At 45.5% G+C, this 288358-nt stretch overlaps 9 protein-coding genes and 1 pseudogene across 20 annotated transcripts in view; 6 read left to right on the top strand and 4 right to left on the bottom strand.

The window, feature by feature from the left end:
• LOC119174319 (sulfotransferase ssu-1) overlaps positions 1-5429 on the bottom strand; it is an 8653-nt gene extending 3224 nt beyond the window's left edge. The window contains exons 1-2 of one of the 8 annotated variants that reach the window (XM_075895786.1): positions 5064-5429; positions 774-1895 (exon numbers count right to left, since the gene is read on the bottom strand). In XM_075895786.1, the coding sequence (XP_075751901.1) occupies positions 1014-1868 (855 nt within the window). In that variant the 5' untranslated portion in view covers positions 1869-1895; positions 5064-5429 and the 3' untranslated portion in view covers positions 774-1013. Of the gene's footprint in view, positions 1-773; positions 1896-2572; positions 4029-4113; positions 4748-4792; positions 4912-4975 lie in introns of those variants that run through there. The other 7 variants (XM_075895787.1, XM_075895789.1, XM_075895788.1 and 4 more) reach the window with 7 other exon arrangements.
• Positions 5430-18861: 13432 nt separating this feature from the next.
• On the top strand, positions 18862-26610 carry LOC119174322 (sulfotransferase ssu-1). The gene is made up of 3 exons (XM_037425176.2): positions 18862-19390; positions 22458-22888; positions 25780-26610. Exons 2-3 carry the CDS (start codon positions 22494-22496, stop codon positions 26222-26224), a joined length of 840 nt encoding a protein of 279 aa, XP_037281073.2. The 5' UTR covers positions 18862-19390; positions 22458-22493; the 3' UTR covers positions 26225-26610.
• Positions 26611-36213: 9603 nt separating this feature from the next.
• On the bottom strand, positions 36214-39556 carry LOC119174324 (sulfotransferase ssu-1). Of its 2 annotated transcripts, none has more exons than XM_037425178.2 (2): positions 39292-39556; positions 36214-38640 (listed from the first exon to the last, which is right to left on the bottom strand). In XM_037425178.2, exon 2 carries the CDS (start codon positions 38629-38631, stop codon positions 37693-37695), a length of 939 nt encoding a protein of 312 aa, XP_037281075.1. In that variant the 5' UTR covers positions 38632-38640; positions 39292-39556; the 3' UTR covers positions 36214-37692. The 2 variants fall into 2 exon arrangements, with proteins under 2 accessions (XP_037281075.1, XP_037281074.1); XM_037425177.2 differs by having other exon boundaries at positions 36214-38724; positions 39292-39555.
• A 650-nt stretch (positions 39557-40206) lies between these two features.
• Positions 40207-59949, top strand: LOC119174325 (putative protein-lysine deacylase ABHD14B). 2 transcript variants are annotated; one of them, XM_037425179.2, is made up of 5 exons: positions 40207-40493; positions 49948-50219; positions 51049-51214; positions 55739-56043; positions 56894-59949. In XM_037425179.2, the coding sequence occupies exons 1-5, from the start codon at positions 40484-40486 to the stop codon at positions 57101-57103; spliced, it is 963 nt and encodes a 320-aa protein (XP_037281076.2). In that variant the 5' UTR covers positions 40207-40483; the 3' UTR covers positions 57104-59949. The 2 variants fall into 2 exon arrangements, with proteins under 2 accessions (XP_037281076.2, XP_037281078.2); XM_037425181.2 differs by having other exon boundaries at positions 40208-40493; positions 50020-50219.
• A 5529-nt stretch (positions 59950-65478) lies between these two features.
• LOC119173790 (putative protein-lysine deacylase ABHD14B) lies at positions 65479-80942 on the top strand. Its single transcript, XM_037424575.2, has 5 exons — positions 65479-66170; positions 68651-68946; positions 77150-77315; positions 77559-77863; positions 80650-80942. Exons 1-5 carry the CDS (start codon positions 66038-66040, stop codon positions 80833-80835), a joined length of 1086 nt encoding a protein of 361 aa, XP_037280472.2. The 5' UTR covers positions 65479-66037; the 3' UTR covers positions 80836-80942.
• Positions 80943-84156: 3214 nt separating this feature from the next.
• Positions 84157-105486, bottom strand: RagC-D (Ras-related GTP binding C/D). Of its 2 annotated transcripts, XM_037425183.2 has the most exons (9): positions 105405-105486; positions 104736-104890; positions 104496-104590; positions 102958-103091; positions 96298-96497; positions 89456-89570; positions 88746-88888; positions 86734-86882; positions 84157-84658 (listed from the first exon to the last, which is right to left on the bottom strand). In XM_037425183.2, exons 1-9 carry the CDS (start codon positions 105405-105407, stop codon positions 84513-84515), a joined length of 1140 nt encoding a protein of 379 aa, XP_037281080.1. In that variant the 5' UTR covers positions 105408-105486; the 3' UTR covers positions 84157-84512. The 2 variants fall into 2 exon arrangements, with proteins under 2 accessions (XP_037281080.1, XP_037281079.1); XM_037425182.2 differs by lacking the exon at positions 105405-105486 and having other exon boundaries at positions 104736-104917.
• Positions 105434-141872, top strand: botv (exostosin like glycosyltransferase 3). Of its 2 annotated transcripts, XR_012895400.1 has the most exons (10): positions 105434-105781; positions 106107-106271; positions 107260-108760; positions 111170-111271; positions 114268-114422; positions 115301-115428; positions 119510-119654; positions 120578-120706; positions 122843-123105; positions 126666-141872. XR_012895400.1 is itself a non-coding variant. In XM_037425184.2 (9 exons), exons 1-9 carry the CDS (start codon positions 105632-105634, stop codon positions 123050-123052), a joined length of 2685 nt encoding a protein of 894 aa, XP_037281081.1. In that variant the 5' UTR covers positions 105434-105631; the 3' UTR covers positions 123053-125121. The 2 variants fall into 2 exon arrangements, 1 of the variants encoding a protein (XP_037281081.1); XM_037425184.2 differs by lacking the exon at positions 126666-141872 and having other exon boundaries at positions 122843-125121.
• Positions 141873-152846: 10974 nt separating this feature from the next.
• On the bottom strand, positions 152847-153790 carry LOC119174328 (BRCA2 and CDKN1A-interacting protein). Its single transcript, XM_037425185.2, has one exon. The coding sequence runs from the start codon at positions 153765-153767 to the stop codon at positions 152889-152891; it is 879 nt and encodes a 292-aa protein (XP_037281082.1). The 5' UTR covers positions 153768-153790; the 3' UTR covers positions 152847-152888.
• A 224-nt stretch (positions 153791-154014) lies between these two features.
• Positions 154015-243888, top strand: LOC119174329 (Fas-associated factor 2). Its single transcript, XM_037425186.2, has 12 exons — positions 154015-154110; positions 154495-154563; positions 154659-154762; positions 158975-159093; positions 160703-160732; positions 164257-164357; positions 168491-168576; positions 172639-172730; positions 189696-189873; positions 217789-217960; positions 220079-220222; positions 243296-243888. Exons 1-12 carry the CDS (start codon positions 154054-154056, stop codon positions 243473-243475), a joined length of 1332 nt encoding a protein of 443 aa, XP_037281083.2. The 5' UTR covers positions 154015-154053; the 3' UTR covers positions 243476-243888.
• LOC142817874 (uncharacterized) lies at positions 231900-234322 on the top strand (annotated as a pseudogene).
• Positions 243889-288358: the final 44470 nt, after the last annotated feature.

The raw sequence follows: 288358 nt of genomic DNA, 5'->3' as shown, positions 1-288358 counted from the left end.
ACTAGGCGGTCCTTCTGAACAAGAAAAAAAGGGGGTAAAAAAATTTTCAAGGAACTGTCATTTTCGAGGTAGTCAGTGATTGTATCCTTCAACGCACATTTGAACCAATGCATTAATTTACATCTCTCAGGCACTACCTGTTACTACACGGTTCTTGAACATACAGCTTAGTCAACAAAAATTGCGTAGGCGCTTTTTCAAGCGTTATCTGAAAATTCGTTCATTCCCTTAAGTTTCATTAAGGGTATGAAATACAAATCGCTCCATAAGCAACGCCATTATGCAGACTCTGCGAACAGATATCTAGCACTCTGCTCGAAGAACGAAGCGCGTTCGAACTTTTTTTTAATCTTGTGAAGCTCGAGCAACCAACAAACGTCACGACGGCGTGGATCTATTTATTGCACACAATTCTTAACTAGAATCATATAACGCTCAAACACGCTACAAGAGCAGTCATGAAAATGTGTTTTCCACTTGGAAATTTATATTTCTCTCCACTGCTGAGTCCCGTCACATTAAATATCATTTTGTTTAAGCCAGTGCATTGAGGATCAAACGTTATCTCAAAGTATACAAAAGCAACAGCACGAAGGAAGACTGCGAAGAAATCGGTAGTATCAACTTGAAAAACAAAAAAGACGTTCAACTATCGTCCTTACTGCAGCCAATTACTGCAGTGCAGTTATTGGCTGAATATACTGGCTACATATACACATATTCATATATGCATACATTCTCAGCAACAAGCCGGCAGAAATACCCCGATAGTGTTTAAAACAAACATCATAAATTGTTTATTTGGTTAAATTCTTGCATATAGAATGAGTACAAAACATCCGTAACATGTCGCTCGTCAGGCGGTCTCAGTACAATTCTACTATATCACATACGATGTACGATGTTGTACAATCTGTTACAGGCATAGTTCTGAATTGTTATTCCTATGACAAGAATCTTTTTTTTTTCTTCTTTGTGGTCTTCTACCAGCATCAAGCTTCCATAAATATTCGTCAGAGCACTGAGGCGCCATTCGGTACGGGAAGTTTCCAGTCAACGTCCCTCCACAGATCAGGTATATCCGTCCCCTTCATTTCAAGCATGAATCTCTCTTCAATCCTTCGCGACTGCTCGTGCGAAAAGTAGTTCTTCCAATCGCCTACCACGCCTTTTCTTATCAAGTGTCCCTGAAGTCCTTTCCTCATGCTTTCCACGCTGCACGCCTCCAACACAGACATCATCTTGTCGTTATCTTCTTCCAGCGCAACGGCAAGCTGCTCATCTACAAACCTGGCCAACTTGATGACCGAACCTCTGGTGTCGAATTTCATAGACTCGTACGTCATGAACAAGACATTCGGGTCGTCTTTGCGAGCGTACCACGACTTCAAGTTCTCGTAGTAGTTGCCGAAGTCTGTCAAGCCGTCGAGAAAGATCTCGAAGAACTCCTCGAAGGTGCCGTCCGCGAACTCGTAGCTGGCATGTGATCTCGTGTGATGGAAAAACGAAACGCAGCAGTCCTTGGGGTTCCTGACCACGTACACGTACTTGGTGCGCTCGTTTCTGGGCGTAAGACGAAAAGGGAGGTGAGCACAGACGACTCGAGGCCTCGGTGCTGCCAGAATTGCGGCCACGCCCTCTCGCTCGGCGAGGATGAACGGTCTTGGTGACAGGCCTTGGCAGACCTGCAGAGTTTTCGAGAGCATCATGTGAGTCCAGCGGGTGCCACATTTTGGGAAGGTCATGATGAATATGTCGTCATCAGCCGGGTGGTAGCGTAGAAATCCTTCCAGTGCCCCCTCCGAAAACGCTCCTGGAATCCGGTGGCCATTGAATATTTTATAGAACGGCTTCTCCCTGTCCTTCATCGCTGCTTTGATGAAGAAACCTTGTCTCTGCGAAACAAGCCAGTACGTTTCTTTTCAGTCACAAGCTTTCGTGTCGGATAAGCGCTTCCAATTGACAGATTTGATACTTACGCCTGCACTCTGTTAATTTCGATTGTAATATTGTCTTTAGCAAACGCGCCACGACCAACCTGCGTTCTTGCAATGAATTAAACCGGGTCTGCTAGGCTAAGCCCACCTGAGGGAACACCGCTTACCATAATGCACCATCGTCTATGATCCAGCAACTCTCAGGCGCTACCAGCTGCTACAGAGGTCTCGAAGAAATCTTTTATTCAACAGTGATTATCGGAGGGTGGGGGTGATTCTTTGACCCTTCTCTGTCCATTCGTTGATTCTCTTGAGCTCAAAGAAAACTACTCTTTCTACATGGAACGCCACACTGCAGAAGACGCCGCGGGCCACTAAGTCGCATTCCGCTCAATAAAGGAAGCGCATTATCAGTGACCGTTGCACTGATTAATTGTGGCAGATATGGAGTCTCAAATGTTTGCCTGCAGCCTAATCACTTGACTTAATTTTCGTTGCTTTGCACGTTAGATGACATTTTCTTCAAACCAGTGCATTGTAAATGAAACTTAACATTAGATTAACATATTCAAAGCAATCAAGTATGAAAAAGAACGCAGAAAATGTGTAGGGTGACGCGCAAAACAATCAGTATATTTCCACTAGTGTAAGACAGTCAAATTTATTAACCGAATATACATATTAAAAACTGGTATATACGTATATACTAGACTGAACAAGTGTCGTAGAGTATTTGCTGTATCTAACCAAAAAGCCAGCGAAAATATAAACCCATACATATTTAGGTTACCCAACAACACCATAAAAAGCACTTCGTGCTTGTGTGTTGGTATCTAACCAAAAAGCCAGCGAAAATAGAAACACACATATATTTACGTTACCCAACAACACCGTACAAACCATTTTGTGCTTGTGTGTTGGTATAAAAATGAGTATAGAAACGTGTACATATTTACGTTAACCCAACACCATAAAAAGCATTTCTTGCTTGTGTGTTGGTATAAAAAATGAGTATAAATAACTTGCAGTATTTCGCCCGTCAAGCATTCTGGATAAGATAAAAAGTCACATGTCACACATAATGTAGCACAATCTGCAACAGAGCGGCTTGTTTACATGAATTGTTCTGAAACGCCAGTTCCTTACGACGAAATTCTCTTTTTCACTGTGACCGTCTTCCAACATGTCGTTTAAAAAAAAAAACATCCGCTAAATCCATCAAGCGTCATTCGGTCCGTGAAGTTTCCAGTCGACGTTTTTCCAGAGGTCGGGTATGTCCGTTCCCTTCATTTCTTGCATGAATCTCTTTTCCAGCCTTTGTGACTGTTCTTGAGTAATGAGGTTCTTCCAGTCGCCTACCACACCTCTCCTGATAAAGGGTCCCTGAACTTCTTTCCTCATGCTTTCCACGCTGCACGCTTCCAACACGGACTTCATCTTGTCGTTGTCTTCTTCCAGCACAACGGCAAGCTGCTCATCCACAAACCTGGCTAACTTGATGACCGAACCTCTAGTGTCGAATTTCATAGACTCGTACGTCATGAACAATACGTTCGGGTCGTCTTTGTGAGCGTACCACGACTTCAAGTTCTCGTAGTAGTTTCCGAAGTCTGTCTGGCCCTCGAGAAATATATCGAAGTACTCTTCGAAGTAGCCGTCCGCGAACCCGTAGCTGGAAAGTGACTTCGTGTGGTGGAAAAACGAAACGCAACAGTCTTTCGGGTTTCTAGCCACGTACACGTACTTGGTTCGCTCATTTCGAGGTGTCAGATGAAAAGGGAGGTGCGCGCAGACGATTCGGGGTCTGGGCGCTGCTAAGATGGCGTTCACACCCTCTCGCTCGGCGAGGATGAACGGTCTCGGGGGCAGGCCTCGGCAGATCTGCAGGGTCTTGGAGAGCATCATGTGTGCCCAGTGGGTGCCACATTTCGGGAAGGTCACGATGAATATGTCGTCGTCGGCCGGCTGGTAGCGTAGAAATCCTCCGAGCACCTCCTCTGAAAAGGCTCCGGGAATACGGTGGCCGTGGAAAATTTTATAAAACGGCCTCTCCCTGTCTTTCATCGTAGCTTCGGTCTTGAAACTTCGTCTCTGCGAAACAAACCAGTAAGTTTCCTTTCAGTCATGGGCTAGGTTGTGGGACAAATGCTTCCAAGAGACAAGATTTCGTACTCACGCAGGCACTCTGTAAATTCCGGTCGTCAAATTGCCTTTCACAACGCGCCACCAGTAACTTGCGTTCCAGGAACAGCGATTTCATGCTACGCTTTTTTTTTTTCCTTCATCGGACGGCTGCTAATTCTGCTATTCGAATCGAGACATTGTAAATACGTTTGTGGTGTCCATGTTTTTTTTTTTTTGCAAGCTATCCCGCATTAAGCGAGCACAATCGATATCGTTGCGTGTTGATGGCCGCCCGAACCAAGGTCACTCGTCACACTAAAATTATAACAAACGAGTTTCGTCCCATTGTGAGTGTTGCACCGCAGATACACGTAGCTTGTACTCACAATTTTAAGACCACGCTATAGTTATCACGTGCACATGACGCATGCGTCTTGGCGGGATTACGCGGCAGCATCACCGACGTTGGAACATAAAGTCAACAACCTGCTTCATAACACTTCGCAGTTGTGCGCGTAAAACAAGACGCGGCGCAGACTAAGCTGCGTCTACGGAAACACTGGCCACATACTGTTCCAAGGTGTGCATACTCTGCACTGCACGTGCCGGATATGGAGGTGCAGCCTGCCCGACGAACCTCGCAGAGCCTGTTACTGCATGTTCCGCCAATGAACATCGCAGCCTGCGCTGCTTCCGTTTAATAGTGATCGAAGCAGCTGCTGCATACCTACCCAGCTGCGGTGCACCGCTGCCGTCGCCTGCGGACTATGAACGAGAAACGGTGTCATTGCCCCTGCTTAATCATAGTCATTATAGATCGCTCATCTCCACTCAACCTCCCAGTTTCCCAGTTCATCAGTGCCCGTGCTACTACGCCTGCGCACGTACGCTACATTCAGAAAGCATTGACATACCTTGGCTTCCCGCAGTGCCGCTACTTCGAAACGGTGCTAAACGCAGTAAACCTCGCTACTCGAGCGATAGATAAGGCGTACGACTCACCGCTAGCAAACACTTCAGTGTCCTCCTTCTGTAGGCCTTGTATCAGCTGCGACAGCGTTCGAGGGTGGACGGAGCGACTTTGCGGCTTTCTACACCGCGACTCGGAGAAAGCGACAGCGCCGACAGTAAGCGGATGTATCTGGCCCCAACAAAATGCCAGGCAGCAGCTGTTTTTTTTTTCTGTTCCGGTGCCGAAGGCCTTGAGCCACTCTCTTTCTCCTTCTCAATTTGTAAAGTAGCACGCCCGAAAAGAAAGAGAGAGCGGAGGGCGTCAAGGGACCCTGTTAGATAATCGGTCGACGCTCGGTTGTATAGCTGATGGCCAACGGTTATGCAGTCATGCGGGCGCGCACAACCTTCGCGCTTGGCAACACAAAGTACTTGCAGCGATTCATTCGAGGTGAGAACGAAGCAACGCTCATACAGATGGCTGACGCCGCGAAGGACGGTTTTTTTTTTCTTTTTTTAAGTGTCCAGTGCTATTGGGCAGGAAATGCAGTTGTAATGTGAGGGGTTTCTCGAGCGCGTTGCCAACTTGGAACGAATGCAAGCGACGATGCCCAATGCACTTACATCGATGAGAGAAGAGGGCAATCATTGCGTATATTTTTAGCCTTCGGGTGAATGAAAACGCGTGTCATTACACAGCAGGCTCGAACAAGCATGTACAAGGTGACGCCCTGCACTTAATATGGGCAAAATTCAGATGAAGAGAAGTTGCGCAAATTCTCATTGAGGACTTCCAGTCGCAAAAGCTGTCATTGTCGCCAGACAGACAGACAGACATACATACATACATACATACATACATACATACATACATACATACATACATACATACATACATACATACATACATACATACATACATACAGACAGACAGACAGACAGACAGACAGACAGACAGACAGACAGACAGACAGACAGACAGATAGATAGATAGATAGATAGATAGATAGATAGATAGATAGATAGATAGATAGATAGATAGATAGATAGATAGATAGATAGATAGATAGATAGATAGATAGATAGATAGATAGATAGATAGATAGATAGATAGATAGATAGATAGATAGATAGATAGATAGATAGATAGATAGATAGATAGATAGATTCGTTAGGGTATAACGAAGGCGCTGTCTGTAACAGTTATATACAAACTTATTGCCCAACAATGTGTATTCGGGTGGAGGGGGGGGGGGGTGTCTTTGCTTTTCACGAAGCGCGGACATTGTTTATACCATGCATGACCTTACCATGCACAGCTTTGCGTTCATATTGATAATGGCATCTCTAATGCAAGGCTGGTCAACACTGCAACACCAATTAGGTGCCGTGAAAGTGTTTACAAACTTTTCAACACACTACATGATACAATTGACTGCACGCTCATTTCTAAGTTACAAAACAGTCAATCTAGTGGGTCCTGCTCTGAACAAAGGACACGTAACCTACTTCAGGAATACAAGTGCACGTGTGCAGTTTAAGCATACACCGAGGAAAATATCAGCACGCAATTTTGAACCTGACAAACTTATTTTTGTTGCCATCTAATAATGTGTTAGTATTTTGTAGTTGCAACGCGCAACACTGTAAGACATGGTCGCACTCTGTCATATGCGGAGTCTGTCATGGACATTAGACCTTGCCGTCCCATAAAAACGCCGACACACTTCCGTGCGTAACGAGTCGTGGTACCGATGCTATGGGCAGTGTACCAAGTAGTTTTCGGAGTGAATGACTCACTTCCCGTATAATGTCCAAAAACGGGTGCTATTAGGTAATCGTTACAGCAGTTATTACCTGCCGCGCATAAGACGTCAAGAAAAAAGCGCGTGGCGTAACTCAAGGACAGCGAGGGAGCGGACGAAGTCGTTATCGCTTTTAGAGATGAGGAACCACACCTTGCAAGCTTCCGTAGGCGGCAATTAAAATCGCGAGCCGCGGAGTAAAATGGTGGGCTACCCATAAATTTAAATATTGCTGTGACCACTCTTTGTATCATTGAAGTCTCGCGGCGTAGGCATGCTGCCAGATTTAGGGATAAAACGTCCTGCTGCTGTCGCACCTAGCCGGACCTTGCGGTCTCCTGGGCGACAGACGCGGAGCAGTTTCAGGTCACATTACGCTGATAGAAATATAGCTTTGCTCATATAGAAATGTAGTACTGAGCAATCCAGGATTGCGGGTTCGAATCGTATGTGAGTGTACGTTTGAAAACAGGGAGAAATATAGGATCGAATGAAAAATTCTTCGAACACAGGGGCGCCGATGTTGCCGACGTGACGGCAAGCGGTTTTGCCTTTCTCAAGGCTCAAACTCAAAGAAGGCAAGTACGCTAGTCGAAAAGTCCGCTCCAGTGAAACTCCGCGTTCACAAATTTTTCATCCCTTCAAGCTTTCGTCTTCCCCTGAACTGCTGCATTTTAAAGATTGAATGATGAAAGCAAAAATAGCTGAATATGCTATACTCAGTATAAATTCCTTCAAGCGTGATCCTAAAACAAACGGGTAGGCAAGCATTTTTTTTTATTCGACGATTTCAGGAGGCGTGCTAATAAAAAGGAATGTAATGATAACACTTATCATCATCTCTTATACGAGAGATGGGGTGGCCCACTAACTACGAACAGATACAAAATAAAGAGTACTGAACGTGACCGGCTCTCCGCTGTTACAGAAACAGAAAAACAGCAAGAAACGGAGAGAAAGTAATGGAATAAAGAAAAAAAATAAATTGAAACAGGTAAGGCAATCCATATGAGCGCTCTCTCCAGGCGTTGGCATCACTGTCAAGATGTATGTGTAAACTGGTAGCGTAACCTCCATAGAAATTTCAAAGTAGTTGTCTAGTTGCCACCGTTTAAAGAACCCCAGGTGGTCGAAATTTCCGGAGCCCTCCACTATATATACGGCGTCTCTCATAATCATATGGTGCTTTTGGGACGTTAAACCCCACATATCAATCATTAGTTGCCACCGTCGTCATCTGCGTATGGAAGGCACAACTAACAGCAGGCAGAAACTAAAAGATAAAATATGACATCACGACCGGAAGCGGTAGTGACGTCGTGCATTTGCTCTATATGGCGCGAATATTTTTTTATTGCTCACCTTGTAGATGCTTTTGAAACTACGCAGTTTTATTGCGGCTTTATTACTCGCCAGTTGTGTGTGCGAGAGAGAAAAAAATCAAAAAGAAATATTGCAGAAGCAAGCTTGTTTTATTAGCCAAACAGTGTACATTTAATATTGTTGCGAAACGGCGGGCCTATCCCGCCGCTGACCTCCACTGTTGCGAAAGACGGCGACGCCAACGCGGCCCCGGAGGCGCCACTGCTTTCGACCCCGCCGGGAAGGTCACCAGCCGTTTGGTAGCGTATGTTTCTCAGCTAGCGACTGCTTCTGCGCAGAGCTGAGGAGACGAGCGGACGAGACGACGGTGAGTTAAACAAGGTTTATGTACAGCATATATACAGAGGCGTTACAATTTCGGCACTGGGGCCGGCAGAGACTCGAAGAGCCGAGCTCCTCTCTCTAACACATCGGTCAGCCTTTCGCCTAAAACCGCTGATCGCGACACGCCGCAGGGCTTCTTTTATTTGCACCGGGTCCAACCAAAGTGTCCAATCAGAAGCGCCGCGGGTCGTCAGGGCAGCTTCCGCCAATGGGGGCCGCCGCGCCATGCGTCAGACCACCTGACACGAGGACGCCGGCTCGCTGTCACGTGCGCAACTGACTCACTGCACGTGGGCCAGAGGAGCGCCGCGCGTGTTCACGCCGTCGAGGTGATCGCGCCAGGCAGACTGCGGGCTGGCCTTGACCCAGATTGCTTTTTTCCGAGGCACGGACGTTTTACGGGGACTCGCTGGCATAACAGCACCCCCGCCGCCAGACAATGCACCGGAAAGACGAGCTGCTTCCACGGGGCTCGGATGTCAGGTGCGCTCGTTCGCCAGGTCCCTCCAGGTTCGCCTCCAGGGCCATGGGGAGAATACAGCTCCAGACTGTTCCGGGAACACATCCCATTTTTGACGACAGATCCCAGCTCCACTGGCTCGTCGTCACAACTTGCTGACCAGCTTCACTCGTCTCTTCTGACCATCTTCGGTTTCAGCACTTGTCGATGGTTCTGCAACTTGCTAAGAACGGTTCGACAACAGACAACACACGACACAAGCAAGTGCCCTCAGTCACCCAACAGAACACCAGACAAAGTATAGTACAACATATACCTAACTACGTGTTTATCGGAATTTTGTTCCCTCTACATCAAGAGGCACATGTGGGACACAAGACTCTTAAAATGACAACTCAATTTTTTTCCCACGTACAACAACGTAACGACTTAGAATACCACAAAGTTGGCCCCTTTGAGATCACTCTGAACGAGAGCGCTCAGCCCAGGTCGTGATGAGGTCAAAATTTTGCCCCGAATCGCCAGCCAGAAACCGAAAGGCTGAGAAGTTACTAGCTGGAACGCTCTGCTCAATGCACCTGCATTAGCGTTTACCTTTCCCTTTTTTTTTTAGCGAACGTCAAAGTTGCGCTGTGGAGCAACATGCTCCACTTCAGTAACCGGCCACTTTTAGGCGACGATACCTATGCGGCACCAAGAGCGGCTCACACTTTCGACGTTGCACAGGGGAACAACGATACGGCTTGCTACTGATTGACTCCTCACCGCTTAGCTCGATATCGTGTTCGATCACCGTCGTGTCTCCGGGACGGTCCGACAACACATACCCAAACTCGGAAACAATCTTTCTCAGGTCCTCTTTCTCAGGTCCTCCTTCACTTAAGCTAGGCTCTAGGTTTATCTGCTCCCAAATTACTTTCGATCTCCCTTCGATCACCTCACTAGAACTCAAATTTTCTGCTTCCTCTTCCACTGAAGCCTTCAACAGCTGATTTACGACCGCTTGATGTTGAACATTGGGTTTCATCAAGTTGTAAATTTTGTTCTGCCGCCTTCCTACTTGCACCTCATAAGTTGTATCGCAAGGCTTCGATAATACTGTGGCGGGCCCTTCCCAATCAACCTCAAGCTTGTTCCTTTTGGGTGGCTGCAGCCGCATTACCTGATTATCAACTTCAAAAGCGCGCTTCTTCCCCGATTTCTCGTAGTGCTCCTTCGACAGCACTTTTGCCGCGTTTTTCTGGCTTTCCACTCGCGCTTCAATTTGGCTTTCCACTAGCGCTTCAATCGAGAGATCCTCACGCTGCCCTCGAATGAGCGTCTCTCGATCAACTCTCGGCAGCTCGCTCCAACTTTCCGCTACAGGCGAGAGCGTTGCAACCCTCTCGCTCTGACTCAATGGCGCCAGGTCGTCTCCCCTTTCTCCGGAAACCGCGCCGGTCGTGTAGGCGACGGGCCGCTCGCGTGACTGCTCACATGACTCATGCGGAAACTTTCCTTTCTGGGGTTCCATCGACCCGCCGACAAGGTCACTTGAGAGTTCACCGCATGGAACAAGGTCAAGCTCTTGCGAGAGCTTCCGCGCTTGCGATCGCGTGAGGGCCCTGTACGCTAAGTTGGGGAAGAACGATTTACCCTGCTCTTTGAGAAGCTGCTCTGAGTTGTTGGAGAAGAGATAAGGAAAACGATCGGGAAGCGCGGCAGACACAGCCGCTTCGGTGCGAAGCTTACCGAACGGGCCTTCAATGACAACCGTGGCGATTGGTAAGCAAGCACTCTGCTCCTCGGCGACTTGCCTGATCCACGCGCATTCTCCTGTAAAGTCGTCCGGAGACACCAATGAAGGATGGACAACATCCATGGTTGCCGCGGAGTCTCTAAGTGCTCGACACGCTTTCCCATTCACACTAATTTCTTGGAGATACGGCTCCAACAACCGAATGTTTTTTTCTGATTCTCGGATCGTTGCGAAAGCAAACTTTTCCTGACAGTTTCTCGCGATGTGCCCTTCCTTTTTGCAGTTGTAGCAGATTAGCGGCTTCCGTTTGTTTTCCGGTTCTAATGCCTGTGTGGTAGAAACCTCACTCGATTTCTCCGCTTCTGTTTGCCCTTCCCCTACACTGTCCTTCGTAAGAGACGGGTCCTTTTTGAAATTACGGTGCGGAACGGGTTTCCGTTGATCAGGTTTCCTTGAAAAGCCCTCTTTCCTTTCATACTTTTCAACGCGCACTGCCCTGCTATGCAACTTTCGGCGAGTATAATACTCCTCAGCTAACTCCGCTGCCTTATTTAACTGTACTTCCCCAAGTCTGTCCTGCAGCCAAAGTCTGACATTATCCTCGATGCAGCGGTAGAATTGCTCCAATGCAACGCATTCCACCACTTTATCGCGGTCGTCATAAACTCCTTCGCCCTTGAGCCATTCAATTAAATCGGCTTTAAGACGAAACGCGAAGTCAACGTGTGACTCATTCCCCTTTTCAGCATACCGGAACCTTTGCCTGAAAGCCTCGGGTGACAACTTATAACGTCTCAAGAGCACTTCCTTAACCTCGTCATAGCTCTCAAACGCTTCCCTAGACAAGCAAGTTAATGCGTCGGACACTTCGCCGGGAAGAAGAGCTAACAGGTTCTGCGCCCAAAGAGACCGCTCCAAAGCGTTTCGCTCACAGACGTGTTCAAACTTGACGAGATACTTCGCCATGTCCTCGCCTACTACGAACGGTGGCAGTTGGTCCCGAATTCTAAAACCGCTGACCTGAATCGTCGGAGAAGCTACGCTAGGCGCCTGCGAACACTGTAGGATTGCCAATTCTAGTCGTTTCAACTCTAGGCGCTCTTGTCTCTCGGCCTCCTCGCGACGTTCGCGCCTTTCAGCTTCTTCACGTTCGCGAGCTTCGCGCCTTTCAGCTTCTTCGCGAGCTTCGCGCCTTTCAGCCTCCTCACGTTCGCGAGCTTCTACTTCTCGCCTTTCAGCCTCCTCACGGCGTGCTTTAATATCCACCCAGGCCTCATCGACTTCCTCAGCCGACACTCCCTCATCCTTCATGATCTCAAGGATCGCTTGCTTTCGTTTCGCACGGCCCAAAGTAATGCCGAGTTCCTCACAAATTTCGATGAGTTCCTTCACTTTAAGGTTCTCCATCGTTCACACTAGCCTCTTGCTGTTTGCCCCTGTTAACAATTTACTTGCCGTACCCACTATAAGTCAACTAGCAAGACGCGCAAGCAACTTTTCACTCTCCCGTGTTTACCCCCTCCGCATTAACTTTGGTTTCAAAGCACTTCGACTTTGCTTGAAACGATCAAAGCTCACTCTAATGCTTCACACAGCCCTTCTCTAAACTACTACAACCTGAGCTAGAGTAGTCTGGTGAACTGAGGGGAAAACATCAGGCACTCACCGCATCGATGTCGCTGACGCCGGCCGATCCCGCAGCTGCCAACCACTGTTGCGAAGGACGGACCGATCCCGCCGAAGCCACCACTGTTGCGAAACGGCGGGCCTATCCCGCCGCTGACCTCCACTGTTGCGAAAGACGGCGACGCCAACACGGCCCCGGAGGCGCCACTGCTTTCGACCCCGCCGGGAAGGTCACCAGCCGTTTGGTAGCGTATGTTTCTCAGCTAGCGACTGCTTCTGCGCAGAGCTGAGGAGACGAGCGGACGAGACGACGGTGAGTTAAACAAGGTTTATGTACAGCATATATACAGAGGCGTTACAATTTCGGCACTGGGGCCGGCAGAGACTCGAAGAGCCGAGCTCCTCTCTCTAACACATCGGTCAGCCTTTCGCCTAAAACCGCTGATCGCGACACGCCGCAGGGCTTCTTTTATTTGCACCGGGTCCAACCAAAGTGTCCAATCAGAAGCGCCGCGGGTCGTCAGGGCAGCTTCCGCCAATGGGGGCCGCCGCGCCATGCGTCAGACCACCTGACACGAGGACGCCGGCTCGCTGTCACGTGCGCAACTGACTCACTGCACGTGGGCCAGAGGAGCGCCGCGCGTGTTCACGCCGTCGAGGTGATCGCGCCAGGCAGACTGCGGGCTGGCCTTGACCCAGATTGCTTTTTTCCGAGGCACGGACGTTTTACGGGGACTCGCTGGCATAACAATATATACCAAATACGAGACTCATACAAAAACTCGGAGCCGTTTGGTTTAAAAAAAAATCACCGCATAGCCACAAAGTGGACAATTGCATGGATTACATACATTTCGATGAACTACATACACTTTATATACACAACCCGCAGCTCCGGGTTTGCTTGCGAGCGAGCCCTCTTCTCTTCGACCTTCCGGGCTGTCTTGGCGGCGAGCACGAGCTGCAGCTGCGTTGTGGGCCCACTTGTCGGTTGTACTACATCCGGCCGAGCGCTGACCATGCGTGCTCACTGCGTGAGCTCCCGGCGAAGATAAAGGAAGTGGACGTGCCGAGAGTGGTGTGCGCCGCCATGAGCGACGGTGCGCTATCTATTGAGCATTCTTATAAGCACCTAAAAACCGATGCCTTGGAAGGCGGTGCGCGTTCACACACGGCCAGACCAAACACCACTGACACCCAGGTTCTATAAACGTTTACTGACATTCCCTTCTTTTGCTCTCTCTTTCACATTCCTTTCTCTTCCCCGCTACCAATCCCCCACGTGACATTGTTGAGGTGACCTCCTCAGAGAGATACAGTTACAACGACACACTTTTCTCTTCACTTCCCTTTCTTTCGAATCGACTTCGAGAATTGGTTGATTTGTGCGGTTTAGATTGACTGTGGGGTAAGCGTAGTAAAAAAATAGGTAGAATCAAACAATGAGAACAACTGTAAGTGAAATAGAGAAGCCATTTTGTTTCAAGCATTTCTGGTTAATAAGTTGAAATGCACGATTACCACATATAGCTGTGACAATTACCCGTGAAGTATCATCAACGTACCTGCTAAGGTAAGATAATAAAAAAATCAGTGCCTACGGAAAATTGTCTGAAATGGCTCGTTGGAACATTAATAAAAAACAGCCCATTTGACATAATGTTTCTCGAATTCCCTTTCTAGCATTTTCAGGGTGGCTCCTAATTATTCTCATTATTTCGACGCCGACTCGTCATGTTACCAAGCAGTAAGCAGAATGTGTATTGCTGTATACGATAGATCTATTGAGGTGCTAACTGATGAGGTCAACCGGGTTTGGGAGTCGGGGCAGGTGCCGCAGGAGTGACGAACGGCCTCTGTTGTCCTCATTCCTAAGCCCGGTAAACCTCTCGGGGTCGACACGCTCCGACCAATCTCACTCACGTCTTGCGTGGGTAAGGTCGCGGAGCATGCTATCCTTAACCGAATCTCCCGCTACGTTGAACACAACGAGCTCTTTTCCTTCAACCTCATTGGTTTTCGTCCTGCGCTCTATACGCAGGATCTTATGCAAATGATTAAACATCAAATCCTCGACATGGACACCAGAGATGTTCGTGGCATTCTGGCACTCAATCTCGAGAAAGCCTTTGATAATATTTCGCATGCTCACATACTTGATTCGATCTCTGAGTTGGGGTTGGGGTCCCGCTGTTATGGGTTCGTCCACTCTTTTATCGGGGATCGCGTTGCCACCATTATGCTCGGGAACCTCTGCTCCAAGAAATTTCACCTTGGAGCTTGGAGAACCCCTCAAGGATCGGTAAGTTCACTACTAATGTTTAACATTGCGATGAAGAAACTTTCGCTAGAGCTGACTGGTATCGACCGCATCGGACATGCGCTCTATACAGATGATATTACTATATGGTGCACGGGGGGTAAAGATGGATACGTTGAAAATTCCCTCCAGCAGGCCCCCAGGTGCACGGCAGATTTTCTGGATAGCACAGGGCTGCACTTGTTCACTGCCAAATCAGAGCTTCTTCTCTACACACAGCCAGAGAAACGCAAATTCACTACCATCCCAGTTCCACCAGAATAGATAAGGATCGAAATTCACACACGACAAGGGCAGGTGATCTCCCGAGTCGACAAAATCCGAATATCAGGCATGTTCCTGGAAGAGCACGGCAGTAACTCTCATACTTTGACCCGCATTACGGCGAAGGCGGACAGCATGGTCAAACTGATACTGCGGGTATCTAACAGACATGAAGGGTTTTGTGAGGCCAACCTCATGAGGCTTTTCCATGCCTTTCTCTTGAGTCAAATAAATTACATTGCCACAGATTGTAAAAAAATAGCAAAAGAAATTGAATGCTATTCTTTGAAAATGCGTTCAGAAAGTCTTAGGCCTTCCAAACAACACTAATGAGAAGAAGCTTGAGGCCCTTGGTATGCATAATACATTTAACGAGATTGCAGAAGCGCAACGAACAGCTCAGGCTGCCAGACTGTCCTCTTCCAAAGCTGGGCGACGCATCCTGGAATTCCTGGGCTGCGAGCCCACTTTGGTCGCAGACAAAAAGATACAACTCCCTGCTAATTGAGGGAGCAGATTACAGTATCACAAATTCCAAGAGACGTTCACCCACTCTACAATGTAGGCCGCCGGGTTGCTAGGGCTCGGTCGCTCCTCAGTTCCGCTGCTACCACTCCTGAACTTGCAGCATTAGTTGACGCAGCACAGTATCCTGGAACAGCCAATTTCGTGGTTGCGGCCACTGACCTTGATGGTAAACTCCTCACGGCAGCATCCCTTCGATATACCACACCGGCCAGGGCTGAGCAGGCTGCTATAGCACTGGCCGTGGCTATTCCCACGCGCACGTGCATTTTCCCTCCCTCTCGGGCTGCTGTACGAGCAATCATAACGGGGTGTATTTGTGAGCAGGTGGCCCATGTTCTTACCAAAATTTCAAATAGCACTGCAATCGATGGTCACATCACCTGGTTTCCTGCCCACATGGACAAAGATGTCCACCCTATTATCCCTAATACAAACGAGTCTTCCCATGCCCGCGCACGCACACTGTCCCACAATGACGGGCATTCGGCCTCTAATTTGGGGGAAGGCCTCCAGCAACTTGATTCCCTCCTCACCTTCAACGAAATATACAAGCACTATCAATTGTCCAGGTTCCCGCTCCCGCAACTCTCGAAAGCCCAGTCAATCACTTTACGAACGCTGCAAACCAGTACATACCCGTCACCTTTAGTTTACAGTAAGTTTATTGACAGCATAAAGCCTCACTGCCCTCATTGCGATGAGAGACGAGGCGCGTTATCCCACATGCGCTGGCAATGCACGGCGCTGCGCGATGTCGAGCCTCTCACTACCTAGGACGCCTGGAAGACCGCAATCACTGGCTCGGACCGGGAGGTCCAAATCCGGGCTGTCCAGAGGGCCTGCAGTTTGGGGGAGGGGAATGCCCTTCCAGTCCCAACGTGGGTTCGGCCCGCAGCCGACCTGCCCTCTTGAAGGGCATCGGCTCCTAAGAACAACTCGTGAATAAAGTTTGTTGACCGACCGACCGACCAACCGACTGACTCATATTTGTTTCTTGAATCGCCTTGGCAGTAGAATAAACTCGATGAATATAACTGTGAAAGTAGTAGCAAAAATAAAGCAAGCAATTTAGATAGATAGATAGATAGATAGATAGATAGATAGATAGATAGATAGATAGATAGATAGATAGATAGATAGATAGATAGATAGATAGATAGATAGATAGATAGATAGATAGATAGATAGATAGATAGATAGATAGATAGATAGATAGATAGATAGATAGATAGATAGATAGATAGATAGATAGATAGATAGATAGATAGATAGATAGATAGATAGATAGATAGATAGATAGATAGATAGATAGATAGATAGATAGATAGATAGATAGATAGATAGATAGATAGATAGATAGATAGATAGATAGATAGATAGATAGATAGATAGATAGATAGATAGATAGATAGATAGATAGATAGGATTTAACGTCCCAAAACCACGCTATGATTATGAGAGACGCCGTAGTAGAGAGCTCCGCAAATTTTGACCACTGGGGGCTCTTGAACGTGCACCCAAATCTGAGCACAAAGGCCTACAACATTTCCGCCTCCATCGGAAATGCAGCCGCCGCCGCCGGGACCTGCGGGTCAGCAGGCGAGTACCTTGGTACCTTAGTAGCTTAGCAGGCGAGTACCACCACGGCGGGGCAAAAAAGCAAGCAATTTAGGCAAGGATGAAACAAAAAACCTATTTTGGCTGTACTATAAAAGGCATACTGTGCTCCGAGACAAAAAAAAAAAAAACTGTTCAGAGCACTAGGTGATGTATAGACGGTTTCAAGGTCACAAAGGTTGTACCCAAAATAACTTCCGGCCACCTCATTTACCATCTCTTAACGTCGAAAGTAAAAGTCCATTTTCATGTTCCTTTTAAGTGTAATAAATGTCTCTCTTAAGCTTTTCAGATAAAAGGAACGTGCGTAAAGTTCAAAAAAATCTTTTACATTTTTATGAAGATAAAAGAAACGTGCGTAAAGATCAAAAGAATCGCTTATAATTTTCATGTAGTTCAAAGGAACATTTATGGGGATATATTTTGCAAATAAAGGAAAGAAAGTATAGAGAATTAGCGGGCTATTTTTCGAAGCACTTCTTGCCCACCGATGCTATTTTGGCACATCGGTGGACGAAACCGGATGTCGTCAAAAGGCAGTGTTTGTAAAAAGTGAAGGGGTCTATAGAATTCAAGAGAAGTGCAAATGAGAAAGCACTTGTGCTATACAAACAGCACGGAGACAGCGGTATGGTACGCCAATATATCGTCGGATAGGTAAGTGCTTGTTCTATTAGAAACAACTTCAGTACCGGCGTGTCGATAGTTCCACGCTGGAGAGCGGCGTAAGAATTTGTTCGGTCGTCGGCACATGCATTGTGGTACGAGGCGCTTGCAATGACTGTGAGGTTGAGGAAAGCGAAAAGAAAAGGAGGGTGGAGCGCGCTTCAGCCAGCAGCCACCAGACGGCGACTTAGCTCGATCTCGGGGCAAATAGTAAAGCACGGGCAGTGAGATTGAGGAAAGCGAGGAGAAAGAAAAGGAGGGTAGGCAAGGGCGGCGCCAGGGGGGGGGGGGGCAAGGGTGGGCTGGAGCCCCCCCAAAATTCTCGCCTGCCCCCCCCCCCTATGCCCACCCAAGTGCCCGGAAGCATATATTGAAAACCTAGTAAGAGCAAAGCTAGCTTGCCCCCCCCCCCGGAGGAACTCACTTTTCGTGGTTGCCCCCCCCCCCCAGTAAAAACATCCTGGCGCCGCCCCTGAGGGTAGGGCGTATAGCTTAACATAGCCTTGTGTAATATAGTATATATAGCAAGGGCCCAGGAAATGGAAGTGAGGAGGAGTGACGATGGTGAGGAGAATGGCAGAGGGTGCAGCCCAGCATAGTATGCATTTGACGTCATGCGCGATAATCGCTAGCGTTGGGCTCGTCATTTTGATGGTCCGCTCGCTCGCCGCACGAGCATAAAATTTGCTGCACGTGCTGTGTTCGAAATCCTGACAGCAACTTGGATGCTTAGAGACCTCCAGAACACTTTTTGCACGCCAAAACACGGACAGCAGCACTGAAGCGTACGAAAGGACCTTCAAAATGGCGAGGCGATGGTGTTGTCTTCTTGAGAGATCAAGGCTCAGTGCAAGCCCCTATAGAACAGTATTGCATAGATGTCGGAAAGGGAAGTGAAGGTGAAGAGGAAAACGAGAAGGGGAGAAGGTAAAGCAACCAAGAAAGGGAAGTGATAGTAAAGAGTGATGTGAGGGTGAGGAAGAAAACGAGGGGGAAAGGCCGCCAGCTCTACTTTTTCCACTCCTCGCGTCACTATAGTGTGCAGCTGCTCCCCCCCTTTTTTTTATTTTTTTTGATAGAGCTGTTACCATTGTTTAAAAAGTAAAAGCGACCTATTTATCAAAGTTGAGCATATGAGCTCCATGCAATCCTTTATCACTTTCGGAGAGAACTGAACGTGCAGCGGCGCGTTATCACCGCGAGTAGAGCTACAAACGATCGAAGCACTTATGCGCTCCAAATATCCCGAACGCAATACACCAATAGTATCGGTCAACGGCTTCGACGTTTGGGAGGGCCACTAACGCCCCGCTTTCACGGAGAACGAGAACTCGAAGAAAAAGTGCCACCAGATACGCGCGCGGGTCCAAGCGTTTCCGTCGGCGCGAGCGACCCAGCGGCGGGTCCTTGAACGTGACGGCGAGGGGCGGGCTCTCCTTTCAGATGTAAGACGCCGCCGGCAGTCGCTGGTCGATTCTCCACCCGGAACGCTGGCAACAAGGCGGTGAAACAACTGAACGCAGCGGACCGACGTTGCACACGTACACGAAGGACGACGTCACCGTGGTTCTGCCGGGGAGTGGCGACGGGACGGAAGCAACGGAGGGAAAACACCGGCGTGTGATCCGTGCGTTAAAGCGTGCTGTGGTGAGTGGACTTATATGAGCTTTATAGCACGGTGTTTTATAGCAACGTAACATAAACCTTCTCACAGACACCTGGGCGCAACCATAATTCTCTTTGGCTGTGCTGAATAGGAGTGAGCCCCGTGCAACAGTCTGGCATGGCACCGTATTTTCCCTCCTGTGAAAAGGAGGGAATAAGTTACCGCCGCAGCGCATAGCAATGTGCGTGCAAACGAAGCCACGCCAGACTGTTCTATTATGTTACGTGCCAGCTAAGACAGTGAATAGCTGCCCCGCCGCGGTGGTCTAGTGGCTAACGTACTCGGCTGCTGACCCACCGGTCACGGGATGGAATCCCGGCTGTGGCGGCTGCATTTCCGATGGAGGCAGAAATATTGTAGGCCCGTGTTCTCAGATTTGGGTGCACGTTAAAGAACCCCAGATGGTCGAAATTTCCGGAGCCCCTAAACTACGGCGTCGCTCATAATCACATGGTGGTTTTGGGACGTTGAACCCCACTTATCAATCATCAAGATAGTGAAAAGCTAGAACGTGACAAACTTGCTCATGCCATCTGAGCGACATCCAGAGACGAAGCTGAACTACAGCGCAGAAAACCTCGCGAAATTGCTTGGCATTACTAAACGCAACTCGTGCAGTTAGGCGATGTTTTACTTGCGCCAATCGGAAGGGGTTGTGTAACACACGTCAAGCAGAAACGCCATCTTTTACCAGGCAGGCAAAACTACAAGAAATAATACATTAAAACCTCGATGGTGATGGCCTACGCGCCGAGCTTTACGTTGTATGGCCGTACGACTCGTCCACTATAAAATACACGGTCGCACGTCGGTGCTACTCGTGACACCGGAAACGTGATTGATCCCGTATAATTTACGTTCTCTCTGTTAGTTTCAGGCCCAGAAAAATCGCGCACTGCCAAATTGCTCGTTTTATCAAATATGTCGCTTCTGCGCGCACACACTTGCATGTAGTACAACGTGGGCGTGGTTGACGGAGAGACGATGGTTCGTAGCACGCCAGTTGAAACTAAGGTGACCGCAAGTGGCGCTGGTGCGGTGAATTGTGCATTGATTGGTGCAGTGGTCTGCTGCGCCACCTGTAGGTGCTGCACGTTTCCCGTATCTCTCTCAAGTATCCTACACGACTCTGTTTACACTATAGGTTTTTCTAGGAAAAAGTGCATGGGACTGTGGCTCGGTAACTGTGGCGCTATTATGCTATGCACTGTACATGTTTACGGCAGCTACAATATTTTGCAGCAGTAAGCACATAGGCTCGCATTAACTACGCCATTAGCTTTAATGAACAAACATTGCGGCTTTGAAGTACTGGCATTTTGCGTGTAAATATTGCATAAATAACGTAATATATCCAAGGTAATTACATATGTGCTCAGAAATCTGTGAAGTATTTGCAAAGTGAAAAAAGAAAAAGCCGGATAAAGCGTGAAGTATAGAGTCGGATGAACGAAGCTAAAGCCAGGAGTTTGATGTTTTGGAAGAATCCACCTTTCACCCGTCGTTCCCGTGATCGCTGTACGAGCGCAGTGCTTGATGTCCAGCAGGTGTTGCGGCTAATTCCGTGGAATGTAAAATGGGCCATTCATTCGTTGGCTCATCGAATTTCGAGTCGTTCTGTCACTGAACACGAAGTCCGTGCACGTGCTTTCGTTATCCACTATATTGACCGCGCTCTGACAGCTGAGTGCGACGCTCTGAGCACTTGTGTTATACAGCGATTGATTTATTAACACAAAAGTGTTCAATGCCAAGGTCCAACAAGGCTTCAGCGATGCATTTCCATCACGAAAATGACGGAAAAAGACTGAAAACGATCGCATGGCGAAGAAGAACTTCAAGGAAAAAAAAAAAGGTTTCATAATTGCAACTTTTTTCGCCACTTCAGCGCTATCCTCTCGGACATGGCGTAAGTTTTCCTAGTCAGTGTGCCCTTCTACTGCTTTTTTTTTTTACTTTCGGACACGTTTGACTTAGGTTACGATTCTCTTGCACGTTATGGACATGACGAAGGAATCAGCCACATTTCTATGCCTCTAGCCCACGCGTTTCCAGGAGGGCGAAAGCGGGGAAGGGGAGGAATATGTTTGGCGGCTTTCGTACCTGTAGACAAAATGGACAAAAAAAGATATGAATTTTTTAACACAATATAATAAAAGGAATCAGTGATAAAAGAAGTACACAACAAATAAAGAAAGCCTATCGAAGTGTGGAACAATGTCATCGACTCGTGTCACGAGTTTCGTGTGCGATGACAGCGTTCCTTCCAAACATTGTTGGTGACATCGTTCGTTACCGTCATATGACCAGTAGTATTCATATTTTTCTCTGCTGTTTTTTATTCTTAAATACCCCCTATATATTCCTTTCTTTCTCGTACATAGGTCTGTTCATGATCGAAATGGAGTAGTGTTTAGGTTTCACGTCACCCTGTGTTATTTCTCGTTTTTATCGCTCCGTGTATCTACCTAGCAGCGCATTAAACCATGAAGACATACTAACTAGCCCCAATTTCAGCACTATCATAACAATATGACCCTCTCACTGTTTATAAACGGGGCCCTGGACGGCTTCCAGTTGTGCGCCGACGTAGCTTAGTAGCATTGGCCGGAAATTAACGAGTCGCCCTCAGATTTTAAAAACTTTTCTCCTTATGTTTTACCGAATATCTTAAATAAGTATTCTTCTAAGCTACACACAAATTAAAAGAGGTAACTTTATGTTTCGGGGTCCTTCACTTTACCTGAAAACGTTAACAGACCTTCCTTATCCTGACACAGCACACACGCACGCCCGTTGCTATATAATGACAAATGAAGTGACTGAAAGTTTCTTGGGTATAGAACGTTCGCTGCTTTTGAATGTATATGAATTTTCGCGAAGCTTAGCACAGCGACGCAGAGAGCTTCGCAGCTGATTCCGCCTTCCCGAGATCAGGCCCGTGAATTCAGCCCCTCAGCTCCGCTTTACATTGGTATCTTTACGGCTTTCAGTCAGTTTGAAGCCACGCTAAATTTTTTATTTGCTTTTTTTTCTTCTGCTTTTTAGCGCTTTCTCGAAGAAAAATACGGAATACAGGCCACGATGATCGAAAGAGACAGACCTTACTGCCAGGTCGTAGACGGCCACAGGCTCCCGGGTAGCTTCTCCGAAGAAGTGTACCGCAGCGGTCTACGGTATCGACCAGAGCCCGGAGACGTGGTCTTGGACACTTTCCCCAAGTGTGGCACCCACTGGGTGCTGGGCATCCTCAAGGCCGCGTACCAAGTGTGCCGGGAAGTCACTCCGGGATCCACCTTCCTGGAGAAACTCGGACTCGATGCCATCGAGAAGTGCGCCAGGCCCCGGATCGTGTTCACGCACCTGCCGTTCCAGTTGGTGCCCTTTTCGGACCAGGCCAAGTACATCTACGTGATAAGGAACCCAAAGGACTGCTGCGTGTCTTTCTACCACCACACCAAAACCATACCAGCATACAAGTGAGTGCTACGGTACTGAAACAGAAACCTCTATAACTTCATCATCATCATCATCAGCCTGACTACGTCCACTGCAGGACAAAGGCCTCTCCCGTGTTTCGCCAGTTAACCTGGTCCTGTGCTTTCTGCTGCCGATTTATACCCGCAAACTTCTTAATCTCATCTGCCCACCTAACCTTCTGTCTACCCCTAACTCGCTTGCCTTCTCTATAATTTACGAACACTCATTCGTCCTTGTAGTATTGCGTTGTGTTTATGGCAGTTCCCCACCGAGCTGCTAAAAACGAGATTGATTGAGTTAAAAAGAGAAGGCGTGAAAACACGGACAGTGAAGTTATAGAGGAAAGTCAAGACCCCACAGACGCCGACAAACAACTGAAAATGCGTAAAGAATGTATAGAGACACAAAAACAACTCTGCGCATACCCAAACGAGAGGTTATAACTATCGATCTGACACACGTGGTGGTTGCGTAAGAGGTAACTGTTCAGGCATCTGATTTCTTCTTTATGCAGATCAATGGACAATTGGCTCACCCATGCGCTATATACCTTTATTATCAATAGACCAGGCCTCAACCGCTTTAGTACCCGTGTTCAGAATCCAGAATCCACTTTATTTTCAGCAGATTAGTAGGGGGCCCCCAAGGCAAAAAGCTGTGCAAACAGCTTGACGAGACCTGGGGGCCTACAAAGGACAGCACATGCAGCGGATTCTACACAGTTGTAAACACCGTCAACAAAAACAAACAGCGTAATACGAAGAAAGTCTAAATGTCACGTACAATGAACATCGGAGCATTGGTACAACATGAAAAAAAATTATATCTTCATCAAGTAATCACACACGTCTGATGTGAATACACTGAAAGGGGCATTGAATTTTATATTGGATTTTAAGGCATTGTAAGAGTTGGCAGGCAATACTCTAGTCTATAGCTCTACCGTAGTTAGTGCGTGTATGGGGTACTGGTGGTTGCCTGTTACGTATGCTGTAGTCATGACGAGTGTATTCTTAATGTTTTGGAAGCTTGTTTTTATGCATATAAAGGGAGAGTTTATAATCGTGTAATTAGGACACCTTTAGCATATTATGTTTAATGAATAGGGTAGCAGTGGGTAGTGGGCCTGGCTGCCCGGTGAAATCTTCATAAATTCTTAACACCTTATTTTGAAGCTGCACGTTCTGTCTTTTTAGCATGCATACCTACCGACCAGCTCAGCTTTGATATTCGTGGCTTGATCAGTACCTCTAGTGGAACCTGCAACTTAGCCCCTCTCTCCCTATCTCTCTGTCATCTCATTCCCCTTTCCCATTTCAGCAGCGTAGTGTTATCAAACCAGGTGCTTTTCCAGTTAACCTCCCTCCTTATGAATTTCCCTTTCCTTCCTTAGTACTTGCACCGCGGGAAATGAATTAATACTGTAGCTTATGTGTGCATTAAGCTCGGTAATATAAGCTATTGCTTTTTATCGCAGTAGCCAAAACACCTGTGTCACAAGCGTTTCTGTGGTGTTATCACGATGATGTTAAGCGCTGAAACTGCAGGATTAAGCTCGTCTGACAGATGGTGACACCGTTTCGTTGACTGAGCAACATAGAAAGGCGCACAAATTCAGGTCAACGATGTGCTATACTGTGTGCATTAATTACGCTCAGCTACGCTTAGCAGTAAACGCAGCCAATAAAATTAGATCGTGTATGCTTCTTGTGGAAGACATGCCTACCTGAAAAAAAATTATATTTTTACTGGTGCGTGCAATACTATGCGTTGATGATCGAACATGCAACCTGAGCCAATTAATTACTTTTAGCCTTCCAATAAATGAACTTCTCTTGAAAAGCACCTCTGCATCACTGAGATGTGTCGTTAATTGGAGCAAACTATGATTACATATGGCAGGGGCATGGCGACGGTTTTATTCGGGATTGGTTTCAGCCCCTTATGTGTACATGCATACGTGCGTATGTATCTAATATCATTGGTGAAGCCAGAAAGTGAAAAAGCTCTGACCCCCCACACCCACCCAAGAAATTTTCAGATTTTTATGTATATTGACACTCACACTGATACAAACGCGTGCAGAAACATACAAGAAGTTAATTGAACCTCCTCCGCACCCGAAAACAATTTCTGGCTTCGAACACCGATACATGTACACATTAACTCGGAGTTTGGCAGCGAATGATGACGAATGTGTAACGAAATCTTGTTTGACTGGGATAAAATATTGGTGAAAACATTGAATGACACCAAAACGAAATCAATAATAATTACTGACTTTCCGGCTACACCACGGGTGCCTTGTTCCCATCCCTTTGGAGGAGCAGGAGGAGGAAGTAAATAAATAAAAAGCAGGGAGGTCTACCAGACGCGCGTCAGGTTTGTTACCCAACATTGCGGGAAGGGGTTAGCAAAGCGACGCGGGCGTTGCTAAGCTTTTTTTTTTAAAATCGATTGGATTAAGCAACCGCTTGTCTGTACAATGGATAGGCGCACATGTACTTTGACGGTGTTCACCATGGAAGTTTTCATCGTGGATAAGGCTCCCATGTGGGAACCAAAACGTTTTGCACCTTGGCCAGCGTCCTTCAACGTTCGGAATGACGTTCGAACCCTCTGACACTCCGCCTCTCCCTTTCCCTACTCTGTCGCAAGGCCTTACGAAGGTGTACTGATGTGTTTATTTGGGCCGGTTGGTACATCATCAACGGACAGCGCTTCGTCCGTCTCTGTCCTGTGTTACGCGCTGTTTTTTTATTTATTTTTTCACTTACGAAGGTGGTGTATTCAGATTTACCAGGCTAGCAGTTTAATTCTGGCGCTTATATTTGAAGATGTTACACTAATCACGTTTGCCTGACCTTTAACATCACAATGCCGCCCACAGGTTCCAGGACGGCACCTTTGACGAATACTTCGAGATCTTTCTGGACGGTCGCACCGACTTCGGCAGTTACTACGAGAGCCTGCGCTCGTGGTATTCCAAGAAGGACGAGCCCAATGTTCTCTTCCTCACCTACGAAGGCATGCACGCGGACGTTCGGGGATCGGTGCTGAAGATTACGCGCTTCGTAGACGCCGGCATTGCCGACGAACTGGAGCGAGACGAAGACAAGATGAGGACAGTTCTGGAGAAGTCGAGCGTCGGCAGCATGAAGAAAGAGTTCGAGCTGCAGTTCGTGAGGAAGGGCGTCGTGGGGGACTGGAGGAACTACTTTTCGCCAGAGCAGTCACGGAGACTGGAGGAGAGATTCTTCCGCGAAGTGGCAGGCACAGACATCTCAAAGCTGTGGGAAAGCACCGACTGGCTACTCGATGAAAAAAAGACCTGAACGCTCTCTGTTTACTCCGGATACTGAACACCTCATGTCCCCCGATAATTTCCTATAGTTATCTCTAAAATATACTACATTCGTACATCCGCCACATAAATAATGCGTGTGTGTAGGGAAAAGGGGAGGTAAATATGTGAAAAAGAAACAATACTCGATCTCTTCGGCCCACGCTTACTTTCTCTTTTGAAATCAAAATTCTCGACAAGCTTTTGGTGAAAGCAACGTCAGATGTGTCTTGAGTGGCGACTGCACCAACACACTACAATTCTGCTGAGACAGTCCATCACGAATGTGCCTTGCAGGAGCCCGCTCCGCGAGATTTGTGATATCGCCATCGCTTGTGTAATATTAAACCTAGGAAATAAAACGAAGAACGAGCACTATTTCATCATACTTGTGAGTTTTTCGGTTTCTGCACTTGAAAACGAGTTCGTTTATCACCTGCAGCTGGGTACGTGGTAACCTTCCCCAGGAAGCAGCAGCAATTGGAGCCGTATATGCATGAACGAAACGCTATTTAAAAACTCATCAACTCGCACGGAGCGCTTGTACCGCATAAGTACCATTAAAATGTCACCGACTGCTGGTCACGGTTCGGCAGACTCGCACATCAGACCACACCCACACTTGGGCCCACCCGCGAGTCCGAGCGAGCGAAATTTCGGCAAGTGTGAGTATGAGTGGGCGCGACTGAGAATTTTGGTGAGAGAGCCATATAAAGTGGGGCTTCGAGAGAAACTTGATAAGTGTAAATCCAAGTTGCCCGCTCCAAAGAAAGTGGGTGTCCGGATGTCTTGGCCCCACTCACCCCTTAATTTTTTTTTCGAACACGTCGAAGAAGAGGACCTATCAAGTTGTGCACCACATAAACTCAGCGAAAGATATCAGATTTCTGTAGGTCGAAGACCCCCTCCCCCTCTAAATATCCCAGTATACAACCCTAGTCCAAGTGTGAGAAGTTGGGCAGGAGTTTGGAAATTACGCTTGAAAATAAGGGAAATTCTGAAAGTCCAAGCAAATAAAAACAGTATAACATGAAAGTATAACATGAAAGTGAAATGCGTCTTTACGAAGATAACTCAACGTTTATTGTCCATTGATAAATCTTGCACAATGTCTCCTGGTGTTTGGCGGTTATAGCACCGTCTAATGTGGACGCACCTACATTATTTTTTTTTTTGTAGTACATATCCCCATCCCGACGTCTAACGCCAGTTATCATAATTATACCATTGTGGTACCTGAAGTATAGTTAACATCGATCTGGGCATACCACTACCGCCACAGCAATGGCACGCCACGTAAGTGACGTAACCATAGCAACGCCGCCAATATGGCCGCTAAAACGTCATTCCCTCTACATTTTTTCCCAGTGCGAGGGATGGGCAGGTTCTTTCCTCCCTTCATGCATGATGCTCACCGAGGAGTACAGAGGAAATGCTCGACTGTAGAAAACCGCCGGCAAAGCACCGAGTCAATGACCGTACTTTGCTCACTGCGATGATTGATTGATATGTGGGGGTTTAACGTCTCAAAACCACCATGATTATGAGAGACGCCGCTGTTAAAGAAGGAGGAGGAGGAATAAATGAGGAAGGACAGGGAGGTTAGCCAGTTCTCAGACCGGCTGGCTACCCTGTACTGGGGAAGGGGATAAGGGGGATAAAGAATGAGAGAAAAGAGACGTTGTAAAAAAAAGAAAGAGAAGGTCATCAGACGATCCACGATGCTGTTTACAGTCTGTCTCTAAGACCACTTGCCCGCAGAAAGCGCAACAACGCTCTCAATGCCTTGCGTGCAGAGGACGGTCACGGCCAGTGCCCTAATACCCTTTCTTCCGACAATTGGCGATTGTTTATTCTATCTAAAGCTTTTGACAGTTCTTTTCTTGGCACGCTGAAGCGGGGACACTCGCAGAGAAGATGGGAGAAAGTCTCTGCGCAGCCACAGTTGTCACATGTCGGGCTTCTGGCCATTCCGATTCGAAACGAATAAGCATTCGTAAAGACCACCCCAATCCACAGACGGCACAAAAGTGTCTCCTCTGCTCTGGTTATTCCTGATGGAAGACGGAGCTGTAGGTGTGGGTTCAAATTATGAAGGCGGACGTTGGTGAATGCCGGTGAATTCCACTGAGCGAGTGTCAGTTCTCGTGCAAGTGATCGAAGCCTTGCAGCGGCGTCCGTTCTTGATAATGGTATAGCTACACAAGGGGCATCATCATGAGCAGTTCGGACTGCTTCGTCTGCACGGTCGTTTCCATCAATGCTGCAGTGGCCTGGTATCCATTGATACGCTATGTCATGTTGTTTCCCTATAGCTCGGTGATGAAGCAGTCGTATTTCAGCCGCTGTGAAAGGCTCCGGAAATTTCGAGCACCTTAGGTTCTCTGCCGTGAATTCAAATCTGAGCACACGGGCCTACACCACTTTCGCCTCCATCGAAAAGGCAACCGCCGCAATTGATCCCGCGACCTACGGATCAGCAGCCGAGTACCTTAACCACTAGATCCCCATGGCGAAGCTTTTTTCTTCTTTTTTTTTTTGCTTGCTGCGAGGTAACATTAGATACCTGAAACTCCACTAGCATAAACCAAATGCCCGGATGCTCAGGCCAGAATTGAAGTAGCCGCACTGCATGCGTAGTGGCCCATTGACGGTAGCGTGGACTCTGTTGAGTCTTGTCTTCAGTAGCGACCCAGTAGAAACTTCAGAAACGTAGTGTTCATGGTCCGTATAGTCACCACTGTAGCGAGCAGGCAGAAGAAAGAGGATGCTGCTACACAGAATGCGAAAACCAACTCATTATTTCGAATTCCATGCGCTTGCTTGTTTTTTCCTATATGCTTTGGTTCGTACCCACTACGGGGATTGACCACCAAACGGTTATTGTAATGGGGAAAAAGAAATTTCTAATTTTGATGAAGAAAATGATTATTCAGCACCCAGGGAATATAAGAATGGACAATCATAAGGTGACCGACGAATAACGTATGTAAATAACTATTAATTGAAATGAATAAATGAATGGCAATTCCAAAGAACTCACACTGCTCTCCCCTCCACCGACCTCATCATCGTCGCTGCCCCGGCACGTCAGTACGCGACAAACCCAACTGCAGAGAATTTCGTTAAGTGCAAGTTAGTCCAGAGAGGATGAGAGGGTTCTGGATGTTAAAAACCCCCCATCCCACCGGTGGCCAGAGGAGGGGGCCTTCAACACTCTCCCTTCCAAAAATTTTCAAGTGTGAACCCTACGAAGGGGCATCACTCGGTGCCCGTGCGGCGCACTTCCGAGTTTCAGAGCAGTGAAGTTGCCATACTTGTTTTTTTTTTTTCTGGGGATGGGATTTATGTATTGCTCTGCGACATTTTCCCTATTGACATTGTGCGCTCCTCATTAGATGAAGAACCAAATTCACGGCATGACGTATACAGCCATAGAGTTTTCTAACGTTAACTAGATGGGACTCTGGCACTGCGATCGTTAAGCGACCATGGGAATGATGGGTAGTACACGAATTTGTCTAGTCTTCGTGCTTGCAGGCGGCGAATCGCAACTTGTGGCTTCATTAATTGCTGTCTTTCGGTTTAGTTTCGAATGAAAGAACAAGCCGTTTTGAACTTCGTGAGATGATTAGAAATGGTGATCCTAAAAGGTTAAGCGTAACTGCCGAACATTTGCCGATTATTGTTTCGTCACAAAGGATCTTCAAGCCACGCGAAGCCAGATGGAACGTCAAGTATGAAAACTAGGCAAATCTATGCAATACCAGTGATTCCCACACTCGCTGAAGTGCCATGCGTTGCAGCTCCCATACACACTAGCGCCAGAGATCCCTATAAAGAAATTTGGGAAAGCCTATGTATATAGGAACGCCCATTACGCATAAGAATGCGTATGGGTAAATTTCGAGATGGATAGCGCACAGGTTTATTCTTTGCATTCCAAACTCGCACTCATCATAGGTGTCGTACTTTGCGGAAACCGTTAAAACCAACCAAGTTTCACGCCACACTTCTTCGTTTGCGAGGTCTAAAGCTGGTGAGGCGCCCTTCAATACAAGCGACCTCCACTCCTTTGAGCGGGAAATGGCATGTATTCATTCAAACATATATAGTGATGTTCATTTCTCTAAAAGTCCCATTCTGCCTCAGGTTTCGTTTGTGTTTGTATATTTAAATATTAGCATTATGCTCTCTCTACAATATATGCACCAACAGCACAAGAAAACAATCCCGAATAGAAACCTTCTCAGGATAAAGGAGGAGTGTGGTTGTGTTATTCTGATTGTGCCATAAAATGAACCTTTATTTGACAGTACACACCACGGAGGAAGGAAAGGTAGGACAGGGCATGCCCAGTCGGCGCGCTACGTGAAAAGTGTGGAGGAAATGACATCATGGCGGCCATATTCATTGGGCACAATGGCGGCGTTGCTATGGTTACGTGCTGTGCAGTGGAGCTGGTCTAGCAGGGAGCAGCCGCGGCTGGCGGCGGCATGTGTGCCTCCCCAGGTCTCGTGCTGACGATAGTTATAGCGCGAGAACAAAAACGACGACACAGAGACAAGAAGGACACGAAGTCTCTGTGTCGTCGTTTTGTTCTCGTGCTATAACTATCGTCATGCCATACCAACTGAACTAGCCCAAGCTGCCACACTTCTCGTGCTGAGCCGTGGCGGACAATATCCGTGCTCAGCGCCGCGTTATTGGTTACGCAGTGTTCTCCTGGCAGTTACTGTATACTCTTAGCAACGTTTACAAATCGCTTTGTCCATCACGGGTTTTCAACAGTGCGTAGAACGATTGCATATCCATGTGTCGTGCGGCGGATGACGCGGCTGAAGCAATTAGTGTTCAGCGAAATATCGTTGGCCACCATGACGAAGCGGAACGACGACGAACGCCTTGCAGGTTAGTGACGGTTGGGCAGTGTTCCTGCTTGTGACAACGGACGACGCTGTTGATCCCAGCAAGACGCAATGAGGACGATGTGCATATACGTAGTTTCGTGTTGTGTGTGTACGGTAACAACTTGCATGTGCGTATTAAAACACCCTTTCTGTACCGCTTCGTATACTCCTCCGCATTGCATGTAATCTCAACGTAACAGCAACTGCGTTCAAGTGTCACTTGCACCATGCTCAAAGTCACCACGGTCGCAGAATGCTGACGCCGGTGAGTTTTACGCGGAACACGGACACAGTGGCCGGACGCTGCGTCGGCCGCGTGGCGAAATGCAACCGTAGAAGGTGCACGACCGATCATGTTTTCTGTACAGTTGCTGAATTAATGACGTGAAAATACTCGCCGTTGTCAGTGCATCTAGCGCGCGTTTTTTTGTATTTGCTTGGTTGTCGGTGAGCTGTTACTCGCCCTTAATACTCGGACGAAATGATTTTGCCGAAGGTGTCACGCTGGCCCAGAGTGTTGAGCTCCATTCCATTAGTTGCGGATCGTCACGACACACGCGCTGCGCAGCTCACGTGCTTTCCGAGCCGTAGAAAGAGTCGTGCTTTCTGCTTTACATTCTGATGTAAACAAGAGAGGAGAATTCGCCCAGTCAATATGGACGACTTCCGGCTTCATCAGGGCTTCACAGCGAGTGACGTCAGGGCCTCTCCTACCTTTCCTTTCTCCGTGTTGCACACCAAATATGGGGTAACATCAGTGCCCAGATTAGGGTGGCAAAAATTCTAGCCACCCTGCTCAGATGTGGAAATCAAAATGAATGCAAATGCTAGTGCTACATTGCATACTTTGACAACAAATAATGTGTCTTTTGATGACCAAGATATCATGGTTTTGGTAAAAATATTCGTCTCCTGTTTTAATTCCAGAAAATTGTGAAGTGCTGCAAAACACATATTAAATACTCAGACGTGAATACTAAGGCCCACTGAGTGTGCCAACACATTTTCAGAAGCTATGGCCCAACTGAAATGAGATAATCTTGAAGGGACACTAAGATCAACTATTAAGTCGACGTTGATTGTTGAAATAGTAGTCCAGAAACCTTGTAGTGTTACTTTTGTAGCAAGGAAGTGCTTATTTTGAAATAAAAAAGCGCTTTAGCGGTTCGTATCAGGTTAGTGCACTTCAAATTATCCGCCTCAACGGATTGTCTCACGTCAATGTTGCCGTGCACAACGTTGTCCCGCTTTAATGAGCGGCCGCCGCAGAGGGAAAATAGCGGGAGACACATCAGCAACAACTGCCACTGAAGAATATTTAGCAATGGCCTTCAAGATTATATGCGTGCTTGGATCAAATGGGATTCTCTAGATGGCACGACCTGTCGAGTTTAACCCAAGGAGGATACATAAAACTTGCTGAAGTGGAAGGGGCGCTGTACGAGTGAAGCCAGCCGCCGCCATCTTGCCAGTAGCAAAAATCGTGCTCAGCGCCATCGCGAGCTGCTGATTTCGTCCGTTCTTGTTTCACCTTGTCGGCATGTGAAGACAAATGGTTTACAATGGTTGCCTCTTGCGTGGTTTACGGATGTGCCAACAGGTTGAAAAAAGGTTGTGGCCTCACATTCCACCTATACGTACACGAAAACATCTTCGACATAGCCATTCCGCGCTCGTTACTAAAGGGAGCTATAGCTGACGCGATCTAAGCGTGCAAAACATAACAGTCCGGATTTGTTTTACAGGTTTCCTAAAGATCCCGTAACGCAGAGCCTCTGGGAGTGGGCCGTTCGCCGTGAGAAGTCGAATGCGAAAGACTGAGATCACTTCCCTCTGTGCACTTCGCGCCAGAGTGCTTTGACCACCTCTTTGACATTGAAGGGAAGCATGTGAAATGGGGTTATGAAGTGGCATTGGAGGCACTTCCACGTGAAGAAGGGTTTTGGCTCGGAAACAAACTTACGAAAGTCCACGTCCAATTGGAAAAGCAAGAAAATGAAGGTATGATATGCTGTACAACTGATCTAGTGCCTCAGTTGCCGACACTTTGGACTTCTGTGAACAAAAGCTAAAGCTGCCACAATTCAAAGGTGCCAGCACAAGATCTACGTTTATTAGAACTTTTGATCCCTTGTTTGACATCTTAAACTCCAGGAACCCGCTGGCAAGGTCGTACAAAGCGCCCCTTCGGCAAGGGAACGAAGCATTCTAGAAGTCGTTTTTTTGCGGAGACTCGAGCGTACATAAACGGGCTGAGAGATCCGGCAGTGACAGAAGGACTGAAAAAAAACGGATTCATTGGTTTTTGGATACGCATGGCAAGCACGGAAAGAATGTTTGACAGACTTGTCAGCCAGGGTCAGCTGAAGTACTTACTGACACACAAACTCAGTCAAGACTATGCCGAAAACTTCTTTGAATCAATACGTGGATGAGGCGGCCATAACAACAACCCAACAGCTTCGCAGTTTATGGATGCATACAAGCGTCTGTTGGTTCCGACGGAAGTCACGTCTTCAAGTTCTGGACACTGCTCCGAAGATGTTCTCTCCGTATTCAATGCAACGACTCCTGCAGCCATGGTAGATCCAAGAAGCAATCTCACTGACATGCGCAAGGCCCCAGTCCTGCAGCCCGATGACCACGACAATACGCATCGCATTGACTAGCCCGAAAGCTTTTCTGTTTTTGTCGGTTCCGTGGTGCCATACATAGCAGGCTTCATTGTTCGAAAGGTCGAACTGCAACTACCTGTGAAGAGTGCATAGCAGCCATGCACTCAGATGAGCTGACACCTTTAATTAAATGTAAGAGGCGAGGTGGTCTTGTTTCACCGTCGCGAGATGTCATTAGCCTCTGTAAAGAAGTCGAGGAATGAGGCGGCTACAGGCTGAATGTGATTCCACCACAACGGTGAAGTCAAGAGCAAAACACCTCATCCTGAAAGTTCTATGAGCTTCCTCCGAGAAAAACTGGTTCCATAAACTTGAGCAGCACGTCCTAGACTTTGATACGCTTGATAATCAGGTTTACAGTTTATGCAGGCAAATCGCCGAACAATACGTAAAAGTGAGGATACAACACATGATGAAGGGAAAAAAACCGAGAATCGGTCAAAAGTAAGGTGGGACCACTTTTGACAAGGACAATAATTTTCAACCACCAGTAGGGCACCTATGTTTTCGATGACGTGTTTGCTTTAGGCATCGCTATTTGATGCATATGCACTTTAATTGAGTTCTCTACATGCCACTTGGCTGCGTACAAGTCGCAATAAACATTTACAACCAGAATTACTTGTTTTCGTTGCTTTATAAACACACGAGTCACTTCACCCGCAGCGCGATGAAGCATAAATTTGCAGCGCTCGGCTCTTTTCTGCCACTGGCAACATGGCCGCCACACGCTCGGCGCGGCTTCACTCTCTCCCGTAGCGGCGCATAGGCGGCTTCCACTCCAGCAAGTTTTATGTATCCTCCTTGGTTTAACCAGGGGATTTTTGAACCACTCCCGCCATTCCCCATAGTAATGTCCTGTTTTTTTTTTCCGTGGATCAAACAGAAACGAACAAGCAGCATTTTATTACGTCTCTTGATGCACAGAAGGGTTCAATATTTTGTGCAGCTAGATCGATTACTAGTGATTAACTGTAGGCAGCTTGTCTGACGTCATCGGGATTATTTTGCGAACGTCCGGATGAGGCGTATTCGTTCACGTGCATTTACCTTTACTTCTCGGTAAGTAGGGCGCTGCTGGTGCTAATATTGTCGTTTTAGACGTCATACATTGAGCTTTTTTTCGCATAAATTGTTATTTGACTTTAGTGCACCTTTATAACACCTGTGTCACACGGGCGCACAAGAAGTCTTTTAAGTAAGCGGTCTTTTACGAAGTTGAAAGACGTTTAACAAAGAGGTGTTTCGGCGCAGACACGCGGCAGCAACGATCTCCTTTTAGTGTTTTCGTTCGAAGACGCTAGCGAAAGTGTGGCGCTAGCAGTTAAAAAAGAAGCAATGAAAATTACACGATGTATGACGATGTACAAGTTAAAGACTTGTTGCACTGCTCGTTTCTTCAAATAAATTTAAGAATTAGAGATGAAGAAACACCAATGTGAAAGTTTGTTGCACTAGTTAAGGAAGCATTCCCATAATTAACGACGTGCACAAGTCCGTCTGGCACCACTGGGCATTACTGTGGAGAGCTTGCGCAATGAGCTTAAGAGACAGTGCATCAGCATGCGTGAAACCATTACTCCTGAGAAGCGAGTCGGCATTGCCCTATACAAGCTTGACCACTTGAATGACGGGCAAACACACGACTGCCACGCTTTCCTCGCTTGTGCAAAATGGTTCGGCGCGAGACCGAGCGTCCCCACGTAATATTGCCGACGCGTCGTAGCTGCTCACGAGAGTAGGAAAAGAAATAACCATTAAAAGAGTTCAATACACCTTCTGCAGGATATGAAATTTGTTTTTACAAAGAATTTTGGTGACAGAAAAATAAGCATTCGCTCTTTATTTTCTACCACTCGAAAATTGCTGGCACCCACTGGTTTCGAGGCTACTCATTCGGAGCCGTAAAAGAGATCGACGAACTCGGTTTACGAAAAAGTCCGCTTCTAAAAAGGAGTTCGCTCTGTGCCGTGTGTCTGCTGTCAGGAACTCCTTTTCGGAAAAAGACCGCTTACTTAAAAGACTTTTAAGTGCCCGTGTGACAGGGGTATAAGGCAGTGCGTAATAACTGCAAAGTAGATGAGGCTGGTACTGATTTCAGAGCACGTGGCCAAAATAGCAACTGTAATGAAGGCACAATTTACTGCATTTGCCTTTTATGTAGACTCACTACAGCCACCAGAAGGCAAAAACATGACAAAGAATGCCGTTATTGTGGCTTCTAACTGCCGTACAACTACCTGCACAACACTTTGAACACACACTCAACAACTGAGCTCAATAAATATCACTATGAAAAGCAAAGATTTGGGATACTGCAGTTCACAAGAGCAGTTTGAGATGCTGCTGTTTATTTGAAAAAGTTGTTCACATAAGACAAATGGAAGGACACTAAGTAAGAAATGCACCTTTATTCTCTTTCACATAAAAATGTAGATAAAATTTGACATAAAGATGTAGTGTATAAAGTGTTTAGGAACATCACTTTCACATGTAACTTCCTGAAACTTCCATCACATTAGTACACGCATTCACCACATATAACAAATGCCTCACAGTAAGATATACAGAACAAAAATTGTTTAAGTGATATGCAATAAATTCTGCATTTCAAAGCGTTGTAACAACACAGGCAATTATAAAATATTATGTTAACTTTTTTCTTGCACATGAAAATTTGAGAACTGCACAATTAGCCATAATAAAAAGTATTGTTCTCCACATATCCTACTTTCTCACAATAAAATGTCTTTCCCAGTGACGGCAAAATATGAAGCTTTGTTGTAACAAGGACACAAATTGGTGCATCTGTGGAAAAGGCCACATTTTCAAACAATACGCAATTCACATATTCAGCATGTACACAAACATAGCTGTAGCCATAAAAAATTTTAGGCTGAGGTTTTATGTATCACTTTAATACAGGATGCTTCAGTGTCAAGTCATTACATTTGCCTTGACCTTAACATGCACTTAAATCTAACTACATGGCACTTCTCTCACTTCGCTCCCATAGTAATATGGCAACCACAGCAGTAGCTATGTAAAAGAGCGACTGCGCAAATAGAAGCGGCAGTGAAATGCAATGAATGCACGAAACTTGAAATGTCAGTCTTGATCATCTGAGTATTTGATAACGGTTTGTTCAAAAATGCACCACTAGTGTTGGCCCTAAGTACATATGCTTTTCTAAGCTCAGAAACATACAGAGCTTGCATTTTTACCTTGTTTATCATGTTTATTATATCAGACCTTGTTTACCATGTCCTAACTAATGGGCAGACCTCTTAAAGTTTTGTGTAAAGTAGGAACAAAAGGCCCCAGCCAGTAGTGAGTATCAAAGCACTTGGCACCATAGGCGTGCACACCTAAGTCCTCTAGGGGGATGGGGGGGTGGCAAAGTTTGCCTCTTACATTGACTTAATAGAAGGGGTGCGCTGCGATGAACCTTCACTGCCTCTAAAGGGGAACCTTACACACACTTATGCTTGGCACTATATTGCACAAACATAAATAAAGATTATGTTTTTCAAAGCCCATCAACTGCCCCTGAGGTAATACTCATGCATAATATTGCTATGTGAAAATGCCCATGCATATTCTCAGAGTGTAATGCGCACGTGGGATGCTAACGACTACCACTAAGCACTTCTATAACCTAGCACCTTCAACAAAGCTATTTTAGCACATTAAGCCAGCCATCTAGCCCAGTTGCCCATTCTGCATCCTTACGAGCTTCACGTCCTTGTCAACGAGAAGAGCACACCTATACAGAAATGCCATAGTACATAACATACATTGGTCCCATTACTTTCCCATTACCTAGAAGGCCCCCATTAAACCTTAACATGTTTTTTTATTTTTTTGCAGGAGTGTCAAGCTCCTTCCATCCAATCTTTTGGATCCCAGAGTTTTGCATGATCCACAACGTGACCACATTTCTGTACAAAAGCATTTTGAATGGCTTGCGACTGCTCCTTATTAAAGTAATTTTTCCAGTCACCAATGATGCCCTTACGTACCATAACTTCTGGAGGCGGTGGTGGCCTGCTCAAAGGATAGTCCTTTTTAGCTGTCCAATTTTCTGGATCCTGGTCCCCAAGGGCCTTCTTGTAGTTCGTGTTTAAGTACTCCTTCATGCAATCAACACTGCTGTTCTTGACTACTTCCTGCAATTTCTTGGAGTCAACAGAGAGTAGCTCAGGATCTTTAACATCAATAAACTGGGCAATCTTGAGTACAGCAGCTGCGGGGTCCTTCTTCATGTTCTCATAGGTTAAGAAAAGAACATTTGGTTCATTAACACGTGGGTACCAAGAGACAAGGTGAGCAAAGTAGTCCCCGAAACTTGTAGCTCCATTTATGAAGAGCTGCAAGTACTCGTCAAAAGTGCCATCCTCAAAGTTATAAACCTTTGTCTTCTTCGTGTGGTGGAAGTAGGAAACGCAACAGTCTTTGGGGTTCCTCACAACATATATGTACTTCGCCTGTGCGTGCTTCGGGAGCAGCTCGTAAGCAAGATGAGAAGTGATTATCCTGGGCTCTGGTAAAGCTGCTATGGTCTCCCTGCCAACCATCTCGAAGAAGGAGGTGGACAGGCCATAGTCACTCTCTTGACTGGAGTTCTCACCAACGAGAAGTTGAACGATACGCTTTGTCCAGTTCGTGCCACATTTCGGGAAGGTGTCGATGAATATGTCGCCAGCAGAAGCCTTGTATTCCAAGCAGGAGAGCAGCTTGGCAGGGTCGAAGCCGTGTGGAAGACGGATGCCATTTACATCTTGGTACAATGGCTGACGGTTCTTGCTTCCCATAGTCTTCGCCTGAAGGCAGGCCGTAAAGAGTGAAAAATGACTATTCAGAGGCCGCGAGAAGTGTTGCTTTTTTTTCTTTTGTCGGTTGTGTTCCTGAAAAATGAGGGATGAAGGAACAAACACTCATCATTACATTGTCAACAAGCACCATCCCTCATAAATTGACTTCAAGCGCCGCATAGTTTCATTATGATGAGCTCAAAATCCAACAACGAAAGCTTGCAACCGCAGCTGTGAAGGAGCTTATCTTTTGATAAGTACACTGCCAGTTTTGTAATGCTCAATTTCTACTGGCTACATCGTACTCTGTATAACGACTGCGTTGAGATTATATTGTTGCGTGTATACTCTATGCCATATGCGCAGTAACACAGCTAGGGTACCGGAATGCTTTGTGTGCCACATACAATTTGCACGCTGTGGCTTTTTCAGACAGAGGGGAAGACGAAAACAGGCTAGATTCATATTTCAAATACATGCTTTCGCGTGGTTAATTTCAATTCCATGTGACTTCACTGTTGCAACGCTCACTAACGCCGCTTGACGGTCTAGGCTCTAGCCTATGAGCTTTAATGATTAGCAGATTACCAGCGGCGATTGAGGAGCTGTAAATCGGTAAATATAACGAACGATTTACAGGCAACAAAAAAGCGCACTCACCTGCACAGCTTGACGGCGAATGCGCAAGGAGACACTCAACGAGCTCGAGCGCTTCCTTTATTTGCTCTCCCGCTGTGTAATCTAGAGCACTGGTGTTGATGGATAAGCTGTTGACCCAGGAAGACAATCGCTCTTGGGAAAAAGTCACCGGCAGTTGCTCCAGCTGACAGGTGCTTCGGCAGCTCCTGTGTACACCAACACAGATCTGCCCTCGACCAGCCTGTCGTGCTAAGCAAAAGCATGTTTGCTGGCGTTCTTCTCTCCATGGCTGCTATAGTGCAGCCTTTCGCCGCTAGAGGTAATAATGTATTAAAATAAGCGATGTCGAAAAGCCAACTTTATGTGGAAAACTAATCACCAATCAACCACTGGTGCTGATGGCTTATTTTTCGAAAACACGTTCACTTCTCAAAGTGGTGACTGCGGAAACGCTAACAGTGACTGTAAACCATAAAGTGCGCGTACTGCCATGGCCACTGGATGCAAACTTGCGTATGCGGTTGCGGTACTGCAGACAAACAGAGAGGGGGCGGTGAAGGTCAATATTCATGCATGTTCCGTGTGTTTGTATGTGGGCGTCGATCATTAATTATTAACTGACATAATTGTACACTTTCTGTGTACACAGGTCAAATCGATAAGTTTTGAGAAGGGGGTGGCGGGCTTGATTCTTTAGACATCCCGCTGGTTACCACAAATCGGCGAACTCACTCCCACTCATACTCAGATCGAGCCGTGAGTCTGAGTCTGAGCAACGCTTCCTCTAGAAGAGGCATTAGTCTGAGTGAATCAATAAGTTTCTTACAAATATGTTTGTGAGAAACTCTACGGAGCGAACGCCGGCAGCCAGCGACATCTGCACGGACACGTAGCGTTGTTTGCGCCGTCCACTTCCCACTCTCTCGACGGTTCATTTCCATCCAAGCCAATCCGCAGTTTTGGTCGTCTTCACTACCGGCCGGTTCTGCCACAGAACACCTACCAGTTTCTGTTCGATAATTTTTCTATTTTTGCTACGGAGTAGTTTGTTGCAGCCGTGGAGCCTTGAGTTTCCCGAGCTTTGGCTCATTCACCCCGCCTGCCTTGGCCTAATTGACGTGTCAACGTATTCTCCTTCGTACTTCATATGTGTAATTGTGTGCGATAATCAAAAGAAACAGCTCCGCAGCGGCCACCCAGAAAAAAAAAAAGCATGGCAACAGGTAATTTCTCACGCTTGCGTAGTGCTTTCGCCCGTAGAGTTTGTTCTCACGGCAAATATGAAACTCCGCGGGATGTTGACGCCTCATTACCCCGTTTTTCCGTTTTTCTCTTTTGTTTTTCTCGTGCTGTTTTCATTTACACCTAGCTTGTATCGTGTTTTTGTTATGATAATTTTTAAAGCCAAAACATGAGCGTACTTTCAGAGCGAGTTCTCCCGCTACAGTAAAAGCTACAGGTGGACTCGTATTGAATAGTTTACACGTTGTAATGACATTTTCGCATTGAGAACAGGTGCGCCAAAGCTTGTTTCCTTCGAAATGTTTCCCTTTCCGGCAGCGGTCTGAATGTTCGGGCGAATTGGCGTTTAATGCGTCGAGACTCGCAGTCGTGTCGCGCCAATGCGTTGGTCCTTGGATGCCTGAAACCTTGTGCGTGGTGCCAAGCAAAATGCAGGAGCGCTTCGCTTGGCACCACTGTCTCTTTCATGCCGCAAATGGGTTCGCTCTATCGCCACCGGCGCACAAACTTGACACCGCCTGTGAAGTGTGACGTTTTCTCTTCCGTACATGAAGTCGCGCAAGCTTGCAACTGTTTCGTTAGAAAGACCTAACGTGAGAAGGAATGTGGGATAACGAATTGGATGTTTTCCGTGAGCCTAAAAAAACACAGTGTACAACGCGTTAGTTTATGCGCTGCAGTTACCAGAGTGTTATGAACTTGCCCTGTCAGTCGCTTACTGATCAGAACGCCCTGTTTTCGCCAAGCTAGATTATCTCGTCACTACAGTCAATGACATCATTAAAACGTGTGACACACCTTTTCATGATGACCATAGCTCGGCATACTCACTCATGAGTACACTCACTCACACTCATTCATACTCATTGAACATGGTGAGTGTGAGTATGAGTGAGTACTGATGAGTATAAGTAGGAGTGAGTAGAACGTGAGTGAGTACTCATGAGTATAAGTAAGTGTGAGTATGGACGTGAATGAGTACTTTCAGTGTGAGTAGAAGTGAGTATGAACGTGAGTGGGTGCTCATGAGTGTGAGTAGGAGTGAGTATGAACGTGAATGAGTATTCTGAGTTTGAATAGGAGTATGAACGTGAGTGACTACTCTGAGTGTGAGTATAAGTGAGTATGAATGTGAGTGAGTACTCTGAGCGTGAGTAGAATGGAGTATGAACGAGAGTGAGTATTGTGAGTGTGAGTAAGTGTGAGTATGAACGTGAGTGAGTACTTTGAGGGTAAGTATGAACGTGAGTGAGTACTCATCAGTGTGAGTAGATGTGAATTTGCACGTGAGTGAGTACTCATCAGTGTGAGTATCCGTGAGTATGAAAGTGAGTGAGTATTCATCAGTGTGAGTAGGAATGAGTGAGAGCTTGTGAGTGTGAGTAGGAGAGAGTATGAACGTGAGTGAGTACTCATGAGTGAGAGTAGGAGTTTGAACATGAGTGAGTACTGATGAGTGTGAGTATTCGTTAGTATGAATGTGAGTGAGTATTCATGAGTGCGATTAGGAGTGAGTGAGAGCTCATGAATGTGAGTAGGAGTAAGTACGAACGTGAGTGAGTACTCATGAGTGTGAGTAGACTTGACTGCGAAGGTGAGTGAGTTGCTGTGAGTGTGAGTAGCAACGAGTAGGAACATGAGTGAGTTACTATGAGTGTGATAAATATTTGTAACCATCGCAACGGCGTCCTCAATACGTTAGAAATAACGGGCACTATGGCATGCAAGCTTTCTGTACATAAAAGCCTTCAGTTAGTTTGGAAACTGGGGGAGCCATTCTACATCAGATGGGAAGGGGGGGGGGGGGGGGGGCGAGATGACCGCGCAAAACTCGAGTTGAGAGTAGCCGTCCATTTTATTGTAATTTGAATTTTCTAGGCTGAATAACTTTGAGCTGCCTGTCTCTATAGCTACCGTTCTTGCTGCACTTACCTCTTGCACCTTCAGTCTACGCAACGCGCTGATAATACTTGTAAAACAACAAGGTCTTGAGAAGCCCTTTAACGAAAATCGCCGCGCGAGCCGGTTCAGAAAAGAGAAATGCACTGCGCAAGCGACAAAAAAAAAAAAAAACACGCTGAAATGGCCCACGAGAGAAAGCACATTGTGTGCAGTGATTTTGCAGTTTCTATCTCTGCGTTGTCCCTCAATGAAGGTTGCCTTGAACGAAAACCTTAAGTGATCTCATGACCTCTCAAGCGCGAAGCTGTGTGCAAACTTCGCCTTCTCAGTGCCCCATTAAGAAAAAAAAAAAGGAAAGCTTGGAGGACGGTTGAGCTTCGCCGTCAATAATATAGTATGCGATAGCGTAATCGGACCCTGTTTGCATCGCCGTTTCAATCTCTACCCTCGCTTCACTTTTTGGCCGCTTATTATGCCTTCAACAGTGCAGACACAATGTGCAATAAGCGCCCAATCACCCTTGATAATATATTCTATCATTCACATAACACGGGCTCGTACAAAAACTCACATAACGCAACTCGTTAATTACCTTTTCATTCGGCTGTCCGCGATGACCCTGCGTACGCACACTGCGAATGAACCTTAACCGCGTCCGCAGATCCATAAATAAGGCCCCCTGAAATCGTCACTGCGGGCACGGAGCCAACGAAGTCTCTGCGTAAGCGCGACCCACAGAAGACGAGAAACATCTCCGAAGATGGGCACAATTTCTCGAATGCAAAACTGCCGTACGCAACGCATTCCATCTGAAGGCGAGGCAGAGAGGGGAGGCGCCGTCTCGACGGTCGCGCCGGGCCACTGAACACCTACCAGTGGCCGCGGCGCCGACGTGGTGGCGAGGCCCCGGCGCCCGCCTGTCCCACTAGTGAGTGCAGTCAGAAGGGGCTAGGGGCAGTGGAACGAACGAAGCGGCCAAGCCGGATGGCAAGGCAACGTCTTGGGTTCTGGCGGGTAATCATAGCGGCGGCCGTGTAGTATACTGAAGCTGTCGAGAGCGTCTCTATTTCGCGTGCGTGCGTCGTAGCCTACGAAAGCGCGTTTTGAGTGCTTGTAACACATTACTGAGATTCTAAACGATGTCTCAGCGTCTCCTACGCGTCATGGCACACAAATGAATGTGCAGGTGCGTCGTCGTAATTGCCTGTTTGTGGAACCTACCGACCCTAAAAGAAAGCGACGATTGTTGAGCTCGATTGTTTCTTGAGTAAGCTGAGTACACGTAACGCAACCTCAATGTTAATATTGATCATCGGCCTGACAACGTCCACTGCAGGACAAAGTCCTCTTGCATGATCCGCCACTCAACTCTGTCCTGTGCTGGCTGCTGCCATTATGTACCCGCGAACTTCCTAATCTTATCTGCCCATCTAACTTACTGTCTCCCCCTAAACCGTTTGCTTTCTCTGGAAATCCGGTCAGTTATGCTTAATGACCAGCTGTTATCCTGCCTACGCGCTACATGCTCGGCCCATGTGCATTTCTTCTTCTTCATTTCAGCTATGATATCCTTAGCCCCGGTTTGTTCCCTGATTCACTCTGCTCTCTTTTTGACTCTTAAGGTTACAACTACTATTTTCCTTTCCATCGCTCTCTGCGTCGTCCTCAATTTAAGCTGAACCCTTTTTGTAAGCCTCCAGGTTTCTGCTCAGTAGGTAAGTACCGGCAAGATGCAGCTGTTATTTACCTTCGTCTTGAGGAGATAGTGTCAATCTACCAGCCATGAGCTGAGAATGCTTGCCGAATCTTCTCCACCCCACTCTTATTCTTCTAGTTACTTCAGTCTCGTGGCTCGGCTCCGCAGGTACTACCTGTCCTAAGTAGACAAATATACCTTTTCCAACTTCAAGTGCACTGCCACCTATTTCGAAGCGCTGTTTTCTTTCGAGGTTGTTGTTCATTACTTTCGTTTTCTGCCGGTTATTTTGTAGATTCCAAGAGAAGGAAAGCGGGAAAAGGGGAGACAAAGTTTGGTGGGCAGATGAGATTAGGAAGTTTGCGGGTATGAAGTGGCAACAGCAAGCAAAGGACCGAGTAGACTGGCGGAACAGGAGAGAGGCCTTTGTCCTGCTGTGATGATGATGAGTATGTGAATGTAAAAGTACGTGGGTGAGTGCGCCTGAGTATGGGTAGGCGTAAGTATGAAGGTGACTTCTTATGTGAGTGCGGAGGTGAGTGAGGGCTTATGATCTTGAGCCGGTGTGAGTATGAAGGTGAGTGAGTAACTATAGGTCTTAATTGAGGTGCACGAAAAAATGAAGTACAAAAAGGAGACACCTTGACACGGCGCGCTGTCTCGAGGTGTCTTCCTTTTGTACTTTAATTTTTCGCGCACCTCAGTTAATATGAAGCCCAGCAGTCCGTGTTTCTCTAAGAGTGTGAGTAGTCGTGAGTATGAACGTGAGCCATGAACAATGAGTGTGAGTAGGCGTGAGTACGAACGTGAGTGACTGTGAGTAGGCGTGAGTATGATTATGAGTGAGTACTCATCAGTGTGAGTAGTCGTGAGTATGAACGTGAGTGAGGGCCTATGAGTGCTAGCTGGCGTGAGTGTGAACGTGAGTGAGTACTCACAAGTGTGAGTAGTCGTGAGTATGAACGTGAGTGAGGGCCTAGAGTGTGAGTTGGCGTAAGTTTGAACGTGAGTGAGTACTCATGAGTATGAGTAAGAGTGAGTATGAACGTGAATGAGTACTTTCAGTGTAAGTAGAAGTGAGTTTAACGTGAGTGAGCACTCATGAGTGTGAGTAGGAGTGAGTATGAATGTGATTGATTGATTGATTTGTGGGGTTTAACGTCCCAAAACCACCATATGATTATGAGGGACGCCGTAGTGGAGGGCTCCGGAAATTTCAACCACCTGGGGTTCTTTAACGTGCGCCCACATCTGAGCACACGGTCCTACAACATTTCCGCCTCCATCGGAAATGCAGCCGCCGCAGCCGGGAGTTGAACCCGCGACCTGCGGGTCACCAGCCGAGTACCTTAGCCACTGGACCACTGCGGCGGGGCGAGTATGAATGTGAGTGAGTACTCTGAGTGTGACAATGAGCGAGTATGAATGTGAGTGAGTACTCTGAGTGTGACAAGGAGTGGGTATGAACGTGAGCGAGTACTTTGAGTGTGAGAAGGAGTGAGTAGGAGTTAGTGTGAGTAGGCGTGAGTATGAACGTGAGTGAGGGTCTATTAGTGGGAGTAGACGTGAGTATGAACGTGAGTGAGGGTGAAGGCTGAAAAAATTGTGGTGAGTGAGTAGTCTCTCAAAGTGCCGACCTATGATGATGACACACGTTTTCGCACAAACGCGTGACACACAAGAAAAATGACGGGACGATGCGCATCGTACGCAGGTCTTTACGTGCGCTACTCGTGTTCACTTCACACGCTTCACCACCACCAACAAGCCCATACTTAAGGCCTGACCCCGCGTAGCCGTCACAGCGCGACGGCGCATGTCTTTTTGACGCGGCGTCGAGCCCTCTTCGATATTGAGAGAGCGAGCGCGCGACTTCGCACAGCCACACTCCCACTCTCTTAGGGAGAGGGCGCTGCACTGCCTCAAAAAACCTCGCGCTGGGACGGGTACCTGGGGTTCAGGCCTTTAGATCCTGTCAAGCAGATGTTAGGGGACACTCACCAGTATACTTTTTTTCCTCTTAGGATTCAACGACAGCAACCAACGTTTTTGAAGTCGCCTGCGTTAATCGGCACCAATGTGACCTTCTGTTGATCTCTGTACTGTGTAAATTTATAGCTGACACCCGCCTCTTCTAAAAAGCACAAAAGTCCGCAGTGAATGTGCTTGAAATCTGTGCCTCTTTTATGTCATTTTTGTGACCTCATCCTGTGCCTTAAGTATTTGTACAAATTTGCACAGCTGTAGAGTAGCCCAAGGTGTTTTCAGCTTGTGCTGCAGCTCAACACTTTGCACAAAAATCGGTATTCATTGTTTGGTAATTCGATTCAGCATTATTCTCTGCTGTTAAATGCCCCTGTGGATAAGTTTGATTAAATAATAAATTTGAATAAATAATAAGTAAATAATTACATAATCAACAGTAATTTGATTAAATAATAATAAATTAAATAATAAGCTTGATTGAATAATAAATGCCCCTGTAGATAAGTTTGATTGTGGATAAGTTTGTTAAGTGCCTCTATATCATCAGACTCAAACTTTTGATATCTGCTTTATAATTGTGCAAACTTACCCTTTGCAGTCATAGTTTATATAAGTGTGTTCCAGCATGCAGGATGAGATCATTACTTTGAAATTGAAACATCTAGGTGCTGTCATTCTGGAAAACTGAATCATTCAGGAGTGTTTTTCTATATATAATATTGCAAATATAGCAGCTGAAAATGTAACGGCATTTAGCTTTCCTCAGAGGGACACGGGAGATAAAAACAATTTTTTCACGCATTAATGAAGTACAATTTCAAAATCCCGAAAACTTCACCTTTACCCCAAGGGGACTCTTAGTAAGCGAGAAAACGTGCAAAAAAAAAATGCGAGTGGAGATGCCACTTCGAAATCTCCGTCCCATCACATCGGATTTTGAAGGTGTCTGCTGGGTCCTACAAAGTTGCAAAACGATAAAGATGTAGTACATTGTTATTTATTTGTGCCATAGACCTAGCATACACTCAAATTGGTCTCTAAATAACCCTTGGGACTTGCTCTACCAGCCTAAGGTATTTGCACAAAAAGGCCAAAGCAGTTTCAGGGTCCTTTTAAAAGGCTAGTAATACCCACCCATCACGCAATTACTAGCAACAGAAGATGGTTCAATATGAAAAAAATGCAAAAGAATGTTATTTCTTTAAAATAATTGAATCTCCAAGAAGGTATGCACACTGCACACATAACGTCAAGCAAAAGCTGACTCCCAAAAAATGGGGAAAACATAATAGTGATGAGATAAATGTAGGACATAAAGAAAACAACATGGTTAACAAATACACAGGACATATTCATATATTGCTTAAGAATGCTTAATTATTAAGTAATTAAGTGAATCCAAAGTGTGAAATAAAACTGAGGAAACTTTTAGACAACTAAAACACCACAAGAAGAAAGACACTCAGAGAAAGAGCTCCAACGCCTAAAATACCACAAGAAGAAAGACACACAGAGAAAGAGCATGAATCAGAGAAAGAGCATGAATGGGAAAGAAAAACTTATCGAGACACCAAATAGGCAGATTTTGTCCAATGCCTACAAATGATAAAATAATAAAAGGTACCCGAAAGGAGCCGGGAGCAAGAACAACAAAAGAGAAGGCAGGGATGTTAACCAGGCACATGCTCAGTTGGCTACCCGACACTGGGGGAATGGGGAAAAAGGAGTAGAAAGATGAGAGAGTGCGTGTTGCATCTGTTAACACCCTGCATGTTCTGAGAATTCAGACGTTCATTCTGTTTCACTTAGCTATGCTTTCCACTAATAGTGGTGTAGTGTACTCTCTTTCGCATAGTTTGTAAATGCTGGCAGCAACAAAAGCTGTTTGGTTTTTCTAAATTACGTCCCTTTAGTGGTCACTGCTTCGCGTTTTCATTTTCTCAGTCATCACCAGTGATGGAAAAAATATCCACCTCGGATACAGAAAGTTGCCTCTCATTAAACAAAACCTGAAGGGACTAGAAAAATATGTTTTATTTAACAAGAGTCCTGTTTACTAAGAGATGAACAAGGGTGCAGTATACAAGCACGAAACCAATCTTGACAGAAGCACTTGTTCCATTTAAGCAGTAGAGTATACTGTATGTATGCCGGTCTGAATTATGATACTTTCAAAGATAAACTGCTCAAGTGACTTCTTGCACCCTTTGTAAGTATGAGGTATCTTGTTGGTGGTTGTTACGGCCCTGCCGCGGTGGTCTAGTGGCTAAGGTACTCGGCTGCTGACCCACAGGTCGTGGGATCGAATCCCGGCTGCGGCGGCTGCATTTTCGATTAAGGCGAAAATGCTGTAGGCCCGTGTGCTCAGATTTGAGTGCACGTTAAAGAACCCCAGGTGGTCGAAATTTCCCGAGCCCTCCACTGCAGCGCCTCTCATAATCATTGGGACGTTAAACTCCACATATCAATCAATGGTGGTTGTTACTGGTGATTATCGGTGTCCTGACCTCATGGCTGCTTCAGGGCATCGATGCAAGCAGCGTAGTTTTCACTACCGAAATCCCTAGCCGTCCTTCAGCTTGGAGCTGATAAACATCATGCGAGAAGCATTTTGTTATTTTTGATTCCTGCTCCCTAACTCCACTAAGTTGACCATTCGGGTGTTGCACAAGTTTGACAAATGCAGAAACTAAACTAAATGTTGACCTTTTCAATCACATTTTGCTGCTGCCACAGAGGGAAAGATATTTAAAAGCTGATTTGCTAGTTCTTAGTTAAGCAATGTTTAAAAAGTATGTGAGCATCTTGAAATAAGTTAGGGCATGGAGGTACAGTCTTAAAAGAAGCAAACAACTAGCATTTTTATCTACAAGCTTTACCTTCTTTCATGATGAATCCCCATCATCTTATCTTAACTTTCGGTCCTTTTATGTATACACATTGAAAATTAGCCAGAAGTGTGCCTTTGGGCTAGTTACTTTAAGCGGCATCAGTGCTATGTTTGTGTTTGTGATGGAACATTGCCTCCGAGAGTGGTTTGATTAAGTTGAGGAGTTTAACATCCCAAAACCACACTGTGCTGCACAACCCACCTTAAGTTTTGACTTTTGTGCCTATGTGTTCAGCAGCGCTGCTTTGCTTCCTTAGTTAGTACTTAGGCAGTGTTTGTTAGCACTTTGACACTGTAGCCATTGCGGTCTACTGAATTGCCAGAATTTGCCTTAGTGTAAGTGTGCTGAATAATTAAGTGACATTAAAAGCAAACAAATCATTTAGGTTCCTGATAATACAACCTTATACTTGTTAAATCATTTTGAGGTTTTTGATGCCAACTGATGAGTGAGTCATAGAGAAAGTTTACCAAAGGCATGTAAGCAGATGAGGACAAAGAAAAAGGTACCACAAGAGCATTGATTCAAAAAGGGATGTGTGCATTCTCTGAGAAGTTCTTTTCAACATATGGTGCCTTAGAAGGCATCACAGGGAAAATCGAGTGCGCCATGTTGCTGAATTTTGCTCCTTCCACCTTCCGAACATGTTTGTCCACTCATGATTTATTGTGGTGATACTGAACTTGTAATCTAATAATGGCGTATTGGATACTGGCAAAGTTGTCGTAGCATACCTTGTTTCACTGCTTACTTTTAATCTCTCTTTAATGCTTGTGGTACACTTGCCTTCTTAAGTTCTTACATCTTTTGTGTTGCTTTATTGCACTGCCAAGCACCAGTTTGCTGTCATGTCTCTGTGGTGTGATGTTATGTCCTTGTCTCTATACTGACGTGAGGCATGCATGCAATGAGCTGTTTTTCGACCCTGTGTCGTCTTTCCCTCTCCCCTGCTCTCGCTAGGTCGTCAGGTCCTTGTGGTGGTTTGTCTTGTATTTGGCATTTTTCTTTACGGAATTTTCGTCGGCTTGCCAGAAGAAGGGCAGACGTCCGTCGGATCGCCCAAAAGGAATCGGGGAACTATCATCACCACAAGCGAAGAATGTGACCTGCCATCCTCCGCCGATGTCAAAACTCCTTGGCGCTCGTTCAACTACAAACAGCTCAGTGTGCCTGCGAGTATCAGCAGTGGGGCCAGCCAAGTCAAGCCATCGGAGGCGACAGTCATCGTCGATGTGAGTTGTTTTGTCTTCGGGTTGCCGTATTTTGTGGCATGCCTCTGTTGACGGTTTTCACGTCTCGCGTGTGAAGCAGTTGCAGCCATGTGCGCTGTCTTTCAGCTTGCAGGTGTATGCAGAACTATTAAGAATAAGGCCTTCAGCATCTCATCAGATGCTGGCCTTGAAAAACAAGGCATGCTGAATGAACTCGTATGACCTTAATAAAAATTGAATGATAAGAAACGCTGGAACTGTGGTAGCAACAGAACAGACATGTCTAATAAAAAAAAAAATCAAATTGAAACGCTTTACAAATGTAAGTCAGTTTTGTAACGGAGTTTTCAAGGTACAATAAGCATGGTTCTTTGGAGAGGAGCACACACTTCAATATGGGGAATCTGGGCTTGCAAAAAGAAGACCATGTTTATTAGTAGAGATGCATGATGAACACTGAATACGGGGTTCTATAAAATACGAATTAAAGGATAGTGGGTGTCAGGGACATGTACTGTTGGTGAAACTCATCTGCAAGTCTAGGGTGCTTCAAGCCTTGGAGAAAAAAAAAATAGGACATTAATTTTCCCATTATTGCACAGTACTCAACCTTTTCCAACCAAATGAATGAAATTGGAGCTTTGAAGGAATACTTCCTCAAGTGTAGACTGGTCCGGTGTTTGCTGTGTATTGTGTCTAATGATACTTTAAGAGAGCAATAAATGGATGTTAGTCATTGTGTGTGTTTTTTTCCTCTCTTAGTGTAATGGACAGTTATAAAACTCAGTATGTATTTGTAAAAAATGGTATGGTCGTGATGTTAATTGAAATATTGGATGCATTCTTGCAGGGCCTCACAGTCTTTTACCGGGAAGTGAATCCCCAGGGAGCACATACCAACATATCGGTGCTGATGCTGCACGGGGCAGCCTTCAAATCCGAAACTTGGTACAACCTCGGAACCTTGGGCAATTTGAGTCTGATGGGCTACCGAGTTGTGGCCATCGATATGCCTGGTGAGTGAAGCGTGTGATGTCATATATAACACATGCATATATATACAGTGAAACCTCGTTAAACCATAGTTGGCCGTAGCTCGGAAAAAGTACGTACTAAACAGTAGTACTGCTTAACCTAAATAGCGTCAGGTCGCTCACTTACCTGTCAAAAAAAGAAACCTTCAGGGAGTGCGATGAAAGAACAAAAAACTTACAGTAATTTATTAACTTCGCGTTACAAAGTCTGTAATCTTCATTTGACGACGCAGCGGCCTAGCAGCAACGACAGCGGCCTCAAACTCACTTATACTGTGAGCCAGCTTTTCCGCCAGCCCTCTCTTCTCGACAAATACCCGCATGACGCTGACGCAATGCGCAGCTTCGGCCATTGTCGGACCTGGATCACCCGTGTTGTCGCTTTCCATGTCGTCCTCATCACTATCATTTGGCGACACTTTGACAAGCGAGGCAACAATGGCTTCGTCGGACATGTCTGGAGATGTCTGCACATCACTGTCTGCGTCTCTGAAGTCCAGGCAGGAAATGCCTTCCGTAACGCCCTGCCGCTCCAGCACTTCAGCTAGCAGAGTTTTGCAAGCTTCGTCTACGATGTCCGAAGTCTTGTCGATGGTGTCACTGGCGTCATCTGCGTCGCCCGCACACACACTGAATCCAGCACACTTGAAGCAATTTTGAACTGTCGTTGCTTCAACCTGCCGCCACGAGTATTCGAGCAGGTGAATCGCGCCAATCAGGTCGATGGAGAATAATTTGCCACATTCAATGGCGAGAAGAAATCTGCGCAGCAGATTCTTCTTGTAGAGCTGTTTTACAGCTCGAATGATGCCTTGGTCTAAGGGCTGGGCAATCGCTGTTGTGTTTGGTGGCAGAAACGCCAACTTCACAGCCGTCAGGTTGTCCAGGGCGACGTGCGCCGAAGCGTTGTCTAAAATAATAACAACTCTTCTGTTCTTAGCCGCAAAACGCTGATCGATGAGGCGCACATACTCCTCAAAGAGTTTTGCCGTCATCCATGCTTTGGTGTTGCTGCGATAGATGACCCCTGATGGCAACCGGGCGCCTTTGAAACGTCTAGGCTTCGCCGATTTTCCAATCACGAGGAGAGGAGTTTTGTCGGTTCCAGTCATGTTTATGCAAAACGCCACTGATATTCTGTCTTTTGCATGCTTGCCGCCGTTGCACGTCTCGCCTTTGAACGCGAGCGTTTTGTCTGGTAGCAGCTTAAATAATAGCGCCGATTCATCCATATTAAAGATGTCATCAGGTGCGTAGTCTTCCAAGATGTTCTTCAGCTGACCATTTTGCCACTGCTTCGCTCCATCCACGTCAGCAGCAGCACCTTCTCCCGAAACAGTCCTCGTGGTAATGCCGTGCCTCGCCTTAAATCTGGCCAGCCATTGCTGCACACAAAGTTGTCATGGTTGATCTGCGAGGCAAAAACCAGGGCCTTCTCCACGAGTAGGGGTCCGCTGATAGGCAGATTTTTTTACTGTGTAGCTTTTAGCCACTTCACCAGCGCCTCCTCTACACCCGAAAACGCCGAACCGTGCAGCCGGCACCTTTTCACCGTTGCAGCAGCACTGCCGAGCAACTTCTCTCTCGAATTCCAAATTTCACACACCGTGGTTAACGGCAGGTCATTTTCGCGTGCCAGCACCGATTTTTTGTGCCACTTTCAATAGCACGAATTATGCCCGATTTCTTCTCTATTTTCAGCACTCGATGCTTTTGTCCCAGCTTCGGCATAACGCAAGTACGAAGCAGCACAAGCAGACATACACAACACGTGAAAAACGACGCGAGAGCTGTACGGCACGGATCAACCAGAGAACACCTATGCACGGCGCCAAAGGAACAAAGAAAGCAAAGCAAGCGCGCACACCGTGTTTCATGTTTGTGCAAAGCGCCATCGCGTGGACAACACCAGAAGCCTAGCCGGCCGAGTGCTTCTTGTCAGGAAATGAGTCAGGAAATACAACAGTTACGTTTGTTTATTTCAGCTTTTTCTTTTCGACGTGAGTGGCGCCTTGCCGCGTAGAATAAATAGATAGTAGAAAAGGAACACAGGCCGCCGTGTAGAATAAATAGATAGTAGAAAAGGAACACAGGCCCCTGTGACTAGCATTTTTGGATATCAAGGGGGCGTACGATAGCGTGGTTGAAGAGTACTTGTGGGGAATACTGGACACACTAGGTGTGGAAGATGGAGTCACTAATCTTTCAAAGGATGTCTATAAAGGTAACAAGGCAGTTATAAAGTGATAAAAATGGTATTCAAGTCCGCAGAGGTAAAACGGGGGCTTAGGCAGGGGTGCCCTCTGCCACCCTTGTTATTCATGATGTACCTACAAGGATTAGAAGCCAAATTAGAGGGAAGTGGACTTGGCTTCAACCTCTCTTTCGTCAAACAAGGAAAACTCATTGAACAGGCACTACCAGCATTCTGCTAATGGCCGACAACAAGGAAGATTTGCAGAGATTGATGGACATCTTTGGTAATGAGGGAGATAGGTTAGATTTCAGATTCAGTAAGGAAAAATCAGCAGTCATGATTTTTAATGACAATGAAGGTAGTGAGCTTAGAATACAGAAGGTCACGCTAGAGATAACAGATAAATACAAATATCTGGGCGTATGGATAAGCAATGGGGCCGAGTACCTAAGGGAACACGAAACATACGTGACGAATAAAGGTAACAAGAATGCAGCGGTAATGAAAAACAGGGCACTGTGGAATTACAATAGATATGATTTTGTGAGAGGAATATGGAAAGGGGTCATGGTTCCTGGTCTGACGTTCGGCAATGCGGTCTTGTGCATGAGATCAGAAGTTCAAGCAAGATTAGAAATTAAACAGCGTGGAATAGGTAGGCTTGCCTTAGAAGCTCATGGAAATACACCAAATCAGGGAGTACAAGGTGATATGGGATAGACATCATTTGAGGGCAGGGAAGCTAGCAGCAAGACAAAATTTGAGAAGCGATTGAGAGAAATAGGGGAGGAGCGTTGGGCTAGGAAGGTATTCAGCTACTTGTACATGAAGAATGTCGATACAAAATGGAGGAAGCGAACCAGAAAATTGACTGGTAAATACTTGGAAAAGAGCAGGGGGCCAAACCAAAAAGAATTATCGGTTAAGAAGGAGGTGAAGGAAACTGAGATCGATATGTAGAGAATTGGCATGATTAAGAAGTCCGTACTAGAGATTTATCGAACTTTTAAGCAGGAAATTGCCGAGGAAAAGATCTATGATAATACACGGGGTAGTTCTCTACTGTTTGAGGCCAGGACAGGAGTATTGCGAGCCAAGACATATCGGGCCAAATACGAAAAGGTAGACACGGTATGCAGTGCATGTGGAGAGGAAGAAGAAACTGCCGAACACTTGATAGCGTTCTGTAAAGGGCTTCACCCTATTGTTCAGGATGATGGCGCAGAGTGTTTCAAAGCACTGGGGTTTAGGAACAGGGAGGGCAAAATAGACGTTAAGCAGGTAGAACTAACTAGAAGGAGGTCATCTGATTGGTGGCTAAAGTCAAGGCACAAGTGAAAATTAAACCCTTCACTGCAAAGTACGAATCCCCAACCTCACTATTTAAAGGAAAAAAAAATACAAATCTAGTTTTTGGTTCATTAATTATTACGGCTTGGTGGCGCTAGCCACCGCCCGGTCTAAAGGGTACAGCCATATCCATCCATCCATCCAGCCATCATCATCAACACAAACAAGCGAGGCGTATTTCGATCTCTGGGGCTTGCTGTTCTGTCGGGACGCCCAGTGGGGGACGACGTGCCGCGGCGAGTGCGCAACGAAAATTGGAAAAACTACTTATTAACCGATACATACGCAATAAGCTGGTACGGCTAATGCGGATACAAAATGCATTATGTTCAATGGCCGCCGAGTCGGGGATTTGACTTCACTACTTTTATAACGAAACTACTGTTTACACGGGTACGGTTTAACGAGGTTTCACTGTACGCCTTTTTTTCTCGTGTTACTGTATGGAGCTTCAGACACTGCGGGGATGTGCAGAATTCTACTATATTTGTTGTATTTATCAGTTCAGTAGATTCACCTGAAGTTGATTCCTGTTAAAAAGAAATGCCCAGCCATAGCTGAGCTACTACGGATTGAAGTCAATTTGTGGTGTTGACTTTCTGGTCCACACTTCTTTCTTTTGCACTGTGGAAGCTAAGTAGCTGTGGTATCATGAAACTGTGCAAGGGTGAGGGAGTGCCCACGTCGTAGTGCTTTTATAGTAGCACTGCCAATCCGCTAATATTGTGACCATACGTGTAAATTTTATATGACAAGGTGTCAATTAGATGCATTTGAACACTAAGTTTTTGCACCGATCCTCGTGTCATATGTCCCCAGTTAAGGGGAAAAAAATCACGGAGTGCACATTCAGAATCATAGGCTGCAAAAAAGTGAAACAAATGCTTCGTAAGCATTGAGCTTTGCTAAAAGTTGCATCACCTTTTAGACGCAGTCATGCCATGCTGTGTTCTTTGCAGGGTTTGGCAACTCACCGGCTGGCACAATCACCGACAAGACAGCATTCCTGCAGCACCTCTTGGCGGCTCTTCATCTTAACAACCCAGTGATAGTTAGCCCCAGCCTGAGTGGTCAACTGAGCCTACCGTTCCTGGTTAAGCATTGGCAGCAGATGGCTGGATACGTTCCGGTAGCCCCCGTTGGTTGGAATGTGCTGGAGCAGGTGCAGTGCGACACTCGTGATGTCCCGGTGGACGTGTCCCAGGTTTACCCGCCGCTCCAAGTCCACTTGCCGAAGCAGGTTCCCAATCTGAGCTGCATCAAGGTGAGTGGCTGTGATTGGCAGGGCGTGCTTGTAGCTTGTTTTTTTTTCTCTCTCTCTTTTTTTGTAGTTAGTTATCTGCCTTGCCAGCTTGTCAGCGCTAGTGTAGCTCTGCTTGACACAAAGGTGTAGATTTGATTTCTGGTCCCAGTAACTACATTGTTACAGCAGCTGTGCTTAGATTGAGGCTGCAATAAAGCTGCATCTTAGGCGAGCTGGTGATGCAAGTCGGCACGTTTCGCATGTCATTCTTTCCTGGTATTTATTTATTATTATTTATTTATGCAGTACTGCTAGTCTCTAGATAATGCTGTAAGCAGGAGTTGGAGTAACAAGTGCAAAATCAAGTGAACAAATCAAGATACTGCAATCGTGTCACATGAATTCAGTTGTGGAAGTAAGGGCTAATGGAACCCATAGATATAAGAGTACCCGTGCTCCAAGTCGTATTGAGCACGACTGTGCATTGTTTGTTGTACCTTTCTTTCTCCACCAAGAACTGTGCACAAAGAAATGCAATGTTGGGTAGCTTTGTAGGGAATCAGGATATTAAACAGTGCAAATGAGGAACTGCTTATCTGAGAGAAAATTAGCATATATTGATGGCACGTTAGAGTGATCAAAACAAAGTAATCATGTGTATTATACATCATATTGTTCTCATCATTTGCATTGTTGTATTTTGCATCACTGCATATATTTTATGATCGTACGTAACTAAATTTAATTGTAAGTTGGTGCCTGTCTCGTTTCCTTCTCAGTAAGCTTGTTGTTTGTGCTGTCTAACATCACATAAAAGTGTGCATCAGAATCCGATCAAGTAAGTGCGGTACATCCTCCCTGTGGCGTGCAGGTGCCCACAATGGTGGTGTTTGGAGAGCACGACCGGAGCACGAGCTCGGCGCTGCTCAACCTCCTGCCTAACAGCGTGGCTGTCGAGGTGCCCCACGGCAGGCACCCGGCTTACCTGGACAACCCCATTCTCTGGCATCAGGCACTGTACAACTTCCTGCTCCGTTTGCGCTACAGACTGCAGCAGCAGACTACCAAAAGCAGCTCATGAGTCGGTGTGCTACGAATGTCCTATTGCCTCTCGATTGTTTCCTATGTTATTTCCTAGCCTTTGCGTGGTCCCTGGAGTTGGAACATTCTTTGAAGTTGTTTGTTTGATATAAAGAAATGGTATAGGTGTGCTACTGTTGGTCTGTTCATTAATAGGGCCACCAAGTACGTACCGCTAAACGTTGTTGTAGGAAAGTTGTGTATGACACAACAGTAGCTTCTTTATACACATTTGTTACAACTAAGTACCTATTATCTATTACATTAAAGTAACAATGAGGCACCGCTATCATTTACTTTGTTACATCTGGTGTTATACGGTGTTCCATCATAGCGAGTTTCAGCAGTAGCAACGTGTAACTGGCTCAAACTAGTAGTTGATTATTGGTTCGAATGTCAGCCTGGCAGTGTCACCGCAAAGAACAAAGGCGAAAAATTGCTTTCCCAAATTGTGGTCTCTCGCTGATTAGATGGATTCATTGCCTTTGTTTCCGCTACACTTTTTGCAGTTATTTTGCAGAATTTTTTGCCATGTAACCGGTGGCAAAACTTGCTAAGGTACAATTCTTGGTTTGTTCTCCTTGGAGCATGATCAGGCTAGTTGCTGTTGAACTGTTTCGTTATCATAGACTGAACTCTAGTGGAATTCACGACATCTTGGAGCCACTCACTTTCCAGATGGTGTCACTCTTATCGCGCAACTGTCTTTTCCGTTTCGCATTTGTTCTAACGACGTACTTGCAGTGCAGAAAGTGCAATATGTCCACTTTATATAACCAAATATTTTTTTTACCATCCTATTAAAGGAGCTTTGTTGCACAGCAGCGTTTGTGTTGTTTTTGCACCATTATCAACATTTTCAAATAGGTCCCTGCCAACTGAAAAGCCACAAAGCTATTTGAATCGTTTAACATTTATGTTACTTTTGGGACGTTAAACTCTACAAATCTAACATTTCTGTTACATTGTGTAACTTTGATTTTTTGAGATCACAGAAACACCTGTGCTCTTAAACGAGCACTTTTTTTTGGCGATATGTCGCGTGTACTAAAATCGAGGAGGTTATAAGAGTTCACAAAATGTACGACCTTCTGTACTGTTCTTGGTCTAAACTTGACACTTGATTCAATCAGGCGAGTTGTCATCGCATTGTCGAGTGATTCTGCCCACATGAAGCTTCATTCCTCGTATCTCGATTGGTGTTAGTTGTTTTGATTGTTGGAACGGCATTTATCATTTGCTGAAATGTTTGCAGCTCTTGTCCAAGCGCTGAATCGCATTGCGTGTCATATTGTTATCTCTTGACACAGCACTTGTTGCTGTGTTTCTTGTGCAAGTTGTAATAGTTTAGGAAGCTGTTATTCTTGTATATTGCTTGTTTGTTTCCACTGGCGAGGCATCTAGGGCTTAAATTTCAGCATATCCTACATTATGTGTTGTTACAGAAGTTATCGTTATTTACTCTTATGTCGGGAGAGTTCTTCCATGTAGCCCAATAATACAAAAGTTGCGTTTCACATGCACACGTCAAACATTATTTGTGCACACGAACACAGTGTTGATGCACATGCTACTTGTACATCGATGTTGTTACAACCAGTATTGTTTAAAAACACACACACACATTACAGAACTCACTCACCATTTTCTGTTAAGCAGTCTGCCTGACTTCATTCTTTGTGGAAACAGCACGTTGACAAAGCTTTTACGTGTTGTGAGAGAATTCATTTAGGCATTCAAAGTTACTATTCTTGCTGTTTCACCTGTCAGATAGTTAGTTACCTGGCTTTACTAATTGGAAAATGAAGTGAAGAAAACGCGCATTCCAGTTGTCTTGCACAGCTCACTGTTTCAAGTGACGACATTGTCCGGATTTCACGACGCGCACAATTACGTGCAGTACACGTTGGTATATGCGTAATGTTTGCTTTAACATCTCGTCATTGCCCCATGTTTTGCTGTGTTAACACTATGTGCAAGGAGAACGCTTGCACGCACAACTGGAGAGAGAAAAAAAAATGTTCCTACATTTTTGTATGTCATTATGCCTTTAGGGTGCTTTGATTTGCTGTAAAATTTCGTTTCTTTGTGTGTGAGTGTTTGTATCATAACGAGTCGAGCTCTCAATTGCCAGCGAGGCCACCAGATAGTAGTTTCGAGTATTTGAGCACGGCTAAACAAAGGCAGCCATACAATATTTTAGCAGAGTGTTTTGTAAAACTTTGCTTTCTGTGCATCATTGATGTATTTTTGTTTAACCGAGGTTGGTGTTCAGAAACTGTGAACCTCGTGGTTGCTGTTATGATCGTTGCAGAGTTGAGCACTTGGTCCACCAACCTACTCTGGATTGTTGCAATATGTGCGCATCACACATTATAATGTTGTTTGTTATGAGCAGGCACATTGAAGACAGGTCTCGTAGTTTAGGGTGTTGGTATGCTAGTCCTATCAGTCGTCACACTCAAATCATTGGTGACTATAACTCTGCCGTAATTCTCCTTATTTTTCGCAAGGTGTTCTGCGAACGTTAATGTGATATTTTCAAATCAAACAGATCGCACGAGTATCTTTGATGTTTCTACGAGCACCGTCGTCGGAGCAAAAGTCGACGAATTTGTCACACACAGTCTAACGCCGTTAGGCATTTGCAGTGAGAGATAACAGAGGCCTCTTTTATTTTTGTTGAATAATAAGATGTTATTTTTTTATACACTTGGCACCTACAATGGCCCACATGTACAAAGATCCAATTCCAGAGTTGTTTTTTGTTGCCATATCAAAGTGGTGAGTCTTGGTGTTATTTTTGTATCGTCTCTGTGTTGCAAATAAAAGTTTGAGCATACATCACTTGATGTCATGTACCGTTGCTTCATCCCTCCGAAATTGCAAAGACTCGTACAGTTAGCGTGTACGGTAGTGTTACTGAAGTAGAATTGTTTGCAGGCCATGAAAGTGTCATGGGAAAAAAACATTTTCACTAAAGCTGCCTACACGCAGCCTGAATCAAATGCCAGATTGTAAGAACTAAGTTATTGTCATGTACTCGGCATTCAGGATTAACTCATTGCTGTGAGATTTAGTAACAATAAATGTCTCCTAGACCAGTATGAACTCGTATTGCTGTGATTTTAGGGGGTTACACAAATGATTAAACATTTGCGTTTGAGGTAAACAATGCAGCTGTTTAACTCTGCTGCAATCTGTCCAATGTAAGAAAAAATATCCACGCCACGATGGCATCACTGCACATTGCCTACCAAGGAGTTGCACAGCCGTTCACTTCTTTTAATAGTTCATACATTGCTCCTCTACCAGCCCGCCTACAGAATATTGTATGCAAACGCTCGGTCGTGCCAGATGCGACGTCTTGGCCAACTGCACATGCACTTCTTTGTTCTGCTTAAATTCGACAGGTGGCAGTGATGCCAGACGCGGGCGTGGGGAGACCGAAAAAGGTTCATGCTGCCAATGAGAAAGCCACTTATCGGGAATAGCAGCGCACTGCCACGCAAGACTGCTGGACTCTACTCGTTTAAAACATTCCACAATAGTAGGAATACATGGGCCGGGTACGTAGCACGTGGGCAGAATAAGTGCTGGTCATTTAGGGTAACTGACTAGATTCCAATAGAATTTAAATGGGTGAAAGGGAGACAGAAAATTAGGTGGGCTGATGACGTTAAGAAGTTTGCAGGTATAACGTGGCAGCGAGAGCACAGGACTGGGATATTGGCGGAACAACGGAGAGGCCTTTGCCCTGAAGTGGGTATGGTCAGGCTCACTAGGCATCTATTCGTATAACTTGGCATCACTTCATATGGTCATGACCAGCTAGGAACTGATAAGCTCCTTTGTGTATTTAGCCTTGTGCCATTAGCGCAAGCTATCCCTTGCTTTTTTTAAGAATGAATGAAATACGATTCCAATTACCTATAATGTAAATCAAATATTTCATATTTTCCAGATTTACCATGAAACAGTGTTATGTATTCTTATGGGATTCATAAAGTTAGCAGCAAGGACTGTCATAACTGCAGTTCATCATCATCATCATCAGCCTGACTACGTCCACTGCAGGACAAAGGCCTCTCCCATGTTCCGCCAGTTAACCCGGTCCTGTGCTTGCTGCTGCCAATTTATACCCGCAAAATTCCTAATCTCATCTGCCCACCTAACCTTCTGTCTCCCCCTAACCCGCTTTCCTTCTCTGGGAATCCAGTTAGCTACCCTTAACGACCAGCGGTTATCCTGTCTACGCGCTACATGCCCGGCCCATGTCCATTTCTTCTTCTTGATTTCAGCTATGATATCCTTAACCCCCGTTTGTTCCCTAATCCACTCTGCTCTCTTCTTGTCTCTTAACGTTACACCTACCATTTTTCTTTCCATTGCTCGCTGCGTTGTCCTCAATTTAAGCTGAACCCTCCTTGTAAGTCTCCAGGTTTCTGCTCCGTAGCTAAGTACCGGCAAGATACAGCTGTTATATACCGTTCTCTTGAGGGATAGTGGCAATTTACCTGTCATAATTTGAGAGTGCTTGCCAAATGTGCTCCACCCCATTTTTATTCTTCTAGTTACTTCAATCTCGTGGTTCAGCTCCGCGGTTATTACCTGCCCTTAGTAGACATAGTCTTTTACAACTTGAAGTGCACTATTACCTATCTCGAAGCGCTGCTCTTTTCCGAGGTTGTTGTACATTAATTTCGTTTTCTGCAGATTCATTTTAAGACCTACCTTTCTGCTCTCCTTGTCTAACTCCGTAATCATGAGTTGCAGTTCGTTCCCTGAGTTACTCAGCAATGCAATGTCATCGGCGAAGCGCAGGTTACTGAAGTACTCTCCATTAACTCTTATCCCTGACTGTTCCCATTCTAGGCATCTGAAAACCTCCTGTAAGCACGCGGTAAATAGCATTGGGGAGATTGTGTCCCCCTGCCTTACACCCTTCTTGATTGGTATTCTGTTGCTTTCTTTATGAAGCACTATGGTAGCAGTTGATCCCCTGTAAATTTCTTCCAGGATGTTTATATATACTTCATCGACGCCCTGATTTCGCAGTGTCTGCATGACGGCTCATATTTCTACTGAATCAAACGCCTTCTCGTAATCTATGAAGGCTATGTATAGTGGTTGGTTATATTCTGAGCATTTCTCTATTACCTGATTGATAGTATGAATGTGGTCGATTGTTGAGTAGCCTGTTCGAAATCCTGCTTGTTCGTTTGGTTGATTGAATTCTAATGTTTTCTTTACTCTGTTAGCAATCATAATCTGTTAATCTGTTAGCAAACTGCAGTTCATAAGGAGCTTATTAGGAGCTCTTAAGTACTGTTTCGTTTACTGTATTTTTCTCTAGAAAGTATGTGAATGTAGTGTTGTAAACAAACGAAACACATCTAACCCCAGGCTGGTGCTATTTTAATGCTAAAAATTCCACCAGCTGCCATTTCACAAGGACTGCATTGTTTTTCATGTCTGTGCAGTGAAAAACACACTACCCATGATGAAATCACTTGATTTTGTTCAACATGCAAGTGTTGTGTGAAAATGAAGAGTGGATATTGCGAGCTACAGTTACATTCCACATGAACTGACCAATCAAATACCTACTTTTACACTGGTGACATCGCACTTGTAGGCTGTCAGTATGGGAAGACGGCACTAGAAAAAATCCAGAGAGGAGCATTTTGGTAGTTTTACAAGTTAGTGGCTTCCATCCAATGCATAGCAGGGAAGCCATAAATACCTGAACATGGCAGTGTGTATGCAGGCATAATTTATAAATCCTGACAGCAATATTGCCAAGTTTAAGAAATACCATCAACATGGCATTCAGAGCACGGGACGTCTATGTTTACGTTAGTGTGTTGAAAAAAGTCTGAGCACTGTGCCAGTTAACCTACTCTGTGTTTTAGCAAAATTTGAGCAACGGAACAGTTGCATCTAAACTAAATATGAATTCCATGCTCCCCATCTGTTGCTGCTTGAGAAGCACTGTAGTAGTATAAGTTGTATCATGACGTCATCCAATCAGACTTTTGCAGTTTAGAAGTGTGCGGTTTGGGCTAATTTGTATGACATGACGGTAGTTATAGGGCGGGAACAGAACATCTCCTTCTTGTCCCTTTGTCGTCGTTCTGTTCTCACTCTATAACTACTGTCGTTTTGCAGTTTCTTGTATGGGTTATCAACTCCTAAAGAAAATATGCAAAAGAAGGCATAGCCTAGTGGAACCTTGAGTTAGTTGCACCGAGGCACCCGGTGCTACATTTGGTCGGACGAAACCGTGCACTGGTGCGATTTGTTGGTGATGCCACAAGTGTAGAAACACTCTTCTTTGGTCTAAGACCTATTACCACTGCACAGTGCAACATAAGTAGTCAACTGATGAGACTGCGCCACAAGCTCGAGTCATCCCTTCCTTGAAAATGATGGTAGTTGATAGCGACCTTGTCTTATGCTCTCACCAAGATACTGTTCAAGATCTTAAGGCAGCAGCTTAGGTGTCTTTTATGAAAAAAGAGATAAGTGCAGTGCCATAACTGTTTCTTTAAATTAGGCCACATCATAAGCACTGTAAGAGGGAGGGAGGTTGGGCGGATAGAAAAATATGGGAGAGAGAGAAAGTGCTGCGCAACAGAGCCAAGCAGCGAAACCGTCTACTAGGTGGACCTATAGCTGCAAAAAGGAATCATGACAGCCGTCTGTGTCAACGCTAAGAGGACTTGATCACGTGAGGGAGAAACATCTTCTCGAGCCTTGCGAAGCTTCGTGCTGCAGGCTACTCGTTTTTGCCTCTCTGCGAATAATATGTGCATTTCCTTGACATCCTAGTTTGTAAGGCTGCATTTCGGTCCTCTTAAACTTTGTAGAGCTTTATACATCATTCTTATGTTTATTTTAGCATTTCTGCCTCGTGCACACATGGAAGGAAAAACCAGCATGCTCGAATACTACTACTATTGAAAAATGAATGTTATGCTGGAACAATAGCATTTAATACAGAACAGAAATGTTTGCATGTCAACGCGATAGCGTTAGACAGCTCGTTTCGCAGAAATGTCGGTGTTGGCGTCAGTGTAGGTGTTTGGTTGTGAGTGAAAAATCATCTTCTCGTGCGTGATTAAAAAATCGAGAAAGATGCAAATAAAGTAAATGGAAATTCTGGATCCAAGCAGGAATCAAACGTGGGTCGTTTGCGTGGCAAGTGGGTGTTCTACCACACAGCTGTGCATATCTGCTAGTAAATACAATGAAAATAACTTCCTCTACTTGGAAATGCAACAAAAGTAACTTTTATGCTTTACAAACACATGTGTCCTGTATATATGCTTCACAATGCAAGACGTAATATTGCAGTAATAATCTATGGTACAAGCGTACATTGCCATTGGGCTTTGAAACATGTGTTTATCATAATAACTTCATGGTTTAAAGCAGCCCGATAACCACTACAAAAGGCACACACATTACTGTGCATAATGGGTGCATGGCAGTTTCAAAAATACTTTATTAACTCGGTGTTTGAAGTACACCCTAGGGACAGAATATCACTGTAGCATTCAACTCTTAAAGAAGGAGTCAGTCAGTAAAAAACATATATGTTTGCATATTTTACTGACTGACCGGCAAAAAAAAGCTATTCCACATTTTATGGAAGCTAGGCAAAAGGTTTGTCGCTTACAATGTACAACTCGATGTGTTTTGTGATTGGATTTAGTGGTTGTGAATGCTTGTGTAAACTGAGCACATGACACTTTATAAGGTACCACAATGGGTTGAACGCTGCACAACATAAAATGAAAACGATGAAACAGTAAGTGATTTGGAACAATCTAGTTACAATTATATTGAAATATCTTGCTTACTTGTGAAATAGTAATTGCAATATTGCAATATCTTGCTTATTTGTGAAATAGAAATAGAAGTTAGTTTGCCTGATTAGAGCAAGATACTTGTTATGGCTGTTAAAATGCAGAACTAGTTTTTATGACCCAAATGCATCTACTACAAGACATCTTGCTAGCCTCTACAGGCTTCTATTTTATGTTGAAGTATGGGAACACCTAGTGGTTGTTTAGCCAGCTAAGACTGACTGAGTGATATTGTTCGTAGTAGAGTAGACTGTTTGCTTTGTTTTGCTTTTTTTTGATAAATGGCACATAACCAATTTTGGTGATTGTCTAAGAATCGACGTTGAGACTTTTGAATGTTCTTTTAGGTATGGTAGATGAAAAAAAAAAGATTCTTGATTGGTATCTTTTTTTTTTCTAATGGCATGAACCCACTCTGGGGGATAGGCCGGAAGCTGAATGAAATTACAAAAGAAGTAATAATAGCAAAACAAGCACAATAATATTTATATGAGAGTATGGAGGAAACTTGCACTGTACGTGTGTGTGGCAGAGTGCTTCATAAACCATGTTTTCTTCAATTCCCATGGTGTGGGATGACGATGATGATGATGGCCTATATGTATGGCTCACACCCACACTGGTGGATTGGCCAAGAAATGAATAATTAGACTGATGTGATCTCATATGAATAGTTTATATAATGAATTATAGAACAGTTAAAAGAAATTAATCACACTAGTTTAGTGATTTACAATCAAAACCACCCTGATTCAATTAGGAATATTTCTTTGGTGAAACAGAGATCCGGTGACAACGACCTAATGCTGTGGGGTTACTCCTTCCTCATCTTTGTCTTCGAGGCCGCTTAACTTTCTTTACTCTAAAATAGTATAATATTTTATAAGACCACACAATTATTGGCCAATCCCCCACAGTGGGTATTAGCCACAAGAGAAGGTCAACAAAAACAAGATTTGCCAACTGGTGGCCTATCCTTCCTAGTGATCTCGGCCACATCATCAGACACCAACAAGCCAACCTTGCAAAGGAGTAGCAGGTCACAGTTGAAGACCCTAAGAATGCCATCTCCCCCTAACACGAATGTGCTGCAAAGTACACAGGGTGACGGTGGAGTCGCAGCATCATCAACGCGTAACTTGGTTGAGGGGCAGGCAGGAGAGTCACGAGGGTGGTGCTTCGAACATGCCAAAAGTAAGTGGGCATCTGCCGCTCATGCATTCTAACACCTCCTCTGTAGAGAAGATTGTGGTTCTGAGCAACTGGTAAATAGCGACCTCAAATTGACACAGGGAGGTGAAAAGAAGACCTGCCTATGCCATTATCTGTAACCGATGGTGACGACCTGTATGGTCCCCCGAACAACTTTGCCCGGACACATTTGCTAACAAAGATTTGAGAAGCCAGCTGGCTCTGCTTGACAAAGCCCAGCAAGCTCCAAAGGCAAATGGAGCCCTGCACTGAGGACTGCACCTATTTTCCAAGAAACCTTACAATCGATAAGCTTTATCTGCTACTTAGAATCTCACAGAGCGCTTTCAGAAAAGGGTTTTGTGTTGATTTAATAGGATTAAAATAATTACAGTGGTTAAACGTATATTGACGCACCCTTATTTGCCTCCCAAATAGGGCTGGGGTGTTGAGTATAAATTATGTGCATGTTGAAGAAACCTAGGTGATCAAAATTTTTGGAGCCCTCCTCCACGGCATGCCTCCTAATCATGTTTGATTTTTGCATGTAAAACACCACTCAAAATTATTAACTAATTCACAGAATATATGTGCCAATTTACTAGAGACACAAGTGGCAGCACAAACTATGGCATTGACACTGCAACGCTTGTCCATACCCCACGGCTTGGACAAGCATTTGTGCTGTGTTACATGCGGCACATTCACGTTGAGGAAAAATTTGGAGAGGCTGCATGTTAACAAAACGTCACTCTCAAAGACAGTAGGTCTGCACGGCAATACTATAATTTCTACGCCTTCTCGACCCAGTTAAACTCAGTGTTAGCATGTGCAGCCTCCTACCCGACCACCCATTTCTCATGTCTCCATCATGCTGCCGAACTATGTGGGTCAGTAGCACAGAAACCATACACGGCATAGAATCGAGGAAACGAGGCTTCAAATCACATGTAGACAAGACGAAAAGTATGATGACCACACATGCTGTGGACTAACAAGAGTTTAATGAGAAAACATCTACTCAAAAAGGTTGTGCCCTTCATGATATTTTAGGGGAGAGAATGGTGGGCATGCGACAAATGACGAAACACAAAGAAGACCACCCATGCATTTTGTCGTTTCTCACATGCCCATCGTTTCACATAGGGTGCATCCTTTTCGAGTGCATGTTTTCTCGTTAAACTGTTGTTAGTCCCTAGAGTGTGTGATCATCATACTTCTCGTCAGGTGCACATGCTTTTTAAAGGCTGGGTTCCTCGATTACAAGCCGTGTAACAGCAGGCCCAACACCATAATCTTTTATAAATGGCAATTTGAAAAATTCTGGAAGACAGGGCATTGCTGGAGCCAACGTTTCAACAAGCAGTCTTGTCTTCTCCAAGTTCTTTTCTTCTGCTTATCGAAAAATTTGTCGCGGTGGTACCCTATCTTCAAGTACTTTTCTACTCTTTAAGCTTCCCTTTCCCCTTGAATGCCTGCCTTATTTGGATGCCACTGCAGCCATCATGCCGAATAACACATTTTTTCAGCTGTCATTAATTTGGAATGACATCAAAAGCTTCGATGAATTTCGGTGCACAATATATATATATATATCACTGAAGGTTGCTTTTATTCACATTCGATCGAGCAGTTCAGCGGCTGTTTCAGAGAACCAGAGGCTTTGCAGCCGGTTTGTACCGAGCAAATACGGTAACACAGCCAAGAAGAAATTCAGGGGGAGAAAGAGGGCACTGGGCAAACACTGTAAAGTCTTTGACCCCTCCCTAATGCTGTGGTGGTGTCCTGTGCATCCCTTTTAATGTAAATGATCTGACATGACAAAATATTGGCTTAGCCAATATTGCCCATATAGCGGTAATCCAATCTGTTTTATTTGCCTTTATAGTGTTCCTTCAGTGCTTCTCTGTAAAGTAAGCTGAAAAAATTTGGTGCATATATTGCCCCCAAGCAACTATCACCACATGTCTTGCTTGCAAGCATTTCCTTAACTACGTGCTCCTGTTGAGAAAGCCATGGCACAAAGACATCCACAAGCTGTTCGTGACCTGAAGTACATACAAAGTCTACAATGTTGTGGAAAGAAAATGCACCCAAACCTTGATTATAAAGAAACCGGATATAACCAAATATTGGTTATATTGAAGTAAATAAAAAATAGTCTTGCAGTATAGCGTTAAAAATGAACCTTTATAACAAATTTATTTTTGTATAATATGTGATTTTGTGATAGCGATTGTTTGAGTGTATAGATGAATATTTTTGGGGACAAGATAAGACTGAAAGGATTGAAAGCATTCATGGAGCTTTGTCTTACACTAATCCTTTCGAAAATATCATCTGTGTTTCCATAAAGTGCCAATGTCCTCTTATTTCGTTTTGTCAACTCCTATAATTTATCTGTAGACTAACGTGAAGTCTGCATGCAACAAGCTATATTCTTCACGTTTATGTTGCCTGCCCCTTTCCTGCTCCTGCCGTAGGCCTTCTGATCCTTGTGGTGGCTGTGGTACTTGTGTTCGGCATGGTTCTTTACGGGATTTTCGTTTACTTGCCCGACGGGCAGAGCACTGTCGGCTCCACTGCAAAAGGGCAGAGCACTGTTGGCTCCACTGCAAAAGGGCAGACCATCACTCCAAGTGGGAACACAGACCCGCCGTCTTCCGTGGACTGGAAAACACCCTGGCACTCATTCAACTACAAAGAGCTTGATGTACCAGCAAGCATCAGCACTGAAGCCCGCCAAGTGACGCCATCGGAGGCAACCGTTGTCGTCGATGTGAGTAGCGTCGGTGATGTGTTGAGGAAGATTAACTTATTGTAAATATGAGTGCTAATAGTGACTACATACTTGAGTTTTTCCTGTTCTCTAAGTTTGTGTGCAAAACCATTATCGCAAAAAGAACATGTTAGGTGAGCACATCTGGTGATCTTTATGCACGTTGTTGGGGGACCGTCCTATGTACGGCTGACGCAGAAGCCTATAGCTAATGTTTCAGCCGCACACAGTCGTTCCGTGCACGGTTAACGTCCCCCAACCGTAGCTTGCCTCATTGCAGCTACTACTACGGGTTCGGGCGAATAAGGCAACTGGCCAGATCAACAACAAACACTTTATTGCTAAGCGTTAGCAATCGCGCGTCACTGTCGCGGGGAGATACTACAGATAACAAAGGTGTTGACGCTTACACCTCGGTCGTGGACGTCCTCGGCTCGCAGGAGGGGTTGCGGGTTCGTCCTCCTGGGATGGTCGCTGGTGTCAGAGAGCGAGCGCCCGTTTGCCCGCTCGTTTTGTTCCCCGACCCGATTTCCCTCTCCCTGACGAGAATGGTACCTTTCCTCGCTGAGGGAGAGGGGAACCTGTTCCTGGCGCCGGGAAAGGGGGGGGAATCGCACGCGCCGGCCGTGGGGGAAGGGGTCCCCGCAACCAGGCGCGTGCGCTGCCCTAAAAGGGAAAGGGAGGCTGGGCGCACCTGCTCCCCACATCTCCTCCCCCCTTAAGAAGGCCCCCGAACGACAGAGACTGCAAAGAGGGAATAATTCGTTTTATTCGTCCTCTAGATAGGCCAGAAGGGCCTGGTCTACGTCCATGCCCTCGGACCGTTCGGTGTCTGCCGCGGGCACCGCCGGAGCCCCCACCGCTCTCTCACCCGCCTCCAAGGTCATTGACGCCACCTCCGGTGTCAATGCAGCCGCCACCAATGTCTCTCCCGGCCCCGCCGCCCCCCCGCTCTACGGTAGCCGTTATTGATAGCGGCGCAGGCGGACTCTCGCTGGACGCGTGGCCTGAGGCAACTCTCAGCAGCCACTGCGCGAAGTCCGCCTCCTGGGCCGCCCGCGCCAGCATGGCCCGAACCGCGGCGCCGGAGCGCTCCTGGGATGATTCGCGGCTGGATGGTTGGGTAGCCTGGGTGCGGTGCCGGTGTAATTTCCCCAATTCGTGGGAGTTATGGATCACCACGGCGCCGCACTCGCAGAACCGCGTCCCTGCGGGCACTGGAAGGCAAGCCCCGTTAGCCCTCCGGTCCGCGTCCTCTACCGTGCGCCCCTGAAAAGGGCGATACAGGTGCGCTGGGGCGACCCCAACTCGGGCCCTTTCCTGCCGGCGCCAGGGCCTCGAGGAGACGTAAGACACCGGAGGGTCGCCTCCATCCTGGCTGGTCCAGGTTGCCACGTCTCGGTGGTTGCGGCCGTGAGGCGATGCGGTCGGCTCGCCGCGTTGGGACCCTGGTCTCGTTCCCTGTGAACCGGCGGGTCGTGATGGTGACGGCGAAGCCGAGAGTTGGTGACCAGGCGGCAGCGCGCGCGGACCCCCTCGGTGGCGGCGGCTCGAGTGGCTCTGCCTCGGCGTTCGCGGCCGGGCCGCAGTGGGGTAGGGCTGCCATGTGGACGTTGGTGGGGGTGGGGGCTGGCCGTAAGGAGGTGGTCTCCTCTCCTTGCTGTTCCGGCGGTGCTGTTCCCAATGGCGCTCCATCTGTTCGGTGAGAGTGATACAGATAAAGAACGACAGGTTAACAATCGCACATGTGTTGCGCGCTAACCCTTGCACCCCGCGTCGAACATATCAAACGCGGCCTACCGTGCATAGTTGCCTCCGACTGTTACGCAGGAAGTAGCGCGGTTCTGGGCTCCTGACCCGGTGTCGAACCATCTCACCCGCCGCGCGCGGCTTGGAGGGGGACTGACCGTAGTCCTCATGCGCCTCCCGTGCTATGTAGCGTTTCAAGTCACATACATGCACCGGTCCGCCGCTCGGTTTGCCTTTCATGTTCGCGAGTCGATAAACGAGCGAAGAAACTTTCTCTCGCACTCGGTACGGCCCGGACCATTTCGGTGCCAGCGAGGCAGCAAACTGTTTGCTAGCATTACTGAGAACATGATGGCGCCGCATCACCAGATCGCCCACTTCGTAGTGTACGTTCCTACGCGTGCGGTCATACTGCGCCTTCTGCTGTGCCCTAGCAGTGCTGAGATTATGTCGAGCTTTATGTAAAGCTTCCGCTAGCTTCTCGCGCAGCTGCGTTGCGTATTCAGCGCGTGCTGATGTCGCCACTGGCACTCCACTGCGGTCCGCGAGTACGGTCTCCATCGGATTCGGCAGTTCTCTCCCCAAGTTCAGAGAAGAAGGCGCATACCCAGTCGATCGGTTTACGGTCGATCGTAATGCAAAACCGATCTCTGGAAGATAGGTATCCCAGTCCTTATGTCTTTCAGAGAACGCGACAAGCATGTGCTTGATGTTGCGATTGACTCGCTCCGTGGGGTTCGACTGAGCATGGTAGGTGGTTGTTTTCTTGTGCTTAATGCCCAACGCGGCGCACGTGTCAACAAACACCTTCGCAGTGAAATAAGACGCGTTGTCTGTAATCAACTGCTCGGGGAACCCGAACCTGGTAAAAACCTCCATCAACTTCTCTAAAATCACTCGAGCCGTCAGCTTCCTAAGGGGAAAAAGTTCTACCCATTTAGTGAAGTGATCCGTGATCACCAGCAAGAACTTATTTCTGCTAGGAGTTGAGGGGTACGGGCCCATTACGTCACACGCTGCGATTTGCCAGGGAGTCTGACTGTTAATCGGTTGCATGAGGCCGGGCGGACGTCCTCCTCGCGGCTTGACGCTTTGGCACACACGACATGAACGGGCGTAGCGAATCACATCCCGCTTCATACCTGGCCAGGTAGCGAGGCGACACAACTTAGCGTAAGTCTTAGGGCCGCTCGCATGCCCACCAATGCACGAGTCATGAAAGTAGCGAAGAAGCGCTCCTCTCAACGCGCGCGGTATCACGACTTTAAATGACTCACTTGTGTCATCGTCGGATGGAATGTACCTCAGCAGGACGCCGTCAGAATCTAGCAGATATGAATCCAGCGCGCTCACAGCACTACCAGCTGTTGCCGAGCGCTCCGCACCGACAGCAATACCAGCTGCCCCCTTGTGCGCGGTGGCCTCACTACCACCCGGCTCCCGGAGCCCGTCGAACACCTTTCGACAAAATGGATCTTTCTGCTGAGCTTCTAACAGCTCCCTTCTGCTGAAAACAATCCCTGCGCTAACGACAGCCTCTACGTGGTTCACGCTCTTAGCTCGAACTAACGTTTGCTCCGCTGTTTGCGTTAGCGCGAGTGTCTCGCTCTCAGTTCGTTCCGAATTAGTCGCGTGACTTGCCTCGTGTCGAACTGGAGCACGCGATAGTGCGTCGGCCGCGGCATTGTTCTTACCCTTGCGGTAGCGGACGGTGAAGTCATAACGCTGCAGCAACAATGCCCAACGCGCCAATCGGCCACTTGGTTCGTTCAAACGCCTCAACCACGTGAGCGCCATGTGGTCCGTTTCAATCACAAACGCAACTCCGTCTATGTAAAAGTCAAACTTACGGAGAGCAAAAACTATCGCCAGACACTCTTTCTCGGTTACTGAGTAGTTCCTCTCCGCCGGTGTCAACGTACGGCTCGCGAACGCAATCGGTCGGAGGGAACCTCCATGCTCCTGAAGCAAAATTGCTCCTAAGCCCAGGTCGCTTGCATCGGTGTGAATAACAAACTCCCTGTTCAAATCGGGTAGCTGCAGCTGAGCCGTGTTGGCCAGCAACTTCGTGAGGCGACGCAGTGCGGCCTCTTGCTCTTGGCTCCAAGCCCAACGCTCACCATTCCTCAAGAGCTTCGTTAAAGGCGCCTGCACTGCCGCGCAATCTGGAATGAATTGGCGATAAAAATTCACCATCCCCAAAAAGCGCCTCAGCTCACCGACATTGTTCGGCGATGGATAGCGCACTATCGCTTCAAGCTTACCCTTATCCGGCAAAATGCGACCCTCGTCAAGCGTAAATCCCAATAATGTTATTCGGGTCGCCGCTATCTGAGCTTTGTTTGGGTTCAAAGTGATGCCCGCAGACCTCAGCCGTTCTAGAACGTCTCTCAAGTGGCGCACGTGCTCTTCGAACGTTTTCGAGTAAACCACTATGTCGTCTAGATATGCGAGTGCGTGCTGCCACTTTGCATCTCCCAAAACACGGTCCATTAGCCTCTGATACGTAGCGGGAGCGCCCACCAAGCCAAACGACATTCTCCTGAATTGGAAAAGTCCTCTGTGGCACGTGAAAGCTGACTTTTCTTTATCCCGCTCGTCCATCTCAACCTGAAAATATCCGCGGCTAGCATCGAGCGTTGTGAAGTACTTCGCCCCGCCTAGATTGGATACTAACGATGAAATGGAGGGAAGAGGATACGCGTCCTTCTTCGTAATTTCATTCAGCCTGCGGTAGTCTACACAAAGGCGATACGTATCATCTTTCTTTGGAACTAGAACTACCGGGAAACCCCATGGGCTGTTTGACCTCTCAACTACGCCTGTTTCGATGAGTTCGTCCAAGGCGGCGTCTAGTGCTTTCCGCTTAGCTAAGCTGATTGGTCGGGGATTGCATTTCCAAGGGCGTGCATCACCCGTGTCAATTCTATGCTTAACCAGCGTAGTGCGGCCGGGACAGTCAGTAAACATCGCGTCATATTCGTACAACAGCGACGACAGCTGCGCTCGTTCCCCCTCTAGTAGGCTCTGTGCCTGTACCAAAAGCGGGTGCACTGCCCTTTCCTGCAGCGCAGCACATTGCTCCGGCGGGGCGTTTACTCGCTTTCTCGGCGCGCCTTCCTCCTCGCGTACTCGCGCCTCTCCCTGCGATTGGCATGCTTTTGTCAATGCGGAGGCCTTCGAGAAAAGCTTCAGCGCGTCTCCGTCGCGCTCTCGGTAACCACCGTTTGCAATGTCAATGACAATACCCGACTTAGCGAGGAAGTCTCGACCCAGGATTAGAGACATTGACAGCCCTGGAAGATGCACGAAACGTTGTCGCCTCACGCGTCTGTCCCAGCGGATCACTAGCCTAGCCGCGCCGCTCGATTGTGCTGTGCCCGTAGCTAGACGGAAGATGGTGTTGCTTTGCCTCAAGCGGATGTTGTTCTCGCGGAGATGGTGCAACACATCGTCACCGAATAAAGAAGCGCTTGCCCCAGTATCCAAAAGTGCTACGAACTTTTTCCGAGCTATCGTTAACTCGATTAGCGGCGCGGGCGAGTCTACGGCATCACCTGCGCGACAGACCGACGGTGCAAGTGATCCGAACGCATCGGTAGGATTACTAATCGCCGCGCGGGGTCCCATGTGGATCACCGGCGGCGCCGTCCGTTTCCCGAACCGCGCGTTTGCTCCTGACCCGGCGTGCGGTCGCATTCGCGAGCGATGTGCCCTGGCGCGCCGCACCGATAGCAAGGACCGCGGACACCACGCCGGTTCGCTCGTAACTCGCCTCGATCAGGTGGTCCTCGCTCTGGATTGCGCCGCTCGTTAGGCCTCGCGTCAACCACGTGCTCCTGCCTTGGAATGTCACGCGCAGGGGCGGCGTGTGCCGTACGGAGCGCGTAAGCGTAGGGGTCTAAAGCGCGGTTTGACAGCTCCCAACCGCGTGACACGTGCTCATCAGCGTACGATGCTGATGCGTTACCCCTAAACGCTTCTGAAGTCACTGCGCCGCCGTTCCATGCACAGCGAGGCTCGATTGACTGCGCGGCGGGCGGAGGGGGGCGATACGAACGCGCTGCGAGGATGTCCCCTTGTATGCGCTTCGCCTCGGTGGCGAGCTCTTCGAGGTCTGCGAACCTGCATCCCCTGAAGTGCGCCGCGAAAGTCGGGTGCGCCTGTCGGGTAACACGCTCGACCTTTTCCGCGTTGGTGGCGTGAGGGTTCGCGAGACGATACAATTCGTCCATCGCCCGTACGTATTCCAGCAAGGATTCGTCCGGATGCTGGGTGCGCAGCTCCAACTCCCTCCGCAAACGCCACTCATAATTAGCCGGTAGGAATTCGCCGCGAAAGCTTTCGCGGAACTCTTCTACCGTACGGGCGCGATGTCCGGTTAGTCGGAACCACCGAGCCGCTTGCTCCGTGAGCGACACCGGGACCACGCGCTCGAGAAGTTCGGCATCAGAAAGACCCGTCGCCTGCTGATAATGGAGCAACCGGTCGAGATACTCGTTGGCGCTCTTGCAGTCGTGGTAACCCGTGTAGGTCGGAACGTCTACCTTGACACGTGGTCGCACATTTTGCACGGGGGCCTGCGCTGTGTTCTGCAGGGCGCTCGCGAGGCTTTGCATAACTGACAGCGCATTCTGTAAGAGTACCTCGCTCGAGGGCAAACTGTTGCCCGAAGACTCGCCTATAGTTGAGGCGCGTGTCGTAACTTGTGGCGGCGCCTCTCTGTTCGCGTCGCGAGATGCCGGAGCGCCATGCGGGCCGCTCTCCGTCGTAGGCCTACTCTCTGCTAACGCGGTCTCTGCACCCTCCTGATCATCCCGCGTGAAACGACCAAGCTCTACGCTGTCGGAAAGTCCTAACAGTACCCCCGCGTTAGCCAAAGGATCGCCACTCTGCGACGCGACATCCGACAACATTGACAAATCTTGGAATTCCGACATGCCTATTATCCTACGTGTGGAAGAGCGCCCTGGCACTTGCTCGCGTCCACAGAACTAGCCGCGTTGCCAAATTCGTTACGTTGGGCGCCAGATGTTGGGGGACCGTCCTATGTACGGCTGACGCAGAAGCCTATAGCTAATGTTTCAGCCGCACACAGTCGTTCCGTGCACGGTTAACGTCCCCCAACCGTAGCTTGCCTCATTGCAGCTACTACTACGGGTTCGGGCGAATAAGGCAACTGGCCAGATCAACAACAAACACTTTATTGCTAAGCGTTAGCAATCGCGCGTCACTGTCGCGGGGAGATACTACAGATAACAAAGGTGTTGACGCTTACACCTCGGTCGTGGACGTCCTCGGCTCGCAGGAGGGGTTGCGGGTTCGTCCTCCTGGGATGGTCGCTGGTGTCAGAGAGCGAGCGCGCTGCGCCCGTTTGCCCGCTCGTTTTGTTCCCCGACCCGATTTCCCTCTCCCTGACGAGAATGGTACCTTTCCTCGCTGAGGGAGAGGGGAACCTGTTCCTGGCGCCGGGAAAGGGGGGGGAATCGCACGCGCCGGCCGTGGGGGAAGGGGTCCCCGCAACCAGGCGCGTGCGCTGCCCTAAAAGGGAAAGGGAGGCTGGGCGCACCTGCTCCCCACAACGTGTGCACAAGATACAAAGATGGCCTCGATGGCACAATGTGAGAATGTGGGGTCTTGAAAGAATTCTTTGTAAGTCTAAACAAATCTAGCCTTGCTTTCGAATGCCCTTAATGGTTTTTTAAGAAATAATAAATGTTTTACATCACCCAGTTTTTTTTAGTGTAACATTCTGTTTCAGAATAGGACAGTACAAGATTGTGTGTTTGTGAAAAGAATTTAATGTGACAATTGTTAAATATTGTGTCAACGATGAATATAGTCACTATCATCATTAGGAAGGACCAGCATTCGGAATAATAAAGAGGTCATCGGGTGGGCTTCGCCATGGGCACTGCGGCTCATTCCTTTCCTCAACATTTTGGTGCTAAAGCTCGAGAATGAACCAAAGCCTTTACTTGTGAACATTGGGTCATCGTTTTGAAGGGCGAGTCAGTACTGAGCAGAATAAGACACGAGGGCTCTCGTTTCGCGAGCCTGCAGACGTCACAAACACTTCGCAGCACGAAGTCTCAAGCAATGTCGAGATGTCATGCTTCTTAATCTGGTTCTCGGGAACAGTTTGGCTTCGCACATGAGCTTCAACCAACGGCGGCGTCACGACAGTCCCCTAGGCTCCAAATGCGGTCGAAAAATCATAAAGTCCGCTTGGTCTCACTTCTAAAGGTCCTGTCTCCCGTCTCTCATGGCACCAAAATGCTGTAGAGAAAAGGACAAGCCGCTGTCTTCATGGCGAAGCCCACCCACCCGTTCATATCTTCTTTATTCCGAATGCTGGCAATAATCTCCTAACGATGATAGCGACTATCTTTGTCTTTCACACAATATTTAACAACGATATTGAAGGAAATTTAGGTTGATCACATTCTTGCAGGGCCTCACCGTGTTTTATCGGGAAGTGAATCCCCAGGGAGCATATGCCAACATTTCAGTCTTGATGCTGCACGGTGCTGCTTTCAAGTCTCAGACATGGTACGACCTCGGAACCTTGGGAAACCTGGGTTTGATGGGCTACCGAGTTGTGGCCATCGATGTACCCGGTGGGTAAACCATTAGGTGCACCTTAGTTTCACAAATTTTCTTTTGTTATTTCTTGTGTCATCATCACATAATGGCTTTCCCACAATTGGGCTTTTTACTGCTGTGGTGGCTCTGCAGTGTGTGCTGATACATGTACAACTTGATAATGTGTTTGATTTCTAAAGGTGCATTACATAAGCGTAGAGTTTGTTCGGAGGTCGCATTATATATTTGATGCTGCTACAGTGTGCTGTTCAAAACAGGATATGGCAACTCTCCCTCTGGGACGATCACCGACAAGGCAGCATTCATGCAGCACCTCTTGGCTGCCCTTCGCCTCAAGGATCCGGTGATTGTGAGCCCAAGCATGAGCGGTGGACTGAGCCTGCCATTCTTGATCAAGCATTGGCAAAAGATGGCCGGATATGTTCCAGTGGCCCCAGTGGGTACAAATGCCCTATTGCAAGTGCAGTGCGACACTGCTGATGCCCCGGTGGACGTGTCGCAAGTGTATGCAAAACTTCGTGCCTATGTGCCCAACCCGGTTCCCAATCTGAGCTGCATCAAGGTGAGCGGTTCGAAGGTATACTGACACTATTTTTCTACATGGCAAAAAGGACGTTTCATGTTTTTGTGGTAAGCAGTGCAAACGCTATCCACATACCAGAGTCGGTCAACACGTGTAAAATATTTTCTTTGATTTTAACGCTTTCCTCCGCGAGCATTAGCAAGCCAGCTTCACTGAAATAGACATTATCCCAAGTCAACACGATTTCAGAGTTTGTGAACTCTGCGTTCCGCACACAGCCTACAGTGATCACTCTCAGGGTCACTGGATATAGTGCACTCCTCGTTGTTTTCATGCATCACGAGCAGACGACACATCTACACATCTGCCATTAGTATGTCGCAAATTGCTTTCTCCAGGTCACATTACCAATGCTATGACATGTCAAGGAGAACCCGCCCACTCAATATAAGAACAGAAAGTGTCTTCTAAAGGTAGCGGTATTAAAAATATGTGCGGTGTATTCCTAGGCACCACAGCACTTCTTTAAGTTTCTCGACACAAGTGTTCTTAATTAAAGCAACCCCAAAACATTGAAAACTTCCGTTAGTATTTCTTTAAGCTATATGCAAAGCCAGCAACATTCTTTTAAGTATTAGAACATTTCTATGGCTACCCTAAAATATTTTTTGTCTACTTTATCTCATTATGAGAATAATGTAAAAATACTTATAATTTTGATAACCACATCATACTCACGTCCGTCTGTCCGTGCCATGTAACAGTGGCAGCAGTCGCCTTTCTCCTTATACTCTCTCATCAATCACCTGAATTCTGAGAGTGTGTAGAAATAACATAAGAGAAAAGATATGGCATAATATGTCTAATGGCCACAAGCTTTTGCTGAACACACTTTGGAATTTGCAAAGCGTCCTGCAATTTACCTTTCCATCATTGTGCGTGAACAATTTTCAAGCAGTTTCATGTGACAGAGTAATGGTAACATACTAGCTTTCATTCTGGAAGAAATCTACAAGGGATCAACTGCTACCATAGTGCTTCATAAAGAAAGCAACAGAATACCAATCAAGAAGGGTGTAAGGCAGGGGGACACAATTCCCCAATGCTATTTACCGCGTGCTTACAGGAGGTTTTCAGAAGCCTAGAATGGGAACAGTTAGGGATAAGAGTCAATGAAGAATACCTTAGTAACCTGCGCTTCGCCGATGACATTGCATTGCTGAGTAACTCGGGGGACGAATTGCCACTCATGATTACGGAGTTAGACAAGGAGAGCAGAAAGGTGGGTCTTAAAGTTAATCTGCAGAAAACGAAAGTAATGTACAACAACCTCGGCAAGGAACAGCGCTTCGAGATAGGTAATAGTGCACTTGAAGTTGTAAAAGACTATGTCTACTTAGGGCAGGTAATAACCACAGAGCCGAACCACGAGATTGAAGTAACTAGAAGAATAAGAATGAAGTGGAGCACATTCGGCAAGCACTCTCAAATTATGACAGGTAGATTGCCACTATCCCTCAAGAGGAAAGTATATAACAGCTGTATCTTGCCGGTACTTAGCTACGGAGCAGAAACCTGGAGACTTACAAAGAGGGTTCAGGTTAAATTGAGGACGACGCAGCGAGCAATGGAAAGAAAAATGGTAGGTGTAACCTTAAGAGACAAGAAGAGAGCAGAGTGGATTAGAGAACAAACGGGGGTTAAGGATATCATAGCTGAAATCAAGAAGAAGAAATGGACATGGGCAGGGCATGTAGCGCGTAGACAGGATAACCGCTGGTCATTAAGGGTAACTGACTGGATTCCCAGAGAAGGGAAGCGGGTTAGGGGGAGACAGAAGGTTAGGTGGGCAGATGAGATTAAGAAGTTTGCGGGTATAAATTGGCAGCAGCAAGCACAGGACCGGGTTAACTGGCGGAACATGGGAGAGGCCTTTGTCCTGCAGTGGACGTAGTCAGGCTGATGATGATGATGACTAGATTTCACGCACGTTAATGCAAGGTTGCTTGCAGAAAAATATTTTTGAATCTCTTCAACCTCATAACTCGTGCAAGTAAAAGCTTCTTCACCAGTCTCAACTGCATATGAAAGCACTGTTTGAGCTCGCGACCACAGCTTTGATTGATATGTGGGGTTTTAGCATCCCTAAACCACCATATGATTATGAGAGACGCCGTAGTGGAGGGCTCCGATAATTTCGACCACCTGGGGTTCTTTAATGTGCACCCAAATCTGAGCACACGGGCCTACAACATTTCCGCCTCCATTGGAAATGCACCCGCCGCAGCCGGAACTCGAATGCGCGACCTTCGGGTCAGCAGCCGAGTACCTTAGCCACTAGACCACCGCGGCGGGGGCACGCAACCACAGAAAACTTTTGCACTGTGCACAGAGATGACTAATGAGGAATGAAAAAATATATATATATGTTTCCAAGAAGAAGCCTTGAATTCGCTGATAGTTCGCAAAACATGGAGTGAATACATGGTACTTCAGTCAGCTGTTTCTTATTAAAAGTTTGAATTAAAGGCATCTAAGCATACAGTCCACCAAATCCACAACATTCTAGTTTACTAAATTATACAACACAGTCAGCAGTGCCAAAGCATTCCTTCTATTAAAAAATATACCCATTTGTGCTTCACTGCTATTTCACGGTGTCATGTTTCGATTTTTCACATCCACTACAACGTGTGCGAGTGTCAAAACACCGCGACGTTCAATTCGAGGTTAGTTCTAATGAAATGTGCGAGTTACTTTTGCGTTGAATGTGACTTCCTTACATTAGCAAGATTGACGCCATCACCACTCTGGATGGCATGCAGGTGCCCACAATGGTGGTGTTCGGCGAGCACGATCGGGGTTCGAGTTCAGCCATACTGAACCTCTTGCCCAACAGTGTGGCCGTTGAAATACCCAACGGGAGGCACCCAGCATACCTTGACGATCCCAAGCTGTGGCACCAAGCGTTGTACAACTTCCTCTTGCGTTTGCGCCAACTGCGGCGCTGAGCTACCGGTAAGGGCAGCATATGTTTCGTTGCCCCACCGATTGTTTCATATTGTTACATTCCTTTCAATGCCTTGAAAGTGTTTGTAAATCATATGCTGTATTCTAACTGTCTATATAATTTATTTTAACATTTCACGTCACTAACAGCACCTCCAAACTTATTCTGGCTGGTGCAGTTACATATCTTATATAAACATATATACGTTCACATATATTACCGATACGTGATAGGAGCTTGTGCCTGTGCCATTGTGCAAGTGCTTGCATTTCAAACTATGCCTTCTTACATTAAATATGTGCACAAATTGAAACAAGGATGACACGATGTCCCGAATTGCTGCCCTCACATATCATATTTTGTTGCATGGCAGTTTAAGTAATTAGTGTGCTAACCCAGTTACTGAAGCTAGTTTTGTGCTCCTATGTCAAAAAAGATGTTGCTGGGTTCAAACTTTGTCCCTGGTAAGATAAAAGACCAAGGTGGCTGGCAATGATACTCACAGTTTGGCAAAATGCCATTCACAATGCTCTTCTGAAGGGTGTACTGCATAGCAAGCGGAGTGTAGTCATTATGATAGGTATACTACCGTCGCGATAGTTCTTGCATAACAATGTGCTGGCTTAGAAGACTGCTTGTACTAGCGTACTTCAAGTCTTTGTGCCTATACGAACAAGAGCCACAAATATGCACGTAAAATGCTGGGGTAAGACATGTTATTACGTACACATCTTTGAATGTCTGAATGTTCATCTGAAGCAGCTGTTTTCAAAGCATAAAGGCAACAAATGTCTCAGCTTAGTCCAATGTGATTGTGCAATTGCGTGATACGGTTGTGCGACTCTGCATTTGTGATACTATCCGCAAAAAAAGCGCCAATTCCCCAACACACGGCAGGATAAATAAACGTTGTACACAAGATAACATTAGGTTGAAGAGCAGCAATGTGTGTCTTCCATGTGTTCAAGACATTTCAAGATTTACGTTACGAGAATGCTTTTCTTTAATCCTGCTCATTATTATTATTGTTGTGGTGGCAAGTTTATGGGAACATAACAGCTGCAAATTTTCTTCCACGTATTTGTCCATTATGAGGCATTTACTTGGAGGAAAATTTACCTGTACTCCATTAGTCTGCTCCCTTCGTTACAAGATTAAGATGTATAAAACAAAACAAAAGTAAAACACTTATATTTGCAATAAATAATAGTAATACACTTACTAACTTACTAATACACTTACTACTTACAAATACACTTACTTTTCCTACTTACTTACAATAACTCAGAACCGATTGTAGTTTCGGGGAAAAAAAAACTGAGTTTATTTTAACGTTGTTACTTATCTACCAAATAAATTTTGGCACAAGCGATTTGTACTAGGTAACTGAGCGCAACAGAATAATAATAATAAAAAACATATGAGGCTGCTTTAAAAAGTTCTGTACAGGCGTGACAACGTAATATAAACAAAATAATCATAAGAAATGAAAAATAAGAAAGAACCCAGAGCACCAACTACTGATTAACATGTCAGCAAACGTATCTACAAATATTTGGCTACGTAAACAACATGTGTGGTGCACTATTACTCACTCTGCGACAAGCTATTAGAAAACCTAGAACATCTTCACTTTTTTGAAATTTTTCCACTCACTCAAACGCAACCAATGGGCAAGCAAACATGCCGACGGGAGTGCAGCGTTAGAGAATGGACACTTATCTCCAGTTGCATATTTAGCGCACGGAGAAACAAACACTTGCTTGAGTGCGGTGTGATAACAGCAGGAGTCACTTCCTAGGCCCCACGAGTTTCCTTTTGTGTCAAGCAATCTATGAGGGGGAGGAAACATTGTTCACTGTTGCGGCTGATAGCCCCAAGCACGGAGATCGAAGAAGTCGATCACCAGTGTGTTCAACAAGCTCACAGACAGCTTCAGCAGGGCCAAGGTTATCAAAGCCATAGTTTCCCATTGATATTGCTGTAGGCTACAGCTTGAACACTGCAACTGTTTAATTCGTAGCACGCGTTACACATGGGGTAAGTGCCATGCCTAAAACTGCCCACCACACAAGACATCTAGCATGAAAACTATGCAAGACAACACCCACCTGACACCAAGGCCCCTTGCCTTCACTGTAATGCACAGTGCTCACGGATTCAAATGCAAATATTTAAAGGCTAAGCGCGTGCACTTTTGTTCCCATCTTCTTCAGTTTATGTTGCATCGATGCAATTTCGGCTTTAACGCTTATATCAGACCCAACATGACCTTTAGCTGTAAGCTTGCTAGTGGCATGATGCAGCTATCTCTATTGATTGATATGTGGGGTTTAATGTCCCAAAGCCACCATACTATTATGATAGACGCCTAGTGAAGGGCTCCAGAAATTTCGACCACCTGGGGTTCTTTAACATGCACCTAAATCTGGGCACATGGGCCTACAGAATTTTTTCCTCCATCCAAAATGCAGCCGTCCCAGCCAGAATTCGATCCCGCGACCTGCGGGTCAGCAGGCGAGTACCTTAGCCACTAGACAACCACGGCAGGTCCAGTTATCTCGAGCATTTGCGTATGCTAGTTCTCATACCAAAAGTTTGAGTCTCGTTTAAATCCTTGAGCACTAAGTAAAATCTTGAGCAAGCCTCCTTCCACTACGTCACTTTCATACTATTTTTAACAAAGCATTTTCAAGCCGTACCGTGGGTTTCTAATAGAATAACTGAGAAGACTTATTTTATTTGCATATCTCTTGCATATTATTTTCTTTTATTTGCCATTTTTCTGTAGTGGACAAGATTTTTTGCCCACAACTAATGACACCGATGCTAGAATTTCTGCGAAACAAGCTCTTCAATGCTATTGGGTTAAAAAAACGGCGATAGAGGAAGGGAGGTCAGGCTGCTCGATCAGTATCTCATATTTCAGAGCTCCCGAAAATGGGAAGGGGTGCGCGCCTGTTTGGGGCTTTGTGGTACGCCTGCCATGATGCACTTGCTACGAATGTGGAATTTGTGCATGGATGAAAAGTGGTAAATGAAAGTCGAGTGTTGAGAAAAATTTTTCAAGAAGTACGTCTCATCACTGTATTCCCACTAAATATGGTATTGTATAGCGTCCTACGAAGTAAGGAAACTAACAAATGAAGCTCATTTTATGTTCAATGCAGTTCTCCCACGAAGCCCACATTGCAGGAAGAAACTTCTCATTTTTGTAGCAGGCAGTGCTGAAGGAAAGCACCCATGCACTGTCAGCATCACTTAAATCAGCCACTTGGCTCATAATATCAATCCACTTCATGATGACATAACCAGTCACACATTATAATGAAACATAGCATTTTTTTATTCATCTAACGAAAATCCCATAATTTAATGTGACAAAACACAAATAAAACAAAAAACAAACAAGGGGGAACAGGGGAGAATCGCTTGGGTTAACATTAAAAACGTGTCTTCTTAAAGCTTTTTTTTTTAGTAGGTGCTCGACAGCGGCACACAAGGTCTCAATACCGAAGAACAGGCAGGTCATCTCATGGAGGTTTTTCTGAGTCTCTGCGTCCTAATCATCGTCGTCATCCGTAAACTTTCACACAGCGAAGGGGATTATGTACACGAGAGAAAGGTGACGGAGACACGTAGTAGGAAGGCAAGACGCTCGCACAAGGATGGGCTCAATCACGCTTCCGGGTAGCCGTTACTGAGGTTGAGGTCCACGGAGTTGGTGAAACCCGGCGTTGTGGCCGATTGCGACGCCCGACACTGGACTTCGAATACCTCGTGGATGGCCTGGCGGAAGCATTGGAAGTTGTAGTCGATGAGCCCTGCGAGTCGAGCGCAAGTGTCAGTTGCGCGAATGTAGAGCGCTGAATACCGATTATCAGTTCTACGGAAGACCGCAACACAGCGGAAACTTTGAGATGGGCTATCCTTCAAATATTCTGATAAAAGTTCGGGGGAAGACTGAAGCCTGCAGGGATAGAAATTTTGTCAACATGGAGCATGTGTAGACAAATTTTTTTGTCCAATATAACAATTTTGTAGCGTGAAAGTGCAATGATGACCAGCACAGGTTTCTGAGAAAGAAAGGGATATTTACATGCATAAAGAGGGTGCCCGCAACCGCAATACGAATCAAGCTTATTTGTATTGTCAAAAACAGTAAAATGGTACAACAGGTGCACATGCAAGGTCCAAATGGTCATGCAATCAAAACTGCAGGGAAAATCAAAAATGTTTTATTTGGAACATTCACATACTGCACTTTCGAGACACTTTTCAGCTGCTTCTCTAGATAGTTGCCGTGCTGGTTGAGACTGTATGACATTGTCGCTAGTAAAAAACACACACACACACAAGAGAGATGGGAACACGATGACATGGGCAGGAGAACATCATACAGTCAGCAATACCAACTAGGCCAAGAAGAAGAGATTCTTTTCAAGTATACTTCTGGCCAAGATGCCTGTTAATTTTAGAGAGCTTGCAATGCAAGCATGTAAGTGTCGAATGCAAAGAAATCGTAAAAATGTCTATTAATAAGCTTGCCTATATCGCCGTTCTTCTTCACGAAGAGAATAACCTCATGTACTTCCTGCCGTCATTAGCCTCTGCTACCCAACAAAGGGAACTATGGCTTCTATAGCAGTGAGTATGGAACTGGTGCACGAAGAAACGAGAAAGTTGGCAAGAGAAAAGGATATCAGATGTCAAAGCAAGCAAGCGCTAGATTTACCGTTGCTTGTCTCTGCATTAGATTTTCGCTTCACTGGCGAGCCTCAGTTTCTCAAAAGCTCCCTGAATTCTTCATAGAGCTTCTTGTGTTTTTCCAGCATCACATTATTTCGTTGCACAGGTCGAAGAACTTTCAGCTGGAGCAAATTGTTAACTCCAGCCAAACACCAGTTCACCTGGACATGCCACTACTCCTCACTGTTCATGAGAGAACTTGAAACAAGTTAGTGCCCGTGCCACTATAATAAAGGATAGGTAAGTGAAGACCTTGTCCTTCACTGGATAGAGTCCGTGTGGTGTAGGCAGTCCAGTGCACTGTCATCTTTCCCATTCATCATCATGTTGGGCACATTTCGTTACCGTTAGGCTGACTTGGTGATGAGGCACCGAGGCTGTTGTGCGACTGCGGTACAGAACCCGTCGTGATCCTGGGTGGGATGATGTCTCCACAGCAGCCTCTCAATATTTGTGTGAACAAATCGTTCAAGGAAGTGGTTACGCCTTGCTCTGCGGAGTGGACGCGCTCGGGTGAGCCTGCGATTATGCTGATGGGGTGGCTCAATTGGGGCATCACCATCCACACTGTGAAAATGGATTGTGGACACTTGAGGCAAGCATCGCCGAGGACCTTGTGCATCGTTATTTTAGTAAGTGTGGCATCTCAAACACATTCGACGGCAAAGATGATGAGTAGCTGTGGGATCAGTTGTCTGACAGAGGAATTTTCGAAGAAAGTGCTGTTAGCGATTGAAGCGGTTGAAGTGGCGAATCCGAGTTCAATAAGCATCTTCTCTGAGATTTTTCTTACTGGTATTATATATGAGTAAAACTTTTTTTTTATTGATTTCAGGTCTCTAAAATTTCACCTTGTATTATGTTGGGTTTTCTATTGCATGTGGGTATTTACAGTATTCTGCTGATTCCTTCAGGTTGTCTTATAACAAGATTGTACTGTACACTAATCACATATTGGAGCATTACTGTCAATAACAGGTGTTTTCGATAAAGTATTAATCTAATTAAATTATATTACTTCGGCATCCCTGCAAAATGCACACCTTTTCAAAGTACAACTGACAAATACAGCTTAGTATAGCTAACAAGCTACAAATTTTCATGCAACTCACAGCAGACAACACATTGGTGCCGCCAGAGACGTGCTCACCTTGCTTGTCGAAATTCTCGTCCCTAAGTATGCAGACGAGGGCGAGGAACCGATTGACCTCCTGCAGGTAGAGCACTGTCCCATTGTTCAGCTTTATGATGCTGGCAGACTCGCTGTCAAAGGTGCTCCCATCGCCATCCGCTTGCAAGCTGAGGAAACAACAGCAGAACAGTCAGATGTTGAACACAGTCTGATCGCCATCACATGACAAGAATGCTGCAAGTTTGAATAGGACGATTTCAAGTATGGGTCATGTGTGCACACCTTACTTGTTCTACTGTGAAGTGCAATAAATGATGTACTACTGTTACAATAGAACCCATTAACTGAATCCTTCTTGAACAACATTGCTGCTTAAATAGAACTACAGCCTCTAATATGATCGGTTTCGTACTTGATCTCTGTAAACCTCTTTATCTCTCAATAAACGAAACACCTCTTAAAGGGAACACATTTTCCTGGTCCCTTCAGGTTTCGCTTCACAGGAGTGTACAAAATTATGAACAGTCGCATAAAGGGAGAATCATTTTACATGCTGAAGATAGCTGCATTGCCTTCTTTATATGTGCTCAAGGCTTGACTGCGTGTTCCACGAACATAGGAGATTTTCAGATGCATGTCAAACAAATGTTTCCACAGGCCTAAAATGTAAAAATATGTGGATGTCGACAACGGGCTTGTCGGCTATCTGAAGTTAATACATGTAAAGTGAGAGTGACATTAAAGCCAGAAAAACTCGATCACAGAAGCACATGAACTGCCAGGAGAATAAGCTTTCCATTATAGGAGGGCATACCGTATCTATTTTTGTAATTTTCAACCTCGGAACACACAAGTTTTTATTGTGCAACTGCGAATATTTGGTCAGCATTAGATTTGAGTCAAATAGAGAACTTTTTCTTCTCAGATGGTATCAGAGAGTTGTCATACAGCGGGATCAGCACGAATTTTTATTGTGTGGCCATGGTTTTTAATCTATTATTTTTATAGCAGCTTTTCCAAGATTAAACTGATTTATCTTAAAATCTAGGTCATCACAAAAACAAGAAGACGCATAATCAAGTTTCATCTGCATCTACATCAGTGGCTTGATTGCATCAGTGTGGTAAAACATTGACATGGGAAGTATGCATCGGCTTCGACGTTTATTATTATCGGTGTGCAAGGCCGTTTTGAAGTGCTCGGGAATCGCCGTGATAGTGATTGTGAACAAGCACGACTATGCGCGTGTTCGTGTGCCGGCTTCGAGAAAAGTGTTGGAGCGACGGGGACAACTTGTTGAACCACAGAGAAGCGTTGCAGATTGAACACCCAGCCACGCCCCGACGCTTCGTAGCGGCTTCGATGACCCTGGGTTTGTTCTGGACTCGGCATTGCCCCACCTGTCTCGGGATTCGGTGGGGAGCAACGTTGTTACAGCCGGCTGCTGTTCCCGTCGTGGTGCGAGATGCTGTCCAGGGAGCTGTCCCGGTTTTGTTTGTGGCGCCTTTCGTTATGCTGTTTTGTCATTGCTCCAGGCGTTCACTGTCATTTTGGGATGATCTGTGGGAGTTATCTGTCAGGCCGGGCAGTGCACCGGCACCAACTCGGGGAAGCATGACGTGCCCCGCCCCCTGACATTGAGAGAATACTGGTCAACTGTAACACTGATGCTCCAAGACAGTGCGGTATGAGTGGGCGGACCTTAACCGTAACTCCCCTCTCGCATAAGGTTAGTTAAGGTTTCCCTCTAGCATAAGACCGCATGGGCGGTATTATGCTAGAGGGAAGTGAAGGGTGTGTGTTCATAAGGTGTGCAGTCTCGTGCCTGTTGATGTGTACATTAAGTGATCTCTTTTTGTCCTTTAGTGATCTCTGTTCTTGTCTGGCTAGCCTGCGCCCACATTTTCCCAACAGGCTTTATTGCGTAGGTATCACACAGCACAGGTATGCTGCACAGCAACGGCTCAGAACACAGCACCTAACACATAAAATTTTATGTTCAGCACATATAATCTTTGGGTAATACGCACCCGTAGATAGATGAGATGTCAATAATGACATCGATCATGTCGCAGCATAGCTCGTACGACTGCATGTCCACAGGTGAGTTATCAGTTGCAATGTACATTTTGGTCACAACATCAAACAGGAATGCCTTGTCAATCCCTGAATTCTGAAGAAAAGTAAGAGAAAAAAGATGTAACAACAGGAACCGTCATTTATTTTTGCAGAAGAGCATAACATTCCCAACAAGCTTACAATAATAATAATAATTATTATTATTATTATTGTTGTTGTTGGGATTGAACACTTCACAACCACAATCTGGAGCCCTAGTGAAGGGCTCCAGAAATGTTGACCATTTAGGGTTAACGTGCACATAAATCTAAGAACACATGAGCCTCAAGGATTTCGCCTTGATCAAAAATGTGGTTGCTGCGGCCAGAATTCGATCCTGCGGCCTTTGGGTCGTCACTCGAGCGCCATAACAAAAACATCGTGGCAGGTTAGCCTCCAACAAGCTCATCTTGCCCAAATAAAGCACACAATCTTTTACCTCAACTGCTCTATGTGGAAAACACAAGGTCTGAACATTAACTATATAAACTAAATGCTTTGAACCATTACGTGTATCTGTGAATTTTTATTATTTAAAAACAGCTTTTGAAAAATAAAGCCCCATGTTTACAATAGGCACATAATTGACTCGTGTATGATCTACTGACAAGTGAACACTCACCGAAATGAAAATGTTGAGGAGGTTTTCTAACGTTGGCAGCTCAGGGATTAGCTTCTGGAGGACCTTGCTGAACGCCTCGAAAATAGAGTGATCGTATATGCTAGTGAGATAGAAACTGCAGAAAAGAGCAAAAGAGAGACGTGCAGGGCATTCAATCAAGAATATTTTTTTTTTGCACATAAGGAATGACAGAAAATTGTATTCAGTGTCTATTACCAACACTAACAAAAGCAAATTTCAGAGGCTCATATATACCATCAAAAATCTACTAGTCTCAGTCTAAACCTAAATTACAAGGCCAGAGGAAATGGCGGTTCCGTAACTTAAAGGGTTTTTCTAAGCGTTTAGTACTTAGACCCGTATGAACCAAGATTATATGTAAACTGCCTACAACAACGCTGCATGAATGTTGCCATTAGCAAGCTTGTGATTCTACTCGCTTCATGAACGCGCGTCATTTTATTCCTGCTCGCAAACAGTGTGCAGAGTAAACGCGCAGTTTTCACTTGGCAAGTGAAGAACTTGTTCTGCCAGAAAATGCTTCAATGTAAAGCATAGTGAAAAATTAGTTCTGATGATAGTTACACATTACTTTAATAATCTCAGAGCATTGAGTGAATACTCTAGGGTCGGTGGATATGCAGCGTCCAATGAATGACCACACGCGGCTGCTTTTTTTTCTTCCATTTTCTGGTAAAATCAGATAGCTATCGCTACTTTATACAGCATTATTTGAGGTCACGATGATTATATGCATGTCTGCATCTTCATATTGAAGTGCATGAGTATCTTCAGCTGCTGCGAAGGAAGGCCAAAGCAATAAGCTTATACAACTGTAGGTGCCAGAGGTGAAATCATTGAATTAACACATGCAGTTTGCAAAAACTTTCAGATTGTGCTCTGTGCAACACAGAGCAGCCGCTAAAGCGAAACAGGAGGTGTTTGGCAGCGGTAAAGTTAACGATCTAAGGGCTTCAAGATCGACCAGGTGAATAAATACTGGCAGAAGTGGCACAGGTGCGGGCTACTGTGGGACATATGTATTGGTGCGTCGCATCACACATTCTTCAGAGCACAGTTCCTTGATTCATGCACAGCTTGTGCCTGCACCCAAGTGAACGTTGCCGTACGACAAGTGATGAGCATCGGCATCAATCGAAGACGTGCAGATGTTCTCCAGTAGCACCAAAGGCAACCTTCTTTTACCCTATTTCAAGAGGGTGAGTTAAATAACTTTACTATGTCCACAATAGACGCGAGTTGACTGTTGCAAAGTTCGCCCGTGTACATCACATATCTTGCGGTTTTACCTCTTGGGGTTTCTCTGTTCAATGGCCTAGCTAGAAGTGGGACGTATCAGAATATAATTTGGCACTCTGGGAACCTTGTTGAAGAAGAAGGTTCTCAGAGTGGTTCGTGGTATTCGATGCTGATGGCCAAGACCAAACTGTTTGCCGCTGCACTCATTGAAACAATTTCACCGACAACACTGGGTGGCTTCACTGATTTAAGCAGCGCTGCACCATCGTTGGCAAAACCATTTCTGGCGAAAGCGAAGCTGTCAGCAGCGAGGACATCCAGCAGTGAATGACGAAGAAGTGGTCGGAAATATCCGGGAAGCTTTCTCCCACAAAGATCTTCAACGCCTAGCAAGACATGAAGACGGACACAGTGGCCAACTTTTTCCACATGGCAGGATTCAAGACGGCAGAACTTGCGGAAACCAGTGAAGACGGCGACGAAGAGCTCATAGACGACGCGTTTTGCGAGTTGTCGTCTCTATTCTTGGCAGCAATTTCACACGAAGGTTTCCGGACAATTTCATAGAAGTGGACTGCAATGTCCAGGCCGTTGCGAGCCTCGCTGACGAGGGCATAGTACACTCATACCTCGTTAAAACAATGTCGAAGGAGATCCACAATTATTTCGTTATATCCATTTTTTCGTTAATTGATTATAACGGTTTGTGGCATTGTATGCTCAGATGGGCGCACATCTATAAGCATGCAAAGAAGGAAAACGCCTCGCGGCCCGATGTACCGCTATGCGACGGAAAATAAACACATTCGAATCGCATTAATTCGAACACGCTTAATTTGAACTTCTTTCCGGTTATTAAAACTCACGCTGTGGTCTTGTCAAAGCTATGTGTAATCCAATGGGCAAAAATGCCCTGTAATTCGAACCCACAAGCATTTGCGACGGTTAATTCGAACATACCATTCTCCGAAAATGCTCTCAGCACCATGCCCAATCCTGCAGCAGCACCTCTCAATGCTGCGCGCAAGGAAGGAAAAGAAAGAAAGGAAAGAAAAGAATGTGGTGGATTGTTTGCTCTCTCTCAAGTGGCGATCTGTGCCACGCTTTTCTCTTTTTCGTCTCTGCACGTAGAGACCCTTCTCCTTTCAAGGCCGCACACGGAGAGAGAGGAAAAAAAAATGCTGTTGCAGAGAGTTGGCTCTCTCTCTAATGCCAATCTGCTTCTCTCCACGTGGAGACGCTCCTCCTTTCTTGGTGCAGAGGGTAGCAGCGGAGACAGTCGTTGCCATCGACTTAGCTGCGCGCTATTATGCTTTGCAAACAGCATGCGAAATTGATCGACTCGCTGCAAGGCAAATGTGTGCAGATGCGCATCGCCAATTACTTTAGTTAATGACGGATGTCCTCTGATTTGTGAATAAAATGTGTCTTCTGAAGCTTCCCCATTGTGTGTTCTTAAGTGAGAGGGAAATCACTTTGCACCGCCAAGCTGCTTCTCGGTCACGTGACCCTCTCAGCGCTTCCTCAATCCTTTCCACTGGCTGTGTTAAGAGGACGACTCTCTCGGCCGCATGTGGCATGGTTGTAAGGCCGGTGCGGGAGTTTTGAAGAGACACGCCAAATGAGCATCAAACTCCGCAGAAAACGATGTACCTAACACACTACGGTCATTTTTTTTCCTTTTGATAGACCATTTGACAGACTAATTTGGTTTGTTATATCAATTTACCGGTCAATATTACTTTGTTACAACGAAGTTTAAACTGCATAGTTCTCAATGGAGCTTTCAAGGGGAATTCCATGTACTTCGTTACATCCACTATTTCGTTTTATCTCGCTACATAATAACGAGGTTTGAGTGTAGTTGCAATCGCAGGGACCCAGGATGCCCAGGTTGGCAGCTCATGTAACGAGGAGTATTTTCTGGACGAGCTGCTGGCTACATTTTTTATATATCAATATCAACTAATTCGCGATCACCTTCGAGTTCGATATATTCGTGTTTGACTGGATTCTAATAATGGGAGTAACTGCTAGAGACAAGCTTTTGATTCGGTGGCAGATAGCGACTATCTTATGTGCACTGTTTTGCATATTGCTAAACCTTTTCAAGCATTTCGTAGGTGTAAGGTAGAAGCAGATTTTGAATAAATAAAGCAACAATTTATTTTCAAATATTGAGATCGAAATCTTATGTTAAACTGTTAAGGTTTGCACCCCTGAAAAGTGTACATAACTTTTTTTTTTGCTGTCTTTTTACGCACTGCAAAGCAGTTGTAAAGTTCAACAGAGTGAAAAATCCAGAATAACCTACATTAAACAGCAACTTCTTCAACAGATGGAAAAGTAAAACATAATTACTAGTAAATATACTAAAGAATAAAGAACCTAATTTCATTGCTTACTGGTAATCATATTACCAACGGTGCTCACATAAAGTTGTCCATACACATACAGCTGCTGAGAACTGTGCTAGAGCTGTTTAGCTTATTACGCTCGATTTGCCGGGTAAATAATCAGTTGTGCATCACCATTTCAACAACACAACAACACGAAGCCTGACCATGTCTACGTACAGGTTAGTTTCTTTTTTGTTTACTTTCCTTTGTCTGCAGAGCAGGACACTGCTCGCTATCAATAGAGCGGCTTGTATGACGGCAAGCTCACGCGACAGGCTGAGCTTGCCGTCACGTGAGGAGGCACCAAGATTAGACCTGGAAAAATTTACACATCCCGCAGCATCGAGCCGCTGGAAAATGATTCAGCCTGCCCGATAAGATATGCCAGACAAACTAACTGTTGTGCTTCTTTTGAGAGTGCAGTCTATCTCGGAAGCCGAGATTTGCACAATAGTGTATCTGCTTGACTGACAGCTTTCACAGTTGTGAAGTGGAACAGATGTGGTAAGAAATTAATCCCCCCCCCCCCCCTGCCTCCCGTCTCGCATCACGAGCAGCACCATTTTCTAGCAATGAACATGACAGAGTTTGCCCCACGTCTGACCTCGCTTTAGTTAATCACTTAAAAAGAAATGAGAGCCAAAAATGGAAGTTTTTTTTCCCCAAAGTAACGTATTTTTGTTTTTGTTTGCTTTCACAAGTTTAGCTTTTCTTAGTTTATAAAAAAAACTGAATATTGTAATTAATCTTGAAGCCGGTTCAAGAAGAGCTCATAGTCTAGAGTCCCCTGGACATTGTCACCTGGCTGCTTGCCACTGCACTTCACATAAGGACTTCCCTAAAGCCACATGCTCAAAATAATCACAATGGCCAAGTTCCTATGACGGAAGAAATCATCTTAAAAAATATACTTTTCCACGTAGATGAGCTTTCTTTTTTGACCTTAAAATGTATTTTTTGCAAGATCCATTTTTGGGCAACTTCCTGAGTTTGAAAATCATGTTTTTTTTTACTTCCGATAGCTCGATCACGATAAAATTTTGCCCGCATTTAATGTAAAGCAATGCGAGGTAATGATGGCTCAGAACCAAAAAGGTTCAGTGGCAGAAAAAGCTTGCCCATAAAGAGCTATACTTTGCACATTCTCATGGAAGGATGAATGAACTTTATTTGGTCCTTCACGCGGCATAAAACAAAAGCGGTGCAACTTACTGTAAAACTAATTACATAATTGAAATCGGCTTATGAAGGCAGTGGTAATCATCAGAAACGAGCAGGCAAAGGAGACAACAATGTACACACAATGCAGCCGACTCCAGTAAGAACACTTTATCTCACCACTGCGTCACTTGTAGCGATAATGCCAAACCACATGAGTGGGATTGTGCATGGCACAAAAACTATACTACAAAGAACATTGATTCGACAAGTTCGCTGATGGTTTTCAAAGGCCTTAACAAGCTACATTCAGGAAAGCTTGTGTGGGGGCTAGTTGGAGCATACTATAGGTAACTTGGCAGCGCTACCTTCACCTGGGTACGAATTCATAAGCGCTACCTTCAGAGGGTACGAATTCATAAGAGTTTCGCACTGTTAGGGCTCTGGAATCCCTTAACAATGCAGCACTTCATAGAACCTTGGCAAAAGAGGCACTTGGCGGTGCTGCCAGCATTGTCTTCGCCTACCACAAAGAAACATGAAAAACATCTTAACATAACAGCAAATACCTTCTCTTCTCTAAAGCATTGCCCAACGTCATTTCAGTCGCACGTTTGGCACGAGTGGAATCACTACAGGTTGTTTCATAACACCAATGTACCAGTGTTCTGGAGCACATTAAGCTTGCCCCTTGATTGCGGTGCTTTTTCAGGCCGACTAAACAAAGCTTGATAGAATGCGGTTAAAATACTTTATTTGGCAGTTTACGAGCTCTAGCTACCATTATGGTAATTACCTCATTAATGAACAAAACCTAATTATTATTATTATTTATTAATAAAGATACCTGCAGCACCCGAGGGCATTATTGCAGGGGAAAAATACACAACGTAAAATATGCTTACACAAAAACGACTATTCAATTCAGACTGCAAATGCTGCTTGTGGTGCTATTTATAGACTTTCACTGCCACAACTATTGCCATCGCATGCAGTAACCGGAGTCGCAGGCATTTTCCTACCAATAGAAGATGACTGAACGTAGATAGAAAATTTCCGTTTAAAATTTTGTAGCGCTTTCCAGAGAAACCACTGCATGGTTGGGCACTAAAGACATTCTTATTGTTTCGACACAAAGCAGAAATGCAAAATACGGTAGACAGTCCATTTAACCTTCTATCCTGCTTGCCTGTGTTTGATCTCTAATAATATTTGAGGTTTTACATTCCAAAACCATGGTATGATTATGAGAGACACTATAGTGCAGGGCTCTGGAAAATTTGACCATCTGGTGTTCTTTAAGATGCATTGACATCACACAGTACAAGGGCCTTTACCATTTCGTCTCCATCAAAATGCGAGCGCCACAGCCAGGATCGAACGTGCGACTTTCGGGTCAGCAGCCGAGCACCCTAACCGCTACACCACCGCAGCGGAACGTTTCCGATCTCTCGATATACCTACCATCACTTAACTGATAAATGGTCACTTGTTTTTTGCATTACATGCCCTGCAGAGCTCCGCTTTTTTTTTTTTTTTTTGAATGTCAATCTGGATATAGTCTACCCACGTTTGTCCTCTGGTCGACGATGCTGTCTTTCTATCTTCTAGAGTTCCATCTCATTCCATTCCATCTCACGCTGTGTGGTTTCTAACTTTTACAGTTCCTTCGTTATTCTCCAGTTTTCTGCCTCATATGCTGTCACACTGGCAATATGCAATGATTGCACATTTCCTGCTTTAGGCACAACGGCAGTTGCCTGTCACGAGTAGGGACTGTCTACCATATGTAGAATATTCCATTGTTATTCTTGAGTGAATTTCCTTCATGAGATACGTAAAAGACCTAAGTATACATACTCTAGAACAAATTCTAGGGTCCGGTCGCTGGGCTAGCATGATGTTACTTTACTAATGCATCTGTCCTACTCTACATCAACTAATCAGCTGTTCTCCTGCCTCTGCTTCTTTGTGTGGGTTGTTTAGTCCACAATGGCTGCACAGCAAAGAAGGCACCCGGCTCACCTGAGTTGGACAACGTCGAGGCCTCTGTCGGCAAGGTCGTCCGTTGCCCTCTGGTGGATGTCCCTCTGGATCTCAATCTTGTGGTCGTCCGATAGGCCATCCACTTTGTGAATGAAGACCTCGATCTTCAAGTCTGGGTTTGCTTTGGTTGCCATCACTACAGTCTTGTTCAGCTTCTGCAGTGCCTCCATATAGTCATCCTGCAAATTTCGGTTGTCGAACCATCGTGTATCTGTATCAACTCATTCAAACGTTTTGATCTTGTAGGTTCTGAGGGTCGTGTTAGCACCTTTGGCTGTTCAGTGAGCTCAGCAATCATGGCACATTTAAACAGAAATACACTAAAACCTCGTTAATTCGAAGTCATTGGGGCCCCGAGAAATTTTGGAAGTAAGCGGGTTTTCGAATTAACAGAACATTCAAAATGTGGGATGCAAGGAGCTTAGAACTGTACAAAGTAATCAGTGCTCATTGTTTGCTGTGCCGGTTAGCTTGCGGCTCCAAGGAATATGTTTTCCAGCAATACCTGGTCTTAATTTTGCTGCAAACGCAGCGAAACGGTGGGCCTCACTGCTGCCACTGAAAAAAAAGAAGTCTGCTATCGTGATCAACTGAAATGTGCGCTTGCGAAAAACAAGACATCTTCACTGCAAAACAGTAGTGACACGCGAGCAGCCTGTCGCCTGCACCTCGCTGCATCAGCACGTCATGATGCTGACCATTGACACATTCTTTCTGGTATGATTAGGAATTTAGCAACAACCAGTAGACGAAACTCGAGATGTGCCCTGGCTGGAAAAATGATCCTTTAAACTTTCAAACATAGTTTTGGAAATAGGTGTTGCTGGCATAAACTTCGCCAGCAGTGCAAAGGTGCGAATTGCTGGAGCAACCGGCAATCGGAAGTTCGCGTACATCGCGAATTCCTCCAAACTGTCCTTTATTAATTTCTTTACGATCCCAGAAAGAATGAGTGAACCATCACCCGCTGACGTTCCTAAAAACATGCAATATCCTGCCCGCGCGTCACCGATGTATTGCAGTGAAGCACCTTTAGTTTCCTGCAGGCACATGTTTTGGTTGACCACGAGACCGTTTTCTTCTTCTTTTTTGCACTGGAAGTAGCTAGGCTGGGGTGCTTCAGCTACCACTAATTAGTATCGCTACGTTGCGTTGCCTTGTGGCTATTGAGAGCCGTCGTTTCAGCGGTTTGCGGCGAAATCGTGATAAGAAACTGGTGCACTGCACCCAAAGTTTTCTAATTAACCGGGTTTTTTAATTAACTGGTGCCAGCCGCCGCTTCAAATTATCCACTCAACCTTGCATTACAAATTACGGGACCGCGGACATCCTTAGAATTGAGCAGGATTTCGAAATAACCGAGTTCGAATAAACAAGGTTTTACTGTATGTGCGAGCAAAATTTGACTAATTTCCAATTACCATGACTAAATGTCGCTTCTTTACTGTGCTTACATGTTATTGCTGGGGACATTGGCAGAAAAAAGGCCTTTTATTTCTTTAGCAATTTCACCAGTCAACTCCTTTTTATGCCTACTAATTTCAAAATTTCTTCTAACCATCTAATGGTTGACCGCATGTAACCTTCATATGGCACTTAAGCATTAACTCTATTAGTCCATTGGTAATCTGCCTTATGAATTGCACTGTCTTCATAGCTTCATTTTTTTTCTCGTCTTCATGGAGCCCTGCAATACTTTTTGAGGATGGTCAGAAAACGCTGCTGATTGGTAGTGGAGGCTCCCGACAACACGCGAGCCAAATATTGTAGCGCAGCACGTGGCCTAGAATTCACAATAAATTATCAGTCAGCTAAAAATTGCTTTCTCTTCTTTCGACAAATCATGTTATATGCCCAAAAATCACACATCAACGACCCATCTATCAGCCATTGGCTGATTTCAACATGGGGTGCTCGCTCATTACAGAGATCGCCGCGGGAGGCTGCTACTTGTTCACACGTGTGCGCGCGATCACACTGAAAAATCCACGCATTCGAAGAAAAAAAAAGTGCTCAAGGTCACGAAGCACACGTGACGTTTTTTCTGTGGCCCTGCCATCCCTCCCTGCTTAGCGTCCAGTGCTTTCGTCAGGACGAGAGAATGAAATTGCGACATGCAACAAACCTTTGTAACTCCACTCACACTGGACGGATTCTTAAAATTTTTGTGGTGTTGAATTCCTGAGGCAATAAGCTGTTCTAGTAAATTCATTCCATGGTTACCTGAAAAAGTGTTTCAGGGGTGCTTTAATCAACTGAAGATCGGCTACCCTTGCCTGCTCACTAACCTACATTGCAGTCTTAACAGCACCCCCAACATTTTTCATTAATGTGTTGTGTGCTCTTTACTTCCTTCGTAAACGTCTCTGATGATCTAATCAAGAAGCTGCCCCATTAGTTAGCACAGCAAGTACAGATGACAGTACCACACGCTAGCACCAGTATCACAACGCAATTTGGAAGCAAATTCTGGTGCTTTATATTACAAGATCAAATTATGAGGAAAGGCCTAGTAAAAGACTCGAGACTTGCTTTTACCATTTGAAGTTCCTTTAAGTGCCCCCAGCGCATGGTACTGGAGCATTTTTGTGCTATGTCATTATCACAGCATTGCTGCTGGGGCAATGCCCCAGCAGTGATGTTGTGATTGAGGCATGACCCCTCGAAATGAAGTCCAAGGACCAGGTTTTAAAATGTGAGCCATCTAACTTGCAGCAATACATCATCATTTTGGCTATTTTTCAAACAAAGTGCTGTCTTAAGCATTGAAACGCTAAAGTGAACTGTCCCTGAAAATTAGAACAGAAAAAACTGGCAAGGCAAAGAGTTGCACGGCTAGCAAGAGAGTTGGAGTTGCTGACATGCATGTTTTGGAGGCATCAGAGGTAAAGTAGTGAATCAGTATTCCAATATGCCCAGTGTAACAAGCATTGAAAGCTGGGCGCGTTGGTATGGGTGTCATTTTAATCAGTGAGGGATTAATGCAAGTAAATGGCAGCAGTGACGCTACCAAAATCTTCTAACTTAGAGCAATTTCGGGGGCAGTAAGCTTTCATTTTGGAGCACTTTGGAGCAGCGAAATTTTCTATTTTGGAGCAAACTGGAGCAGCTAACTTCACATCCTGGAGGAGATTCAAGTTGCATTTACATTCAAGGACATGGATGATTATTTTTGGGCTCTTGTGTTGAGCTAGAAATATTTCGATTCAATATTATGGAGCTTAGGAGCATTCCCTATTTCAGTTGACGATGCATGAATTGTGGCGTCATGATGTTGAGCATTCTGGAAAAACTTGTTCAGTGATTACTTTTGTATCAAATAAACAGAATACCGGTTGAATAAAGTTGTACTTCATGAAATAACATTCTAAATACACGCATGTGGTCATCAGCAGATATGGTGGACAAACGCTGTGACATACAACGCTAGACACACACAGTCCCAACTGCATTTCCCCAAGATGACTTGAGGGATAAAGACAGGTTATTTTTATTCACAACCGATTATTGCTGCTGGGCATAACATGACAGCATTTAGCTAGTCTCGTAAAGCCAACCTTCTCTGGCACTCATGTCTTTGAGCTGAAACTACACGATCTAACAAACTTTGTTTTCCTTTCGCAGTGATGTCTTATGTGGCCAGGGCATTCTGTCTATACTTCAAAAACCCTGTATAGTATTGTTCCCAGGAAAGCAGTGCATAAAGAAAAAAATCTTGACTTGAAGGCCACCTTGCTTTAATTGTGATAGCTATTACATGAACATTCTCGACTGGTTTTTGCTGTTGCCAGGGGCGTAGGCAGAAATTTTTTAAAACTTCTTTTTGTTCTGGGCAGTGGGGGGGGGGGGGGGGGGAGGTGCACACCTTGATGTGAAGGTGTGAAGGGGGCCTAGCAGGCAAAAGGCCATTTTGCACTATGACATGGCAAAAAAAAAAATTCGAGACGTGCCCCTGTCCCAAATGCCCCCTCCGGCTACGCCAATGGTCGTCGCTGTCATGTTTTGTGTAATGTCCCAATCGGTAACACCCCCCCCCCCCCCGCACTGTGTGTTTACAAGCAGGTAAAAGCGCGAGCGAGGGCGATGAACACGGCTAAAGCAGAGATACAAAGCAACCTATCTTCTTTGCACGGAGGCTGGATGCGACAACATCCCCCCGCGTGCCAGGTCTGCCATCGATTGTTATTCAAGCCAAGAAAAACGTGCCGCTCGTGTCTAAACAGCAGGAGTGAACTAGGAATGCAAGGGGAGCGTTATTATGAGCTTGTGATAACTGCAGCGTGCACTGCCACTTCGGCAGGCATTAAGGGCCCCTAGTATACGAGGGGTCCACCCTTCTATCTTGCACTCAATGCGAACAGACTGTGCGAAAAGTGCTTCGCTTTCTAGGGTGGCCATATAAGGGCATGCACTGAGCCTTTATCACAAGGCAGCCACACCATCATCGCACCATTTTGAACGTCCAGTGGCACCGTTCGTGCTGTACAGATAGAATCACATACACTTATCTAGAGCAGCAGAGCGCGTGCCTGTTCACACTGTTGTTGGCCCCGGCTTCTATCGCATGTTAGCTGCAAGCTTCTGTTTATGCTTAGTCAAGAGCCTAACATGAAGTATGACCATGTTTGATATCATTTTGGAGTCTCTCTTTACATATTTCTTAAGAAAACAGCAGCTGGAGCAGCCGGCTGGGCACTCTAGACAAGTCTGATTCCACCTGTACGTGCATGAGCGTGCACAAGTCGTTCCGGGGGTCTCTAGTTATCCAAGTAGCTGTACGAATATTGAACACCGCGCGTGCAATAAGTTTTTGCGAGTGTACCGAGTGCACGGACTGTCGAAATGGTGACTCCACCACTAGCGCTCCCCGTCGATGACATCAGGCCTTGTTATTTGGTATAACGATTCGGTATCGCATTCACCGCTAAGTAAGATCTTAGCTTAAGTGAAACTAAAAATTGTATCTTTTGGACCCGGCATCGCGTAACTCAAAAGAACTCTGGCTAAAGGGGCAATGATCACTCCAGTGGCCAAAGAATTTTTCGTGCTGTTAGTTATCTAAACACAAAGCAGAGGTTTACAAGTAGCACAGAAAGTTCATGAGCAGTCTCATTATAACTCGAGATTTCACGCACCAGCGACTGCGCCCTTCAAGCGACGACGCCTCCCCCCAAAATGAAGCAATGAATGCAATGTCGTGATATTCATTTCTTTTTTTCTGTCTTTTTTTTTAACTGTCAGCTATTGACCATGGAAAGGCAGAAATGGACGTGTAAAAAGGTGCAGCTGCTTCACAGTGGGTCTTTCGACTCCAGTGCTGCCAGCGATGGCCTCCCTACTGAAAGCTACACGTATTAAAATCTAATTGCGGCTGCTCCGACCAGGAGGCATGCTTTTATTCATGAGACGACACTTTTTTTTTTAAGCACACAAAAATTTTGAATGCAACCAGAGTAATCTCGAGTTCGAAACAGAAGGGTCTTTCACTGCAACAGCGATTACAATTGTGGATGTGCTAGTGGAAGGAATTATGAAAAAGCAATTCTGAATGAAGATCTATGAATTAAGTATATTAAAGAAACAGTGCCAACACATTTCCACAGTTCACGTGTTCTTCTGAGGACTCGAAGCACAGAAAATTAGATCGAAATGCCCAGAAGTAGACGCAACAGATATTCTGGCGGCACGCGTGCAGTTATTAGTGAAAATTGCTTTAATTACGTGCTGTACAACTCTTTGAACTAGCTATCACCAGGATTCCTTCAACGGATTACGTCCGCCAATGAATCACAGCCACTTTCACGCTACCGATTGGACTAAACGTCACGAGCCCCAGTGGAGAGCGCGTTTTGCCGTTAAGCGGACTTGCACAACTGAAGTTGCGTCGGCACGAAACATAGCATATAGCGTAGTGTATTATTTAGGACGCACGTGTGACCACTGTTTACTCAGCAGAATAATTCTAGGTACGTGATTGTGACCTTGGTGGCCCTGAAAGCAAGGTGCACGTTTTGACATGCCAGCACAACTATTGCTGGTGATAAACGCTCCCAAATCAGACTTTGGCGCAATTCGGTTGATATTATAAGGATGGAGCAGTAAATTTGATTTGGCACAGTTGGTGCACGAGTGGAATCACTGATGGCTCACCCACACTGTGAAAACAGAGAGCCAGCATTATATCCAGTTTGTGATGGGTAAATTGCAATAAACCTTTGACAATTAGTATGCACTTTATTTTGCATTTCAACATTAAGGACCTTATTCCCACAATCCTGTTGGATTCCTTCTTTTTCTATGATCATTTCCCTCTCTTCAAGCAGACCTCAGATTCACTGTTATATAGCTTCGAGCTGAGGATGACTTCGAAAACTGCCGGCACGATTACATAAAACCTCCTAAATGTTGCTTCATTTATTGAAAAAGCATTGCCAGTTCAATCATAGCTTTCCCTGCAAGTCACTTCATAACATGGAAGAAAAAAAAGCTTTCAGGGTTATTAAGAATAGTTGTCCGACATACTAGACCAATTAAATATTGCGTTTAGTGCTCCATTCTTTACAAGGCTTAAACACCCCCTTGTCCAAAGTGGCCAAGTGCAATTTGCGACGCATGCCTGTTGTGTAAAGGCAAGGGTACCTGAGCATCGATTACGAATACAAGGGCTCCCCAGCCATCGAAGACGTTCTTGAAGTCGGACACCTGGTCAACAAAGTCAACCTGGCCAGGGATATCCCAGATGTCCAGCTTGACGAATGAACTGTTCGATATGTCTGAAAAGAACAACAGTTTGTTACAAGCATGTATAGCAGCATGCACCTGCAAAGTAACAGGTGTTTGAGAAACTGAACAAACATGCTCAATCGCATGTGCAAACACTTTCTATGTCTGCACATCAAAAAATAAAAATGTGTGATACGTTACGCAATATTACCATGATAGGAACATGAAGTGCACTATACTGAGGGCTCTAGCTTGAAATCAACCCCAAGAGATTCTTCAATGTGATCTAAATCAAGGTACACGAGCATTTTTCCATTATGCAAGCTGCTTCTGTTTTCAGCCCTAGTTTTCTGAAAATAAGATACAATACATATCAAGCAATTGAATTTGTGCCCTAATACTTCATACGGTGGTTTTGGCACGTTAACGCCCCCCACTTCTCCCCAAAAATACTTCATGACAGAAAAAAAAATGTAACTTGCATGAACCTTTACCAACATGGCTAATTGGCATTTACCCTAATGCTTGACAGCGTGATGCTAAGCAGGCGTGAGCATCAATTTAAGTTGGCCCCAGTGGTAACAAGTCTAGTGAATTAACTGCTTGATTATTCACTTTACTTAGCTTAAAAGAACACCACCTAGACGGCACAGTTTCGGTCAGGCCTAAAAAATGAGATAGTGCTTTCAATGCCGGATTGATTACCCCTCGTTGTGCCACTATGTTGCAAGAGGAGTTTCCAAAATCCAATCGCTATGTGAAACCAAACTTTTATCGGGGGGCTTTAAGCATGCAATGCCAGAAGAACCCTATTTGACTGAAAGAATTTTCATAAGAGTGCTACTTAGTAGTGGACATCACTGCACACAACTGTGAGTGACAAAAAAAAAAACGGTTCGCCTAGTACTGACCATGTACCAAAGCTATATATTCCAATAATGTACCGCATGGCGGGACATATAGAAAAATGTTTTGATGCTTCATATTTGTGCACAATATACATAGGCTTCAAGCACATTTGATGCTATCCCACTAAATTCTATAAAGCATAAAACAAAGAAGAAATGGATTCAACACTTAACACTTCTGAAGCAGTAGATCCACTAGCAGCAGACCTCCCGATTATTTTTGATACCTAAGGTCTTTCACATGATCAGCCATATTAAAGCGTTATAGTGAGTTCGTTGTTAGTATTTGTGTGCAATGTCATGTCTTAGACACTTTATTTCAAGTTTGGCAAGCTGTTTTCCATCCTATGAGAAAAAAACTGGCTCAGCTCATAGTTTATACTAACTGAAGCTTTCTTTGAGGTGTCAGCAGTGCTCATTTAACAATGCTGTAAGTGCAATGTTCTGATCAGGCCAGATGTGCTCACCAGCTGTTGTGCTACTGTATTCAGAGCAGTGCACGCACTGAATTAAAGAGGACAGGTGATGTGATAAGCAGAGTCATACCATTCCGCACAATCTTGTTGGTGCTCTCCAGGAACAGTGTTTCATTCGGTGACATTTTGTGAAAAACCACCTTCTCGATGGACGATTTCCCGCTCCTGAAATACACAAATAAATTGCAAAGTGTTATCTCACGCACGCTAACTGAGCGCGTTCTGTGACAACAGTACAAAATGCAAAAATGCCGCCACAGAGACGAAGGTGACAAGGAAGGATTGAACAGGCGAATTCTGTAACGCTCACCCTTTGGACCCCATGAGGAGAATTTTTCTTTTCCTCGCACATTGAGTGGCATGTGTCGTGTCGCCCTCAACGTCGTCGGGTCCATAAGCATAATCACGCGGCAAAGACCCGACGTGGTAGTTCGACGCGTAGCCGTCTTCGTCCTCAGCGAAAGACTGAAACGACATTGCCAAAGCGCGGCCGTCAATGGACAAGTTCAAAATTCAATCGATCGCTAGATGCAACGAGACACTCTTCCGGGGGTGGGCAAACAATGTTTCAAACTGCAATAACGCCTCTCTTTTTCTTTTCCCTCCCGACTCGCAGCCCGCCCCGGTCACGAGCGGAGTCCTCGTGGTTCAGCTGGCTAGTACGGCAGCTGCGCACGGCTGGATGCCGTGTAAAGAAACGGAAAGAAAGAAGCCGGGACCGGCGCCGAAACAGAGTGGCACTGCAAAAACTACGCGTCTTCGGCGTTTGTAACCAGCGGCTACACGCAGGACGGCTACGGACGGCCCCTCCGCTCACTCGAAGCGGGTACCGCCGTCACCGACGTAAACGCCCGGGCACAGTCAAGCAGCGAGCGATCGAAGACACGGCACGCATGGGAAATGAACTACGGCTCCCAGTCGACCACAACGTTCCCATATGTGATGAACAAGAAAGAAACGGCACAGGAGCGAACATTACCATCAGCACAAACCGTCCGCACACCTAACCATCATATGACAGGCCAGGCTCTCCCCCACTTGGCCCACTGCGGCCTCACGTGATTTGGCGAGAGTACAAACATGGCGGCGCCCATGTCCGTGTAGATGCGGTGCGATTCTTATCGGGAACCGATGTCGTTCGAAACGCTTTTCGCGAGTTCTTCCTCGCCCCGAAAAATTCAGGGTATCGCACCGAAGACCTGAGGAATGGCCCATCACGGACGCTGGCTACAAAAATGTCTCAATTACAAACCTATGCGGGCGTGGTTTGTCGGAGTCGGGACGACAAGATTCATACTGCTTGCTCTTTTCGCCTTGATCATCATGTCGCTATTTATGCATTACTACATTTCAAAGGTAATTTGCTGCTATTGATTGATCGTATTTTAACATTACTCCGCTGCTGTGAGATGCCCTCTAATTATAACGCGAAACTGGCGTTTACATCGCTCCTCCGCACAGTTTGAGCGCAGTGCTAATGAAAACGGAACCCAGACATCCAATTGGAGTTATTACCCTTTCTTGAAAGCGAAAGTGCTTGTGTAGTCGCGCATTGATCTGTTTTTTTTTTCTCTCTCTCTCTCTTTTCTTTAAAAAAGATGTACGGTGTTTTGGTGCCGTGCTGGTGACTGGTTGCTTTTTCGCAGTAGCTGTAGGGAATTCATTTCGGATTTTGTTGCAGTTTGCGGGCACAGTGGATTCGGCGACAGACCTGCAGAGGCGCATCCAACTTGACGACATTCATGTCTTAGAGGACCTAAAGCTGAGAATAGAAGAATTCCTTCGGATCAAATTGTCCGTCAGCAGCGAGCTTCGAGACCTCGAAAAGAAGCGACAAAGACTGCAGGTATGTTAACGTTCATATTCACGCATTTACTGACAGGATGTAACACAGGCTGCAGCTGTGAAATAAAATTTAATGAACAAACAATGGGAACCAATCACAGCATAAGATAAACTACTTAACTGAAATAAAGAAACGATAAAGAAAAAGGAAGTCGGTGAAAAAAACCAGCTGGTTGCGAGCTACGTAATGAACAAAGCGAACGTCTCATCTTCGGCCGCCTTGACACTATCAGGCAGCATATAAAAGTTTATTTGTCACGCACCTTCAATGTTCAAGTTCACGCGATGCTTGGTGTAGATGAGATTCCCATATCCACGATTATGGCTGTGAGGGGTAGCACTGGGCAGAAAATGGATGGGAGACCACATTCTGAGGCAACTACTGCTTGCCCACTTTTCCTCAACTAGCCAATCAGCATGCCCTGAATGCGACATTATGGCAATATCTCGAACATACGATGCTGCCTCAGTGGTCTGGTAGCCAATTCGGAAGAGCTGACATGTGAAATACTAAGATGCCAGTTCCTCTTGTTCAACCTGTGACCATTTACTTTCATGCCAACTTTCGTCTCTTTGCTTTATCACTTCTTTATTAAATAAGTAAGTTACTCTGTGCATTGTTCAGTTCTCATTGTTTGTTTTATTACGACTGTAACAGAGAGAGTTGATCTCCTCAGTTCTTTGCCACGTTGTTCATGAGTGCAGAAATATTCGTTGTTTAATTTAATTTCTCAATCATAATTCTCCTCCACAGCATGGATAATTGGGCTAGCTGGTATCTGTTCAGCACTTGTTTTGTTTCCGTTTTTTCTCTAGTGTCTGCATTTGGGGGTGCGTCTTATTTTGTCAAAAATAACTCCTCATTTTGCTTGTACCACACTTGCTAACCCAACTTTTGCACATAAAATCATCTTAAACTCTTGTTATTAGTAACTGCTTGCTGTTAAGCATGAAATATGTGTTTTCTTGTGCTTTTTTTTTTTTGGCAGGCCGAAATTTTCACGTTGACCCAGAGTGTCGAAGAATCAAAACGTGGCTACACGAAAAACCGTCTTGAACTGGACCGCATCAAGCTTTCCCTAAAACAGGCAGCCTATGCTCGAGAGGAGCTGGAGAACCGAAACATACCTCTTCTCCGACCGCCTCTGAAGCTTCTAACGGGTGAAGATGCGCGGCAACTGTACCTGCCAAGACCAGCACCACCAGAGTGCCGGATGCATTCGTGCTTTGACTACTCACGCTGCTCCCTCACTTCCGGCTTTCCTGTTTATTTTTATCCCACTGACGACTCAGTCCCGGAGTTAAATGTGCGTGCGTCCCTCGCCCAGATACTGGACACTAATGTTCACACCACGTTTGATCCAAGCACAGCATGCGTCCACGTAGTAATCCTCGGTGGTCACTTGCCATCGTGGTCAGTGGCGAGTTACCTTCGCCAGCTGACTCATTGGAATGGAAGTGGGCGCAATCATATCATAATCAACCTAAGTGGAACCACGATTCTCACCGAAAAACACGTGCAGCAAGCCATCATCGCGCAATCATCTGCGGAGGCCGTGGCTTTCAGGCGGAAATTCGACATCACATTGACGCCGGCTCCTTCGGGCAAGGAACTGGCCCAACCGTGGGAGTCGGCACCAGTGATATTGCCTGCACGACGGCGGTACCTTTTGAGCTTTCAGGGAAGGCTTGCACAGGACGCCAACATTACCATTGAGGCCCGTGCGAATGAAATGATTGTGAACATTCTTGGTAAAATGTCTCGGGGCTTTGACAATGAGTTGAACTTCAGTTTCAGTTGCTTGGCGGCTGAAAATGTGTCTTCTGCGCCAAATGACTGGCTCCTGTGCGGTGACCCCTCTAGTCGCGCCCAGCTTCTGCGAGAGTCAACATTTTCGATTGTCTTCGCACCTCCAGCTGGCTTTGTGTCGACAGCCACGTTCCTAGTGCGCATCCGCGAAAGCATGCAAAACGGGGCCATCCCTGTCATTCTAGGTGGTGACGCCGTAGAGCTTCCATTCTCCGAGTTTGTCGACTGGTCACGCGCAGCGCTTCTGCTGCCACTGGCTCGGGTGACCGAGGTCCACTTTATCCTGCGCACCTACCTGGATGCTGACATAGTGGAGCTGCGTCGTCGTGGCCGTCTTCTCTGGGAGAGCTACCTGTCGACGACGTCCCGCATGATCAACGCTGTGCTTTCCCTCGTCCGCACGCGACTGGGGATACCTGCTCCGCCCGCACATGAGGAGCCGTCGCCGAGTGTGTTCAATGCCACTTTTCGCCCAGTCACCATTGAAGCTGCACCCAACACAGAGATGGACGAGATGCTAGGCCCTATTGAGCCACCATTTCCTTCATTGACGTACCAGAGGAACTTCAGCGTCACCCTGAATGATCAGGCAAAGGTGTGGAATGAAGATTTCGACCCACACACTATGTACCCATACAGGGTTCAAGAGCCTATACTCCCTTCCGAGGCAAAGTTCATGGGTGAGTGTTGATAGGATGTTTAATTTCATTTTGTTTACATCTAGAAAAATGATATGGTGGGAAAAAGACTCAGTGTCAAGTCATAAATTACTTATGGTATGCTTTGTGCTGTGTAGTACTAGTAGTAATGTGGTGCTGTGTAGTATCAAGGCATATGACATTAACTTGGCATGTGGACAGTATAAAAGGCCTTGATAAATTTTCTGTCCATGTGTCATAAATATCAATGAATTAGTGACTGATAACATTGTCTATTATAATAGATATGGTTTTATGAAAGCTGATGTATTGATTGGGTGGTGGGGATAGGATGTATGGATGGGGTAGTTATTGGGATGCGATGCTGAAATTATACAGCATGTAAATAAAGCTGAAGTGATTACATTTCCTTCACATCTGTTTAGAAATGTGTGGTTTGTAGTGGAGGCACTTTCAGCATAGCTGGTTAGCTTCTAAATCTTCTCTAACTATACAAAAAAAGAGAGAAGAAAAAAGAAAAAGATTGCGCCAGCTCCCACTAAAAAGAACCTTGTGTAGATGTGACGCGGTGGGCGCTAATGCTTACATGACTGTGGCGTTGACGCTGGCGCTTATTGCGGCGTTGCACAGGAGAGACCTGGAGAGGCGCAAAGCACGCCGTGATGAATCGGTGTTTCCTACTGGAACATGCCAATGACTGCTAATGGGTCATGAGAGAAAGAAGACTCCGATTGGTCACAGAGACCCGCAGTTCATTTTTAGTTGATGCGCGCTACAAACATTTATTGTTCAATAACGCACAGAAGAAATCTCCCACTGGCACTACGTTGGAGGCCAAGATCTAGTACCTATATATATATGGGGTGGCCTGTGAACGGTCGTGCAGCGCGAGCAGTCGGTTTTTTCAATAAAAAAACTCGCAAGCAGACACTTCCTGCGTCGGCGTTGCAAGGCGAGAGAGTAAGTGAGCGTAAAAGAGGAGAGAGAGGGGAGTGAGCGTTGGCTATCAGACGCTGCCTGCATCGCGTTGTGAGGCGCGAGAGGGAGGGGTAGGGGACGTGCATGCGCTGTAAGGGTAGTTACGCCGCACACCCGATTAAGCTCGAGCCCAAGCTGCTTTGCATCTAATAGCTTTATTTTCTCTTTGTTGAAGCATTGTAGTACACAAAGATGCTGAACCCTTCTGCTGCCTTGTGAGATTCCACAGAACTCATTTGCAATAAGTGTTCATGTGCTTCGCATTAACTAATTCACCCATTTGCTGCTAATTGCTAGCATTCTAATTGAGTGAAAAAGCTTCGGTCTCAAGTTATATCCACGAACCAGAACAAATTTTTTTTAACCAGGAACTTTCCTTTCTGAAAAATTCTTGTGGTTGGTCTTGTGGCTTTGTGCTATTAACAGCTAGTTCTCAGTTATTGCTTTCATAACTCGTGGGCCGCTTTACAGAATTTCACGAAATCCATTTGCAAGGGACTAATGAAAAATATACTAACAAGATATTGGAATGACAACTTTGGGTTCTTGGTCTGACAAAGACAGCATGGGCATAGTTGTAAAAGCCAACTTTAGCTTTTTAACAAAGAATCGTCCCAGACAAACAAAATTACAGAGATGATCCAGTGAAGCATAGCCACGGATCGTTCTGTCCTCATAGCCACTCTGTAAAGAAATGATTATTTTCTACAAAAAAAAATGGACAAAAGACATTTGCATGTTCCAGCCATGTAAGGCACCTAAAGTGGTGCCATTCTTTCACAACTGTGAAATTTCAAAGCTCCAGTAGACTTTTGAAATGTACATATGATAGGTTTAACAGTTCCCAATATTTTCTCTCTCCGAGCTATACTTTTGGAACTATTGATACAGTGAAAGCTCATTAATCTGACTTGTTAATGTAGAAAGTTGGATACTTCGGATGTGTTCACTTGACCCAGCGAGCTCGTAGATTATTTAATGGCATCAAACTCGTTAATTTAGTCACATTTGGCTGTATGGTGATTAATTTTGGCAGTGATTAGCAGCATGCGGATTGTGAAGTACCATAAGTGTGCAAAATGAAGAAACAAAAATGATATTGTTTGGCTGTGGGCTTTCAGAAATGTGTGGTCACCCACCCACCGTGGTGTTGTTAGTACATAATAAAGTACGAGTTCAGACCGTTTTCGGTAAAGACATCAGGTTCTGAGCTGCGTTCACATTGTGAGTGAAGTCGCAAATGGTGAAAATCACAGTTATTAAATTGCTCATATGCAACAGAATTACTAGATTTACATAATTGCTGGGAAAATAAAAGTGCATTGATGTAATGTATATTTGGCTACTTTTTCCTTGAGACTTTCGATAATTATGCATTTGCTTATTTCGGACATTTTTTCGCTGTCCCGTGAAATCCGAATCAACAAGGTTTTACTTTGTTTACATTTTCAGGCTCTAGTTTTGGCTTCAGGCCAGTTGCTCAAGGTGCCGGTGGCTCTGGAAAGGAGTTTGGTGAAGTTCTCGGTGGAAATGTTCCCAGGGAGCAATTCACTGGTGAGGGCTGCTTTCACAGCTGGAAACTTGTTGCCACCAGCTTAGTTCAGTAAAGTTGGTGTCGCAGAACACTTTTGGGTACCAGACATTTTTTTGCTGTCAAGACGCAAACAACTTAGTGTTGAAGGTGCACTGACGTCGATTTTCTAAGCAGAGTCTACTCCGCCATGCAAATCTCTTGTATACAGGGACCGCTCTGGGCAAGTGTAAACGTCTGTAAAAGCCAATATTATGCATTATTTTGACATTGAAGGCGATTTTTCGCATTGTGCACCTAGTCACACCAGCACTCGCGTGACATTGGGCTGCAGTGTGAATTCTGGCGACTTCACACACCAGTGGGGCTGGTTGTGATGACGTCATGTAGCAAGACATAAAATATGGCCGCTTGCACGTCACCCAAAGAACATTGAAAATGGCTGCTTCTGCATCACCAGCGAAGCTGCCACGAAAATGTCTCGAGGTCTTGTGTGAGTGCGTAACGTGGTCATCATGCCATGTTGTGATGTCAGGGTACACATGAAACCGTAACAGGCTTTTAAAGATTAAAGAAATGCAGGGATGGAAGTGCTGCTCCAATCACTCCAAAAGAAAAATGCGGCTCCAAACCGCAATTTTCGTTAGTAATCGCTCCAAACCTGCTTCGGAATTTCACTTAGAGAATTGAAGTGACAAACGTTTACTGTTTGACTGACTCGTAAGTCATCCCAGTGTACAGGGTTATCGGCTCTGATTAGGCTTGTGCGAATAGGGAATTTAAGGTTCGAAGCAAATAGTGGTTTTGGTCGAATAATTTCGAATCGAATTCCAATAGTACATACATATATCACATATTATACAGAAAATGGGACATATTTGTCATGACCAAACTAACCTGCACAATATTTTTCAAGTATTAAAACAAGGCCTCTGCAAATGCCTTTTTTTTTTCTTTGATGGAAGTAGCAATAACCTTTAATAGTAGCAGGATTTGACTTTTGGTAGAATGCTAGTGATAGCCTGTAAAACATTTCAATTTTTTATGTTTGATATTCTTAAAGCATATAAGTTGGTATAACAAGCTTTTAAATGAGAAGAAATGAATTGAGGTTAGGGTACTATCCTCACCTTGAAGTGGGGCTTTGCGGCAGTGCAGGTTTCTTTTGAATAGGTGCTTTCACGGCTTAGCATCTCTTTATCGCAGTGAAACCACCTGTGCAGGGTGTGATATCTGGACTAATATGCATCTGTTCGCTCGTCCCGAATAATTTGAAATTTTCAATTATTTAAATTTGATTCAAAGTGAATCTGAACACTGCATTATTCGTTCGAAGCATTAGAATATTCACACACTCCTAGCTCTGATCTCATTTATGCAACAGCAATTGGCATATCAAGCATGTAGCTCTTTTGGCTGTTTTTGTTTTTTCAGCTAGATGGGCAGGCAAGTATGGTGAAGTGTGAAAATGAGCAGGATTGTTTTTATCTCGTACCAAGTATTTACTGCTTATTTGTCAACAGTTATATGGTACTGTGGTTACTTCTTAATTGTGGTGCTCAGCTTTTCTGGAATGATTTTATTTCTGCCATGAATACTACAATTTCAAATATATAGCTCAATTCATTGCAAATTTTTTACAACCAGCCATATTTTTGATTGTTTGCTTCTGGAAATTTACATAATTGTTCTCTGCTAAATATATTCTATCATAAATATTTATATTTACAAGATGCTTTGACAAGGCTTTGAACTCCAATTACTGTACGGCAAATTTTGTATCTGCTCCTGAAACACCAATAGGTGCTCCGAAGTAGCATTTTTTCCGCTATGAAAACGCTTAATGGCTGCTCAAAAGCAGTACTTTTCCTGCTCCAAAGTATGCTCTAAAAGGTAAATGTCACTTCTATCAGTGTACACGTGATAATTTTTCAGGGTGCACTTATGCATACCAGCACATTTTCCAGGCTCTTGAGCATTTGGTCTTTCGTTTTATGTAAGAAAACAATGTAACAACTACTGAAAATTTCGGTATCAGTATGCTTTTCAAATTTGGGGAGAAGACTGAAATGCTGAGCCTTAGAAAAGTTTAAAAAGCTGCTAACCCCATAATGACCTTTACCTTTTGGTGGGCTGTCTTTACTGGAATGTTTTTTTCATTTGGTTAGTGTTCTTACGTGAAAGATTCTTAGTGTCTTATGAATTTCAAAATGAGCATTGCTGCTGAATGCAGAGTCCACTTATGTGTTGATGCTGTGTTTTGTGGTGTTTTTATTGAAATAACCAGATTGCAATGGTGTACCTGCTCTTACCCATACAAGCACCCAATATTACTCTGAAGATCACTATTTCACATGTAATACACTGCACATGAACCTAAATTCAGTTATTGGGGTCTGCTTGCTTCGAATTATGTTCTTTTGCTTCGTTGACGCAATTTCAGGCACTAGAAAATATTTTTATAGTAAACTCTGAGTTAAAACAAATGTCTTGAAAACAGAATTACTGCTTCACAGGAACAACTGCCTTAACTGTGATCGGTTATAATAGTTTAATGTGCACCCTTGTTCTCCTATTATTAAATAGAACTTTTGTTAATTGGTGCAGGGTGAAGGATGGGGATCGGTGCCCTGCATCTCCATCTAAATGCTACGAATCGTTTGCGGTGTAGACTATATACGAGATTTATTTATAGAAGCAGTGGCAGCGCTGACCATTTCAGCTGCTGTGGTTGTCGCTGTTGTTCTTGTTGACCTCTGTGCAGATCGAGCGGAGGCAGCGCTTCGTTCTCTTCGTCAGGCACGCATGCGGATTGTCCGAGAGACTAGCAGTATATTTCCAGCCCCTCCAGGTTTCGTTTATTGAGAGTGTAGTGTGATTTTATTGCGGTAGTATTTAGGGCCTATTTTATGTGACAATACATCATGAAATTAGCTCGGTGCACATACAGTACAGAAATGAGTTCTCCTCGCCTCAACTAGCACAGCCGTAATGCCAACCCGTCCTTGTGTAAATGCAGTGGTGATGCTAACATATGAGCGAGAGGCGGTGCTGATCGACTCGCTTCAGCGGCTGCACAGCCTTCCGCACCTGAACAAGGTCATCGTCGTGTGGAACAGCTTGAAGCCGCCATCTCCTGATCTGCGATGGCCTGACATTGGTGTTCCCATTGAGGCAAGTTGGGCCATTGTTCATCCAGAATATGCGATAGCTGTGGCATCTAGACATCATTATGCCCTGTGGTCAAACCGTGCTTTGTTTATGGTGGGTTTGTAGATTTAGGGGAACAAAAATATTACTACATATTTAGTTTGAATTGAATTGAATTAAGTTTATTGAGCAACAAGGTTGAGAGGAGACCAGGCGAAAAAGCTGCGCTGAGCAGCTTGAGGAGAACCTGCCCACCTCACACACTGAGGGGTTACAGCAGTTCAAGGTGTGCCCTATATCTAATGCATGAACAAAACAGCAGAAACAGTAACTAAACACGGTAAGAAATAATGAACAAAGGTATTGTGTAAACATTTTAAAAACAGAGGGAAAAATATCCGTAGTGATGAAGACAGCAATAAACAAAAAGAAAACAACAGGTGAACCTACGCCAACGCAGGCAATCATATGAATATGTCACGTAGGCTTTTCAGCAACAGAGTGGATACGTCAAGATCATTTCCTTTGTGTAACCTATTTAAAATAGTCAGTAAACAAAACTGTAGCATTTGGGTGGTGAATTCCATCTGTTGTTTGATTTCTTTCATGTTTAAATTTTTACGCAAACAAATAAGAGTGATAGAGGTAGATTTTTCAAGTCCTGTAATGCCCAGATATTTTTCATGTCAGCTATAATAAATTCAGAAAAATTGTTAACTTGCACTACTTGTAAATTACACAGTCCACCGTATCAGGTAAATTTGTATCGTCTCCATGGTCTCGCACATGATTCATAGTCGAAACGGCTCTTCTACCATGCCGTTGCCTGTTTTTTTTTTTTTTTGTTTGTGTGTGTGGCACCATTCTTTTTTCAAGTTTCTTCTTTTTTTCTTTTGTCCCAGGTGGTGCGTGCAAAAAAGAACAGCCTCAACAATCGCTTCCTACCCTTCTCAGCTATCGAGACAGAAGCGGTGCTCTCGGTCGATGACGACACGCATCTCCGCCACGATGAAATAGTGTTCGGATTCAGGTGTGTGCTCTTGTTGGGTTTTTTACCAAGTTTTAAGTGTTTGTTCCTTTTTGCTTCGTGACATTTACTTGACTTTTTCCTCATTTCTATACTAGAAACAGTGGCCTACGCTAAACAGCTTCACTAGTCTTGAGAGATATACACTCAGACCTCAATATAACAAACCTGGATATGCCGAAATATTGGTTATAAAGGAGTGAGGAATAGTTTTGCAGTAGATATTGTGCTAGGAATATACCTCTATAACCAAGTTTGGGATAAAACAAACTTATTTTCGTGTGAGATGCAACTTCGTTATAGTGAGGTTTGAGTGCGTATAGCAGCCCAAGGAGTGTGCATACTTTAGAGAACCTTCTTACAAGAATAGTACGAACAAAGAATATATACTAACAAAACCAGAGCTATTAAGAACAAGAGTAAAAGATTTACTGAGAGAAATTGCAACCCTTTCATAGTGCGAACTAATGGCAGGATACCCATTATGCCCCATGATTTAGCTATGGCATAATATAAAGGTCACAGTTGCTTTTTAACTATACATGGGTCCAACAGTATTCAATATTTATTTATTTATTTATGATACCCTCAGGGCCAAAAGCCATTGAAGAGGGGAGTGGGTAAATACATGAAAAATACAAATAAAACAATAAAAGACAGATAATATCAACATTTCTGCAGAATATACAAAAATAGTCATTTCCAAAATTTAAAAAAAAAAAACTAAAGCAATAAGTATGGGTAATAGATTTTCCTGGTTATACAATGTTAGCTAATGTTTCGTGAAAAAGTTTGAAGTCAGTGGTGATTGCGACATTCGTGGGAAGGTGGTTGCAATGACATGTGCGGGAAATAAATGACTGAAACAAAGACTTAGTGTGACGTGATGCGATTCCTACCTTATTGCGATGATCAACACGCTTATGATCAACACGGTTTGAGATGTACAGAGGCCGGAGTATCAGGTCATTATGAAATGTTGGGTGATAGAAAATGTTACGAAATAGCGAAAGACAGGCGATTTTTCGTCGGTGAGTCAATGGAATAAGTGATAAGTTATTTTTCATTGAAGTCATACTTGCAGTGCGGTTGTAGTTAGAGAGGATGAACCTACCAGAGTTATTTTGTACTAGTTCAAGAGAGGTGGTGAGATTAGCATGACTGTGATCCCACATGGCAGATGCATACTCAAGTTTAGAGCGTATGAGAGACTTACAGAGTCTTAGTTTTAAGGAAGAGGGTGCTTTGGAGAAGTTACGTCGTAAGTAGCCGAGCATGCGATTAGTATTGTTAATTACGTACTCTACATGAGTTGTCCAACTTAAGTTATTTGTGATGTGCACGCCAAGATATTTATAAGGCAAGATGGTATCTAAGGGAATGTTGTTTAGATGGTAGTTGTTATGATTCGTGTTAGTTCTTGATACGCCCATTATTACTTTTTTCAATATTAAGTTTTATTAACCAGTTATTGCACCGATTAGCTATATTATTTAGGTCACCTTAAAGTGTTTTAGTATTATCAACATTGGTAATTTCACGGTAGATAACACAGTCATCTGCGAACAGATGTATGTTAGAAGTTATTGAAAAAGTTAGATCATTAATATATACAAGAAATAATAAAGGGCCCAATACTGAACCTTGAGGCACACCTAACTGTACTTCAGTGAGTGATGAATGATGGTCGTTAGCAGTTACGAATTGGAAGCGATTAGAGAGAAAATGTTCTATTCATTTAAGAAGGTTAGTGTCGATATTTAGCAAGCTTAGATTTAAGAGCAGTAATTTGTGGCAAACCTTGTTAAATGCTTCGCTAAAATCTAAAAAAATACTGTCAACGCAAGATGATCGTTCCAGTATTTGATGCAGATGATGAGTAAACGAAGCAAGCCGTGTTTCGCAGGAGTACAGTTGCGTTTTAGCAAAGTATGAGTTAGACTTTAGAAAGTTAGCAAGATTCGAGAAGATTACATGTTCTAATCATTTGCAACAATTAGTTGTTAATGATATGGGTCGGTAATTAAGGGGTGAATTTCTGGGGCCAGATTTGTAGATTGGAACCACCTTCCCTATTTTCCATTCCTTTGGATGTTGACAAGTACTCAATGATTGTCCGAATATTTTACTTAGTATCATAGAACTAACTACGTTAGTGTTTTTAAGGAATTTGCTATTAATGCCATCATAGCCAGGAGCGGAGTGGAATGGTAACTTATCTATTAGCTTCAATATTCAAGGTACCTCGATAATTATTGGATCCATGGGCATGTAAATATATTGGTGCGCTTGAGGGAGTATGATGTTACCAGATTTAGAGTACTGGCTTGAAAATGAATTATTAATTACTGATGGGCACATGTTATCGAGAATATTATTTCCAGATGAATTTTCTAGTGATATAGTGTTGTTAGTAGTTGGGTTTATCATTTGCCAAAACATTTTAGTGTTATTCTTCATTGTTTCATTTTCAGGTAGTGTTCTAGTTAGGTAGTTGTTTTTTGCAGTTTTTAGAGCTCATAAGTAAGTGTTTGCAGCAGATTTGTAAGTTCTCCAGCACGAAGGTGAAGGCGAGTTTTAAGCTAAACGAAAGAATCACTTTTTTCGATTGGATAGGCGTTTTAGATGACTGGAATATCACTGTGCTTGAGGATTGGAAATGAGTGTGCGACTAGGGATGTACTTCTCGATCAATTTATGGACTGTGCATGCGAACAGGTCCGAGTTAGATTGAAGGAAACGAGATTCAAAATCTCTAACAAAATCATCGTAAAAGTGAGTTAGCTCATTATTTATTGCTTCGAAGTTAGCTTTCCGGTAGTATCGTATGCATTTGTGCTGTTTAGTCTTTTTACTAGGGCTAATATTGATGACAAAGTTTAGCGAGATGTGGTCGCTGATTCCTGGTAAGTATGTAACGTTGGAGACGATGTCAGGATGTGTTGCCAGTATTAAGTCGAGAGTGCTTGCTGCATTAATTTTAATTCTGGTGGCTTGAGTTACTGAGTCAAGCAATAAACAGAGCATGTATTCGAAAAATCCTCACTCTGCTGTGAAAAAGGGGAAATACGTATCGGCATTGCGTTCCACGTTATGTTTGGGAAGTTAAAATCTCCGCGTAAAAACATAGGTAAAGAAGGGAAACAAGAGCTTACTGTGTTGATGGAGTCATGCAGTTCGTTAACAGATGTGGATGGTGAGGAAGGTAATCTGTAGCAGGTACCCAGAACCAGCTTACTGTTACCTAAAGTTAGTAAAGCCCAGGTTATTTATAGCAAACTGTTCACTTGGATTGGTAATGATGGTATGTCCTTCGAGACCACAAGTAGTATGCCTCCTCCTCTATGCTCGGTGCGGTCGCAGTAATAAACCATAAAGTTGTTTGCCTCGTGAAATATTTGAGTCTGTTGTTTGCACGGAAAGCCACATTTCAGTTAAAGCTACTATTTTCACATCGCATGTATCTATAATGAATGAGAGGGCACAACGTTTATAGAGAACACTTCTGGCGTTAGCAAAGAGTACAGATACTGGATGCGATTGACAATGTGATGATATGCCACTACCGCTCCTTTCTCCCTACAATGAGGCATTTCGCCCAGTGGAGTCTCCGCGACTTGATTGGTTGCCACGCGAGTGTATTTCTTCAACGCGATTAAGTTCAAAGTTGTAGTAGAAATGTTTATTATTCATGAGCAATTTGTTATAGCGGAGTTTAGACTGCGGGCGCCCAGGAAAGCCTTTATTTGATACTAACTTCCAGTCTACATTTTTTTGTGCTGTGCCATGTTTTGCTGTGCTCTGCGTAATGGTAACCAATCACTGACGCCTTTGGTCGCCCACCAAAGCACATTTTCATATCAAGGAGACAAAGAGCACATTGTCATGTCATAGTACTTGTGGCCATGTAACTGCTTGCAGAAAAATATACTAGCACAGTATAGGTGTATCACATCCCATGTCCCGATCGGCTCCAATGCTGTGGCTGTTGCTACTTGATCTTTGGCAGTAATCGGCGGAGCTGTGTTGCCATTGAAAGTTGCCTGGTTTATGCCAACACAAATTCTGCTACTCTTGGGCCCAGGGTTTGGCGTGAAGCTCGGGACCGCATTGTGGGCTTTCCCGGCCGCTACCATGCATGGGACATCAACCACAAGTCGTGGTACTACAACAGCAATTACTCCTGTGAACTGTCCATGGTGCTGATGGGGGCTGCTTTCTTTCACAAAGTAAGCATAGCGTCTTGTTTGTCTACTGGATGTTCTGGGAGTTGTGATTCACTTTGCTTGCAGTCTTTTGTCAAGTGGACTGCATATCAAAGGAAGGCAGGTGTGAATGTATCTTCTGGTTAAACTTGGAGCTTTCTTTGGCTGATAAACATGAAATGTGATGGAGGCTAGTACGGACGCCTAAACATTTTAAACAACCATCATATTCATTGCTTTACGAAGCACCGCACCTATAAATGTCCCACATCACTCTGTGATAAGTTTGGGTTGTCTCTTAAATAAGTACACCATTGCACTTTCTTGCTGTGCTTACCCATTTCTCTCAGGTTTAAAAATGTGATGACTGTGCATACATATGTACTCCGTCTCTCGACACCCATCCTGGTGTCTTTGCTAATGAGGTGTTTTAGTTGGTGTCTTATGTAAAGAAATCTATGCAAAATGTGTTTTGGTAAGGATGTGTCTGTCAGTAAGGCAAATTTGATATGTTAAGGTAATTTATGCCTGCCACTAGCGAAAATAAAAGCAAAGGAGAAATAGTATGCAACCTAAATGCATAAAAGTTTCACAGTGGTCATTGAAACCCTTTGAGAAGATCCTTCAATATCAAAAAGTATTATTTTGAAAGCCTTTTGCAAATCCACTATTACAGCCTTAGTCAACGGTGGGGTGCAAGTTAAGGCCGGTGCAGTGGTAAGAGTCACATCCACATTCTAAGCGGAGAGGAATCGTATGCTCTACTATTACCGTACCTACTCTAAAGGGCAGGGATTTCCCCTTTGAAAGGTGGATTTCAAAACTACGTAGTGGCTGTGTGAGGTCGCATGGTCACTTGAATTAATTGCCAAAGGTACATGTATGTTTCGAACGACGAGAGCTGTGGCATTTTTCGCAAATTGTCCCCCTTGTGCCTACCTGTGCAGTACTACTCGTACGTGTACACCTACGTGATGCCCCAAGCCATCCGTGACAAGGTGGACGAGTACATGAACTGCGAGGACATAGCAATGAACTTCCTAGTCTCCCACATCACCCGGAAACCACCCCTCAAGGTACCGTCGACCAAATGACTGTGGTTTTTGATTAGTTGTCTATGAAAGGGAATTTCAGGAGTGTGCAATTAGTGAATTTAAGATTGAAATGAAAAGTGATGGCACATTGTCAAATACGAATACAAATAGAATACTGTTCAAATAGTTTACGTGTTATAAGGCAACCATTTTCGAAGCAGCCCTACGGTTGTAAGGCAACAATTCTCAAATCAGGCCTGAAATCCTACACTCTTTTTGTAATGGTTTATTTGCAACAAAACAAAAAGAATGCTACAATTACTTCTAAACCACAAAAAAATTCCACAGTTATTTAAACTGAGGCAAGCTCTTATGCAGGAGCAACTAGAACCTGAGAAATATTTTTAACTGCAGGCTCAAATACGGTATTCAAGGTTGTTATTTATTATGAAATTTTAAATAAAACTGACCCATGAATATTAAGCAATTTTTATGATTGAACATCACAAATGTCATGGTAAACATACCGGATTTACGATGCTGTCGCTTTGGTAACACTAGAGTTTTCAACAAAAACGATTCATCGTGTGATCAATAAAGCGTCGATAGTTCTGCAACTATACACAGGCTGCATGCGCTTGGGTAAACCAATGATGAAGACGAGAAAAGTTATCCTGCACTGTCTTAACATCTCGTTCTTTCCAGGATTTCTTGGCATTGCTGTTTATTTTTCAAAAATTTGGTATTTCGAATATTCACAATTACCGTAGATGCGAGTATCAAATCAAATGGCACTATTTCGTCTATTATTTGAAATTTTTGAATATTTGCCCACCCCTATTCATCTGTAATATCCTGGGTCTGCGTTCGTCAATTTGTGGATTAATTTGCCCTCGTGCTGCAAATCGCTATCACTCCCGTCAGCTCAATTGGTAGAGCGACCATCCTGAAGAGACATCGGTCCCGGCTTAGATCCCCGGACCAGGACAAATTTTTTCTCAATTTGAAGCTTTTCTTTTTAAAAAATTTGCATGAATTTCCTTTTGGCTTCGGCTACGGTCACGTGGTTGTCCGTCATTCTTTTCGTAACCCCTCTGCCATCTTGTGCTTTTCTGCGGATCTCATTTGCGATCAGTTATTAGATGGCGTGTTGCAATAGGTACTTGGAGCTCATTTATGCACCAGCTGCGGTGCATCCGCACACTTTTGTGTTCTGTAGCTGCATCATTAGAACAGAAGGGTAAACTTTGGAAGGAGTGCAGATTTCTAAGGAGTATTTTAAATTTTGTTCTCGCGAAATATCTGTGTTGTGATGCCCAGTGGTATAAGATGACATTTCACATCTCCTAAAAAAGCCAGGCAACAGAATTTTAGTTCAGATAAAAGGCATAGTCATCTCCTGTTTAAACCTTGCGTGGTTTGCAGTATTAAGTGAATTAATTAAAGAGTAATTTATACATAGAGGAGCCTCAGTACAGCATTCTTGTTTAATGGCCCTCGTGCGATTAGAAATACAAATAGGTTTTGTTTAAAATTGAGCGGTGTTGTGAGAAGAAGCTTGTTTGATCCCATAGTCCTTAATATCAAAAGTGGGCTGGAAGAAAGAAAAAAAAAAATACTGCTCTCTGGATGTGATGCGTAACAAGAGGATAATCTAGAATGCATTGCTTATCAGAGTGGCTTCTGCAGGGTTGAAACATCTCGGAGGCAATGCGCATGGGCTTATGTTGTAGTGACTAGAACTAGATGCAGATATGACATACTAATTATTTGTTTATGCACCCATGGCCCACAGGCCTCATTGATTGAAGCACAGAATCAAAATTTTGGGTTTAACGACTGGCAAGTGCAATCGCTTGAGATTATAGCATCACATTGTAATGAAACTGGCAGCTAAAAATAAGCTTGGCTTTAATGTGCATGTTCTAGTTAAAACTGTTGTAGACACAAACTATGTATGGTGGAAAAAGAAAGTGCATCCATTATTTTGCCCTACGGTACTGCATTTTAATTCGTTAAGACAGTACATACATTGCGATGTGCCGTAAAACCTGCAGTGGTCAATACTGTTAAAGAGTTTGGTCAATTTTAAATGTTACTATTTTGAAACTTTATGCTTTAAAAGAGTGTTCTTAGACCCTTGAAGTGTTTTTTTTTCCTCGCTACTTTCTGTACTAGGTTACAACACGATGGACGTTCCGGTGTCCTGGTTGCACAGTGTCGCTGTCGGCCGACGACTCCCACTTCCACGAGCGAGACACCTGCCTCAACTTTTTCGTCAAGGTGTACGGCTACATGCCTCTGCTGTACACCCAGTTCCGGCTTGACTCCATTCTCTTCAAGACTCGCATACCGCACGACAGGCAAAAGTGTTTCAAGTTCATCTGAGCATTTCTCATCAGTCATCCACGCACATGTATCTTCATCACACTTGACAACAGGTAGCTTGTTGAATTAATGAAGGGAAATTTTTGGAGGGGCTTGTTTCTTCGTGAGCCACAACTAGAAGAATACACTCAAACCTCAATATACAGTAAAGGCTCGTTAACTCGGATCTCTTGGGACTGGAGAAAATGTCCGAGTTAACCGAATTCCGAATTATCGAACAGACCATAAAAACAACACAGACAAACCTTTATTTATTAAAAAAGTGCGTTAGTTTTGCCAGCCTCGCCGTCAGAATTTCTGACAGAACGATCTTATTTAATCCCATCAGGTGCTGGTGCGCACGTTCACTGTCCCGAAAACGAATGCAGAACTCCTCGAGGTCAGCGAGGGCTTCGCTGGCCTCCTGCATGGTGCGGCGATGTCGCGTCGGCTCATCACGTATTTCAAAATCATAACCTTTATTTCAAGATCATTTGCTGGCTTCTGTGGCCCCTTAACTCCTGTGACGGTCGCCATGAAGCGCGATGGCCGCGACAGCGCGCACAAACACAGCCGCAACATGCGACATCACAACACAAAGAACCAAGACACGAAGTACACCAGTAGGCGTAGCATGGGCGTAGCGAGCAGCTGTTAGTAAACACTGAATGCACCGGTGGCCCAAGCGCTTCCGCTAGGTGGTGATTAGCGCCACCTAGCCACTCTTCCTCATTCACTATCGCCATCGTCATATTCTGATGCAGTTCGCTCGGTTTCGGTTTCTCCAAAACTTCGGTTCTGCCGTCGGTTATGGCAAGCGGTGCTTGAGCTTCCAAGCCGCCGAGATCAGGCGACTCTGGAGTCCCAATAGTTCTCTCCAGAGTTGTCCGAGATAACCGGTGCGCGACTAAATCCCTCCGAATCAATGAGCATTTGACCTCATTGAAATATACACAGTTTTGCCGGAACTGCGCCACGAGTCCAAGTTAACCGAATTTCTGAGTTAATGAGGTCTGGATAAACGAGCTTTTACTGTAACTGACCAATATATAACGAAATACTGGTTATAGGGAAGTAAATGAAATTTGGTATTGCACTAGATATAGTGTTAGAAAATATACCTCTATAACAAATCTTGGATATAACACAGCTATTTTTGAGTAAGACGCAACTTTGTTATAATGAGGTTTAAGTGTATCACAGACAATTTAGCCAATGGAGATAATTAAGCATAGGTTTATTGTTTTTAACTGCACTGTAATAGCTATTGCATAAATTGAGAGGAATTTGGGTTAACAAAAAAGCCCTTTTTTTTGTCTAGGATTTAAACCCACAACCTTCGAATTACTCACACAGTGTTCTACCAATAGACCCTTTTCATAATTATAAAGCGATCTTTTCTGTGATGTCCCGCTGCGATAGTCTAGTGGCTAAGGTACTCAGCTGCTGAATCTCGAATCCAAGCTGTGGTGGCCGCATTTCCCATGAAGGCAAAAATGCTGTAGGCCCGTGTGCTCAGACTTGGGTGCACGTTAAAGAACACCAGGTGGTCAAAGTTTCTGGATTCCTCCTCTACGGCATCTCTCATAATCATATGGTGGTTCTGGGATGTTAAACCCCACATATCAATCAATCAGCTTTTCTGCGATGCAGTTAGCCCAACTAACGACAGCAAATCACTTCTGCAAACAATGTGTTCAAATGCAGTTTGCTTATGCTATGTTGTGGAAAATGTAGGTTCAGCTATCTTTATATGACCATACATAATCGACAAGCCCCAACATGAGCATCTAGGACATCGGCTTCCCTTGAAGCATAACAGGCAGTGCTATTAGTTGGGTGCATGTGCAATGCGGGCGAGTGCAGTTGCAGATTATAAAAAGGTTCTGTACAGCTATGGCTGAAAGAGTTTCACTGGCTAAAACTCCCAGTGATTACTCACGCAGATATACGCAACATATTGGTCGGGGAAGTGCCGTCTGTTGCAACTCAACTGGTGGAGAATCGTACACGTAATTCGAGGGTCGTGGGTTCAGACCCCAGTTGTGAAGAAATTAAAACAATAAAAGAGTGCTTTTTTGTCCACTTTAGTATATCTCAACTTGTGTCATAGTTGTTACAGTTAGAGGGGCCCTGCAACACTTTTTGAGCATGGTCAGAAAACACTGCCGATTAGTAGTAGAGATTCCTGACAACACGCGAGCCAAATATTATAGCACAGCATGCGGCCTGGAATTCACAATAAATCATCAAAAATAGCTTTCTCTTATCTCGACAAATCACGGAAAATAATCCCAGTAAGCCCATCTATCAGCCATTGGCTAATTTGAACATGGCGTGCTCGGTTGTTACAGAGGTCGCCGCGAAAGGCCGTCACTTGTCCACACGTGCGCGCACGATCGCACTGAAAAAGTTGCGTATTCGAAGAAAAAAAGAAAAAAGTGCTCAAGGTCACGAGGCGCAAGCGGCGTTTTTTGTTTGCCCCTCCCCTCCCTCCCTGCTCAGCTTCCAGCGCTTTCGTCTTGACAAGAGAAGAAAGAATGTGATTGCAGCGTGTGAGAAATCTTTGTAACTTCGCTCGTATTAGACGGATTCTTGAAATTTTTGCGGCGTTTTGTGAGGTGCTGTTCCAGTGAATTAATTCCATGGTTACTCAAAAAAGTGTTTCAGAGCCCCTTTAAAGAACAGATATTGTCCACTATGCCTTCACTGGCCTAATTGTCTGTCAAATTTATTTGGTTATTGTTCAAATGCAATTTTTTTTCTGTTACTTGAAAAACCATTGCTAGTTGGCTGGCTGAAGGGACAAAAGAGAAAAGATGTGAAGTACTGATCTCAACGGATTACAAGTCTGACAAAGCAAAGAGGTAGCGTGTAAGCTTGAACAGTGTGTATTTAAGAAGATCAGTGCTACTCGGAAAGGCAGGTTGTGGCACTCGAGTGAAAAAAAGACGTTTGGTCAGCTTAACACTTCCACTGGCTGTGTCATCGGCAAGTAACTTATCCTGACTGCTCCGTCATTTCATGAACAGGTGCTACTTCTAAATGTTTTGTTTAACAGAGCTTCTTGTTGGTTAAAAACAGTTTGTATTCACCCAGAAAATTTTCCCTTTACAATATTGGACTGTTTAAATGGATTCTTTCATTACACGTGGGCATCCCAAGTCTCCAATTGGTTCACTTTCATATGTGATGCATACCACAGCAACCACTAGTGTTAGCGTCACATGATGTTGGTGCATCCCCTGCAAAGTGTTTCTTTGCATGCAAGGGTGTGCAGGCATTGCAAATTCTTATTCGGTCATTGCAGGCCTTTTTATGCTCAGAATGCTGTTGTTTGTAGTGCATTTAGAAAAAAGATATAGCCAGAATGATGATGTCACTGCCGTCATAGTGCAGGCCTCTGTATTATGCATTGCAAATAATCATTTCAACTTATTTGCATGTATAGTAATTTTGCTGTGATGAAGTCGTATTCATTGCAGTAGGCACTTTGTGAATTCAATATCAATTTAGTCACTAAATCGTGATTTAGCCGTGATCACTAAAATGTTGCTTTTATGACACCTGAAGCCCAGGAAGCTCAACACTGCAGGCACTTACATTTATGTGGTTGCATTTTATTCATCTACAGATGCAGGCATACCACTTGTGTTAGAAAACCTAGGATGGAGAACGTCGGTCCCAGGACCCTGATTTCGCCGAAAGAGGGTTCGCACGTAGGTCACGATCGCGGCAGTATTTCTGGTTGTGACTCGCTTCTGAAGCTAGTACTATTCTATTTTATCATGGATCCCGAGCGATCACTGGAAAGTTCCACGGGGATAGTCCGTTGTCTTGGGCCTCCCAGCAACCTCGTGGGCTGCAACAGTCACGGCCTTCCCCACAACTCCGGGGTCGGTCGATGCGCAAGTGGTCCTCCCTCTCCGCCTTCTAGAATGGCACTGCTCTCCCCTTCCTGTCGTCGTTGCTGCTCCAGTCATGGTCAGGTAACAGTATCTATAGTGGCGATAAGTTTTCACTAGTGGATTCGGATCTCGTTGAAATGAAGTTGGTCACTTTCAATTTGAAGAGAATGTCAGTGTATCTGAAAAAGGGGGTCCTTTCATAGGGTCTCATGTCACCAGGCATGATACCTCTCGGCAACTTCAGTATGACTGCGCAATGAAAAAACATAGAAAACATAAAATGAGACACACCTCATTGTCCACATTTAATTGTTGCCCAGTCATACTGAAATTATGAATTAACAACTTGCCCTAAATGCTACTCTTATTAAGCTTTTAGGTAGCATGTGTGGGGTTATTAGTCAGCTGCCAACCTCTAAAGAGATCATATGCTACGTGGCACCATTTGGCAAAAAAAATAGTGCTCTAGCCTCGCCGCCATGGCTAGAAGTGGCACTGGCTAACAGGCTCAGGTTCACGTGCGAAAATACCCAAAAAACAGGCTCAGGATCACGTGCGACAATACCCAAAAAATATTTTAAGCGGTCTCCCGTGTGTTTTCCTTGACAACTCAAAGGCCAAAGCCACCTTCTTATTTCTCTCATTGAATTCAATTGATTGGCCAATACAGCGTGATCAAATCGAAGTATGACTGTATTGCTCCCAGCGTGTTTTGTTTACAATGAATTTTTTCTTGAGATGTGTGCAAGATGATAAAAATGAGTCATATTCTGTTCAAGGAGCAGTTTTTTTTTTTTTTGCTTTGTTGTCAAATGCATTGATGTTATCCTAGTACATGTGTTGTTTGAAAACATCCTTCATTTTTGTGAGCCATTTCATGGTAAAGGGTCTTGTGCAAATGAAATGTGGTTTTGAACATTGTGAGCACAAGTAGTAAATACCTTCAAAAGCACATTTTCGACATCGAAGTTTGTGCTTTGATACAAGGTCTTTGTTGTCTTTGTGCTGAAGTTTCATATTGTGATTTTGTGTGACCGCTGTTCAAATTCCCAAATTGGCATGTCATGTGACAGTTTTATGGTTAAAAGCAAGTGCTGGGTTAACTATCTCTTGGCACCGTTTGGGCGAATGCAACCTTGTAATATTCCTGTTTTTCACAGTCACAAGTACCTGTTGTTTCCGTGTCTGCTGCAAACATGGGCGGCGTGTCATATTCACTACTGTTCATTGGCAGCTAGATTCTAAACCAAAGTGGATGTGAGGGAGTTGCATGTTTTTCGAGTCTGGTATTTACCGATGAAACTCATTTGAGCCATGTCAGTTTGAAATATCTGGCAGTGTCTGTTAGGTGAAACGAATCTCTGTGGTGGAAGAGGATATATACTTCAGCAATACTACGAGCTGGCCTTGTTCGAACAGGTTTATCTTGACAATATTTGAGAAAAAAAGACAAGGACAAAGACAAGAAACAGAAGGACAAGCACTTTGACGTTGACAACTCTGCTGGTTTCTTTCCATGTTGGTGTCTTTGATGTAGTATCTCTTGCTTGTATTGTCAATGATGTGTAAAGGATATTTTTTTTGTAGGTGTAGAACTGACCTTTCTTATTTGTAGTTGCCCCTAAAAGTATTTCGTGAGGCCTTTTCGATCTTGGATTTGCATGGCAGGAATTAAGAATTGATCCTAGTTTAAAAAGCCCCTCATAGGACCTTCATTGCAGCTACTCTCAGGAAGTTGTAATGCATCGAGGGATGGTCTTGCCGTGGCGCTTTTCAAGACTGTTAGTTTTGGGACTAGTTAAAAAAAAAAATCGAAACTGTCCTTTCGATGTGCCTCCAGGGCAACGGTGTTGCCAGAAATATTTATCAGGGTGATGGGAGGGTCCACTTCTTCTTATGTATGTTTGTGCATATTTGTGTATGCATGCATCTGTATATATGTACACAAAGTGGAGCCCCCCCCCCCCCCCCTTCATATTTAGTGTTTGCCTACAGCTGACGAAGACCTGATTGATAAGTTTGAGATCAGGATGATTGGTGATGTGGTTATCATACACTGGAGTAATGGAAAATGGGTGGAAGAGCCCCACGAAGAATCAATGCACTGTTTGCTTCGGGTGAAAGACAAAAATTGGATAGAGGGCTCATCTAGAAGATTTTATCAGGGTATGTTGAACCTGCTTCATTTTTATTTATCGATGTACTGCGAGTTTCATCTGATCATTTCATTTTTAGCTAAATTTCTGCTTTCTACATGCATTTGAATAGACAAGACTAGAGCTACCGCTTCTTTTATAGCAGTGAGGCAGCTGCAGAGAATTTTGTAGCAGGCCTGTGAAGAGAAGAAGGAAAAGGAGAGAGAGGTTATGAGGGAAAGGCAGAGAGGTTAACCAAATCCAGCCCCATTGGCTACCCTGTACTGGTGAAAGGGTACGAAAGAATGGGAAGGATATGTGAATGGAGGAGGGGAGGCTCTTGCTTCGAATGTATCTTGACCCACATACCTACATTCTCTTTCCCTGCTTTTGTTATTCTGCTTTTTTTATGGTGCGTGAACTATCGATTGCAGCGGAAGCATACAAGTCATACGAAAACCTGAAAGGCTCAATATTGCAGGGAACCCCCTTATGTTTAAGGAAGTTGCCATATATTTATACTTTCAAATTTTTTTCTTTCTGTACGATGTGTCATGCTCGGTCTGTGGAACCTTTGGTTTATCCTTTCGTGATTGATCGTGGAATGCACAAGAATTTTTTATTTTATTTTTAGCAAAAGAGTTGCATATGTCCACTCTTGGCATAAAACTTAGAGGTGATCTGTAGGTAATATTTTGACAATTTACAGATGGTGTATTCACAAACGCCACTTGAGAATGCCAAATTTTGATATGTCTGTGTACGCTTATCGTGATGCGATAGATTCTGACTGTAGCATCTTCCATTCAGTTGTATTACAGGTTTGGTAGGGTTGCATATAATTCTGCATACAAGGCAGTGATTCATTTCATCAGCTTTCGAGTGGTTTTTCGGCACACAAAAAATGCTCTGATTGTGTAGAAACGTCATGAATTTCTGCAGGCCGAACTGACGTCGCAGGCATGGTGAGTTTGATGCAAAATTCAACAGTAAAAACATGGTTAACATTCTAGTTGGCACATATTCAACTTTGCAAACAGTGTATATAGTGGAAAAAGATGTTTTAAAAGCAAGACTTTTTGAAATGCTTCACTGTGACAACCTAACTTGGTGTAAGGTTTTTACTAATTCCTTTTCCAATCTTAGCTGTCCTTGTCACAAGGGTCACATTGCAAAACTGCATCGTTTGTCTAAGATCGTTTATTTTATACTTCTAGTCAAGTGTCTAGAATATGTAAGTATCTAAATCGAATTGTGTCTTGCTCCATGTATAGCAATGTTGTAGGCTGTACTTTTTCTTTGTTCATTTGCTTTATGGCATTCCTTCAGGCATTTGCTTCAGGTATCATCATGCACAATTCTCTACTCATTCATCCAGTCACGCGTATCTGTACTTGTTTTCACATGACGAGACAGGCTATGTTTGTTATCATTGTGCACTTCCCACGATTGCCCCTTTATCACCATTCATAAGTAGGCTGCCTGGTAATATCTCCTAATTGTTTCTCTCTTATTATGAGAGACTTGGTATGTAACAGTGAATGGCTCATGCTTTAGCTCAAATAGAATCACTAGAAAAATTTAAAAGCCCTCAAAGCCCAACGACACTTCTTGAAGAACTATCTTGCATTGAAGGTCGCCAGGTCAGGATGTCTTATGCACGTAAATAAGTCGAGCCCGCTTATAACGAACTTGAGCCTGACGCGGCATCCGTTCGCTGCATATCGAAGTTCGTAGTAAATTAAACACAGCTTTTAAAAAAAGTAGCGAGTGACAACACAAACTTTTTGCCCCAAAAAGTCCGTGATGCACGTGTTTCGAAGAGCAGAAGCGATAAGGGCGGTCTCAAGTTCATTTCAAACGGCGGGGTGCTCGTTCGCCGAGGCCCGTGGCATAAGCTGCATGAGGCACTGTCTCCGAAGTATCGTCGTTCTCGCAATCCAATTCCTCCGAATTGCTCTCACCACGTACTTCATCCATAATCCCCTAATCCATGCACGGTTTCACAGTGTAGGCATCATCATCGGCCGTAATTAAACCATCGCAATAGGTGTCCCACTCGCTCTCCCAAGTCGGAGTCGATGGCACACTGCCACAAATCGCTGCTGGAGTCATCCTGTTCGAAAGCTTCAGGCTCTCCATCGGGCCCGACGTCGATGAAGTCGGTCTTGCGAAAACAGTTTCGCGGGCATGTAGCCGTCACTGCCACCCACGAAATATTCACCATTTTCACAGTTGAATACCGGGACGTCCAAAGCGGCAAGTTGGCTGCCAGGTGGTCAACAGTTATTAGCAAGCGCTCCGCAACGCGGCATGTAACGCGTGGATTACATCCCAAGCCAAGCAGTCACATTTTCGACGTTTTGTTGAGCGGCAAGATAAAGCGTGCAAGCCCTCCAGTCTGCCATCCTGACCAAACACGCACACCAAGAACGAGCAAGACGCGCACACGCGATACGCATGCCAGAACGCGTGGAATAGCTCTAGGTCAGTTTCTAGTCAGCAAACAAAACTAATTCGAGCCAGCGTGACTGGCGTCGCGGAGCAGTGGAGTCGAGCGAAGGACTTGTGATCAAAAGAGGAGAGCGTATTTGCGAGAGAAGGGCAAGGAGTTGCGATAGAGTGAAGGGAGGGGAGGATGCGAAGGGAGGGCGGCCTTGAAAACCAAAACACACAGGAAAGAGGCAGGTTGTATAGCTTCCTTGAAAGGTTCGCAAAACGCGCAACTAGCACGTAGAAAAACTTGAAAGAGTAGTGCCTGTGCGTGCAGAATTAAAAGCACGGCCGCCTGGATTGGTGCGCATGGCGGTGTTCAAAGAATCGGCCGCCGTGGTCAAAAAAATTGTTTTGTTGCGCCGATGGGTTGTGTGGCGTCACCAACTTCGATATTTCGCGATTCATTCCGCGCAAATTAACAGCCGTTTTTGCGCTTCCGCCCGCTTCGGAGGCCATGCTGAGCCGAGTGCGAAGTGAGAAACAAGTAAATGTGAAACTAATCGCAAATTATCAGAGTTGGTGGGGTAGCGTACGTGCGTGCACTAGACGCAGACGATTGGATACAGTCGGTGGCCAACGATGTTGGCAAATGGTCTGGTCACTCCAGGCCGGCGACACCAACGACAGTACCAGTGATAAAAAAATTGGCCCCGTATCTGCATGTAATCTGCAAATGTCGTCGAAAGACGATAGTCTTGCGTTTGGAGAGAGTAAACAAAACATTTATTTAGTGTTCTGCGCAAGAAAATTGGTGAATGGTATTCTGGAGGCGCTGCGTTAGAGTGCCTCGAGCGTGCAGCGGAGGCGAATAAGCGCATCAAGTCACGTCATACGTGAGACATGAGCGCCATCGGGCAGTTTTCTTAAAAAACAAAGCGTGTGGCTCTGAGACGGGTTTGCGCGCCCATCTCAGAGGTGATAATGTGTAGAACGCAAGGCGACAGGTAGGTGCCACCACCGTCTAGTTTTAGCAAAGCGTTGGAAACCCTCGCCTTTCCAAGCAAGCGTTGCATAGTTAGCGCAGCGTGATAAGCGCTACAGTCCCTAAAATTACTTATGTATGCCTTTTCTAGTAAAAGATGCACCTGCATAATATATATGTGTTGTTATGGTGCCCCAGACATTGGGTCGGCCGTTTCAAGTACCCTATGCCAGTGGGTGGACAAACATACAAATGTATAGACAGACAGACCAAAATTTTTGCATCGAAGGTCCCCAAGAAAAACTATCGTCTTTAAAACAGGGTAGATAGTTGGGCGGTCTTCGAAAGATCAGTGGGAGTGTGAAAACACGGGCCTCGTCTGGCGATAGAGGTAGTCGAAAGTGGTTTCCCGGAAAGTCAGCAGGACTCTGTTCGCTGTAACCGATCAGCGGCGCTCGGAGACGTTCGTTGTAAGTGCGAGTTTGTGTCATTGAACCAATGTATATTTTCACGGTCACGCTGATATTGTTCATTTTAAGCGAAAGTTCATTTTAAGTTGGGCCGTTATATGTGGGCTCGAGTATTGCCAAAGTGCAAATACAAAAGTGTTATTGGCAATCAAACTCTGGCTCTTCTATGCCGTTATGAACCTCCGTTATTACTTCGTAATCCTCGAAACGGGAGCACTGCATCGATACATGAGGCTTTAAATGCGTGTATATGCATATGCAAGCTGAAGCACTAAATTTGGATTGGGTTACCCAAAGGTCTGCCACTATTGGCTGCCAAATCAGAAAGCTCTCTGATTAGATTCCCTGTTTGCCTAAAAGGATGTTGCCTTGTTATCTCTTTTTTTACATTCAGTGCTATATGCATACTGATGATGGCATGCAGTATATAACTAGATTTCTAATTACATACTGCCATACCTAATGGCATAGCCAGATCCGTATATCATGCAGTCTGGTCTTGGAGGCCATACCGTATCGGCACAATGCAGTTGTTCTCTGCCAGATTGCCCCATCACCTTTGGATGAAGTTTCAACACTTGATGTTTGATGTATAGTTTGGGGATATACAGCTAACAAGTATAGTATTTTATGTGAACATCAAAAGAAACATGAAACGAGGTAAGGATTTCTAGAACTCTGCGGAAAAGACCGGGCAATACTTTCTTCAAATATGTACTCTCTGTATTATATTATACCTTGAAGCTTGGACACCGGAAATTGCCAAGTCTGGTAACCAGTTAGGTTCATTTGCCGTGTTCTCTAGGTATCGCGGGGCCCCTTTGAAGGAAGTTGTTGAACGTTCTGGCGGCATTGCATTTCTCCTCCACATTTGTTTCTTGTTTTGTGGACTTTATTGCTCTTGTGTTTTTTTCGTTCTGTCACTTCAGTGCATCTTTGTGTTTTCTCACTTTTATTATGCATGGACATTGTATGAAAGCGTTCTTGCTTTTAACAAGCTCAGAGCTGTATATTTTGGTTCTAAACATTGAGAAACAGTGAGAGCTGCTGAAGACGTGTCTCTATTATGCTTTTGATTTGAGTTCATTCCTAACTAGTATTTACCTATGACATTTGCATGCACCAATTTAATGTACCACTCGCTAGAACAAGCGAGTCTTTATACTTGACGACTCTTATTTATTTAGTGGAAACAGTACAAAAGTGTATTACTCTTAAGGCTTCAGCATTTTTCAAGTTGTGGACCTCAAGCTATGGCTGTGCACACTAATCGATTGTCTTGGCTGTGTCAAATCCTTGCACACACTGTTACTGCGTATAATTGTGCTGTTAGCACATAGCTGCTTGAATGTCACTTACTAGTAAAGAAACAAAGGAGAGGAAAAAAAACAAAACAAAAAGAGAAAGCCTTTTTTATCATCTGTGTCGCGTTGCTGATGAAATCACCTTTAAAGGGACACTGAAGCACTTTTACAAGCAACCAATGATAGGCTTCATTAAAGGAGTTTATTGCCTCACGGATAGAACGACCAAAACATTTTTAGAATCCGTCAAGTAGGAACAGAGTTGCAGAGGTTTGTCGCACGCTGTAATTGCTTTCTCTGTTCACTAGTCTCGACGAGCACGCTGGGAGCTAAGCAGGGAGATATGGCATGGGGGAAATGAGTAGGTCACATGCGTCGTGACTCATAGCGCTTTTTTTTTTGTCTTTGTGTGTGTGTCTTACTTGAAATGTGAATATAAGCGAGTGCGTGGGCACATGGTGGCCTCCCGCGGCATCCACAGCAGCTGTGCAGACCACAATGCTGAATTCAGCCTATGGCTGCGAGTTTGGGTATATATGGTGTGGTCATTTGGGTATATGGCATCATTTGTAGAAAGGAGAGGGATTGATGTCTAGCTGACTTTGAGTATTAATTGTAAATTCCAGGCCACAAGCTATCGTATAATGTTTATCTCGCGTGTTCTCGGAAGCCTCAACCACTGACCGGCAGCGTTTTGTGACCGTGGTAAAAAATTGTTGCCGGGTCCTTTAAAATTTCTCAGAGTTCACGATAGGCGGCACACACCAAAATCTGTAACTTAGCTAGTAAACAAGAGATACTAGATGTTAACAAGAATAAATTGTGGCTGTGTGTGTAAAGCATTGTTTGCATTTGAAGTGTGAGCATGTGACATAGTATTTTAGTATGAGCAATGCCAATTCAGAGCCAAAAATTCTTGTTTCCAGTATAGATTTCTGTAGCAGTGCCGATTTATAGCTTTGTTTCTGTGTGCCTTGACACTGTTACCTTGTCGCAAATCCTTTGTTTAGACCCTCCACCCAACTTCTATTCACTGTAACCTCGCTACTGCCGTGAATATTACTATCAAAAGTTTAAACAAGGAGGAAGTGGCATGTAGCATCATATGCCTTGACTAAGAAGGAATCATTGTGCCGATACAATCGTTCCAGCCATTATTGCTGGCCTGTGACTGTGACAATACTTTGTTACCGTGTAAATTGGTATGGTTGGCTTTTGTTCAAGGTAGTACAGAGTACGTTGAACTTATGCAGATTGATCACAATCAACACACATGATAGGGTCCTGTACATAGGTGTATATATGCAGGCAATAATTACCGCATGACGTTGACATGTCGAACAATCCTAACTACCCACTGCGACAGAAAAATCGACGGCAGTCATCCGTGCCATTGTTAGCTTTGACCAGTTTGTGAACAGTCACTGCAAGGTTTCGTCCGCGTTGCCGATAGAGCGAAGCACTACACGTGGTGCGCCTTGTGTGTGAGCAGGATTGGTATTCGAAGAATGCTGCGAACAGTAAATGACAGCAAGTGGGGTTGGTACGAGCGTTAAAACGAACGTAGTGTCGTCTCTCCCGCTACTTCTAGGTTGTTGGTGTCTGTCAATCTCAACTTCGTATACTCGTGCAGCCTGTGAGCGCATCGCAGTGAATTCTGCACATGCGTTAAACAGCGTAGCTTCCTCGACTCACATTTTTCCTCTTACATTCACCAAACATCCTGCCAGAAAGTTCTTTGGCACTCCCACATTTCTTCACATTTGCCAATGTCTTAGCTACCATGTACGAAATGAAAAAACAATGTTGCCCTCGAAGCGTGGAGCCTATCGTGAAGCGCTCACCGTTGCACAGTTGTTAGGGCTACGGCTGCTTGTGGCAGCAAGCGGTGACCACAAGAGAGGTTTTGGAGTTATGTAACCGGTGACTCTTCTATGTGAAACTGCTCATCAGATGTCACAGGTTACGTGAGGCATTCTTTATCATCCCATTTTTGTCAGATTGTGAGATGTCAACTAATCAGATCGTATTTCGGAGTCACGATTGTCCTGTCGCCCCCGCAGGTGGAGTGTGGAGAGAGTGTGTGCTTCATATGCATGCACAGCTGTTTAGAGCTTTGCAACTGTAGAGACTGATAGGTGACATGTGTTGTTGCACTTGGTGTCCATTGTTCGTTCATCATATCCAGTCAAGTACATGTTGTGTTATGTTGGTGTGTGTTAGTGTACGGTCTCTAGGCTATAAAACTGTCTGCAATAATTAGTGTGCTAGTAGTAGCCCATCGGACTTTTCGGCCATTGCCACCACTGTTTGGAAAGCAACACTGACCAAATAGTTTGAGAGCCTGCACTTGTTTTTAGTGCTTCTAGACTATCACTACTAGTGAAACAAAGAAACGTCTTCCATGTCCTTAACGCACAGCCCTACTTCAACAACTCCTTTTTGGGCTTAAAATAAATGCCTTGAGTTGAGCATCAGAAGAGTTCCTTTATGAATTTGCCACACGGAGATGTGTTGCTTATTTTAATAGAAACTGTATTTTATGTCACGTGTCAGTGGGCTTTGCGATGCAAGTTTATGCATACTAGGCTGTACTACTTATTCCTGCAAGGAACAAATTTTTACTTTTCGTTTTTATGTTCAAAAACAAAATCATTGCTTTTGTAGTGTTGTTTAATGTGTGTTAATTACTTTTTTTGTGCTTGGTTTGGAATGTTTAGAAGGCATTTAGCATTGTTAGAGATCTCGAAAGCTGGCCTTGTTTGGTGGCTTGTTTTGTTTTCACTTTGCTTTTGATGCTATAGAAAGGGAAAAAAAATGTTTCTATGTTTGTGTGAACAGGCACTCTTTTAGTATCGCTTTTTGATTGCTAGTTCCTCTGTGCTGACACTTGAGGTAACAGAGCCAACACTTCCTCTACCTCAAAAAAAAATGTTTTTCTTTAATAGGGCAGGCATTGACTGACCATACATTTAGCATAGAATAACCCGCACTTTCCTGTTTGTCATCTAAATTGTAGCTTGTCCACCAAGCTGGATTACTGTTGATACACTTTATGCTGTTGAATGTACAGCATTGAGTCGCTTAACCAGATGTTTTGGTGATCAACAGTTTTTTTCTTAATTTATGTTTTCTGGCACCAGCACTCTGCGTCACTCTTATTTCCTACCCGTCACTTCTGCTTCAATTGGTGATTTCCGGATAAGGTAAAAAAATGTGCAGAACAATAGATCTATATAAAAAGCATGACTGTAGTTGAAGTTCATGATAAACATGAAGTCAGAACATAAATTGAGTATGAAACAGTGTAAAATGTAGCTGATTAAGTGGTGGTAATAATTAAAAAAAGAACATCATGGGTTGCCATTTTCACAGAATTCCTGTAGGCAGATAGTTAAAACTCGATCTGACGAAACTTTATTTAACAAAGTTTATGCTCTAGCAGAGAAATTTTGGTCTCCTGGCAAAGGCCATAGGGCTCAGTGTTATCATGAGTCAGAAATAATGAATTAACGTGGCTACTAAACCTGATTTAATTAAGTTCTTTTCTGAGATCACTAAAAAGAAAAGCCTTAATCTTGTTCCAATTTTGACAAAAGTGGGTTTTTCTTCGAGCATGACCTCGAAACATTGCTTTAAAGCCTCTAGGCTCCTTACTGACGGCCAGTTTGATGAGGCTGCTCACCACACCTATGCGCAGACCAATGTAATCAGCAGTTGTTAGCGCTCCTATGTATGGGATGGTGCTACAGGGGAGTGGTGGTTGCTTTCGTTACTTCATGCTTCATGAGACAAATCGCTGTAAAAGACTCGCAGCAACTTTCTCACCTGGCTTGCTCACACAGTCACTGCGTTTGATCTCCTTATCCTTGCATAATGACAGCCCGACATTGCATCACGTGATCACCTGTAGCCCCATACGCCTGAGCCGCCCTCACAGGCTTTTCACGCGTGCAGGGTTAGATCGGCGGTATCTCAACGACCTAGCAGCTTTCAGGCGTTGCTATGTAGCAATTTTAGATTTCGAATAGCCAAAAAATCTCTTTCTTGTTTTTGCAAATTCGAGTGTGGCTGTCACTTCATGAAATCGAATTTCAATTATTGTTGGGATAGCTTAAAAAGAGTGCTCGCTGTAAGTAGCAGCTATCAGGTTTGCTATAGCAAGGCCAAGCTGTCGTACTATTCGCTGAAGCATACCAGATTTACATACAGGCAAATGATCAACAGGTTGCGACATCAATAACAGGACATGCTCGTCAATTATGACATGATTTGCAATGTGGGCATGAGCCTCATCTACAAAGAAGTGAAGGGCTAAATATAAACCAACAAAAGCAAAATAAAAAGAGCAAATTAACAACAATAAAGATAAAAACGAAGAAAAAGAAAGCATGTGGCTCATACACACATTTCACGCTCGCACTATACAAGATGCCTATACTTCATCTCGGCAGTATCTTGTAACACTGTGAAAGCTGCAGGGCTTCTTAGCCATTAGGAAAGGTAAAAGCCCCTTGAAACATGTTCATTCCGCCGTGTCATCTGCTTGGCCTCTCTTCGGTGTCGGCTCACCTGCCTTGTCAGCCGCCAAGCCTCCTCTAGAATGCCACCTTGCCGTTTTTTTTAGGTTCCGAAACCCACTTGTACAAGGAGCATTTGATGTCGTTTGTGAAGAACACATTTCTTTTCGTAACAGCTGACATACTGGATCTCTCACCTATGTTATATGCTGTAAAAGGATACTGCCCGAGTCCACCACGGTGGATCAGTGGCTATGGTCTGCTGCTGACACAAAGGACACAGGTTTGATCCCGACCGCAGCATTCGCATTTTGATGGAGGTGAAATGGTTGAAGCTGGTATGCTGTGCCAAATTAGTGCACGTTAACCCCTTCAAAGAACTCCACTTCTGGCGGAAAACAGAGTTTTATCAAAAAAATGGTGAGAACTTACGCAGAAGATAAATTTCTCTCAAGAAATGAAAATCGCAAATTTTAGTTCAAAAGATATGAGGTGTTCACATGAAGTGACCACAATGCAATAAGGGTCTACTGGTCACTTTTGGTGAAAGTACATCTCTTGATTTCTGTACTCCTTAACGTCGGCTACTTGCAAAACATACGTTCATGCACTATCGACATAGTAGGAACAGCAATAACTTACATATCTTTAAAAATATCTCGGGTCCACCGTCTAGGGCATTCTGATGACGACGGCAGCTGGAAGAAAGCAAACGAATCATGTCACATTGAAGTCCGAATGAAGTATTGTCATCTCTGTCGAATCGCCAAATGCTTTAAAATATGAGGCATTTAAAATCCGACACGCGGTGCTAATGTCTTTCAAGAGGAAAAAAAAATTAAGAAAAGGTGGTTACCTGGAATAACCACTGTGCCGGAAAGAGTTAAAGAACACCAGATGTTCAAAATTTCGGAGCCCTTCACTACGGCATCTCTCGTATCGTGGTTTTGGGACGTAAAACTCAGGATATTATTACTATTAAAAGGATACTGCCTGTGTACTTCTCGTAGCCTTAGCAGTGCTGCAGGGTAGTTATGAGATGGAGTACAAGGAAAGCATTATGGTCACCTTGAAGCTTTAGCTAGTTCAAATACACAGCGTTATAGATAAACTGAAACCTCAATATAATGAGCGTGGATGTGACGAAATATCAGTTATAACGAAGTAAATGAAAAATAGTCTTGCAATAGATACTATGCTAGGAATAAGACATAGTGAATTTTCGGGTATAACGAACTTATTTTTTTGTAAGATGGTTATAATGAGGTGTGAGTATATTCGACAGTTCTATAAGCACAAATTGCCATTCGTGTGACTGTGGTAAGAGACAAAAGGATTGAGTTTATTGGGTAAACTTGATCTGCATGAGCAATATGGGCCTGAGCGATGAGTCTCGAACAGTCTGCAAGACTTTTACAGTAATGTAGTTGTTAACGGTTCACACAGTGCGGTGAATTTTCTGTTTTTGAAAGACTGTTTGGGAATATCTGGAGACTAGCATTTTGGCCTACTTTTACTGTTGCTGAGCTACAATGTGTTCACGCAGCAAGACACCTTAGCCGGATATTTCCCAGTAGCTGTTTAGCCGGACTTTTTAAGAAAAATAGGTGGTACCCAGATACAACTACTTATACATCTGTCGACAGATAGCTGCCTTTCTTTACACAAATGCGCAGACATTTACACTTCCGTTTAGTGCACATAAAGAGAACAAACACAAATTAATATGTTTTTTCTTTAATGTCTCTATCTTTTATTCAATTCAAAGTTATATAATTCTAGTAATGTTTTACTTTGCACAACAGGTACTGTTTTACAGTGTTATGCAGCTCAATAGAAAGCATTCATGCATCACGAAGAGTGGTGTGCAGCTGTACCTTGTTTGTGTAATAATGTTGTAAACAGCTTGCGTAATGAAAAAAGGTGTACATCTATTTGAAATGTAGCATTCATAGGCATTTACAACACTTCTTTAGCATGCCTTTAAAACAGTCTTGCCTGTCCTTTTTTTGTGCATTGATCTTTCAGTATCTATCGCTACTACATTCAGGCCACGATGGCTTCTGTCGCCTCACTAAAGTTACAAGGCATCATTGTTTCTTTTTTTTATTTGAGGGAATCGCACTTGATTAAGAAATGTGATGAAGCATGGCTTTCACTGATTGGTCAATCAGTATAAGAATCGCAATCTTCTGAGCTGTATAAACTCTTATATCATTTCGCATGCTTTTGACAAAATAAATCGATCTAAACATCTAAACTAAGACAAGAAAAAAAAAAGGCAGAATGTTGGTTTGTCTCGAGGAGTCTAAAGGCATTCATTTTTTAATGTAACCGTTTGGAAAAGTGACTGTTCACATAAAACGAGTAGTTTATTAATTTGTTTGTGTTGTCTTGTACTTGGTCTATTGTGATAACTCTAAGACAGTGGTCATGGGCAACTTCAGTATCATATGCCGTTTCACATGATGCTATCATGTCACACACTGCCATCACATTACCCGGCATGTTTGTTTGTATTGTTGGCATGTATATTCCATGCGTCGTAATGTTCCATGCTGTAATGACAGGCAGATTTCATTGTGTGTGTCTGTCACCTATAATAGGTGCCACGCTGACCACATTCAAGTTATTGCAGCATGTCAAATGAACATGCTGACGCAACAATATTACGTGTTAAAAATGTGTTTGATACAGTTGTCAGTTAACAGCAATGGCTAACAGATCACAACATGGCACCTTATGAGACTTTTCTTGGAACAATTTCTGGGTGCAAAAGCTTATTGCAAGTTCTTGCAACACATATTTCACGTGAAAGTGACATCTTGCAGCGCATGAGCAGTTTCTTTTTATGCCTTATGTCATGCTTTTAGTGACATTGTCATATTTAGTTTTTTTTTCTATTTATTGGCTTGAATGTTTGCATTTGCTATTGTGTAGTACAATTTTTCTATGTGAATATGCCTCCCTGTGTTCGCCTTTCTTCTTGAACAGAGCTACGCACTAGATGCTTGAATTTCGCAAAGTGGCTGAATCATATCATGACAACAAACTTACTGTAATAAATTTCTTTTTTATTATAGACAGTCCCTGGTGTTGTCATTTGTCACTTAACGGTTGTTCACTGATACTATAGCACTATGGATTTGAGCACCGTGTTTTTTTTTTCACTCATCATTCTCCGGTTCCTTTATTTTGGCACTGTAGCCGACACTAAAACAAAATCATTTGTAATTTAGCTGCTATAACAAACCCGCACAGTTTCACATGCTAAACTGCCTATGTGGCATTCATACCATGCTAACATGTTTGCAGAGTTTTATGCCCACATGCACTAACTCTGCTGAACTGTCAGTGAAGTTATCAACTCGGTGATGAGAAGAAATGAAATTGTGACATTCTGCGGAACTTAATACAACAGTTTACTATATATATGTATTAACTGCCCAGTATTTCTAGGCATACCAAAGACACTTAACACATATCCAACCACCTACGACCTTGTGCTCTCATAGCCATTTTTATTAACTTGATATCCAGTCGAAACCTTGTATATTACACAAGCAAGGAAAAAAAAGCAAATTAGTTTGATATAATACATAATTCGATGTAACAGTTTCAATACCTTCTAACCATATTTTCAGCATGCAAGATTGCTTCATGGCATTATTTCACAATAATGCCAGGGAAGTGGCTTCACAGGTATGCGTGGGGATTTTTTTTTCCAGTCTGTGTATATATATATATTTTTTTATGGTTTGGACCCAGAGGTGCGGATTAGATAAAGTTATACTCGAGAAATTATGGTATTGATGTAAGGAGCGTATCAATATCTTCTACATAGCTGGGCATACTTGTCCGGTGCTGACTCACCTCAGCTAGCAGGGGGCAGTCACAAAATCAAGTCCCACTAATGCCGGCACAGTGAAGATTGTGGGAGTGGAGGGGATGGAGGAGAGACAGCTTGGACAAAGTGCCACCTACGCTTCCATTTGAAAGAACGCCTTTCCCATAGCCCATATATGGTCATTTCTGAAGAGGATTCGACATCAAGTTTACAGATCGGCCCCACACCTGCTTGCTTCACTGCAAAGGATGTCGAAAGAGGATAGTCTTTTGTCTGGAAACGCTGCATGACATATGAACGCCATCTGACAGTAATGTCAAGAAACTAGTTTTCTAGAATGCAGAGTAGGTGGCAGCACTGTGTCGTTTTAGCGAAGCATGAGAAACAGTTGCTCTTTCGTTCATCGGGCTCTTGTTACAATCTGAATACACATTCACTGTAATATAACAAGGGCCTCAACCACCATCACTGTCACCGGAGTCATGACAGCGAGCATAGAGTAGCTGCTTACAAATGGCTAGGTGAATGTTCTGTGGAAGCAAAGAATAACAGTTACCACCGTCTGTCTCATTAATTGACTTCATTGCTTGTTATTGTGATAGCAATAAGTATATATTTAAAAATAAAGTAACACTACACAATACTCATTTGTTGATGTTGGGCGCAAATAAGCATAATATTTGCTTTTTGATTAACAATGTTCACTAGTATGAACGCAACCAGAAGATCAAGATGGGGTGTTGCTCAGCAAGGGGTTAAACTATCGCTCTGGTGGCTGAATGGAGTGACACACAAAAACAGAAAGACAAGCTCACAGACAGGCAGAGGAAAATTTCCATGTCGGAACTATCCCAAGAAAGACTATTGTCTTTAAAAAAACATGTGAGTTTATACAAGGACAAATAATCTAGGTGCCGGTTCTGAAATAAAATTTCAATTTCATGGGGATGTTCCAACTCGTAGTGACCACAATGCAGTGCCTCTCATGCACCCACACACACACGCACAAAATTTTTCAGACAATTTCAGTCTCTGTAGCTTACACAAACAAAGCGCTATGAATTGAAATAGATGACAAAATTATGCAAGTACGACTTCGCAAACTCGCAAAACTGTATTTTATGTGAAGCCGAAACCGCAGTCAAAAGGCCCATGGACAGCGTGTTTGAGACTGTGGCTTCATAGTATGCCTCCACCTGAATGTTGGTTTTCTGTTTGGATGTCACACTTGGCTTGCCCCTTGCGATGCTGTACGAAGGGGTGATGTCGGGCTTCTTTACTATACATTCGCCTACTTTGATTATTGCGAGCCCTGCAAGAACTATAGTGAACTACCATATTTTCTTGCATATAACACGCACCCTTAACTTTAACTTATGATGCTCATAATTATGATGCTTATGTTTAAGCACATTTGCCCTTTTTTTTTGTGCACGGATTGCATGTGAGAAAATATAGTACATATTTTGTTCACTATAAAGAGAACAGGCAGGGTCATCTGCCTTGTGGAGGCAATTACGTTAAAAAAGGGATTGAAGAAGCAAACAGCGACTCTGCACTAAAGGCCAACGAACTCAACGAGTAATCATAGGAGAAAGCACACAGATGTGACACGGTAGTTTTTACTCACAGTGCATGGTGCTCTCCTAATTACACCATTTGCTTTCCCAAATTCATGTGGGAAAGTCATACTAGGTATCAACGAGAATGGCTTCATTGTGCAAGTTTGTACGAATTGCAAGATGGCAGACCTAGGTGCTGCCTTACAAATGTATGCGTTCCCTTTCAGAGGCTTATATAGCTGAACCTCTTAACAATGATCTCTAATACAGCACATTACAGGTTATAGTGAACTAATATGAGCTTTGGTTGGTCACACTTCATTTTAGTAACATCTATTCTCTTTATAAAGGAAATTAAAAAATGAGAGCTGCCGAGATATCAGCTACGAAGAAGAATATATTCGGTTTGCACAAGGTTCAAGACTAAAAATGCAGCACAAAAAGCTAAATAAATATTGAAAGACAACTCGCAACCACTCCTTTTTTTTCAAGTGTGGTTGCCCATTGTTGTAAAAATTCATCAGGTCAAGATACATCCTCCTCCGAATAAATATGAATGCACGCCTGTTGTGTCAAACAAACTTTGTTCTGTCACAGTTTCGCCTTGTCATGTTTAAGTCAACGTAGTTAGGATTGCCTCAAGGCGACAGGTAAGGATTACTGTATTTATGATGGTTTAGAAGCCTTTTATAATGTGCTAGTATCTAGGATTTTTGTACAAGTTAGGTTACAGATTTCATATCTCTGCTGTGACAGCAAATATCGAGCATAAAGAACTTATTGATGGTCCCAATGCTACTTCAGGCGTTCGACTGTACATTAACTCTAGGCAAACTATGTTGCGGCAGGAAATGCAGGTGAGATACTTCACACACCAGACAAACACCGCCTCCAGGCCGCTGGTTCTCGAGCACTGTGGGAATAGATGTTATGAGAAACAGGCAGTGCACAGGTCATGCTAGTAATGATATTATTTTTATAGCATGTCATTCATGTTCCTCACATGTTGTGCTATGCAAATTGTGATATCATCATCATCATCAGACTGACTAAGCCAAAGGTAGGACGAAGGCCCTTTCCATGTTCCAACAGTCAACTCGATCCTGTGCTTGCTGCTGCCTCTTTATACCCACAAACTCCTTAATCTCATCTGACCACTTATGTTTCTGCGTACCCCTCACACGCTTGCCTTCTCTGAGAATTCTGTCAGTTACCCTTAATGATCAGCGGTTATCCTACCTATGTGCCTGGCCCATGTTCATTTCTTATTTATTTCAACTATGACATCCTTAACCCCAGTTTGCTCCCTAACCCACTCTGCTCTCTTCTTGTCTCTTGAGGTTACACCTATCATTTTCCTTTCCACCACTCGCTGCATCATCCTCAATTTAAACTGAACCCTCTTTGTAAGCCTCCCGGTTTCTGCTCCGTAAGTACTGGCAAGATGCAGCTGCTATAAACCTTCCTCTTGAGGGATAGTGGCAATCCACCATTCATGATTTGAGAATGCTTGCCGAATGTGCTCCGCCCCATTATTATTCTTCTAGTTACTTCAATCTCATGGTCCGGCTCAGCGGTTACTATCAGTCCTAAGTAGACGTACTCCTTTACAACTTCAATTGCACGGCTGCCTATCTCAAAGCGCAACAATTGTGATATATATGAGGCTAACGAAATGGCCACGAGAGCATAGAAATGCAGGTAACTAGATTATGATTTGCAAGAAATTAATTTAATTAATTATGTTCGTCACTCATTGATGTCATGCTGCATAAGTTTTGGTGTACGGCCACGATAGCACGAAGATGACTGAATAATGAACTGGCTTGTCTGGTAATCATTGAACACCAGCGTGCAACAGGGAATTGAGCGAGAGCACCAGGGAGTGCTATACATGCCGTTGCGCTGTAGTTTCCAAATTAAAAAGATAAAACAACACGAAAGTCTAAGAGAATTGGTCATGATAGAGTAGGACGGTGATTCACTGAAAAAGTGTGTAAACGTTGCAAAAGATAGGCACTTTTTTGTACTTATGCATGGCTGTCACAACAGCTGCAGGAACACTACTGGAAAGCAACTGTTTTGAAAAATATGCTCATTCTCATACAAGCCAAAATAAACAGTTTCAGATTAGGGCACGCAAGGGCAGAGTTTGTCCAGTACACACGTTTTCCTGTGACTTGGAAAGTGTGACGGGATCCCTGCCACACCTTTTCTAATATCTATTAAGTAGCTTCATTAAAAGAATTTTATTGCCTCACGAATGAATAGCACAAAATTATTTTTAGATCTGTCATGTACAAGCGGGATAATAGAGATTTGTCATACACTGTAATTGCTTTCTCTCTTCTCCAGAGTTGGATGACATGAGAGGGAGAAGTTATGTGACGTGCAAGTCATGATCTTCACTTTTTGTTTACTTTGAAAGCGTAGGGCTTATCTTTAATGTGCTGGCGGGTATGTGGTGTCCTCTTGTGGCAACCATGGTAACTATGCAGGTCACGATGCTCAAATCAGCCAATGGCCGTGAATTCGGGAATAAGGTGCGGTCATTTAGGTATATGAATCCCTTTGTATAAAAAAGAGGAAACAATTCCTAGCTGACATTGAGCATTGTTTTTTCTGGGCTGTGTGCTTCGTTCGCATGTTGTCAGTAGCCTTGACTATCAATTGACACTGCAGAAACAATGCTTCGAACCTCAACTACTAAATTTCCGCTCCTTTGTATGTGTCTTGGGAGGGAGCAGGATGACAGCTGCCACTAAGAGGGGTGCAATGCCTGTCCGTGTCTTTTTAAAGACGATTCTTTCTTGGGGACCTTCGACAAAAGAAATTTTGGTCTGCCTGTCTGTACATTTGTCTGTTTGTCCGCCCTAACGATATCTTGAACGGCACCAAACGGCCAACCCCATCCGTAGCGCCCACCAATATTGCTCAAGGTTTAGCATTCATAGTTGTGTGATTGTAAATAAAAAAGTAATTATTGTGCATATCTGAGGTGCCACAACAACGCTTTGATGTTTTCTATGTCTGCCTTTATACTAGAAGAGGCACACACAAGTAACTCTAAGGAATGTAGCGTTTAATCGCGCTGCGCTGACAGTGCAACGCGATGCTCAAAAAGGTGCTTCCAACGCTTTGCTACGACGTCACCGTGGTGGCACCTGCCCGTCGCTTTGCGTTCTACACCTTATCACCAACAAGACGGGCGCACATCTTTCTCTGCAGGCTGCACGCCTTCGTTTTCGAAGATAACTGCCAGATGGCACTTGTGTCTAACGTGCCTCAATGCGCTCGTTCGCCTCCGCTACATACTCGAGGCACTCTAATGCAGTGCCTGCAGAATACCATTCACCGATTTTCTTGTGCAGAACATCAAATAAACCATCTTGGTAGGAAGCGCAGCCACTATTGCACAGAACACACAACACAAGCGCTTCCTTCAATACAAGTGTAATAGTGGCTGCACTTTCTACCAAGATGAATTCATACCAACTGGCCTGATACAATTGTTTATCAAATAAAGTTTTTGTTCACTCTCTCCAGACACAAGACTATCGTCTTTAGACGACATTTGCTGTGTGACATGCAGAGTTGAAACCAATTTTTCAGACACGTGAATAAATCAATTTTATATTGCCAGTCCTAACTAACGACAAGCAGTGGCAATCTGTGCATAACTAGATGCACATTTGCAGCATTCACTTCATTCAAAACGAAACGAGTTTAATGGCTCACCGCTCGGAGAATACTGAAAATAAAAATCTCACCTCCTCTCATACATAGCCGTCCATGGTGGTTTTCATTTGCACTATGCATTTCCCGACGACGTCTGGGTCCTGTACCGCTCAGCAGTGGCTCTTTTCTGACTTCGCAACTCATACGTGTTGGTGCCAAACGACTGCCATAGAACAACCTGTTAACATCTGTGCTATCATCATCAGTGCAACGAATGAACTCTAGAAAATTTTGTGCTGGTGTTGTGGGGAAGGACATCTGAACGCTGGCCACACGGTGTCGAAAGAGCCACCAGCTTGCGTTCGACTGGTATTTGTGTGTTGTAAAATGCCTTCTTCGTGTGAACATCATCAACTTTTCTTTTTGCTGGCACGCTAGTTTTAATGTTCAGCTTGCTCAGTGGCAGTGCACAAAGCTCTAGGGACCCTAGTGCTCAGGCACACCATGTCACACGTTGATTTGTATACATTACCGAGAAAAACTTCCTTCAAAGATGTAATTGATGACAGTCTATCAATTACTTCACCATAAAAGTAAATTTGGAATCACCGAAATGTAATCATATACTCATCCACAAGGTTCAACCAGGGGCATTACAGTGTCGCTAAAAAAAAACACCAAGTTTGCTGTTATACTACTTATCAACAATGTAATAGACTTCGTGTGACTGTTTGCTTTAAAAAATAGTTCCATTGCGATGAGAATGATTGAGCAAATAGTAGTCATTCCAAAATGGGCAACAAGTAATTAATTACACCTACGTTGTTTTCTAGAAGCCTGACCACAATAAATGTAAACATGGTAGCAGCAGATTCCCATGGGAAATTGTCTGTAGTGCATTATTTGCAATTGCGTCTTGATATGTGGCGACACTAGTCCTTGATTATTTAAGGGCGGTCAACAGGATTGATGGCCATAATTGAACAGTCATTGTATATAGGCCAAGCACTGGTAGTATACAGTGTGTTTCAGCTGAAAAGCATGGAGCAATAAAAAATTAAAAATGAGCGCTAGGCTTCAACTAGTGTGGTATTGTTCTTGGCAGTATGTAGTGCATCAGAATATTTTTTTATCTACCAAGCATGGTAATTAACAAATTGCTCAATAAACTTCTTAAATACTGACTACACAGAGACAATTTCAACACAAAACTCCTAACTCCAGAAATAACAAAATTTTCAATTTATGGTAAGGTAATGATGCTGTTCAATTTTTTTGCAGTGTTTGTTTGAAGTGCACAAACTTTAACAAATACCACGTGATTGCTGCTCAATGCACGACACTTTCAGTGTCCTCAAATTTAAGTTGAATGAATTAGCAAAGGCTTCTCACGCAAGTGAAGTATTCTACTACAACTTAACAGTGAAGTTGTAATAGAACATCTACGACTAATTTGTGTAGTCGGAAGCCATACATTGTGTCAGCAAGGCCACCCGTGCACCCCATTCCCACGCAAGCGTGTGCGACGTGAGTGCCGAGACCAGTGTTTACAGCAGCAGTGTTTGGCGCATACTAGAGTGGAGGAGATCACTCATGCCATGTTCACCTGCATCAACAGCTGGAAGAGAAAGATATTCAAAGCCGTTTTGACTTTTGCAGCTGGATACTCATACGGAAAGAACATAATGCCGGCTTCCTAAAGAACATAATCTGGTGCAATAAAACCCGATTCTCGCGCAATGCCCAAGTCAATGTTTGCAATGGCCATTACTGGAGTGCTACAAATCCTCACTGGCTGTTGCAGTCACAACACCAGGTGCGGTGGTCTTTCATGTGTTCAGTGCGGCATTTACTATGACCCAGTCTTTTTCGCTGGAACACTCGCCGCAGTGACCGCAGAACACTACATCAGCAAAATACTAAATGGCCAACTGAGTGACCTCACCAGCAACCTTCCTCTAGCACAGCTTGGGAATATCTGGTTCCAGCAAGAAGCTCTTTTGCACAGCTGCGAACGGACTCGAACGTGGCTTCATTGAGAATCTCCTGAGAAATGCATCGGCTGTCCTAGACTTGTAGAGTGGCCCGCAAGATCTACGGAGACTCCGCTGGATGTCTTTCTATAGGTATATATTAAAAACCACGTCTACACTGAAGCCATAACAACGCCCGCAAGACTAATGTCTAAAATAGCAGACCGTGTTCCACTCTATTACTCTATAAACGCTGCTAAACGCCACAGAAAATGTGCTGACTCGATGTAGGTTGTGTATAGGGGCTGATGGAGGGCTGTTAAAGTAGGCTATGTAACTGCCCATGACGTCACAATAAAAGCACTTGGGACTCTGCAATTACGCTGATCTCTTTCCAACACCTACCTTTCCTATTATTTAAGAATTAGCTACAATAGCACAGCACACTTCTTTATTCGTTGTTTACTTATACGCACTGCGCTCTAACAGACGAGTATTAAACATGAATCTTTAAATGAAGGCGAAGTATGGCAATAAGCTTTTGAACCCACAGCCAACCGTGCCGTATCGCTTGCAAGTATCAAGTAGAGCAATCACACGTAATCAATGCAAATATGATGAAAAACTTCTAGAATAATTCCCATTGAAGTCTTTATATTCTTCCTTTATCACAATGTCACCCTTCTCCCCGCCATTATGTTTGATCTTTGGCCCAAAAAGAAAAACCGCCAGGCCTGCGCGGAACGTGCAGTGGTTGCGGTGCAAGCTGAAAGAGCAGCCTTTCAGAGCCCTTTCTAAACTCTCTTTGGGTAACTGCTACAAGCACACTTGCTGGGTACCCACTACACCATAAATAATAATCTTAGTGCACCATGCCAACATTCACTATGCTATCCTTCGTTATTCTTCGAAGAAGCGTGGTATTCAGTACACACTTGCTAGGAATTTTGTGCAATTTTTATGCAGCGGCTAATGACAAAGAATTATGTCTTAAGTGGGTATGCGCCACACTTAATAGGTGATCAAGAACAAACTTTTGTAATGGGTTGGAGCATCAGACGACCCATCCGTTATGCAATTCGCATTGTGTGAGGCCTTGATGATTCGTTAATATTGTAAAACACCTTATTAGTCATATTAACATGATTCCTTTCCCCGAGAAACCTGGCTACAGAAAAGGGCCTACTTCAGACGAGTCTAATCAGCCCCAAAGGAAAGTGGTCTGGGCAGCAAGTTGGCTTCCAAAGAATAGGTGCCTACATACTGCCTCGCCGTTTCGTTCCAGGGCAATAAGTAGCATAGACAAAAAAATAAGGCCACCTGCAGTCTTAGAAACAAAATACGGGCACCCATCTGCACAGTCAAGAACACTGGGATTTGAACATGTTCAAGCCAGTATTGTCAAGAGACCATGAAATAGCTGCGTTTAAAAAGTGTCGTTTACTTCTTATCCATTGGGGCTGTAGGGGGACATGACAGAGCATATCTTGTATGCATCAGTAATTACCAAACCTTTGTGAATTTTCCTCTAACATTTCATCCCTGAACACAGCCCTAGCCTAGCCTACCAGATTAAAGTTGATGCAGTATGTGCTTTGTTAGATCCAATATTTTACAGTCACACTATCGAGTTGGCGCATATGCTTTTCCAGCCCTTTCTTACTACTACTTAATTTTAAGGCGTACATAGACGAATTTGCCTATTTACAGTGAGCGCAGATATGTGCATGTTTTATACTGTGTCTAGAAGGCAGGACAATCTGCAAGACATGTTTTCCCCGATCTGCTCTTTAATACCTTCATTTTCAAGGAAGAACAACACAAGTAGAACACTTCTGCAAACAGTAGACAAGTTAAGTGTAGGTCAGTACACTTTGCCTTCACAAGGCTTTAAGTTGGAAGGCAAAAGGTGTCGGTCAGCAAAAGGTTTAGCAGTGCAAAAACATTCTGTGTGCTCAGCAAAGTTCTTCTAAACATACACTTGCCTCATCTTTTTTTTTTTTAGAGTGCAAATACTACAGGATGATTAATGACGTTCATGAGCACTTTTGTGCATGGGTTGAGTAGAACATTTGTTACATCACTGTGGTAAAGCTGGGTTTGGTAACTGGATGCCCAATAGGGGAATAAAAAAAAACATATATTTCAGGAGATTCAGTGGTAGCATGCTTTAAACAACATTTTCCTGCAAGAAGGAACTGTTGTGAAAAACTTGAGAAATGGAATGCATTGTTTAAACTTCTGCCGACACTGTGGACCCCTGGAAAGACTGCTTGCCTCAGAAGCCAGTACTCCATGACCAAGAACAGAGCAGACCACAAGAACAGTGAAAAAAGAGTTATACTGCCTATGTCTCTTTTTAGCGTTTCAAGTGATTAGTGCTACTACTACTACACTCATCACTTGCCATGGACTCGCTATCGAACTCTCTCAAATTAGAACTGGTGAGTATTCTGTGATAGTATAATGCTTTGGAAGTCTCAACACTTCCGGCTGCTTCTACTATGTGGCCAGTTCTTTGCAACCACTTGCCATGGGCATGCTAGAAGTGCACTGCATAACCAGTGCTTTTGGAGGCAACAGTTAAGCTTGCAGTCGAAGCAGGCCACTGCACTAGTGGTGGGTGTTACAATGACATTTGTTTTGTAAGTAGCCAGTGCTGTCCGCTCATAAGGCAGAAGCAGAAACGTCTGTACGAAAAAGATTACGGAGGGAGTGCGAAGAACTGGGAACATTATCGTAACAGATGATCAAGCTGAGCTCGGTGGCACTCGCAAACGAAGCGGAAGAAAACCCTGCATAATATTAGTAATATTGTAATTTTTTTTTGTGCGTTCGGGATCTTGGTCTGCAGTACTGCGGACGGTGAAGCACACCGAAACGAGCCAGCTCAACGGCAGATGCTTTCTCAAACTTCCACTGTACAAGACCTCCCCCCCCCCCCCCCCCAAAAAAAAAAAAAGTGCGACTATGCTGGCTGCGCCGAGTACACAGTAGATGTTTCTTGTGTCCAAATAACCAGCAAGTGGCACTGCGCTTTTATTACTGCAACGCGCCCTTGAGCTTGTCCATGATGCGGGCCCATTTGGTGGTCGGTATGACGAGGACCTTGCGAATCTGTTTCATCTCTTCGTCTTCCTCCTTCCAGTCGCCGCCGACTGCGGTACCCGTCTCCGGCGTCACGTTGTACTCAAACTGAAGCTCGGCTTCTTCTTCGAACAGCTCCTCTTCGGCGTTGGCAAACACGGCGCCGCCCTCGTCGTTCTCCGACGTCTTGTACTGCTTGCATATGACCAAGAGGTGCGTGAAGTCGTACTTCTTTCCAGCCGCCTTGGCCGCCTCGACGTCTCGCGCGAGGGCGTCGTACAGAGGCAGAGCGATCCGCGGCGGTATGTTCACGAAGCGCTCGCTGATCACCAGGCCGATCTGGTAGCCGTCCTCTGTGAAGTACTCGTCAAACTTGGCCGCCAGTCCGCTGGCCGAAACGCGGCACTGATCGCGAAGGAGAGTCACGATCTGCTGAACGCACTCCCGTTGCCGGCTCTCCGTCACGTTGACTACGCTCATGACGCCGAAGACGCCGTCTTCGTCCTCCTGCATGGCTTCGTCGTCGTCGTCGTCCACATCGTCATCGCACTGCTTAATCACGCTGGCGACGAAGTTTCGCTCCAGAATGAGGTTGGTCAGATCCGAGAGGTTGACACGTGCCTTGAGGAACAGTTGCTGCAGCAGCCTCTTGATGCCGTGGAAGTCCGAGTCGTCCGGTGTGCGAGCCTCAAAGTCGACGTTTACCTCGGTGTCGACCAGCTCGTCTTGCTCGGAGTCGGTATCCTCATTTTGCGACTCGTTCGAGCCGTCGCTTTCCTCGTCTTCGCCGAGTCTTTTCTGCCGCTTTGACATCGCCATGTTCCTTCCACACATTGGCAAATTGAATGGTTACAGTGTTTCCGACTTGGGTGTCAACTTCAGAAACATTGCGCTAGAACCAGCCAATTTTATTGTACGTCGTGCAGTCGTGAAAAATACTCTGAACAGTAACAAACACCTTTCTATTAAATAAAATTTGCTTACTGACGTTCGCAAAATTTATTAGTGCTAAAACATCTATAACGTACTTACGAAATTGTGAAATCAGAAATTCGTAATTAATAATTACGTTGCTGTTCACGTTGCTCGCCAGGTGACGCGAAGGGCCATTGTAAGCAAAATGGCGGAAAGCAATGACTTGTCAGCATCCCAAACAGAGAAACTGTTACAGTTCCAGGTAAGAGCAATTGTAATATAACTTGTACTGCACACCAGATGGGATCATTCACACCAGAGGCGATACGCAAAGCGTTTAGCATGAGGTGTCATCAGTTGCTGTCGATAAACAACATTACGTTTCCAGCTCTTGCGCTGAAGCGTTCGCTTTCCGATCTAAACTGCGCTCTCTTTTTGATAACCGCTCTCGCGCACACCCGTTCCTGTCATTCACCAATATTATCGTATTCTGAGTGAACGGGGGAACCGCTAGTTCGGTGCGCTGTAGCGACAGCCGGCCTATATGGAACACGCTAACATGACTGCAAACTGCCGTGTGCTCGGCTGTTTTGATGCAATTATAGCGTCCCGCTGCCGCGTCCTTCAATGCTTCTCATTTTGACAGGATCTCACGACGATAGAAGACCTCGAAAGGTGTCGAGAAATACTGGATAGGCACAACTGGGACCTCGAGGTGAGAACTCGTCTCTTTGAGTGCGTGTGCTCGTGAATTGACAGACCCTCTGACGCGTGGTAACACTCGTGTTCACCTTTGTTCATCTGCCGCAGGTCGCCGTTCAAGACACGTTAAACATCCAGGAGGGTACGCCTTCCGTCTATTCGCCGCCTTCTAGTCGACAGCCATCAGTTGTGGTCGATCATGCGGACCAAAGGTGAGTGATCGTGTCTACCTAAGTTTGCTATTGATCATCGCTGGTTAGGGCCAACACTTGCTAGAACAACAGTACCGCGTGACTGCACGGAGCTTCTGTTGATTGCCCCGAAATCAGCGCTACAGTCGCTGTAGTGGCGCGGTAGTTTGAGCAACGCAACAGGATGTTGACGTGTGCCTGTCAAAGCATGCGCAATATTGCATGTACTGGTAATCCGCCGTGTTGCGTTATCGCAGACCAGTAAACAAATCACTGTTTCGGTTGTGCCAGCTTGCAGATTATGGGCCAGAATAATATTTTTTTATAAGCATTTCTTCCAGGTTTGTGTTTAACATATTTTTGCACATAGGTGGCATACCGATTCAAGCATGATAAAAGTAATAAAGAAAACTGACCACGAAAAACAAAATATAAGCAGAAAGGTGACATCAGAACACACATCCTCGAACAACTCTCCTGTTAGGGGAGCTGGAATGTCCTTTTATTAGTCTTTCGCGTTTGGTGTACCTCTCTCACTTTATCGTGACACCTCTCATTTTGACAGGTTTCCGTGAAAACCTTGGCTTCATCATTCAAGAATATTCAATAAATGGATTCCTCAAACTCGCGCTGATGTATTGAACATTGTAGCCTATATAACAGTGCTTCAAAAATGAATATAAAGACATACTTGTAGCAAAGTCAGCACTTGTGAATAAACAAATTTTTGTGAATTTTTTTATTTTCTTGCCACCACTATGCCTTATGTAGAATTCTCAGTAGAAATGTCGATTCTCCTGCTTTCCTTCACAATTTAAGTTCATGAGGTCACCAAAATTAGTTAGATTGCCGGAGATATGCATGTACAATGTGCATGTTGATCTTCACATTGACATTGCCATCATATCCAAGGCACGAAATCTTAATGCCTCCTTGTTTTTTACTGTTGCTCTGAGTAATTAATAACAAACTTGTCATGGCTGGAAACCTCGTTTGCTCCACTGCACAACAGCTAATCATTCCGAGCCACCTTTATAGTGCCCACTCACAGTTTAGGTTTCAGAGAGCAGCAGTCGAGAGATCTATGTTCAAGCATGTCTGCTGACCGCACAAAACTGTTACATGTCCTGTACACATGGCAAGATATGCATGTGAGTGTCGTGTAAAAGGTTAATCTGCTATGCTGGTCTAGTGGCTAAGGTACTCAGCCGCTGACCCGCAGGTCACGGAATCGAATCCTGGCTGCGGCGGCTGCATTTTCAATTGAGGCAAAAAGGCTGTAGGCCCGTGTGCTCAGATTTGAGTGCACGTTGAAGAACCCCAGGTGATCGAAATTTCCGGAGCCCTCCACTACGGCATCTCTCATAATCATATGGTGGTTTTAGGACGTTAAACCCCACATATTAATCAATCAATCATCTATCTGCTATGCTTGCATATGCTTTTCCATGTCATAATCTTCATCGTGCACACACGTGAGGTAGGTAGTTGTTTGTTTACATTCTCACCATGTCGATGTTGCGGTGTCGTTTTTTTTGTGTTCATTTGCATGGCACACACATTAAAATCTATGTTTAATGCGTCATGGGCCTTATTTTCCAATAATATCTTTTAGATGGCGTGTGTCTCTCCGTCTGAATTCGTTTTGCTAGTTATCTCACCTCCGCAGTTTTGTGTCATGTTGCATCATCATCATATAGTGTAGACAACTCGCTCAAAATTTCACAGATTTTGCTAAGCAAGTCCGGCCAGCATATAAAACATTCTTATTCCAGTTCGTTATGACTAGGAAGCATTCTGTCATTGAAATAATAAAGGAGAAGGGATATTAAGCTTGCATTCGTTATGTTGCATACAGTGTCAGTTTGTGCTCGCAACCTTCGAGCTGGCATTGAAATGATAATTCCAGCTTTGGGTCAGCTGCTGTATCATTGTTAGTGATGAAGCATTGTAAGAAAGTTGCTTCCTGATTCTTGAGAAGGTTGAATTATTTAATTATTAATTTCAACACATCTATAAACAGGCCAGCTTTTTATAGGAGGCATTTCATGACCTCTTCCTGCCAGGTGGCGCAGGCGCAGCTAATGCGCCACCCATAGCCATGGTCTGTCAGCGTTCTGGCATATTACAATGATATTTGGCAGTACCATACACACCTTTTGGCACCTGACACGCACACCAGCGGGCCATACTTACACCCGCCAAATGTACTTTCGCTCGAGGTCCTTTCCGTGGTCCACGCCATGCAGTCATTTTCCTCCCTCCCTTCTCTCCTCGAGTACACGATTTACTCCGACTCTCACTCCGCCATCCGTCACATACAGAACAACACGTTGCCCCCTGCTCTTCAACAGGAGGTCGAGCGAGTGGCCTCTGCTCCTCAACCCTCCACTATCTGCCTCTGCTGGGTTCCTGGGCATTCGGGTATTAACGGCAATGAGCTAGCTCATCAGCTTGCCCGCGATATATTGCACCGGGCACCGTTCATTCCCTGGCCCACACCTTCGGAAGACAGTGAGAACTCTGTGAATAACGATGGGCAGATCTCCTTGCGTCACACTATCAAGGAGGTATATCTCCAGCTCCGGCTCGACAAGCGTCTTTACCCTCCCCCTCATCCATCACTCACTGCGCTCGAACTCTACGGCACATCCAAATGAACTGCCTGATAACCCCCTCTCGCCTTTTCCTTTATAAATATAGGTCTAACCCCTGCTGTCCTAATTGTCCCTCCCCATACGCTGACCTGTCACACTGACGGTTTTACTGCCCAACTGCTCAGCAATCCAGCTATTACCCTTCCCCATCCCTTTCCATCACCGACTGGATCGGCGCCGAAGGGAAGAAGAACAGCGTCGAGTCATCGCACAAGCGGTCGAAATGCTCGGCCTGTAAATTTGGCTGAATAAAAGTCTATTACTACTACTACTATTTGGCAGTGCTGCACCTTACTAACCCGTTTTGTTAGAACAATATCAAAATAAGCATGCTGCCAAGAAGATTGGTTGTGGTACGACGATGATGTTAGCATGCGAGACAAAAAATACGGCGACTGCCACGCTAGCGCCCCTTGTAGATGGTGCACGGGAATATCTTATATAGGCTAAAGCTACAGGAGAGACCTCACTAACCTGTTTTCTCAGAAGAATATCAACATAAGCATGCTGCCTAGAAGGTTGGTAGTGGTACGACAATGATAGCATGCGAGACAACAAGTACGTCGACTGCCACACTAGCGCCCCTTGTAGATAGTGCACGTGAATATCTTATATAGGCTACAGCTATAGAAGAGACTACATCTTATAACCAATGCCCAAAAAATCGTTTGGTAATCAAAATTTTAATCGCAGCATTTGCTCAGAAGACACCGTCGTGGTGTGGACACTTTAAGCTGCGTATAAGTGGCTACAAGAAGATTATGATATTCACACAAGGCACAAAGACTATGGTAGAATGATGAGCAACATGTGAGAATTGAGTGCCAAGGTACAATATGTGCACCACACGTAAGGGCAGTGACAACCTCTTTCACTCCATTGTTGCATCTTTCAGAAGTGACATGTGGAGGAATATACTAACTACCAGACAGAGGGACAAACATCTTGGGCAAACTATGCGATCCACTTATTGTGAATCAAAACATTAATAGGCTTCCAATGAGGTTCGGGTGAGGGCATTTTAAATAGGAAAATTTTAATTACTCATTAATCAAATGACTAGTTGGCATGTATACAGTTTCAATACAGTTCCACAAGTCAAGGTCATTGGAAGATTTTTTATTTTAACTTTTATTATCATAGTATGGCACATAACTAAAGAGATGGTCATGCTATTCTGTCTAGTATAGACAGAAGGTTGGATCGTGCAGCTTTGTGAAAATGCATAGAGAGTAGCAGACAAGTTGTCTAATTGTCATAAGAATACGTAAACTAGGAAGTGACAGTACTTTGCATACGCTTTATTTGGGCATAGAGGAGCAAACGACGTTTATTGGTAATGGAACGTGATTTGCCAGCTTCGTACCGAGTCATACTAAGTTTCCATTGCTTCATTCGACAATATTGTATCAAATTCTGACCTTGCTTGATGCTGATGTTTGCATTGTTTGTTTCAGTCTGTGTAGCTATTTTCATTTGCAATCTTTTAGGGTCGAGTGTTAGTAGCAAAAAACATTGGATTTATTTGCAAGTTAGAACCAATGGCAGTAACTAATGATGTGTCTGTAATCCGTAGGTTATTCTACTCAGTCCAAAGCTGGCAGCCCAGTGGTCTTCTGGGATGGAGCAAATTCATCATTATCTTCCCCTTCTCCTTCTTCTACAACACCTTGTTAAACATCATACGGTATGCATGTAAGTGGAGTTGCTCGACCTTACGTGCGGGTCCTTGCCTTCATTTTGCTATGGGAATATTGATGTTTGCAGTGAACTTGCAAAGGGAATTTTATTGTTCAATGGCTTTCGTGGGGCTTCTTTACCCCCGTTCAAAGCACACGTATGTCACCTCTTTATTGCTGTTGAACTTGAAGGCATTAAAACTGTTTTTTGCTTGCATTTGGGAGGACTGTTTAAAAAGGCACATCAAGTAAGTTAGGTAAAAAGATGATAGTACTTATAATGTCAAAATACCATATGTCCGCCATGCCAACAGTTGCAACTGCCAGTCTATCTATTCGAGAAAAAAATCTCTTGGCAGCTTTATGGCTTTTACGTAGATTTTACGTAGGCTGTGCAATGAACTAGGCCTTTATGCTATCAATATTGCATATATTATTGCATGAAAACTAAAAATTGTGTAATTTCAATGGCTGTACTTAAACAAAAATTCACTGACAACAAAACTTATCTTTTTGAATTGTCCTAGTTAATCTAGCATGGCACAGGTTAATGTCTAAGCAAGAACCCTGGAAAGCTTTATTGAAAATACTGATTTCTTTAAAAGTTATAAACTTTTGTGAAAAAGAAAAAAAAAATGTGTGAAAGTTTGGTTTCATGAAAAACAAACAAATTTTCCAGGCATGTAATTTTTTGTTCGAGGGTAGTCAAAAAAAAAAAAAGTTATAAACTTTTGTGAAAAAAAAATGTGTGAAAGTTTGGTTTTATGAAAAACAAACAAATTTTCCTGGCATGTAATTTTTTGTTCGAGGGTAGTCACAAAAACGATCATAACTGAACCAAATGAAGATGTAATTTTTGCTGGGCTACACTTCTGAATGTCTACATTTTTCAAATATTGCAAACGAAAATTCACCTTTTTTTGGTGTCATTTTAAAGTGTGGCAAAACACCTTAAGCTGCTCAAGTCATTATTCTTTATTCCCTTGTAGCAAAAATACCTAATTTTGCAAGGTTGTAGCCGTGTTAAAAAGCATGATTTAATAGATATACAGGTTATGTTAAATTAGGATTATATTGCCTCTGCATCTCTGCCTCTAGTTAATGTGAGTGTCATATGCTGTAAATATAATTATGTAAATATAATTATTGGTTGCTGCCTAGCTAGTAATTGACCATTGGGTTGCCTCAGGAGCGTGTGAAAAATGCCAGTTGACAGAGAGCTCGTAGTTAAAATAGAAGAAGAATATAATTTTTGCTACAATGCTGCGTATACGGGCATTATTACTGTGCTATTTTGTTGTACACACTGAATCTGTAACTAACGTTAACTCTGCTATGGAATAGCCAGCATTTGCACAATCTTGGATGTTGTAGAAAAGGCAGTACTGCTATGCACCAGCTTTTATTATCCGAAGCTGCTGTTCCTATGAAGGTGAATGCTTGTTAGTAATAGGCGTCGGAGTTTGTTGCTTTCTTAGGGTTTGAAGTTCGTCTATTAGCATCTGCTGTTCATGCTTTCTTTGTGTACAGTGCACTTAATTAGAAGTGTGCATGCTTTACTATAAGGCTTGTACCAACCTAAATCCCTTGTAAATTGTGGCTGCAACATTTCCTTTATTCTGCAGGGAGGATAATTTGGCCAGGGCCAAGAAGATGTAAGTATTGCAGCTGACACCAGGTCACTCTTGTTTTTTGTTTTTGTTTGCTTGCTTTTTTTGCTTTTCTAGTTGATTGTCATGGTCTCTGGGCTTGAATGATCAGAAAGTATCAACAATGTTTGCGAGTCCTGTTTTGTGGCAACTTGGAACCTCGGAAAATGCTGTTCAGTAATCGTGCATTCCAATTGCCATTTGAACGCCGAGCTTTGCTGTTTTTTTTTTTCAGCTGTACATTATTTTAACTTTAGTGGATAACCATATTTCCTGCAGTAAATATTATTAAGTTATTACTCTCATGCTAGATGTGCTGACCATGTGTGTATATGTGGCTTTGACTTTGTGAATTTTATCATGAACTTGATCATAAGATAAGTACATGTGATTAGATTGCATTTGAAGCTTGGACAGCTGTTCATTCATTATAATATTATTCCTAGCACAAACAGTTGCTTTGGGACCTGCAGTGGTGCTTGTGTAAATACTGAACCACTCAGGGCCGTGAGATAAGATATGACTGTGTTTGTGTGTGCTCTTCATGCATTTGTTCATCGTGATAACTGTCGTCTTCCCTTTACTCAGTAGTCCCCCCTAGTAAATGGAACTCTGTCAAACTGCTCTGCTGCTTAAGGGGGCAGACTGGTCTTTGGGACCAAAAAGTGACAAAAACTTCATGTTTCAAGATTGACATATTTGGTTTCTGCAAGTATTTTTCTATCTCTCTGCATATTTCCACACACCAGAAAGGGGTAATTTTTTTGTAATGTCATTCTAACTGTCGAGATTCTTGGTGTTGTCAACATGCGGTACCTGCAAAAAAATGCGAAACCAACTTCAAGGCTTTTTTATAATTTGTCGGCACTTGTGTTGGAAGCTCTGCTACGAATTCATGAGCACCTTTATGAGGATTGCAAAATCTGCGCACCATGATTGTCGCTCTCTGAAGAAGCTATGTGTTTTCAGTTTTTTTCATTTTTCTCATAAAGGAAACTTACGACTGTTCAATTTCGAGGCCTCGATATCTCTGCAGCTAGGGTAGGTACAATAATAATTCTTTTTGAAATGGAAACCTGTATGTGTATAGAATGCAAGTATGGGAGCAGAAATAAGGGTGCAAGCCTTTTTAATTAATTACTCATCAAAATTGTAACATCATTCCAACTGCTTTTGGAAACGAATAGTTCATTTCGCTGTAAAATAACCAAAAAAAGCCTAAAAAACAAACTCTTGCATACTTACAATCTATAGTTATTAGTAGGCTTGTGCGAATAGTGAATTTTAGGTTCGAAGCGAATAGTGATTTTGATCGGATAATTTCGAATCGAATTCGAATGGTGTGTATGACATATAAAAAAGGGACTATTTATCATGACCCAACTAACCTGCACAATATTTCTTTTGGATTGAAATAGGGGCTCTATGCAAATGCCTTTTTTTTTTTTCATTCAAAGGAAGTCGAAACAACCTTGAGTAGTAACTTCGGTAGGATGCAAGTGTTAACGTATAGGATACTTAATATTTTAAAATTTATTTTACTTGGATCATATAAGCTGTCATAACAAGCTTAACAAAATGAAGAATTGATTTGAGGGTAACATGTTCCTTTAAAGGGGCCCTGCAACACTTTTTTTTTTTTTCAAGCAGCCATGGAGGCAGTAAACATGCTTGTTGCCTCACAAATTTACCACCGCAAAGTTTCTAAAATAAGTCCAGTACGAGCGGAGTTCCAAAAATTTGTCGCGTCCTGCAATTGCATTCTCTCTTCTTGTCCCGATGAAATAGCTGAAACCTAAGCAGGGAGGAATGGCACGATAAAAGAAAATACTCCACACGCACCTCAAAACCTTGATTACCTCATTTTTTTCTTCAAATACGTGGCTTTTCAGTGCAATCGCGCACATACTTGTGGACAAACGGCGGCCTCGGTAATGTAAGCGCGCCATGCTCAAATCAGCCAATTCCTGTGACCAGAACCGTATATTCCTTCTTTGCCGTGATAAGGGATTTTTGAACTTGTAGTGTCATTTGCCGAGGAAAAAAAGGAATTTTTAGCTTTGAAAATTTATAGTAAATTACAGGCCACGTGCTGCGCTAAAATATTTGCCTCGCATGTTTTAGGTAGCCTCGACTACCGATCGGCAGCGTTTTCTGACCATGTTCGTTAAGAGTGGCAGGTCCCCTTTAAATTTGAAGGGGGCTTCACGGCAAAATGAATTTTTTAGGTAGGTGTTTTCACTGGTTAGCACCGCTACATTGCAGTGAAACCACCTTTACAAGTAGACTACTATACACTTATTTGTTCATTGCGAATACTTCAAAAATATTCGATCATTTAAATTCAAATCAAAGGGAATTCCAATACTCAACTATTCGTTCGAATATTCGAAGCATTCGAATATTTGCACAAGACTAGTTATTAGTCTATGTTGGTGTATCTTTAATATCACTTTAAGCTTTATATCACTTTATTCAATTAAGCACTTCTTTTTTATGGTGGCCTTAAACAATAGGGTGTGAACTTAAGTTATCTCAGGAACAAGATGAGGTACAAGAAAACTAATTAAATATTTGAAATCAGCAAAAATAACTGGATAATCCTGTGCAGTTTTATCAAGATCACTGATGAAATAAACAAAAAATGTCTAAGACCAGTCTGCTCCCTTAAATGAAACTGCCTCACTACAGCCCTGTTCATCTCACAGTAAACGAAACTTCTGCATAATAGAGCATATTTTCCTGGTTTCTTCACATTCAGTTTGTACCGTAGTTGCCGTAGGCACGCTCGCTTTTTTGCAGCAGTGGTTTGTTGGGGGGCACTTTAAGTTCTCAGGCTTAAACTTCTGTAGTCACTAGAATTTGTATTACTGTTTGAAGATGCTACAAATCGAGGTAAATTTCGTCTGAGTTAGAAGTGTAGCCTAAGGGCAACACATTTTAGTTTCCTGCATATTTGAACAGCATAAATTGTATTTGACCGCAAGCTCCCGCCACTTGCTACAGTGGCTCAACTCACTGGGCATATATGGCATCCTGATGCTATAGTTCGGTTCCCACTTACATTGTCCTTGCCCCAATAGGATCCAAAGTCAAAGGTAGATAAAGTTTCGGAGATTTTTTTTTTTTTCATCTTTCAATTCATCCCCCATGACTGCAAATGTTGTCCTTAAATTTCTGCTGCTGTTGTGTTAACATTCTCCACACAGCTTTTGCACTGTGTGGGAACCATGACATGGCAGCGGTCCGTGCTCCCGACATGTTGGAACTTTCTTTTTACTGCTCATGATTTTAACGTGCCGTTGTCCCAAGATCTAGTCGCTTCTTCAAGAACTCAAAGTTGACAAAGTTTCTCACAGGTTCTGCTGTATTTCCGCACTTTGTTGTGCGATTCAACTGGGCTAACCACCCGACCAATCATTTAATGATAGAGCTTACTTTTAAAATCACTTAGTCCTCAATTTTGAATGAAGAGCAAGATGATTTATAGCCTCCCATATCACTCAGTTACCACGTCTTTGCCATTGCAGTGGGTACAGATCCCCTGGCTGATGTGCTGAACTTTATTCAAGCCTTTGAGACCAGATATGGGAGCAATCACCCAGTCTTTTATCAGGGCACGTACAGCCAGGTGAGTACGGGACTACTAGTACATACCATGTTACTTTTTCTTTTTCAACTGTATGTATAAGGGAAGCAATTAATGTTGAGAAAAGGCAAATGGGGATATCTATGTTGGCAGACCCATGTTAGCAGGCCCATGTAGGTGGGCCCATGTTGGCGAGCCTGTGTATGTTCACCATATGCCTATGCTGGCAACTGAGGCTTTCGCTGTAAGGAAGCATTTTAACAGTGAATGATTGGGGGGGCCTATGTTCAACGTTCATTTGACTTGTGACACACTGCAGTCTGGCTGAACACCAGGCAGGTGTGAAAGAAACAAAAGTGTGTGAAGATGTCGATAGCAACCAACAAAAAAACAGATCCAGGGACCTTGGTTTACGTATTGCAGCATCTTTAAGAAGTAATGATTCAGCATTAGTAAGGGCTCATTTGCTATAAATTCTATAATGAATATGGGCAAGTCTGCAAAAGCTTTTAGGGGTGCGTGGCAATTGAAACTATATTTGTTGTTTATGGAGATGAAGTGATGAAATTAGGCATGTACCATTTATGGATAGATTATTCATGTGAATAACACCGTTTATTAGTGTGAAAGCGTTAGATAGCTTTAGATCATCAAACGCAAAATATGATTGTCGGTGTCCCGCAACGGCAGTATCAGAAACAAACTGCACAGGATATACTGCTTTAAACAGTGCGCTCGCTTTTACTGTCTGATAAGTACTTCTTCAAGTAGAAGTTCACGCGGCTTATTTTTAATGGCGCACAGTATGGCTGATGAGATCGGTCCGAGTGCCCCAACATGGGCTCTGTCCGTGTCAACTCTGGGTTGACCTTTTGGGCCCAAGGAAGTTCACACCATACCATGCAGTCGAGATTGCCAGGGACCAAAATGGAGCCACCTGCGAGACGCTAACAGCAAGACTGGCAAGGGTCAGGTGTCGATTGAAGCTCTTAAAGAATGTGCTTAAATTTCGTAATACATTGGTTGAAAGTTTTCATGCGAATTTTTTTTTTTCGCTTCACTTGCTCTGCAACCAGAATGTGACAGCGATATGCATGCATGTACATACACATGCACACACGAATGCACTCATACACGCACGCAGACTGTCTCCTTCCGAATAGCTAACGTCCTTTGCCCTCTAGCTACCATCGTTATTGCAAACACCTCAAATTTTCTTGTAAGGAGAACGCTGCTTTTTTGTTCTAAACCAAAGGTGCTGCCGCCGACACCAGAATTTCAGCGAAATAAGCGCTTTAGTGCTGCCGTGCCAAAGTGCGCCTGCTCTCCAGGACAACGTTTGCTGCTCTCGGAGCATTTATAAAACAAAAATATTGTGGGGAAATAAGCTGCATATTCAATGAGAAAATCACTTTCATTACAGCTGAATCACAGTATTAATTTATTGGCATCCAGGTACATTATGTACATTTACTGTAATAAACAAGCGAGACTCCGCAGCAACAACCTTGTAAGTCGACGTCCGATTTCCCAGACACCCGAAATTCTGGACAGGCCCGATTTCATGGACTCATCTGTATCTGTATAAAGTCAATGTATTAAAAAGTCTGAAATTCCGGATGCTTATAGCCTTCGGCATCCGATTTCCCAGACTTTTTACTTTTAACCGCAGACCCAAAGTCACCACTGATGCCGCCATTTTGGTTGTTTTTATATCCTCGTATCCGCCATACTCGCATCGCAGGTGTAGAGGTAATATACAGACTATGATTGCAGGTATGGCCAGCAGCACAGCCGCCAACCGCTGCACCGTGCCGCGGCTGCTGTAACCTCGAAACCGCACATGTCAATTCATTGCTAGCTGTAGCTTAGCGGCTTAGCCAAGCCAAACCTCACTGTGTTTGTTCACATGTTGTTTTGTCAGCTCTGTGGTCGTGTCTGCGGTTGATCGTTTTCTGCTGCGCACTATCTTCACTGATCAGGTTTCCCGACCTTGAGTATTCACCAAGTTCTTCGCTGTTTCGTGCTGCGCTTTTCGTTGAGCAGATTCGCTGTTTATAGTGATGGCACCGACTGCTCGCTCCTTTGTCTTCGTCCGGGCATTCAAGGCGCACAAAGCCCTTCCGTAGGCTCACGATGAAGAAGAAAGCCGCCACCATTGAACAGGTCCAACGCGGTCGGTCGCAGGCAGAAGTGGGGAGGGAGTTCGGAATAACAAATCAAACTGTTTCAGACTTCATCAAAAACAAGGCGAATATCTTGGAAGTGACTGCCAAATCAACCAGGGCTGGAAAGAAGAATGCGAGCCAGGGTGTTACCCAAAGCTCGAAGAAGCGCTCGTCGTGTGGCTCAATGCCATGATTGCTAAGAAAAACTCGGTGTCAGGCGACATCCTGAAGCAGAAGGCGGAGATTTTCGCGCTTCAGATGGGCGTGAAGGACTTCAAGTTCAGCGATAGATGGCTTCACAATTTCAAGAGCCACAATGCCTTGAAGTTCAAGAAGATGTGCGGGGAAAGCGACACCGTCGAGGATTCCGTTGTCACCGAATATCGGGATCAAAAGCTGCAGTCCTTGCTTGAACAGTTTCCACCTAAATATATTTTCAACTGCGGTGAAACTGGACTGATATACAAGCTGCTGCCAGAGAAAACGCTTGCATTTGCTGCTGACCCCTGCCATGACGGCAAGCACAGCAAGGATGGCTCATTGTCCTCGTTGGTAGCAACATGTCAGGCAGTGAGAAGCTTCCGTTACTAGTAATAGGCAAGTCAAAGCATCCAAGATGTTTCAAGGGGGCAGTGACTCTGCCTGTTCTCTATGAAGCTGACAAAAATACGTGGGTAACGCAGCAGTTATTCGAAGCGTATGTGTGCAAGCTGGACAGACGGTTCGAGCAGCAAAATCGAAGAGTTTCGCTGTTTGTGGATAACTGCGCTGCGCATGGCCACATCAAAGACCTATGGGCTATGCAGATTGAATTTCTGCCGCGGAATACCGCAGCAATCCTGCAGCCAATCGACCTAAGCGTGATTCAGAACTTGAAGCATCATTACAAATCGCACATGCTCAGCCGCATGGTTTTCTGCTCCGACAACAAGAGAAGCTACACTGTTGACCTCAGGTCTGCCGTCGCCATGCTAGCAGAATCGTGGAAGGTGGTTGCGCAAGAGACTCCACGGAACTGTTTTCACCATGTGGGTGTCAGACTCGACGCCGAGACGGCCGTCTGGCTCCAAGTGGACAGCGTGTGTAACGAACTGCCATCCTCGTATGTTGCCTTCGATGATCTGTGCGCTGCCGGCGTGTCGATTCCAGCATAACCTCTGAGGGCTTCGCCGACACTGACAAAGACCTCGAGCTATGTGCGGAATAGACCGATGACGAAATCATTCGTCATGTTATGAAGGATTCCGACGACTCTGACACCAAGAACGAAGAGCCATCTCCTACAGAGCCAAAAAGCTCGGAGTTGACGCGAGCACCGATGACACTGTCATCGGTGTACAGCGGCAACATGACGTTGACTGAAATTGAGGCAGACATGATCGCGGGCAAGCGGAACGCCGTGCGAAAGAAAATAGGCTACTTCTTGGTGCCAAAGTACTGACCTATGAGGTAGCGCCGGCCACGTTGGATTTTTTTTTTATATAAACGACTCTTTTCAGAGCCACCTATATGATGCATTGGCTGAATTGCGATGGGGATCTTGTACTCCGGCCGTTACCTTCTCTGCCAGCAAAAAATTCCTACAAAAAAGGTGTGTTTTCATGTGCATTCGTTTTTTTAGACTGCCCGATTTCCCGGACGTTTTCACGGTCCCTTGAGGGTCCGGGAAATGGGATGTCATCTGTACACGCAAATCAGAGCCTCTCTCCAATGAACACCTTGACCCACCCTCTGTGAGCGCCATCTGTCTCATCAAAAGGAAACAGCCCAGGCGGCGAACATAATCTGGATGCTACGCTGGGGGCAGTGTCATCACCTAACTTATTCTTACACTTTTAAAGCGCAGAGTGCTGATATTCACGAGATCATTCTAACAGGATTTTCAGTATGATATAGCGCTAGTTGAAAGGCCTCTAGCATTACTTGCTGACAGTCTGCGTAGTTGTGAAGTGGAGTTCTGCAGCCGTCTCTTACAAACATGCTGACTGCTTTTCTTGCTTCATGCAGGCCTTGAATGACGCAAAGCGAGAGTTGAAGTTCCTTCTCATCTACTTACACGGCGATGACCACCAAGACACGCCGACATTTTGCAGGTGAGTTGGTGTCAAGAGGCGTACATTCAGTTGCCGATTTTCTGGACATGCTTGAAAATTCTGACCTGTTACAGGCCCCATAGCCTTCAGTATATTTAAACATCTCAAATTTCAGACTGCTTTTTACATCCGTGTTTTTTTACATCCGTGTTTCTTTTTTTTTTTTTTTGCCTCAAGTTCTGTTCGAAGAACAGGCCTGAAACAGCATTAATTGAAGACACCACTTCTGCCGTGTCTATCATCATATAAGTACAAACCAGTGCCTTCACGATCTACAGCTGTAGCACTGTTCAAAAGTCAGCATTGCCACAATGAGTGTTAGGAGATAAAGCAGACCGAAAAACTGAAGGAGCCACCATCACAATGCATTGCAGCGACATCTTCGTGGATAAGCAATGGAAATGCACAGAGGCGTCATGGCGGCAGACGGCAAACGTGCCAGTACGACATAATCCTTCCTTTGTGATAATCGTTTTCAGCTAACTGTTCAATAGTGCATATGGGCTAGTGCAGCTGTGAGCGTACTGGATCTGCCACGCTGCCCTTCTTGCTGCCTCTTTGTGTAAGACGGCTAAGTGAGTATCACAAATGTGCTGTCTTCATGAACAAAAGCAGTTTGCCATCACCGCACCCGTCTGTGGTCAAAAACATAGGGGGGATAATAAACGCTTTTCACGGCAAATGCCTGCCAGTACAGCAAGCACATAGCGGTGAGGGCTTATGTCAGCTTAAAAGGTGATGTGCTGCACACAACTAGGAACTATGGGTCCACGTGGCAGCAAATGCTGTACCCCGGTGAGGATTTTTATGTAGTGGTGCTTCATTTATCGTGCACACACGCATTTGGGAAAACAGGCAGAAAAGCAGGACGAGTCCTGTTTTTCTTCCACAACCTTGGTGTACTGTATTATTGTTTTCAAATGCTCCAATTCCAAACGTTTCCAAATGCTTTCTATGGCATCACTGGCGCTGATTATGAAATCTAAATTTACAAGTGGCAGTTGGCACGTAGTTAAGCAGGGCTTGTGGCATGTACCATATGTACATTCAAACCTAATTATAGCAAAGTTGCATCTTACACGAAATAAGTTCATTATATTTGAAAATTCGTTATAAAGGTTTATTTTTAACACTATATATATTGCAAAAATATTTTTAGTTTACTTCGTTATAACCAATATTTCGTTACACCTGGTTTTGTTACATCGAGGTTTGAGTGCATTCACTAGAGCCTGAGAACGCACCAAGAGGCCTGATAAGCGTATTGGGAGCCATTCAAAGTATTTCGGTCTTGAAGTTTGAAGTTTGAAGTTTGAAGTTTATTATTATTAACAGACTGGCGATACATAAAATGAAGAAGACGTTTTACAGACTAGGGTCCCATAGTCCGAAGACTGTAGGGGGACCCACGATGAAGAAAGCATGTAAACAAGTGCAAGGGCAAATGGCAAGACAATGTAATATTAACAAAACAATGCTATAAAGCAACTATAGAAAAATAACGAAGCGATAAAACATAGTAATAATCACAACTTCAACAAATACAATCGCTAAGTCAAAATGTAAAAAGGACAACATAGAATAATTTATAGTGATAGAAGATATAATTTCAAAGTTTTTTTGAATGTATACAAGTTGGATAGAGACTTTATATTTGGTGGAATAGAGTTCCATAATGAAATAGCTGTGAATGACAAAGACTTTATGCCGTAATTAGTGCAAACTCGGGGTAGTAATAAATTTCGCTCCAATGCGAAGCGAGTGCGGTTAGTGTTTATCAAAAAGTCACAGTTGATGAGGTCGAAGGGTAGCCGACGGTGAATTATATTAAAGAACAAACAAGTACAATGAAATTCAAATAACCTACTAATACACAGAATATTGTATTGTCTAAGCAAAGAAATAGCGTTCGAACGACGAGGGCTGAAAGTGATAATACGGATTGCTTGGTTCTGTATATGTTGTACAGATGAGATGTACGAGTGATAGGTGTTGGCCCAGGTAATTATGCCATAGTTAAAATGACTATGAATAAATGAGAAGTAGAGCGATAGTAATGCATTAATGGAAAAATATGGCCTAGCTTTAATCAATGCACGAATACCAAAAGCAGTCTTTTTCTTTATGTCTAATAAGTGTAGACCAAAATTAAGGGTTATGTCTAAACGTACACCGAGAAAAGAAACAGTATCACAAGCATGGATAGTATTAGTACCCATAGTTATAGCAGCAGAAGTTAACAAATGTTTATGAGCAGACCTGAAAACCATGAACTGAGTTTTAGAGGGGTTTATCGTTAGATCATTGTTGTTGCACCATAAAACTACATCGCTGAGTACAGAGTTTAGTTTTGATATTAAAGATGGAACTGTTTTGGCCTTACATGATACTGTGGTGTCGTCAGCGTACAAAACACAATGTGCAGAGCAAATGACGTCAGGGAGATCATTAATATAAATAATGAATAGGAGGGGGCCAAGAATGGACCCCTGCGGAACACCTTGATTGGTAATCTTAATGTTAGAGTAAGAGCCACCTGTAAAGACCACATTTTTTCGGTTAAACAGGTAACTTTTCAGAAAATTTAAAGCTGGTCCAGTAATACCATAAGAATCTAACTTATTGAAAAGAATGGAGTGATTGAGCGTGTCAAAGGCTTTAGTTAAATCCAAAAAGACTGAACCCGAGAAGTTACCAGTATCAATGGAATGTTTGATGAAGTCTGTCAAAGAAAGCAGAGCAAGGTTAGTGGAGCTTCCATGACGAAAACCAAACTGGGAAGGTTTTATAACATTAAATTTCGAAAGGTAAGAACTAAGACGCTTTACAAACAGTTGTTCAATTAGTTTACTTAATGAAGGAAGAATAGAGATAGGCCTATAATTTTTAATATCATCTTTATCGCCTTTCTTGAAAATTGGTATAATTTTTGCACGCTTTAATGAGTCAGGAAAAGAACCTTTAGAAAAAATGAGATTGATTATATGAGTTAAGGGCTGAGAAATTATATGAGCCACCATCTTTAAATGGTGTGCACAAATGTTATCCAGACCGGGAGAAGTATTTTTAAGATTACGAATAGCTGATACTATTTCGTCAGAGGAAGAGGGAAAGAGAAAAAATGAGTGAGGTAAGCGCGGCAAACTAGGTGAAGGAACATTTTTTGAGGAATTGGATGACGAACAAAAATACTCAGAAAACGCATTAGCAATGTCGTCAGAGTGACAATAAGTAGCGTTATGGTGAGTGATTTTCGTTATGGGCGAGTTAATTGTAGGCGAATTCAAGAATTCATTGAGCAGTCTCCACTGTTTTTTATGATTATTTTTGTTCTTTATAAATTCCTCATTATAATGGCTGTAGCAGTTTGACTGATTGAGCAGAATAAAGAAAGCATGAGTTCGTTTTTTTTTGTTCTTTTTTTCCCGGACAACTGGATTTTTCAGATCATCTCTGAGTTCCTTGAATGTTTAAGCTCTGTTCTTTTCACTGCTTCAACCAGTTCGCGTGGAGCTGCACCCCGTTGTTTTTCTAAGTAGTGCAGTGAAGGAGTCCTCAAAATGCTCCATTCATTTCAAGTGCGCGCAGAAAAGGTTCACGGTTTACCTGCACCTCTTCTGATCATGCTCTATGCAAATGGAGGGGCACGAAGCCGCAGCCCAGCAGACTATGCAGCACACGAGTTTAGGCACTCTTTGAACCCACTTGTGCATATCTCCTGTTTATGTACAACATAGGGTGTGTTTAAATCGCGGAAACTGACCTTTGGGCTGCTTGTGATCTTGCAGATTTATTTGAGCAGAGTACACGAAGTCAACAGAGCATATAACAGGCACTCTGTGTTGGTACCATACTGACAGTTTTCGATGTTGTGTGTGTGCAGCGGAACTCGACCTTTTAAATTTCTTATCTTCTTGGCACCATTATGAACTTTTTTAGAAGGGTGGACACGAATCAAATGTACTCATAACAGGTGCAGCATTGAGTGTGAAAGTGTGCGGCACAGGACTTCTTTGTTGTTGCCACTTTCGATAACATGTAATTGCTTAATTTCATATGCAGGGACGTTCTGTCCTATCAGCCACTGGTGGACTTCATCAATGGACACATGCTGTTCTGGGCGTGTTCTGTCAACTACTCCGAAGGTTACCGAGGTGAGGGGTCTATCTACGCGCTTGCCGTACTTGCTCGCCTTAATGCACTGTTCGTTTTAAGGAAACCTGACTCCAAGTTCGGGGTGCGCCTATTATGTGGAGTAAAATTTCAAAAAATTTGATTTCGGACTAGTATAGACTGCGGATAACGTATACGTCGCCGAACTCACATATGTCGGCACTACAGCCGCAACAACCTTTTTCATGGGCTGCACCAGCACAAAACGTGTTGAACATGCAGTCTTGCATGCCCGAAAATCGAGGCATGCGATGTGGTGTGCATTCAAATTTTCAAAAATTAACATTCGGAGACTCATCTTCCGAATGAAACAAACGCAAAAAAAAAAGCTACCGAAAGAAAGCGAAATAACAGAAATTCACCAATTACAGTTGATGTCCAATTTTCTGGACCCTCAAAATTGAAAATGTCCAAAAAATCAAGCAGTCAGGAAAAACAAATGCAGGCGAAAACATGCCTTTTAAAATAGGTATTTTTCACTGACGGAGAGGGTCGCAGTGGGAGTACAAGGTTCCCATTGCAATCGAGTGAATGCATAGTTTAGGTGGCTCTGAAAAGAGCCGAAAGAAGCAAAGAAAAAGAATCTGATGTGGCTGGCACTACCACACTCGTAAACACTTGGGCAGAAAAAAAAGAAGTCGCTTATTTTCGTTTGCATGGTGTTCGTTTCACTTGCCCAGAATGATGTCTGCCTAAATTTCAGTTAATATCATGCTGTCGCTGTACACCGGTAGCAATGGCAGTGCTCGCGTCAACTTCGAGCTCGTTGGCTGTGTAGGCGCTGCCTTCTTGATCTCAGTGTTGGAGTTGTCGGAGTCCTCTGTAATGTGACGAATGATTTCGTCATCGGTCAATTCTGCACACAGCTTGAGGTCTTTGTTGGCATCGGTAAAGCCTTCAAGGGTTATACCGGCTGAAATTGAAACGCCGGCAACATGCAGATTGTCAAAGGTAGCGTCCCCAGGTGGAAGTTCATGGCACACGCTGTCCACTCTGAGCGTGACTGCTGCTTCAGCGTCCACTATGAAGCTAGCATGGTGAAAACAGTTCCGGAGGGTCTGTTGCGTGACCGCCTTCCACAAATCTGCAAGCATGCTGATGGCAGACCAAAGGCCAACAGCGTAGCTTTTGCCACTGCTACAACGCGTAGCAGGCAGCAGCGTAGCTTTTGCTGTGCAGCCTGTGCTCGAACACCATGTGGCCCAAGCTATGGCCAGAGCCTGCGGCTGGCAACAGATTGGCATGCGCTGGATTGCAGCATTTTTGGTTTCGAGGATTTAGCAGCCGCAGCGCGGTCGGTTCGAGGGCCCGAAAAAAGCAAAAACAGCGACATCGATAGTGACATCAAGTCTCGTTAGCAGAAAAAGTCCGGAACATTGGATGGCGAAAATTATAAATGTCCGGAATTTAGGACTTTTCAATACATTTACTCCTTAGGAACTTTACAGTGCCACTGATGAGTCCGGGAAATTGGGCATGTGCAGAATTTCAGGCGTCGAGAAATCGGACATCGGCTGTACATTTCAGGCCACTTAGATTATGCGCATTATTACGACCAAAACTTTGTGCATTGAACAGTACCGATCGTTCAGTTTCAAGGGCTGGCACCCTATATCCAACACATTGCAGTCCAATTGCAAACCACAATTCGAGTGTTACCAGCACCACCCAGGCCCCCTTTCGTTAAAGCAGAGCCACCGAAAAAAGTTGCGTTGATTCGATACAAAACTGCTATTTTGATCATCCTCGACCACCACCTAAATGCACCAACAATGTTACAGTTCAGTTCGGCATGTGGCTGTTGGCTGTAGGTTACAGTTCGGCATGTGGCTGTAGGTTACAGTTCGGCATGTGGCTGTTGGAAGTTTGTACAAGACGACATGAAGATGGGGTGTCCAAAAGATTGCACTCAAGCACTGATCCAAGAGCAGCTTGCATGAGATGATGTTTAGGTTTGCGACCAGCAAATAAGCGGGCAACAAAAGTCCATCGGATCCGCGTAATGCCAGCAAAGGCAAAACCTCGTGTCAAAAAACCAAAACGCTTTAAAATTTTCAGACGAAGTAGCAAATACAATAATGACGACACTACCGCACAGGAAACTCAATTCGCACTGGATGAAGACGCGATCGTGCGTTCCATGCAGAGCGGGCGCGACCGGAGCCACGCTGGCGCTGGTGCAAAGGTGACTTTGACACCCAGGAAACTGCCCTTCTTCCCCAATCGGCGAGCCCGCGAAGCTGGCGCAGCGCTCTTGCAATACCGTATTTACTCGCATAATAGGCGCACCCCTAGTTTGGTCGCGGAAAATTCGATTTTTTTTAATTCCGCGCATAATAGGCGCACCCCGAACTTGGCCGTGATCAGAAACGATTCTACCCCCCAGCGGTACAGTTGGAGCGCGGTCCCCATACCCTGAAGAAAAAAAAAGAAGGCAAATCGACGAGCAAATAAAAAAAATTCGAAGTGCAACGACCTAACCAACGTGTTTGTCGAAATAAAACTTGAAAAAAAAAAAGCGTCCATGAGCGAAAAAAAACGGCTGTTCCATCAATTACTGATACCCCCCAAATTGCCGCGCTTTTTGGAGGTCACGTGTACAACGCCGGGGGCTCGATGGCCATCACCACCATCAGAGAAAAAGAAAGAAACGCCATTTTGCAAGCGGTGTGCGTATGTTGTGGTCGTGTATTGAACTTTGGTTCCACCATGGGGAAGTTCCACCATGGGGAACGTCTGGCGCTGATAAACAACGATGCACCGTAATGCTGGCGGTGACAGCGGATGGGCGTAAGCTACCGCCTTACGTTATTTTTAAACCTAAGACGCTCCCAAAGGCAAAATTCCCTCAAGGCATCTACGTCAGAGTCCAGGAAAAAGGCTGGATGAGCGCGGAACTCATGGTGGATTGGGTGAAAACAGTCTGGGGTCGGTGGCCGGGTGGTCTGTTGTTGCCGTCCATGCTTGTCCTGGACAGTTTTCGTGGGCACCTAGTAGACCGCGTACGAGATGAGCTAAAGGAGCTGCGCACAGATCTGGCAGTAATTCCGGGCGGCCTCACATCGATACTGCAGCCTTTGGACGTGTCCTTGAATAAACCTTTCAAGGACAATGTTCGAAGGCTGTACACCACCTGGATGGCTGGAGGACAACATCAGCTGACTACAGGTGGTAAGATTAAAAGGCCGCCTGTGGAAATGCTGTGCGCTTGGATCGTGGAAGCGTGGCAGGCGATCTCCGACGAAGTCGTCAGGAAAAGCTTCAAGAAGACGGGTATCTCGAACGCACTGGATGCGAGTGAGGATGACATGTTGTGGGGTGCGGATGATTCGGACACCGAAAACGAATCCCTGCTCGGCGAGGATGAATGTGTGATCTCTGACTCGGACTCCGAATAGAGAAAAGGAGGAACAGCTACGACTTTTGTGTAAATAAATTTTACGTGTGTGTGTGCAGTTGACGGCTCTCGCTTGTTCATTAAAAGGTATGTAGGTATGTTTGTTTTATGCTGAATTAATTGGTAAACGATAAAGTCGCCTTTTACTTGACAAGTGTGCAGATTTAAAGCGCGAGAACCGAGTTGAAAAAATTTTCAAAAATTTTACCCCGCGTAATTGGCGCACCCCTAACTTCGAGCCGGATTTTCTGAAAAAAAAGTGCGCCTATTATGCAAGTATATACGGTATTTCTTTTTTTTTCTTCCTTTTTCTCGCTTCAGTAAAAGGGCGTCGAATTGCAACTTTGCGAATGCAGGGATCACGGCCAAATTCAGGGTGCAACTATTATACAGCATATTTTCATTCAGTGATAGGGCATGATGATTTGGGCAGTACAGTAGAGCTCGCTTAAAACGAACCTGAGCGTGATGTGGCATCCATTGGCTGTATCCAGAAGTTCGTGTTAAATGAAAGACAGCTTTTAAAAAAAAAGTTACAAGTGACAACACAAACTTTTTTGCCCCAAAAAGTCTGTGATGCACGTGTTTGGAAGAGCAGAAGCGATAAGGGCGATCTCGAGTTCAATTAAAATGGCAGGATGCTCGTTCGCCAAGACCCGTGGCATAAGCTGCATGAGGCACTGGCTCCAAAGTTTCGTCGTTCTCGCAATCCGATTCCTCCAAATCGCTCTCGCCACATACTTCATTCACAATGCCCCAATCCGTGCACGGTTCCGGAGTGTCGGCATCATCATCGGCGGCAATTAAACCATCGAACAGATGTCTCACCCGCTCTCTTAAGTCAGAGTCGACGACGCGCTGCCACAAATCGCCGCCGCAGTGGTCCTGTTCGGAAGCTTCAGGCTCGGCATTGGGGCCGACGTCGACGAAGTCTGCCTCGCAAAAACAGTTTCGCGCGCATGTAGTCGTCACCGCCACTCACGAAATATTCACCATCTCCACAGCTGAATACGCTGACCCCCAAAGCGGCAAGTTGGCTGCCAGGTGATCAACAGCTATGAGCAAGTGCTCCGCAATGTGGCTCCTAACGAGTGGATTATGCTCAAGCCAAGCGGTCACACTTTCGACGTTTTGTTGAGCGGCAAGATAAAGTGTGCAAGCCCTCCAGTCTGCCATCCTGACTACACACGCACACCAAGAGCAAGCAAGACGCGCACACGCGACACACATGCCAGAACACGTGGAACAGCTCTCGGCCCGTTTTCACTCAGAAAACGAAACTAATCGAGCCAGCGTGGCGGGCGTCACGGAGCAGTGGAGGCGGCCGAAGGGGTTGTGATCAAGAAAGGAGAGCAGACTTGCGAGAAAAAAAAAAAAAGGAAGGGGTTGCGATAAAGAGAGGGGAGGCCCCGCAGGGGCGCCTGCGCAAGTAGGCGTTTGGTGTGTAGCGACACCACGGACCCAAGCTGACGGGGAGTTTCTACTCCCTCCCACGCCTAGCCGTGTGTGGCTTTGCCGTGTCCGGGGAAAAGGGGATCCTGAGGGTTGAGACGACGCTGGGTGATTGGACCGTTAAGCCCCCCCCCCCGGCAGAGGCAACACACCCCTTTGACCCCGGCTTCACGTAGACGGCACCCCTGGGCCGACCCACCCAGGGGAAATCGGCAGTCGCCTTTTCCTATCACTCTCTCCCTACATCTTCGTCTTTATCTCTTACAATTTATTTGTCCTGTCTTCTACTCTCTTCTGTTTACTTCCAAACTTCCTGGCGGCTATGGTTAACACTGTGCAAATATCCTACCTTGGTCTAGGCGCATTGGGTTATAGTGGCGTTGTGCGGCTGGCATCTGCAGGTTTCAGCATCCACAAAATTGTAGCGTCCCCTCGTTGGGTTCCGTGGTGGGTGGCCACCAACGCTGCTGAACAAAAATAAGACAGGCATGCATAGAGCATTCCCCCTACTGTCTGATCGTACCGGCTTAAAGCGGGTACACACCGATGATATACCGTAATTACTTTAATCTAACGCGCACCTTTTTTCCGGTTAAGCGAGTTCATAAATCGCATGCGCGTTAGAATCGAGTACGAACAAAAAAATTACGGTCAATCTATTGGCATCGCAAATCCAAAATGGCCGCCCCCTACGTGCGTCGGCATGGTGCGTCGGCTATTTCTGCCTATGTGTTGCCCATGTGCGGCACTTCGTACGTGTGCTGAGGAGTTCGTCATCTAGTAGTGCATTAGCATCGACGACGTGGAAGGGCCGACTCCAAAAACTCGAGTGCACCACGATGCCGCTTTTAAAAGAAAAGTCATCGCGTGTGCAGAAACGGATGGAAATCGGGCCGCATCGCGGTCCTTCTCGAAACGTGCGTGCGGGACCGGCGGAAACAAAAGCAGAAGATTGTCGACAGCAAAGCTTCACGCAAAGGCTTCAGTGAACCACAGCAGGGTCGGTTTCCGCAAATTGAAGAGCTGCTCCGCGAGTATGTGCTTGAGGAGCGAGCGGCCCATGACGACAGAACTGCTCCAAGTGCGGGCTATGCAATTAGTCTTAGAAAAAAGTCTAATGCGGAGCCTGTTTAAAGCGAGCAGGTGCTGGCTAATTAACTGTATGAAGAGGAAAGGCTCTTCCCTCCGAAGGGGAACATGCATATGCGAAAACTTTTGCGTAGAAGTACGATGAAAAGCTTTACAGTTTTCAGAGGTTGGTCCTAAACTTGCGGCGCAACAACGGCTACCTGCTTGGGCAAATCTGGAATGCCGATCAGACGCCTCTTTACTTCGACATGCCTGGCACCACAACTGTCGAGAAGAAGGGGGCGAAGCAAGTTCGCGTGCTGACATCGGTCCACGGTAAAACTACAGTGACGGCAATGCTCTGTTACACGTCAGATGGGCACAAGCTTCGCCCGTACCTCATATTTAAATGGAAGACAATCCCGAAAGGAATCGTTTTTTCGAGTGGTGTGATCGTGCGGGCCAGCAAAAAAAAAAATGGGTGCGCGTTGCAATCGATGTCTTACGTTTTTTTTTTTTTTCGCGGTGGAAATCGGGTGCACGTTACAATCGAGGGCGCGGTAGAATGGAGTAAATACGGTAAATTTTTTCAACCAGCCAAAAGAAACAGATCCTCACTTTCATGTTATCCACTGTGAAAAAACTGAAAAGCAAGCCAGGACCGTCTCTCCTTTCGTAGTTGCTAGATGTCTTTCCGAAACTCTTGGCACAGGATACAAGGTAACCAAAATGGCTAGCGGAGACCTTCTCCTCGAAATCCGTGACAAAGAACAATTTGAAAAGCTAGACCGTCTTTCAGATTTCGGTGCCATACCAATAACCATAACACCACATAGATCAATGAACATAACTCGCGGAGTGGTATCTGACATGGACTTACTTGACTTCACTGAGACTGAGCTTTTGGAGGGGTAGAAGAGCCAAAATGTCACTAATGTACAGAGAATCATCATCAGAAGAGATAATAAGGAAACACCGACAAAACACTTAATACTCACGTTTGCATCCAGTAAATTACCGGAATCCATTCAAACAGGGTACACGAAGACATCTATCAGGCCGTACATACCAAACCCTCATCGTTGCTTCCAATGCCAGAGGTATGGCCATGGCTCTAAAACCTGTCGTGGTCGCCAAACTTGTGCACAATGTGGAGTCCTAGGCCACGTGTCTGAGAACTGCAAACAACCGCCACACTGTGTAAACTGTGAAGGAAACCATGCCGCATATTCACGCTCCTGCACATACTGGAAAAAAGAAAAAGAAATAATTACGTTGAAGGTGAAGGAGAACATTTCATTTAAGGAAGCACGGCGAAGAGTAGCACCATTCTATGGACCTACATACGCTGATGCGGCGCGTCAGGGGGCACCGCCGCACCATCCCTTGCCACTCCTTTGGCCTGTGCATACGGAGCCGGTGGTTGTGGCACATGCCCCAAGGCGGCTGTAGCCTAGGCTACACCGCTTACTCCCAAACAGAGACCGGAGACTCCAGAGTCCTCGAGTCTCAAGGCCTTACTTCACCAGGCGAGGCCCGAAATTCGAACTAACAGCCCGCACGTGCGGGCATCCAGTGCCTCCGAGGAGGCAATGGATACGTCAGTGCCCTTGGTGCCGAAAGAGCAGCGTGGCTCCTTGGAGCACGCCAAGAAAACAAAAAGCAGATGACAGGGCCGGGTGACGGCCCTGTTAAGTGAACTCAAGCTCCCTGTCTAAACAGCCACTCGCTTTTCGTACACACAGCACTATTTTACATTCACCATGAACACTCAAATTATACAATGGAACGTCAGGGGCCTTCTCAGAAACCTTGACGACATCCAAGAACTCTTACACGAACATTCACCAAAAGTGCTGTGTGTACAAGAAACACACCTTAATTCAAAACACACAAATTTTCTTCTAAAAATATGTTATTTTCCGGAAAGACCGTGTTGATGCCATGACATCATCCGGAGGTGTTGCCATCATAGTGAATCGAGGAATTGCATGCACACACAACTCCAAACATCCCTTGAGGCAGTGGCTGTTCGAGCGGTTTTTTTGATAAACTTATCACAATCTGCACTATTTACATTCCTCCTAGCTATCAGCTGCAAAAACGTGATTTACACTCTTTAGGGGGGACATGGGTCTTTAAAATTTTGTTTCTGTTTTTGGCTCAATCTTGACCAAACCTCACCATCTTGGACAGTTTTTCATGCTGATTTCAAATATGTAATTGTTTTTGAAATAGCTTCAGTGGATAAAAAGATATTGACATCTGTAATTTAATTAATTATGCACTTCATTGGGGGCTTTTTGGCAACCTAATCAAGCCAGATCCAAAAAATAAATGCATAGCCCCAATGCTGAGGGCTTTCTGTATGTGGTGATGCTATTTTTATTAATTTTTAGGCATTATATAGATAATAAAACAGATCAGCACTTACAATGAATATTCTGTTCAATTTTCGCTCATTACTATCCAAATTGTAATTAACAGTATGCTTCTAGAGTAATCAAAATAGCATCACCCCATAGGTAATGTTATTACAAATAAAAGTTTGTCATTCTCAATCAACAGTAACATATAAGAAAAACCCCTAAGGTTTAGTGTGGTGCACAAAAACTGAACTGAGAAAAACGCATTTAAAGTTTCTAATAACTGTAACTTTTGCTAAAGTGAAGCTAGAGCAATAAAAATGGCACCGTTGCATAGCTCTACATTATGTGAGTATGGCTGTACCAAATGTGTCAATGCACCATCCCAAAATATTTGCCACAGCTCATTTAAAAACTGTGTACTGGCCGTTGAATCAGTATAAGGAACCCAGTCTACAACTTTGTGGCTGTTCTAGTGCACTGAAAACCAAAGGAAGACACATGTTATATATAAAAACATCGCCCTTTTATACATAAAACACTATTTCAAGTAAAACACACATTTTTGTCCCAGACATCCTTACAATTCTACAGCATGCCAGGGCTGTGCGCAGTGTCTCTTGCAGGCTTATGTCGCTTTGCAAGTGTTGCCTTTGTTGAACTGCTCTGCAGGTGCTCCCTCCGCGATTTGTGAAGCCTGGTTTTATCCTTTTCAAGGCTACGACGCATGAAGAGATTTCCTGCACTGTAGCCTAGCTTCTCAGCAATTGCTTCATTGCTCTTCGTGGCCCCCTGATTAAAGCGGCTGATGGCTTCAGCCACTGCTCTTTCTACGCTGCGCAGTGAGGCATGGGTGGTCTTGGGGACCTGTTGCCAAATTGTAGCGTGTAAGCTCTCACTAGGATTCTGGGTGATCCCATCACTGCACTTTTCCAACAATGCTTTGTCGCTAAGCCTCATAAACACAGGCTCTAGTGCCTCACAGACGAAATCGGGCAGGCTGTTCTTGTGCGGTGGAGGCACCTCACTATTGGCTATGGCCCTGTTGAACTTGCACCATGAATCTGTTCCCTCAGGGCAGAGGTCATGTTTGGGTGCCTCGTCTGTTGATGACATGTGCCTTAGTGTGGCCAGCACAGCCTTTTTCATGCCTGGCACATCACTCTTGTGGCTCCTCAAGGCATAGCCATAGTAAGAGGTAATTTTCTTTATTTTGTCTTGAGTGAGCCTACCTTTTCCGCCAAGTGACCCACCTTGAGCTTTTTTCTTTTCGATGAGCGTTCGTAAGGCAGCCCCCATTCGTTTGTGCACATGGTTGATGCAGTCTTTTTTTTTCAACTTTTATGTATCCGTAAACTTCATCTTCAGTGAGGGCATGAAAGGTTCGGTTATCACCATCTGAAAGCATTGTTGTGTACCGAAGCTTATGCTTTTCTAAGGAGCGTCGGAAGAGGCGTAGGGCTGCTTCTACTTCCATCTGGCCAGCCTTGCAGTCTACATTTTTCTGGCACACACGGGCGTGCTGGACGAGCCAAACAGCGTGTCCCTCCTCATCTTCCTTTGGTCCAGTGGCGCAGCCCAGGCAAAAGTTTGAAAGTACAACGTGATCAATAACTAAACCAGTGTACATTTCAATTATACAACCAACACAGATATGGGAGCTGTGTCCACGGGTAAGCCACGTGCCATCATAAATGACGTCGACGTTTCCCGGTGGATTGCCAAACTCCGCATAGAGTTCTTTGACGCGGGCAACGCTAGTGGATTCGCATTCGGCAGCAGTCACACCGCAGGCTTCCCGCATGATTTTCATGTGGCTTTGATATGTTTTCTGGTGAAGCCCTCGATGCGAAATATTCATCGCGGCAAAAAAGTCCGTCAGAGCTGTTGCCCCTTTGCCGATAGTATTCATCGCTTTCATGGCACGCAAATTCACTTCAAAAGGCCTTACTTTGGCCTGGCTATTTTCGGCAACTCTCGGTGAAGAAAACCGTTCTTCGCGAAAGTCGCAACTGCTGCATGCAAGCACGAGTTTTGAGCACAGCCCATAGTCTCTTTTTTCCTTGAAGAAAGTCATACTTTTTGAGCCGCACTCGGGGCAGGGGAGAAGTCTAAATAGCGAGTCTATCGCTTCTATATCAACAATGGCAAATTGCGTGCAGTTTTCTTTGTCGTTGCCCTCCAGCTGAATGTCCAGCAGCTCAAACTTTCGTGCTGTCGTGCACTGCGATGCCAGGGACTCTTTTAAATTCGTCGCACGTATGGAGCACTCGGCGAACTCGTCCGCAGAGTAAAACGTCGTGTCGACACGACCTTGAATGGTTCCAGTAGTGCCGGATGACGATCCGCTGACGTGATGATCCGACGAAGTGCTGCAGCTGGGCCGAATAGAGTGCACTGCTTCGGCAGACATTCGCGCCAGCGAATCGTCGTCTGAATGTGCTGCCTCGGCAATAACAGGCACTTGCGCCAGCGAGTCGTCGTCTGAACGTGCTGCCTCCGCAATAACAGGCATTTCCGACAGCCCGTTGTCGTCAGAATGCGCTGCCTCAGCCATCTCCGGCGTTCTCGGCGGCGCGCAGGCCGCTCCCTTCTGCCGCGCATTCCACGCTCGTTTTCGTTTCCTGCCGAAAGCTTGACGAGTGTTCTTCTTCAGGCGAGCTTCCCAAGCCATGCCGGCGAAATGCAGAAAGACGTATACGTCGGCGACGTCGGTACACGAGCGGGTAGCAGACGAGATAACACGCACGAGAGCAGGCGCCGACGGAGCGAAACCAAACAAAAAAAAAAGAGCGAGCAACCGTGGCCGCGCCGCCGCGCCAGCCAATGGTAAGCGCGAGACGGGGGGCCTCGCCGGCGCGCGCGCTCTCTAGCCAATCAGCGGTCCGGCAGACGGCTTCGCAAAACGGGGGAGGGCAGTGGTTGTGTTGGAGCTACACCATTTTGAGAGCCCGCAAAATGCGCACAAAGGAACCAGCTTCAAAACAAGCCCAAGATGGCGCCGATCCGCCGGCTGCTTTGCTGGCGGCGCACGCGGGAAGTTCGAACAAATTTTCTGTTTTGCGGGTTGTTTTGCGACTCCCGTGATGGTTTGAAAATAGATTTTAACCTATTTTTTTATCGAATTTAGCGTTAATAATTTGACGAGAGGTGCTTATAGGTTCAAAGATTCGAAAAATGCGTTTTTCTCAAAATCCATTTTTTGGCCATTTTTTACTTTTCTAAGAACCGCGTCCCCCCTTAATTGATGAACTTCCGGAACCTTATGTTGACTTTAATGCGCATAGCAGGCTATGGGGTGACTCTCGGTATGACGCGCGAGGTCGACAGATTGAACAGTTCCTTCTCTCGTCGAGCGCATGTCTCCTAAATCGAAAAGAACCAACCTATTATAATCTTGCCAATAACACCTACTCCTCCATAGACCTAAGCATTGTATCTCCATCTCTTGTGCCTCTACTCCAGTGGAAAGTCGTGAGTAATCTGTACGGAAGTGACCACTTCCCCTGTAGCACAACTACAGCAACTGTGTGTCCACCACGTGTTCCCAAGTCGCTCATAAACAGAGCCGACTGGGAACAGTTTTATACCATCGCTCGTCTAGGTTGGAATGACATATGTACTTTGAACATTGATGTTGCTGTCAACTACTTCACAGCGTTTTTGATTGATGCTGCAACAAAATGCATCCCACAAACAAATGGACACCCTGGAAAACGGCGTGTGCCATGGTGGAACTCTGAATGCCGAAACGCATGCAAACAGCAAAACAGAGCTTGGAGGCTGCTTCGGAACTCACCGACAGCTGAAAATCTTGACACCTTCAAGAAAATAAAGTCTCAAGGCAGGAGAACGTGTCGGCAGGCCAGAACAGAAAGCTGGCAGAAGTTTTTGTCAGGGATCAATTCATACACACAGGAGGCTAAAGTCTGGAACATGGTTGGTAGGATAGCAGGAAAACAAGTACACACACTTCCACTCGTAAACACTCAGAGTGATACTTTGAAAGATCGGGCAAACTTCCTCGGTGCACACTTTGAACGGGTATCCAGCTCATCCCACTATACTGACACTTTCCAAAAATACAGAACAAGAATAGAAAAGCAGAAACTCGAGCACAAATCCACTAGATACGAGGCATATAACCAAGCTTTCAGTCTAGCTGAGCTCCGAACATCTCTAAACTCCTGCAGTACTTCTGCCCCAGGTTCTGACAGTGTGGTGTATGAAATGTTAAAAAACCTACCAGCCGAAACACGAAAAACCTTACTTTCTTTGTACAATGCTATCTGGTTTTCAGGCACTATCCCTACCTCCTGGAAAGAGGCTATTATTATTCTCATTTTGAAAGAGGGCAAGGACCCTTCTTTAGCTTCAAGTTATAGGCCTATTGCACTTACAAGCTGCTTGTGCAAAGTCTTCGAAAAAATGATAAACTTCCGACTCGTACATATCCTTGAAACAAACACTTTGCTCGACCCATTTCAGTGCGGGTTTCGAGAAAGTAGATCCACCACAGATCGCCTTGTTCGTATCGAGGCACAGATCAGAGACGCCTTCGTCCATAAACAATATTTTCTCTCTGTGTTCTTCGATATCGAAAAGGCTTATGATACAACATGGCGTTTTGGAATTCTAAGAGACCTGTCCCACCTTGGTGTGCGCGAAAGAATGTTTCACATAATCGAAAGTTACCTGTCAAACCGGACATTCCGTGTTCGTGTGGGCAGTGTTCTCTCCCAAACATTTGTCCAAGAAACAGGCGTGCCACAAGGTGGTGTACTTAGTTGCACACTTTTTATTATCAAAATGAATTCTTTGCACTTGTCCATCATCCGCAATATGTTCTATTGTACATATGTCGACAACGTTCAGCTTGGCTTCAAGTCATGCAGCTTGGCAATGTGTGAGCGGCAGGTTCAGCTGGGTTTAAATAAGGTCTCCAAATCAAATGGGCGGATGAAAACGGATTTCGACTTAACCCACAAAAAAGCACCTGTGTCTTGTTCTCTCGAAAGAGAGGCATGCACTCGGAACCTGATATTCGACTGCACGGGCAACGTCTGTCTGTCAAAGCCGAGCATAAATTTTTGGGTTTAATCTTGGACAACAAGTTGACCTTCGTACCGCACATCAAGTATTTAAAAACAAAATGTTTAAAAGCCATGAATGTTATAAAAGTGTTGTCACGTACTACTTGGGGTAGTGATAGGCAATGCCTCATGAATCTGTATCGAAGCCTCATTCGCACCCGCTTAGATTATGGGGCCGTTGTTATCAGTCTGCAACTCGAAGTGCTTTGAAGATGCTGGAGCCCGTGCACCATTTGGGCATCCGCCTTTCTACGGGTGCTTTTCGCACAAGCCCTGTAGAAAGCCTTTACGTTGAGTCAAATGAATGGTCGCTTTATCTACAGAGAACTTATATGTCCTTTGTATATTTTATTAAGGTGAAAGCAGACAAGAAGCACCCCTCATACTCTACTATTAATGATCTGTCGAGCTCCATTCTGTTTCAAAACAGGCCTTCGATGAGGCAGCCCTTCTCAGTTCGCCTGAAGGGTCTAGCTGAAGAACCTGGAGTGTCACTTGAACACAGTTTAATGGCTCCTGTAGCATACCCGCCACCGTGGCAGTGGCAGACTATAGACTGCGATGTGTCTTTCCGAGAAGTTACAAAACATGCACCTATTGCCCATATCCGAACATACTTTGTGGAACTTCAACACAAATACACACGTCCTGAGTTCTTTACAGATGCCTCCAAGTCTAACTCCTCTGTGTCCTACGCTGCTGTCGGCCCATCCTTTTCGAATGCTGGCCCTCTACATCCACGCACACGTATCTTCACAGCGGAAGCTTACGCGATACTTGTGGCAGCTAAACACATCAAACAATTACAAATACAAAAAGCAGTAATTTATACAGACTCCCTCAGTGTGGTAACGGCTCTGCACAGTCTTAAAAAACAAAAAAACCCGGTCTTTGTCTCACTTTACTTCATTTTGTGCACACTCTACACACTCAAACAACATGTTGTAGTGTGCTGGGTGCCAGGGCACTGTGAGATCCAAGGCAACGTGAGGGCGGATCAGCTCGCTGCATTTGTTCACAAAAGCACTGCCCCTACACCCATATTAATCCCGGCCCTTGATCTTAACCCGTCTCTCAAACAAAACCTCAGGGACTACTGGCAGAGCAAGTGGGATACACACACACAAAACAAACTACACATTATTAAGCCACACCTTGATCATTGGCTGCCAGTATCGAAATCGCGTCATACAGAGGTAATACTAACGAGACTCAGGATAGGACACACATACACGACACACACATATCTTTTGTTCGGTCGCGATCCACCATTGTGTGACAAATGTGGTGAAGCATTAACAGTCCTTCACATGTTAATTCAGTGCAAACACTTAGAAACTCTAAGAAAACAGCATTTTCCATTACCCTACCGACAACATATACCTTTACACCCTGCAATGTTCGTTGGTAGGGAACCGCTTTTTAGTCATAAATCATTGTTAGCGTTTTTAAAAGAAATTCATAATTTTCATATCATATACCCGGGCATTCCGTAGCACGACCTCTCCAGAGAGGTTTTTGCTGCGGTGGCTACACAGGAAAGCACTTGCCTCACGGCCCTTGGACGCAAGGGTATGAACGAGTGAGGTACTTGTGCTAATGCCATACATGTCCACCATCGTTTTTCGTTATCACCAACTTTTGTCACCTATTCACACCACACATACCTTTCACGGCATGGTCATGATTTTATTACTTGTATGTTTTTACCCGCCTTCCTGCGAGGAATTTTATGGCCCTTATACAGCCGCTAATCACAATCATTGTCCACATTCCTTGTCCCATGAACTGGCGCTCTTTGGCCATCAAATGGCCCTTGCGCCAAAAAACACCATATGTCATCATCATCATCATCATCATCATCATCAAAGAGAGGCGAGGATGCGGCGGGAGAGCAACTTTTAAATCCAAAACACACGGGAAAGAGGCAGGTTGGGTAGCTTGCTTGAAAGGTCCGCGAAACTCACACGTAGAAAAACTTGGAAAGAGTGCCTGCGCGCTCAGAAGTCAAAGCATGGGTGCCTCGATCGGTGCGCGCGGCGGTGTTCGTTCGAAGAATCGGCGGCCGTGGTCGAAAAATCGCCGGCGGGTTTGCGTGGAGTCACGAACTTCAATATTTTGCAATTCGTTCCGCACAAATTAACAATCGTTTTCGTGCTTCCGCATGCGGGTGAAAGGCATGCTGAGCCGAGTGCGAAGTGAGCGAGAATAAGTCCTAAACATGAAACGAATCGCAGATTATCAGAGTGGGTGGGGTAGCGTACGCGCGTGCACTAGACGCAGACGATCAAATACAGTCGGTGGACGACGATGGTGGCAAATGGTCTGGTCGCTCCAGGCCGGCGACGCCAACGACAGTACCAGCGATCAAAACCAGGGTATATAGCCAACCGGTCTTCGAAAGATCGGTGGCAGTGTGAAAAAACACAGGTCTCGTCTGGCGATGCGGGGTGCTCAGAGTAGCGGGGGGGGACTAAGGATGGAGGGGTGCATAACAAAAGCAGTCTGGCGATGCGGGGTGATCAGAGTAGCAAGGGGACAAAGGACGGAGGGGTGCGTAACAAAAGCAGTCAGGGCATGGAGGAAGGAAACAGCTTTCCTTCCTCAATGGGTTGGGGGGAGCGGCAACTATAGGGGGAGAGCGGCAACAATAAGAATGTATTGGCACCTCGCCGATGCCTGATCGGTGGTTGAAATCTGTTTCCCGGGAAGTCGGCAGACCGCTGACTCTGTTTGCTGTAACCGATCAGCGGCGCTCAGAGACGTTCATTGTAAGTGCGATTTTGTGCCATTGAACCAATGTATATTTTCACGGTCACGCAGATGTTGTTTGTTTTTAGCGAAAGTTTGTTTTAAGTGGGGCCGTTATATGTGGGCTCGACTGTATATATATATCGATCTATCCTTGTGGCCTGTTGTGTATGAAGTTTAGTGTTCCTGAGCCTATATATCATTCATGAAGAGTCCTGGCATAATGGCGTTAGCCAAAATCAAAGGGTTGTCTGCTATGCCGTGCAGTGATCTGGCCTTGTGCTGACCAGCTCTTGCCTCGCCCCTTTGCACTCCTCATCGAGGTAGCTATAAACTACCTGCTAGACGTAAATAGCAAAACAGGGAGTAGATAGATATCTAGGGTTTTACGTCCCAAAACCACCGTATGATTATAGGAGACGCCGTAATGGAGGGCTCCAGAAATTTCGTCCACCCGGGGTTTCTTAACGTGCACCCAAATGTGAGTTGTGGGGCACCCAAACGTGCACCCAAATATAGGCCCGGGTGCACCGGAATGTTCACACGGGCCTACAACATTTCCACCTCCATCGAAAATGCAGCCGCCGCAGCGGGGATTCAATCCCGCGACCTGCGGGTCAGCAGCCGAGTACCTTAGCTCCTAGACCACCGCGGCGGGGCAAATCAAGGAGTCTATTACTTTAAATAAAAGATTAAAGATCTGTAGTGTTATTGCTTGCTGAAAAGAAAATGAAAGTCAAATTTTTTGTTATGTACCATTGTCTTGTTCACTAAGCCAGAAGTGTTGTAGCATTGATCCCAGACTCCCTCTTTGCACAGTGTCCCAGGCGCTCCGGGAGAACACATACCCATTCCTGGCCATGATAGTGTTGCGGGATCACCGTATGACGGTGGTTGGTCGTCTTGAGGGCCTCATGGAGCCGGACACAGTCTTGTTGCGGCTTCAACAAATCATGGTCGACAACGAGGCTGCTCTCATAACAGCACGCATGGAGAGGTCAGTAGGTCAGCCAGGACATGAGTCTCGCCAGTTTGACACCGCTTGGTAGGGCTTTGTTTTTAGGCATGCACTCTGGAATCACTCCTGCTAATTTGATTTAAATACAGCACGACATGTAGTTGAGACATTATTCAGTAAAATAACTGCCACTAATACACTCAAACCTCGATATTACGAATCCAGATATAACGAAATATTGGTTATAACAAAGTAAATGAAAAGTAGTTTCGCAAAAGACTTAGTGTTAAGAATACACCTTTACAAAGAATTTTCGAGTATAACAAACTTATTTTTATGTAAGATGCATGTCTGTTATAACGAGGTTCAAGTAACATGTGTTCAGTTTTTTTTTTACTTTTTGTTTAATTACTTTAACAAAATATAAAAAATAGAATCGAACCTCGAATCCGGCTGTAGCAAAGGAATGGAAGCTTCAACTGAATGAGCCAGCGTCCATAGCTATTGCTCGTGCTCTACGTCTCTTCGTTCTCTTTATTACGTTGGGGTTTACCAAAAGACAGTTGACAGGACTTCCAATATGTGGGATGGTATCGTAATTTTTTGTGCATTATGTTCGTAGAAGAGCATGACAGGACTTCCAATATGTGGGATGGTATCAATTTTTTGTGCACTATGTTCGTAGAAGAGCATGTGGTAAACAATGGAAACGCACGTGACCTGTGTTGCCATAGTGTTGCGTGCATTTTTTTCTTGCCCGGTCATGACACTATTGCACCACTCAACGTGCTGTAATGGCCAGAGATGGCAAGATTACTTCTCAAAAGTAAAGCTATGCGAATAGCAAAATTTCGGGTTTGAGTTTGAGTGCAAGTCGAATATCTTTCGAGTAGTTGTCAAACATTCGTTTAATATTTTTTTAACGCTCTTTGGAAAAACAAAAAAAGGTCGTAGAAGATTCCTAAGCACATTGTTGTGAGACAGGAACATGGAAGTGTTTCTTTTGACGAGGTTGGTGCAGTGTTAGAGGGATGTTCCCTGGTTGTTCTATCTTGGATGAGGCAACGCAGAGGCTGAATTGTATATATAATTACATGATTTGGTGCTACCAATGTGGTGTCACAAAACTTCACACGTGAAAGAAAAGGACACTATTTTTACTACTTATCCCCTCCTTTAACTTGTGTGAAGGCACAACTGATTTGGCAGACAAAGGTGTGCTGCCTTTGTATTGGGAGTTCCCAATCTGCCTCATAGTAGTGAACATTTAAGAACACCTGTAATTTCGGGTGCTAAAAATCTTGGAAGTCTGATTTTTCGTACTTTCTACCCCAATGTTAGATGCAAAACAGCATTAATTGAACCTCCGTGCTGCCACGTTCGTCATATCTATGCTGCAACCAGTGTTGCGGATTTGCCACTGTGGAATCGTCCTGGCTCTGGAATCATTCCACAATTTTGCGACCTCAGAATGGAATGGTAATAGAATTACTCCTATTTCAAAGAAAGAGCATGTTTTCCTCAACCTGCCGTTTTTCAAATTTCAAACATCAGCAAGTCAGAGCCTTGAACTTAACAATAAAGCAGTATTTTTAAAATGACTTGGCATATTGCAAGCATGATACATTTATAAGCAATGCGACTTCTACATTTCTGTCCTTATATAAACTGTGTATACCTGAAGTTTTTCTTTATTCTTCATGTAACCGCAGCTCTATGTCATTCGTATCCGTGAATTGGAACTACTGCAGCGGCATCCAAAATTTCAGATATTCTTATATATTGACGTCTACAAGGCAGATTTCGAACTCCGGACTCGAAGGAAGCACACCACAGACGTTGAAGGGTGGAGAGGCTGAGGAAATAGCACCCTAGCCTGTCACATGTAAAGTGTTGTCGACAACACTTTGGTTGCCCCAAATAATGTACCTAAATACAATTTAACTTCTGCATTGTTTCATACTTGATAAAACAACACCCCACCAATGCTTATCAACCTAGCTATATCATAAGGATATGCCTAGAAATTCTCTACAACATTTTTTCTGTAATTTTTACGTTAAAGTATCAGAAGAATACCGTATTTACTCGCGTAATGAACCCACTCACATAAGAAACCCATCGTAAGCCTTGGTCTTTGAAAAAAAATGAAAAAAAAGCTTAAGTATCTGCTCATGTTATTTCGATGTAATAGCCAGTGCCATTGACTATCGTAAACAATGTTAAATTAAGCTGTTATATCACAAATTAACAAGGCAATAAAAGCCGAAACATAGTTTCGCAAACATTCTAAACAGTTGCAAGCAGTGTGAGCATGGACGACATCAATTTTGAAAGCCACGCTTTTTGCGGCAAAGCGTTATTTGTCGAATGCAGGAGAAACCTCTTTGCTGATACTGCCACGCAAGCACAGCAGCACAAAAACAAAGCATGTGGCCTCCTAAGAAACATGTTGTGCGCGTGCCATCTTGGAATCCATGCAAAGCGCAACCGCACCCACTGCGCCGACTATGGCGCCGGCGGCGCATTGTGCACCCACAGCGTCTACCGCAACTGTGCACTGCCATCTGACGCTGCATTTTGTTGTCGGGTTTGTCGTTGTGAACTTAATTGGGACACCTGCTGTACAGGGCGTGTTCGGCCAGTACGCTAGCTACATGGCTGGTTACCAACAGCATGCGCTGAAGCACGAGAACCGAGCGGTTAGACGACTCTCCAACGTTGATACGTGCGTTTTCATTATGGGAAGAAACAAAAAGAGCTTCAGGCTACAAAAAAGATTTGTCGCGCATTTTACAAGCCATAACAAGCAAAGCCGTCACACGAAATTTTTGCTGTTATAATTCGCGTGACTTTTTGCTCCCGCGCCATAAACCCTCCCTCCAAATTGGCGCCAACTTTTCTGAAGAAAAAGGTGAGTTAATTACGGGAAAATACAGTATGCTAGAAATATTAGCAAAATATTCGATTTGATTCGTACTCGCACTCCAGTATTCAGACTGGCTTTGCACCCGAAATTTTGCTATTCGCAGAGCTTTAGTCACAACACTATATGAGCTTTCCATCACGTGCTCGTGGAAGATATTGTGACATTTCCACGGCCGTTTCGCACTGTGGCTTCGTTAGTGATGTGCAAGCAACCATGTTGGAATTTTCGGTTCCTGACGTCGTCACAACTTGCCAGACTACTGTGTGGAGTTGCTGGAATTTGTACTGTATCCTGACGTCAAGTTAGTGTCAATGTTGGTAGGTGTGCCATTGGAAAACTAACTTCAACATAAAAAGATAAAAACCTTGGCAGCGTTAGCAGAGTTTCACACGTGCTTATAGTTGTCTCTGTGAACGGGAGAGATGTATTGTGGTGTAAAAATCACCTTCGAAAAAGGTGTCAGTACCTCCTGATGGGGGGCAAGTCGATGTCGCACTTGCAATATCTGCGCTCTGCTACGGCACAGCTATTTGCCCTGCAGAAAACTAAGTGGCAAACAGTGCTAACATGCACCTAATGTGGACATGGGCACCTGTTCGGAGCTGTGGTTGCCAAATGACAAGTGGCGCAGTAAAGTGGGCAAAGGCTTCTTTGTCATAACTGCATCTCTTCTTCACAACAAGTGCCCACATCTCGCTGGTGCACCACCTAACCTCCTTCGACCCATTTTCTTCTTTTTTTTCTCCTCTTGCTCCTTGTTCATTCACTCTGCGACCCCTCATTCCTTGCAATGCCAGCGTCGTGCTCTCCCTGGCTGGTGCACATTCACTGAGAAGCGTACGCGCTCCCTCGCTTTTCTGAGAATTTCCTGGCGGCTGCATTATAACTTGGTCTTTCATCTCAAGGTACAGTTTAGTAAGTGGTTTGCATAGACATGAAGTTCTGTGGGAGGACAAACTGGAGCCAAAAAGAATTTCATTGCTACCAGTCCTGTACTGAAAGTGGTTAGGTTATAAATAATCTGAGCTCTATCAGAGACGTGCACCAGGGAGCAGTCCTTGTCCTTTGCATGAGGTGTCTCTTATAAGCAGTGTACCATGTTCTCATTTTTTTATCGACCGCTATTTGATGTAGGCGCATATTGCCATATTGGGGCCTTTCCCAACGATGAGTATTTTAAACAAATGGATCATTGTTGCTACTGACTACCTCACCCGCTACGCTGACACAAGGGCTCTGCCCAGAGGTAGTGCCGCTGAGGTAGCAAAGTTCTTCGTCTTGAACATAATCCTGCATCATGGAGCTCCGGAGGTCCTCACCACAGGCAAACGTACGACTTTTACGGCAGACCTAACACAGGCGACCCTGAGGTAGACTATAACCTCATTACATCAGACCTCCATAGTGATGAGGATTTTCGTCTGTTCTAAAAGGAGTACGTAGAATCCAAGTATTGTTACTACAGACTTTTATGGAAACACTGAATGGGTCTGTTATAACCGTAGAGAATTGCGAGTCATGTACAGATTTATTCTCCATGTGGCATTGTCATGGTTAGGTTCGTCACGTAGCAAGGCGTGTGACGTGAGGAAGATTGAGACAGTGCGGAACACAAAATGAAGTTATATTGGAAAGAAAACTATTGCAAATACAGTAACATACGTCTTGCACGCAGTTCACACACATAAGAAAAGAGTAAACAGTCTTGCAGTCTGTGTCGTAGCCCGATGCCTTGAAGTGTGTCCCGTTGCATGCTCGGATGCAGTCGTCGCTTGAGTGCACAGGTCAGCATACCGTTTTAGAGGGCATCACCAGGTCTAGGCATAGCCGCACGCTGTCAGTGACATCGGCTCGCTGGGCGTGATCGGCAGCTCTGGTCTTTCGAGAATGCTCACCGTACCGAAGATGTCCGCAGGACCACTCACCCAGAACTCATACCTGGCCACGCCGACACGCCCTGCCCCGAGGACGTCAATGGCTCGAAAACAGGAACCCAGCCTTTCAAACCACACACGTAGTTGCGGGTTCGCCCTAGGCTCCCTTCTGTCATCTTGTCGGTGTCCAAACAGCTTCGTTCTGCGCGAGCGCCTTCTCTTCTTTTTTCATTGAGCGCGCTTCAATGCCCCTTCATTCTTGTCACCTTCCAGGTGGTGTGGCACTGTCGTCTGCTATGCTCGCAATTTCTAATCTACTACATCGCATCACCCCCAATTAAAAAAATTCTTCGGTTGAAGAACTTGAGCGCACTGGGGACACGTTGGTTCGCAGACGGAAACACACAAGTAAGCACCACTGTGCATTATAGCAGTTCTGAGCCTCGCACACCTGGCACATTCGATCACAAAAGTACACACCAGAAAAAAAAAAAAAAGTCACAGACCTAAAGCGTCATGATACTTGTATCGCACTGTAAGGTTCACATCGCAAGCCATTATTACCACGGGACATTAATTCTTAATGCAGACGTTGCTCACGGAGTTGGCAAACGGCTCATGTAATCTGCGCCTATATTGTCGCTGTCTTTTATATACTCGACCGAAAAGTCGTACTCCATAAGAATGAGGTTCACCGTAACACACAGCTGTTCACATGCTTGGCCGACTTGATGTACACAAGCGGTTTATGGTCACTCTGCAGGATGAATGTGCGTCCGAATAAGTAGATGTGAAATTTCCGGACCGCCCACATAAGAGCCATGGCCTCTCACTCTACTGTAGCGTAAGCAGCTTCACGTAGTTGTTGTCTACGGCTTGCGTATGACACTGACTGCAGTATTCCTTCGTGACGCTGCATGAGTATGGCACCTACACTTCTCGATGATGCATCAGTCCAGAGTACAAACGGTTTTGAAAAATCAGGTGCTTTTAGAATGGGTGCTGTAGATAGCAAAACCTTGAGTCCATCAAAGCACTTCTGTTCTTGTTCTCCCCAGAGTACTTTGTTATAGGCTCTCTTTTTGGTGAATTCATTCAGTGGATAAGAAACTTCAGAGTAGTTGTTCACGAAATATCTGTAATAACCTGTAAGGCCCAAGAACGGGCGTACTTCTTTTTTAGTTTGTGGGCGCTTTGCAGCCTGTATATTGTCGACCGTTACGACCTGTGGTCGAATAACGCCTTGCTCAACAAGATGACCGAAAAATTTGACGGACTCTTGACCAATCTCGCTCTTTGTTGGCCGAATGATCAAACCAGCCTCGCGAACTTGCTTGATAAAAGACTCAAGTATAGCTACATGTTCAGCCCAGGTTTCAGTAGCAATGAACACATCGTCAAAGTAGTAAGAAACGTGCGGTATGTCTGCTACCACTTTCCTCATGAGGCGGTTAAACACAGCTGGGGCGGTTTTAATACCAAACGGCATGAATCTAAATTGATACAGTCCTGATTCTGTCGAAAAAGCAGTCATTAGTCATTCTGTCGAAAAAGCAGCCTTGTTCCGTGGGAACCTGCCAGTAGCACTTAATGAAGTCAAACTATGAAAAGTATTTTGCTTGTCTAAGCTGACCAAAGATGATGTCTACACGGGGCATAGGCTCGTTATTATCGACTATAACCTTGTTAAGTTGTCTGAAATCGATGCACAAACGCATCGTTCCGTCCTTCTTCACAACTACTATAGATGAATTGTAAGCAGACTCCAATGGTTCTATAATGCCTTGTGGTAGCATGTCTGCTATTTATTTCTGTACCGCTTCTTGAGTAGTGAATGGCATAGGGTATGGCCGTATGCTTACGGGTTTATCCGTGGTCAATCTTAGCTTGCACTGTACGAGGTGCGTTTCGCCAGGAACATTCGTAAATACATTGTCGTACCTGGTCAATAAGTTGGTGACTTGCCCGTGCTGGGTAGAAATAAGTGACTGCGATATGGTTACGTCGGCTGACAATTTCTTTAGTTGGAATGGTACGCATGGTAGCTCGTCACTTTCAGTGTCATCCGCCTGGCAAACAGCTGATGCTTCATGGGGTGGTGCAGGCAGCCGTTCCTCATACATATTCAGTAGGTTTATGTAGAATAATGTGTTTCTTGTACTACAATCAGCGGCCCATAATTCTTTCAATATCGCCAGGGGACCTCTGACGTAACGACCGTAGAGCTAGTCGAACAGGGAGAAGCCTAAGCTCGACTGGGGAACTTCGCGATGAGCAAACAGTAAGGGTGCCAAGTACCGGTTCCATTTCTTTGTACTCTCCTGACACAATCTTCTTATCGTTTGTTTCAGGGTACCGTTGAACCTCTCTACGAGGCCATCAGCCATGGGATGATACGGGGTTGTTTGATGTTGTTTTAAGGAAAGAAGTCGGCTTAGCTCTTTCATTAGACATGACGAGAATGACGTGCCTCTGTCACTGATTATCTCCCGTGGGACTCTTTCACGAGAAAACATCTCCAGAAGCACCTCAGCGACTTTCTTCGTCTCAATGCTTGGCAGTGCTACAGCATCGGGATAACGCGTTGCCATGTCCACCATTGTCAGTACGTATTTGTTTCCGCCCTCTGACATCGGTGATAATGAACCCACGATATCAATGGCTACTCTCTTGAACGGGGTGTCAATTATAGGAGTGCTGCCGAGTTGCACACGGCCCACCAAGTGCTTGGGAATAGTTCTTTGACATATGTCACATGATTTAACAAATCGTGTGATGTCTGACTGAACCCCTGGCCAGTAGAATTCTTCGGGTACCCGGTCTGTGGTTCGTTTAATTCCCTGATGGCCTGAAAGTATCCCTTCATGGGCCATTTTCATCACAAAATGTCGGAGGCACCTTGGTACCACAAGCTGATCTACCTGCCTCTTAGAGTGAAGGGTGTACATGCGAAAGAGGATTCCGTCATTCAAAAAGAACAATATTTTAGCGAACCTTGTCTTGACCTCTTTGTTAACGGCTTCGAAGCATTTCTGCAGGCTGCTGTCTTCCTCCTGTTTGATTTTGAAGTCCTGTGGGCTTATATCCAAGGGGTTAATAACTGGAGCCGGGAGTAGATGGATTTCCTGCCTGTCGGTTTACTGCAGCAACATTTGTCTTGAAACGTGTTTTCTTTGCAGCCGACGTCGAAGACTTTGCATACAAGGGTCCGTGTGCAGAACCAGAATTTTCTGCGCCAGAATAGTCTTCTGCAGTGTTCCGGGTGTAAAGACTGCTCTTCCAATCGTTATCAGGATTGTGAGCATTTCGAACGCCTTCCACATTTCCCAAGACAACATCATATAAAGGAGTATCCATACAAAGAGCTCGAGTTTTGCCAGTGAAGAAAGGTGAAAAAATTTCCACGTGCACTTCAGGAAGCTTCATCAACCGTCCATCCCAGAGGCAAACGGAGGAAATGTTTTCAGTCAGCTTGCTATCTGCCACGAAAGGCCTTTTTACTATGATTGAATCGCATCCGGTATCTCGCAGTACTGTTGCCAGATGTCCTTCAAGTGCGCCTTCGCCCGTGGGCATCGATTTTTCCTTCAGTTTGGCCGGGTGCGTTTCCGTGCACTCTGGACTATAAGGAACACAAAGGAAAGCCTGCGACTCTGGATTAATTACCTTGGTTTTATCTCTTTGTTGTAAAGAGCATGATGCCTTTTCTACACTGTTGGCCTTTTTGGGGCAGTCACCCGTTTTGTGCCCGGTGTGGCGACACTTTCCACAAAAAGATGGCTTTGTACCCGGACCCTTTGTGTTGGTCCAGCAATCAGCAGCTCTGTGACCCTTTTTGTTAGAAAGGAAACACTGCGGTCTCTCTTTATCGTCTTGCCGCTCAGACGTTCGAGTTATATCTGGGGGCTTGCTCAGGATGTCACCTTTACATTAGCCAAGGTTAATCAACCCCAGGGCCTCCAAGTAGTGGTCTGTAGCCTCCGCAAGTTTTTCATGGCCTTCACAGTTTCTTTCTTCAAGAAACACAGCGACTTTCTCGTGGCATTGTGCGAGAAACTGCTCATAGACAATTTTGTCTCGCAGAGCATCGTGGGTCCGTTTTGTCTTGGCCATTTCTTGCCAATGGTCAAAATAACCTAATAGGCGCCCGGCAAACTGCGTGCCCATTTCAGAATTGTCTGGTATTGCTGATCGGAATTTTGTCTGATAGCCTTCTTCTGTGAACCTAAATCGTTGTAATAGTGTTTTCTTCAACGTTACGTAGTCCGAGGCATGTTCAGCTGCCATCCTACCAACTACACTCAAGGCTTCTCCTGTCAAGCAAAGGCTTAGTGATAGGGCCCATTTGTCTTGCGGCCAGTCTTGACTAGTAGCGACGCGCTCAAATCGCTGTATATATGCGTCCAGCTCATCGCGTTTCTCGTTAAAGGCTGGGATGAGTTTATGTGGACTTTGGTAGCTCTGTGTGGTGCCTATGGGCGCACTCTCGGTAAGCTGCCCTGTAGTTGTGCTACCTGTTGACGCACCTTATTTCTTATTTATTTCTTATTTCTTATTTCTTTTATTTCCAGAATAAACGAAAACATTACATTCTGGATGGTCTCCTGGGCTAAAAGCTGTAATGAAACAGCTTGACTAGGGCCCAGAAGACCAATGACATGGCAACAAGTGACCGGTAAAAATATTTGCACCAAATTACAAGATATATCACACATTGTACAAAAATATTTACAAAAACAAAGCATATAACAATATCTGTGTAAGCGTAACAGGGAATGATTTTTTGACTAAAACACATCTCTAACAACGAACAAGACCAACAGAATACCAAAATTTATTTACAGAAAAGAAATTTTTAATACTACAAGTACAAGGAACACAGTCAATAGTACACCTGTAATAGTACAAGCAAATAGTACACCTGTAATTCTAGCAGTAAACTACATGAAACACTAATATCAACACAATATAATAATAGAAAGCATGATAGCTAATCATATACAACAATATACAGTGAAATGTAGTACAACATTAACAAATAATTGAAATACATTAGTAATTCAGAAATATTTCACGTAATGTATTTAGCGCAGGTTTATGTAAATGATTATGCTTTTTAAGAATGCATGGGAGGTTATATTTCAATGACTGCAGTTTATAGTCAGTGCGAAAGCGCGGTATGAGCCATCCTCCTACATTACGAGTATTGATAGCATGACTGTTGCGTTGCAGTGCAGCAGTTAACTCGATAAATTGTTTAAATGAAGAAGAACATATGTAAAATGATCGTAGGATACGGAACTCGTACATATATTGGATTTTAATTATACTGTACTTGCGAAAATATGTCGATGTCGGTGATAAATAACCAGTGTTGGCAATGTGACGGACAGCTTTCTTCTGCAAAACCAATATTCTGTTGATGTTGCGTTGAGTTGTAGTAAGCCAAACCAGACTGCAGTAACTTATATGTGATTGAAACAGTGCTTGATATATGCTGACTTTTATTTGTGTAGGGAGAATTTCTCGACAACGCGACAGAGCTCCCGCTGTAAAAGAAAGTTTCTTGCATAAATGACTTACGTGAGAGTCCCAACTTAGATGAGATGAAAATGTTACACCGAGAATTTTATGTTCTTCTACAATATCTATTTTTTGATCTGCACAAATAATATCTTGTTTAACGTTCAGAAATTTATTTCTAGCTCTAAATATTATAACCTTCGTTTTCTTAGGGTTAATTTTAAGTTTATTTGATAGTGACCATGATGTAATATTGCAAAAGAAACGATTACAACTTTCTATCAACCTATCTGTATCTGCGCCGGAAAACAAGACCGTGGCATCATCAGCATATATTATAAATTTTACCGACTTGTTGATATTAACAATATCATTTAAGGTTGCATCAGCCTTTAAGGTTGCATCAGCCATTTTTGAATAGTGCTAAATCCCAGTAACAAAAATCAATAAAAGAAATTGTTATTCATCCCTCAGTTGCATTTTCGGTTCGGAATCGTTGCTACAGGGTCTATAGCTACTCGCTGACGCAAAAATCTTGGCATGAGTAAATTTGATGTCAGTGCTCCTTTAACTTGAGCTCAAGAACTTCCTTCTCTGATTTTATTCTAGGGACTGCCTCTGCCTCGGCTTCTTTCGCGGCATTTCGTTCAGCCAGACGAGTGTCACGTGCCTCTTTTTCGCGTGCGCATTCTTGGTCCATTCAATCTTTCAGTGCTGAGCCACTTAACCCCAATTCCTTTTCGATTGCCGTCAGCTTATCTGCCTTCATCATCGACCGTCACACACACATATGCGATGTGATGTTCTTCTTAGATGTAACAAGAGTAGTCCTGTATCGCGGACGCCAGATAAGTAATGGTTAGGTTCGTCACGTAGCAAGGCCTGTGATGCGAGGAAGATGGAGGCAGTGCGGAACACAAAATGAAGTTATATTGGACGAGAGAAAATCATTGCAAATACAGTAACATACGTCGTACACGCACACGGTTCACACACATATAAAAAGAGTAAACAGTCTCACAGTCCGTGCCGTAGCCCGGTGCGTTGAAGTGGGGCCCGTTGCGTGCTCGGATGCAGTCGTTGCTTGGGTGGACAGGTCAGCATACCATTGTAGAGGGCATCACCAGGCCTAGGCGTAGCCACACACTGTCAGCGACGTCGGATCGTTGGACGTGGTCGGCAGCTCTGGCCTTTCGAGGGCGCTCGCCGTACTGGAGATGTCCGCAGGACCACTCATCCAAAACTCGTACCTGGCCATGCCGACACGCCCTGCCCCGAGGACGTCAATGGCTCGAGGACAGGAACCCGGCTTTTCGAATCTCGCGCGTAGTTGCGGGATCATCGCCCTAGGCTCCCATGCGTCGTCTTGTTGACGTCCGAACAGCTTCGTTCTGCGCGAGCGCCTTCTCTTCTTTTTTCATTGAGCGCGCTTCAATGCCCCTTCATTCTTGTCATCTTGTAGGTGGTGTGGCACTGTTGTCTGCTATGCTTGCATTTTCCAATCTACTACATCACAGGCATGAAAAAATTGATTTTTTTTAAATCATATTTTCGGTTTCGGCAGCCCTTTTTCTATTTTATTCCAAAATATCTTTCCTCAAAACTTTGTAGAAGTGCCGTAAAAAGCTTTTTGCACCTGCCGAGCTAGTGAAAATCATTGTAAAAGTCGAGAAAAGAAAGCCTTTTTTATTTAAATATACAGCTTCGCAACAGCACAGCTGTCCACGAACAAAGAGTCATGAAAACTGTCAACGGCGTCGTGCACGACCTGGAGTTGTCCATGTCGTGCGTCTAAAGCCGTATTATGCGCATTAGCAAACTTGAAAACTTTTTCTTTGTTGTTTCTTTGTTGCTTACACTATTGTTAATTACGGTGATTTTGGGACGTTAAACCCCATATATGAATCACTTATTGTTAATAGTACATTCGGGCTCTATTATTGTTATTATTGCACCCTTTCCCCCTCTTATTTTTCTGTAAGCATTAGGACGATGCTTTTTCAGTGGGAGGCATTGCCACGAGTGTTTTTTATTTTCACTCTTGCTGTATTCGGTTCACGCCCACAAAGACTGTCAGCGCAAACCACGGCTCAGTGTTCTAGAAATTCTCCATTGTTGCTGATCGTTTTGTCAAGAATACCCTATTTACAGGATTATAAGTCCACTCGAATGTAGGTCGACCGCCCGAAATGGCACGGCATAAAAAAAAGAGAGGAACACGAGCACATTCTATTTATTTATTATTTTTTAACACACTGTGTAGCCACTAATGTGCGAAGGCCGCTTCATGGCAGTGCTTAAAAGCTCTGCAAGAAAGCTAGCTTTGTGGAACTACTTGGAAATAATTTTCAGATAGACTCCACAACTGAAACTCGTTTTCAATTCTAAATCGACCCTCCCTCCCCCAATTTCTGATTTTCAATTCAAACAAAATGGGTTGACCTACAATCGCATAAATACAGTGGCCGCTAGTGGTAACGCTGAAAATTCGATGTGTGTCACCGCTTGTCAGTTGATCAACGCTTTGTTAGCCGCTATCAGTGCCAGTGTGTATTACTGTAATTTCACTTTCGGCTAGCCAGCCACAGGCTTATCTGAATAAACAGCCGTCTCTTTAAGAGCCAAAATGTGACCTATACACAGAGAATTATCATCGGAGGAGATAACAAGAAAACGCCTACAATACACTTAATACTCACATTTGTTTCCAGTAAACTGCCGAAGTCCATTCAAACAGAGTACACGAAGACCTCTCTCAGGCCATACATACCAAGCCCTCGTCATTGCATCCAATGCCAAAGGTATGGCCATGGCTCTAAAAGCTGTCGTGGTCGCCAGACTTGTGCATAATGTGGAGTCTTGGGCCACGTGTCTGAGAGCAGCAAACAACCGCCACACTGTGTTAACTGTGAAGGAAACCATGCCGTATATTCCCGCTCCTGCACATACTGGAAGAAAGAAGAAGAGATAATTACATAGAAGGTGAAGGAGAACATTTCATTTAAGGAAGCAAGGAAAAGGGTCTCGCCATTCTATGGCCCAATATATGCTGATGCGGTACGTCAGGGGGCACCGCCGCATCAGCCCTCCCTACTCCTTCGGCCCGCGCATAACGAGCCGGTGCTTGTGGCATATGCCCCAAGGTGGCTGTAGTCCAGACTACACCACCTACTCCCGAACAGAGTCCGGAGACTCCAGGGTCCTCAGGTCCCAAGGCCTCACCTGACCAGGCGAGGCCCAAAACTACCAGCTCGCACGTGCGGGCATCCAGTGCCTCTGACGAGGCAGTACCCTTGGTGCCGAAAGAGTGGGGTGGCTCCTTGAAACGCGCCAAGAAAACAAAAAAAGCAGATAACAGGGCCTGGAGACGGCACTATTACACGAACTCAAACTCCCGCCTAAACAGCCACTCGTTTTTCGTACACACAGCACTACTTTACATTCATAATGAACACTCGGAAATTATACAATGGAACATCAGGGGCCTTCTCAGAAACCTTGACGACGTCCAAGAACTTTTACACGAACACTCACCAAAAGTGCTGTGTGTACAAGAAACACACCTAAATTCAAAACATACCAACTTTTTTCATAAATACATTATTTTCCGGAAGGACCGTGATAATGCCACGACATCATCCGGAGGTGTTGCCGTTATAGTGATAAGAGATTGCATGCACACACAACTCCCAACATTCCTTGAGGCAGTGGCTGTTCGAGCTGTTCTTTTTGATAAACTGATCACAATTTGCACTATTTACATTCCGCCTAGCTATCAGCTGCAAAAACATGATTTACACTCTTTAATTGATGAACTTCCGGAGCCTTGTGTTCTCCTTGGAGACATTAATGCACATAGCAGGCTATGGGGTGACTCTCATTGCGTTGCGCGAGGTCGACTGATTAAACAGTTCCTTCTCTCATCGAGCGCGTATCCTAAAAAGAAAAGAACCAACATATTATAATCTCGCTAATAATACCTACTCCTCCATAGACCTTAGCATAGTATCTCCGTCTCTTGTGCCTTTACTCCAGTAGAAAGTCATCAGTACTCCGTACGGAAGTGACCACTTGCTTCGGAACTCACAGAGTCGAAAACCTTGACATCTTCAAGAAAATGAAGTCTCAAGGCAGGATAATGCGTCGGCAGGCCAGAAGAGGAAGCTGGGAGAAGTTGTTGTCAGGGATCAATTCATACACTATGGGAATCGAGAGCGCCCTCCTACCTGGCGCCTCATTCCCCAGCTGCCGGACGCGCGCCACCAGCGTAGCCCGGGCGCGCATAAGCACCGGCATCCGCCAAGATAGCTGCCAGGGCGCCTCTTGGTCTCGGCCAGTCAACCGTCGGCTTCTTCCCGCGCTGGCATGTCCGGGCACGCTACGCTGGTGCACTGTGCGGGCCTACGTCACAACGCAGCGCCATTTCCCATTGGGCGCGCGTGGCATCCTCCTCTCCTACGAGGTGTGTTGCGCCTGACGATTCGCTCATCGCGGTAGATGCTCTCCGGCCTCCACAAGAGGTTGACGCGCTGCTTAGCAGGCGGCTTCTCGTTCATGGGTTCGACTTTGGCCCTTGTGCGGGAGTCGTAGCGCCCTAGGCAAGCGTACTTGCTTGGTCTTGTGGAGTTCCTTATACGGCCTGCAAGCCCGTGAGTGTCGCACTGTGCTGCATCTTGGGTTAATAAACTCGTTGTTGTTGTTATCCTGCCTCATGCAAGGTTTCTGCGCCGTGCCGGAGAAAACGACAAACCCGGCCGCAACGTCTTCGCACGCAGCGGCAGTGGAGGACGTCGCATCCCTACACGGTTGCGCATAGTAGGTAAGCCTTGTGCAAACCTATCTCCACATAACTGGCGGCCAACTTGGTTTCGGCATGGCTTCAGAGCAGACCCCTTCGAGGGGCTCGTTCCTGTTCTATCCTGTGGCGACGGACTTGATATGTTCGAGGCGGACCGCTGCAACAGCACGAGGTACGGCCCTCTCGGCGACCCTCCGCTTTCGTTTACCGGGAGAGATCCCTTTTTCGGGGTCCCTTACGGTGATGCGAGTCGCTTGAACGAGGACCACAGTCCTAGCCAAGCCAGTAACGGGCTGTATCAGCTGTTCGAGACACACGCACTTACGGGCCTGCTCTAGCGCAGTTTCCGCTCGCTGGCCTTTTCCCGTCAGCAGCACGGTTGACAGCTCACATCGCCGCACCCAGTCCTTCCTACCGGGAGCACTCAGGTGTTGGCGGGAACGCGCTTATTGACCCGTCGTGGTCGCAAGCGCAAAGGGTTGACGATGTCGTTCGCGAGCCTGCTCACTTAACCGACAATGTCGCAGCGTTCACCGACTCTCGCTGGCCTGAGACTCGCGTGGGCGACGCTTTCGACGGACATGGGCCACCGTGCTCCGCTGTCGACCAGTTTGCCAGTCGTGTGAGGCCTCAAGCACCAGTCGGAGCGCAAACCCTACCCCTCCTCCATGCCGTGTACTGGCCCTTTTCAATCGAATGCACATGTTGGGGAACAGGCGCGCGCACCTGTTACGGCCACGCCCGCCTCGGAGCAATCACCGCTGCACGCAACTGTGGCGCAGCTCGTAAACGTTGGAAGCGGTTCGCTCCAACGTTTACGAGCTGCGCCACAGTTGCGTGGCGGTTCGCTCGCAGCCTTGTGCTTTAAAGGGAGACCCCGAGTCCCCTCAGCCAAGCGTTACAAGTAGCTTAAGGGTACCTCTGCCTGAGTACAGCGGTTATTCGAACCGCATCAGTGCCACAGAGTACCTCGAGGCGCTGCACCGCTATCAGCAGGCTACGCGGCTGAGCGACAGCGTTATGCTTGGCTCTGTATTGCTTGTGTCGCTGACAGTCCAAGCGGTGAGGTGGTACCGGCTCCTCGGCCACCAAGCTCGCTCGATGTAGGAGTTTAGGGCGCTCTTCCGTAGCGGATTCCTTCTTCCTGAATACGAGCACCGCATGCGTCGCGAGTTAGAGCTTCGCACAAAGCATCCCGACGAATCTCTTCTCGAGTACGTTCGGGCTTTGCAGAAGCTCTACCTCCTTGCCGATCCTACGACATTAGACGCCGAGAAGGTGGAGCGAGCTATACGTCAGGCTCATCCAACCTTCGCCGCTTACCTTCAGAGCGCCCGTTATCGTGACCTAAACGAGCTGGCATCTGATGCGAAGTGTATTCAGGGCGACATTCTGGCGGCGCGAGCCTATCGCCCGCCGTCACCGCCGTCCGCGTCTCTCGTGCCTCGTTGCGCGTGGGCTGGTCGTGACTTGTCACACTAGGGATCCCCGAACCATGAAGCGGCCTCTGCCGCGAGAGACCGAGACGTGCTCGATGTGTCGGACCGTGCTTTGGACCCGTACTCGTAGGCCCAGACGGCCACCGTTGCCCGGCAGCGTTAACAATAACGGAAACCCCGTGCTCCGCTGCACGAGGGGATATCGGATCGCGCAGCCCCCACTGCGGCTAGGGAACGGACACCTCGTAGCTCGAAAGGATCGCCGAAATCCCCCCCTGTTGGAGGAAAAGGCGTTGTCTGCTTTCGTTGCCGTGAGCGTGGTCACACCGTGCGTGAGTGCAACGCGCCCCAACCGACACAACGGCCTCCTCGCCCGTCGGGAACGAGGTGAGCCGTCGGTGAGCTCCCCCTTGCCGGCGGCTGTAGCAGTAAGAGAGCACGGGAGTGTAACACAACCTCTGGCACCGATGGCGTGTCGCGCTGGACATGACATTCCAGCCACGCCGGCGCCGTTCATCGCCCTTACGATCGCTGGTCGAGAGTTTGCGGCGTTGCTGGATAGCGGGGCTTCTATCTCGCTGTTCGGCGAAGAGGTTAGGGCTCATTTGCGCGACCGCTCTGTCCGCATTCGAGCTTGCAACACTGCCTTCCACCTCGCCAGCGGTAACGCCACCTCGTGCGGCGCTGCGCGGTTGGTTGTGCGTTGGGAGAATCGCGCACGCCAACAGCGCTTTGTGCATCTCCCTGGTCTTTCCATGCCTGTGATTCTCGGTCGTGACTTTCTCATGCGCACAGGTATCGGGATTGACGTCGCAAGCGGAGGCTACAGGGATGGCCCGTTCGGCGCCCTACGGCCTTTCGCTCCACCTCCCTTGGTCTCGGCTGCCAGTAAGTCACCGGACGCCACGAGGAGGAAGGAGGAAAGGAGACCAAGCGTTGCCCCCGCAGCCCGCGTCTCCCCTTACGACGCCAAAACTGGTCCTTTGGCCGGCGCAGTGGAAAACGGTCCGTGCGTACAGCTTTCCCTCGAGCATAATGCTGCCGGGGTGAACGAGGTCTTGGCTATGCCAGTGACCCCTCCCCCCCCCCCCCCCCCCCCCGCTAAGCAGCAACTCGAATGGCTCGCTGCTGCCTTTGCCGGACAGCTTGTCGAAACGCGAGAGCACGCCTGTCGTCGCTGTTGACACGTTTCAGCGACACGTTCACAGAACCCCCGGGTTGCACTTCTCTGGTGAGGCACCGGATTGACACAGGCGACGCACAACCGTGGAAATGCAATCCTCGCCCCGTTAGTGCTGCAAAGAGGAAAGCGATTGACCAGGCACTGGATGAGTTAGTTGAGACCGGAGTTGTCCAATGCTCAAACAGTCCTTGGGGTTCACCGGTGGTAATGGTCCCCAAAAGAGACGGCTCTCATCGGCTCTGTGTGGACTACCGCCGGCTGAATGAGATCATGAGAAAGGATGCTTATCCTATGCCTAACGACTCGATCGTGGCTGCTCTAGGCGGTGCTTGCTACTTCAGCACCTTGGATGCTAGCCGCGTTTACCTACAGGTTCAGATGGAGCAAGGGGACGCGGAGAAAACTGCGTTCACCTCTCACAGAGGTTTGTACGAGTTTACCGGCATGCCTTTTGACTGCTCTGGAGCTGCAGCTACATTTCAAAGATTGATAGACTGCATTCTAGGGGACGCTAAATGGCAACACGCCATGGCGTACCTCGACGACATCGTCATCTTCTCTCGAACGTTCGAGGAACACCTTCATCACTTGGAGGATGTCCTCGGGAGGTTGCGTGCCGCCGGGTTGACTTTGAACCCGAAGAAAGCTCAAATAGCTGAGACTCGCATCTCACTATTAGGCTTTACCATTCAGAGTGGTCGTGTTCTGCCGTGCGAGGAGAAGGTACGGGCCATTGTGGAGTACTCGACGCCGGCAAACATTCAGGGCCTGAGGCGCTTTTTGGGCATGGTGAACTACTATCGACAGTTCATCCCAAACTGTGCAGCCCTCCAAGCGCCCTTGACTGCACTCTTGAAAAAGTCGGCACGATGGAGCTGGGGGCCAGAACAAGAGCGAGCCTTCGAGGCGCTTTCCGAAGCTCTAGTGGCCACAGCCGAGTTAAAGCTGCCCGACCTGAACAGGAGGTTCGTTGTCCAAGCGAACGCGAGCGACCTGGGTCTCGGCGCGGTACTCCTTCAGGAGCACGACAGCGTCCTCCGGCCAGTCGCCTTTGCGAGCCGGTCACTTAACACCACCGAACGTAACTATAGCGTCACAGAAAGGGAATGTCTCTATAGTTTTTGCTCTCCGGAAGTTCGACTGCTATGTCGACGGCATGCCATTCGTGGTGGAAACGGACCACATGGCACTCACCTGGCTTAAGCGCTTGCGCGAGCCCTCGGGCTGCCTCGCGCGCTGGGCGTTGACCTTGCAGCGGTACAACTTTGTTTTGCGCTACCGAAAAGGGAGTTCGAACGCCGTGGCTGACGCCTTGTCGCGTGCCCCCGTTTCGGCGTCCGACACTTGTGTCCGCCACTCCCGAGAGCAATCGCATCAAGTAGACCCCGGGCCCTCTGGCTCCAAAGGGTCCAAAGGCGTGAACCCTGATGCCGAAGTGACTTTCGAGTCTACAGCCTCGGGTGAGGACGCATACCTGGTAGACCCTGTCACGTCGACCGGTATCGTCTTTAGCAGAGAGGAGCTGCTCAAACGATCCGTTTTGTCAACACATCATTGACGAGCTCAAAGAGCTGAGCTCCCAAGCGGAGCGTGGCGGTCAAGCCGCCAGGAGTGAACAGACAGCTGGTATTGCGGTTGGCGCCGAGTGCTGTACGCAGGCTGGTATTGCTGCGGGCACGTTGGACTCGTACCTGCTTGATGCCGACGGCGTTCTCCTGCGCTATGTCCCATCTGAAGAAGCTCCCCAGGAGTCTTTCAAGGTGGTGATACCCCGCAGTCTAAGAAAAGCCACCTTAGATTATTTCCACCACTCGCGGTTTGCCGGACACGCGAGTGGCCTTAAGACTTTTCAAAAGTTGGGCCGCTGCGCTACCTGACCTGGCATGAAGCGCGACGCCCTTCACTACGCCCGCTCATGCCGCGTGGGCCAATGCGTAAAGCCTCGCGGGGGCAAGCCTCCCGGGCTCATGCAGCCGATCGACAGCCAGCAACCTTGGCAGGTCGTGGCCTGTGACATTATGGGACCTTTCCCAAGAAGCCGGAAAGGCCATGTTTTTCTCCTGGCTGTCACAGATCACTTCACGAAGTGGGTCGAACTGTTTCCCCTTCTGAAGTTAACGGCACGCGTTATCTGGGACAAGTTGACCGAGGTCTTTACCCGCTTTGGCTTTGCGGCGGAGTTGATCACGGACAATGTGTCCTATTTCACGGGCAAGGTATTTGTGGATGCGTGTGCTGCCTTTGGCATTAAGCACCATAAAAAAACCATGTATCACCCACAGGTCAACCCGACCGAGCGGATCAACCGGAACCTCAAGCCCTTGCTGACAGCCTTTGCGCAGCAACACAGGCACTGGGATGCTTGTCTTAACGAGATCGGCCTCTCCTTACGGTCTACGGTCAATCGCTCGACAGGGTACACGCCCGCTTTCCTCAACTTTGGGAAAGAGCTGCCCATGGACCGCGTCCTACGGGGCGGCGGCGGGGCAAGCGCCGCGAAGGTCAGCCCGTCTGGCTACGCGGCGGAACTGCGCTCACGGATGGACGGGGCTCTCGACCTGGCGCGTTCCAACCTGGCAAAAGTGCGAGCTGGTCAGAAGGCTCAATACGACCGGTCGCATCGGGATGTCCGTTACGATGTCAGTGATCTCGTCCTCAGGCGCAATCACGTCTTGAGTGACGCCGTCAAAGGCATCTCGGCCTCCCTTTCGACCAAGTGGTTGGGCCCATACCAAGTGCACACCAAAGTGTCACCCCTGGTATACAAGCTGGCTGACTCCCAAGGGAGACCAGCCGGTGGTCCAGTTAACGTCTCCGATCTCAAATTTTTCGTTGCCCGCAGCAACGACTTCGGAGAGGGTGAGGCGGTCACCGAACCACAAGGAAACCGGGATAAGGCTGGTTCCAAACGACGCCACCGGTGCAACCTGCGAACAAGCAGTTAAGCTGATTTTCTCCCCCGGCATGTAGCGGGACGTTATCCCCTCCATGTAAGGGAGCGGAGATTATAGCTGCTGTGCGAGAGTCCATCCAGCAGCAACAGTAACGGCTACCTGGCGAGCTTTCTCCGTGGTAACATCATTACACGCATTGCGCGCGGAATATCCACCTGGTTCTCAGGGCTCCCGGCTGCTTGAGAGAGAAAAGCCTTTTCCCCGGTGGCTCACTCTCTCACTGGGTATCTTCCGCGTAGTTGGCGGGAGAAGGGAAGTGTGCGCCCTATTGGTTCACGCAATCTTCAATCCCACGGGGTAGGCTCTCTTTATTGGGCCAGCCTGTCGCGCTACCGGGGCCGCACCTTCAGTTGCGTTTCGGCTTTTCACCGACACCCCAGCTTTCGTTATGTCCTTCTCGATGGCCCGTTCCTCCAAGAAAAAGCCCGGGAGACCAGCCACGCGCTCGGTCGTTCCGCAGGCATCGGCCGCGTCCATGCCGCCTCCGTCGAATGCTCCCCTGGCCTTGGCTAACAAGACACCGCCTCGTCGTGAAGTCGCTACGTGGACGTTCCAACATGGCACTGAGGCCCCGGTCGCCTTCGTGTGGACTCGTCGCTGGTCCAAGCAACGCAAAGTCTGGGTGGGGTTAGACCCCGAGTCCGTCCCGCGTCCTTTCCGCGGACGCACCCTTCCGGACCTGCTTGACGCTTCCGGAGATGCCTCGATGCTGCCTGTTCCTGAGGCCTCCTACTGCGACGCTTGTGGTGTCCTGCTGGTGCACGAGGCTACCCACCTCCGTTCGAGGGTTCACCGAGCGAAGTCCGGCGGTGCCCCTGTGGTCATGTCCACTTCGGCGGTGCCGCCTGGCCCGGGCCTTCAACCTGCCCTGTCGACCGACTCTGTTCAGGCGGTCGTGGCGGCGCTCGTCATGGACTCTTCATTCAAGTCGGCCATCGCTGCGGTGGTGTCCACCGCCCTCCTGCGACCCCAGCCTCCTGCTGAGACGCCGCCGAACGAAGACACCGGGGCGCCCGACGATCTCGTGGACGGCATGGACCTGAACCTCAGTTTTTTCGGTGTCGGTGGATGCTGTCATTACGGCGTCTTTAGGGCGGCCTCGGTCTTAGGAGGGGGATGTGGGAATCGAGAGCGCCCTCCTACCTGGCGCCTCATTCGCCAGCTGCCGCACGCGTGCCACCAGCGTAGGCCGGGCGCGCATAAGCAGCGGCATCTGCCAAGATGACTGCCAGGGCGCCTCTTGGTCTCGGCCAGTCAACCGTCGGCTTCTTCCCGCGCTGGCATGTCCAAGCACGCTATGCTGGTGCGCTGCGCGGGCCTATGTCACAACGCAGCGCCATTTCCCATTGGGCGCGCGTGACATACTCCTCTCCTACGAGCTGTGTTACGCCCGACGATTCGCTCATCGCGGTAGATGCTCTCGGGCCTCCACGAGAGGTTGACGCGCTGCTTAGCAGGCGGCTTCTCGTTCGTGCGTTCAACTTCGGCCCTTGTGCGGGAGTCGTAGCGCCCTAGGCAAGCGTACTTGCTCGGTCGTGTGGAGTTCCCTATATGGCCTGCAAGCCCATGAGTGTCGCACTGTGCTGCATCTTGGATTAATAAACCGCTTGTTGTTGTTATCCTGCCTCGTGCGTGGTTTCTGCGCCGTGCCGGAGAAAACGACAAACCCGGCCGCAACGTCTTCACACGCAGCGGCAGTGGAGGACGTCGCATTCCTACATGGTTGCGCATAGTAGGTAAGCCCTGTGCAAACCTATCTCCACAACACACAGGAGGCTAAAGTCTGGAACATGGTTGGTGGGGTAGCAGGAAGACATGTACACACACTCTTACTTGTAAACACACAGGGTGATACCTGAGATCAGGCAAACTTCCTCGGTGCACACTTCGAACGGGTGTCCAGCTCGTCACACTATACTGATGCTTGCCAAAAATACAGAACAAGAATAGAAAAGCAGAAACTCGAACGCAAATGTACTAGATACGAGGCATATAACCAAGCTTCTGTTTAGCTAAGCTCCAAACATCTCTTAACTCCTGCAGTATTTCTGCCCCAGGTTATGACCGTGTGGTGTATGAAATGTTAAAAAACCTACCAATCGAAACACAAGAATACCTTACTTTGTACAATGCTATCTGGTTTTGTGGCACTATCCCTGCTTCCTGGAAAGAGGCTATTATTATTCCCATATTGAAAGAGGGCAAGGACCCTTCTTCAGTTTAGAGTTATAGGCCTATTGCACTTACAAGCTGCTTGTGCAAAGTCTTCGAAAAAATGATAAATTGCGGGCTCGTAAATTTTCTTGGAACAAACAATTTACTTGACCCATCTCAGTGCAGGTTTCGAGAGGGTAGATCCACCACTGACCACCTTGTTCGTATCGAGGCACAGATCAGAGACGCTTTCGTCCACAAACAATATTTTCTCTCTGTGTTCCTCGATATCGAAAAGGCTTACGATACAACATGGTGCTTTGGAATATTAAAAGACCTGTCTCATTTTGGCTTGCATGGAAGAATGTTTAGCATAATCGAAAGTTACTTGTCAAATAGGACATTCCGTGTCCAAGTGGGCTGCGTTCTTTCCCAAACATTTGTCCAAGAAACGGGAGTGCCGCAAGGTGGTGTACTTAACTGCACACTCTTTATTATCAAAACGAATTCTTTGTGCTTGTCTATTCCTCGAAATATGTTTTACTGCACATATTTCGACGACGTCCAGTTTGGTTTTAAGTCTTGTAATCTGGCCATGTGTGAGCAGCAGGTTCAGCTTGGTCCGAACAAAGTCTCCAATTGGGCATAAGAAAACGGGTTCCGGCTGAATGCTCCGAAAAGCACGTGTGTCTTGTTTTCCAGGAAGACAGGCCTTCATTCCGAACCTGATATTCAACTGCATGGACAACGTCTTTCTGTTAATACTGAACATAAATTCTTAGGCCTAATATTGGACACTAAGCTAATATTCATACCACACATCAAGTACAATTGAGCCCGCTTATAACGAACCTGAACGTGACGCGGCATCCGTTCGCTCTATCCCGAAGTTCGTAGTAAATGAAACATATTTTTTGAAAAAGTTGCAAGTGAAAGCATAAATTTTTTGCCCTAAAAATCCGTGATGCATGTGTTTTGAAGACCAGAAGCGATAAGTGCGGTCTTGAGTTCATTTAAAACGGCAGAGTGCTCGTTCGTCGAGGCCCGTGGCATAAGCTGCGCGAGGCACTGGCTCCAAAGTATCGTCATTCTCGCTATCCGATTCCTCCAAATCGCTCTCGCCATGTACTTCATTCACAATGCCCCAATTCATGTACGGATCCGCAGTGTTGGCATCATCATCGGCCGTAATTAAACCATCGCAACAGATGTCCCACTTGCTCTCCCAGGTCGGAGTCGACGACGCGCTGCCACAAATCGCCGCCGCAGTGGTCCAGTTCGGAAGCTACAGGCTCAGCATCGGTCCCGACGTCGACGAAGTCGGCCTTGCGAAAACAGTTTTGTGCGCATGTAGTCATCACCCCCGCCCACGAAATATTCACCGTCTCCACAACTACACAGCGGGACGCCTGAAGCGGCAAGCTGGCTGCCTGGTGGTCAATAACTATGAGCAAGCGCTCCACATTGTGGCACCTAACGCGCGGATTACGCTCAAGCCAAGCGGTCACACCTTCGACGTTTTTTTGAGCGGCAGGAAAAAGCGTGCTAGTCCTCCCGTCGGCCATCGTAACCACACACGCACACCAAGAGCGAGCAAGACGCGCACACGCGACACACATACCGGAACGCGTGGTACAGCTCTGGGCCCGTTTCCAGTCAGAAAACGAAACTAATTCGAGCCAGCGTGGCGGGCGTCGCAGAACGGTGGAGACGGGCGAGGGGGTTGTGATCCAGAGAGGAGAGCAGACTTGTGAGAGAAGGGCAAGGAGTTGCGATAAAGAGAGGGGAGGATGCAGCGGGAGGGCGACCTTGAAAACCAAAACACGGGAGAAGGAGGCAGGTTGGGTAGCTCGCTTAAAAGGTCTGCAAAACTCGCACGTAGAAAAACTTTTTTGAAAGAGTGGTTGTGCGCGCAGAATTCAAAGCATGGCCGCCTGGATCGATGTGTGCGGCGGTGTTCGAAGAATCGACGGCCGTGTTCAAAAAATCGTTTTGTTGCGCCGGCGAGTTGCGTGGGCTCACCAACCAAGATAGCTATTCGTTCCGCGCAAATTAACAGCCGTTCTCACGCTTCCGCACGTGCGCGGAAGGCGTGCTGAGGTGAGTGCGAAGTGAGCAAGAACAAGTCTTAAACACGAAATGAATCCCAAATTATCAGAGCCGGTGGGGTAGCATATGCGCGTGCATTAGACACAGACTATCGGATACAGTCGGTGGCTGACGATGTTGGCAAATGGTCTGGTCACTCCAGGCCGGCGACGCCAACGACAGTACCAGTGATCAAAAACTTGGTAGATGGCCGACCGATCTTCGAAAGATCGGTGGCAGTGTGAAAACATGGGCCTCGTCTGGCGATGCAGGGTGCTCAGAGTAACGGGGGGGACAAAGGACGGAGGGGTGTGTAACAAAAAACAAAAGCAGTCGGGGCGTGAATGAAGGATACAACTTTCCTTCCTCCATGGGTTGGGGAGAGTGGCAACCAGAGGGTCGTGGAGGCAGGGTCGGCGTTTAACAATAGAATGTATGGGCTCCTCACCGATGCCTGATTGGTGGTCGAAATTGGTTTCCCAGGAAGTCGGCAGACTGCTGACTCCGTTCGCTGTAACCGATCAGCGGCGCTCGGAGACGTTCGTTGTAAGTGCGGTTTTGTGCCATTGAACCAATGTATATTTTCACGGTCACGCGAATATTGTTCGTTTTAAGTGAATGTTCGTTTTAAGTGGGGCTGTATATGTAGGTTCGACTGTATTTCAAAAACAAGTGCATAAAAGCCATCAATGTTCTAAAAGTGTTGTCACGCACTACGTGGGGAAGTGACAAGAAGTTTTCAATGAATTTTTATGAAAGCCTCATACGTACCTGCCTAGACTATGGGGCAATAGCATATCAGTCTGCGACACCTACTGTGCTTAAAATGCTTGATCCTGTTCATCATCTAGGCATCAGCCTCTCTACGGGTGATTTTCCTACTAGCCTCGTGGAAAGCCTGCACGTGGAATCGAATGAATGGTCGCCCCACCTCAAAGATGTTACATGTCTTTTAAATATTATCTTAATGTAAATGCAGACAAGGATCGCCATCGCACTCCACAATTAATGACATGTCAAGCCTCGCTGTGTTTGAAAAACGGCCTTCTATAAGACAGCCCTACTCACTCCGTGTGAGGGGCCTAGCGAAGGAAACCGATGTGGCACTTGAACACCGTTTGATGGCTCCTGTAGTATGCCTGCCACCGTGGCAGTGGCAGGTGATAGATTGTGACGTGTCCTTCTTGGAGGTTACAAAGCATGCATCAATTGCACATATCCATACATACTTTCTTGAACTACAACATAAATACACATGTCCTGAGTTTTTTTACAGATGGTTCGAAGTCTAACACTTCTGTCTCGTATGCATCCTGCGGCCCATTCTTTTCGGAAGCTGGCGTTGTGCACTCTGATACAAGCATTTTCACCGGTGAAGCTTATGCAATACTTGCGGCCGTTAAACACATTAAACAAATAGAACAATACAAGGCAATAATACATACAGATTTCCTAAGCATTGTAAAAACTCTGAAAACACCTAAAAAACACAAGGATCCTGGCATTGTCTCGCTTTATTCGCTCTTATGCACTGTCTACTCATCCAAGCAGGATGTCGTAGTCTACTGGGTGCCAGGACACCGCGAAATTCAAGGCAACGTTCTGGTGGACCAGCTAGCTGTATCCGCCAACCAAACCGCTACCGATACATCAATATGAATACCTGCACTCGACTTGAAACCTTTTCGAAAACAAAAGCTCAGGGATTATTGGCAGAGCACATGGGATACACACACATGGGTAATAAATTGCATGTCATCAAGCCGCAACTTGGTCATTGGCCACCAGTATCAAAATCACGCCACACAGAAGTAATCCTTTCAATGTTGAGAACAGGACATACACACACAACACATTCATTTCTTTTGTTTTGGGGCGATCCACCTTTGTGTGACAGATGTGAAGAAGCACTCACCGTACTTCACATTCTAATCTAGTGTAAAGAATTAGACACCCTGAGAAGACAACACTTTTCGTTACCCTACTGACAACAGATACCACTCCATCCTGCAATGTTTGTCGGTAGGGAACCACTTTTTACCCATAAATCATTGTTAGCTTATTTAAGCGAAGTTTGTACTTTTCACATCATATACCTGGGCATTCTGTAGCACCACTTCTCCAGACAGGTCTCTGGTGAGGTGGCTACACTCAACAAAGCACTTTCCTCACAGCCCTTGGATGCAAGAGTGTGAACTAGTGAGGCACTAGTGCTAATGCCATACATGTTCACCATCGCTTTTATTATCACAAGCTTTTGTCATTCATTAACATCACACACCTTTCACGGCATGGTCATGATTTTATTACTTCTATGTTTTTACCCGCCTTAGCGCGAGGAATTTTATGGCCCTTATACAGCCGCTTATCACAAGCATTGCCCATATCTCTAGTAAGATGAACTGGCGCTCTTTGGCCATGATATGGCTCTTACGCCATTGAACATCATCATCATCATCATGTCAATCCGTCTTACACAGTTATACCTCTTTATAAGACACACTGATGTAAGATACAATTGGGAAGAACAGACACCAGTGCGCCTGCATTGTAATAGGAGTTAATCGGAAAATTAGTGAATTTGCAGCACTCTGTTTGTAAGAGACAGCTCATGTAAGTGACAAGAACTGCTCCCTGGAGCATGTCTCTCATAAAAGTGTTCAACTGTAAAAAAGCTCAACTGTAATATTTTTAAAAGCAATGACGTTGCTTCAATAGTTCACCAGTTATGCGCTAACCCACTGCTTTATGTTCGGATGCTATGTGGCTTTGCTGTAGGCCTACCTTGTTCCCTCGCTCTGGGTTTAGCATACAGCAGAACTTGTCTTTGTTATCTTTCTTTCCTTTTCTAGCCAACCTTTATGGCACAAGGGCAGTAGCGATATTGTTATATATTTAGTCAAAGGTAATCGGGAAAGTAATCAGCAACTTGCTTGACATTACTCACTTGATTACAATAATCATTAGTCCTCTGCTCAGGCACTTTTCTCTCTCTCTATCTTGTGGACACAGGGACGAGCGGTCCTTGACGCAGAGCTTGCGGCAGCAACAAGACGAGGCATACCAGGCCTCATTGCTCGCTGACCAAGAGAAAGAGAGGCGGCGCCTCGAGGAGGTCAGGCGGCAACAGGAGGAGGAGCAGCGCCAGCGGGAGCAAGCCCTCCAAGAGCAGCAAAGGAAAGAGGTCAGACTCGGTCGCAAGCTCACTTGATTAGTGTTGTGTCAGCTGCCTTGTGTGTTGTGTAGGCAACCTTGGCTCTGTGCATGGATGCAGACTGTTGGAAGCTGGGGCAATGTCTATCCCCAGGATCGCATAACTGTGCCGAACTCGCTTGGCACTTACATACTAAACTGATACCTCGGCATAACGAACCCGGATGCACTCAAACCTCGGTATCACGAACCCAGATATAAAGCAACATCGGCTATAACGAAGCAAATAAAAAATGTTCTTGCATAATATATACTGTTAAAAATTAACTATTTTGGGCTGTGTTCCGATAAGAATGTCAGTGCATGTCCGTCAACCACCTTCAATTTCGCCAAGAGAAAAAAAAATATATTTTCTGAGTTCTCAAGACCCAAAAACTACCAGTTTTGAAAAAAAAAAAAATTTACTTTCTTGAAAACAATTCGGAAGTGTCCACTGAGCTGCAACTGTTTCTTTTGAATTTCACAAAAATGGGATTTCGATGAGATTCTGCAAAAAAAGAACTATTGTAGCTATAGGTCTGAAAAGTTGAGGCTACATGCTGAAAATAGTTTTCTTTGATGAACCGTTATTACTTAGCACTTCTGGCGCTGTTCTTTCAAGCCAAAAAAATAGCGAAATACACAGTTCAGTATTGCTAAAGTTTTAGATTATTTGCTCCTTGCGTGTAAATGTTGGACTTCCCAAAAATTTCGAAAGTATTGCCACATGTTAGGCCAACAAATTTGCAGAACGTAATTGCCGAGAGTGATGTCAAACGTTAAGCAGAAACATTTAACATAACATATCCCTGAAAATGAAATGTTTTGACCATTAAAAAAAGTTGTAATGAAATTCGAATGTGTGCACCATGTAACAGTTGCGAAGTAGCAACTACGTAGCTCACTCGTTGTACCACTAATGAGCAGGCAATAAAACCATAGCGATGGAAGCAAAGCCCATAGAGTACTGCTGTCACGGGCTCTTTCATTTGCCATCAGATCCAGATCAGGTGCCGTAGACGATCACTTTCAATTAGGATCAGACTTTATATGTACTAAGGAGGGTGAGAATGGCAAAGTGAAACGTGGAAATTTTGTATGCATATGAGATCGTAGTGCTCAGCGGTGGGGAAAACAATATGCCTTCCTGAATTCTCAATTTAGATGCGAAGCAGCTCTTTGACTTGTGAGTAAAGCTGTACATACGTAACTCCGTACGAACGTGCCGCAACGAGTTCCCCTCGCCGCTGGTGTTGGAGCGGTGCCAAGTAGGTCATGTCGCAACTGTGCGTTGACATCACTCTTCCCTCACACACTTCTCTCACAGGTGCATGCTGATGTCACTCTCTCTCTCTCATCTGCTTCACGCTCGCCGCAGCGCCCGCTGCTGCCGGCTCCTCCGCTTGCTCGCGACACACTTTCCTCTTGCTTCACCCTCTCCACAACCCGCAACGCTTGAGCGCACGTCGATAGGCAACACTTTTTCGGCTCGTTAATCTGAGATGAAACTTACATGAAACCCAACCCGCTTCCCGTATTTTTTCGTTTCAAACAAACATTGACTCGAGTAAATGCTACACTGAGTTCTGCTTCAAACCGTTCTACTAGCACCTGCGTCGACGCCCTTTTCAACGGGGTCAACGTCATGTGCACCGCTGCTGCTTCACATCCCATCAGGGTTCTCTATGTCATTTCGGGTTGTATTTGATTTATCCATGCTAATTAAATTACCTTTTCGGGCACATTGCTATTTCAGCGGAAGCTATTTTGATATAGTGCAAAAAAAGGCATCGAAAATTACAAAAAAAAGGTGATTTTATCATGAGTTCTTATTTTATGGCTTTCGCGATTGTCGGTATATGTGACAGGCTATCTGTCAAAAAATACATGCAAAGTGAAGTGGGCTTATGCACTTTATGCTAAGGTGTGCCTGATGCTTTGGTTATGCATAAAATAGATAACGAAAGAATTCTGACCTGTAAGTAGCTTTTTCTAGTGAAATTTTTGCTCGCATAATAATTGCACCTCCGAATTTCAGTCAATTTTATATTAAAAAAGAAGTGCGATCAACATTCGAGTAATACGGTACTGCTACTTACTTCCCTTATAGGAGATTCAGCGCATGAAGCTGGAGCTCGTGGACCAGATCCCCGAGGAGCCTCCAGATTCGGACCCTAAGAGCATTCACCTCGTCATCAAGCTTCCTACAGGAACTCGTCTCGAGAGGCGGTTCAGGCGGACACAGTCACTCAAGGTGTGCTGTCTTTGTGAACCAAACATTTCACTCGTGGTTAAAAAAGCAGTTGCGTTAATTTTTTCTTCATCCCATAAAAGTCACATTCACTCATTTGCCTTCCTCTTTTTTTTTTATTTTGACATTTTGGCATTTCTAATAACTTAAGCATGTAGCAAGCAATGTTATTTTGACTCTTACCTGGGGACAGTCTTCCCTTGAACCTTTTCCCCTTCCTCTACTTGTCTTTCTTAAAGGGGACCTGCATCATATTTTGAACATGGTCAGAAAACGCTGCCGATCAGTAGCGGAGGCTTCTGAGAACACGCGAGCCAAATATTATAGCGCAGCATGCCGCTTGGAATTCACAACAAATTGTCAAAATCAGCTAAAAATTGCTTTCTCTTCTCTCGACAAATGAAGAAAAACGCTCAAAAATCACTCGGCCATCTATCATCCATTGGCTGACTCGAACATGGCGCGCTCGCTCGTTACAGGGATCGCCGCGGGAAACCGTGACTTTTCCACGCGTGCATGCGCGATCGCACTGAAAAAGCAGAGTATTCCAAGAAGGAAAAAAAAAAAGGAAAAGTGCTCAAGGTCACGAGGTGCATGTGACATATTTTTTTGCCTCTGTCATCTCTCCCTGCTTTGCTTCCAGTGCTTTCATCGGGACGAGAGAAAAGAGAATGCGATTGGAGCATGTAACTCCACTCGTACTGGTGTTGAATTCACAGAGCAATAAGCTCTTTTATTGAATTTATTCTATGGTTACTTGAAAAAGTGTTTCAGGGCCCCTTTAACAAAAGCAGTGGCAGTTAGCGTCAGCAAAGCAAAGCCTTTTGTCCTCCAAGTGTACATTACTTGTGGCAGTGCAAACATTGCGCGGGTGTTGTTTTACTTGGGAGAGGATTATTGTGTAAAAAACAAGTCATTCACGAATTTGCAGGGACGTCTGATGCTCATTTTTCAAATAGACTATGCTTTGAATAAGGCAAATTATACAAGGTGCCTTGGTGCACTCATAAGCAATTGAAATACAAGCAAGTTACTGTATAACCTCGTTAGAACATTTCTGATTACAGCAGCCATTCGGACATTACATTCTAATTTGTGGCATATGCTGATCTCCCTCTCTGTTCCCTTGATGTGGGTTTGTTTACTACGGATAACGGTACAATAGACATTCGGATATAGTTTTCCAAAGTAAGAGGCCACCAAGATTGTCAACACTTCCTCACAACAGAATTCTCTGTCATGGACATCCCCAATTCAATACATTTTCACTTCAAGCATTGCTTGGCATGGTTATAAGATGGGAACAGCATGCCAGCAGTGTCAACACAGGGGTGGCCATTTTGAGGCGGCCATTCTTGTCTTGAATCAACTCGGCTAGCGGGGCTGACTATGGTTAATGGCTAATACATCGTTTGAAAATCAATGTATGATTTTTCATGATTTCAGTGTTGTCAAAATTAAAAAGTCACAGCTTTGCTACAAAGGCGAAGCAATGAACTCGATAGCAACAAATTGGAAGGTCACGTGCAGAATGGCAAGCAGACCGAAATGTGCCCTGCGTTTCTCACGCACAAATGAAGCATGAAACTTACTCACAGGTGCAGATGAACTCGAATAAGCGGCTCAGTTGTTACTTCGCTGTGTCTGAAAAGTGCGCCTTTTTCGCAAACGGAGACTGTGCAACTATTTGAATGACCTTTGTCCGCCTGGTGACTACAACAGAATCGTTCTGGTGAAAGCCCAAGGCCAGCCAAGACGTGCGATTGTACCCACCGTGAGCGCATGCGTGAGCATCCACCCTGCCCCTCTCTACAGGGCAAAGTGTGCGTGAAAGATAAGAGCGCGCGCCGCCACGTCGGGACATGGCGATGCACACTCATTGTGCCATCTTGCTGGGGATGCTGAAAACACGATAGTTCCTCCCTAGATACCTGTCACCAGTGGTAGATATAAATAGCTTGTTGTTTGAACGTTGAAGGAGGCGCTCCTTCGTGGCTCAGTGGCTGACGCCTCGCACTCATAATTCATAGGTCCCACGTTCGATTCCGCATGCTGTAGTCTTTTAGATGCAAAGCAGCCCTCTGACTAGCCTGTGTAATGCTGTCCCTTCGTCCGCACCGCTTCCCTCGCCGCAGGTGTTGAAGCGGTGCCTAGTAGCTCATGCCCTTCTAACAGTGCGCTGTGTCGCCTCCCTCGTCTGCCGTTAGCTCTCTCTCGCATCACCCACTCCACCGCTGAAAATGCTTGAGCACACTCCTCACGTGGGCATCGTCTCTCTCGCCACGTCCCCGCATCTGTTGGCGAGAAGTCGCGAACGGGCGGTTATGTGTGCTGCGAGCGCCTCGAGAATCTCGCGGTGCCGACAATATAGACAATGCATTGCTGCTTGCAGCACGATTGTGCTCACAGGCGAGACGCCGTCGCGACATGCTTCCTGCTAGTGTGTGCGTACCCTCCCCGTCTGTCGCCTGCGTTGCGAGAGTTAGTGAACTCGACCACTTTCACGAATGGCACATCAACACCGACCAAGTACGAGTCAAGAACAGCGATAGTTGAGAATACAGACGGTGTGCGGGTGACACCAACGAGATGCGAGCCAAGGAAGCCGAGCGCCAGCGTCTTCATCGCGTCCCGCCTTCCGTGTTTTTGCGTTTCAAACAAACGTTTACTCGATTAAACGCTACGCTGAGTGTCGCTTAAAACCGCTCTTCCTGCACCCGTGTCGACGCCTGTTTCAACCGGGTCAACACCGTGCGCACCACTGCTGCTTCACATCCTATCAGGGTTCCCTTCGTTGGGTCAGTTCATAGTTTTCTTAGATTGTTTTTTTGCTTCTCGCATATTTATATATATATTATGAGACCACGTCTGGTACGGCAGCAACCAGGTTATCCTTTTTTAATCCAGACGCACGAGCCAGAGAGCCAGCCCGCGTGACAAAAGATGATGATCACTACAATGGTTTAGTCATACAGATGAAGATGAAGTACATAGTCAGCGCTCACACTATTTTCCCCCTTCGCGAAAGAGGGCAGCAAGTTAGAAAGGGTTGGGACGCCGAATATATCGTTTCAGTCGAGAGACGTGGGCGATCTCGGTGTGGCGGCGACGACGATCAGAAGCCGCGTTGACAGGAGCAACGCGATAGTTGACTTCAGATGTTCGTTCCAGGACGGTGTATGGACCACACGATGGCGAGACATTCTTGCTCAGTGATGCTGTAGTTTCGCTCAGCATGTGATAGAGTACGACTCGCGTAGGCCACGACTTGTTCTTCGGAAGCGTGGTTCCGCTGAAGAAGGACAGCACCGATGCCAAGTCCACTTGCGTCAGTGTGTAGCACAGTAGGTGCTGCAGGGTCGAAATGGCGAAGCACTGGCCGTGATGTGACGCATCGCTTGAGGGTGTGAAAAGCAGCTTCGCAGTCATCCGACCAGACAAAGGGTGCGCTCGTGGTCAGAAGTTTGTGCAGAGGAGCCGCAATAGTAGCGAAATCACGTACAAAGCGGCGGAAATACGACGCTAAGCCAAGGAAGCTGCGGAGGTCTTTCTGTGTGGTTGGTGTAGGAAAGTGCAGCACTGCGGCAACCTTGTCGGGATCGGGCTCAACGCCATGTTTACTGACGACGTGACCTAATACCTTGATGCTGTGACTGGCAAACCGACACTTCTTAGTGTTGAGCAGGAGACCGGCCTTAGCTAAACACGTGAGGACTTCGTCTAGCCGTTCCAGGTGCTGTGAGAAGCTCGACGAAAAAATGACAATGTCGTCCAGGTAGCAAAGGCAGGTCTTCCATTTTAATCCCCGCAGTACCGTGTCTATCATCCGTTCGAATGTGGCTGGGGCATCGCACAGGCCGAAAGGCATTACACTGAATTCAAAGAGCCCATCTGGGGTAGCAAATGCAGTCTTCTCTTTATCAGACTCGTGCATTGGAATCTGCCAATAACCGGAGCGCAAGTCATGACTTGAAAAGTACTCGGCACCTTGTAAAGTATCAAGAGCGTCGTCAATGCGAGGCATTGTGTAGACGTCCTAACGAGTGATTTTGTTGAGTGATCTGTAATCAATGCAAAACCGTACCGAGCCATCCTTTTTTTTCACTAGTACGACAGGAGAAGACCATGCGCTTGTCGAAGGCCTGATGACGTTGCGCGCGAGCATGTCGTTGACTTGTTCTTCTATAAGCTTGCGCTCAGAAGCCGACACACGGTAAGGGCGGCGGCGAATCACACGGGATCCGTCGGTGTCGATACGATGGGCGGTCACTGTTGTTTGACCCAGACCTTCGAAACAAACGTCAAAGCAAGTTTTGTGCTTCATTAATAACGCTAGCAAGGCATCCGTTTCCGTTGGGTTGAGATGTTCACACAAAGTGGCCTTGAGAGCAGGAAATGCATCTTCCGCTGGCATACACTTTGAGGATGACGAAGCAGATGAACCAGTGACGACACAAAGCGGTGCTTCTTCGGTAATGCAGGCAACAGTGGTCCCCTCAGGCAAAAGAAGTGGTTCTGGCGTCGTGTTGCAGGCCGTGATGCTTGTATAACCACGGGAGAACCGCACTAAACAAGATGCGATGGTGATCCCTCGAAAAATGCAGCACTGGCAAGGAGCAACCACAGCTTCACCATCTAGAATGTCACGTGACTTGATCGTAAGGACACGTTCTCGTCCGGGAGGCAGGAGGAAATCCGCAGCTGTCACAAGGTTGGGCGACGAAAGGTCGGCAGCAGAAGAAAGCTCAGTGTCCGTAATACGAATGAGGGGCCGACCACACGAAATTACAGCAGACGCCGCTGACAAGAAGTCCCAGCCTAAGATTATCTGATGAGCGCACGAAGACAGCACAGCCAATTGTATGTGATGACGGATTCTATCGATGAGAATACGAGCAGTGCACAACCTGGTCTGGCGAATTGGACTGTCATTAGCACCGCATAACATGGGACCGGCATAAGGAGTTTGCACTTTACGCAGGCGAAAACACAATTCACGATCAATTACCGAAATTGCGGCTCCAGTGTCTATAAGGGCGTCAACAAAAACACCTTCCACAGAAACAGGCAGTAAATTAGCTGGACGAGATGGAGGAGTTGTAGCGTTCCGACGACAAGCAGTTTCCCCTCCAAAAACTGCACCTTCTAGTTTTCCGAGTCCCGAGAGATCGGAGCGGGACGCAAGGGTGATGACGTACGCCGAAACGGTGACGGAGAACGGCGGCGAGATGAACGAGACGGATGAGGCCCAGCATGAGACCGTGGAGGGGAGGGCGACTGACGGAAGTTGGATGGATACGGTGCGGGATCGTATTCATCGAGTCTCGGGGAAAAGTCTCTCTCGTAAGCTGAGTAACCACGTCGTTCATCCTGCTGACGGCGGCAGCAGAAACGGGATATATGACCCCTTATGCCACAGTAGAAGCAGATGGGGCGGGGAGGACGCCATGTAGAATAGTGGCGTGGCCTTGGCGCTTGCGTTGTCATCGCAGCCACATGGTCGCATCCGACGCCCGCAGGCACGGTTGGAACTGGTGCAGGGGCCCGCGATGCAACTTCTGCGTACGAAGGCACTGGGAAGCGCACATGGAAGACGGGGCATGTGCAGCGCTTGTCATTGATGCCAGTTCGTCCTTGATTATCTCTCGCAGGTTGGGAGGAGGTGTGTGGACAGACGCAACGGTGGGGTTGCCTGGAATAAGGCCGTGAAGTTCTTCTCTGACAATTGTGTGGATAAGGGCCCGCAATTCATGCTCTTTGGTAAAGCGAGCGTCGCAGGAGGCGTGTGGAAGGCGCATGGAATGAAGCGCGTCCAGGCGTTGGCATGTAGTGATGACGTCCCGGACGGTAGTCGGATTCTGATTCACGAGAGCATTGAAGGCCACAGAGTTGATGCCTTTCAGTAGATGTCGGACGCGATCGGCCTTCGTCATGTCATTTTGTGCTCGGCGACAGAGAGCCAGAATATCTTCAATGTAGGACGTATACAATTCGTCGTCCCCTTGAATGCGGGTTGCGAGCTTCTGTTTCGCTACTACAGAACATCCTGCAGACGTGCCAAATACCTGACGGAGATGCCCCGTGAAGGCCGACCAATTGGAGAAGTCGCTCTCGTGGTTGTAATACCAGGTTTTAGCGACGCCATCGAGGTAAAAAAGAACGTAGCGGAGTTTGTGCGCCTCGTCCCAATAATTACAAACGCTGGTTTGATCATAACTGTCGAGCCATTCTTCGACGTCTTTGTTGCGAAGGCCGGAAAATACCGGAGGGTCTCGATGAGAGGTACTCACGGTGTAGTGAAGCCTAAGTGGCTGAGAAGGAGCGGTTGCAGCAGTGGGCGGGTTGGGTTCTGCCATTGCTGTTGCTTGAGGGCACAACTGTCGACCAGACCGGAGCTCCAGGGGTGACGGGTAGAGCAGGAGGACGTGGGAACCAAAGCACGCTCCACCACTTATGAGACCACGTCCGGTACGGCAGCAACCAGGTTATCCTTTTTTAATCCAGACGCACGAGCCAGAGAGCCAGCCCGCGTGACATACGATGATGATCACTACAATGGTTTGGTCATACGGATGAAGATGAAGTACATAGTCAGCGCTCACACTATATATATATACATATACATATATTGTGAGTGACAGTGACGCCAACGCCGGCGGCAAAATCCAGTCAACAGTGTCCATATAATCGCAATAAAAACGAATGCGACCTTAAAGACTCGTGATTCACAATAGCGTATAAGCAGGCACGTGATATCGATGTACTAATTTAAGAACGAAGTTTACTGATCCCTGGTCTGTCATTACACACTACAGTTGCATAATTAGTTGTCTGCCGTCTCACGACTTTACCAAACAGAGGGCCCATTGACTTAAAGGTTCGTACACCACCTCCTATATTTTTTCAAACATTTCAAGTAAACATGCGCATCGTATACAGAATGCCATCACGATCAATGATTCTGCTCGTGGCAGTGCTATGAGTTGTCGGCACGTCACAAATTCTAAGAAACAATCCCTCCTCCTTTCTGGGTCTTTCAGGCCTCCATGTGACGCGCCGTGCCACGTTTCTTATGCGCCGAGCCAAATATGCCAAATATGCTGTGACTGGTCGAGCAGCAAGAGCCTACAACTTCCGGTCAGTCTGCAAGCAGCTGTCCCCGCTGCTTGTTGTTCGTCGTGTTGCCCGCGTGCGTGTAACAGGTTACACCTGTTACACGCACGTGGGCAACGTGTAACCTGTTACATGTTGCCCACGTGTAACAACCTGCACACGTGTAACCTGTTACACGCACGCCCGCGTGCGTGTAACAGGTGCTGGGCACGGCGTGTCTCCATACAGGTACATCGCGTTGGCAATCCTTTGAAGGCGTGCCCGCAACGCAGGTTCCATATCGGCACGATTACGGAAGCCACGGTTTGCCAACAAGCACACAGCTGACGGAGTCGACGGCCGAAGTCACGGCAACCGAAAAGTAGACGTTGTTTCAAGCAGCGCGTCAGCGATGACATATGCCACGCGTGATTGGAAGGTGCACTCGGCGAGAGGGCAAAGCAGCGTGGGAGAGGATGCCGGCGAGGGAAGCGCAGGAGGGAGCGGAAGATGTGGTCTTCCCCGTTCCTATAATTAAACGCGTGTAACTCTGCTATTACTGCACGGTTTCGAAAAATCCTCACGGCTCTGTGTTCGTCATACACTTGTGCATGACACCACAACTGAATTTAGACCTCTGGGTGGTTTTTGGGCCCTTGGGACACTAAAGGCAACTATTAAGTCGACGTTGATTGTTGACATAGCGTTCGAGAAACCCCGTAGTGTTACTTTTGTGCCAAAGGAGGGTCTATTTTCAAATAAAATCAAGTTTTAGTGGTCTGCATCGGGTTAGCGCAATTCAAATTACCCGCCTCAGAAGCAGACCGACCGGCCGACTTATGTCAGTGTTGCTGCGAACAACGCTGCCCGACTTTACTGCGCTAGTAGCAGCAGACCGAAAGCAGTGGAAGGCGCAGCAGCAACTACGGCCATTGATCAATTTCCCGCCATTGGCTCTGAGATTGCAGACATTTTTGGGTCAACTGCGCCCCACTACATGGCACCACCTGTCCAGTGTAACTATGAGAAAATTGAATTTTCGAACCACTCGCCCCATTCTCCAAAGTAAGGTCCGGCAGTTCTTTTTTCCATGCATCAAACAGAAATGAACAAGCAGCATTTTATTGCGTCTCTTTATGCATGGAAGGTTCTTTATTTGGTGCAGCTAGATCGATTACTAGTTATTAATTGTAAGCGGTTCGTCTAATGTCATCAAGATCATTTTGAGAATGTCCTACTGCGGCACATATGTTCTTGTGCATTTACCTTAATTTCTTGAGAAGTTGAGCACTGTTGAGCACCGATGTATTTACAGCCGGTTAGGCGAGCAGCGCCAGCCACACAGATAAGCTCGCACCAGTCTATCTGCTTTGTCTTCTTCAACTCCATGCACTGGCATGTAGCATGACCCCCGGTGGTGGAGGCACCGTCCCGGTGCTTTAAGGGTCGTTATCTGACACATTCTTGTAGGGCTTGGTCCGCGAGACGTGTACAATATCACTGGGCCGCATAGTAGATGATGATGGATGGATAAGGCTGATCTCGTAGGTGACAGGTGTTACTTGAGGCAATGTACGGTAGGGTCCCGTGTAATGAGACAGAAGTTTTTCGAATAGGCCCAGCCGTCCATGAGGGGACCAGAGTAAAACGAGGGTACCGGGAGCGAAATATACGTCTCTATGGCATCGTACCGACGGTATAGGTTGGTTTGCGACGCCATCAGCTGAGCGCGAGCGAGCTGACGAGCATGATCGGCTCGCGCAATCGCGTCGCGGGCATATTCACTGGTGGACGAGGTGTGAGCTGAGATGACTGTGTCCAGTGGTAAAGTCGGTTCTCTTCCGTACAATAAGTAGAACGGCAAAAAGCCCGCTGTGGTGGGACGGGATGAATTATATGCGAAAGTTGCGTAGGGTAAGGCAAAGTCTTAGTCTCGGTGGTCGGGCGACATGTACATAGCGAGCATATTTGTTAAAGTGCGGTTAAATCGTTCCGTGAGGCCATTTGTTTGAGGGTGGTAAGCGGTTTTCAGTGTGTGCTGCGTGGAACAAGAACGCAGAATGTCGGCAATGACTTGGGATAGAAATGTACGGCCACGGTCTGTGAGAAGCTGTCTCGGAGCACCGTGAATCAATATAACGTCCCGTAACAAGAAGTCAGAGACGTCGGTTGCACAGCTGGTCGGTAGAGCTCGCGTAATAGCGTAGTCTGTAATAACGGCTATCCATTTGTTTCCCAATGTTGATGTGGGAAAAGGACCAAGCAGGTCTAACCCAACCTGGTAAAATGGTTCCGCGGGTATGTCAATTGGTTGAAGATGGCCAGCGGGTAGCAGCGACGGTGTTTTACGACGTTGGCATAGGTCACACGTGGCGACGTATCGGCGTACCGAACGAGCAAGGCCTGGCCAGAAAAAACGGCGCCGGATGCGCACGTACGTGCGGGATACGCCAAGGTGTCGAGCCGTGGGAGCGTCGTGAAGTTCGGTGAAAACACAGCGGCGCAAATGCTAAGGCACAACAATGAGAAGGTCGGGCCCGTCTGGTCGGAAATTTCGACGATACAGCCACACCCTTCTGAATGACAAAGTAGCGGACGGAAGCATCATTTGTGGAGGATTCCATACGGCTGATGATGTCAAGCAGCTCTGGATCACGCTTCTGTTCTTCCCCAATAATAAGGAAGTCGGACACTGATAAGATAGAGTTCTCCGTGGGCTCATCAGTGTCCTCAGAATCGTCGACAGGGTACCGGGAGAGGCAATCGGCATCATGGTGTAGGTGGCCAGATTTGTAGACCACCGAATAGGAAAACTTTTGCAGGCGCAAAGCCCAGCGACCAAGGCGGCCTGATGGATCTTTCAGAGAGTTGAGCCAGCAGAGTGCGTGGTGGTCGGTAACTACCGAAAATGGGCGTCCGTATAGATAAGGTCGAAATTTCGCCACCGCTCATACAAGAGCCAAGCACTCACGCTCTGTTATCGAATAGTTACGTTCAGGGGCGGATAGGAGGCGGCTGGCATATGCAATAACACAATCATGGCCATGTTGTTTCTGAGCCAGCACTGCACCAATGGCATGCCCACTTGCATCTGTACGGATTTCCGTAGGGCCAGCAGGGTTGAAGTGTGCCAGAATCTGAGGGGTAGTGAGAAGAGCGGCGAGAGTCGAGAACGCAGAAGCCTCTTCGGAGCCCCATAAAAACGGGACTTCTTTCTTGAGGAGCTGCGTAAGCAGCCTCGCTATGTGCGCAAAATTTTTCACGAAGCGTTGGAAGTAGGAGCATAGTCCGACAAAGCTGCGTACATCCTTCGCAGATCATGGTACAGGAAAGTTTTTGACGGCGCTGATTTTTGCCGGGTCTGGTTGTTCACTGTTGGGGTCTACTAAATGGCCAAGCACTGTGATTTTATGCCGTCCAAAGTGACATTTGGACGAGTTAAGCTGCAGGCCAGCGCGACGAAGGATTCCCAGGATGGCTGAGAGGCGCTCTATATGAGTTTCAAATGCTGGTGAAAAGACGACGTCGTCCAAGTAGCACAAACAGGTGGACAATTTGAATCCTCTGAGCAGGGAGTCCATCATTTGTTCGAAGGTGGCTGGAGCGTTACTAAGGCCGAAGGGCATGAACTGATATAGGCCATCGGGGGTGATGAATGTCGTCTTTTCACGGGTGTTCATTTCATCTACCTCTATCTGCCAGTAGCCGGAACGAAGGTCTATGGAGGAAAAATAAAGAGACCCATAGAGGCAATCAAGCGCATCATCTATTCGTGGCAGAGGGTAGACGTCTTTTTTGGTAATTTTGTTTAGGTGTCGATAATCCACGCGGAAACGCCATGCACCGTCCTTCTTGCAGACTAGCACTACAGGAGAAGCCCAAGGACTGCAGGATGGCTCAATGATGTCCTTGGCGAGCATTTTGTCAACCTCACTTTGGATGATGTGACGTTCGGCCGCCGACACCCGATATGGACGCCTATGAATAGGATGCTCATTACCAGTGTTTATGGGGTGGCTCATACCGATAGCTTTCCCCAACGGACGGCCGCTGATGTCGAAAACGTCGATGTAGGACAGCGGAACCCGGTGGAGCTCATCAGTCTGCTGCGGCGTTAAGGGGGGACGCGGCTTTGGCATCGCGAAATTTGGCCAAAAAAATCGATTTTCTGGAAATCTCATTTTCACATTCTGTGACCCCTTTTCTATCTAATTTTGAAGTTTCGTCCCTGAAAACAGCGTAGAAATGATGTAAAAAATTTTTATCGAAGCTAGGGTGGTGATGAATTTCACGGAAATTGCGAAAAAACGGCGTTTTTCGAACAGCGATATCTCCGCAACCACGTAACCTAGCGCCGCCATCTTTGTCTCTATGGATAGCGTGATTCTTCCATTTCAAATTTGCCGCCTCGGCCGGCTGAACCAAGCAAGAGCAAGCCCAAAGCAAGCCAAAGTGTAAAGGTATCACAACAGTTTCCGATTGATGACGCGCGTCACGTGACTGTACGGCGGCTCCGCATTGGTCGCCCGTGTGGTCGCTTGTAGTAATCGGCACAAAGGTCGTCTGCTCTACGTGCTGACGGGCCGCTTACTGCATGTGTTTTCAACTCGTCGCGGCGTGGTTTCGAGATTGCATCGCGCTGCGATAAGACCGGCGCTCGTGAAAGGAGAAAAACGTTGTTATCCAGTTTAGCGCATTGCAGTTTTGAGATCGGTTCCCGCATGTGATCATGGACCGGCGATTGTTCAAGAAGAAACGCAAGACTGCGCAGCGATTTGGTGCTCGTAAGCCGAATCCGCCGATCGTGAAAAAAAAAAATTCAGTTCGGTAACTTCTGCGAGCAGCGACGACGGTGTGCGGCACGACGAGGACTCGCAGCCGAGTACAAGCACGCACGGAGCATCGTCCGCAAGCATAGACGAAACTGTTCATATGCCTGTGGAGCAGTGCTTTGTGCTGTCTGAGGAAACATCCGTTCGTCGTTCCGCGCAGGCTGCAGACATCGCGGATGCTAAGCCTAGCACTTCGCGCGAGGATGTATTCATCGCGGATGCCCAGCCAAGCACTTCGCGCGAGGATGTAGACGCCGCGGATGCTAAGCCTAGCACTTCGCGCGAGGATGTAGACATCGCGGATGCTCAGCCAAGTACTTCGCGCGAGGATGCGAGGCCGTCTACCAGCACCGCCAGTAGCATGATTCGGGCCCGATTAGAGTCTCGTTTCGTGTCAGCGGAGGCATCTCGCGAACATGCCGCGGCTGTTCAGGAGTCCCTAAGAGCAGTGTCTGCGACGGAGCGCAAGATGTCACTGATGGACCAAGGGGACGAGAGCGACATCGAAACGGAAGGTGAAGATCAGTTTTTCCTCGTGCAACGCGCGGCCCTGAATGGTCTGTTTGGCAGTGCCCTGTGCCCGCAGTGCAAAGAGCCGGGACTCAAGATGAAGCACGGAACTAAGCACGGCTTAGCGATAAAGATGGTGCTCACCTGCACTGCTTGCGACGCGGACGCGAAAAATGCGTGGTCGTCGCAGCGAATGGAAAACAGCAAGTCATTTGAAGTAAATATTCGGGCCATGCAAGCTATAAAAGCTATTGGAAAGGGATCAGCTGCACTCAGTGATTTTTGGTCTGTGATGAATGTATCGCATAGGGGAATTCACCACAAGACTTTTAAAAGGCATCTCAAGGGGGAATTTCGGCCTGCTGGCGCAGCAGCCGCGGCACGTGTGTTTTGCGACGCTGTTGCAGCCGTTCGCAATGTGTACAGCCAAATGGAGGGAACACCCACCAAGAATGTCAAGGTGGTGTACGACGGGACGTGGATGACACGCGGCCACGCGTCCCACATCGGCGTGGGCACGGTCATTGAATTCTACACCGGATTTGTGCTTGACAGTGTTGTCCTGTCCAATTACTGTCATGGATGTGCTGTGGGCCCCAAAGAAGACGATGACGGCTACAGTGAATGGAAGGAAGCACATGTTTCCCAGAAAAACACAGAGGCAAACTCGGGCCAAATGGAAGTCGAAGTGGCCCTCATACTGTTTCGGCGCTCACTAAAAAAAAAAATGACCTGCGCTACACAACCATCGTTTGCGGTGGCGACAGCCGCACTTTCTTAGCTCTGTGTCAGGACCAGACTTACGGTTTTATACCCCTGAAGAAAGAAGATTGTATCAATAATGTTAAAAAGAGGATGGGCACAGCCCTGCGGGCCATTGTCACAAAGAGCAAGAAAGACCAACCTATCGGCACAAAAGGTGGCCTTACAAAAAATTTGATCAAGCAACTGACTGACTATTATGGCCAAGCCCTTAGGCAGCATGCTGAAGTGGAGGATATGCAGCGAGCGGTCATGGCTACATTCTACCACACCACTTCGACTGACCAGGATCAACACCATGAACTTTGCCCACCAGGTCCTGATAGCTGGTGCAGACACCAAGCTGCAGAAGCTAAAGGTGAACCGCAGCCACCCCATAAGTACCACCTGGGACGACACGTTGCCGCTGCCCTGCTGCCTGTATACCAGCAACATTCGGACCCACAGCTTCTTGCGTGGTGCCAGGGCAAAAAAACCCAAAATGCTGCCGAAAGCCTGCACTCAATTATTTGGTCAATTCTGCCCAAAGAAGAGCATGCTTCATTGATAGCCGCAGAAACTGCTGTCAGTGAAGCAATCTGTAGGTATAATGCTGGGAACCTCCATGCCTACACCCAACTTTGCACATCTCTTGGTCTCCAACCTGGACACCATGCACTTCGTAGAGCAGCCGAAAAAGATGCCATGCGAAAAAAAAAGGCTGCGAAAGCTCATCAGGCTAAAGGTCAGATGGCCAAGCGACGCAGCACTGCAAAAGACACTAAGGACTACAACCCTGGTGCCTATTAGGCATGTAAACCGTGACTCAAGACTTTGAGCCTCATTTTCTCAATACTGTTTTTTTTGGCATGTTGCTCAGCTCGTGGAGCAGATATCTTCGCAACTACTTGACAGATTTTGATTCTGTTTTTTTTTGTAATGCTCCTTGAACTGTGCTTCAGGGGGCTGCGTTCTTATTTTTAAAATTTAGTCTTTTAAAAATTTTTGGTAGGGCTTCTTGTTTGTAGTGCAAATGTGCTCATTGAAGTATCAGTGGAGAAAACATGAACTACAAATTTTAGTGTTGCAAAAAAATTATTTTGAAAATGCAGCCCCCTACAGCATACATTCACCTCTGCACACAGTGTTTACAAACTTTCTATGTCGTTTTTTAAACTCTCCAGCCGCTTCACGAGGTCCAGTAATGAAATTATTTGTTTCTCAGAAAGTTTTCATGATATCATCTTGAAATTTTTATGGAAGCATTATGAGGTCATTCTTAGTCTCCGTGCCACTTTTCATCAAGATCTAACCAGAAACAAGAAAGTTCGTTCCGAAAGGCACGTCCCCCCTTAAGTTGGAAGCAATAATCGAAGTAATAGCGCTGTCGAAGCAAGTGGCAGATTGATGTTGAGCGTGGGGGTCAGAAGAAGCGGCCATCACGAAAACATCTTCCGCATTGTCTTCTAAGGTGCAGAGCAACGCCAAAGAGATTCCTTGTGGCAGAACTCGAGATGTCAAGCTAAAGTTGACAACTGGGAGGCTCATAGAATTTCCTGCGACGGACAGAATGGTGTGCGGTAATGTAATGCCACGGCTTATGAGGACATCGGTGATAGGGGTCAGAACATAGTCATGTCGGGAACTGGTGGTATTGAGACGAGCTCTATGTAGGTCTGTGTCTGTGGAGGGAGGCGCGCGTGTCTCGTTGTGCAGAGGCGACTTGGCCGTTGTGCAAAAGGTTCTGTTGCGGGCAAGTGCAGACGGAGCATACTGGTCGAACAGTCTATGAGGGCAGAATGCGCGGACAGGAAGTCGAGGCCTAAGATTACGTCGTGGGGGCATTTATCAAGGACGGTGAAGAGAACAACTGTGTGTTGATCCGCAATGCTCACACGAGCGGAGCACATTCCAACGATAGATGCTATTCCACCATCCGCAACACGGACGAACTGAGTGGTCGCAGGTGTGAGAACCTTCTTGAGCTTGCGGCGAAAATCACTCGGCATCACGGAAAGTTGGGCACCGGTGTCGAAAAGAGCAGTGACATGTACGCCGTCTACTTGTACGTCTATGAGGTTCCGTTTTGTCGGTATCGTCAAAAGAGGATTTTCGGTCAGTCTGAGCGATGCAGCGCCACCTCTGGGGGCTGCGATGCTTAGTTTTCCGTCGGGGGAACCTCGTGGGAAGGCGAGGTAAGATGGTCAGCGGGGCTGTGGAGAACGAGACTGGCGACGTTGGGGGGGATGGAGAGCGGGAGTAGCGGTGCTCAGAAGCAGGTTTCTGGGCAAAATGGTCGCTGCTGGTCTCATGGCGATAGGCAGGACGTGCATAGAAGGGACGAGAGGACGGTTGTGCAGGAGGACCCCAGCGACTTCTGCAATAGCGAGAAATGTGCCTGATTCTGTGACACGAGAAACAGATCGACTTGTCATCGTGTGTTCGCCATGCGGGCGGATTACGGAACCTTGAGGGAGAGCCGGTCAGGAAGCGACGTGCAGGCGTGTATCGGAGCTGGTAGTCGGTGCGGGGAGGCGTTGCAGGGAGACGGTGAGATAGAGTGAATTCCCAAGCTGGCGATTTCCTGCGGGATGACTGCTTTGATTAGAGGCAACGTAATTGGCGGAGAGGGGTCAGGGGACGTTGGTTCCACCTTAGCTGGAGCAGCCGCTTCAAGCTCCCGCCTTACGATTCGCGTCAAGTTGTCACAGGTGTCTGGTGGATGATATGTGTCGAGACACGAGGACGTCGCAGTGGTGTTCAGGAGGCGCTGGAACTGATGGGAGATGCGTCTGCTTCTAGCTTGTTGGAACCGGCGGCATTCTTGAATGATCGCATCAACAGATGACACATTGTTGAATACCAACAAGTTGAACGCATCGTCGGCGATACCCTTTAGGATATGCGCAACTTTTTCAGGTTCAGACATGTTTTCGTCAGCTTGGCTGCATAGTGAAAGGACCACCTGAATGTAACCGATGTAGGGCTCCGTGGAAGATTGTGCGCGAGTCAACAACTCATTTTTCGCAGCTTCACGACGACCAGAGATGTTGCCAAAAAGCTCACTGATCTTTGCCTTGAAGCTGTCCCAGCTTGTTATGGCATGCTCGTGGTTGTCAAACAAAACACGAGAGGTTCTGTCGAGATAAAAGATGATGTTTGCGAGCATAAGAGTGGGATCCCACCTGTAAGTGGCGCTGACGCGTTCGTAGAGGCGTAGCCACTGGTCGACGTCAGAACCCTCGCTGCCCGAGAACACCCCCGGGGTCTTTGAGCGCGGGAAGCGTCACAAAAGTTGTTGCGGGCGCTGGGTTGACAGGTCGGGCAGAAGGGCGGAGAGGATGTAGCCGAGTCTTGAGTGGTCATGTTGTAAGCCGCGAGGGAGCGTCCGCTTCGAAGTTCTGTGGCGAGGACTGGGATTGCACAACTCCACCAAATATGTTACGAGAAGGAGACTGACTCAGAGGGGTAGTCACCGTTGTATTTACAGCCGGTTAGGCGAGCAGCGCCAGCCATACAGATTAGCTCGCGCCAGTCTATCTGCTTTGTCTTCTTCAACTCCATTCACTGGTGTGTAGCAATATTGTCGTTTTAGATGTTTTCATGCTTTGACCTTTCACTCTGACGTAAATTCAATTTGACTTTAGTGTCCCTTCAAAAAAAAAAAAGAACATTAAAACGATATTTACTTAGCTCTTGCATAAAACTTTTGGGAAAGTAAAAAAGTGAATTCTACCGTATTATATGTCAAGATGTTTTCAATAAAATGAGTTAAAGTCGCCCCTCGTCTTATATAGCGGCGTCTAGCGGATAGTGCGCCGCCGTCTTGCAACGTGTAGCTTGCATGTGCGTGAGATGCCGGACACGGCCATATCCACATTCAAATCCAATAGCAGGCTTCTTTTTTTTAATCTCTGTGTTCATTGTGTTCATAACTTGCTTCTGATCTGATCAGAGTTTTCAGTCCGCTTGACGTTTTTATTTTTAGTGTTTTTTTCGCGATCCTAATATGAGTAGTGGTACGAGGAGACAGTTCTCAGCCGCATTTAATCTAAATGTTGTTGAGTTCATGAAAGCGAGCGGCAACATGGGTTCTCAGCACTGCTTTGGTGTATCGGAAAAAAAGTGTGCGCTATTGGAGAGCGCTGAAAGGGAAGCTGCAGATGTGCAATCCTCGGAAAATGTCATTTCTTGATCGAAGTGCGGTTCATCCGCAGCTGGAGGATACGCTAGCAGACTTTGTGCGGCAAGTTCATGCACGCTTTCTACCTGTGACTGTGGATACCATTGGCAAGCAAGCCGTGGAACTCGCTCGAGAGGCTGGGCTCACGAGAGAAAATTTTCGTGCACCAAACTGTTGGGTGCGTTGATTCATGAGATGCAAAGTATTTTCGCCTCAGTGGCGCACATCCGTCTGTCAGAAGTTGCCGGAAGAGTTTGAGGACTAGCTTATAAACTTTCAGGGCTTCGTGAACCGGCTTCGGGAGCAGAACAACTACATGATGGGGCGGATCGGCAACACTGATGAGACCCCCATGTGGTTTGACATGCCTTCGCTGACCACGATCAAGCAGTGTGGTGCCAAGATTGTGAAGCTGTTGTCCACTGGCAACGAGCACTCATGCTTCACCGTCATGCTGGCATGCACGCTAGATGGTAGAAAGCTCTTGCTCTTCATCATTTTCGAACGTAATATTATGCCAAGAATGTGTTCCCGCCCAATGTTGTCGTTCGCGTCAACAAAAAGGGATACATGGACGAGGCCATGATACTCAAATGGATACGTGTAGTCTGGAACCATCAGCCAGGTGCTCTGCTGCGTCCTCGCAGCATGTTGGTGCTGGATGGGTTTCGTGGTCACCCGACTGACTGTGTGAAACGCCCACTCAGCGATGGAAATACCGACCTTGCCTTCATACGATATGGTATGACGGCTACCCTCCAGCCGCTCAAGGTTGTGCTAAACAAGCTGTTCAAAGACCGAGTGGGGCTGGAGCACCATGATTGGATGTCCTGTGACAACCCAAAGAAGCCGACGGTCTGCCTACAAAGGTCTCTGCTTGCGACTGTTTGTGGCTGGGTGCTTTCTGCCTGGCGTTCCTTGCCAGATTCTATGGTGAAAAATGCTTTCATGAAATGTTGCATGAGCAACTTGCTGAATGGCTCGGAAAACAACGCACTGTGGGAGGCAGCCAGCAATAAATTCTTGTCTTCAGAAGAGAATGGTGCTTCGTCTCACGAATAGGAACAGTTGCGATGGTGGTTGAGGGGAGCTTTGACAAATTGCAACAGTTGCATATGGTGGTTGAGGGGAGCTTCGACTATTGGGGTGCGGTGCACTCAATTTGCAAATAAATGTGTTTCAGCAGTTTTGGGCTGTTTTTCCTTTTCTTCTCTTTTGGTCACCTAAACTTGGGAGGTCGACCTATATTTCCACTCGACCTTTAGTCCGGTTTCTATGGTAGTATGCGCTTGCTCGGTAGCGGCCCCTCTCGGGATAAAATTTATGTTCGGCAAGGCGCTTACAGTGGGTGCTTTGTTCGGCTGGCGCTGTTTCAACGTTTGATTACTCTTTGTGTATCCTGTGGCTTTGTGTGTTGCAGACGTGATGCATAAGCTCGAATGTGCCAAAGAAGGGTCTTATGCATCACGTGATGCATAAGACGAATGACATAAGCTCCATCACGGTGTGGTGGAGGTTGTGGGGATGAAGGCATCAGCCAATGTTGTGCATTGTAAACTACTGCAAGTGACGAGGCTTAAGCAGATTTCTCTGAAAGACAAGCTGGATATCATCGAGCAAGTTGAGAAAAAAAAAAAAAAGAGCAGCTGGATGTCACTGTGGCCTACAGTTTGTTGAAGTAGACAGTTAACACTGTCGTCATTCCCAATGTGGTGGTCTTTGCAAAGAAAGTCAGCGGTGATTTACAACCCTAGAAGTTTCGGCTCCGCAAAGCTCTATATCCTGACGTTGAAGAGGCCCTGCTAATTGGGCTTCATGACACCCGCTTGGGAAATATTCCCGGGAACGGACTGCTGCTACGAAAACAGACGGAGCAACTTGCGTTTGTTTTTAATCAAGAACAGTTTCAATGCAGTGAAGGTTGTCTCCACCGATTTATATCACGGCACGGAATTACCTTTAAGTGTCTTTCCAGAGAGTTGGCCAGCTTCAACAATACTGTCGTTGCTGACTGAAAGCCGATTTTCTTCCTGTTCACCTCACTGTGACTTGTCTTCGATACCAATGGAAGTGGATTTTTTTATAAGTTAAAGCCAGGACAGGCACTTTAGTTTGCCGAATGTGTGTGCCATGGTGGCAAGAAGTCGAAGGATGGCGTCAGCGTCCATTTTGTTGCAACGTGGACGGGAGCAAGAAAGCAAAACTCCTGGTTATAGGCAAGCCTATAAGACCACTGTGCATGTGCAGTATACACGTTCTCGTGGACTGGGACTCGTACAGTGCCTTGATGACTAAGGACAATTTTTAACTGATGGTTGCTTGACTTCAACAGCAAGGTGCACAAACAAAAATGGAGTGTGTTACTTTTCTTCGACAGTTGCTAGAGCCACATACACTTTCCCCAGCTTCATGCTACAAAGCTTGCATATTTATACCTAACACAACATCGAAAGCGTAGCCTATCGATCAAGGTATTGTGCACTCGGTGAAGTCAAAGTACCGCTTTTTGACATGGAAAAAAAGTGCGACTCGGTCGTAGACCTCATATTTGCAGTGCAGGTGCTTTGAACTGTGTGGGTGCAGATTCAGCCAGCAATAATAAAAAATTGCTTCAAGAAAGCCGGTTTTCGTTGGTGACAGCCACTGCACATACCCCTTGCCACTGGAAGACCAAGCAAATCCCTGGTGTCTGGTCAGTTGTCGAGGAGGCTTTTGGAAGCCAGCAGTTTTCTGATTACAGTATAGCCTCATTACAATAGGCCTCCATAGTGAAGAGGCTTTTGTTCTGTTGTAAAAGGAGTATGTAAAGTTCAAGAACTGTTTCAAGGCTTTTATGGAAACACTGAATGGGTCTGTTATAACTGGAAGGAATCGGGAGTCAAACACGGAGTATTCTCAATGGGGCATAAAAAAGTTATTTTGAATATCACATCTTCAGTTTGTGTAGCCCAAAATATCTTCACTGAAAACTACGTAGAAGGGCTGTACAAAGTTTTTTACTCCTATCTAGGTGGTGAGGGTCATTGTGAAAGTCGGAAACAAAAATGGTCTTTTTCAAAAATTTGTAACTTCGCAGCGGCACAACTACCCACCATCATCTTGCGCTGGTCGTAAAACTATTTTGTAAAGAGCATTCGAAGTCCAAAAAGCAGGTATTTGAAATTCATTCAGAGGCCTCTGATTGGCTGCTTCTGCTTTGTTGCTCCAGTACGCCTCACTGGTCCGGTGCCCGTTCCGAAATACGCTTCCGCGATAGCGTCGTCTGCTTCTTGTGCGTCGCAAGCTCGCGGCTGCGTGAAATCGGGCTACTCAGTGGTGCTTTCGTTCTCGTTTTGTGGGATACAATTACGCCTTACTTAAGCCAGCTGCAAGAACAAGTTCAGTGATCAGATTACAATTGCCCGCATCTCGAACCGACCGTCATAGCATTGACTCATTGCCGGGAAGGTTCGGCTTACCAGCTCTTTGGACCTTGTGACGAAGACCACCGCAGAAGAAACCTTTCTACTCTCGATCGAGCATGTGGTGCTTTGAAACATCAGGCGCCGTGGCCATGTACATCACATCCGCGCTTTCTGCTCGCAGTCGTGGCAAGGCCTAACTTTGCCCCAAAGCTGGCAGGCAAGACCATTCTGCTTGCGGACATGCGAAAAAGAAGCCGTAATATGCTTCGTCACAAGCAATGAATGGCGTCAGCCGCTGGCTTTTCAGAACCGTGAATAAGCATCTTGCGCATCGGTAGCAAATCCTGGTCAAGCTCGCCACGTACTGACCGCTCCGAACAGCGGTGACAGTGTCCAGCAATTTCACACGTCTGTGCCCCAACATGTAAAACCAAGCTCGCTGCGCGCCGATTTTTCGTCGCCGTAGCTAGGCGTAATAGACCGCTAACAGACCAGAGATCGGCGGCATTTGTTCTTAAATCGGTATGCCGATATCTGCGGCGCTATAACCATCCCGAAAGTATGTCAAGTGATCTTTGAAGTTGGAAGTTATAGAATTTAGGATGTCTGTTGCAGAAAAGTCTGCTGTAAGACAGTCCTGGTCACCTTGCTTGCCTCATATTTTAGACAATTATATCCGAATGTCTGTTATACCAGAATCCACAGTAAATGAAGCTCAATCAACGGAACAAGCAGGGAGGTCGGCATAACACTGCCAATCAGTTTGTACTACCCGAATATCTCTAGTAAGCATATCTATTGTAATGAGGTTATACTGTATGTAACTGTGGATGATGACCTTGTCGGTACAGAGTAGCTGACAGATGAAGAGATTGTCGCCCACGTTCGTGGAGTACCAAATGCAGAGCAGCACGAAGATTAAAATGAATAAGGCATCTTGGAGATTGTAACCAAGAAAGTGACAATTTCTCAGGTCCTGGGTTACATTCAAGGACTGAAAAACTTTTTGAACAACAGGCCACATGTGCCAATGATGTGAGCAGGCCTGTGACGATGGAGACACATATAGTGTCTAAAGCTGTCGTTTACACAATTCAGACAAAGCTGACAAGCTTTTTTCAAATGATCTAAGAATCAATTCGTTAGTCAACCGTGTTTGGGACTTGCAGTTCTCTTTGGTTATAACTGACTCTATATGCATATGAATCTTTATAACACTTTTTACTTAACAGCCTGTTGTAATAGCACATGGATTTTACATACTGGCTCTACAACAGACCAAAATTCTCTTCACTATGAAGGTCTGTTGTAATTAGGTTATACTGCTGTGCTAACAATAACATATTGCTTTGTTTTTGCTAGCGTGCTTATTGTCAGCATGATTTTAGTTTAAGCACTCAATTCGGAGCTTCAAGCCTCATTGACAACAATGTAATTAAAGGTACAAGATAGGGCTCACAAGTGACCACTCCCAAGACCTTTTGTACTTTGCAATTTCGTGTTTGCAGTTAGTTTTTTTGCAACTGTTATACCACACTCAATATAACATGCTATATTGCAGAGCACTGTGAAACAAGCTCCAAACCTTTTCATAGCTTAGATTTTTTCTTATTTCCTTTACTAATGGCTGTTTTTTAATTAATGATAACCACAAAACAGGGAACTTTATTTAGTTTTCCGGGAAAATGAGGGCAAGAAGCACGCATACTCAACTTTACATATCGTTCAACCACACACTCCTATGTTGCATGTCGTATTGAATGTAATACTGCTTGTGAATAGGCATGTTGAACGATTAACGGGCCCTGTAACATCCTGAGCAAGCACTCCTCCTGCGATAAAAGATAATTTGACAAGATTCGCAGGGAGGGCCTTGCTCATGTCAGGTACTCAATTCCAAGATAGGGGTAGAAGGACCTGTAAAAATAATCTACACCTGTGCTTCCAATGAAATCTTTTATTGAAGGAATGTTCGCGTTAAATTTCATGTGTTTTGCAAGGATTGAAGTCGTTGTTCTAATGCAACAACAAATTTTGACAGCTCAGATTGTATCCCTGAGACACCACATTGTAAAAGCTCTATGAAATCGTACACATATCTAAAGAGTCCTGGAACTTTGGTTCCCAAGAACCACTGCTGCAAGATTCTGTAGCAGACCAGAGGTTAAAGGAAGAAAAGTAAAATTACAGGAGAAGAGAGGGATCGCTTGCTCAGTATTTCACGGTAGTATGACGTTCTAAGGGCAACCCTACCTCTATGTCACCTCATCTTTTCTTCTTTCCTCTTCACTTACCCCATCCCTAAATGGCCCAGTATCTGTACTTCTACGTCTTCTGCCAAGCGGACGCGCCCAACAGCTTCGAGATCATCACAAACTTCCCGCGACGGACACTGCCCTGTGAGCCCACGCGTGAGTGCCCCGAGCCTCCGAGTTTTGCCGAGATCGGACTCGGGAAGACAGAGACTGTGTTTGTCCGCGACCTGGACGCGTGAGCATCGCCGGACAGCAGCCGCCGACCTAGGTTTTTTCTCTTGCCGCTGTCGCCGCTGGTTTCTTTCGTTTCTTCTTCTCCAGCGTAGAACCCGTTGGCTGCTCGCAATGACAAGCCCTCTGTTCTTTGTCTTTGTTCGGGGCTTTAGTTGTAGTCTCGAGATCGTTTACCCTCGTGCTGTGCGCAGTTATGAACTGCTAGTTTGCTCTCTTGTCACCTTGGAGTCATCTGTTTAGCGTAATTTTTCGTGGGATGGGGAAAAGGTGGAGAACAACAATAGAGTTATGCGTGCTAATGCATCAGAGGGTTTTCTATTTTCGTTGCATTCTCTTTTCTCCAGTTTCGCACTGCCTGAATCGCAATGGTGAAGCCCTGCCACTCGGTAGGGTGCTGCGCCACTTATGACCGTACGTGTGTTGCTACCGAGCCTCGTACTTTTTTTGATGACCCTGTTTTCTTGGGAGGTGATAAAGATGCAGAAATGCTGCAGCAATTGCCTTTTTAGCCATAAATCAGTAATTCACTCTTCCAATGATAATGGAAGTCAACTCAGCTTCACCTCAATGACAGTGAGATTCGTCTATATTTAGATGCCAGTGGATAGTCATCAGACGTAATGGACGATCTGTGCCCGTTTATTGCACATGGAGCTGTAGAAAAGTTTTTTATTTTTTTGTTTCTCTTTCAGTTGCAGTTTCTCGAAATGCGATAAAAAAGCTGGTTAAACCCGTGAGCAGACTCCATGCCTAACTGCACTTGTTAACCTGTTTTTCCTTGTTTCGATGGTTTGTCAGACTGGCTGTTTCTTTGTAAAGAAAAAAATTGTGTTGAGTTCTAGCGAACGGCTGAGCTACATATCCAGCACACGCCTATTTTAGGGTTTTTATTTCTGCTATTTTTAAATGACATCCAGATATTTGCATGACGGCTGATGTCTTTTTTTTTTCTATGTGTCTAAATTTAATGGAAGATAGTGTTTTTCACAGAAATGGGAAAAAAGAATCATGTTAGCCAGTCAAAGTGCGACAAAGTGTTGATCATTCGTTGTGAGGCATTTAATTACTAAAAGCCACATGCCAAGCTGGCCTAAATATTTCGTATCAGCTCTACAACTTTCAGTGCCTGATGATTGTTATATATGGTTTGAAAGGCATTTCTCCTCATTGTAGACAAGTTGTAGCCTCAAAGGCTTAACTACATTGGTGTGAGCCAAGGTATAGTGGACGAGGTCTAGAAAAGGGTTCTGAATCGACAAACATACAGAATCACATTGTAAAATACGTGCACTGGTTTCGTGAGAGATGGCAGCTAGCCTCAGAAGCGGTGCGAGCTGTTTTGCATTCAATTAGAGTTGAGCAATGCATTTCATTATTATGCTTGCAGCGTTTTTTATTGTTGATTTGAGTGAAATATTTTTGTCGATGAGAAGACATGTTGATGTTGAAGTGAGCAAACTCTGCTTTGAATTGACCACCGAATGGCAGGTTTTTCTGTCAAAATCCCTGTCATTACAATTATGTACTGCGGCACTGAATCCGAAAGCAAGCATATTTTATTAAATTAAGATGGGATACGTTTTGCCATGTCGGTAAACGAATTTCAAAGCCCAGCATACAGGGTAGCTTTTATATGTCCAACATAAATTTTCTTTGTGGGGAAAAGAAAGCTTTTAACAAATGCTTGTGCAGTCTAACCATACATGCTTAGTTGCATTGAACATGTCACACTATGGCGCTGCGCTGTGCAAAGATGACAATGCATAATGCAATTTGACGGAATCTACCACTCCTGCCTCCCCATGACTCTGACCTCGTGGTGTTGTGAATCGAAAATGTGAAATTTTAACGTTGAGAAATGCCTTTTTTTTCTTGCTTGAATTTTTACTGCTGTAAAACATTCAGTTGTTTCGAACATGTTTGTCATAGTTTTGTTGCAATTGCACCGAGTAGTCCAAAGCGCAGCATTTTTAAAAATGCGAGCGCGTTTCATTTGGGCTCTTTCAATGTCATGCTCTTTAGGTTCCTTGTTTTTCCCACTGTTGTCGGCACCGTGCAGCATGATGTAATTATTTATATGGAGAAGTATCTACAACATTTATAGGAGATATGAAGAGAAAGGGTGAAGCTTTGTGGCGTCTTCTGAGTGCAAGCAATGCACTGGTTGTGTGTTGCCCAGCTACTAATTTCGATCCAGCCACGAGCTCAGCTGATGTGCCTGATTTTTACATCAATAAAAAAAAATGAATACAGTATTTTTGCCCTTTGTAAGTGGAACTCTCTTTCATTGCCACTGAAGCAACACAAGACATGTAAAAAGAACTGCGTTGATGCTTTGATCTTCTGGGGCTATGTTGAGCCGTAGCAGTGGAATTGCAGTTATTAGAAGTTATGTTTCCCTCACCTTCCATTGTGAAGATATAGAGCATCAACATGATTACTGCGCTTTTACTGTGGAAGCTGTTGTGCTGTCACAACCACAGCTGACTTTGGTGCTGTAGTTGTCCGCCACTGCTCTTCGTAGCCACTATCATGCGAAATTAGAGAAATAAGCGTAGCGCATTGGACGGGACCCAGGCCTTCTGTGTGGCAGTTGAGTACCCTCCCACAGAGCCATGCCAGTGCTTGAAACTCTCGCAAAAAAAGACCCTATACAGGCATCGTATCGGGCAAGGAATCGCAGTAGCATGTACTTGAAGCAAGCCGAATCGCCTACACTTAGAAGTAAAAGAAATTGAAACAAGACAACAAGAGAAGGGGTACAGGGCAAGGCAATAAAAAAGAAGTTAATAGAACTAGATGGAGTTTCTTGTGTTCAGTTTATAAGTGAAGCTTTATTAGATATTTTGGTGCAGTCGGCTTTGACGATCCCTGATGTGGATCACCTTCATCGTTCAGCCAGCCACAGACAGCCTGCTTTTCACAATGAGTGGATCATTGAATGCTTCCAACCTTTTTCAAGAGCACAGCCATAATTCTTCATCATCAGCCACAGCCAAACCGAGTGCACATAATTGCTTGGAGATGTAAAGTGAAATCTAAGCTTCAGAGAATGATAGAAAATGATTTAGGTGGTGATACCCTACATCACAGAAATTATGTTGATTTTTGGCATAGTGGATTCCTTGTAAGGGTACCTTGTACTAGTTGCCCCAAGAAAGAGAGAGAACTTCATTGCAATGCCACAATTAGGCTCTTTTCATGCAGCAAGAGAGTTTACAATGGGCTCTTGGAAAACTGCTCTTTCAGGTTGCACTGTGACAGTGCTGCTCGTTCACCGCAGGCCTGTCTTTCTAAATGCGAAGCATTTCTTAGTGAACTTAAGCGACTTTGAGCGTATCTATCTATCTCTCTTTCTATCTGTCTATCTAGCCGTCTACAACTTCAAGTTCTCCTGGCCGTTTCAATAATGGTATCTATGCCGAAATTCGTATGACATAACATGACTGCATGACGAGCATAAAGTAACAAGTCATAGCATGAAAATCATGACATGAATGTCATGATTTACATCTCATGGTCTTGCTGTTCTTGTGGTGGTTTCATTCACATGACTTGTTGCAAAACTGGTGTGGTATAACATGACTGTATGGCAAATACAAGTGACAGACCCTAACATGGTAATCATGACATGCGTGTCATGTAACAACATAACTAAATGCCATGCTCATGACGCCCTCGTGGCTGTTTGACTTGCTTCACATACAATACGAATTTGTATTTGTCACATACGTCGAATAACTCACGGGAAGCAGCGATGGCGTAGTGGTTAGAGCATCTGCCTCGCATGCAAAAGGTCCGTGGTTCAAATCCCGGTGCCGCACAGCTCCCAACCAGAAAAAAAAAAAAATCCGCGTAGTGATGGAACTGCGTTACGAGGCCTGGGGGGTGGCCTCACCGGTAACCACCGCCGGGAACGCACTCCCTCACCAGAGAAGGATTGGCCATCCTGGTGCAGTATCTGGCTACTACCTCCCACATGCATATGTCAAATAACTCACGGCCCTCAGTCCCCAGCAGCTGCGAAGCAACTGACCACGGCGGCGGTCAGATCTGCAACGCAGCAGAGGGTGTTAAGAATCTCTGGATCCGGACAGGCCGCCATCGGAACCTGAACTTGGCAACGTTTAACGCTAGAACCTTATCTAGTGAGGGAAGTCTAGCTGTACTGTTCGAAGAGCTGGAGGGTGTTAAATGGGATATAATAGGGCTCAGTGAGGTTAGGAGGACAGATGAGGCCTATACAGTGCTACAGAATGGGCATATTCTTTGCTATCGGGGCTTGGCTGACAGAAGAGAACTGGGAGTGGGGTTCTTAATTCACAGAAACATAGCTGGCAACATAGAAGAATACTATAGCATTAATGAAAGGGCGGTAGGTATTGTAATTAAACTGAATAAGAGATACAAGATGAAGGTGGTACAGGCTTACGCGCCTACATCCAGCCATGATGACGCTTCAGTTGAAAGCTTCTTTGAAGACGTGGAATCGGCAATGAGTAAGGTAAAAACACAGTATACAATACTGATGGGAGACTTTAATGCAAAGGTAGGGAAGAAGCAGGCGGGAGACCAGGCAGTGGAAGAATATGGCATCGGTACTAGAAACGCCAGAGGAGAGCTACTAGTAGAATTCGCAGAACGCAATAATTTACGGATTTTGAATACCTTCTACCGAAAACGAGGAAACTGCAAGTGGACATGGAGGAGCCCTAATGGCGAAAATAAGAACGAAATAGACTTTATAATGAGTGCACACCCAGGCATCATGCAGGACGTGGAAGCGGTTGGCAAGGTACGATGCAGTGACCATAGAATGGTAGGGTCTCGAATTCGCCTAGATTTGAGGAACGAACGACAGAAACTGATACGCAAGAAGCCAATCAACGAGCTAGCACTGAGAGGGAAAGTACAGGAATTCAGAGTCTCGCTTCAGAACAGGTACTCGGCTCTTAGTGAAGAAACCAACCTTAGCGTAGATACAATGAATGATAATCTGACGAGTATGATTACGGAGTGTGGAGTGGAAGTTGGAGGCAGGGTAGTTAGACAGGACACCTGCAAGCTTTCCCAGGAAACGAAGAATCTCATTAAGAAGCGTCAAATCATGAAAATCTCAAGTACGACAGACAAAATAAAACTGGCAGAGCTTTCGAAGCTGAATAATAGGCGTAAGGTATCCGATGTAAGAAGGTATAACATGGAGAGAATTGAACACGCTCTAAAAAACGGAGGAAGCGTCAAAGCAGTGAAGAGGAAACTTGGGATAGGCAAAAATCGGATGTATGCACTAAGGGACAAAGAAGGTAAAATAACTACCAATATGGATAGGATAGTTAAAATAGCGGAGGAGTTTTACGGAGACCTGTACAGTAGCCGGGGCAACCACGACTTTAATACTATAAAAACTAGCAGTAACCCAGATGACACCCCATCAGTAATGATAGAAAAAGTCAGAAAATCTTTGGAGAGCATGCAAAGAGGCAAAGCTGCTGCTGAGGATCAGGTAACATCAGATCTGCTTAAATAGGGAGGACAAATTGTGTTAGAAAAACTAGCCACCCTGTTTACCACGTGTCTCCTGACAGGAAGGGTACCAGAGTCTTGGAAGAACGCTAACATCATCTTAATACATAAGAAAGGAGATGACAAGTACTTGAAGAATTACAGGCCGATTAGCTTGCTCTCTGTAGTATACAAGCTATTTACAAAGGTAATTGCTAACAGAGTAAAGAAAACATTATAATTCAATCAACCAAAGGAACAAGCAGGATTTCGAACAGGCTACTCAACAATCGACTACATTCATACTATCAAGCAGGTAATAGAGAAATGCTCAGAATATAACCAACCACTATACATAGCCTTCATAGATTACGAGAAGGCGTTTGATTCAGTAGAAATATCAGCCGTCATGCAAACACTGCGGAATCATGGCGTCTATGAAGTATATGTAAACATCCTGGAAGAAATCTACAGGGGATCAACTGCTACCATAGTGTTTCATAAAGAAAGCAACAGAATACCAATCAAGAAGGGTGTAAGGCAGGGGGACACAATCTCCCCAATGCTATTTACCGCGTGCTTACAGGAGGTTTTCAGAAGCCTAGAATGGGAACAGTTAGGGATAAGAGTTAATGGAGAGTACCTTAGTAACCTACGCTTCGCCGATGACATTGCATTGCTGAGTAACTCAGGGGACGAATTGCAACTCATGATTACGGAGTTAGACAAGGAGAGCAGAAAGGTGGGTCTTAAAATGAATCTGCAGAAAACGAAAGTAATGTACAACAACCTCGTAAAAGAGTAGCGCTTCGAGATAGGTAATAGTACACTTCAAGTTGTAAAAGACTATGTCTACTTAGGGCAGGTAATAACGGCGGAGTCGAACCACGAAAGTGAAGTAACTAGAAGAATAAGAATGGGGTGGAGCACATTTGGCAAGCACTCTCAAATTATGACAGGTAGATTGCCACTATCCCTCAAGAGGAAGGTATATAACAGCTGTATATTGCCGGTACTTAGCTACGGAGCAGAAACCTGGAGACTTACAAAGAGGGTTCAGCTTAAATTGAAGACGACGCAGCGAGCTATGGAGAGAAAAATGGTAGGTGTAACCTTAAGAGACAAGAAGAGAGCAGAGTGGATTAGGGAACAAACGGGGGTTAAGGATATCATAGCTAAAATCAACAAGAAGAAATGGACATGGGCCGGGCATGTAGCGCGTAGACAGGATAACTGCTGGTTGTTAAGGGTAACTAACTGGATTCCAAGAGAAGGCAAGCGGGTTAGGGGGAGACAGAAGGTTAGGTGGGCAGATGAAATTAAAAAGTTTGCGGGAATAAATTGGCAGCAGCAAGCATAGGAACGGGTTAACTGGTGGAACATGGGAGAGGCCTTTGTCCTGCAGTGGACGTAGTCAGGCTGACGATGATGATGACATACAATACCAACCTTGGCATTACGGGACATAAATGGATGACGAAGGCATGCGATTGGTGCAAACATGATAATCATGAGATGTGTGTAATAATCATGAAATGCATGTGATGTAAAACATGGCTTCATACCACACTCATGATATACTCGTGGCCATTTTGTTAGCTTCACATATACCAAATTTGGTATTATGTGATGGGAATAAATGAGATGTCCAAACATGACAATCTTGACATGCGTGTCATGTAAAACATGACTACATGTCACGCTCATAATGCGCTCGTGGTCATTTCGCTAGTTTCACATATGCCTAATTTGGTATTACGTGACGCGACGAACAACGAAGCTGAATGACTCGTTCGAAGATGATCCTGATGACATGCATGTCATGTAAAACATGACTACATGCTACGCTCATAGCACGCGTGCGGCCATTTTGCTTGCTTCAGATATACTAAATTTGTTAAGATGTGATGCGAACAGACAACGAAGGTAAATGACACATCCAAACAGAATGATAATGACATGCGTGTCATGTAATACATTACTTCGTAATGTAATACATTACAGGTTCGTTGCGGTCCTTGAAACTCTTGAATCTCTAAATGGCATTTTGAAAGCCTTGAAAACCCTTAAATTTGTTTTAGGTCCTTAAATGTCCTTGAATTTCATCAATCAAAGTTCATTCAGCCATAATTTAGTGGACTTTTTTGTACACCTGGCAACTATTTGCTCTCTATAGCCAACAAACTATCTGATCCAATCCCTTCTTTAGCCATATTGCAGTGTTACAGTATATTCTAGGCACTATAGTTGCAGTACAGTGACTTCTAGTACACTGTTGTTATGGTAGCGCTTGTATGGTTACAACAGCAACGACGTAGCTCAGCCGGGCTTTTTTGTGGAGACCGCGCAAGTGTGCACGGATATTACAGTCGCATCGCTCGTGGTGGAACTATGCTGGGCAAGTGCAAATTCCTGCTGTCTTGGTTATACATTGCTGCTTGTAGGGAGTGGATTGCACCTCATATGTCAAACTCGCATCAGGCAAAGTTTTATCATGTGGGAAGAGCTTCGAGGTGTCATCAATGAAAAAGTCTGCCCTTAAAAGTCGCATGAAGAGTACAAAACACATTGAGAATACAAAAGCGACTACAGTTCATGGTAACTTGAGTGTTAAAGTTGCCAACCGTACAAAGTACAAATCTTTATGCTGTAATGAAGTACAAACCTTTATGTTCTAAGAAGTCACGTCTTTTTCTGCGGTTTCAAGTGTTATTCTAGGTCCTTTAAAGTACATGTTAGGTCCTTGAAAGTCCTTGAAAACCCTCGATTTTCGTCTCACTCTGGTGCTATGACCATGGACTTGTACCACATTCATGATGTTCTTGTGGCCGTTTCACTCACTTCACATATACCGAATTTGGTGTTACGCGACGTCAACCGATGACGAAGGTATATGACTGGTGCACACATGATAATCATGACATGCGTGTCAAGTAAGAACATGGCAACATACCACGCTCATGATGCGCTCACGGCCGTCTCGCTAGCTTCACATATTGTCATTCAGCAAAGGATGACGCAGTTGTCTATAAAGAAAACAAGTTTATTGGAGCGAACCTGTGCTCCCCTAACAACTGAAAGAATACACAGGCGGCGAAGCAGCGGCCATCAAAACGACGGGCACGCTAGTGAGCGTCGGCGATCGAATGACGCGGCATCGGCTGTGCGGGAATTTATATCCCTCGGCGCGAGGGTTTCTCGAATAGTCGAATTATATCGAGAACGCCGTGATAGCGTTTGTTAGAAACGCTGTTCGTTCGGAACGCTCAAAGCGTTGTTCGACAGCGTTTGTTGTAAATGCTGCGGTAGCGTTTGTTCGAAACGCTGTGAAAACAGCGATAGCACAGGCCGGCGCAGCCAGGCCCAAAAAACAAAACACAAATAAACAAACCCAATGCATGGTTCGCGGCATTACCCCCCCTCTAAGAGTGCATCGACTCGATGCTAACATAAGGGACAGTCCACACAAATTAAAATAAAAGTTCGTCATCGTCCGTAAAAAGGCTTTAAGCGAACCACATGGACGACTTCGGGCCGCGTGCGTCGTCGTGATGTACGGGAGTCACCATCGGGGATCACTTCGTACGTTAGTTCGCCAACACGTCGTAGAATCTGGTAGGGCCCGAAATAGCGTCGTAGAAGTTTCTCACTGAGTCCACGTCGTCGAATGGGAGTCCAAACCCACACACGATCTCCAGGATGATACTCGGCGTCTCGGCGTCGGAGATTGTAGCGTCTGGCATCCACCAGTTGCTGGTCCGTTATACGAGCTCGAGCGAGCTGGCGGGCCTCCTCCGCACGTTGGAGGTATCCTTGGACGTCGGCGTTGAGGTCGTCGTCTTCTACGTGCGGAAGCATGGCGTCGAGCATCGTAGTCGGCCGTCTTCCGTAGACGAGCTCGAACGGTGTCATCAGCGTGGTTTCTTGGATAGCCGTGTTGTACGCAAACGTGACGTACGGGAGGACTTCGTCCCACGTCTTATGTTCAACGTCGACATACATAGACAGCATATCCGCGATTGTCTTATTGAGCCGTTCCGTTAGTCCGTTCGTTTGGGGGTGGTACGTCGTCGTTCTTCGGTGATCTGTGTTGCTGTAGCGTAAGATTCCTTGCATGAGCTCCGAAGTGAAGGTCGTTCCGCGGTCCGTAATTAGGACCTCAGGGGCTCCATGTCGCAGCACAATTTGGTTACTAAAGAACTTTGCAACTTCTTGTGCAGTTCCCCTAAGAAGAGCGGTGGTCTCTGCGTAGCGCGTCATGTAGTCTGTCGCTACGACAATCCATTTGTTCGCGGATCGGGATGTAGGGAACGGGCCCAGAAGGTCCATTCCGATCTGTTGGAAGGGCCTCGTTGGGACGGCGATCGGCTGCAGAAGTGCGGCTGGTCTCGTCGGTGGTGTTTTTTGTCGCTGGCAGTCACGGCAGCTCCGGACGTAGTGGGTGACATCGGATGTAAGGCGAGGCCAGAAGTATTTCGCCTTGATTTTTGTAATCGTGCGAGCTGTTCCGAGATGTCCAAAAGACGGGTCGTCGTGGCACGCTTTCAAAATTTCGTCACGAAGGTCTGCGGGGATGACAAGTAGATAATTCGTTCTCATTCTGGGGTTGAAATTCTTCTTCACTAGGATGGAGTTTTTGAGGCTGAATGCGGGTAAGTTGCACTTGAACGCCCTAGGCACGGCGACGTTGCGTCCTTCAAGGTAGTCGATCATGGCGCAGAGGTCAGGGTTAGCACGCTGCTGGGCGGCTAGGTCGCTCTCTGTCACGACTCCGAAGAACGCGCTGTCTTCATCGGAGTCCTGTGGTGGTGGGTCGACGGGGGCGGGGGACAGGCAGTCGACGTCGGAGTATTTCCTGCCGGATTTGTAGAATATTGTAACGTCAAACTCTTGCAGGCGCAAGCTCCACCGCCCAAGACGGCCAGAAGGGTCCTTCAAATTGGCGAGCCAACACAGCGCATGATGGTCTGTCACAACCTTAAACGGTCTACCATAGACATATGGGCAAAATTTTGAAATGACCCATATGATAGCCAGGCACTCTTTCTCGGAGGCAGAGTAGTTTCTCTCCTCCTTCAACAGGCCACGGCTTGCATAGGCGATTACCTTTTCGTAACCGTTTTGCTTTTGGACGAGGACGGCACCCAAACCGATATCACTGGCGTCCGTGTGCATTTCCGTTTCGGCATTTTCGTCGAAATGAGCGAGTACGGGCAGGTGTTGCAGGCGTTGTTGCAGCTCGCAGAATGCCTTTTCTTGGTCGTTTTCTCAGCTGAAAGGGGTGCTTTCTTTTGTCAGGCGCGTGAGTGGCTCTGCAATGCGTGCGAAGTTTGCGACGAAGCGCCGGTAGTATGCGCACAGTCCGAGGAACCTTCGCACACCCTTCTTATTTTTCCGCCTTGGGAAGTTCGCAATGGCTGATGTTTTTGCCGGGTCAGGTAGGACTCCCGCGGCGTTCACGACGTGACCCAAGAACTTGAGTTCCTCGTACGCAAAACGGCACTTCTCAGGCTTCAGCGTTAACCCCGACGTACGAATGGCCTCGAGTACAGATTGCAACCTTGTGAGGTGTTCGTCGAAAGTCCGGGCGAATACGACAACGTCGTCGAGGTATACGAGGCAAGTGTGCCACTTCAGGCCTGCTAGCACAGTGTCCATGACTTTCTGAAACGTTGCGGGCGCCGTGCACAGCCCAAACGGCATCACCTTGAACTCGTATAGACCGTCCGGGGTTATAAATGCAGTCTTCTCTCGGTCTCTCTCGTCCACTTCAAGTGGCAGAGGTGGTCGAGGGCGTCGTCGATTCGTGGCAGGGGGTACATGTCCTTTTTGGTGATTTTGTTTAGTCTCCGGTAGTCAACGCAGAATCTTAAAGTGCCATCTTTTTTCTTCACGAGTGCGACCGGCGCAGCCCACGGACTTTTTGATGGCTGTATTATGTCGTCGCTGAGCATGTCATCAACTTGAGTCCGGATGGCTTCGCGCTCGTGTGAAAAAACGCGGTACGGTGACTGTCTGGTAGGTCAGGCTCTATTTTCGGTTATTATCCGGTGCTTCGCCAAAGGTGTCTGACGTAACTTCGAGTTCGAGGAAAAACACTCGCTGTAGCGACGGAGCAACTCCAGTAATCTGTCCCGATTTTCTTGCGACAGCGCCGGGTTCACATCGAAAGGATGTGGCAGCCAGGAAGCATCTGCACGTGCGCGTTCAAAGGTGGCGACCGCGATCACTTGACTCGCTTCTTGCGTTTCTTCGAGGAACGCAATTGCAGCGCCCTTGTTTAGATGCTGGTACTCCTCGGTGAAATTGGTGACCAAACCGTGGGATCTGCGTTGCTTAAACCGCGCATTGCCTCTTGCGACACACACACCGCGGTCTAGAAGCAACCTTTGGTCAATCTCTACGATAGCGTCGACGTCAGGAGCAGCACCTTCACAATAGACGGCGATCATCAAGCTTGCGTGGGGTGGCAGGGTGACGTGATCGTTGGCGATCTTTACAGCAGCACGGTGTCCGAGGTTCGGCTGCGGCGTGGCGATGAGGGCGACTACGTCAAGGCCGTCGATGGACAACTGGACGTCAGATGCCGCTTTCCTCGAATTTCGGGTGCGTCAGGGCGTCGTATCGCGGCTTGCACGTGTTGATGGTCGGGCACTATGCATCGTCATCGTCGTCTTCTCAGCGGCAGGCTTTGTTATTTCGGGTACGCGTCGCGCAGCGTAGCTGTCGTCGTTTTCGGGGGTCTCATCAGGGTGTCGTCGGGTCGTCAGGATGAGGGCATGTCGTGAATCACGGTCTTGCGTCGTTGGAGGGTTTTCATTTTCTCGCCGTTGTGCAACTTCACCTCCAGAAGTTGCTGCTTTTAGTTTCCCCCTCGTGGGCTGGGGTACCTTCCACGGGCGAAGTCAGCATTACTGCGATGGTTGGGGGATCGGTATGGGTAGGGCGACGGCGAACGGTTGAAACGGGATGGTCCACGGCTGGTGTTCGACAGGTATTCTTCGATCTCAAATGGGTGCTGGCCGGCTCGCGGGCGGGGTGCGTCGACGGAGAACCCACGCAAACCCAGCCTCTTGTACGGGCAGCGGCGGTAGACGTGGTCGGCCTTTCCGCAGTGGTAGCACAGCGGACGATTATCTGGCGTTCGCCACACCTCGGTCTTCCTGGGCGCGTGGTTTCGTGTTACAGGGGGTCGGGCGGGCGACATTGGGCGGCGGTACGGCGGGGCCTCTTGATAACGGGTTGGGATGGGTCGGGGTCGACGAGCAGCAGCGGAGTAGGTCATCGCTTGTGGTTCGCAAGATGCTTCCGACAGCGTGAAATTCCCCAGTGCTTGCTGAACCTCCTCGCGGACGACGTCAGTGAGGGAGGCGACTTGGGGCTGCGGCGTTGCTGGGAACATTTTCCTCAGTTCCTCGCGAACGAGGGCGCAGATGGTCTCCCGCAAGTCTTCCGTCGCCAATCCAGGGGCCTTTACCGGGTTCACCAAAAGGGTGTTGAGTGGTCTATCGTATTGCCGCGAACGCATATCCAAGGTCCTCTCGATCATCGAAGCCTCGATGACGAACTCAGCGACGGTCTTAGGGGGGTTGCGGATGAGTCCAGCGAAGAGCTCTTGTTTAACTCCCTGCATCAGAAAGCGCACCTTCTTCTCTTCTGCTATTTCGGGGTCAGCTCTCCGAAACAGCATCTTCATCTCCTCAGCGAACAGTACAACACCTTCGTTAGGTTGTTGCATTCGCGTCTCCAACAAAAGGGTGGCTCGTTCTTTCCGCACAACCGTAGCGAATGTTTTGAGGAATTAGCTCTTAAAGACAGTTCAGTCGGTTAGGGAGCCTTCATGGTTCTCAAACCACGTTCAAGCTGCATCCTCCAAATAGAAAAAGACATGACGAAACGTTTCTTCGTCATCCCACCTGTTAAAGATGCGGATGCGCTCCAGCTTTTCCAGCCACTCTTCCGGGTCTTCACCGGGAGATCCTCGAAATGATGGGGGCTCACGAGGTTGTTGCAGAACGACGGGAGGGTTGGTAGCGCTGGTCATGGTGCCTGCGTTGATCATCGTGGTTTTTACGTCTTCTTTCCTTTTTTTATCCGGGAGCAGTCCAAACTCTGGCTGAAGGCCTTGCTGTCGGCGGCTGACACGAGTTGGGCGTGCTTGTCGTGTAGGGCTTGCTTGTCGGCTTGGAAATGGCTTAGGATTCATGTACCCCGCACCTCCACCAGATGTCACGCAGCAAAGGACGATGCAGTTGTCTATAAGGAAAACAAGTTTATTGGAGCGAACCTGTAATGCCGCAAACCATGCATTGGGTTTTTTTATTTGTGTTTTGTTTTTTCGGCCTGGCTGCGCCGGCCTGTGCTATCGCTGTTTTCACAGCGTTTCGAACAAACGCTACCACAGCGTTTCGAACAAACGCTGTCGAACAACGCTTTGAGCATTCCGAACGAACAGCGTTTCTAACAAACGCTATCACGGCGTTCTCGATACAATTCGACTATTCGAGAAACCCTCGCGTCGCAGGATATAAATTCCCGCACAGCCGATGCCGCGACATTCGATCGCCGACGCTCACTAGCGTGCCCGTCATTTTGCCGGCCGCTGCTTCGCCGCCTGTGTATTCTTTCAGTTGTTAGGGGAGCACAAGCTCGCTCCAATAAACTTGTTTTCCTTATAGACAACTGCCTCGTCCTTTGCTGCGTGACATCTGCGCAGAAAGCGCACCTTCTTCTCTTCTGCCATTTCGGGGTCAGCTCTCCGGAACAGCATCTTCATCTCCTCAGCGAACAGTACAACACTTTCGTTAGGGTGTTGCATTCGCGTCTCCAACAAAAGGGCGGCTCGTTCTTTCCGCACAACCGTTGCGAATGTTTTGACGAATTCGCTCTTAAAGACAGTCCAGTCGATTAGGGAGCCTTCATGGTTCTCAAACCACGTTCGAGCTGCATCCTCCAAGTAGAAGAAGAAACGTTTCGTCATGTCTTCTTCTATTTGGAGGATGCAGCTCGAACGTGGTTTGAGAACCATGAAGGCTCCCTAACAGACTGGACTGTCTTTAAGAGTGAATTCCTCAAAACATTCGCTACGGTTGTGCGGAAAGAACGAGCCGCCCTTTTGTTGGAGACTCGAATGCAACACCCTAACAAAGGTGTTGTACTGTTCGCTGAGGAGATGAAGATGCTGTTCCGGAGAGCTGACCCCGAAATGGCAGAAGAGAAGAAGGTGCGCTTTCTGATACGGGGAGTTAAACAAGAGCTCTTCGCTGGACTCATCCGCAACCCCCTAAGACCGTCGCTGAGTTCTTCACCGAGGCTTCGATGATCGAGAGGACCTTGGATATGCGTTCGCGGCATATACCAATTTGATATCACATAACGTGAATAGACGGTGAAGATATATGACGTTTAAACATTATAATAATGACATGCGTGTAATGTGAAACATTACTTCATACCGCAATCATGATGCGCTTGCTGTCGTTTTGCTTGTTTCAATATGCCAAATTTCGTGTTAAGTGGCATTAACAGATGACGAAGGTATATGACTGGTGCACACATGATACTCATGATATGCTTGTCATGTAAGAGCATGACAACATACCACGCTCATGTAGCGCTCGCGGCCGTTTTGCTAGCTTGCGCGCACGTCAGCGCTACATTGGAGTATGTTGGGCCCTTCATGATGCGCTCACGGCCATTTTGCTAGCTTTACATATACCAAATTTGGTATCACATGATGTGAATAGACGACGAAGGTATATGACACGTCCAAACATGATAATCATGGCATTCGTGTCATGTAAAACATGACTACATGCTAGATTCATAGCATGCTCACAGCCATTTCGCTAGCTCCATATATACCAAATTTGGTATCACGTGACGTGAATAGAGGACGAAGGTAAATGACACGTGCAAACATGATAATCATAACACGGAAGTCATGTACGGCAAAATTTACATTCGCCTCGTAACGTTGTGCTGATTATAAAGTGACATATCAGCCTTCCTCATTCGCGCTTCGCATGTCATCGATTCCCACTGTACGTGGGATCTGCCAAATTTTTTTTTTAGGTGAGCAGATACCGATGCAACAGAAGAATACGTTACCTGATGTAGTAGACTATCCGACACCACGAAGTGTCGGGGCTACAAGGAATCTAAAAACAGGAGCAGAAAACTCAATTATGAAGCTGAAGATCATCTTTTATAAGGGTATAGCGCACCACAACAAGGTCACAAAAAGAGAGACGCACACACACACAGCGCTAACTTGCAACTATTGTTTTATTTGCGATCATACATGCTATATATAAAGTAACAGTGGACCGATAAAACCTGGAACATATCATGTTAAGATACAGCACGCCTCATGCAGCACACGTCATCATCGATCGCGACAATCTGAACTCGCCAACGTCAAAGTGAAAATTCTAGATACTTTTTTTCTTTAGCTGACAAAGCTTTGAAACCACACTCACATATTTATCTTTCATTTTGTCAATTTCAAAGGCTTCTATGATTTCACGTGTAGTTCTGTTCAGGCCCTAAAGAGAATACGGGTGTTTTGAAACACAGGGACACAACCACACCTCTGACAGTGAAGGGCCAAATGACCAGATGTAGCTTTTTCTATGTTGTATTTGTGTTCCTTAAGTCTTTCGTTCACACATCTTCCAGATTGGTCAATGTACACGCAATCACAAGTCAAAGGAGTGCCATAGACAACACCACGACAACAATTCACAAATTTTTCCCGGTGCTTGATCTTACACTCCCATTTTCCGCAGCAGTCTGCGATAACCTTTTTGCACATTCCTTGCAACCGTTCGGGAGCAGAAAAAACTACATCCGCACCAGCCTTTCTCGCTATCCTTCACAAGTTGTATGAAATGGCATGCATGTAGGGCACTACAGCAACCTTGGCTGCTTTAGTGACGGCTTCCTGGTCTCTGACGTTTGCCCTTCCTCTCCTGCTCATATTTTTCGCGACGGCAGTTAACAGGTGCATGGGATAACCAGAATCCAATAAACGTTTAGCTTGAGCCCACAAGCTTGCATCGAGCTTATGGTGGCACGACTTCACCAGTGAATTTAGTAAACAGGAATTTATCACAACGCGCTTTACCAGTTTTGAGTGAGCGGATGTGAACGGAAGAACCAGTGTATTTCCTTGCGGTTCATAGCTACAGCATACACCTGCTGGCGAAAAATACAGCCCGAGGTCAAGGAATCTTATGAAATGGTCATTTGGTACTTCATGTGTCAGCACCAGGGGAGATAACACTGTCAAGAACATAATTAGAATGTCTGTCACAACCGCGTCAAAATTGTTATGATCATTTTTGGCAACGATCAGATAGTCGTCCACAAATCTAAAAACAGCAATCACATCGATGTGCTTCACATGCTCGTCAAGGGCTTTATTACGTTTTGCTAAAAACAGGTGGCTCAAGTACAGGGCTATGCAGGAACCGATACATATCCTGTTCTTTTGTTTCACAGTGTTCCCATTCCACGTCGCATAGGTCGAGTTGAGATAAAAGTAAAGGAGCTCTAAAAACTGTACACTCGACACACCGGCAGTATTTTGAAATTGAACCTCTTCTACGCTGTCGATACCTTCCAATACACACATCATCAACCCGGCCAGAGGGAGGGTGTAATAAAGATCTTTTACATCGATTTAAAACGCTAGAGGATTCTTGTTTTCTTTGCGTGCGAAAAAATCTAGCACTTGTTCCGATTTTTACACAAAATATGGGTTGTCAAGAGATATCAACTTCAAATTTGTTTGTAGAAAGACCGCAATGCACTTTTGCCAGGATTCATTCTCCGAGTTGATCACTGTGAACTTTACGCATTTTCGCCGTGAAAAATGTATCAATATCCACTTTTTTTGTTTTCTCGATCGACTTAACCAGGCCTTGAAGATTAAAGCTTTTGCATAGCTTTTTTGCGGCAGTTCGCACTTTTTCGAACAATATATTATTATGAGTATTAAATACAGAATCAATGGCCTCTGACGCCTTCGCCCGATACAACGATTTATTCATAACCGCAAAACCACCGTCTTTTTCAGCCGGTAGCAGTGCGATTAAGTTTTCCTTCATCTGCCGCCTCGAAGACAGACACACATGAGAATGTTGACACCTTCAGATACACACCTGTCAACGTCACCTTCAGGTGCTCGTTTGGAGACATTCCGAACCATCCCTAGCAGTTCCGGGCTGGACTTGCGCAGCTCGACGGCGAACTTTGGTCCACACTTTAGTACCTGTTGCACTTTTTTGGGCAAGTTCACGTCACCAATGACGTGTAGAGGATTCGATGGTGCGGAGGGCTTCTTCTGTACTTGCCTCCTCAGCCCCAGCAGAATTTGCCGCCAGAGGAATTCGGTTGTCTAATCAGCTGGTTGCGAGTATTCGTGCCAGTCGTTGAAGTTTGAGTGTGGTCCCAGAATGAGCCTGAGATGATCTCTGTACATGCGAGTCTGCCTCTGCCACTCGGATCGCATAACTTTGCAAATATGAACACCATGGTTGAAGGAAGGCAAACAGTATCTGAACAGTACCAATACTTCAGGGGGTAGCACCTTGTGTTGGATGTAGAAGCCAAGCATCCGAGCCCTGAAGGCGGCCGTCGTGATCAGCGGGATGATGGGGCAAGGGTCAGTGCTGTACCATGAAGGAATGCCCGATGTACAATAAATGAAATTCGCTAAGACATGTTGCGGGGCTTGTTAGTTGGGGTTCATCATTTATAAGCGTACAGCGCAGCATGACAAGGACACAAAAAGAGAGACACACACGGGCCGATAAAGATGGTGATTTTGCGGTTATGCACAAATCGTATCGGGCGAAGGCATCAGAGGCCATTGATTCTGTATTTAATACTCATAATAATATATTGTTAGAAAAAGTGCGAACTGCCGCGAAAAAGCTATGCAAAAGCTTTAATTTTGAAGGCCTGGTTAAGTCGATCGAGAAGACAAAAAAGTGGATCTTGATATAATGTTCACGGCAAAAACGCATAAAATTAACTGCCCTTTCAGAGTGATCATTTCGGAGAATGAATCCTGGCAAAAGTGCATTCCGGTCTTTCTACAAACAAATTTGAAGTTGATATCTCTTGACGATCCATTTTTGGTGAAAAAGTCTGAACAAAGGCTAGATTTTTTTGCAGGCAAAGAAAACAAGAATCTTCTAGCATTTCCAATCGATGTAAAAGATCTTCATTACACCCTCCCATAGGCCGAGTTGATGATGTTGGTATCGGAATGTATCGACAGCGTAGGAGCGGTTCAATTTCAAAATAGTGCCGGTGTGTTGAGTGTACAGTTTTTAGAGCTCCTTTACTTTTATCTTAACTCGACCTATGCGACGTGGAATGGGAACACTGTGAAACAAAAGAAAGGGATATGTATCGGTTCCTGCATAGCCTCGTACGTACTTGAGCGACCTGTTTTTAGCAAAACGTAATAAGGTCCTTGACGAGCGTCTGAAGCACACCGATGTGATTGCTGTTTTTAGATTTGAAGACAACTATCTGATCGTCGCCAATAATGATCATAACAATTTTGACGCGGCTGTGACAGACATTCTAACCATGTTCTTGACAGTGTTATCTCCCCTGGTGCTGACGCATGCAGTACCAAATGACAATTTTATAAGATTCCTTGACCTCGGGCTGTATTTTTCTTCCGTTCACAGCCGCTCACTCAAAACTGGTAAAGCGTGCGTTGATAAATTTCTGTTTTCAAAATTCACTGGTGAAGTCATGCCACTACAAGCTTGATGCAAGTTTGTTGGCTCAAGCTAAACGTTTATTGGATTCTGGTTATCCCATGCACCCGTGAACCGACGTCATGGAAATTATGAGCAGGAGAGGAAGAGCAAACGTCAGAGACCAGACAGTCGTCACTAAGGCAGCCAAGGTTGCTGTAGTGCCCTACATGCATGCCATTTCGTATAACTTGCGAAGGATAGCGAGAAAGGCTGATGCGGATGTAGTTTTTTCTGCTCCCGAACGGTTGCAAGGAATGTGCAAAAAGGTTATCGCAGACTGCTGCGGAAAATGGGAGTGTAAGATCAAGCAGCGGGAAAAATTTGTGAATTGTTGTCGTGGTGTTGTCTATGGCACTCCTTTGACTTGTGATTGCATGTACATTGGCCAATCCGGAAGATGTGTGAACGAAAGACTTAGGGAACACAAATACAACATAGAAAAAGCTACATCTGGTCATTTGGCCTTTCACTGTCAGAGGTGTGGTTGTGTCCCTTTGTTTCAAAACACCCGTATTCTATTTAGGGCCGGGACAGAGCTACACATGAAATCCTTGAAGCCTTTGAAATTGACAAAATGAAAGATATATGTGTGAGTATGGCTTCAATAGCTTTGTCAGCCAAACAAAAGAATTATCTGGAATCTTCACTTTGACGTTGGCGAGTTCAGATTGTCGCGATCGGTGATGATGCGTGCATGAGGCGTGCTGTATCTTAACATGATATGTTCCAGGTTTTATCGGTCCACTGTTACTGTATATATAGCATGTGTGATCGGCAATAAAACAATAGTTGCAAGTTAGCACAGTGTGTGTGTGTGCGTCTCTCTTTTTGTTTCCTTGTTGTGGTAAGCTACACCCTTATAAATGATGAACCCCAACCAACTAGCCCGGCAACGTGTCTAAGGTGAAGATAATGACTAAGGGGGCCTCCTAAATTCCTTTATCTTATAGCACAGCACACGCAGGTGAAACTGGCTACTATCACTAGTGACTCCAGGCAGCACAACGTTTCCTATTCTGAGACTGACACCTCTAGCATGCTGAGCTATTGTAGAACAAGCATGGAAAGTTGCCATAGCTTACCACAACAATTTTCTTGAAAACCTATGCGGGCAAGCAGGTATGCGTTATGAAGAATATGCAATTTTCTTAAAAACCTATGCGGGCAAGCAGGTATGCGTTATGAAGAATATGCAGTTGATCCTGCAATGGTGAAGCTCTCCGCTTCTATATAGCTGTGTAATCTGGGTTATTGGACACGAAGGTCTACAGGGAAATGAAGTGGCCCATGCCCCTGCCCACGATCACGACATACGGGCTGCCTTTGGACGAAAGGATACCTTATCCGTGCCTGCAGAGATGGAGGTAGTAGAAAATACCTTTTCGGTCGCTATTTAAACACTACAAACTGGAGCAATGGGTGCACCCTCTACCCCATTCAAAACTGACCAAAGAAAAAAGCGTGATATTCAGACCCCTGCAAAGCAACATGTACATACATGGAATATTAAGGCACCGCTTCTACCCAATGACACGTGGCTACATGTGCCAGTTCTGCAGCGTACCGACACTCTGGCACACTCCTGGAATGCCAGTGCCATACAAACCATGACATGCAACCGGAGCGGGACCAAGCCCCAAGAACGAATGATGACCACCTGATCGAAACGTGAGAAGCCAAGCTCGTCCTCATGAAACTGAATCACCAACGACAACTCGTCGCCAGGGCCAAGAGGGCAGTCGAAGCCAGAGGTTTCCTTGACTAGAAACCCCCCACCTTAGGGTGATACTGGACATCGCTTGGAACACTGTTTCGAAGTAGATATTTATTTATCTCTCTGTCTCTCTCAGACAGAGGTACTTAAAATGTACTAGAGAATGCCTCTTTGCGGTGGTATTATTGCAGTCACTGAAGTAGTATGCAGTATACTAGCAAGAAAAAACACAGCTTGTGTGCAAATGTACATATTTATCTACTCAATACATTCGTTATCGGGTTTTGCTACCCTCAACAACTATGTTTTCATCCATCATGGGGATTAGGCATGTTTTAGGTTGTGAGAATAGGGGAGCTTAACGTTGGAAGTATAAAGATAAATGTTAAGTTAACGGCATGAAATAGAGATATAGTAAGCGATACTGATGTGACAGGTTAAATGCAAGAGCATAAATGTGTATATCAGAGCCTAACCCCTTCTGCTCTTATCGTTGTCCTCAGTTGATCCACAGCAGAGTATGTCACATATCTGTAAAGGTCTAAGAGCCAGGTAAATTTGTTTTCTCGCAAGAAATCCTAATAGATATTCTTGCATACACCCGTCCTTTAACCGAGGAAAAATTTTTTTTCTTTATTGATACTCCCTTGGCCTTGTGGACATGGAACAAGGGTATTAATGCAGGCTAGTTGGCAGTATTCGCTAAGGGGCAGGGTAATCGGTAACCATAAGTCGGTGAAGTTGCTCATGAGTCGACTTGGACTCACTGAGACTGAGATCAAGCCATGAGTCTGAGTTTGAGTGAGTTCTTCTGAGCAGTGTTTTGTTGAGTTTGAGTCCAAGTGAGTCCAATTGAAGAAAATTTTTTTGGGTGAGTCCAAGCGAGCTTGGCTCAGGAATACTTTAGTAAGTTTTAGTCCAAGTAAGCTCTTTCTTTTTTTATTTATTAAATACTGCAGACTTTATGCAGGTATAAGCAGGCTGACAGAAAAAAAAAGACAAAGCAAACACAACTTGCAATGATCCCAATGTGATCAAAGGCCACGAAAAATCATTTAAGTCTGTTATGGTGCGTGGGAAAAAATAAAATTTGAATAAATCTGTTTTCCTAAAATATGGTGTCAAAGAATTACAATGATGGTGACGAGTATGTCTTGATGTTAAAGATGAGAGATAAGGTGAAGGGTTCATTCCTAGTTTCCCATTCCATAGCAGGTAAAGAAATTGTAAATGTGCAGCTTTCTGCCTTAGTGTCAAGGCATGGAATGCTGTTAGGCTGCATTAGTTCAGTGGTAGAGTCATACGGAGAAAATTTTGAATAAATGAACATGACAGCATTTCGTTGCACATTTTCAAAGCTGTTGATGTTGGTTTTAGTAAAAGTGTCCAGAACAACACATGCATATTCAACTTTTGGCCTAATTAGTATGTTATAAACAAGTAGTTTTACAACTGGAAGAGACTGTTTGAGCTTATGTCTTAAAGAGTACAATTTGCGGTATGCAGAAGAACAAATATCTATATGTATATTCCACGACAAAGTATTTGTGAGAGTGACACCTAAGCACGTGTATAGAGTTTCCTCATGCAGTGGTAATGAGCCTTGTCTGTACGTAAAGGGAAGAGAATCTTTTCGCTGAGAGCAAACAAGATAGACTGTCTTATGAATACTAAGTTTCATATCCCATGTGTTACACCATTCCGAAATGTTAGCAAGAGCAGAGTTATAGTGGTGCTAATCATCACAAGCAGTATACTGTTTTGCCGACCTGTGTCGGTAACGTGTGGTATTTTCATGGCTTTATATTTGCAATTGATGCAAAGTAAAGGTTAATGCGCCTCTTTGTTGTCGTCTTCTTTCTGAACAATTTCGCTCGTGGCGCTACACCCATATATAAAAGTGCTTGGAAACTTAGACATGATTTGCCTGACTTCGTGTTGCTGCAAAAAAAAAAAAAAATAATATAGTCGGGAAAAAAAAGTTTTTTTTTTCCAGCCCTCGGATCTTGTTTCTCAGCATGCTGTTGTTAGCACTCACTTTTAAATTTTAAATGTGCTAGATGTTGCCTCGATTGCTTGCTGAGGAAGCTGATGATTCATTGTCCATCTACCCTCGCACAACAGAATTCATAGCACTGGCGTTGCCAGTAATTTTTTTCTTGGTTGTTTAGCCATTCTTTGCATTCATGTGTGTGTCTGTATGTGTACGCCTGCATGCAAGATTAAAAATTTTCAAGAGCAACCCCTAATCTAATGCGCGACGCGAAATTCTTGGTGGCTGAATGCAGTTAGGGTTAGGCTTGTTAAGGTTAGCGTTAATGCTTCGCATGCCTCGCACTGGGGTTTCTAGTTCTGGGCCTCCCTCCCATCCCATTTCTTCAGAATATTTTCCTCTTCGTCCGCAATATGCTATGATCCTCGTGAAGTACTGGGTTGTAATCTCTTGCGGCTCATCTGTTATTATCGCTTCCGTCCATCCACAAAGAAAACGGGAGGACGAAGCCTACCAATTCTTTGTTGGGCATTCGCCATTTTCTTTTCCCTTTTTCTCTGTTGGTGATTTGTGGGTTTTCCTGGTACTGACGAGGTGCGACCTAACTTTAAAAGGAATCTTCAATCGCTTATCGGCTGCTTATGACCGCAGGCAGAGGTGTGAAGAAATTTGAGTTCTGCAGACGGCCCAATTTGTGTGGTTATGGTGGCTGGCAGTGTTATCAAGTCAAAAACAATTCATTATCACCATAATTCAATATTTGTGCCCGACATGGATAATATTCGAAAAAAAAAAAACATTAGCAGAACAAAGAGAGAAATGCTTTCTTGACGCGAAGCTATTAGCCCTAATATAACCGATAGGTTTTTGAAAATTTTGGCCCTGACTGCCTCTTTGCGTGTAATCCTTCCCTCCTTCATGTAATCTGCATGTAATGCAGACTGCCCCTCTGTAAAAGCTTGGTGAAAGTCTATTTCATGTATTTGATCACGTTTACTTCAGCGAGGTCATGCGAGCACAGGCGATTCCCATCCTTTCAGAAAAAAATCTTCCACCGGTAAAACAACTGGCGAAGCTTGAGGTAACGAAAAGAATTTCGCCTGCTAAACACAATAGGAAGCAGCAAAGTTTTTGCGGGAAAACCGCTTCATAGGCAACACTGGTAAATAACGTGATGTTGCCGCGCTGTTAAGTGGCGGATGTACACAAGCCTGCATTAACGGGCGTGTATTCTAGATCTGACGTCATGAGGCTAATGTAACCGTAACTCCGCCTGCGGAAAACATTGCCACGGCCGGACTCAACGCTCCTTCCGCACGCTTCTGAGAAGGAGTCGAGTCCGGCCGTGACATTGCCAATCGCTTGAGCGGAACTATTTCTTTCGCCGCAGAGCCGATAGGGTGTGCTTCGGTCGTCTGGGCGGAGCAAGCAGAGTGCACCTCGGGAAGGTGCTTTATCAGTCGTCCTCCATCTCTCGCACCAGTACGACCTTGTGCCGTTATATGGAACTAGAGTGTAACTGACAACGGCACTAGAGTGTAACTTCGAACTGCCCCTCGGTGTCTCTGCTGACCGCGAACCATTATCGCTATCACTATAATATTCTTATCTAACCTCAAATCACTATTTATCAGAAACGTCGCTAGTTCTGGAAGGCTTCTGACACAGCGCGGCAAGTTTGTTTCAAAGTGCTGATGGCGTCCAGAAGAGCGCTTGTGACGGAAGACAAACCGACCAGCCGGTAAGTGTCGAACTTTCATTTTGATTTTATTTTAAAGGTTTGTTTCATTTGTGCGAATGACCTGAACTATGTTGCGTGGTGCTGTCGTAGCCGCATATGCTTTCCCAAGGTTTTAGTGCTTCACGTTTGCCACCTGTCAAAGTTGGGTGGACGGCGTAAATATAAACTGAACCAAAATGAGGACTGCACCATTTCGCGCACCTTTTTTTTTTTTTTTTACACTGCGTCCGAACCATTGAACTCGCGCTGCACGATTTCTCAACTCGTGCACCGCCGTGCAACGGTTCTGATTGTCGCAGGTGAATCGAACGAAGGTTTGACGTTAGTCATGTTCTAGCTGCGTCGCACAAATTGAGATTCGACTTTGCCGATTCGGGCTATTAAAACTAAAGATGGCTACGCACGTTGTCTTTACTTTGGCGTCGTAATATTTTATTTGTGTAGTTTGGTATCTCCGGGCTGTTTTTTTTTTCTTCCAAAACTTTTGTCCGGGAATCCTCTGAAAACCATTTAAACTTTAGAGCCAGAAATGCGCAATGTTTGCTCGTGGCTTTGGCCGCCGAGTCACAGCGTATATATAACTTCAATTAAATAATAAGACGCCGACCGCAAGAGGATAAAAATGTAATAAGACGTTTCGGCAGCCAGAACGGGAGTCAGGTTTACAATTCTGTGGTCGCCATCTTGATGTACCAGCTGGTTGAGTTGCCAGGTGAACGCTTGCTCGAATGCGCGAAGCAAGAAACTGTGACAATAGATTGTGCCCTCTCCTGCCCTTTGTGTTCCTCCTTGGCGTGACGGGCGAACAGAAGAGAGCGGGGAGGAAATGAACCTGGTCCTTACCTACAGTGACCGCCTCTAATGCGATTAAAAAGAAAAAGTCGTGGTGGCCGCCATTTTCATATACCTAACGCAGAGAATCTGTTTGTGATGTCTCGTAAAAGGTATTCTATGGCTAGGTGACCAGTCGTTAGCATGACCGCCAGTAGAGATGCCTTGTCCCGTCCACACTCCACATGGCTGGACAGGTAATTTTGGCAGTTAGGGATTGATGAATGAAGCAGCGCTCATAAGACACGATCACCCATACATAAAATGACGCTTGTGTGTGTGTCATTTTATGTGCGTGTGTGGTCGTGTTCTTATCTGCGTTGCTTGTAAAGTCTTAATTTATTTTTCCGTTTCTTTCGACAACCATTGTATGGAGCCAGGGCCGTAAAAAGGGGGGAGGTTGAGAGGGTTGCTGACACCTCCCCCCCCCACCCCAAGTTTCTTTTCAAGTCTTTTGTTGGAACCAATGTATTCACATACAAGGGTGGTCCAACTGCGCCATTTTGCTACAATTCCTCGACTTATCGTTGTGTATGAGTATGGTGCCGGAAGTCGTGGAGCTCTAGCGATTCAAGTTTGTGGAGAGTGCACGATGCAAGGGCGTCATTACTTTCGTATGAAGTTCCTTGCCTTTCGCCGCTTTCTATAACTATAGAAATAATTCGCTAGTTTGAATTTCATTCGCCATTTTACGTTATTAGGCAGACCGTAGGTGTAAATTCAAGTACGTATTTCTTACTCCCGACTGAGGGCCACTGTCTACTTCTATATCTCATTACGAGAGGTTTATATACTACTCCAAACGCCAACAAAATAGCCCTAAAGGCAGCACCTGTCTGTTTTTAAGCAGTTAGAAACTTTTCTCGTTTAATTTTTATGCACTCCAACTGCCTGCGACGTATGCGTTTTAGGTAACAATTACATAGAAGTAGCTGATTAGTTTGGAAAACAGGTGCGCGCAACTCGTCAGTTGACAGGAAACGTCGAAGTAGAAGTGCGACCATTCGAAATCAGCAAAACTCGGACATTGCAGACACTTTGAAATCAACAATGTCAAATTTGAGCGAGACGGGAAGAAGTTGAGAAAGAATAAACGCGGGAGAAGGCGGATCATCCAAAGCACTGTCTATGTTAAGCTCGCAAGGTCAGAGGTTCGAAACCGCGCCGCATGTTTTTTTTTTTTTATTGGACTTTCAGGCTGTTGAGAAAAGGCATTCTATAGCATCCTGGAGAGGGTGGGAAGTATCACTATTAATATTAACGAAAGATACAAGATGAAGGTAGTACAGGCCTATGCGACTACATCAAGCCATGATGATCATTTGGTTGAACACTTCTATAAAGGTGTAGAGTCAGTAAAGTCACAGTACACTATTCTGATGGCCGACTTTAATGCCAAAGTAGGCAATTGAAAGTGGCCGGAGACCATGCAATGGGAAATATGGCATCGCCTCTAGAAATGCCAGGGGATGGGGTTATTATTAGGGTTCGCAGAACGTAATAATTTACGGATCTTCAATACCATCTTCAGAAAACGGGCTAAACGTAAGTAGACGTGGCGAAGACCTGGTGGCAAGACTAAAGATGAAATAGACTTCATTCTGTGGGCACACCCAGACATTGTACAAGATATATTGTAGTAAGACGGTAAGTTGGGCCAGTCGGTTAGGATCCATCGTGAACTTACTTACAGCGCAACACCAGAAAAAAATACAGGACAGGCAAGCAGTAAAAGAGAAAGAAAAGACGGCGCCGTCTTTTCTTTTTCTTTTACTCCTTCACTGTCCTGTATTTTTTCTGGTGTCGCGCTGTAAGTTCACGATGGATTGTACAAGATGTAGAAGTCAATGGCAAGATCCGATGCAGTGACCATAGAATGGTAACAGCTCGTATTCATCTAGATTTAGAAAAGCAAAGACAGAACAATGATACGCAAGAAGACATATATTGAACTAGTGGTGAGAGCGGAAGTGGACGAAGTCAGAGTTTCGCGTTAGAATAGATTCGAGACATTAAGCAAGGTAACGGGCGTTAGAGTTGACACAATGAATGATAATCTTACTAGTATCATCAGAGAGTGTGCGCTGGAAGTGGGAGGTATAGTCACTAGCAGGACACTGGCAGACTATCTCACGAAGCGAAAAGTCTTAAGAGACGACAAACCATGAAAGCCTCAAATACAACCGACAAACTAGAGCTAGTGGAGATTTCGAAGTTAATAGACGTAGATCGCTGACGTCAGAAGGTATAACATAGAAAGAATTGAGCATGTTCTAAAAAACGGCAGAGGCCTAAAAGCTGCAAAGGCAAATTTTGGCATGGGCAAAAATGGAATGTACGCATTAAGGAACAAGGAAGGCAGTGTCATAACCAATATGGATAGGATAGTCAAGGTGGTGGAAGAGTTCTACAGGGAGCTGTACAGGAGCCAAAACAACCCTGCAGGATGATATTATGAGAAACAATACCAGTCCGGAGGAATTCGATGTCTTACCAGTAACGACGGGGGAAGTAAGGAAAGCCCTAGAAGGAATGCAAACAGGCAAAGCCGCCGTGGAGGATACGGTAACAACGGAGCTCCTGAAGATGGCGGAGAAATTGTGTCAGAAAAACTGGCCACCTCATTCGTGAAGCGTCTCTTGACGGGAAGGGTAGCAGAATCTTGGAAGAACACCAGCATCATCCTAATCTATAAAAAAGGAGACCCCAAGGACTTGAAAAATTACAGGCCGATCAGCTTACTGTCTGTTCTCTACAAACTATTTACAAAAATAATAGCTAATAGAATTAAGGTGATATTGGGGTTCAATCAACCAAAGGACCAAGCAGGATTTCGTAAAGGCTACTCCACAATAGACTGTATTAACCTATTAATCAGATAATAGAGAAATGCGCGGAATATAACTAACCCCTATTCATAGCCGTCATAGATTACGAAAAGGCGTTTGATGCAGTCGAGACATCAGCAGTGATGCAGGCACTGCGGAATCAGGGCATCAAAGAACCCTACATAAACATACTGGAAGAAATCTACAGTGGACCCACCGCCACCATAGTTCTCAGTAAAGAAAGGGACAGAATCCCAATAAAGAAGGGTGTAAGGCAGGGAGACACAATCTTCCCAATGCTATTCACCACGTCTTTACAGGATGTGTTCTGGACCCTAGATTGGGAAGAGTTAGGGATTAGAGTTTATGAAAAGGATCGCCTTGATGAGTGACTCAGGGGACGAATTACAGTTCATGATTACCTAATTGGACACGGAAAGCAGAAAAGTAGGCCTGAAAATTAATATGCAAAAACTAAAGCGATGTGCAACAGCCTCGGCAGAAAACCGCTCTTTGCGGTAGGTGGAGCGACGCTAGAAGTTGTAAAGGAATAAGTCTACGTAGGACAGATAGTAACCGTGAAGCGGAACCATGAGGGTGAAATAACTAGAACAACAATGAGCGGATCACATTGGCAAGCTATCTCAAATCATAAATGGTAATCTGCCACTAACCCTCAAAAGGAAGGTATATAACAGCTGCAACTCACCAGTACTCATCTACGAAGGAGAAACGTGGAGGCTTCTGAAAAGGGTTTAGCTTAAATTGAGGACGGCGCGCAGTGAGTGATGGAAAGAAAAATGATAGGTGTAACCTCAAGAAGAGAGCAGCGTGGGTCAGAGAACAAACCGGGGTTAAGAATATCTTAGTCAAATAAATCAAGACGAAAAAATGGACATGGGGCGGGCACGTAGCCAGGATAACCACTGGTCATTAAGGGTAACTAGACAGTTATAGTATACCGGGCGTACCGTGATACCAGAATCGAACTGCGCATGCGCATATACGTACGTCACCCGTAGCGTTTATCGTCCGCGCGTTATTTTTCAGATATAAGGTTAGCGTGGTAGCGTAAGTGTACGCAGTGTACGTAAACATGGCGGCGCTGTCGCACGCCAGTCTCGAAGTGATGTTGGCGTAGTTGTTGAAAGATTCACCTTGTTCGCAGCAAACGACTGTTTAAAGTGACTTCGCTTGCCTTCAGTTAGCTTCGATGACAGAGTATTACGGATAAGTTGGCGTAATTTTGTAGACAGCTGCCCATTTCGAACGCCTCTAGGCCTACCTAAAAGATCAATGTAAACAAATCGGCAACAATTTTTTGCGCGTTTGCTGCGTTTTTCATATTTATTTGCTTTTATTATTAGTAAAATAAGCTTGTAACAATGCTTCGCGTAGTGGCATAGGCAAGCATTCTCGTTTTCTTTTTCTTTTCACTGCTTTTAACCTATTGACTATGCGATAGGTGGCGCCACCATTCCAGCTGGGGCGCGAAAACCACGTAAACGCTGTCCCGCTAAACTATAACACGCTGTACACAACGACACGCTGTAACACGCTGTATAACACGCTGTACACATGGTAACACCATTCCCTTAAACTCCGCCATCACGCTAACCGTAAACTATAACTGTCTACTGAGTGGATTTGTAAAGAAGGCAAACGCACGAAGGGGAGACAGGAAGTTAGGTGTGCCGATGAGATTAAAAAGTTCGCACGTATAATGTGGCAACGGAAAACACAAGACAGGGTTGATTGGCGTTGCGTAATTCGGTTGCCAGACTTTGGGATATTTGCCCCTGCAGTTTGGGCTTTCCCGTATGGTTCTTGTGTAATCCGTTGTGTCTGCGCGGCCTGTTGACACAGTCGTTTTATTTAGCGGCCTCTGAGTGTTGTAGAAGAGTGAGCCCCCTTTTTTCGCTGTACGTCCCATTATAATAATAACATATAGGACTCGATCGTGCCTCGGAAGCAGATTGGCGAGTTCCGACTCGAAGTAGGGAACGCACGCGCAATGACGGATTTACCGGAGGAACTCAACGGCCTCGCAAAACTCGATCCGCACACAGCGTGGGCAGCATACATCGTTGTAGCCGAAGTGTGATTACCTCCGTTGCTGTGCCTAGCTGTGCGGGGACCAAAGCCACTCCTGCTCATCACGGACTCTCGCAAAATACTGAGAACACCGAAGCGGCACGTAAATTACTGGCAGCCCAGTGACACGGGCACACCACGTACACTTGAAAAACAGCGAGAACCGAAGGAAAAACATTACAGGGAAGCTTAAACTGTACAAAAAAAAAAAAACAACGTCGTCATATTTAGCGGCCGTCTGGAAACACTGGCCCCACTGAAGTCTGGCTTTTACTTATGCAGCTCCAAACAGAATTTGCTGGCCTTTGTCCTGCAGTGGGCGTAGCCAGGTTGATTCTACAATTCTAGCCCCGTGTACATGGACGTGACGGGGCGGGCTGAGTTGAGTGGCGGGTTCAGCTTACCTCGACGCGCCTGAGTTTATATGAACTCGCATGGACGAGTTGAGGTGAGCGGTGATCGCAGCGACGCTTTGCGTCGAGGCGAGCCGAAAGCCCGTCTTCCGGTACCGGTCTCCGCTCCTCTAAGCCTGCGCTCTCGCCGCTGTGGGCTGCGGTTGTTTACGCAGTTGTCGCTCCGCCACCGCGATGGCTGTCTTGGTATTTTTCTCAGTTTGCACCAGCTGTACTTTATGGTTGTGTTGGTGTCTTGGCTAACACTGCACAACGCGATGGCAGCAGTGGTTCTGTTACGGCACAGCGCTCGCCGCAGGCGTATCCGCAGCCTGACGCACCGTCCCCTGTTCACTCCTGGCTGGTCTCTCCAGGAATTCGCCATGATTCATGTGCACGTATTTGAGATTTCTGGCGCACAAGCCGATTTTCTGCTACGGGCAGAGCAAAATAGCCGGTCGTGAGAACGATAACCAACAAGCTCTCGTAGGACGTGCCAAGCAAGATTTAAACGTAAAGGTGATCTGCATTTACCGCATAACAGAACGATGTCCTCGTTCTGTTATGCTTGCTATCGAGCAAATCACTCAGTTTTTTCTCGTTGACTAAAGCTAGCAACGTCGTTATTTCATCATCTGCCCTCATGGTGCGTTGAGCCCGCGAGGATGTCATCGTGCCTAGCGCGCGCGTACCGGCCGACAGAGAAAGAGCAACGTCGGAGTGATGGGGAAGCGGAGACCGCGACGAGCGGGGAGAGGTCACGAGCCGTCAACTCAGCGCGACCGGTTATACATGCCCTTTCTGAGCGCGGCGAGTTCGGTGAACCTACACCCTGTCTCCCTGTCGACAGGACTCGCCGCGACGACTCTCCGCCCCGACGCGTCCGCTTATACATGGGGAGGGCGAGTCCAGAAAACCTGTTTATTTCGACTCAACGCGCCCTCGTCGGGTCAATGTAAACGGGCCTTCTATTTGCCTGCGCATCGCTGCGCCCAACGAACTGCAATTTGCGCCAAGTGCAACAAGCGCCACCTTTACCTTGAACCGTAGTTCTTGGTCTGGCAACCAGCCCCAAGCACTCTTATCTAGAGGTGTGCGCCAAGGAGGATACATAAAACTTGGTGTGCGCCGAGGCGATTTTGACCGGCGGCGGCGTGGGGGTCGTCCAGAGTCGGCGGCGTTGTCGGTGCACGCCGGTTTTTTCATCGGCGGCGGCGTGCGGCCAATTTTCGTCGGCGGTGGCGGCGTCGGCGGCGCAGAAACCGAAACTGAAAATTCAAAAGGCTCTTCTGCCACAGGTTACTGAATTAGTTGAAATTCAGGAATTTTAATCCAAATAGCATAAATGACACTACACAGATGTGTCGACATCCCGATGAATGCAAAGCGTTTTGTAAAATAGTTTTTATTTCGCTTTCATGAAAAAATAACGCGTATTTCAATCTATGTCCATGTTCTACGGTAAATGTGCAGCACTACTTTTTTTCTAATTTAAGATGCATCAGTTTGTTGTTGTTGTTGGCAACGTCATACTTCATGAAACCTTTTTTTCATTGAACAATGAGCAAGCAGTGACACACGTCACTCATTTCGCTTTTTCCGGATCTGATCTTACTTTTACATTGTACGCTGCACAAAAGAAGAAACACCTGGGCTTCGAGTTTTCGTATTACGATTGCATGAAACCGCTTTTTTGAGTATCTGTCATGCTTTGAATGTAACTTTCCTTCAAACGAATCAAAATACCTACTTTTCACAATGTGAGAATCTTTTATGCAGCGGTATAGGATGCGGAAGGAGACAAAAATCTGTGCACTTATTCAACTAGTTCTCAGCGCGGTGTTCAATAAATGAAGTGTAGACAAGGGCGTGGGCGAGGCGGCTGGTGCAAAAAGGACATTTGAACCCTTAAAGCTCCACCAGCACTTGCTACCCACTCTAGCGACACCAACACGACCTACTCCCTCAGTCGTGATGCAAGTTGAAAGAAGGCTTTGCATCCCCCCAAGACAAAAACCTGTCGATGGTCATATGTGCAGATGAGAGCAAATGCAATATTTGCTCAGATACACAGCCCATACTGGTCACGAGCTGGGCGTCCGTTGACCACGCCTGCAGAGAACGTTGACTCCCCGACCCCTTGGTGTTTGGTCAGGGGAGGGGAACACCCCTTCCAAGTGGGCCCCATTAAAATTTCTCTTTAAAAACGTCACAAATAAGAATGCTTGATAAGTATGTCTAAACATTCAACTTTTCAATGATTTTTTGTAGCGTGTTCACGTGCTCAATACCTATCAGATGTGTAAGAAATCGAAATAGCAACTGCCACTCTCGACTTGTTCCGGAAAAGACACAATAGAACAATGCAATTACGAGTGCTGGGAACCTTTGTTCTTTTGTATATTTGATTTCTAGGCATGATTTGAATTCTTATATAAACAAAAATAAAACCTGCAACATATTAAAAAAATGCTGCTATTGCAAGATGTGTGTTGCAAGACGTGATTTTTATAGACTTAAGTCTCTGCAAGGCACATCTGGTGTCACAAACTTGTAAGTGTCCCCCCCTTTTCCCCACGACATCTCCCGATCCCCCCCCCCCTCTAATAAAAAGGCACCAATGTAGGCCTCCGTAGGCCTCCGTGATTGCCTACTGGCGCGTGGTGGGCCATTCCGGTGGCTAGATCCAACAGTGGCGATTTCGACTTGCTTTATTGAAGGTGCTAAAGGATCAAGAAAAGGCCGATATTTGTAAATTTCTTGAGAGTTCAGTGATAGTTTCTTCATGAATACCGTGGATTATTGGACCTCACTTTGTGTATAATGCCCCAATGAAAAAAAAAAAATGGTTTCATCCTGTGTCACTGCAGAGTCAGAAGCCATCACATGTGCAGGCATCATTAAGCTTCTATATGACATTGCTAAGGTTCAGTACATTTGTACAAATTATTCTCAATAATTGAACATTTTGAGTATAATCATTGCTTGGGTTAGTATGTGTGAAACATAAATTTGAGATTTAAAATTATTATTGTGGGTTTCGGCAGCAGACACATTGATTAAAACTGATGACTCCGGAGCTACGGCAGAGGTAACATTCGTTCTGTTTTTTCGGTTACGGTAACGGTAATGCGTTACCTTTTTTATGTATCTATATAACGTGGAGCCGTGAAACGTTCCCCTTTTTCTTATTTGAGTAACTAGTGAGGTATTTAGTTACCTTTTACTGTAACGGATACATCACTGAATAGACTTACAGGAGTGATGTCGGCCCACACCGTTAGTTGTTGCGGTCTACAGGCTGGCTGTAAACATTACATGGATATATTCCTTTCATCCAGAAGGGTTGCTCGACCATTGAGGATCTAGACCTTTGAGGAATACACAGCAGTTTCTTAATGATATGAATATCATCCAACCGAAACGTGCACTTCGTTTCGCTAAAGTTTACAGTCAACGTCAGTGCGGTCGTCACGCGGTATGTTTTAGGTAGAAACTTAGCCTTCTCAAAATACCCAAAGACGTCGATCCACCGTGCAACGCGTGGCCACCCGATGACGGTTCTGTATGAAAATGGCATCCACAGTGAAACATGTTGCATCTGCTAAAATTTCATCGCAACATTATTATACTGCCACGCTCGCTTGTATTTTTATGTCACAGTCTTGCGCAAAGGCACTGCCGTAGTGGTTCAGTAGCTAAGGTACTCGGCTGCTGACCCGCAGGTCGCGGGATCAAGTCCCACCTGCGGCTGCTTTATTTTCGATAGAGGCGAAAATGATGTAGGCCTATGTGCTGCGATTTGGGTGCATGTTAAAGAAACCCAGGTTGTCAAAATTTCCGGAGTCCTCCACTACGGCATCTCTCATAATCATCTGGTGGTTTTGAAACGTTAAACACCACATATTAATCAGTTGCCTAGCGCAAAGGACGCTTGGCTGTCTGCGAACACTCTAGATTATTTTAGAATTTTCTGATAAGCTTGAGACACCTACGATATGGATGCTACGTGTATAAATGGTGACGTACCTTCGCGCAGATCATATTACCAACGACCAATGCTCTGATTACCGCTATCTGTGTAAAGCACGAATTTCGAGCACTTTGCACTTTCCTATGCACATGTTCACTCAATAAAAAGTGTCGTCTTGAGCAACCCAAGTACCATATTCTTTGCCGTCGCAACCACGCGGCAATACCGTAAGTGAAATGAGAACGCTGAAATGATTGATACAAAACAGTGAGATGGGGCGTAAGTGCATGGCCAAGTTTTGTTTAAGATGCGTATACCCCAAGCTATTGTCTTCTATAGAACCAATATGATGCGGATTTGTTAAAATACTGTGAAGTTGAATGTCAAGAAAGGAAGAACATGAACTTAGAAAGAGACAGTGGAGATGAAAAGTGATAGGTATCGACGTAAAGTTTGATCGGTCGTTCCCCGCCAAACGTCCTAAACGTTTTGTCGACTATCTCAGGTGTATTCGAAAAAAAAAAGTCGGGCTGATTTACTCCATTGAAATCAGTCTGTCGCAAAAATTCTTTCGAGAGAAAAATATTTTGGGTGACCTATATGTGACTGAAATTTCAGCTATAGGCTGGGCCCTATATTGAATCCTAAGATAAAAGCCTATTTACTGAGAGAGTCTATGTATAGGCTCTATTTATTTTGCCGACCTATGGTTTCGAATATTTAAAACCTCCCACTATGGCGTGCCTTGGTGTCGTATTGACGTTCTGGCTTGTAAAGCCGAAAATTTTATTTTTCAAATTATAAACTGTTCATATCTCCCCCCCCCCTCCCCTCCCCGGCACTCGTTCTAGGGTTGGTTCTTTGATAAACACCAGTCACATATCTTTAAAAAAAATGCTTGGATGTCAACTATTCATAACTCTCATTTAAAGATGTGGAAATGAAATGACGTCACTAAATTACCGATGAGGTGAAATATTAACTTTAAAAGCACAGTAAACGTGACTAAAAAGCTAATTCAATGCTAAAACAATGTAACCTTAACTAATAATGTCACCACACTTCTAAAACCTCATGCAATGTATATTGCATACCTGCAAGGTGCAGTTATTCGAGCGCTTTTTGCAGTGAAATTTGGCCATGGAGTTAATCCCATTCATGGTGGTGGTATTTTTAAATTTGACGTTTGAATATCTAACGAGGTTTACGAGTTTCTTTCGGTGAAATCCGCGTTTTTTTTTTTTTGGCGATGTAATTGAGCATTTTATGCATTGTGCTGGCACGAAGTTTATTGTAGATGATGCGTTTTTAGAGTACACCGTTCAACGACTGTGGTGAAATGGAAACAGCAGTTTATGTTCATTCATGCTACACAACTCTCGTGATATGCTCCCAGAGAACAGAACAACGCATAACGAAGTTCATTACTAACGAACGGAAGAATTAAATATTTCTCGGTCTTTTCATGTTGTTTCTGTAGTCCAATCTACAAACGTTCGTATTAAACGAGCATGACGGTACGAAGGCATGGAATTGGGTTCTGCAGCATGTTGTGACACATGTGCCACTCCAGGTCACCTTTATTACATGACATCGGAATCCACACTGAGCTTGATCTATGATTATGTACCTAATCAACGGAGAATAAGAACTAAGCTCTGGATTCATTATTAATGTGGCTTCAAAGACGAGAAAACAGCACGATTCGCGAGCAATCGAGCGCCCGTTCTCTCTCTCTATTTCGTTGAACTGCTTGTGCCCTGAGATGCCACTTCAATTTCTTTTTGAATAAATGTGGCAATCTGGAAAGTTGTGAGCGCCAAACAAGGCGCTATCAAGAATGAAAGAGACAGGACGGGTGCTTGTGAACGTCGCGTGGAGGCATTAGTTAGCGCTCGAAATTTCCTGATAGCAATGCGCCATCTGGCAGGATTTCAAGTTTTGTTAAAATGTAGCGATGACACAGATCATGGGTTTTGTCATGTCATTTGCTACCAATTAAACAGTGGCTGCGTAATTTAGGTTACCATGAAAATTGTCGCGGCCATAATTCAAGAAGGAAGGAGGCAGAAACGCGCCGTTCATGCCATACGTGATCCTTCATCACTCGTGGAAATCAATTTATTCAAGCTGTAACGTGATTGAAGAATTCTGTTACTTCTCGGCAATCAGAGAGGCTTTTAATTCTCCAGTCTCTTTAGGAGATATTGCTGCCATCTTTTTCCAACAGGCTTGCAGTTCTGTTGCAACGACATAGCAACACCCATGTTTTTGATGATTTTTTTTCATTCCCATTCAAAAACTTTTCCATTCATAGTCATTTTTGAAGCGCATAAGAACTGAATTCCTGTCGTTCGTCACCCGTCACTGCGTTCGTCCAGCACACACTGCAAAAGGCTTGATGGCAAAGTCGTTTTCTATGTTCAAGTTCCTTGTACCCAACCTTTCGCGCTCTTTGTGCACTTCAACGAATTCAGAAAGACTACAATACAACCCAACGAGCTGTACACCGTGCCGTCGGGACTGGTATGCATGACGCAAATATGTTGCGAGTGGTCTCGCAGTGTTCTGCCATTGTGCTTCGTTCCCTGTTCCGTGAGCTCAAGTTTGGTCGACACGTGGCGTCGTTGCGGCGCCATTGGTGTTGTGTTTCCCGTGTCTTTTCTTATACACAGTGTTCTACGAAGAAATGCCTCTGTGTAGCCGCTGGTGCCGAGGTCGCGGATTACGTTTTTACTTCTTTCCTTCCGCAGCTGTGCTGACAATTGGTGGTTAGATTATCGGTTATTTCTTTACTTATTTTAGCTTTCTCGTTTAGCTAGTTTTCTGTATTCTTGCCCAAGAAAGGTGATCTATAATTTTTTTTTTCGTGGGAATGACCATAGGTATCTGCGTACATGGTTGCAGCTCCACATTTCCAAGTTGTACCACTCGGACTGCCCTGCCGATGGCCCCTATTCTCTTTCTGCTCTAGCAGCCATGACCAAACCTTCTCCTCCTACCTACTTCTAAACTATTTTCTCCACTCTCCCCTTTCCCTTCAAGGGACTGAGCCGTGGTCTCGCAAAGAAAGATAGTGTCTTTTTCTTTTTCTTCAACCACACATTCACCCATTCAGGGGAAGCTTGCATGCAGTAACTGGTTTGGAAAGCAGGTAAGGTTCGTGGAAAGTCACCTCACCTACCTTGATTTGTTCCGGGTCAACGCTCTCGAGGTGCGCCAAAAGAGGCCACAACACGAAAGTCATATTTCGAATTCTTTAGGGCTGTTGGCTCCCCTCGTCAAAAACTCTTTGGGCACGCCTGACTGACTGACGGCCTAGAAAGAGCTGTCGGAAATCGAGGCAGCTTGATTTGTTCGACGTGCCACGAGACGCGCTGAATAATTAGCCGAGAGGTTGGGATTCGTCATCAGGTATGTTTCCCACACTCTGTGGTGCTTTCAAGTCTTTCACTCCCCCACGCCCTAGCCTGCCTAGCGCTGCAGGCCCTACTCTGCACGTGCGATGCAACGTTATCGCACTGTGCTGTGTTGTGCGTATTATTGCATTATGACCTACTTTGTGTTTCTCTCTCGCCGTGTGACGAACTGAACGTGCATCCTTTCTATTTCCTGGGTAGAAAAGAAGGCAGTGTTTGACTTTCTCTCTTTTTCTCCTTCTCGTTTTTTTTTATCTTTATTCGCTGCGCCGTGCTTCCTGCTAGGCTGCAGAAATTAGGCGCCTTCTTCTAACCACTACTCCCACCATTTGGGGGACGGAGATGAAGACGACAATTTCTTTGGACTGCCCTGATGAGCCAAGATCTCCTAGGAGACAAGACAAGACTGCCCTGCACTGAATGGACATGCAGTCTGTCCATTTACAGTGATCTGCAAGGTGGCTTTCCTGTAAGGTTTATTTTCTAGCCAAAAACTATCGTTCACAGACTGCTTTCCTCCCTCATTGTGTTTTTACCTCTTCGAATTCCAGCGAATACACGCGAGCACAAGATCTCAAAAAGGTGAATGGCAAAAACAAAATGAGCGAGAAAAGCAGTCTGTGAACGAGAGTTTATGGTTGGAAAACTAACCTTACAGAAAAGCTGCCTCGCAGATTATTGTAAACTGTCTATTGTTTTCTCTTGCAGAGAATTTTAGGAAGATCACGGCTTAAAACGCGAGCACCGAGACGCTCTGAACTAGCTCTCAGAAGCTCTCATCAAGCTTCCATGATGCTACCTTTAGTGTGTAAATAGTGAACATAAACGTTGCTCTTATCAGCCCCGGCTACTCTGCTTGACTTCTACCTGAGACTTGGCTAGCTCCTTCGAACACATCGCGAGCAAGCAAAAGGGCACGGAGTTGTAAAGATGAAAATGTGCAACATCACATCGCTTTTATTACGTGACATATTCGTTCTCCGCCGCATTCGCCCGATCGTGTCCACATATAACTTTCCCGTTTTATAGCGACGACACACCGTTGATTGCGGTCACGTCATTGAATGTCATTTGAACAGCGGTTGCATTATTTATTGGCAAATTACTTCTTCATAAAGTATGGTGAAGTAATTTATTATTTGGCCACCTGAGGAGCTTTCCAGCTTGACTTATTTTTTTATCAAGACTTGAATATAATGTTAAGTTTTATTTGGTTGACTCTGAGCATTACCTTCGCAACAGAAGTACATCTGTCAGCGACAATCATTCTTAACCTCTCCCAGTGCCAGTAGGTCCGTTCAAGTTACGCGATGAAAACCAGTTTGCTGAACTATGTCATATATGACATGTCGCTCAAATGTCGGTCTCTGCATTTTTTATGAATCCAGCCGTTTTTTGTAAATTGTCTACTGGCAAGTTTTTTTTAAATTTTGTTTTGTTCTTTTTAAAACTGGTGGTCTCAGACAAGCTTATTACGCCTCTTCTCACCACTGGATAGCCGTTGTTACGCGCGGCGCCTGGGCCGACGGGGGAGGGCCGCGTTCTTTGTTCATCAAACAAGTCACCGAAGGGCTGCCAGCCTGCTGTCCGCCGTGTACTGTCCATCTTAGCCGGGAAGTGAGGTGGCATTCCGACACCATAAGACGTTCGACGAGACGACCACAATGGTTTCTTGGTGTCACAGGTGCAGTGTGGTGGCCACGCCCCAATCAAAGACCTTGACTTGAGCAAGTGTGAGCGGCACCGTCAGAAATGGTGTGTGTGTCTCGTGATTCAACAGCGCATTCTGGACCCATTCCCTGATTAAGTCAAAACGTACACTTTATAGTGAGCCACCCAGCCCATTCGCAAGATACCTCTCGCCCTGTCTGTACAGAATGTAATAAATATTCTGTTAAGTTTGCCATCTTACTCCTGAGTGCACATGCGTTTTCTTTTCTGTCTCTCTACACGCCCTTTCTTGCCCCTATTTCTCAACCCTCAGTGCTAGGCAGCAAACCGTATGCCAAGATATGGTTAATCCCCCAGCCTTCCTTTCTCTCTCTTGCCATCTTACTGCCTTGGCATCTTCATCCCGGTTATCCAATGTCTTAGAAAGCCGGTACAAACAGACAAGTTAAAAAATAAAACAGATGGTTAATATTTTCTGCAGCATGTTCAGACGCTGCATATAAGTGGTCATCCTCGAAAATTATCAACTTTAACACCGCGGACAGGTGCTGATATACCCTGAGTAGGTTCGAGCATGTATTATGCCTCGACGCTTTTAATCTTCATTAAACTTCTCCCTTTCGATTTCATACTTCGAGATTTTGTGTATTTCTTCATCTAACGCCTAACCTCCATGTCCTTCCTCATTTATTCCTCCTCCTTCCTTCATCTAACGCGCTCCATTCGTGCTGCACTGCTACCACTTCATTTCTTCTTTACGTACGCCCTGTTTCGGGCACAATTATAGGCTGCCATCTTGGACAGATAATGATGCCGTTTTCCATCCGTATGAATATGCGAATTGTACTATGGTGAACTCGCACGCATCAAAACGCTGGGCCATTACATTCAACGTCGTATCACCATAATCATAGCTAATTACGGCACAAAAAACAGATAAATTGCTTCTAAGCCTAAGATGGCAGTGTCTATATTTTACTGTAACTGTTACATTTATTTTTTTGTCAATTCGTCCAATATGTCATTTCATGCAGTGGCCGCCGAACTCGTTCCGCTGTTCATAGTGGTACTCTCGGTCTCTGAAGCTGGATGAAGATAACTAAGAAGCCTGGTTTTTACTGGCTGCATAAAATGTGAAACGAAGCTATAAATCACGATGAAAAAGAAGACAAATCTGTGAAAAGTCAGTCATCATCATCATCATCAGCCTGACTACGTCCACTGCAGGACAAAGGCCTCTCCCATGTTCCGCCAGTTAACCCGCTCCTGTGCTTGCTGCTGCCAATTTATACCCGCAAACTTTTTAATCTCATCTGCCACCCTAACCTTCTGTCTCCCCCTAACCCGCTTGCCTTCTCTTGGAATCCAGTTAGTTACCCTTAACGACCAGCGGTTATCCTGTCTATGCTCTACATGCCCGGCTCATGTCCATTTCTTCTTCTTGATTTCAGCTATGATATCCTTAACCCCCGTTTTTTCCCCAATCCACTCTGCTCTCTTCTTGTCTCTTAAGGTTACACCTACCATTTTTCTTTCCATAGCTCGCTGCGTCGTCCTCAATTTAAGCTGAACCCTTTTTGTAAGTCTCCAGGTTTCTGCTCCGTAGCTAAGTACCGGCAAGATACAGCTGTTATATACCTTCTTCTTGAGGGATAGTGGCAATCTACCTGTCATAATTTGAGAGTGCTTGCCGAATGTGCTCCACCCCATTCTTATTCTTCTAGTTACTTCAATCTCGTGGTTCGGCTCTGCGGTTATTACCTGCCCTAAGTAGACATAGTCTTTTACAACTTCAAGTGCACTATTACCTATCTCGAAGCGCTGCTCCTTGCCGAGGTTGTTGTACATTACTTTCGTTTTCTGCAGATTAATTTTAAGACCCACCTTTCTGCTCTCCTTGTCTAACTCCGTAATCATGACTTGCAATTCGTCCCCTGAGTTACTCAGCAATGCAATCTCATCGGCGAAGCGCAGGTTACTAAGGTATTCTCCATTGACTCTTATCCCTAACTGTTCCCATTCTAGGCTTCTGAAAACCTCCTGTAAGCACGCGGTAAATAGCATTGGGGAAATTGTGTCCCCCTGCCTTACACCCTTCTTAATTGGTATTCTGTTGCTTTCTTTGTGAAGCACTATGGTAGCAGTTGATCCCCTGTATATTTCTTCCAGAATGTTTGTATATACTTTATCTACGCCCTGATTCCGCAGTGTTTGCATGACGGCTGATATTTCTACTGAATCAAACGCCTTCTCCTAATCTATGAAGGCTATGTATAGTGGTTGGTTATACTCTGAGCATTTCTCTATTACCTTATTGATAGTATGAATGTGGTCAATTGTTGAGTAGCCTGTTCGAAATCCTGCTTGTTCCTTTGGTTGATTGAATTTTAATGTTTTCTTTACTCGATCTGTTAGCAATTACCTTTGTAAATAGCTTGTATACTACAGAGAGCAAGCTGATCGGCCTGTAATTCTTCAAGTCCTTGTCATCTCCTTTCTTATGTATTAAGATGATGTTAGCGTTCTTCCAAGACTCTGGTACTCTTCCCGTCAGGAGACACCTCGTAAACAGGGTGGCTAGTTTTTCTAACACAATCTGTCCTCCATCTTTCAGCAGATCTGATGTTACCTGATCCTCACCAGCAGCTTTGCCTCTTTGCATGCTCTCCAAAGCTTTTCTGACTTCTTCTATCATTACTGGTGGGGTGTAATCTAGGTTACTGCTAGTTCTTATAGTATTAAGGTCGTGGTTGTCTCGGCTACTGTACAGATCTCTGTAAAACTCCTCCGCTATTTTAACTATCCTATCCATATTGGTAGTTATTTTGCCTTCTTTGTCCCTTCGTGCATACATCCGACTTTTGCCTATCCCAAGTTTCCTCTTCAATGCTTTGACACTTCCTCCGTTTTTCAGAGCGTGTTCAATTCTCTCCATGTTATACCTTCTTACGTCGCATACCTTACGTCTATGAATCAACTTCGAAAGCTCTGCCAGTTCTATTTTGTCTGTTGTACTTGACAATTTCATGATTTGACGCTTCTTAATCAGGTTCTTCGTTTCCTGGGAAAGCTTGCCAGTGTCCTGTCTTACTACCCTGCCTCCAACTTCCACTGCACACTCCGTAATGATACTCGTCAGATTATCATTCATTGTATCTACGCTAAGGTTGGTTTCCTCACTAAGAGCCGAGTACCTTTTCTGAAGGGACACTCTGAATTCCTGTACTTTTCCTCTGAGTGCTAGCTCATTGATTGGCTTGTTGCGTATCAGTTTCTGTCGTGCTTTTTTCAAGTCTAGGCGAATTCGATACCGTACCGTACCTATGGTTATGCATCGTACCTTGCCAACCACTTCCACATCGCGTACGATTCGTGGGTGTGCAGTCATTATAAAGTATTTTTTGTTCTTATTTTCGCCATTAGAGATCCTCGATGTCCACTTGCGTTCTTCTCGTTTTCGGTAGAAGGTATTCAAAATCCATAAATTATTGCGTTCTGCGAATTTTACTAGTAGCTCTCCTTTGGTGTTTCTAGTACCGATGCCATAATCTACTGCCTGGTCTCCAGCCTGCTTCTTCCCCACCTGTGCATTAAAGTCGCCCATCACTATAGTATACTGTGTTTTTACCTTATTCATTGCCGATTCCACGTCTTCATAGAAGCTTTGATTTGAAGCGTCATCATGGCTGGATGTAGGCGCGTAAGCCTGTACTACCTTCATCTTGTATCTTTTATTCAGTTTAATTACGATACCTACCACTCTTTCATTAATGTTATAATATTTCTCTATGTTTACAGCTATGTTTCTGTGAATTAGGAACCCCACTCCCAGTTCTCTTCTGTCTGCCAAGCCTCTGTAGCAAAGGACGTGCCCATTCTGTAGCACCGTATAGGCCTCATCTGTCCTCCTAACCTCACTGAGGCCTATTATATCCCATTTAACACTCTCTAGCTCCTCGAATAGTACAGCTAGAATTCCCTCACTAGATAAGGTTCTAGCGTTAAATGTTGCCAAGCTGAGGTTCCAATGGCGGCCTGTCCGGATCCAGAGATTCTTAGCACCCTCTGCTGCGTTGCAGATCTGACCGCCGCCGTGGTCAGTTGCTTCGCAGCTGCTGGGGACTGAGGGCCGTGAGTTATTTGACGTAAGCATGTGGGAGGTAGTGGCCAGATACTGCACCAGGGTGGCCAATCCTTCTCTGGTGAGGGAGTGTGTTCTCGGCGGTGTTTGCCGGTGAGGCCGCACCCCAGGCCTCTTAATGCAGTTCCATCAACACGCGGATTTTTTTTAATTCGGTTGGAAACTGCGCGGTACCGGGATTTGAACCACGGACCTCTTGCATGCGAGGCGGATGCTCTAACCACTACGCCATCGCCGCATGCCATGCATGGAAAGAGGTTATGCTAGACGAAATAGCGAAGTTCATTGGACATCTGGTTTATAGAGGTGTTAATCACTGGTATCCGTCTATATTTGAAGATCTGGAGGTTTTTATTGCAAAAAACAAAACAAAAATTTACTGAGAAAAGTGTACGAGTTTGCTTGCGTCTGAAGAAAAACCAAGCAATGCTTCACAGGATGGTAGGAGCAATGAAGCAGCAGCTTGGTTCCGATTTTCTTTGTCTATGTGAATAGAAACACTTCCTACAACATTAAATATTATTTATACTATTTCTGGATCATGTAATTTCTAAATGTATATTCTGAAGTTTCTTTGTTTTGAATATTTTTGCATTTATACTGCTTTTTATTGCACTGTTTTCCAGATAAGAACCAAAAATTATACTTTTCACATTTTTATTCATTCTAAAATATTTTTGGTGCTGTACAAGATAAGTTTTTGAAAAGTCAGTGCTGGCGCATAAATGGCGCGCCGATTGCGCCGATGAAAAACGTCGGCGGCGGCGGCGCGCCGATCAGTTCGCATCGGCGGCGGCGG

The sequence above is a fragment of the Rhipicephalus microplus genome, chromosome 5 (genome assembly GCF_043290135.1).
Source record: "Rhipicephalus microplus isolate Deutch F79 chromosome 5, USDA_Rmic, whole genome shotgun sequence".
Taxonomy (NCBI): domain Eukaryota; kingdom Metazoa; phylum Arthropoda; class Arachnida; order Ixodida; family Ixodidae; genus Rhipicephalus; species Rhipicephalus microplus.
This window is presented reverse-complemented; position numbering and strand designations above follow the sequence as displayed.

Bases quoted from the DNA above. Each gene is read 5' to 3' on its own strand.
- botv (XM_037425184.2), top strand. From the start codon at position 105,632: ATGGCCCATCACGGACGCTGGCTACAAAAATGTCTCAATTACAAACCT. The intron at 114,423-115,300 runs GCAAGTTGGGCC...CTTTTGTCCCAG, and splicing joins ACATTGGTGTTCCCATTGAG to GTGGTGCGTGCAAAAAAGAA. The intron at 115,429-119,509 runs GTGTGTGCTCTT...TCTTGGGCCCAG, and splicing joins GAAATAGTGTTCGGATTCAG to GGTTTGGCGTGAAGCTCGGG.
- LOC119174322 (XM_037425176.2), top strand. From the start codon at position 22,494: ATGATCGAAAGAGACAGACCTTACTGCCAGGTCGTAGACGGCCACAGG. The intron at 22,889-25,779 runs GTGAGTGCTACG...TGCCGCCCACAG, and splicing joins AAAACCATACCAGCATACAA to GTTCCAGGACGGCACCTTTG.
- LOC119173790 (XM_037424575.2), top strand. From the start codon at position 66,038: ATGCCATCTCCCCCTAACACGAATGTGCTGCAAAGTACACAGGGTGAC. The intron at 77,316-77,558 runs GTGGGTAAACCA...TGTTCAAAACAG, and splicing joins TGTGGCCATCGATGTACCCG to GATATGGCAACTCTCCCTCT. The intron at 77,864-80,649 runs GTGAGCGGTTCG...GATGGCATGCAG, and splicing joins CCAATCTGAGCTGCATCAAG to GTGCCCACAATGGTGGTGTT.
- LOC119174324 (XM_037425178.2), bottom strand. From the start codon at position 38,631: ATGGGAAGCAAGAACCGTCAGCCATTGTACCAAGATGTAAATGGCATC.
- LOC119174325 (XM_037425179.2), top strand. The intron at 50,220-51,048 runs GTGAGTTGTTTT...GCATTCTTGCAG, and splicing joins AGGCGACAGTCATCGTCGAT to GGCCTCACAGTCTTTTACCG. The intron at 56,044-56,893 runs GTGAGTGGCTGT...TGTGGCGTGCAG, and splicing joins CCAATCTGAGCTGCATCAAG to GTGCCCACAATGGTGGTGTT.
- RagC-D (XM_037425182.2), bottom strand. From the start codon at position 104,902: ATGTCGTTTCAGTCTTTCGCTGAGGACGAAGACGGCTACGCGTCGAAC. The intron at 96,498-102,957 runs GTACCCTTGCCT...CGAAATTTGCAG, and splicing joins TATTCGTAATCGATGCTCAG to GATGACTATATGGAGGCACT. The intron at 86,883-88,745 runs GTGCGTATTACC...TTGTTTCCTCAG, and splicing joins GACATCTCATCTATCTACGG to CTTGCAAGCGGATGGCGATG.
- LOC119174329 (XM_037425186.2), top strand. From the start codon at position 154,054: ATGGCGGAAAGCAATGACTTGTCAGCATCCCAAACAGAGAAACTGTTA. The intron at 154,763-158,974 runs GTGAGTGATCGT...TGTAATCCGTAG, and splicing joins GTCGATCATGCGGACCAAAG to GTTATTCTACTCAGTCCAAA. The intron at 172,731-189,695 runs GTGAGGGGTCTA...CTCTTTGCACAG, and splicing joins CTACTCCGAAGGTTACCGAG to TGTCCCAGGCGCTCCGGGAG.
- LOC119174328 (XM_037425185.2), bottom strand. From the start codon at position 153,767: ATGTGTGGAAGGAACATGGCGATGTCAAAGCGGCAGAAAAGACTCGGC.